The 288358-nt window shown below is 41.9% G+C and overlaps 6 protein-coding genes and 1 long non-coding RNA gene across 23 annotated transcripts; 3 read left to right on the top strand and 4 right to left on the bottom strand.

The window, feature by feature from the left end:
• Window positions 1–26620: 26620 nt before the first annotated feature.
• On the bottom strand, window positions 26621–36960 carry WFIKKN2 (WAP, follistatin/kazal, immunoglobulin, kunitz and netrin domain containing 2). Its single transcript, XM_020972789.2, has 2 exons — window positions 36245–36960; window positions 26621–30684 (listed from the first exon to the last, which is right to left on the bottom strand). Exons 1-2 carry the CDS (start codon window positions 36563–36565, stop codon window positions 29170–29172), a joined length of 1836 nt encoding a protein of 611 aa, XP_020828448.1. The 5' UTR covers window positions 36566–36960; the 3' UTR covers window positions 26621–29169.
• Window positions 36961–71754: 34794 nt separating this feature from the next.
• LOC144457756 (transmembrane protein 14A-like) lies at window positions 71755–89050 on the bottom strand. Its single transcript, XM_078156067.1, has 2 exons — window positions 88963–89050; window positions 71755–81233 (listed from the first exon to the last, which is right to left on the bottom strand). The coding sequence occupies exon 2, from the start codon at window positions 79139–79141 to the stop codon at window positions 78719–78721; it is 423 nt and encodes a 140-aa protein (XP_078012193.1). The 5' UTR covers window positions 79142–81233; window positions 88963–89050; the 3' UTR covers window positions 71755–78718.
• On the bottom strand, window positions 85701–158122 carry LUC7L3 (LUC7 like 3 pre-mRNA splicing factor). Of its 16 annotated transcripts, XR_013487234.1 has the most exons (16): window positions 157837–158120; window positions 143035–143101; window positions 142193–142232; window positions 141638–141782; window positions 141019–141093; window positions 140835–140939; window positions 139630–139791; window positions 136620–136903; window positions 135368–135528; window positions 131556–131696; window positions 129875–131450; window positions 113373–113556; window positions 113008–113052; window positions 99612–99716; window positions 99126–99267; window positions 85701–89124 (listed from the first exon to the last, which is right to left on the bottom strand). XR_013487234.1 is itself a non-coding variant. In XM_078156066.1 (12 exons), exons 1-12 carry the CDS (start codon window positions 157933–157935, stop codon window positions 129931–129933), a joined length of 1398 nt encoding a protein of 465 aa, XP_078012192.1. In that variant the 5' UTR covers window positions 157936–158122; the 3' UTR covers window positions 129501–129930. The 16 variants fall into 16 exon arrangements, 3 of the variants coding, with proteins under 3 accessions (XP_078012192.1, XP_020828426.1, XP_020828427.1); XR_013487231.1 differs by having other exon boundaries at window positions 113008–113556; XR_013487237.1 differs by lacking the exon at window positions 113008–113052.
• On the top strand, window positions 116595–122621 carry ANKRD40CL (ANKRD40 C-terminal like). Its single transcript, XM_078156068.1, is given in 5 exon segments — window positions 116595–116697; window positions 120405–120503; window positions 121262–121365; window positions 121367–121438; window positions 122487–122621. Coding segments are annotated over 5 exon segments (513 nt in total).
• LOC144457758 (uncharacterized) lies at window positions 157446–158622 on the top strand. Its single transcript, XR_013487241.1, has 2 exons — window positions 157446–157723; window positions 158400–158622. It is a non-coding gene; the product is annotated as an uncharacterized LOC144457758 (long non-coding RNA).
• A 4840-nt stretch (window positions 158623–163462) lies between these two features.
• ANKRD40 (ankyrin repeat domain 40) lies at window positions 163463–191564 on the top strand. 2 transcript variants are annotated; one of them, XM_020972671.2, is made up of 5 exons: window positions 163463–163828; window positions 178005–178153; window positions 186304–186669; window positions 188043–188224; window positions 188987–191564. In XM_020972671.2, the coding sequence occupies exons 1-5, from the start codon at window positions 163695–163697 to the stop codon at window positions 189131–189133; spliced, it is 978 nt and encodes a 325-aa protein (XP_020828330.1). In that variant the 5' UTR covers window positions 163463–163694; the 3' UTR covers window positions 189134–191564. The 2 variants fall into 2 exon arrangements, with proteins under 2 accessions (XP_020828330.1, XP_020828329.1); XM_020972670.2 differs by having other exon boundaries at window positions 163465–163828; window positions 186193–186669.
• Window positions 191565–193096: 1532 nt separating this feature from the next.
• Window positions 193097–262566, bottom strand: ABCC3 (ATP binding cassette subfamily C member 3). The gene is made up of 31 exons (XM_020972561.1): window positions 262383–262566; window positions 231090–231266; window positions 230500–230625; window positions 229773–229910; window positions 229123–229251; window positions 228646–228707; window positions 227764–227895; window positions 225684–225902; window positions 224705–224882; window positions 224360–224521; window positions 222555–222647; window positions 221838–222041; window positions 219652–219798; window positions 219211–219298; window positions 218008–218074; window positions 217566–217692; window positions 217172–217348; window positions 212702–212869; window positions 211723–211912; window positions 209120–209225; window positions 208611–208755; window positions 208107–208314; window positions 207331–207641; window positions 206718–206917; window positions 206363–206489; window positions 205672–205773; window positions 203304–203450; window positions 202866–203024; window positions 200956–201122; window positions 196932–197126; window positions 193097–193779 (listed from the first exon to the last, which is right to left on the bottom strand). Exons 1-31 carry the CDS (start codon window positions 262425–262427, stop codon window positions 193671–193673), a joined length of 4605 nt encoding a protein of 1534 aa, XP_020828220.1. The 5' UTR covers window positions 262428–262566; the 3' UTR covers window positions 193097–193670.
• Window positions 262567–288358: the final 25792 nt, after the last annotated feature.

The raw sequence follows: 288358 nt of genomic DNA, 5'->3' as shown, positions 1-288358 counted from the left end.
GCATGAGTTCATCTAAGTATTCCCAGGCTTTTTCTGAAACCATGCTGTTCTGCATTTCTTATAGCATGATAGTATTCCATCACAATCATCATATACCATGACTTGTTCAGGCATCGTCCAACTGATGAGCATCCCTTCCATTTCTAATTATTTGACACCACAAAAAGAGCTGATATAAATATTTTTGTACAAAGAGGTCCTTTCCTTTTCTTTGATCTCTTTGGGATATAGTGCTAGTAGTTGTATTGCTGGGTCAAAGGGTATGCATGGTTTTATAGCCCTTTGGACAAAGTTTCAAACTGTTCTCCAGAATGGTTGAACTGGTTCACAACTCCACCAACAGTGAGTTAACATCCTAATTTGTCCACAGACCCTTCAGCATTTGTCATTTTCCTTTTCTGTCATGTTAGCCAGTCTGATAGATATGAAATGGTATCTCAAGAGTTGTTTTCATCTTTATTTCTCCAGTCAGAGCATTTTTTCATATGACTATTGATAGCTTTGATTTCTTCTTCATTGGCAGATAATCTCAAAACCTCAGTATAACCTCAAAACCTCAGAAGAAGGAAGTGTGTACTTTGCTTGCAGTGGAGGTTAGAGGTAGTGTGATTTTGTTGAAGCAACAGTGGACTAAGAGACCTGAGTTCTAGGTCTGATTCTCAGCTATATAATGGTAGGCAAGTCATTTTACTTTTCTGGACTTCTTTATCCTTCATCTGGAAAATGAGAAGGTTGAACTTCCAAGACTCCTTTTAACTTGACCTATCCTTTCCAAAAAAATTACTGGATTAATGTTTCAGATACCTGAGGGCAGAAGCATCTTTTTCCAGAAGACAATAAGCCTTGCTATGTGGGTACTATATGGATGTTTTGTTTTTAAAAGAATGGGTCTCTGTGTCTTGCCCAGGCTGGAAATACAGAGGCTACTCACAGCCTCCTTAGGCAACATGGTGGCACCCTTCTTGTCCAGAGGGTTCACCAATTGGTGTCAGACTTAGTATGCACACAACTGGCTTTGCCCACTGTAGCTCCAGAGATCTACCAGCGTTAATGCTAGTAGTGCCTTTCTTGTGTGGATTATCTCCAATTTATCTTTCCTATATTTTGTTCACACATAGTTATTTGTGTATTGCCTCCCCTATTAGACTGTGAGCTCTTGAAGACAAGGACTATTTTTTGCCTTTCTTGCTATCCCCAGTACTTCACACAGTGTCTGGTACACAGTGGGCACTTATTAAATGCTTGTTGACTTACAGCCTCAGTCTCCTGTGTAGCAGGCATTACAGATATGGGCCTACCTGACTCCATCCTCTCTTTGAGAGGGTGAGGGAGTCGTGAGGAATAGCAGTAGTCTGAGTTCTGGGACACAGCCACCGTAAGGCTGCCTATCTTAACAAGGACATCCTTTCTTCTATTTGGAGTGTTTGGGGAGTAGTTCTGGGGCAAAAGTCACATGGGGTAAGCATCTGTTCTACTTTATTTAAATGCATGTTATTTTAACAATCTTGACTGCAAAGTCTTAGAGAGTCTTAGGGGCAGCTAGGTGGCCCAGTGGATAGAGTGCAGGAAGACCTGAGTTCAAATACAGATTCAGACACTTACTGGCTGAATGACCCCGGGAAAATCTGTTAGCCTCAGTTTCCCCATGGGAAAACTTCAATTTCCTGAGTTAATTTATGTAAAATGGGGATAAAAATAGCACCTACTCATTCGATTGTTGTGAGAATCAATGAAATATTTGTAAAGCACTTAGCAGCGTACCTAACATATGAGTCACTTAATAAATGCTTGATGCTTCCCCCCCTCCCCCACCTTCACACACAGAGGTAGGGAAGGAAGGGAAGAACAACATCATCTGACCCTCTTGACAACTATTCACTTGGATATGTCAGCCTTATAGGAGAATGAGCTTGAGTATAGATTATCTGCAGCAAATGTTTAATCTCAGGTCCATTTCTTCATGGCAAGCAGCAACATACCCAGGGGACTACAGAGTCATTTTAATGTCAACCTGGCCTAGATGAAATTAAGAAAGTGAGTCTATTGCAGAACCATGAAGTCTGTATTTAGAACAAAATATGGATGGTTTTTGTCTTATGCATTTAAAAAAATCATCCAAGCTACTGCCCTATGGACCATTAAGTGAATTATTTTTTGAGAAATGGATAGAGTGCTCAATGTCTCTCAAATCTTTGATGGAAATTGACATTAGAAGAAGAAAGTATTAAATTACTATTAGATGACATATATTGCAACCACTGAAGTTTATTGGGTATCTGCTATGTATAAGACACCATACAAATTCAGAAATTTATAATCTATAATCCTAGAGGGAAAATCATCTATATATACCGATAACTATAATGCAAAATTGAAGGTAGAAAGATCACATAAGGTAGTTATAAAGTGCTATTGGAATATGAATATAGGGCTATGGAAATCACCTCTGGTTGGGATAATTGGGGAAAGCCTTATGGAACAGCTGACATTTTAACTGGGCCTTGAAACATGGGTAGGATTTTTTTTTATTTGTCCCTTTTTTCACATCACATTCATTTCTGAACATATCTTCCTCCCATCCCATACCCATTGAACCATCCCTGACAAAGCATTGCTGACATTTCCATGTAACTCCCCCTCCCATGTGCTTGCAAATTGGGTTCCCCAGAGGATAACTACCCCCTCAGGGTTCAAAGTTACTCTTGGGTCCACAGTCCTAAAACTTTGGTTCACAAGCCCTTACCATGGACTTAACTTTAATAGTCAGCCAATAGACATAATTAGTTCACAGCCAAGGCATTTACTAAGATGGCACCAAAACATTCCCTCCATAAATACAATGTCAGCAAGAGAAATGGACATACACAGAGTACACTGGTCACAAAGCATATCCATAAAGAGCATGTGTGACCAAGACAACACATACCTTCAACACCTCAGGGCCCTCATGTTCTTTTTCCTCTTGTGATATCTTCTTGCTTCTTCTCCCTGAGCACAACATCTCTGCTAGGCTAGACTCCCAATGATCAGAGTTAATTTTCCCTTGAATACACAATTGGTTCTCCCATCTGCTGCCAGGGGTTAGGCTTCTCTGAGCTATCTGTCCTGACTCTCTCCCTGTGAATGTGATGTCTCCTATAGGGCAAGTATCTCTATTTCAGTTTGCTATGTGGTCAATGGGGGTGGGGATGGAGGGAATCTTAGGAATCACACTCTACTACCTGCCCTTTTCTTTAATATCTCAACTGAACTGTGTAGGAGGAACCAATTCTCTCTACTACATATTCGATATTCTACATGATGGGAAGGATTTTGAGAGTCAGAGACAAAGCACAAGTAAGTAATCAGAGAAGGACATATTCCTGTTAGAGAGTGGAGTATGAGGACAAAGACCCAGAGTTGGTAAAAGGCAAAGAATCAGTAGATCTCTACTAAGCAACAAAAGTGTGCAAAGTAGCTGTGCTAACTTAGGGATGGGGGCACAGAGTTCATAGGAGACACGGATCCTGCCGTCATGGGCCTTATGGTCCAATAGAGTGATGTGTGTGCCTAAAACGAGAGTATAAAATACCACACAAGCACATTTTAGTTGGGGTTTAAAGGGTGGGTAGGGCTTTTTAAACAGGCTTAGGGAGGATCTGGGAGGAAGGACATTCCAGGCAAAGGGAGCAATGTTAGCAAAGACACAAAGGCAGTAAAGTACAGGGTGTGTAGGGAGGAGGATAGTCATGTCATTTTTGTGTTTTGTTTCCCACAGTGCACAGAGCCTGGCACAGAGTAGATGCCGAATAAATGCTTGTTGATTGTTGGGAAAATACTCCATTTTGAAGGAGTACGAGGTATAGCTATTTCAGTGGCACCAGACAAAAGAGTCTGAACCTGTGGACAATAGAGAACCACACAGGCTCTGTCTTTGGCCCCTGGCTCAGCCTCACATCTGGCCTCCATCTCCCCCACCACCACCACCACCACCACCACCACCTTTTCCAGTTCTCTGGACCAAACCCAGCTCACTCTGACCCTTCCTGCCTTCCTGCATTCCCCCAGGCCTTATCTCTATTATGAGGTAAGTCTCCTGGGTGTTGCAGGATACAACATTCTTCCCACAAGGTCAGACTTCAAGGTAGAGCTTTGAACAGTGTAATCAACCCCCCTCCCTCTAACCACTGATAATCTGCTTGGATTTATTCCTCAATGACTAGCATACTCCTCCTACCCCTTCACTTTCTCCCCATCCCAGTGATTCTGGATCCCGGGCTGCCAATGTACAAACCCCGTTTTTCCATCCCCAGATGTTTACTGACCATTACTCTCATCTCACCCCTCAACCCTACCTCCCTCCCCACTCCCAAATGTTCCTCCTCCAGATCTACCTACTTGCCCCTTCTACTGTATTCTCTGGAATGCCTGCTCCAATAATTAGTAAACTTGCTTTAATCTTAAACCATTACCTTCCTGACTCCTTATATCTTCTAGCACTCAATGACACCTGACTCTCCTGATAACATGGCATCAGTAGCTAATCTTTTCAGTACTGCTTGCACTTTTCCTCAAACTTCATTGGTCATGGTGGGCAAGTTGAAATATAAGAGTATTCATTTCATACAAGAGTACTCATTTCTGCTTTCAGATTCTCCCTCTGCCATTATCCTTCAGCAACCTCCCTTCCTTTGATGTTCACAATATTTGAATTTATCACCCAGTCTGGATCCTGTTGGCCATTATCTTTTCATCTCCAGGACATTCCCCTTCCTTTTTTGATGAGTTCAGCAGAGCATCTTCCCCTCCCAGACTGATTCTTTTGTAAAAGCAAACTAGGTCATCTTTTGCCTTCATACTTACCTAGCCTTTAACTACTGAATGGGTGTTGCCTCAGACAAATAGACCTGGGAAAGACCTAGCTTAAAAGGGCCAAGGTCCCCCACTGCATCCTGGGCCATCACAGTTGTCCTGACCTATGTCTTGCTACTGGACTCTGATGACTCTGGAGGAGAGAGTGAGGCTGATAACTTTGCACAGCCCTGCCTCACTTAAATCCAATTCACTTGCAAGTCAAGATATCACCCTCCTGAAATCACTGGTCCTCTTCAAGAACTAAGGACCAACAGCAATGAGTTCGGTGAGTGTCTCTCTACCCAATTCCTGTCCTAACTTCTTAGCTTTTTAATCTACTCAGTTACCATGAACTATTCCTTCTCTCCACCTCAGCTACACGCAGACATGATCATTTCCTTGATCTCGACATTGCTCCTAAGTGTTCTACTTCCATACTCATGAACTCTGAAATTCTTTTATCTTATAGTTTTTTATCATGCCATCTTTCCTTACGCTTTCTAACCCCTATCTTTGCTCTTCATCCTCATTTCGACCTCCATACCTCCACCCTTCAGTTCTTTCACAGGCCATCACCTCTGCACTGATAATTCTTTCCTTCCCTATCTTGACCCTTTAGAGAGTAAGTTCAACTCAACGCTCGTCTCCACACTTAAATCCCTTGCCCCCTTTTCGTATTACCAAGCACATTTTGACAAACCCCAGGCTTGAATTACCTCCATCATCTACCACCTTCACTCTTACTCTTATGATACTGAACAGAACTGAAGAAAATCACAGAAGTGAATCCAGCACAAATTTCCACAATCTCAACTAGACCCTTAACCAATTCATTATACCATTCACCACAGCCTCTATTCCAGATCTTTTCATCCTTCATCCAGCCTCCTATGACGTCCCTTCTCTCCATTCTCTCAGCTGAAGGCATCACCTGATATTTCACCAAAATATTTGAGGTCATTCACCCAGAGCTGTCTCCTTTTCCCCTCCTCCTCATCTCATGTCATTCAAACATCTCCCCCCCCATCTCCTTCACTCTGCTCTCAGATAAAGAGTTGGCCCTTTTCTTCGTCAAGATAAACACTAATACATGTATTCTTGACCCTATACCCTCCACACTCTTCCAGTAAATTGCCCCCTCTATCAACCCCACTCTCAGCTTCAGTCTTATCTTCTATCTCTCCCGGGGGCCATCTCCAGTTGTCCTGATTTACATCTTGCCACTGGACCCAGATGGCTCTGGAGGAGAAAATGAGGCAGGTGACTTTGCACAGCCTCCTTCACTTAAATCCTATTCACTTGCATGTCAAGGCATCACCTCCCTGATATTATGGTCCTCTTTGAGGACCAAGGACAAACAACAGTCTTTCCCTATCTTCCTTTCCTATTACCTAAAAACATGCTCATGTCTTCTCCATCCTTAAAAAAAAATCGCATTCCATGATCCAACCATTTTGGAGAAAAATTTGGGAACTATGCCCAAAGGGCTATAAAAATGTGCATGCCCTTTGACCCAGCAATAGTACTTCTAGGGCTGTATCCCAAAGAGATCATACAAAAATATTCATAACAGCTCTTTTTGTGGTGGCAAAGAATTGGAAATTGAGAGGATGTCCATCAATTGGGGAATGGTTGAACAAGTTATGGTATATGAATGTAATGGAATACTATTGTGCTATAAGAAATGATGAACAGGCTGACTTCAGAAAAACCTGGAAAGACTTGTATGGTCTAATGCTGAGTGAAGTGAGCAGAACCAAGAGGACGTTGTTCACAATAACAGCCACATTGTGCGATGACTAATATTGATAAACTTAACCCTTCTCAGCACTACAAGGATCTAAGACATCTCCAGAGGCCTCATGATGGAAAATGCTATCCACATCCAAAGAAAGAACTATGGAAGTTGAATTGCTATTTTTTTTCTCTTCTGTTGAGTTTTGTTTCCTCTTTCTGATGGTTCCTCCTATTGGTTTTAATTTTTACTTACAACATCACTAATGTGAAAATATATTTAATAGGAATGTAAACGTATAGCCTATATAAGATTGTGTGCCATCTTGGGGAGGGTGGTGGGGAGGAAGGGGGAGAAAAATTTTAAACTCAAAAGCATATGGAAGTGATTGTTGACAAATCAAAATAAATTAATAAAATAATTTTTTTTTAAAAAAATCACATTTCATCCAAGTATTCCCACTAGCTATCATCTTATATCTCTCTGCTCACATAGCTGCTTCTTATTCAGTTATTTTTCAGTCATGTCCAACTCTTCATGAGGCTTTCTAGGCAAAGATACTAGAGTGGTTTGCCATTTCCAGGATCAAATATAACATGCTCTATTTGGCATTTTACAACCTGGCTCCTTCCTATATGCCTTTCCAATCTTGTTACTTTTTGCTCCCCTCCAATCCAGCTATATTAACCTATTTGCTGTTCTTCAAATATGGAATTCCATTTAGTGTCTTTAGTGCCTGGAATTCTCTCCCTCCTCACCTCTACCTCTAGACTTCTCTGGCTAGCTTCAAGACCATCCCCACCACTGACATCTGCAAAGTGTTTTCAGGATCCAAACCAAGACTTACCCCTTTTCCCCCACTATTAATGCCTTCCCTCTAAGATTACTTTCCATTTATCCTGTATGCACCTTGTATGTACATGTTGTTTCCCTCATTAGAATGTGAGATCCTTGAGGGGAAGGAACATGTTTTTTGCCATTCTTTGTATCCCTAGCTCTTAGCACAGTGCCTACCACACTGTAAGTGTTTACTAGATGCTCATTGACTCACAGACTGATTGTCCAAGGTATTTTGAGCTGAGGTATAGCAAGACAAAATCTCTGCATCAGGAGAATTAGTCTGGTGGTAATACGAAGAATAGGGAAGCTAGGTGGCACAGTGGATAGAGTGATGGGCCTGGAGTCATTTTTGTAAAAATGGATGCTAAAAATTATCTTTATGTATAATTGGAAAAAAATGAAATACTATTAAAATTAATTACTATTTTTTATTATTTACTATTACTATATTTAAATACTAATTAAAATTTTAAAATAAAATACTATTAAAAATTTTAAAAAGATTTATCTTCATGAGTTCAAATCTGGCCTTAGACACCTACTAGCTGTGTGACTCTGGGCAAGTCACTTAACCCTGTCTGCCTCAGTTCCTCACCTATAAAATGAGCTGGAAAAGGAAACAGCAAACCACTCCAGTGTCTTTGCCAAGAAAACCCCAAATAGGGTCACAAAGAGTCAGACACAGTTAAAAAATATGAAGAATGTAATTGGGGAAAGAGAGCTGCAAATGCCTTTTAGGAGGTGATATTTGATATCAAGGCCAGTGTTAATGAGGACTTTATTTGCCATGGGAATAGAGGAAAGGGCTTGGATGCCCATGATATTGCAGAACTGAAATCAATATTATATAAATGGTTATAAGAGATGAAGGATGGGGGATAGTCAGAAATCATAATAAATTCATAGGATTTAGACCTGGAAGATGATTTAAAAATCATCTAATTCAACCCTCTCATTTTACTGATAAAGAATTAGCCACAGAGACAATGAAGTGACTTGTCTATAGTCATACAGCCATTTAGGGCCTATGGAAGGATTCAAATGTGGGTCCCTCCAGACTTCAAATCCTGGCCCTTTTCCCATTCATTTCCTTTCCCTTCATAACAAGATCAGGTTGGAGTATATTTGTGGATTTGCTTGGTTTTTTTTTTAGGTGCTGCTGGAATATCCAGGTGGAGATAACCCAGAGACAGTTGGAAATGGGGGTCTAGAGTTCAGGAGGAATGCCAGGCCTAGAGTCACCCACACAGAGGCTGTGGGGGAAACCACAAGAGTAGAAGAGCTAGACAGGACAGAAAGAGGAAATGTAAGAGAGCCAAGGGCTAAACCTAGAAAAAACACTCTCATAAAGGGGTTAGAAGATGAGGAACTACAGAATGGCACTAGGCTTTCATAGGGAATAATTCAGCCTTTGTTTCCCCCCCCCCCCAAGAAGGAAACCTGTCCTGGAAAAGTACACAGACCCTGCAGGGAGCAGAGAATGAACAACAGAAGTTGTGGCCAGAGCTTCCTTCATCTCCCTAGAGAAACTGCCTTTTGGACTCTCCCTGACCAGGGACTGAGGGGATGGGATGGTGCTCCAGAAATTTATTCCCCAAACCCTAGGGAGAAGGTGAAAACCAAAGTCCAAATCCTAAGTGTGAAGATGGATTGCCCAACTACAAATACACCAGCTATTTTTACAAAAGGAATGTTTGGTATAATCTGTTAACACACTGGTTTCTATATAAGTAGGGCACCTAGTCCAACAGGAGGAAACTGAGGACCAGACATAAGTGGAACAGTAGGAAAGGCATTGGATTGTTTTCTGTTTTATTCACCAGAGTTTGGTACTACAGCAAGCACCTGAGCTTCTCTGGGAAGACAGGAGGGGATTCATTTCGTTGAGCTAATCTCTACAAAGGGTTTCTAGGATCCAAACCAAGACTTCCCTTCTTCCCTCCTTACTGCCTCTAGCCCGGGGCATTTATGTCTTCATAGAGCTCACTGGTCCCTCCCCCCTCCCCCACCCACCCCATTTGCCTTTTGGTGGCCTTTTGGAGGCCTTCCAGGCTGAGTGTAAAACAAATCAGAAACACCAGGGCCAGAGGGAAAGCTTTGTGTGGGTCCAAGCCAGGCATCATCAGTCACAAACAGCTACTCACTCAAGCTTCCCAGCAACAAGAGGCTGCCCTTCCCCAGCCTCCCCTTTTGCCTCCCCCTGCGGCTGCCCATTCGGTCACCCACTGAAAATACCCAGCAGACTGGCCAGCACTCCTCATGTGACCTGGGCATGGTCAATAGCAGTACCAACTGTTCTACTTTGGCACCAGATCATGCACTGGGGCAGAAATCAGAGCAGGGGCTGGCCCTGTGCCTCACACCAACCTCACCAGCAAGGACAAAATGAGCAAGCAGCTGCTGCAGTGAGCAAAACCAGGGCGTTCCTGGCCACCGTCATCTTCAGGTTTGGTGGCTGCTCAGAAGGCTAGCTTGAGTTCACGAAACACCAACATTCCCTCTCAAACCTCACCTGCCTGCCTCCTGCCTCAAGAAAAGCTGATAAGATGAACTATAGCCAGGAGCACATGAGGTTATTTGTTCTGTTTGCATTTTTCTTTTTTTTTTTTTTTTAGGCACCATGGAAATGTACCCAGCCTGCCCCTCAGTACCTTGGACACAAAACTTGGTATAACTAAAGTCAATGCAGTAAACATTAAAAAAAAAACAACCCTACTGTGTTCTAAGCATTAGTGCTAGACACTGAGTGAGATTAAAAAAAAATGAGCATGGGATCACCATCGAACAAATCATTTACATGTTTGAGCCTCAGTTTTCCTCATCTGTAAAAACAGTCTGTACCCAATCATCCCTAAGGTGTCTTCCATCCCAGAATCTATGATCCCATGAAACTTACAAGCAAGTAGGGGGAAACAACACCTGTGTTCTATTTTGTATGAGTTATTTGTTTGTTTTAGAGTAGCATAAATAGTAATATATGTGAGATCTTCTTCTGCTTCCTTCCCTGCTGCACCTTCCCCCCAAAAAGGGAGACTGACTCTTGCTTGGTTCTGTTTAGCGGTGGGGTTAGAGAAAGAAATCAGGAAAAGCTTCCTAGAAGAGATTGTGTTTGAACTAGACCTTGAAAGATTATTAGCTATATCAAATTTCTTGCCTTCTCAATGGTGAGGGAGGGAGGAAAAGAATTTGGAACTCAAAAAAATTTTTTAATGTTTAAAATTGTTTTTGCATGTAATTCAGGGAAAAGAAAATATTAAAATTAAAATTTTTTAAAAAGAGAAAGATGGTTAGGATTTCAACAGGTAGACATCATCTAGGGAACAGAAGCGGAAAAGTGTAAGGCTTGCTCAGAAGTGGTCCAGTTTGACTGCCGCATAGAGTAAAGGGTAGGGAATAAGGTGAGATGGCTGCATAGGTAAGGGAGTCAGAGGCTGTAGAAGGCTTTGAATGCCAAACTAAGGAGTTTGGTGTGTCCTTAGGCAAGTCATTTCACCTCTCTGATCGTCAGTTTCCTCATCTTACAGATGAGGAGGCTGGATTAGATCTTTAATTCTAAATCCTATGACTCCACCCCCAAACCCCAGGTGCTGTGCTTCTTGTATTTGCCTGCGTCTGGATTTGTGATGTATGACCTAGGAAGGTTACTCAGGAAATGGAGGACTACTAAAGAGTTTTAATTAGAGGTGTGACATGATCAAATCGTAGATTTAGAGCTGAAAGGGGACTTAGAAGTCATCTAGTTCTCATTTTACAGCTAGAATGTAAGCTCCGTAAAAAACAAGACTGTTTTTCATTTTGTCTTTGTATTCCCAGCACCTAGCACTGTGCCTTGTACAAAGCAAGGCATTTAATAAATGCTATTTGGATTGGATCACACATGTGGAATTTGAAGCCCAGAAGGACTAAGTGACTTATTTGGGCAAGGTCACACTGGGAGTAAGTGGCATCTGAACCTAAGGATTTGAACCCAGGTTCTCTCACTCCAAACTGGTACTACTATTACTACTACTGCTGCTGCTGCTACTGCTGCTGCTATTACTATTTCTACTACTACTTCTACTACTATTACTGCTACTGTTACTTTTACTACTATTACTACTTCTATTTCTACTAATACTAATACTAAGAATAATAACAATATATAGTGCTTTAAAATTTTTGTGCTTTTACATATGCTATCTTATTTGATCTTCACAACAACCTGTTCTCTATGCTAATGTTATTCCCATTTATTACATATGAGGAAACTGATGCTGAGAAAGATTAAGTGATTTGCCCAGAGTCCACATAACTTAGTATCTAAGGCTGGATTTGAACTTAGGTCTTCCTGACTTCAAATATAATACTCTATCCCTTGAGGCCCTGGCTGTCCCACATTCTACACATAAAAGTATGTGTAATCTCATTTGAACTTCATACAACTCTGTGATGCACACAGTGCAAACATTATTCTTCCTGTTTTACAGATGAGCAGCTGAGAAAAGTGAAAAGGACTTGTTGAAGGTCACACATTGACACTGAGTGCAGAGCAAGAAGTGGAGAGGAAGGAAAGAGATGGAAATGGGCCTGGGGTAGGGCTGGCATAGACGCTACTATGCCTTTATACATGCCTTTAGCCTGTAATCCCACTTAGCCTATGAAGAAGTCCCCAGCGTTCCCATCATGGCCTCGGATAGATGAAGGATACCCTCTGGTAAGTAGGGTGGAGCTAAGGCTCTTGCTATTACTAGAAGCAAGTCAGCTTGACTGTGGTCCTCTTTTGTGGTGAACTGAACAGTTATTGATCACCCTCGGTCTCTGAGATTACCTTCATTTTTGTCCCTTGTTTCCCATTGGGAAACAGAAAGGTAGTAGGCCTGGCCAGAGGAGCTTCGAATGCTCTGAACCCTGACATAGTTGGGGCAGGGGGCCAAGAAATGGCCTTATGATCTCTATCAAGCCATTGTTCCATAACGTAATCACCCTCATCAGTTCACTTCATCTGTGTCTGTCATGATGCTTGTGAGCCTAGCTTGTTTTATCATAAACAAACTAGACCAAGCCTTGCTCCGATCTCTCAGACTTAGGATGCACTCTCCCACAAATACATACCTTCTCTAATGTGGAGAGGGAGCACAAACTTACAGTCCAATGATGGTGATGTGCATGTGCGGAGCACATTTGACTTAGACAACTCATAATTCTGGAACTACAGGACATTAAGTTCCTTTGTCTTTAGAGCATGAATTTCACTGAAGGTTATGATGTCTGTGATGGGCAGGGTCACTCCACTGATAGGCTGAGATGTCTAATCTCAGGGTATGGCATCTCATCTGGATGAGGGGCTTGCTCTTCAAGAATCATGGTGTCTCTGTTGGATGGGTTGATCTACTGTCGGGCTGGGCCAAGTAGATCACTCAGTCACTGGATTGGCTTCTCATTAAACACAGACTGGACCAAGTAGGTCACTCCACTGATGGCTGGTTATTCACAAAAAATTTGTGGAATTTCTGTTGGATGGGTTGATCCACTAGTCTCTCTCTTCATTGGCAGCCATAGCCCCCACTACCTCCACCCTCTGGCTTGCTGAGTATTAGTGTGTCCTCTTCAGCTCTTTCTAAAAGGGCTGAGATCTTTATTCTGAAACCGGTAGCCATATCTTCTCTTTGAGTCCCCCAGGGCCTCAGCTCTGAGGTTTGTCATCTCCCAGGCAAGACATGGGAAAGGTATAGCTTCTTTTGTTAACAGTTCAAAGATGAGTTCTTTTGGTAAGGGACCCTTCCTTTATTTATGCTGACCAACTAGTTATATTTGCCAGGTTCTTGTTGGTTTTTTAAGCAGATGAGTGACTGAGACAAAAGTATTGAGGCAGTTTGAGCTCTGGGACAAGTTCATTGCCTTTTTTGGCCTTTTCCTATACCATTCCAAACCTCAGATTAATTCAGAGTGGGGAAAGTTTCATGGACTGAAAGTGTCTCACCTTTTTATTTCACTGTCTCTGTCTTTGCCCCTCATGGCCCTAAATTTTGCTAAAGTCTACATGAAGTATACCCTTATCTCAAAGTTATCTCCTCCCAACTACCCTATGAGGTAGGCAGGGCAAGTGGCATTATCTCCACTTTACAGTTTAAGGAACTGAGACCTAGTTTGCAATTTTTGTCCATGGTCGCTTAGCATCAGATTTAGGCAGTGAATGCAGATCTTCTTACTCCAAGTCCAGTGACTGTCCAGCTATAGCATAATGCAGGAAAAGCAGGAGAAATTTGTAGACCCTTTATTTTGGAGGATTGTGAACTCAATATGACTCAACATGATTAAGCCAAGAAAGCTAACACAATCTTAGGCTGCATTTAGAAAGGCATAATGTCTAAGAATAAGGATAACTGTCCTACCTCTACTCTGTTCCGGTCAGACCTCATCTAGGATTTTGTGTTCAGTTGGGGGCATCACATTTTAGGAAGGACATTATATGTTGGAGAATATCCAGACAAGGGCAACCAATATGGTAAAAGGTGCCTGATTCATAACTAATAATAAAATAACATTTGTATAGCACTAGGTGTCAGGCACTGCCCTAAGCACTTTACAAACATTATCTCATTTGATCCTCACAGCAACCCTGGGAGATATGTGCTATTATTATCCCCATTTTATAGATGGCAAAACTGAGATAAACAGAGATTAAGTGACTTGCCCAGGGTCACACAGCTAGCAAAATTCTGAGGCTGGATTTGAACTTGGGTCTCCCTGACTCCAGGTCCAGTGTCCTGCTCTACCTAGCTGACCCAAATAAGGATAGGTAGAAGAAACTGGGTATATTTAGCCTTGAAAGGAGAAGACTTAAGGGTAATATGAGAACTTTCTACAAGTATTTGAAGGGGTATCATGTTGAAAAGAGACAAGACTTTCTTTGCTTGTTCCTGGAGGGCAGAACTAGGAATGATGGGTAAAAATTTAAAAGAGACAGGCTTAGGAACAGTTAGGTGGAGCAGTGGATAGAGCATCGACTCTAGAGTCAGAAGGACCTGAGTTCAAATCCAGCCTCAGACACTTGACACTTATTAGCTGCATGACCCTGGACAAGTCACTTACCCCTGATTGCCTCACCAAAAAAAAAAAGAAAGAAAGAAAGAAAAGAAAAAGAAAAAGAAAAAGAAAGAAAAGAGACAGGTTTAGGCCTGATGTCAGAAAACACCAACTTCCTCTCAACCGGAGTTGCCCCAAAGAGGAATGGGCTACTTCTAGAGGCTGTGGTTTCCTCTTACTGGAGGTCCTATTTAATCACTTGCAGGCATGTTTTTAGAGAGGATTCTTGTTCAGGTATAGGTTGAATTTCTTGGTCGATGACTGTGACCCTGGCCTGAGGGTCTCTACTCCTATTGAACTTGTAGACTAGAATAAGATGCTTTTATTTCCAGAGTCCTGAAGTACAAGAAAGAGTCTCACTATCGTAGGAAAGAGGATGCCAATTTAGGCAGAAACAACTTGGGCCAGAACTGGTGGGGCTGGACACCCCCTGGTGCCAATCTGGGATAGTGCAAGTAGGGTTATATGAGACCAGAGCAGATCATAGCAGCTCACATTTATGTGATGCTTTATAGTTTCCAAAATGTTTTAATCATGTTATTTAATTTCAGCCTCATACCAGGTAGGAATTCTCCAGTTTGGCATAGTTGGAAAGAGCACTGGATTTTAATTCAGACTTTTACTAGTTGTGTGACCTTGGGTAAATAAAGGCTCTCTGAGCCTGTTTCTTCATTTCTATGTATTGATACTGAATTGGCCTAGTGGGCACATCCCATAGAACATTTTCAGAGCTGTCACTCCTGATTCTAGTTGACAACAAGGGAGCTTAGGGGTCTTCCTCTAGCTATGTGGTGATGCAACTTGGAAAGGACTTTGCACTTGGGTATGTCATAACCAACCCCCAGTGGTCCAAGACTCCACTAGGTGAATTCATGCCAAGGCTCTTGGTTTCCTTTTCAATTCTTTTGTGTTTGATCTTTCCTTATCTTAACTGGGCCAATATCTATGCCATGATGAATGTGTCCAGGCTCACAAGAGACCCTTGAGGAGGAGACTTGAGAGGTCCTGGGTCCCATTGGACTGGAGCTGAATGGAGGTAGGGAAGGAGTCCTTCCTGACAACAGGCCACACTGTTAATGGCAACAAGTCTTCCTGGCCACATTCTTTTTTTAAAAATTTTATTAATTTACTTTGATTTATCAACAATCACTTCCATACGCTTTTGAGTTGAAAATTTTTCTCCTCCTTCCTCCCCCCCCACCCTCTCCAAGACGGCGCACAATCTGATATGGGCTTTACATTTACATTCCTATTAAACATTTCCACATTAGTGAAGTTGTAAGTAAAAATTAAAACCAATAGGAGGAACCATCAGAAAGATGAAACAAAACTCAACAGAAGGTAAAAATAAGTGAGAGCGATTCGACTTCCATAATTCTTTCTTTGGATGTGGACAGCATTTTCTACCCCGAGGCCTCTGGAGATGTCTTAGATCCTTGTAGTGCTGAGAAGGGTTCAGTTTAACAATATTAGTCATCACATAATGTGGCTGTTATTGTGTACAAAGTCCTCTTGGTTCTGCTCACTTCACTCAGCATCAGACCATATAAGTCTTACCAGATTTTTCTGAAGTCAGCCTGTTCATCATTTCTTATAGCACAGTAGTATTCCATTACATTCATATACCACAACTTGCTCAGCCATTCCCCAATTGATGGGCATCCTCTCAATTTCCAATTCTTTGCCACCACAAAAAGAGCTGCTGTGAATATTTTTGTACATGTGGGTCCTTTTCCCATTTGTGTGATCTCTTTGGGATATAGCCCTAGAAGTGCTATTGCTGGATCAAAGGGTATGCACATTTTTGTAGCCCTTTGGGCATAGTTCCAAATTGTTCTCCCAAATAGTTGGATCATTTCACAACTCCACCAACAATGTATTAGTGTTCCAATTTTCCCACATCTTCTCCAACATTTATCATTTTCCTGTTTTGTCATGTTGGCCTGGCCACATGCTTGAAGACGATGGCCACCAACAAGAGAATTGGCCCAAATCTGACCAGTTTACCAGTACATCTGTACCAAGTGTGGTCTGAATAGTGCAGAGCCACGTTGAGATAAAAAATGCCTAATTAGCAGTTATGCAAACTGCTTTATTCTCTATTGAAGTTTAAGTACCAGCCTCCCAGCAGATTATAAAAGTGGTTATAAGTTAAGTTACTGAATTCTATTTTAAATTGTTCTGTTAATGAATACTGTAAGTCCTTTATGTTGAACGTTTTTTGTGTGTGTAGGAATAAATTAACTGTCCTCTACTGGGTTCATTCAGTATGTCTGTACTTTCCTTTTCCTTTTCGAGGAAACCTTAGATGTAAGCTATAACCTGAGCTACAAGCAAAAGGGTAGGGGTTTAATAAGTCTAAGAGTATAAGAAAAGGATCCCTAACTCTCCTCAATAGAGGCAGGCACCCCAGGACTGACCCAGGTCCAAATCACATGCCTAAATACAGAATAAGGAACGGTCATAGTACTCCATCCCTCTAGCAGTATTTTCTCAAGATTAAGCAGCAGTCTCTCAAGGTTAGATGTAAAAGGAAGGTGTTAAACCAGATGATCTATCAGGACTAAATTCCCATTGTACAAATGATATTGAAACTCAAAAGAGACTAAGCCTAGAGTCACTAGCTAGTTATTCCTAGGGCAAGGTCCTGAGGGCAAGGATTGTTTTGGTTTTTTTCTTTGAACCCTAGCACCTGGCACTGTGCGTTGCCCATTTGATAAAGGTTAGATAAGAATTTGCTGAATTGAAATGAACTCACCATAGCTCACAGCTTGGTGTAATAGAAGGAAGACTGGATTGGGAGTCTGAGAACCTGCATTCAAATCTAGCCCTGCTGCTTTGGCAAGACACATTATCTCTCTCAGTCTCAGTTTCTTCAGCTGTAAAAAGAAGAGTTTGGCCTAGATGATCTCTAAGTACCCTTTTGTCTCTGACTCTATAATCCTATGACTAATGAGACTTTGCAACACTCAGGCCTGTAAGTAAATTAAAATAGTTTAGTAAATTATTGTAATTCACAAATAGTAGTGGTTACTAGAAGGGTAGAAGGGAATAAACATGTATATAGTACCTAACATGTACCAGGCACTGTGCTAATCCAGAGAGGTAGGTGCAGTTATTATCCTCATTTTACAGTTGGGGAAACTGAGGCAAACAGAGGTTAAGTGATTTTCCCTGGGTGAAACAGTTAATAAATATCTAAGGCTGGATTTGAACTCAGGTCTTCCTGCGTGTGTTCTACCCACTGCACCCTCTAGATGCTTCAGAAGACAAAAACAGCTTTCAGAATACCATCCCAGTACCTAGGATCCTCAGGAACCCAGGCACGAAGTTAAGATGACAATATAACCAGGCCACCTCCATGAGGCCAAGTCTTGATTGGGACATCTTGAGTTTGATGTGACTCAATAGGTTGGCATATAGAAATTCCATTGTCCTCTGTAACACTGACCAGAGAATGAAATCTTTTTCCTACATATATTTCTAAAGGTCAGAGATCAGACCTATTGGAGCAGAGGGAGATAAGAGCAGATATCCTAAGATATAGTGGAAAGAGTGCTGAGTTTGGAGAAAGAAAACCAGAGTTCAAATCCTGAGTCTGCCATGTAATACTCATGTGACCCTGGACAAGTCTGGGCCTTACATTCCTCATCTGTTCTCTGGGGAGTAGGTCCCATTACCCTCTGGGAGAGTCAATGGCAGCTCTGTCCTGTTCCCCTCGCAGAGTAGGTAGCCAGGATTCTCACTTTCAGCCCAGTCATTGGAACCAAAGGATCATTTAAGACTGGAAGGGACCTTAGAGACCATTAAGCCTAACCACCTCATTTTACAGATGAGAGAACTGAGGTACAGGGAGATTAAGCAGCTTGTTCAGGTCACACAATAAGTGCCTGAAGTGGGTTGAACCACCTGCTCCCTGGCTCCTAGTCCGGTGCCCTGTCCTATATCACAGGGTTCCAGAACCATTTAAGATGCGGACACTGAAACTTCAACTTAGGCCTGAGTTAGACCAGACATTGGGCTGATGAACCAGGCTGCCCATAAAGGAAATAGAAACAACGGGTTTATTCCATCCACACACACACCCCTCTTTCCCATTCCCTCTCCTCACCCCCTACCTCATTCCAAAGTTTATTCTTTGCACTGACGTATCCTGGGAGAAAGAAGTCACTTGACCCCAGGGCACATACCAGGCTGATGCTACCATCAAGAATAGGACCCAGAAATCCAGGCACCCAGTCCTTTGCATTAATCATACATTCCCCAGAATTAGAAGTATGAGACTTTAGTTTCTTGGAGGGGGAAGGGAGAAAAGAGCATAGGGTAAAAAGCAAGCTGACACAGAGAAAAGGGAAATCCTATTTAGATTTTTTAAAACCCACACAAGGCTTTTGAATATCAACTCTCATCCTCTCCCTATAACTCTTCCCCAACCCGCCCCTCCATATCAGGTCCTGGTTTGGGCTTTTGTCATCCACGCCCAACTCTTCCACCCTAGCCTAGACTCTGCTGGACTCTGGAACTTCCTCCTTCCCTCCCTTCCTCACACACACACACACACACACACACACACACACACACACACACACGTGCCATGTCTGTGTAGGGAAGCGTAATTTAAGAATAAAGACTTCTGGGAGAGGATAACTTTTTTGCCAGCTAAGAAAGTGAAATCAGACTGAAAAACAGCAGAGAAATATGGTCAGACAATGGAGTGAAATAACCCAAGGATTCGGGATAAATCCAAGTTGTTTGTGGAATGAGTGAATGAATGAATGAATGAAAAAGCACTTATTAAATTCTTATTATGTGCTAAGCACTGGAGATACAAACATGAAAGCAAAGGTAATCCTGCTTTCAAAGAAGATTCATTCTAAGAGAGGGAAACAGTACACAAGGGATTGATGTCCAGGGAAGGGCTCTTTGGGCTGCAAGTTATAAGGGGCCTGAGTTGAGGCAGGGTAGCAAGGCTGTGGAGAAGAAGATTGGGGTATAGGGAGTGAAGTCAACCTGAAATTGTGGGCTAAGAGTTGCCCAAGTCAACAGTAAGGGCATGGGAGCTCAGGGCAGATGTTCAAGAAATGAAAGGGCATGGTTTTTGGTCAGGGTGATGAAGAAACAGGGGGATAATTCCTGTTGCCTGAACCTTCCTCCCAGCCTCAGCTGTTTCTGACCCAAGAGACTTGGCTTACCCAGGGACTGGTCTCACTCAGAGCTAACCCACAGATAGTCAAGGCTAGACCAGACCTCACCAGTAATTATAGTGTGATCCTAATCCTTGGTGTCAGAGGAGCCTGAAAAAAGAAAAGGAATGAGGTCCGTAGGAGGTGTATGAGCCCCCTGACTCTGTTAGGAGAGGAAAATCTGGCCCCATATCAGGAATCAAAGGGTGGATTTATCCTTATCTGGGGCAGTAACAAGAGATCAAATCTTATAGGTTAAAGATAGGACTGGAGCTTACTGAGGTTTGCTAGATTAGAGGCCCTATTTCTCTGATTTTCCCTCTCTCCTTTGAGCTGAGGAGGGGCCAGGCTTTATGCCTGTCTTTGGGGTTCTGGGAAGTCTTTGTCAAGCATGGAAGTGCTGGGGGTAAAGGCAGGCTGTTGAGTGAAGGGGAGCCCAACTTGGGAGTTGTGACTTGGGTAAAGCATTGGTAAAAATGAGGAAGGGTCAGTTGTGTTATTTGTTCAGAGTGCGAACCTCCTCTCCTCACCCAATGCCTACCAACCACCTCCCATCACACCACCAACAAAGGCACACAATGCTCAGTGACGCCTTCTCAGAGGGCAGGAGCTAGGCAGCACTGCCACCTGCTGACCAGGCCTCAGACATTTCCAGAAACATGAAGGCCGTGGGGAATTGGGGCAGTTGTCCTCTTTTTAGATGCCAAGACTTAGGGCCCTGTTTATATGGAGGAGGATTGTGCAAAGTGTCCGCCTCCATCTTCCCCCTGCTGCCACTCCAGGTTGGCTGTGAAGTTGCTGTTGTCCTGGCTAAGGGAAAATAATAGGTGAGGGATTAGCTGTGTTTGCCTTGTTGTTTGACTTCTTTGGGAACCAGAGGGGCAGAGGCAAGGATTCCAGAGGGGGACTGATTATTCATTACCCTCTGGGGCCCTGGAGGAGGGAGGCAGGCACTTCGAATTCAGAGGCAGTAAGGTGAAACAGTGGAAGGAAGTCTCGACTTGGAAAAAGGAAAACCAAATTTCAAATCCCACCTCGAACACTCACTAGCTGTGTGACTGGGTAAGTCACTTACCGTCTCAGCCTCATCCACAAAATGGAAATAAAAATAGCACCTACCTCATAGAAGTTGTAGCAATTATCATTCTACTGCCTCCCCATTTGTTAATCACATTTTTCATATCGTTCACCGTGGGCTGCTGAAAGGTTTTCTCTCTCCAACACCCGGAATGGGGGTAAGGGAAGTTCCCCATCTCCTTTTCCTGTTCCCCTACCTTCTTCCCACCACAATCCTTAACCAATGGGTTTCCAAAATAAATTTAAAAACAAAAAACCAACTACAACATGATAGTAAGAAACAAATGGGCCTTATGATAAAACGTGAGCCATCAAATACCTACTTACCTGTTGGACATACTACCTCAGCCTCTGCCCTGGTACCCACCGCCTCACCTTGGTATCAGCTGGATCAGAAACAGTCCTGCATTCAAATTGCAGCTCAGTATGTGACCTTGGCAAATAATTTAAACTCCCGGGGCCTCAGTTTCTTCATCTTTATAATAGATAGATAGGTAGATAGATAGATAGATAGATAGATAGATAGATAGATAGATAGATAGATAGACAGACAGACAGACAGACAATCCCTACAGCCCATTCCACCTCTAATCATATGATTTCTGAGCCAGTGTTTATATATCAAAACTACAAGTCCACTGGGGTTAGGGGGAGTTTTGCTCCAGGGTGCCCAGAATTTGGAAGGTATTGTAAAGGTTTCCAATTCTTCACCAAAAAGAAATAATAGAGTTTAGCATATAGTTAGTGAGAGAATCAGTTAAAAGAAGAAGCTTACCAGATGCCCCATTTCTTTACCCCAAAGGAATTCCTTCCCTCTCCCCCAATAGCAGGTTCTCAGGCGATGAACTAAGGTTTCTGCCCATACCTACAGGTCTCACACACGGCCCGAGGGTACATTTTATGCCACTAGCTCCAGGCCTTCAAACTGCTAGTTATAGAGCTGAGTCCTGTGTCTTTTTATCCCTGGAATTCATCTCCTTTGAGCTATGGCCTGGTTCCTCTTATTCCTGCGAAGCTTAGGGCAGTGGCCCAGTGAGACAGCCAAGGCTGGGCTGCTCATTACTTCTTGCTGTCCAGTAGGGTACTCGGATTGTGTAGAATCTTGGGCTGAGGGACAGGGGGAAAGGAGGGGTTGGGAGTCTCACCAAAGTTGCTTGTGTATGTAAGTGTGCTATGTGTGTGAGTGAGTGTGTATGTCCCCAAGGGCCAATGGGATAAAGTATAAGCTGAGGATATCACCTTCAGCCTTTGTACTTTTAGAAAGACAGGAGAAGCAGTGGCTTGAGCCCTCAATATTCTGCTTAGTGGTTTGGTATCCTGGGATTTTACTTAACACTAGGGAGAATGTAATTATGTTAAGCACTGGATTTTTCTCATAGAGTCCTTCCCTAGGGAGAAAAGGGGAAGATTCTCTCGGCTTTCATCCACATCTAGAGTGATGTGATATTCTGGCCCAAGTGATGTAGGAAAGACCATTGCATGGCTCTCTCCAGCCAAACTGCAGAGTCTTTGGGGCTGAAGAGACAGAGAGAAGCCCATTGTGCCTTCTGGACTTCCTGGCATCTTAAGTAAAACATGGAACAAAGTTTCTGGTTGTGACTGCTTTTTTAAAATTGAGGCATACCTGATCTCATACCCTAGCAGGATTAAACCCAGTATCTTCTTGTCTCCTAGTCTTTATGTCCAAACTGAGAGGTCCTTAGAAAGTCATAGGAAGCCAGAGAGATCTATCATACTTACATTCTCTTCCTAGCACCTCCTTATGATGGGGGCTCAGAACGTAAAAGCTTCATTCCTTCCTGTTGACCTGGTTCCACATCTCCTTGAGTGAGAAGTGTGGAAACCTTCTTCAAAGCAGCCCTTGGAAATATCTTCGTAATGCACACCCTGGACAGTGTCTGGAAACTCAGACCATTGTATCTACTCGTCCCCACCTCAGAAAACTGTATAATGTAAGCTACTCCTCTCACTGAGGTATGCACATGACTCATTATCCTTTGGGGAATTCCCAATTCCCTTTGTACCCTCTGCTCTATCTCAGGCTGAGGACCCTGATACAGGGGCTAGTAATGAGGGCCCCATACAATACTTTAGCTACTTTGTTCCTTTCTTTGAGATGCACAGGGATGGCAAAACACTCACAGATCGTATAGGCCTTCCCCTCCTCACTTCCCATCAAAAATATAAGGGATATGCCCAAAGAACCTCAATCATTCTCTGTATTTCATTTCCCAGAAGGCTGCGCACAAGCCCACAGTCTGGTAACATCACCCAGTGTGTACTCTGTACTTTCTTTTTTTCAATTATTATTATAGGGGGTAGGGGAAGGCAATTGGAGTTAAATGACTTTCCTAGAGTCACACAGCTAGTAAGTGTATGAGGCCAGATTTGAATTCAGGTCCTCCTGACTCCAGGGCTGGTGCTCTATTCACTGGACCACCTAACTGCCCCTCCCCCTTTTTTGGGTGGTCTAGTCACAGCCCACAGCAGAAATGTGGGTGGCAATGGAGAAGGAAGCCAAAGAAAGAACCATCCAATGAAATACAAGCAAATGGTATGGACCTGGGGATGCTGAGCTCTGTCATCCCATCTAGACCTGGTAGACTGTAGCTCCTTCAGGGAAGGACTATTTCATTTTTGTCTTTGTACCTCCAGGACTTAGAATAGAGTCTGGCACACACAAAATGCTGTTGATCGATTGCCTAGACTCTAGAGTATGATAATGGCCTTCAAGAGGCCCTAATGGAAGCTTCAGTATTAGTCTGGCCATAAGAAGTCAAAAACACCAAGCCTAAAGGGGGATCTGGCCAGGCAGAATAGCTTTGTACTCTAGGCTCCAACAATAGAGGGATGAGTTTGAAATGACTGTGTCTCTCTCCTGCTATGTTTGGGATGATGAGACATTAAATGGAGAATTGACCGATATTCCCCTGGAATCTAGGGAGAAGGAAGTAATTTGTGTATAGGTTTAAGGAATGCTTACTACCTTGTTCATTTCCTTGTGATTTTCCTGCTATTCTGTTTTAATTAAATGCCTTTTCCTTTTAATGCTTTTATTACATGTGTGGCTTGAATTGTATTGAATTGAATGTTTTTATTGAATACAGTTGGCGGGTTCAACTCACATTTTGAAGCTGGATACTCCAACAAGACCATGAATGAATGAATTATTAAGTACCTACCGTGTTCCAGGCACTGTGCTAAGCACTGAGGATACAGAGAAAGGTAAAAGACAGTTCCTACTCTCAAGAAGCTCACAGTCCAATGGGGGACCACGTGTAACCAACTGTAGAATTAACAGGAAATAATCAAGACAGGGAAGGCACTAGAATTAAGAGGGTTAGGCTTCCTGTAGAAAGTGGCATAATAACTGTGACTTGAAGGAACCCAAAGGAGCCAGGAGGGGGAGATGAGGAGAGAGAGCATTCCAGACCCTGGGTTATTGCTTGTCCTTTGTTCTCTAAGAGGACCTTGACATCAGGGAGGTGATGCCATGACATGCAAGTAAATTGGATTTAAGCGAAGGAGGGCTGTGCAAAGTCACCAGCTTACTTTCTCCTCTGAAGCCATCTGGGTTGAGTGGCAAGACTGGGTCCAGCCAGCAAAAACATTCAGAGTCAGGCAATGAAGATTTTTGTAAGAAAAAGTAGAGGCTGGTGTCACTGGATTGCTTAGTGTGTATGTATGTATGTATGTATATGTGTGTGTGTGTGTGTGTGTGTGTGTGTGTGTGTGTGTGTGTGTGGAAGGAGATTGGAAAAGTAGAGAGGGAGCCAAGTTAAGAAGTGATTTTAAGTACCAACCAGCAGATTTTTGTATTTGAGCCTAGAGTTGATAGGGAGTCACTGGAGTTTATTGAGTTGGGGGCAGGGGGCGACATGGTCAGATGTTCACTTTAGGAAGATGAATTTGACAGCTGAGTGGAGGACAGGTTGGAGTGGGGACAGGCTTATGTCAGGGATATCAATCAGCACACTACTGCTTTAGTCTGAGTAAGGCCTGCACCAGGTAGGAGGAGAGAAGGGGAGCCCATGTGAGGGATGCTGCAAAGGTAAAAATCAACAGCCCTTGGCAATAAATTGGATACGGGGGATGAGAGACAATAATGAGTTAAGGATAACACCTAGATTCAAGCCTGGGAAGAATAAGGAGATTTGAAAAGGGGTAGGGTTTGGGAAGAAAGATGAGTTCAGTTTGGGGCATGTTGAGTTTAAGGTGACTGCAGAACATCCACTTCAAGATGTTGAATAGGTAGATTGGAGGGGCAGCTGGGTAGTGAAGTGGATAGCCATCCAGCCTCAGACACTTGACACTTATTAGCTGTGTGACCCTGGGCAAGTCACTTAACCCCACTAAAAAAAAGCAAAAAAAATTTTTTTAAATAGGTAGTTGGAGACATGAGACTGGAGATTAGGGGAGGAGTTAGGTCTGAATAAGTAGATTGGAGAATCATCAGCATAGAGATGATAACTGAATCTATGGGAGTTGATGAGATGTACAGTTGTTTTTCAGTTGTGTGACCATTTGGAGTTTGCTTGGCAAAGATACTGGAGTGGTTTGCCATTTCCTTCTCCAACTCATTTGACAGATAAGGAAAACTGAGACAAACAGGCTTAAGTGACTTGCCCAGGGTCACACAGCTAGGAAGTGTCTGAGGCCAGATTTCAACTATAAAAGATAAGTCTCTGGCCTCAGACACTTGATACTTACATGGGCAGGTCACTTAAACCTGAATGCCTCACCAAAATTAAAAAAAAAAAGGTGGGTCTTTCTGACTCCAGGTCTGGAACTCCCTCCATTACACCAAAGCCCAAGTGAAATGATCTAGAGGGATAAGAGAAGGCTGAGGGCAGAGTCCTGGGGGATACCCACCTTTAGCAGGCATGACCTGGACAAAGACCCAGCAAAAGAGACAGAGGGAAATCTTGAGTTCCTTCAAGGTGACCTTCTCCTGCACAACCTGATTACAGCCTTTTATCAGGTGTTCTGATGCCCAGATGTTCCCTGGACAAAAAATAACTTCTGCCTTTTTAGAAAAAAAGAGGTTGAGTGGGGAAAGACAGGCCAGAATCCTGTCTCACCTGCTCATAAGAGCTCTGGTTAGAACCTATTCAGCAAGAGAGGCAGATGATAAGAATGTCCCTGACAGGGTTGGCCCAGGGTGAAATTGCGACACAGGAGAAGTTTATCACATGTGATGTCTCCACTTCTCTTTGAGAGCCTCTCCCTTTTCTAGATCCCTACCCAATGTCTCCAGGCTACTCACTGAAGATCTAATTAAGATTTCCCTTTATGATAGGTTCTGGTATTCCAAAATATGTTCCACTCTACTGTGGAAAAACTCCCAAGCCCACAAGGAAGAAAGAGTAGAATTAATTGACAGTGAGGTAGGAATAGTGTGAACGGTTTCATGTAACCCCTCTTCCTCTTGTTTTAAAGAAGGGTCTATGGAGAGGCAGCCCAAATGAATGGAGAGGCCATGATGTGTAGTAAGTGACAAAAATGCAGTCCCGAGACTCCAGAGCATGGAAGGCGGGAGTTTGGGGACTTCACAAAGCATCATCGCAGAGACTAGGGCAGACCTGACTTCCCTACGGTTCCCAAACCCAGGTACTCTGTCATCTTATCTCTCCAAAGTCTACCTATTGAAAAACCTACTTGAGTAGTCATTTGTTCATCCAGATAAAACTCATTTTTCCTTCCTTTCAGTGTTCTTGGTGATGCCAAAGTCCTCAGGACAACCATGGCAGGAGCCCTTGGAAACAAATGCCTTATTGTCACAAAGGGAAAGAGATTAAGCCCTTGTCAGCCCCCTCTACCATTCTAAAGTGACCACGGAAAAAATGTCATATCTTTCAGCCCCCAATTCAAATAGCAAGAACAGACATAAATATTTTGAGCTTTTAATTATACTTCTCTCTCCAGACACTCAGGAAAGACACAGAAACTCCCCACAGTGACCCTCTCATGGTTGGGGTCTCAGGTCTTCCCCTCTGTGCTCTCCTGATGAGGCAAAGGGGTGAGGGGTATGGTGAGAAGAGGAAGGGGTGTGTGTGGTGTGGTGATCTGTTTACTCAGACATGTTTCACTGTTCAACTTTTTGTTGTTTAAGGTTCAGCAGAAGGAAATGAAGATGAGATAACAGATGCTAGTTAAGGAATAAGTGGTCACTCCTTTAGGTGTGCTGCGTTGGAGAAATTACATGATCAAGTGACGTCATCTCATGGTGACTGGCCGTGATAAATCATCTGAGGTGACTTTCCTGGAAAATGACCTGAGATGATTTCTGAAGTCTGGCTAGGCAGAATAGCTTCGTATTCTAAGCTCCAACAACAGAGGGATGACCCTGACTTCTTGTGATTCCTGTTCTAATCTCAGATCCTCATTTAATCAATAATCAATCAGCCAACCACTTATTGAGCACCTACTATGAAGTCAGGCACTCATGGCTAATATCCTTGGACAAGGTTTCTCTGGGTCTCAATTTCTTTCTCTAGACTGAGCTCTGATTCCATGTCCTACTGATTCCTGATTTGACCACCAGATGGTAGCAGTGAGCAACATTTCCATCCCTTCAAAGAGACTGGCTCCTCTCCCCTTCCTCCTCCCTTCTCCCTCTTTTCCTCTCCCATATCTTTATCTAGAAATGGATTTTGTCCCCCATGTCATTTTCAGAATAGGAAAGCAAAGTGGCTCCTGATCTCGACATGTTCAGAAACTGCATGTGTGTGTGTGTGTGTGTGTGTGTGTGTGTGTGTGTGTGCAGATAATCAAAGGACAAAAAAGGAGCATTTTCTAGATACAGGTGATAGTTAAGTCATGTGCACCTAGGAGCACCCAAGTACTCACACCAAGATGATAGAATCTGGAGAATGTAATTTTTGTCACATTTACTTTCCTAACCGAACAAGCTACTGGAGAGAGGCCCAAACTCTCAGCCAGAAAAAAATCACGACATCTATCTCAGGACTCCTGTTTGGGAGAAGGAAGGAAACTGCATGCCTCAGTTTCCTGCCTATGGAAGGAGATTTTTTAAAAAATGGTATCTAAGAGGAAAGTCTCCAAGAATTGCTCTGGTTAGGTCTGATATGTATGCCCCTACACTTGTGCCTGGAATGGGTTGGGATGAAATGAGGATAGTGTCACTTAAGGCTGCTATATCCAGGCAGGGGACTTCCCCAACTAGAAACCTGCACTAATATAGAGATGATAGCCTGAAACTTGCCCAGTTATCTCCTAAAAGAAGGTGATGTCCTAAAGTCCCCCAGTCTCCATTTTGGGGTTTGGGGCTTGGCATGGACTGGCTGAAGTGATGTTCTGTAGACTCTGTGGAAATTAATTTTGCTAAGATTAGTGTACCTCTGGGGGAGTCTTGGGGAGGCAGTACAGAAATGGAGCTCTTCACAAGCTGGATAATCGGGTGACGGGCATCAGGAACTAAGCAACAGGCCCTTTTGCCCTGCCTCTGCTAGAGATTTCTCGGGTGTTGTTTACCTTTCCTTCAGGGATGTAGCCAGAGATAGAACAGAACAGAACTGGGTCTGCTTCCCCAGCCCTCTCTAGCAGCCAAGCTGAAGGAAAGCACCCTGTTGATGTCTTTGTAACATTAAGCACCCCAGGGTATGTTTTTCCAAAGCACAGACTAGCTCCCACCCAAAGACACCTGGTCCACATATGAAAACTGGGTCACCCACCAGGTGGAGGGAGGGATGGCCTGCCCTCCAAAGCTCCCATCAGCCTTCAGTTGAGGGCATGTTTTAGGTTCTGCTCTCAAAGTGGAGGACTCTCTCCCCTCCTCCAGTATCCCCTCCACCAATCCTGGATTTTTGCCTGGAGCAGCCACACCCATTTTAACTCAAGGTATTTCCGCCCCCAACAAGGCCACAGCAGGCCAGGACAAACTGTTCCCTATTCTCTTTCTTTCCCTTCTTCCAGCTTATCTAGTCTTTTCTGTGACTATCACACACACACACACACACACACACACACACACACACACACACACACACACACACACACACACACTTTCTTTCTCACTGTTACAGAACCCAGAATGAGACTCAGGTCTGCCTTTTTTAGGCATAATAGAATAGGAGCAAAAGGTACCAAGGAAGGTTAGAGGAGACCCCCAGAGAAAACTGGCTACATCAGTAAACTGCCTCTTAAATCACCTGGCTGGAGAAAGGCTAGAGGAGAAGCTGACCCCTTTCTAAACAAAATTAACCGGACTAAAGATTTGCTTCTCAGGAGTAGCCTCAGGAAATGGTGGCTTGCTCCTGACTGATTTTTTTTTTTTGGAGTTTTCTTATTGGCCTAAGTAAGACTCAGAGTTGGTCCTAACTATGCCGGGTGTATTTATGCTCAAGACGATAATTTGGGGGAGGGAGCAAGGGACGAAAAAGGACTAGGGAGGAGTGGTACAGGGAGAGAAGAGGGTCAGTGAAGGCCAAGGAATTCCTTAAGGAGCTCACAGGTCTTCTTGTGCAAGACCTCCCGCAGCTTCCTGACCCGCCTGACACTAGAAGGCCCTACAAAGCTATCTGGCCGAAGCACCGCCATGCCGCCATCCACTTCTCCCATGATGATGAGTGGTGCTTCACTGACAGTGACATTGGGGCAGGGGCAGGCCCAGTCCACATGCACCAAGGTGATCTCCAATGGCTCCTGGCCCAGGAACTTCAGCCCCATCTTCTCATCCTTCAGTACCTCGTCCACAGTCACGAGGGCTCGTCCAGAATCTGGCTCCTCCGTCACCTCTGAGACTCTGCCAAGGATGACAAAGTCGCTCCGGCAGAAGCTCGTCACCAGCTTCTGCCGGGCCTTGCAGGCTCTACAGCGTTGGCTCCCCCGAGGGAAGGGGCAAGTCTCCTCACAAGCCTCTCGGCTCTCAAAGTTGTTCCCGTTGCCCCCGCAGCCTCCATAGACGAATGACTGGCACTGGCCAGTCTGCCCGTTGTACGCCCAGCGAGGGGAATACGCTTTGCAGGGGCCCTGCAGGGCAGGCAGACCACACACAGCCAGGGGTCCACTCATGCACGCCAGCATGCATGCCTCATAGGTCTCAAAGTGGTTGTGATTGTGGTAGCAATTGCCAAAGGTGAAAGTGAAGCAGTTGTTAGCCTGGGCATCGTAGTGCCAACGGGTCAGCTCTTCCCCACAGTCCTCCCCATCAGGCGGCTTCAGGCATTCGTTCATGGGGAAGGCCGTCCCATTTGGCCCATGCTCTGAAACTGACACCTCCCCCCGCACCACAGACAGAGGGAAGTCGACACGAAGGAGCCCCCCAGCATTTTTAGCCGTGCAGGTATAGATGCCAGCATCCTGGGGTTGGGCATTGTAGATGACCAATTGGGCTATGTTGGTGACAACCACATTGCCACGCACGTGGTTTGGTCGCATCACCACGTTTTCTCTGTCCTCCAGCTGTTTCTCCCATGTGATCTCTGGCCGAGGTCGGCCCACCACGTCACAGAGGAAGCTCACTGTCTCACCTACACGGACCGACTGGTGGTGAGGGTGATTGAGCAGGGCTGGGGCTGCCACATCCACCATGGGAGTTTCTGGGGAGACCGTGGTAGGACTAAGAGTGGTCTCTGGTGGTGGGGGGCTGGTATTGGGCCAGGTGAGATGATAGCGACACGTGACTACAGTGAGCGTGATGCCTTTGGAGCATGCCTCAGCATCCATGTAGCAGCGATTATAGTAAGTGAGGCCATCAGAAGCACAAGTGAAACTCGGCTCCTTCTCACATCGGTCCTTGCATTTGCAGACAGGCTGGCCATCCCAGATATCACACTCAGAGCCCTGCTGAAGGCACATGAAGTGGTCACACGTGGCCTCCCGGGGCATGCCCACGGGGCCCTTCTTGCCCTTCACATCCATGTATCGAGCAGCCACGCAGCTCTTGGTGCCACACACGTTGGGGCAGCATTTCTCATATGTCTCACACTCCTGGAAGGAGCCAACCAGAAGGGGGTTAGAATGTAAGGTTGGGAGAAAGGAGGGGCAGCAGGGAGAGAGAATGTAAGCATCCTGGGGCAGGGGATGTTTTATTTTTGTCTTGGGATCCCTGGCCCAGTGCCTAGCACATAGCAGATGCTTAATAACTATGAAGGAGTAGCCTAAGGTCCCTTTCAGCTCTAAATCTATGATTCTCCTAGAAGAGAATGGGAAAGGTGACCCTAAGCCTAGGGTGAATGAACATTACAAAATTTGTCGTTATCCAGGATTTCTATGGAGCTGAAATCACAGCAGGAATGAAAAGCTTCAGGTAGTACGTGGCCTACTCCTTGTTCATGGGACTCACTCCCGGATTTACTTCCATAGCATGGGATTAGGAGCTCCCGCCTGCCCAGTAAGTACGATGTGTTTTTGTCAAAAAAATGCCATGAAATCTCTCTTTGTTTCTGCTCCAAGAGTGTGTTGCTAATTTCGAGGAATTAGACTAAGACCTGATTAATAGTGAATTCTGCTTAACGGGCTCATAAAATTTAGACTCTATGACGCTGTAAACTGTGTCTGAGTTTCCCCAGCACAGTGTTCTGTGTACAATAGGCACTTAATAAACGATTGTTGAAGAATGAATGAGTAAATAAATGTATGAAACACAAATCATCCCAGTCTTTAAAGAGAAAAACAGAATTGACAGCTAGAAAGATGCTAGGCCAGGCATCCCAAGATTTAGTTTCTATCCCTTGAGGGGCTGCCTAAGTATTTAACTTACCCATTTTGGTAATCAATGAAATTGAGATCAATGAAATAATTGAAGCCTTAGGGAAAGTTGTCCGTGTTATTAAGGCAGATAGGTGACTCAGTGCATGGACCATCAAACTTGGAGTCAGGAAAACTTGAGTTAAAACCCTGCCTCAGACACTTGCTAGCTGTATGATCCTGGTCAAATCATTTAACATCTCTGTTCCTCGGTTTCCTCATCTATAAAATGAGGATAATCATAGCACCTACCTCCCAGGGTTATTGTGAGGATCAAACAAGATAATGTATAAAGTACTTTGTAAACCTTGAGATGGTATATGAATGCTAGGTATCATTATTATTATTATTAAGTAAATCATAGGACAGGGATGACCTGGTGTGTGACAGCTCAATCTGGTTACTTACACATGTCTGTTATGAAGGCTTGAATTTCTGAGAGAGAGAGAGAGAGAGAGAGAGAGAGAGAGAGAGAGAGAGAGAGAGAGAGAGAGAGAGAGAGAATAATCCATCCCAGAAAACAGCCACAGTAAATCCCACCCAATAGCAAAGGTCAGGCAGGGCATAAGCGAGGACTTACCGACCTGTATGTAATCCCCTCTGATTTTCTCTGGAGTCACGCACAGAAGGCATTAGTTTAATTCCTCGAAATTAGCAACACACTCTTGGAGCAGAAACAATCAAGGAGTTCACTGCGTGCTTTTTCCGACAATAACACATCATCCTTACTGGGCAGGCAGAGCTCCTAATCCCTCTGTGCCTTGCCTGCTATGTCCAGGAGCCAGGCCCATAAACAAGTTGCACCCCACGTACTACCTGAAGCTTTTCATTCCTGCCTTGATTTCAACCCCTTTGAAATGCCACTTCAACTAAGAGGGGAAAAGTATTAGTGTCTCTCCCACCTCTTTGCAACTGGACTTCATGGGTGGTGGAGGTGTTTTTCCCTCTTGCTAATAAGAATGACTGTTTTGCTCTTTTGAGGGTAACAGACCTTATTAGTTCCAGACCTCTCTAAAGAAAGCCATCTGTAGTGCAGTGGGAAAAGGGTTGGCCTGGAGTCAAGAGACCTGGGCTCTACACCCAATTCTACCATTGCTACTAATATGATACTTCTCTGGCCTTCTATTTCCTTAGCTGTAAAATTAGAAGGGTGGACCAGATAATAACAAAGATGATGCAGTGGAGAGAGAGCTGGCCTGGTAGCTACACTAGCTGTGTGACCCTGGGCAAGTCACTGGTGATCTAGACAACTCTCAAAGACCATAAGTGCTGACCTTCATTGGTAAGGGGACTTTCCTTACCAAGTAAATCCCTCTGCCAGTGAAATCATTGCTCTAGTCCCTATCTCTAACCTTCCTTTCTCTAAATTAGAAGTTCTTAGCTTTTTTTATGTTATGGATCCCTTTGGCAGTCTGCTAAAAACAATGGGCCCTTTCTCAGAATAACATGTTGTTTTGTTTTGTTTTGTTTTTTAATCAAAGTAGATGCTAAATTTCAGTTAGACATTAGTGGAAATAAAGATGTAGAAATTTTCCCCATCCGAGATCAAGCAGCCCTTGAAATCTATCCATAGACTCCAGGACTCTCTTAAATGGGAGCACTGGACCCAAGATGGAACGTTCTCAGGTTTGACAGCCCACAGTCAGCTGGGTGAAAGGGGGATCACAGAAGAGAGGGCACCAGGAGAAGAAGCAGAAGGAAGCCACTTTTTCCTTACGGCCACTGAATTTCACAGGGAGCTACCACTCAAGAATGGACTTCAGGGCTTAGAGGTCCGTGAAAGGAGGTTGCTGAGGGTATGCAGGCTAAATATAGGTCAGACCCGGTTCGTCTGCTAAGTTTTGCTCAGAGGCCCAGGATTGAAACTAAAGTCACCGTGAATCTTCAGCCACTCATGTGGCACAGTGGCAAAAGTACTGCTTCAGCAATCTGAGGACCTGGGTTCCAATCGTACTCCTGAACCTTACTGTTTGTGTGATTCTGGACCTCAGTTTCCTCATCTATAAAATGAGGGGATTGGACTAGATGACCTTTGAGGTCTCTTCCAATTTTAGCTCTGTGATGCTAGGTATACACACTCACAGACGGACATACATACAAAGTAGTCAGGGACCCTGCGGTTATGGGGGATTTCTTCTGGTTCATTATATTCCATCCCTGAATACTACCTGTTTATTGGGTCAGATTGACCAAATGCAGCCCACATCCATACCAACAGAGCAAACAGGCTTCTTGCCCACCCACAAGCCAGGCGAGAGGTCCCCAGCCTCTGAAAATACATCTTCTCATCTCTATCTGTTATTTCTCACAGCCAACACAAAACACTTATGTAGTATGCAACTGACTCGTCTTGGGAATTGTTCCAACTGGGCCGGAGACTTGGGAAGTGGGAAGTCTCTGTTACCATTCTGACTGTTGGCACAAGTGGAATGGCTGTGGTGAAGGAAGAGGGTTAAGGGAGGGTTGCTCTTTACCCACACCCAAAGGTCAGAAAGCAAAGCATGTTTCCCAGTGACAACACTAGTTAATTCAGACCAAGATCCATGGACTTGGTCATAATGCCAAAGACTCCCATCTATCTGCTGACCTTGGGGCCAGGTACACACTGGGTCAGTTGGGCTGAAACTACTTCAGCCTGGGGCATGAAGAGAAATTTTTTCAAAATAAATGCTAGTCAACAGTGGACAATGGTCTCTGGCTTCTGGAGCCCGATATTCTGAACAGATTGAAAGGATCATAGATCTGGAACCAGAAGAGATCAGAAGTCATTTATCTAACCCTTTCACTTTGCAGATTGGGAAACTGAGGCTCAGGGAATTTCAATGAGTAGCCAAGAGTCACAGAGATGGTAGTAAGAGTCAGAGGCAGGTCCCCTTACTTTAGAAAGTGTTTCCCACTGTTTCATATTGAATAATAGGGATAGGGATAGAGAATTGGGATTGCTATTTCATTGGTATAGGTTAACTCTCAGGCAAAACTTCCTCTACTAATGCAGGTTGGTATCTTTTGATAACATGTATTCAGAGAAAGTCACCTAGAGATCCAAGAAGTTGTCAGGGGGTAAGTTAATAAGCATTTGTTAAGCACCTATTGTGTGCTAGGGCAGCTAGGAGGCACAATAGATAGAACACTGAGCCTGGAGTCAGGAAGACTCATGTTTGTGAGTTCATATCTGGCTTCAGACACATACTAGCTGTGCAACCCTAGGCAAATCACCTAGTCCTGTTTGCCTCAGTTTCCTCCTTTGTAAAATGAGAGGGAGAAGGAAATGACAAACCACTCCAGCATCTTTGCCAAAAAACCTCAAATAGGGTCACAGAGAGTCAGACATCGCTGAATAGCATACAGTTATTATGTGCCAAGCACTGTATGACTTGCCAAGCACTAAACAACCAGTATATGTATGAGGTAGGATTTAAAACCAGGTCTTCCTTGCTCTGGGCCAGTTACCCACCCATTTTACCATTCAGACCCTCACTGAATCATTGAATTAGCTGAAGGGAGGCCAAAAGGACACCTAGATATCATAAGATTTAGGGCTGAAAGAGAGCTTGGAAATCATTTGGCTCAATCAATTTGGCTCAATGTAGATAAGGTAAAGGAGAAGGAACAATGACTTGTCCAAGGTCACACAGCTAATTAGTAGCAGAACTAAGTAGCAGTGACCAGAAGAACCCAAGATGAACAGGTTTCATATAATTTATTGAGGAATGAACTACGTTGTTCAGTGTCGTCCAACTCTTTGTGACCCCATCTGGGTTTAAGTGACTTGCCCAGAGTCACACAGCTAGCAAGTGTCTGAGTCCACATTTGAACTCAGGTCTTCCTGACTCCAGGTCCTTCGCTCTATCCACTGAACCACCTGACTGCCCTGGAATGAGCTATAAAGATCATCTAGGACAATTTCATATTACAGTTCAGGCAACTGAGGTACAGAGTATTTGCCTAACGTCACACACAGAGTCCACACTCAAACTCCAGTCTTGTGACTGCGAATTCAGGGCTCTTTCTCCTACAAGACTGCCTCCATACTCTATACTTCCTCATTTTTGCTATGGAAACTAAAGGAGGGTTGCTAGGAGGGAATAACAGCTCACATTCACTAGAACTTTAGTTTAACAAACTGCCTTTCCCACTACCCTGTGTCAGAGGCAGTGTGAATATTATCACCCCCCATTTTACTGTTTAAGAAACTGAGGTTCAGAGAAATAGTGACTTGCCTAGGGTCACAAAGCTAGGAAGTGGTAAGTAAGAGTCAAGAGTCAAGTTCTGGTCTCCAGGTTCCAAGTACCAGCCTTTTTCCATTGCCTTACTTTTGGTTTCAGAAATTGACTTGTGCTGGGGAGGAAGCCAAGGGCTCCCCCAGAACGATCCCCCTCAAAAACAGTAAAGTCAGCAAGGGGCTTTTTTTTTTTAACCTCCGTGCTGTTCTGCCTCCCACCACTTACTAATTATTGGCTACATCTTTTCCCGGACTCCACTAGACATTGGGTGGAGGCAAGCAGCTGCAGGCAGAGAGGTTCCAACATTGGTCAGGACCCAATGGATAAGCATCTTTCTGGGAGGTAGAGAAGGGCCTTTCCCATTTCTCCCCAACTTTCCAAAGTTCGTGTCAAAAAAAAAATCATGAAACCATCTAACCTAGGCTATCTTCAGGGTGGACAATGTCACCAAGCCACGTTCAAAACTGGCCGAGCCACACGTAGATAAATTATTTGTGGCCAGTGTTTCGATTCATTAGGTTTCCCTGCTCCCCAGGATATTGTGGGGCTTCTTTCCCCATCCCGACTCTCAGACTCACCTGGTCCGTTTCACATTCCCGCTTGCAGGTGCTCTGAGCATCAACCCAGAGATTGGGGTTCATGTCGTTGGGGCAGATCCCAGCGTGAGAATACCGAATAGGAGGCAATGCCTGGCCCACGGGTGGCATCTCCAGGAGCAGCAAGGCAGCTAGAGGTCCCCAACAGACCCACAAGCGCCAGGACCACATGGTCCCCTCGCAGAGGCTTCTCCAAGGGAGAAAAAAAATCTTCCCCCCAGCTAGAGCTGGCCTAGCACCCACCCTGGATTTCACTTCTTTTCCTCCGAGGGACTGGGATACACCTGCCCCTCCCAACCCCATCGAGGCTTTCCCACTGCCCCGGAGTCAGACTACGCTGCCCAGCTTTCGACCGTCCAGATGAAAAGGTTTCGGGAGCAATCCGCCCCCACCCCACCCCTCAATTTGAAGAGAAAGTAGCTTCGCTGGAGGCCCCGGCAGCAAGTTGGAGAGAGCAGCTTCGATGCCTGTGATCGACGAGCTGCTGCACTGCCTCTGTCCCGTTGCCGACCCACAGACTTGTTGCAAAAAAAAAAAAAAGAAGAAGAAAAAGAAAAAAAGGAAGGGGGGGGGAGCTGGAAACAGTTTAGGCGTCTGTATTTGGCACCGTGGGACACCTGCATGTTTCTGAGCTCAGGGAGGCCTTTAACCCCTTCCCGCGCCGGGAATGGCATGTACTTCCGAGGGGGAGATTAGCTCGGGACAAGACCACGGGAGAGAAGGGATTTCCCCCCCCACCTCGCTCCCACCACCCCTTGCAATACCCCTGCCCCTCCCCAGGGCCTCCTTTTCCAGTCCCAACCCACCCTCCCTCCTCTCTCCTTTACCACCTCCGAAGGAAAGCGAGAACACACAATCGCTTGTTACAGGGAGGGACCCGCTCAGCCCCGGCGGTACCCCCTCCTTTCCCCCCCCATCCCCACCCCCACCCCCACCCTCACCCCGGCGGCCGGGCGGGCCCTGATAACACATTGGAGAGCAAATGACGTGGAAAAACAACAGGCTCGTTCACTGCTTGCTGCTGCCTGAACGCCCTCCCAGCCCGAGGGAAGCTGAGGCCCAGAGGCCGCCCGGGAGCCGGACCAAGCAACCCTAGAAGAAGCAGCAGCAGCAGTGCTGCGTGTCCCCAGCTAGGAGCCTCACCACTACTCCCCCTCCCCCAACTCCTCGCAAGCCCGAGTACTGGGCCTTGGGCCCATGGCGGAAGCTGCTGGGTCGCACAATTGCTCCCCGAGGTCCCAACTTGGCCCCCAACCCCTAGAGAATCAATACCAGAGAAGTTGGGGTGCGGAGAATGAGGAAGGGTTCTGGCTCCCCCCGCCCCCGCCCCCTCACCCCCACCCCCTTTCGCTACCCGGCAGTAGGGGTGGTGGGTCTGGGGCAGTTCGAGGCTTATCACATTCCTCCACATACACTTCTGAGGCTGAATGAAAACCACACAGGCAGAGGTGGGAGTAGAGCCCTCCCTGGACACTGAGATGACCTGAAATCTAACCTCTCACTAACATGCCTTGGGGTGGGCAAGGGCCTTAGGAAACCGTCTTCTCACCGCTGAAGGGCTAACAAACAGTTAGTGGAAGGATGGGAATAGACAAGCGTCCCCTATGCCCTCTCCCCCTTTCTCTAAGCTTTCCTTGTCAAGACTGACTTGGAGTAGCAGGGAGTACCTTGGTGGCAGGGATGTAGAAGAGAGGGGGAAAATTTTGTGTATGTGGGCATGAAATGGAATACTATACTTTAGCTAGGCATTTATATAGCTACCTTAATTTGGCCAAGCACTTTACATTTGTTGTTGTTCTTCAATCATGTCCCATACTTTGTGACCCCATTTGGGGTTTTCTTGGCAAAGATACTGGAGTGGTTTGCCATTTCCTTCTCCTGCTTATTTTACAGATGAGGAACACTGAGACAAATAGGGTTAAGTGATTTGCCTAGGGTCACACAGCTAAGTATCTGAGGCAAAATACTTCCTGACTCAAGTCCAGCACTGTCTATTGTGTTTCATTGCTGAACTATAAGCCAGTCTACACATTAAACTTAATCCAATTTGGCAGATATGTATTAAGCCCCTACTATGCACAGGATCCTGTACTGGGCAATAAAGACAAAATAAAACAAAACCAGGTCCTGTCCTCAAGGAGCTTACATCCTACATATGTGCACCTGCTGTTTTTCAACCACTGCAGATTATAGAATGATAGAGCTAGAAGGAACCTTGCAGATCAAGGAGTCCAACCTCCTCACTTTATAGATGAGGAAACTGAGACCTCAAAAGGTTAAGTGATTTGCTCAGTGTCACATATCATATCATAACAAAACCAGGATTCCTAGTTATGTAACCTAGAATAGTCTAGTTACTCTGATTTCAAATGGCACTGTGAAAAAAAAAAGGCATTGTACCAAGTGATTGGAATTCAAACACTAAAAAAACAAAAACAAAAAAAAATTCCCTGAAAGCTGTCTGCTTTCCAAAATACTGCAAAGCACTGTAAATTTAGTTATTTTCACCATTTTACAGATGGGGAAACTAAGGCAATAAAGGTTTAGAGGATTTGTTCAAGGTCATAGTAAGTCAGCTGCTGAGCAAAGATGAAACCTAGGAGTCCTGTATCCACTTCTTTCCATCACCACCCCCAACACCTAATATCCCTTTAGGGAGTACATTTCATCCTCTAGATTAGAATTTCAGCAGTTGGTTAGCCTGTAAATAAGTAAAATATAATTATTTTTTTCCTTATAGACTTTTGTCTATTTCAGCAGTTTGTTTTTTTCCTTCAGCTTATGGGTTCTCTGAGCTTCTGGCTTTCTGCTTTGTGGACTTTTTCTAGTAAAAACTCTTTTCTGCTTATGTCAAATGGCTAATGAAGGATGTCACAACCTAATCTCCCAAATTGTTTGAATACACTTCCACACCAGGCCTGCCCCTGTAATGAAGTCAGACGGCAGGTAATGTCCGTGGCTATGCATTCCCTGTAATTTTATAAACCTATATTCCAGCTGCTCCAGGCAGGGGCCCTCAGTCTCACTGTCTTGTTCGATTTCTGTTTGCAAACAGTGGGGGATGTACGGCATCCTTTGATGTTTCCAAGAGAAATGTACAGTGACACATTAACAATCAGGACTTAGAAAAATTGTCACAGCCCCATTACCCACAGAGATACAGCTGGGAGAGAGAGGCTGGGGCCCACAAATTCCTGCTCTACAGCACAGCCAGGATGAAGGATGGAGGATGGAAGAAGATAGTTTGGGGGGTAGCATGGGGTGGAGGGGATGGAGGAACTCAGGAGAGAGCCCTAGAGCAAGACTAGTTATGCTTTTGTTTTAGGGATCAAAATAGAAGTGGAGGAACCACCCGTCCTAGTCAGAGTTGCCAAGACTGAGACCCTAATTTGATGCCACTGAGAAGAGGGAGTTGTAAACTTCTTTTTCATGAAGCCCCTAGTTCCTCTCATTCCCTTGCCAGCTTGAGAGCCCAAAGAGTGTTCTCACAAAAAAGAAGAGGACCCTGAATATATCTTGCATACTTCTCACCCAATCTATTTCTTTTACCCCCAAACCCAACTAGAAACTCACTCCAGAAAGTTGCCTGCTTAACTACACTAACCGAAGGTTATTTTCCTCTCCATCCCCTCTGGACTTAAGAAACAGCATGGCTTAGTATAGTTGCTTTCAAACTTTCTGGCCTCAGGAATTAGGGTTAGGTCTCAGGACCTGCTTTTTACTCAAATAAATTGTGGACCTCCCAAGAACTTTTGCTTATGTGGGTTATACCTATCAATATTTTCCACATTAGACATCAAAACATTTTAATATTATTATGAAAATAGATTTTACCTTACAGAAAGTTTTGACCCTCCTAAAAGGGTTTAAGGAAACCTCAAGGATCCCCAGACTCCACTTTGAGAACTTCTGGCTTAGTAAGCCAAGGGCAGGATTTGGAGTCAGAAAAATCTGGCCTCAGCTCCTTCTTAGCTAGATGTTCTTGGACAAATCACTTTACCTCACTTTCCACGTCTTTAAAATGGGAGTGATAATAACAACATTAAAAGGAATACCTATGGTACATAGATAATACATCTATTGAGCGAGCATTATGTGCAAAGTCCTACCCTTCAACAAGAGAAGCAGGGAAGAGTAGAAAAAGTCAGGAGAATCAGACCAAATATAACCCAGGATTCAAGGCTGCAGTATTTACATAAGATGCTCCTCTTTGGTGGAGAGAATGGTGGCTCAGTTCTGTTTGAATGTGTGAGGGATGGTTTTGATGGCAGAGCTTGGGAGAGGAGAGATAGTGACAGATGACACAAGGTCCTCTGGGAGGAGAGAGAAGAGGAGAAGAAAGGAGAGAACAAGACAGGAGAGGAGAGAGGGGAGTGGAAAAGAGGGCAGGAGAAAAGGGGCAGAGAGGAAAAGGAGGGGAGGGGAAGGGAGGAGAAGAGAAGAGAAAGGGAAGTAGAAAAGGGAGAGCAGGGTAGGGGAGAGGGAAGAGGGTTAGAGACATAGAGAACAGAGACTTTGTTTCGTAAGGTTGCTGTGAGACCCAGATGAAACGATGTATGTAAGGTACTTGGCAGAGTTTAAGCTGCTTGTGTAAAGTCTGCACTTGTTGATAGCTTGCTCTGTAAGTATTTTTAAGTCTTTCCTTTTTATGTGTGTTCTCTGCATCTTCAGGTATCCAAAAATTCACTCTGAGAAGTACTTATTAAGTGTTTACTATTGGGGGGGGTAGGCATTGTACCAAGTGATTGGAATTCAAATATAAAATTTAAAAAAAAAATCCCTGACCTCAAGGAGTTTACAATATAATGGAAAATAATTCTTCGGAAACCTCTCCTGAAGCACCGGCCACTCTCTCCTTGTTTCTGTCTCTCCCAGTGTGTCTCCTACTGGGCTGTATGCATGTAGTTGGCACTCAGGGCAGGGTCTTCACTGACCAAGAAGCACAGAGAGAATTCTGGAGGTGAAATTCACCCAAGCTGAAAACTTGGGCTTAAGCCTTCCGGAGTCCTCTGGACCTTTATAGTTTCTACGCATCTTCCCCTTCTCCTTCCAGTGCCAAAATACTCTCCAACATACAAGACCAAACTCCGCTACAGTACAACAAAAAATTGTACCCATTTTCCTGTTGTGTAAACCTACTCTTCTTGCCCTTTTCTTGGGATGAGGTGGTAGAGACAAGAGCAGCCATGGTCTGAGCCCCTAGAAATGTGCCTAATTCGAGGGGTTCCCAGAGGGTGATATGCCTGCCCAACTCTTGAGAAGGGGGTCCACTTGGCAGGTAGCCCTTAGCCTCTTAAAGCCCACACTCAAGCATTCTAAAGACCCAAATTCACAATCTAATTTTGTCTGTATGGGCAAAATCAACAACATGCCAGGGGATGTAAAACCATGCGGGACTGAAGGGAGAGGTCAGTGGGCAAGTGGGGGATCCAGTTCGCCTTTTATTTTTTAAGAAGAAACTTGGCCTTATCACCCTTTTGATCAAGGTGTGAGCCTGCCCTCCCCTCCCCAACCTTACCTTTCCCCACCTAGGAGTAGATGGCAAGAAGTCACCTGGACACATGAACGCTGAGTGACCCTTGACTCTGAATTCACTCTCAGAAGCTGAGTCCCCCAGAAAATGGTGGGAGGGCCCCACTACCACCTTTACCCAAATAAGCTTCCTTCGTGGGTAGTCTTGAGTCACATACACAGAGGCTGCATAATGAGTATTCACACAGGTAGAGACACCCAGATAGACACAAGCATCTGCAGATACACCCAAGCACACTGACCCTCCTCTCTAGTTCATACCGATGTCCACAGAGTTGGAGGTGAGGACCAGGGAGGGAGCAGCAATGGTCTGAGCTACTAGAAACTTGCTTAATGACCAAGATTCCTTCCTGGTGTCACGCTCTGGTCCCAAAGGAGTCAGGGGATCATATTTTCTCTTCACCTATCCAATGTCCCTGTGCTAGAGTGGATAGGCAGCTTATAGGGTTGTAGGGGCAAGAGACCAGTTTTCTAGCCCAATCCTTGTAAGGTTCTGAGCTTTGGAACACACAGTACAGTCACCTTGGGCTAAGGTCCTTTCTTTGTTCTTTGGAGATGGGGGAAATCAAGGCAGAAGTGATGGGTGGGGCTAAGACATGAGGGTGGAAGTACTCAGCCACACTGAGAAATCTCAGCCAAAGTACAAGCTAGCAAGTCTCCTTGTACCCCTGTGCTGGGGGCTCCTGAACTGTGTGGCCTGTTCCCCTTTAGGCCACATGGTCTGCACAATTATTAATGATGTCCAGGGTAAATGAGAGGAGAAAGGAGGCCAGATTCTGCATCCTAAGAGCACCAGCTCTGACCCTCTTCCCCTGACCCTTGAGATTGTATATGAACCGGGGTGAGAAGGGGAGGAGGTAGAGATTTGATAGTTGCTCATCAAGGAGCCAGAATTGAGGTTTAGAGGGAGGGGGAAGAAAGAAGAGAACTCACATGGGGTCTATATTTCCCCAATAGGTCATCAGGAAGCAGAGGCTACTGAAGCTAAGCATGATTAGTTGCTAGGCTTGGGCAAGGAGAAATTCAATAAAGCCGGGGAGCTTATTACCCAGCTGGGGACCCCCTTCCAGAGCCCAGCTCAGCGGGGCCTGGGCTACATTACCACTACAGCATGAACTCTCCCCTCCGAGTGAGACAAGGCCAGCCTTGCAATAATTAGCGGGGCCTCAGCAGATGGTTTTTGCTGGGGGTGGGGTAAGGGGGCACCGTTTAGCCTTCAGCCACGTGATAAGCCAACATCTGTGCAGAGTAGGATGAGGACAGCACAGTCATTTCACACATTTTTTCCAAGAGTGCCCCTTCTGACAAGGGTGACCACCAGTTAGGTCGGCATTGTAGGTAGAAAGCATTGTGCATGGGCCTCAGGACGAGAGGGACAAATCCTCTGGTGGAAGCTGAGAGTTGTTGGTTTGGGGATCATAGGGGGTTATTACTCAGTGCACTGAAGGAATAGGAATAGTAAAAGAAATACCTGCCCCTGTTTCCTGCCACTCTGTGCTGCTGGAGTCCACCATTCTGAAGAGGAGGCCCTCCTGGTAACTATGGGGGGTGCAGATCTCTGGGTACAGCTGAGTATATAGGGTGAATGTGTGTGACGTAGGAAATGAGAGTTGATTCAGAGGATCAAAGATTCAGAGCTGGAAGGGATCTCAGAGGCCATCTAGCCCAAGTCCTTCATTGCAGAGCAAAAAACTGAGGGTCTCTGGACTTGCCCAGTGTCGCAGTGTTAATAAGTGTCAGGGGTAGATTCTGAATCCAGGTCCTCTGTTGCCAGAGCCAGTGCTGACTCTCAGACCTGGGGCAGGGTGACTCTATGTAGGTTTGGATGCCAGTCTCATGCAGGGAGTCTACTGTAGGATCAGAGATGAGAGGCCTGATCTTTAACTGGTGGATAGGCTGTGGGGAGTGTGACCTCAAGCCCTTCACAGTCTTAGAGTGAGAAGGAACCTCAGTACGACCCATCCCTCAAAAGGGTTCCCCAGTACAACACACCTGACTACTGACCATGCAGCCTCTACTTGAAGAGCTCCAGTGATGGCCATCCCACTGCCTCCTGAAACAGCCCATTCCTCTCTGGGACAGCTCGCATTTTTAGCAAGTTTTTCCTGATGTCAAGCCTAATCTGTCTCTTTTCAATTTCCACCCAAGGCTCCTAGTTCCACCCTCCAAAGACAAACAGAACAACTAATGTGGCCCTTCAGGGGACTAGAAGGTAGTTTTCATGTTTTTCCACCAGCCTTTTCTTCTCCAGGCTGAACATCTTCTAGTTCCTTCAACCACTCCTCATAGGTGGTCTTGAGGTTCCTCACCATCCTGTACTGACCTCCTTTGAATGCTCTCCAGTTTAGCAATATTCTTCCAAAAATGTAATGTCTATACAAAGACACAAACACACACACACACACGCAGAGGAATTATACTAACATCGCTACAAAACATGCTCTCTAGAAATACAGACTTCAATAATTTGTTCTTGTTGTTGCGTCATTTCAGTCGTGTCTAACTCTGTGACTCCATTTGGGGTTTTCTTGGCAAAGATACTGGAGTGGCTTGACATTTCCTTCTCCAGCCTATTTTGCAGATGAGGAAACTGAGGCAAACAGGGTTAAGTGACTTGCCCAGGGTCACACAACTAGTAAGCATATGAGGCCTCAGTGACCTGAAGATTTGAACTCAGGTACTCCTGACTCCAGGCCCAGCACTCTATCCACTGTGCCACCTAGCTGCCCCATTAAATAATTCAAGGGAATATTAATTGCTTATGGATGGACCCTAGCAATGTAACAAAAATTATACTACTATGTAAATTAATTTACAGATTCAATGCCTCACCAATAAAGCTGCTAAAGAGTTACTTTATAGAACTAGGAAAAAAATAAAATTTATCTGGGGAAATGAAAGGTCAAGAATCTCAAAGGAAATAATGAAAAAAGTGGGAAAGAAACAGGGATGGGAAGTAGACTGCAAGTACCAAATCTCAAAGTATACTACAAAACAGTAATCATCAAAATTATTTGGCATTGGTTAAAAATAGAAAAGTAAATCAGTGGAACAGATTAGGTAGGAAAGACTCATAAGCAACTGAACACAGTAGCTTAGTGTTTGATAAACTGAAAAGATTCCCTATTCGACAAAACCTGCCGGAAAAATTGGAAAGCATGGCAAAAATTGGATGTTTAGACCAACATCTCACACCATACACTACAGTAAGTTCCCAAATGCATACATAACCTAGATATAAAAGGTCATATCATAAATAAATGAAAGGAGAAGAGGGGTATCTTTACAACTACAGAGAAGGAAAAAGATCTTGAGCAAACAAAGGACAGAGAGGACCATAGAAACTAAAATGGACAATCTTGACTACAGAATTGAAGTTTCTGTGCAAACAAAATCAATAATCAGAAGGGAAACTGTGGAAGACAAGAAGATAAACAATTATTAAGCACTTGCTATGCACCAGGCATTGCTAAGCACCGAGGATACAAATGCAAGCAAAAGGAAAGGCAATCCCTGCCCTCAGGGAGCTTATGTTTTAATGGGAAAAGACAACACAAAAGATTGATTTTGAAGCTTGCTTCCTACCTTTCGGAAGAGAAATAATGGACAAGAAGTACAGAAGGGGACATATTTTCAGAAACAGTCAGTCAATGTATTGATTTGTTTTGTTTCATACGTTTATGTTTTTTAACGAAGAGTTTATATCAAGGAGAGAATAGTGGGTGAGGAGAATGATTTTGATATTTTTTAAAAAGATAAGAAAGATGCGTCAATGAATCATTTAAAAGAATACACAGAAGAGAATTGAAGGAGGTTCCAGGGGATACATAAACAAGCAAGAAAGTATTGGAAGTACCGAGTTAAATTTTGTGTATATTTATATACATATATATGCATGTATGCATACACATATAAAAACGTATATACACACATACACGTACATATGTGTGTCTAAAATGGATTGTGCATATATTTGCATTATACGCTATGTACATATAAATATATACATATGTATAATACACACATATAAAATTTTCTTTTTTGGACATGGAATCAGTAAGATCTGAGTTAAAATCAAGTTTCAAACACTTACCAGCTGCATGGCCCTGAGCCTGCCTTAGTTTTCTCATTTGTAAAATGGGGATAATAATAGCACCTATCTCCCAAGGTTGATGGGAGGATCAAATGAGATTATATTTATAACGTGCTTTGCAAACCTTAAAAGACTATATAAATGCTAGCCATTAGTATTTTTTAAAATAGGCTATATGAAATAGAGATCCACAATGCCATGCACACTCCTTTTTTCTATTCTTTGCATAAGAAAATGCTCTTGGTTGTTGATATTTGTCAAGCTCATAATAATAAGAAAAAAATTTTTAATGTAGTATCCAGAATTGAACACTGTAGTCCCAGCTGTCTAACCACAATAGGAACTATCACCTCCTCATTTCTGAAAGCTATGCCTTCCTTAATGCTGCTCAAGATCATATTAGCTTTTTTAGCTCCTGTTGTTGACCCACACAGAGCCTTCAATCCACCAGAACCCACAATTTTTTTAGATGAATTGCTGTCTAACTATGCCTCCTGCATTGCCTGGCCTGACTGGCACAGACTTTTAAGAAGGAGGGGTATCCTTTGAATAATTACTTTGCCACCCAGATGAGCTCAGACTTCTAATCCCCAGGGCTGGAAGCCAATGATGTATTTGTTAAGCTCCTGGGAACCTTGCCACCATAGTGGTCCTCCACTAACATCCTACCCTAATGCCTCCTCATGTCAAGGAGGTGACCCTGGATTCTTAAAGACAATGCCAGGGGACTGCAGACTACAGCAGTTTCAACCAAGCTGGAAAGTTTTCAAGAATGAATCCAGTGATGGACTGTGTCTCCTGGACAAGGACTGGCCTATTTTAATTTGGAGAGGCTCTTTACCAAGTTGGCCTCAGGGTGATGAAATTTTTGGCCTAAAAAACTATCAGCTCTCAAAAAACTATCTGCCAAATCATAGCAAGACTGACTGCAATCTGTGTGGGTAGAGAGAGTACCTAACCTAACCTTTAAAGTATTAAAAAAAATATTCTATTGACATCAGTGTGCGTGAATGTTTGTATAAATGTGTATGTGCTAATCACCATCCTAGAGCAGAACAAAGTGGAATTTTTATTTTAATTTGGAAAGGGCCTGAGAAGTTATCTGGCCCAGTCCCCTCATTTTTCTGATTAGAAAACTGAGGCCCAGAGAAGGGAAATCTTATTATATTTAAGCAAAAACTCAAATTCAGGTCACCGGACTTCTAGTTTACCAAAGAGACAATAAATAAATCATGCAGGAGCAACTCTAATTGTGGAAGGATTCACCAGGGGTACACCCCATTGGGAGTAGATAGGGAGGAAGCAAGTCCTGGGATACTTCAAGATTTCCAGATTGCTTGATCTAAGACAATTCCAAAAGACTCATGATGGAAAATGCTATCTACATCCAAAGAAAGAGCTATGGAGTCTGAATGCAGATTGAAGCAGACTATTTTCTCTCTCTCTTTTTCTTTCTTTCTTGTGGTTTTTCCCTTTGGTTCTGATTCTTCTTTATAACATGACTAATGTGGGAATGTGTTTAACATGATTGTATGTGTATGGCCTGTATCCGACTGCATGCATCTTGGGGAAGGGGGAGGAGAGGGAGGTGGAGGAATTTAGAACTGAAAATCTTATAAAAGTGAATGTTGAAAAGGAAAAATAAATAAATGAAATTTAAAAAAATTTTCTAGATTGCTGAGGGACCAGAGATTAATAGGGAAGTTTCTGAGAATGAGGTAAAGGAGTGGTCTCTGGGGAATCAAGGTGTGGGGGCTTGAAGGAAACATGGGGAGAAAATGGGTTGCTGGATGGTTCTGTAAGTGCCCTATAAATTTTATAACCCGGTACAATGCTCCAATTGCCTCATCCTTGTTACAGCCCTGAGACCATGTGAAAACCAGAACCAAATGGTTACTACAGCATTTCTTCAGCCAGTCCAGATTCTGTACACCAGTCAACCCATTTGCTATCCAAGTCCAACTCTGAATCTATGCTGCAGTTTAATGCAATTTAGACAATTTTTTTAAAAAGATGTCCAGGAGCACTGATGGCACATTATTGGCTCCTTCCCTTCTATTCCTCAACCTGAGAACAGAGAGAAGGTGTGACTTGGCCCAGCCACGAGGTCATTAGGTTAAAGTGCCTTCAGGGTTAGGTGGTATTAATATGAACATGCTTTGAGCTTGGTTTTGAAAAGAAAGGCTTGATCTATAGATCTATTTTTCCAATTCCTTTACATAAAATCAGAAAAGGAAAGGACTTTAGAGGTTAACTAGTCCAGGGCTTCTTAGACTTTTTCCACTCCTGACCCCTTTTCACATTTCGGCAGCGTTCTTCGGTGTTTCGTGGTCTGAGGGCATGCACAGTACAAAGTACCCGTGCTTTGTGTTCGCAACAGAAGCCACAACGAAGTTGCCCTATGCAATGTAGGTAAGCACTGTCAGAAACAACTCGGATTCATTATGTATTTTATTTTTAATTAATTTTTGATTGTTGCATGTTCAGAAACCTTTTACTATTGCCAAATTTTTCACCATTCCATATGGGGCCACGAGCCACAGGCACTGGTTAGTCCAATCCCTTCATTTTACAGATGAGGAAACTGAGGTTCAGAGAAAGAAAGTGACTTGTTGGAGGTCACAAACTAGTTAGTGGCAGAGCTGAGACTAGAGTTCAGGTCATTTATCCAGAAGTCTCCCCAGCACATCAGCTGCTTCTTTTACCTAATTGGCTCCCTCTCCTTATGTCTTTGCCTTGTAGAAATTGAGAAACTGATCATGGAAATGGGCCCCAGTGTCAGAAAATCTTTAGCTGATCTTCCTAGCCAAGAAAAACACCCAGTAAGGACACGCTCCGCTGGGGATGAGAAAACAGCCAGGCTGTGTATTTGGGCTCTGAGCTTCCTTCCTCTGTGAGGGAAGAACGGGGCTCTTGTTTCTGAGGGGGAGAGGAAGCACACGTTTCTATGTAAATGGAGATGTGTGCTCCTGAGAGTGCTCTTCCCCCTGGACCACTCCTTTACCTCAACCTCAGAAACGTTCTTATCAGTCTCCAGTCCCTCAGCAATCTGGAAATCTTCAAGTATCCCAGGGCTTGCTTCCTCCCTATCTACTCCCAATGGGGCTGTACCCCCAAGTGAATCTTTCCACAATTGGAGTCGATCCTACATGGTTTATTTATTGTCTTGTTGGTAAACTAGAAGTTCGGTGACCTCAATTTGAGGTTTCGCTTAAGTATAATAAGATTTCCCTTCTCTGGGCCTCGGTTTTCTAATCAGAAAAATGAGGGGACTGGGCCAGATAACTTCTCAGGGACCCCCAGGGTGCAAGATGGACTAGCTGTAGGGAACAGCAAGGCATGGGGCCAGACTGGTGATCACTGCTACTTTTGATTCCACTATGGTGTGAGCCAGCTGGCAGCAGAATACTGCTTTTCCCCATGTCAGGGAAAGGACATGCTTCCCACGCCCTTTCCCACAAATTATAATATGTGTGGGAAAGTGTATAGCACTATATACATTAGGTATTGGGATGGAACCTATGATTTAATTGGCTTAGGAAACTCCCACAGCAAGTTGGATGGTTTTCTGCAACGTATTCTTAGAGAGTTGGCTTAGAGCTTTGCGAGGTTAAGCTATTTGCCCAGGGTCACACATTCAGAATCTGGACTTAAACACATCTTCCTGGCTCTGAGACTAGCCTTAGGGAAACTGGTTTCTTTTCAAGAACACTTAGTCAATACAGAAAACAAAGAGACTGTTTAAAAAGAAACTAGGAATGGGAAGCAGGCTCAGTGAAAAAGCCAGCATGAATTAGGAGATAAGGATCTGGGAGTTTATCCATTCTAGTTCACAACAGGCAGGGAAAACCACAATCTATACTTTCCTATGCTTGTCATTCTCTTTCTCTTGCAGGTTCAGTCATAAAAAAACAGCCAGCACTGTGAAATGCCCAGCTCTCCCATTCTCACTCTCTTCTGGTCAATCCCATCACTGCAGCAAAAGTCCTGTCATACACTACATGCATTGTTCTATTCTTGCTCCTTTCAAGATTTTCAGCTTCCCACTCCTTTCAAATGAGAGGAAAAAAGAAACCATCATTTCAAAAATGGTCATAGCTTCCATGCCTCTTTGAAGGTAGGCAGGGGAGATAGCCTGTAAAAGTTATCTCTAGTCTAGTAATCTGCTACATTCCTCTCCAGTATGAGAAACTTTGTAGCCCCTTGCAAAATCATCCATAGTACGCAAATCAAAATAAGCACCAGGACTTAACAAAATAAGGATGATTAATCTAGCATCCTAGGTAATCATATCAAGATGCTGTTCACAGCAAAGACACGCCAATAATACAAGCAACAGACTTAGTACTGGGTAAAGCACTGCTTGGTGACTGCAGATCTAAATTACACACAGGACATTTTGCATCCAAAAATCACAAACAATAAACGCATATTCCATCAAGCAGTCCGTCAATAAGCATTTATTAAGCACCTACTATGTGCTTAATAATGAGTGTTGCACTAAACACTGGGGAGCTTACAGTCTAATGGGGAAGACAACAAGCAAACAAATATATACAAACAAGTTGTATACAGGATAAAAGGGAAATAATTAAGAGAGGGAAGGCACTAGAATTATAAGGTATTAGGAAAGGCTTCCTGGAAAAGGTGGGATTTTAGCTGGGACTTGAAGGAAGCCAAGGAAGCCAGGAGGCAAATACGAGGAAGGAGAGAATTTGAGGCATTTTATTTTGTTTTATTTTTGCCTTTCTTGTATTCCTAACTTTTAGCACAGGCCCTGACACATAATAAAGCTTTTTGTTTGGTTGGTTTTTCTACTCTTTAAATTATTTACTTAGTATTTTATTTTTCCCCAATTACATGTAAAAACAATTTTTAACATTCATTTTTAAAATTTTGAGTTCCAAATTCTTTCCTCCCCTCCCACCTCCACTGAGAAGGAAAGCAATTTGATATAGGTTATACATGTGTAGTCATGCAAAATTATAAGGACTTAATAATATTTACTGACTGTTGTCTCCCCCATTAGACTGTGAGTTACTTGAAAGCTGGGACTACCTTTTGCCTTTCTTCAACACAGTAGGTGTGTTAATAAATGCTGATTGACTGACTGGACTCTTAAGAAAAAGAGACCACCTGCCAGTAGAACAAAGACCCTCTGAACCATACAATGGCTTATAAACAGATATTTCCAATGCAGAAGACTCAGTTCAAATAAGGGAAGAGGACTGGACCCAGAGGCAACACTCAAACTTCTGCCTTGAACTTCAACAGTTGAGATCCCTAGAGTACAAATACATTCCACAGAGATTAGAGTTCTGATGAAGACGATGACCAGCTCACATCATCAGCTTTCTCAGGTACGTTGTGTACATTTTAATTACTGAATATTTTGAGTATGTTTCTATTTTGTTATTTTCATGTTTATTTGCTTTTGCACTAATATATCATTGTAGTTACATTAGTTTTTCAGCTTTAGTTTTAATAAAACATGTGGTTTTATTACTTGTCTATATTTGTATATATGTTGCTGTTTTACATATTTTGTTATTCTGCAAGTCATTACTGCTTTATTTTTTTTCCTCTGCTGTTAAACTTATTCACTTGTATTCTTTGAATATTGTCTCTGTATTGATGATTCTTAAATCTATTTATCCAGCCCCATCCTCTCTGCTGACCTCCAGTCTCTCATCTCCAACTGCTTTTCAGACATCTTGAATTGGTTGTCCTCTAAACATCTTAAACTCAAGGTGTCCAAAATTGAACTTATCTTTCTCCCCAAGCCCTTGGCCTTTTCAAATTTACCTATTACTGTCAAGGACACTACCATCTTCTCAGTGCTCTCAAACTTCAGCTAAGGTGTCATCCTCCACTCCTAACTATCTTTCACTCCCCATATTCAAATGATTGTAAAAGTCTGTCTATTTCACTTTGCAACACCTTTCCAATAAACCCCCTGGTCTCCTTTGACACTGCCATCACTCTGGTGCAGGCCCTCATAGCCTCATATCTGGAGTATTGCAATAACCTGCTGGTGAGACTGCCTCCCACAAGGCTCTTCACAACTCCAGTACATCCTCCATTCAGCTGCCAATTTTCCTAAAATGACAGCCTACCTGTGTCACACATTGCTCTTCCAGCCTCACTCAGTCAACTCCTGTGGCTTCCTATCACCTCTGAGATTAAATAGAAAATCCTCCATTTATCATCCAAAGCCCTTCATAATCTAGTCCACCCTGACTTATCCAGTCTTCTCATACCTTACACCCCCACTCCACAGACTCTGTAATCCAGTGACACTGTACTCCTTGCTGTTCCATGAACAAGACGCTCTAATTCAGCTTAGAGCATTTTCTCCAGCAAAGACCCAAAAACAACAACAACCACAACCCAAACCTCATCCCTGCTCTCTTGGAGTCCAAATTTTTATGGGGAAGACAACATGCAAACAACTGTATACAAACAAGGTATACAAGATAAATTGAAGATAATCAAAGAGGGAAGGCATTAGCATTAAAGGGGATTAGGAAAGGTAAGTATATATAAATGTTTTCTGTTGTTCAGTTGGTAGTGTTCGACTTTTTGTGACCCCATTTTGGATTGTTTTTGGGCAAAGATACTGGAGTATTCTGCCATTTCCTTTTCCAGCTCATTTTACAAATGAACTGAAGTAAACACGGTTAAGTGACTTGCCCAGGGTCACACAGGTAGTAAAGATCTGAGGCCTGATTTGTACCCCCAAGCCCAGTGCTCTATATACAGTACAACACATATAAATGTTAGCTATCATTATTGTCATTAGTCCATCGGTTTCTACCCTACCATCAGGAAACCTAACCAACTCACTTACAGGAAATAAATGGTTGTGGTGAATTGTTTTTGCAGGACCCTCACTAAATCTCTGGGGTTCTTTTGCAAACAGCAAGTTGCCCAGTATCTACATAGCTAAGTATGGAAAACTCTCCACTTATCTGTTATCTTATATGTCCCAAGAATACTAAGATTTCTCAGCCAAACTCTGTTACCTTGTTGAAGGTGTTAACTATAAACTAGGACATCATACAGACATTTGTACCTTTGAGTTCTTTCCTGAACTAAAGCTGTGGTTACATAGTAAGCTTCTTTTCATTTCTGTCTTATCCAGAACTGGTTGTTAATGTGGGGAATCTCCTCCTCCTCAGAGAATCCAAAACACAAGTCACCCACCCCAATAGCAGCAGATAGGGCATAAAGCTGGTGGTATCATTCCTGTTAGAGTTGTCCATATGAACTAGGAATGCCACATGTTGATTTCACTGAGATTTTTGTTCTGGTCTCAGTGTCCCTAACATGTTCAGTAGTGTGTAGTTGAGATGTTCAGGTGGGGTGGGGAGAGGCTCCTTGCGGGTATTAAGGTATAACTCTAGACTCCTTGATGCCAAAGCTAATGTCTCTGTGAGCAGTGTGGTTTCAAAATCTATTCCTTAGTCCAAACATCAGCTTTTACTGATTTTCTTTTAGTAGATCCAACTCTTTCTTCATGTTCTTCTAGGGTTATTCTAAAGACAATGATGTTATTAAGGTACACCAACACTTTTAGGTAGTTTCTATATCCAATTACTTTTTCCACCACTCTCTAAAAAGTGCCCCTGAGATATCTCAGGGCATAAAGTAAAACTAGCAAAATTCAGAGGGACTGATGAAACCAATCCTCTTGTCTCCCTGTCGTAGGAATCTGTTGGTTGCCACTGTATAAATCCAATACTGGGAACCATTGTCTTCCTAACAGACAGTCTTGAACTCTTGGACTATTGGACTGGTCCACTTCGGCACTCTTGCTCAAAGTTTAGGCATCTGTACCCGCGCATACCTTTCCACTCTTTTTTAGTATTAGAATTAAAGGTGGTGCATATGGGTGGTTGGACTGTGATGATGCCATTGACCAGCAGGTTCCAGAGATACACTCTGAAGTTACTGATCACAAAAAAGGAATTTTCCTAGATCATTACTGGAACAGTAAGGAGTGAGTGAGCTGGATCTTATGAGTTATTTCTCTGTTCCAACCCTCATGAAGGGAGGGAAGTCAAGGGAGAATCAGAAACAGTGAAACTCAATAACCCAATGTTTGATAAAGTAGAAAACATAAATTACCTAGGGGAAAAAAACTCTTTATTTGATAAAGACTACTAGGGGAAACTGGAGAGCAGTCTGGCAGAAATTAGGCTTAGACTAACACCTTATACCATATTCCACCATATATTCTAAATAGATATGTGAACTTAATATTAATTAATTAAATTAATTAATTAAAATTAATATTAATGATCAGACTGTAAAAAAATTAGAAGAGAAACAAACCTCATACCTCTCACAGTTATGGGTAGGACATGTAGTCGTAACCAAAGAAGAGATAGAAGCAATTACAAAAAATAAAATAGATAATTTTGATTACCTGAAACTGAAAAGCTTCTGTACAAAGTTGGTTCCTAGGACAAGAAGGAAAGTGGTTAAATGGGGAAAAATCTTTGTATCAAATTTTCTAATAAGGGCTTAGTATCTAAGATATAGACAACTAATAGAAATATATAAATTGCAAAAAGATTTCTGAATGGATAAGTGGTCAAAGGATTTGAACAAATAATTCTTGAAAGAATTGCCAACTACTTATTAATACATGAAAGAATGCTCCAAATCACTAATAATAAAAGAAATGCAAATTAAAACAAGCTTACACCCTGGAAATTGGCAAAGATGGCAAAAAATGGCAATACTCGATGTTGGAGGTGCTGTGTAGTGACAAGTATATTAATACATTGTTGATGGAGCCATGAATTGGTATAACCATTTTGGAAAGCAATTTAGAATTATTCAAATAAAGTGACTAAAATGTCCATACCTTTTGACTCAGAGACTCCATTTCTGGGCTTATCTTCCAAGGAAACCATCAATAAGAAGAAAATCTTATTATCTTTTGTGGTAGCTAAGAAATGGAAACAAAGTAGATGCCCATTGATTGGGGAACGGATAAACAAACTGTGGAACATGAATGTAAAGGATTATCACTGTGCTGTAACAAATGTTGTGTGTGATGAACACAGAGTATCATAGAAAGATCTGCACAACTGATACAGAGTGAAGCAAGCAGAGCCAAGGAAACTATATATACACAGTGACTACAGCAGTATAAATAGAAAGAACAATCACACAGCCGAAAAAATAGAAAGTGAGGGTAACAAAATTATAAAAAATCAAACAGGACTTAAATGAAGAGATATAAAAAGATACACCCAAACTACTCCTTCATAGAGGTGGGAGGTTCACAGGCATTACGCATTGAACATGTTTTCAGATTTTTTTTAATATATCAATCAGTTGTGCTGATTTTTTAAAAAAGCCTCTTTAAAATGTTATTTCTTATACGGGATAGCTTCCTGACAGGGGGAGAGGAGAGATACTGGGGGATAACTATGATGATGTAAGAAACAGAAGACATTAATAAAAACTTTTAAAAAGAGAGAGAGATTGATGAGTCAGCACTTGTCTCTCTCTGTTCTCCTTTAAACCTTTGCACAGATTGCCTGAACAGCCAAAGAGTGCAAGTGTTGAGTCCCAGCTAACTGTTTACAATATCCTACTAATATCTTGAACAGACTGGAATTGGTTCCAATTACTGCTGACACTCCATTAAAAAACATGGCAGATCTGAATATACCAGAGCCAAGGTGCCTATTGCCCTGCTGACACCAGCAACTTCACTGGGAAATTCAAGCTTACTTTGATGTATGCCAAATATGGGAATATTTTGTCACTCAGTATTTCAAGTCCAAGCCGATTTAAAAGCTGCAAGAGTATTTTTTTCTCAGATGTCTCTCATATAATGAGTGGAACACAATGGTTCCTTGTGCTGCACTATTAAAGACAAGCAGTGCAGTCTACATTTTCAATCCTCACTGTAGCCCCTGTGTGGGGTCTTATAAGTCCAGATGGGATAGACCCGTAGGGAGTAGATGAGTAGGTCATGCTTACTATTTTCAGTACCTGGGATGACATCATTTCCTGGCCTCCATCTCCTTTTCTCAACACTAGTCTCTTAGGAAGAAAGGAAGCAAGCATTGATTTAGTGCCTACTATGTGCCAGGCACTGTGCTAAGCCCTTTCCAAGTGTTATCTCATTTGCCCCTCAAAACAGTCCCATGAGGTAGGTGCTATTATGATCCCCATTTTACAGTTCAGGAAACTGAGGCAGACAGGTTAAGTGACTTGTCCATGGTCACCCAGATAGTAAATGTCTGAGGCCACATTTCAACTTAAAGTCTTCCTGACCTCAGGTTTAGCACTCTATCCACTGCACCGCCTCGCTGCCTCTAGACCTCAGATTCTGTAGCATCAACACTGCATGCAACTCAAGAGCACATTCAACTGGTATATGACTATCTTTGTTGTTGTTGTTCAGTCATGTCCAACTCTTTGCATCCCCGTTTAGGGTTTTCTTAGCAAAGATACTGGAATGGTTTGCCATTTCCTTCTCCAGCTCATTTTACAGATGAGGAAACTGAGGTAAACAGGGTTAAGTGACTTGCCCAAGGTTACACAGCTAGTAAGTATCTGAGGCCAGATTTGAACTCAGGAAAATGAGTCTTCCTGACTCTGTCCTAGTTTTCTCACGATTAGTGTTCATGTGTCAATCTATCATGATCTCCATTCTTGTATTCCTTTATTTTTCCAAAAGAACAGCCTTTTTCCTCCCACCAGATTTTCTGTGAGTCTCTTTAAGTCTTCACCTGCATGTGAGCTCCTATGTTTAGTTTCCTGGGGCCCACACATTAGAATGTGACCCTGAGGTCATTGGGGTTGAATTTTTGTGATATAGGCCATCTCATGGATGACATTCCAATTGCTTGAATGGTTTCACATGATCCATCAATTTATCACATTAATGATCATTTCACTGCTATAGGAGTCTTTAGCGATACTCTTAAATTAGGGCAATCCTGTACTCTTTCACTATTTGCTTCAGTCTTGTAATTTCTTCTCTTTCAAGTGATTCCACTCCTCTCACTACCAATTTCGATAAGTGTTTGTCCACTCTCAATACAAATTTGGATGGCAAATCCGAATTTGTATTGAATAGTATTTCCAGACTCAGTAAATGCAAAATCAGCTGTTGGCCCAGGGCTATAGAACTGCTTGAGAATTAGTAAACATTCCAAATATGTGAGTCCAGTGTTTCTTTTCCTTAGACCCTGAAGGTATGCAAATGTGGGGCCTCCATACTTCCCATCAAGCAATTTATCTTGTCTCTTTTTTGATGCCTGCAAGCTCATTAGTAGTTCTGCTGAACATATGGCCTAGACCTCTCCTGAGCTTTCCCCAGGAGAGCAAGTACCCTTTCCTGAGAAAGTTCTTCTTGGGACTCCAGTACTGTTGTCTTTAATGAGGTATTAAGTTCTGTGTCTGCTAACAGATGAGGCTTCTGTGTACAAACCAGGAGATCTAGCCCTTCCTTACTTAGGCGCAGGTAGGTTATCACTTTCCGCCACAGGAGACCTAGCTTTGGACCATCCTATAGGAGGTACTCCTCTGTACGGTTTAGGGGAACTTGGCCTTCCTCCAGGGACAGGTAAAACTTTCACTATGGCATAGAGAATATTGACTCAGTGTCACCCACAGACAAGGTATCAGATTTTGATGCCAAGAATCCTTTCCTCAGGTTCCTCTACTGGTGATCCTCCTTGTGCAGATCTAATTCTGAATCTCAATGGCTTTGCTGTATCTCCCCACTCCCCTGCTCCCCTTTATTCGTTAATGTTGCAAGGCTTTGGTTTTGTTTTTATTTTTTATTTATTTGGGTGAGGACAATTGGGGTTAAGTGACTTGCCCACAGCTAGTGAGTGTTATGTGTCTGAGGCTGGATTTGAACTCAGATCCTCCTGACTCCAGGGTCGATGCTCTATTTACTGGGCCACCTAGCTGCCCCTGGTTTTGTTTTTAAATAGAGCTCTGTTTCAGATGGAAGATTACAAATCAATTCCAGGTGCTACTCCCTACATTTTTTTTAAAGGAAAATTTGAGTGTTCAGATGGGTCAAGTAATTCACAGGCCATGTCTTTTGTCATTGTTTAGTCATTTTTCAGTCATATCCAACCCCATTTGAGGTTTTCTTAGCAAAGACACTGGAGCGGTTTACCATTTCCTTCTCTAGTTCATTTTACAAAGGAGAAAACTGAAGTAAACAGGGTTAAGTGACTTGCCCAAAGTCACACAGCTAGGAAGTGTCTAAAGCTGGATTTGAACTCAGAAAGGTAGTCTTCCAGACTCCAGACCCAGCATGCTATCCACTGTCCCATTATGTCTACCCCAACTCTCTTTTATGTGTCCTCCAACATTCTTGTAATATCCTCAGTTTTATACCAAAGGTCTAATCCAAATGTCCCCTATGAACATTAATGCCCACTAAACAATGTTTCACATGCCATACTCATATCTTCATAATATTGATCCATAATGACAATATTCAACTAATCAAAGTGTGTAACAGAACCAAGCATTCAGCACTATACCACAATGATGCTGTAAGAAATAGATGAGCAAATATGGAAATTAACAACAATGGCAGTAACAGTGGTGTTCCATCTTCACCCAGGTAGCACCATGAAATAAACCTTTCATATGCAAATGCAGCAGGGATGTAGCAGAATAGGTGTGATGGAAGGAACTACACAGAGAGACTGAAAAACCAAATATAAAACAAAAAATAACAGTTTAACCAAAGAAAACCTTAATAGAAGAGTTTAAAAAGCAACCAAACTTAGGGACAGCTAGGTGGCACAGTGCATAGAGCACCGGCCCTGAAGTCAGGATGACCAGAGTTCAAATCTGGCCTCAGACCAAACACTTGACACTTACTAGCTATGTGACCGTGGGCAAGTCACTTAACCCCAATCGCCTTAAAAAAAAAAAAGCAACCAAACTGAAAACTCCAATGAGAGAAAGAAAAAAAAATAGACCAGTGGAACTAGACCTGTGATTTCATTAGTAGAAGGAATTCCCAGGTGAGGAAACACCTTCTACTAATTGCATGTGGGCACCTTCTTTGCAATTTTTTTATCTTAGAGAGTTGTCTAGAATACTAATTGAGTAAGGGGCACACAGACATCATGTGAACTCAGGTCTTCCTGACTGCAAGACCAGCTTTCCAATCACTCACTACACCATGCTGCCTCTCAGATGACATAAATGAAAATAAATGTGTACTCTATCAAAAAGAAAGAGAAACACATAGCAAAATTATAAAATTCACAGGGAACAAAGATTCCATGTAATAGTAAAAACCAGTCAGTTAAATTCAACTCTATGGTCAAATCAAATAAATTATTAGAGGAAGTAAAGGAAAGACAAAATAACTTTTAAAATGTAAAAATATTATATAAACATATAAAATACAGGAAAAATCTAAAAGTTAAAGAGACAAGAAAACACATTTTTAAATTTTGTAACACTTTCAATACTACTAGTAGTAATGCTAGAAACTTTTGTTTTCCTTTTCTTTTGCATGTAGATTATAAACTCCTCAAGCTGCAACCACTGTCTTTCTTTTTCTTATTTGTATTCCCACTGGTTAGCACAGTGCCTGGCAAATAATAGGTGCTTAATAAATGTTTATTGACTGAACGGAAATTTCTGCTTAAAAGAAGGAAGAATTAAAACAACATTTAATTTCCCAGAGTAGAGGAAAGTTTTCAGATTAAAAAAAAATAGTAATAACAAAACCACCAGGAGAAGCCTCCACATCTAACAGTGGTTGAGGGTTAAAGCTGAAAAACTCTTCGCCCTCTCTCTGGCCCCCATCATCGTGTGGATAGGAGTCCCCTTTTCCCAACTCCTCCCTTCCAGAATCTCTGTGGATGTGACTTTTCCTTTAGTTGCTGCCCTCAGAGTGGGAGAGAGGAAGCAGGAGGCTCTTTATAACCTGTGTGGGAAGAACAAAGACACTCAAGGCAACTGAATCTGTGAGAAGTGGTTCCTACCCCTTTCCTGTGAAGTCTCTTTTCCCTTAATGCCACTAATTAGCTATTATGCCTAGTGGAGGTCCGGATTCACGTGATCTTTTCTCTTCCCTCCTTTTGAGGGAAAAAATTATCAGTAACTCTTTGATTCATGTTGAGCTCCCAGCCAAAACACCCTGGTGAGCTGCAAAGAGAATTTCCTTTTCTCTGTTTGTGTCCCAAAGTGTAAGTAAGCCCTCACTTTATGACTTCCTTTAAATATACACATACACCTTTAAATATACATATTTATATACTTACATTCATATACATAAATATACACATTACATTCCCCCCCACATGTATAGAATAATATCTTAGAGAAACTAGTTTCAGTTTGAAAACACTTGACCAATATAGAAACCAAACAGATTGTTTAAAAGAAACGAAGTAGAAGTATGCTGAGTAAGAAAGCTACAGGAGAGGAGACAAGGATGTGGGTTTCATCACTGTGGTTTGCTTCTGAAGGGCAGCTGCAATTTGTTGTGAGAACAAACTCTCCTCATCTCTCCTCTCTTTCTGTGTCTCTGTCTCTTTACTTCTCTATGTCTCTGTCTCTGCTCTCTCGCTCTTTTTTTTTTGGGGGGGGCCAGGCAATGGGGTTAAATGACTTGCTCAGGGTCACACAACTAGTAAGTGTCAAGTGTCTGAGATCGGATTTGAACTCAGGTTCTCCTGACTCCAAGGCTGGACCTTTATCCACTGGGCCACCTACCTACCCCTTGTCTCTGCTCTCTTTTCTGACTCTGTGTCTGTCTGTTTCTATGTGTCTGTCACTTCTTTCTTCTCTCTTTCTCTTTCTGTCTGTCTCTGTTTCTATGTGTCTGTCTCTCTTCTTCACTTCTCTCTCCCCCTCCTTCCTTCTCTCTATCTCTGTCTCTGTCTGTCTCTCTGTCTCTGTCTCTATTTCTGCCTGTCTTTCTCTCTCTCTCTCTCTGTGTCTCTCTCTCTCTCTCTCTCTCTCTCTCTTCCTCCTTCTGTCTCATTCATGGTCATGGCCAAAGTCCATAGCACTGTGGAGGGAGTCAGCTCATCTGCCCTCACTCTCTGCTAGCATACCACCACTGATAAATCTCATTCTACCTCTGGCACACCTTTCTAGAGATTTTTAGCTGCTCCCACATTTCAAAGATGGTCACAGTAACCATAGTTCCTAGAGGTTAGGTAGGAGAGATACCCAAATTTTCTGTCCACTCACATTCTATCTAATGACCCAATGGATAAACATTTCATAAAATGAGTATGCTGCTGATGGCGTATGAAGAAAAAACTACCTCAAAGAGAACTACAGCAGAACAAGGCTAAAAGTCAATGTGGCATTGTGATATGTGGCATTGAATGTGATATTGTCACATTGTAAATAAAGTGAATGCTCTGAAGTCTCTTGGACAGTCATTGGCTGTGTTATAAAGATGACCCCAGACTCAGTTCCAAAGACTGGTGCCTCAAAGACTTTTTATTAAAGAGGTTGAAGTGCTTCCTTTCGATTCTCTCTGGAGAAGCAGGCACACCTCCTTGGAAGGGGAGAGTGTGCCAAGTACAGAAGCCAGAGCAAGCTTTATAGTTAGTAATTGCATAACTCTTCCTTTCTAGATCAGGATTGGTCCTAATCCTTCTGGGTTACAAACTACCTTATATGCCCCACCCTTAACATACATTATGTGCCTGGAATTGTGTTGTCACTCCCCCACGACCACCACCACCACCACCTCCCCCACCCCCGATGGAGAAGTTAGCCTGTCTGTGCTGATTTCTTATCTACTTATGTGGAAACTTAACTCTTTCATTTCTCACAGCTGGACTCCAGTCCTACACTGCGCTGCGTAAGGGAGGACTGGCCAATAAGCCCAGGCCTTATGAGTGTGTGCTGAGTACTTGGCTGACACAATCCCCCCATGTGATTCCCTATGCAGAAGAAGCTGTGGAACCTGCTTTTAGGAGAGTTGTGATGATGAGAAGTACCTTGGAAAGACTTTGGAAAGAGCATGGACATTCTGTAACTGGTTCTGGTGTGCTAACCATGTGGTGAATAGCAGCCTCTTTGATTGGCTGAATTTGTGTAATGGGAAATGGAGGCATCTTCAATAGGCTTTAGTCACTCTTGGCTTCTCTTGGATAACCTCTTATCTCTTGGTTTGACTTCAGCTGTTCAGCTTCCTGCTAGATGATATCCAATGAAAGGCCATGCTGTAGGGAGAGAGGCAGCTGGTGGTGCAGTGGATAGGGTTAGGGGCCTGGAGCGGGAAAAGACTAAGCTCAAATTTGGCCTCAGATACCTATCAGCTGTGTGACCCTGGGCAAGTCACTTAACTCCTTTGCCTCAGTTTCTTCAACTGTAAAATAGAGATAATAGGAATATTATCTCAAGTGAGATAATATTTGCAATAATATTGGTAAAGTGCTTAGCTCAGTGCCTGGCACATAGTAGGTGCTATATAAGTATTCTCCTCTCCCTCCTTCCTTCCCCATCCAAGACTGATATGTAGTCCTATAGAATCAGGCCTCAGTTTTTTGCCTGTTTTGGTGTTTGTTCTTTTGTTTTACATGAAGGGATTGGAAACTCAATTCAGTTGTTTTTCAGTTGTTAACTCCACCTAGAACTGTGAGGGGGAAATGTAGCAAGCAGACTCTGACATCAGTGAGTCCAGATAATAGCAGTACCAGACTCCAGGTTACCTGTCCCTGGAGACGCAGTCAATTTTGTGTCTCTTTGGATTCCAAGTCAGGAATCACCAAGGCCAATGATCTCTGGCTGGAAGATTTTACAGGCCACTTAGAGCCAAGTATTTGTCTTTCTCCTGCAGGCAGGGGCAACATCCTTCAAACTTTGCAGTCTAACCATTTGATAACATGGGGCAGGTGGGTGGCACAGTGGATAAAGCACTGGTCCTGGAGTCAGGAAGATTCGTCTTCCTGTGTTCAAATCCAGCCTCAGACACTTACTAGCTGTGAGACCCTGGGCAAGTCACTTAACCCTACCTGCTTCAGTTTTCTCATCTGTAAAATGAGCTGGAGAAGGAAATGGCAAACCACTCTAGTGTCTCTGCCAAGAAAATCCCAAATGGGGTCAAGAAGGGTTGGACATGACTGAAAAACAGCTGAACAACATTTAATAACAATTCATCCTGTGCTTAAGGAATAAAACTTATTCTTTCATCAGTAAAATGTGAGCTCCTTGATGGCAGAGGCCATCTCACATTTATATTTCTGCATCTCCAATACCTGGTACTTATTAATGAGGTCCTCAAAAATGCTTATGGGTTGATAGTAGATGATCCTTGTTTAGTCAATACCCAATCACAGCTTCCTGAATTCCTGGAAGTAGGCCCTGGCCAAGCAGTAGGGACAGTGTGGACAGAATGGGCCTTCAGAGGCCATAGAGATCCTTAAAGGTGACACTCCCTATCATCATCCCTACTCATTCCAGCCAAACTAGGCCACTTGCTATTCCCTTTGCCTGACATTCCATTTTCTGCCTCCACACAACTTCATAGTACCTTATGCCTGGGGTACTCTCCCTTTTCACCTCCAACTCTTAGAATCCCCAGCTGCAGGCCCAGTACTCTATCCACTGAGCCACCCAGCATCCTCCATGCACCCCCTTGCCCAGTAGAATTCAAGCTTCTAGAAAGGCAGAGATGATCTCATTCTGGTTTTTTGGATCCACAGCACCTATGACAACACCATGTGCTATGGTAGTGGGTGTTTAGTAAATTATTGTGAGTGGAACTGAATTCCCAGATGAGGAGGGAAGTTGAGCTGGGCCGGGTTCGTTTTGACCAAGAGAAGGTGGGAGGGGCTCCCAGGCTAAAGGAATGGCACGTCTAAAATCCTGGGCTGAGGAATGTACACATTGTGTTCAGAGGGCAGAAGTAGACCATTCCAGCTGTCTCAGAGGGTTTGTGTAGCAGAGAGAAGGTTGTAAAGTTAGGAAAAGAAACAGTTGGCAAAGGGTCATGGTTAATGCCAGGTTAAGGAGAGTGGACTTTAGGGGCAACAAGGGACTTGTCTTTTAAGTGGGTGGTAGGAAGGACCATGATATGATTAAAACAATACAACCTCAATTCCTTCTCGTTCAGTAAGTCATATTAACTGATCCAAAAGAATTAGGGGCCACTGGTAACCTAAAATATCCCTATTTCTTCCCAGATTTGTTTTCAGTCCATAATCGAGGAAGGGAGTATGGGTTAGTGGAAAGAACCTTATTCCAAGAGCAAGAAGAGCTGACTTCTAATCTTGAATCTATCAGTTAATAGCTGTGTGGTATTAATTTCCCCCTCTGTGCCTCAGTTTCCTTATCTGTAGAAGGATAATGATGAAAATGCCTGTTTTAACTCAGAAGGCTCAGTGGCTAGGTGGCACGTGGATGGAAGATTCATGTTCCTGAATTCAAATCTAGCCTCAGACACATACCTGAGCAAGTCATTTAACCCTGTTTGCCTCCATTTCCTCATCTATAAAATGAGTTGAAACTATTCCTGTGTCTTTGTCAAGAAAACTACAAAAAGACTGAATGACAACATCAAACTCCGAAGGCAGTTGTGAGACAAACTGCCTGAGGTCAAGGGTGTGGCCCACTGGAAAGAAATGAGAAACCTGGATTCCAGTGTCAGCTCAGGCACTAACTAGCTGTATGACCTTGGACAAGCTCCTTTTGCTGTTACATGATTAACTGAATGACCTCTGCAAGCTGTAGTCTTCTCATCTATATAATGAGGAGGTTGAAAAAGGCACTTGGTATTGACGGGGTATGTGCGCAAGCCGAAACCTTTGCCCCTCACTCCAAAAAGAATTTGGGTCCCATTTGTCTATGGGCCCCAGAAACCTTTGAACCTTACAAGGAAGTCTAACAGTCTCCTGAGGTTATTATTATTCCTATCAACTGGCTCTTCCTTACTTCTAGGCCCTATCTCCCAGTTTTTGTTACCTTAATTAAACCCAGTTCTCCATTGTCTATTACTGGCCTAATAGCCCTGGGTTATATTTCCCATCCTTGATGTTATCCAGACCTCGTTCAACTTCCCAGACACTCCCATCCAGATTCTCCAAGGACCCTTCCCCCAGTCACCCCAGTTTCAGGTTTCTTCCTAAACTCTTCCCCCAGTCACCCCAGCTTCAAGATCCTCCTCCCAGTCCCTCCTCTGGTCACCCCAAACTACTTGGCTAAATATAAGATCCATCCTAATCTCCATTTAGGGGCTGAGATTTCCTCATGCCTGCTCATCCTTACAAGCGTCAAAAATGTTCACATTCCTTAAGAGTCTGGCCTATGAGTCATCTTTAACATGTCTTTGGCTGAAAGAAGGCCTGAGTTGAATTCTTTTTGACAGGACCCACGTATAGTGATTTTGGGGTCCCAGCTCCCCTAGCATCTAGACCTCAACAGTGTAGTCAGTCAGTCAATAAATATTTATTAAGTGTAAACTTTTGACCAGGCACTATGCTAAGTGCTGGGGAAACAAAAATAAATAAATAAATAAATGAATGAATGAATGAATAAATAAATAGATAGATAGATTAGATAGATAAGTGGATGAATGAATGAATGAATGAATAAATAAATAAATGCGTAAGTAAGTAAATAAATAAATAAATGGGAGAAGACAGTGCCTGCCCTCAAGGAGCTTACAATCTAATAGGGACGCAACAAGCAAATAACTAAGTGCAAACAAGTTGTATACAAGAAAAAAAAGAAATAATTCCTACAGTGGTGAGAAAGCAGCTGAGTCATAGAGGATCTGGAATCAAGTCCTGGCTCTGCATGTGTGTAACCTTGGCTAAATCTCTTCAACTCTTTGGGGTTCAGTTTTCTCATCTGTAAATTAAAGAAGTTGGTATTCCCTCCAGTAATGTAGATTCTGGTCCAATCTATACCTGTAAGAAACTTCAAAAATGCTCTAAGCAGTGTTGGTAGAATCAGCCAGTCAATCAACAAGTATTTATTAAGCACTTATTATGTGCCAGGACTGCATTAAGTGCTAGAGATAAAAAGATAAGCAAAAAGAAAGACAGTTTCTGCCCTCAAGGAGCTTCCATTTTAATGAGGGAAGACATGCCTAAAAGGAAGCTGAGGGATGGATGGGAATGAAGGTACCAATGTGGGGTCCTGGTGGAGAAGTCTGAGAGTCAGAAGCAGAACTGGAAGAGGAATGAAAGATGGTTGTACTGGACCCTCCCCAAAAAGGAGGCCTCAGGAGGAACTCACCAATGTGAGATGGGGGCTTCAGGTGCAGAGAGATGTTCCAGAGTGAGAAGGCCATAAAAACTGAGAACGTTCCAAGGTGAGAAAGCAGCTGAGGCATAGAGGAAAGGGAAGGGAAGAGAATAAGCATTTATATAGCCCTGCTATGTGCCAGGCACTGTTCTAAATGTTTTCCAAATATTATCTCATTTGATCTCACAACAATCTTGGGAAGTAGGGGCTATTATTACCCCTGTTTTACAGTTGAAGAAACTGAGATAAACAGAGTTGAAGTGATTTGAGCAGGGTCCCATCCCTAGTAAGCATCTAAGGTCACGTTTGAACTCAGGTCTTGCTAGCCCAAAAGCAGTGTTCTGTTCACTTCGCCCTCTAGCGGCGTACCGTGGCAGTGCAGGCTAGAGAGTCAAGCAGAGTTGAGAGAAGACCAAGTGTGGGTGATGACTTTTAGGAGACTGAGTGCTGGATTTGGAGTCGACCTGAGTTTGAGTCATCCCCCTGCAACCTCATGTAATCTCTTAGACTTCTCTAAGCCTTTCTGTCCATGTTGGTTTTTTTCTAAATAGTATTTTATTTTATTTCTCCAGTTACATGTCAAGACAATTTTTAGCATTCATTTTTACAAGATTTTGAGTTCCAAGTTTTTCTCCCTCCCCTCTTCTTAAAATGTTAGGCAATTTGATGTAGGTTATCCATGTGCTATCATGTAAAACATATTTCCATACTAGTCATAGTTGTGAAAGAAGAAACAGATCCAAAGGAAACAAACATGAAAAAGGATAAAGTAAGTGAAAATAGCATGTTTTGATCTGCATTCAGAGTCCATCAGTTCTTTATCTGGATATGGACAGCATTTTCCTTCGTGAGTCCTTTGTACTTGTTTTGGATCATTGTGTTGCTAAGAAGAGCTGAGTCATTCATAGTTCATCATCGCATGATGTTGCTGATATTGTGTACAATGTTTCCTGGTTCTGCTTATTTCACTTTGCATCAGTTCATACAAGTCTTCCCAGGTTTTTCTGAAATCTGGCTGTTCATCATTTTTTATTGCACAATAGTATTCCATTACATTCATATACTGCAGCTTGTTCAACCATTCCTCAGTTGATGAGGATCCTCTCTCCAATATTTTGCCACCATAAAAAGGGCTGCTCTAAATATTTTTGACATATGTTGGTCCTTTTCCCTTTTTTATGATCTCTTTGGGATATAAACCTAGCAGTGGTATTGCTGGATCGAAGGGTATGCACAGTTTGGTTGCCCTTTGGGTATAGTTCCAAATTGCTCTCCGGAATGGTTAGGTCAGTTCACAACTCCACCAACAGGGTATTAATGTCCCAATTTTCCCACATCTTCTCCAGCATTTATCATTTTCCTTTTCTATCAAATTAGCCAACCTGTTAGGTATGAGATGTTATCTCAGAGTTGTTTTAATGTGCATTTCTTTAATCTTTTTGTCCATCTTTTAAGTGAATGAGTTGGAAGAAGTGATCTGGAGGGTCCCTCTCTGGCTTTGAATCCAATAATCCCATGACTTTGAAGCAGGTTACTCTTTTGAACATGTACGTTTCAGCACATTGGTTTAAAACAAAACAAAATACAGCAGTCTCCTCACTTTGCAGTCTTGCATTGCATTTATAATGTATGTGTGTGTATTTGTACACAGATGTATTTATACAATTTCCAGAATGTCCTACATTAATGACTCAGCATCGACATGCATGTGACCTAGAGTTGTCGAAGACTGTGCCAATAAAGGATAGCTTCTGGCAGGTTCCATCAACAACTGAATAAGCATTTACTAAGTGCCAAGAGCACTGAGGTTAGGTGACTGGCCCAGGACCACACAGCCAGTATTTGTCAGAGGCAGGATTCTAACCTAGCTCTTTCTGATTTCAAGGCTGTCTCTATATCCATCATGCCACAATTCTCAAGACTAAAGGACCATCCTGCATTGGCGGAGGGGATTTCCTCACCGAAAGCTCCCTATACCAAGGAATACCAGGCCCAGGTCCTATCTCTATTCCTGTCTACCAAGCCCTGTGCTGAGCAGTGAAATAGAAGAGTGAAACTGACCAGTGTAAAGGAGCTTATGGTCTAATAGAGGGTGGTAACACATTTTAAGGAACAGCTAGGTGGCTCAGTGGATAGAGTACCATGACTGGAGTCAGAAAGACCTGAGTTCAAATCCAGTCTTAGACCCTTACTAGCTGTGTGACCCTGGGCAAGCCACTTCACCCTATTTGCCTCAGTTTCCTCATATGTAAAATGAGCTATAAAATGGCAATGACTCTCCATGACCCTATTTGGGTTTCGTTTTGGTTTTTTTGCAAAGACACTGGAGTGGTTTGCCATTTCCTTCTCCAGCTCATTTTAAGATGAGTAAACCAAAGCAAATAGTGTTAAGTGACTTGCCCAGGGTCACACAGCAAGTAAGTGTCTGAGGCCAAATTTGAACTCGGGTCTTCCTGACTCCAGGCACAGCACTCTATCCACTGCACCATCTAACTTGCCAATAACAACTTATTATTTCATCCATACAAGATAGACACAGTATACATGGGAGGTCACCTAGGAAGGAAGGCAGTAGCAATGAGGGGAAGTAGAAGGAAAACCTCTTGCAGATGGTGGGGCTTGAGCTGATTCCACAAGAAAGCCAGGAAAGCTAAGAGATGGAGATGAGTAAGGAGAACATTCTAGGCATGGGAAAGAGTCAGTGAAAATGCAATCTAGAGATAGAGTGTCTTCTTCTAGGAACAGCAAGAAGCCCTGTGCCTTTAGATCAGAGAGTACATGGAGAGGAAGAAAGACAGGAGGACTGGAAAGGTAAAAAGAGGCCAGGTTGTGAAAGGCTCTAAAAGCCAAACAAATTTCTATTTCTTCCTGTGATTTATTGAGTAGGGAGGAGCCCTCACTTTCATTATATGACACCTCTATATTTCCAGTCATTCATTTCTCTGATGCCATCCTTTATCACACCCTACTATATTTATATTATTTTATTTTTAATATTTTTAAAAATCAGTAAAATATTTTTTGAAAAATACCTCTCCCTCTTTTTTTTTTCCAGAGGTGGAGATCTATGGATGTGGAACATATACTGTGAAAACCATTTGATATATTGCTGAACTGTTTTCTTTCTCTCTTTCCATTCTTTGCTTCTGAGGAAGTCACAAAGGGCGAGCGGAAGGAAAGAGAAGAATAGATTTGGAAATGAAGGCAGTGCAAAGATAAAATTTTTAAAAATTTTTTTCAGGGTTTAGGTGACTTGGGGGCTATTTGTTAATAAATGTTGATATTTTCAGTTTACTATGATTTGAGGTTTTTAAAAAGTGTGACATAATTCAAAAATACCAAATGTCACTGATGTAACCATTAAGCATTTTGTCTTCCACAAAAATTATTTTAATTTTGTCCCTCTTCCCTCCTCCCTCCCCCAAAATATATGCAGCAAAAAAACCCCAGAGACTTACAGAGCTGGGGGAAACCTTGAGACTTTAACCCAAGCTTTTTACTTCACAAGAGAGGAAACTGAAGCCCAGACAGAGGGAGCAACTTGCCCAGGGCCACAAAGTTATCAGAGACAAAGTGTTCGAATGCTGGTGGAATGTCATAGAATCTTGCAGCATTACTGTGCTCAAAATGACCAGAGCAGATGTCAAAAACATGCTTTCACTTCAGCCTTTTCTGAATTCTCACTAAGGTGTACACCACATTCAGACAAGTAAAATTTCATGAATAATTGGCCCCCTGCAGTTACTTCAACCCTCCCTAGGATAAGGACAGGGGTTTGGGTTATTTGCCATGATACAGATAAGGGGCCCAATGGCCTATGGCACTCCATCTGCATCTTTCCCTTAGCCTTCTCATCCACTGAACATGGATTCCTTCCTAGGGTGCAGATAGAAGGGTGAGGCCCCATTAAAGGTTGGCCCAAGATTATTCTCTATGGATAAGCCAAGGGGAAGGAGGGTGGGGCATAGATCCAACTGAAGGGTGCCTAATTGAAGGTCAGCCAGGCATTTGTGGGCCAGCATTCAGAAAGAATCCCAGCTCCCTTTTTTTAAAAAAAATTTATTTTTAACTTAAGTAATTCCACAGGAACAGGGGATATATATTAAACTAAACTATTTATATCTTTCCAGTTATCCTTTTGATCTTTGTTGATGGGCATGCATGTGATGACATAATTCAGTGGGTACATATTATCTTATGTTCTGCCTTTTTTCCCCTTAACCTTATTTCATGTTCTTATTTCCAAGTATTAACATAGTCCACATACTTCTCATTTTTCCTGGCTAGAGTGTATTCCATTGTGTTGGTAGAAGAGCTCACATTCACACTGTGCCTTAAGAGTTATTACAAAATTATGTCTTTCTTATGTCTTTTGTTTTTATATCACATTCATTTCCAATTATATCCCCACCCACCCACCCAGCAAGTCATCCCTTGTAACAAAGATTAAAAAAAGGTTTGAAAAAAAAGCAGTTCAACAAAACTAACAAACACATCACACTCACAGCTTCCCTACCTCTGGAGGTTCATTTTCTCAGTTCATCTCTAGGGCCAAGTTCAGTCATTGTAGCAAAATATTCAGTTACTTTTCTTTTTTGTTCTTTTCACATACATTGCTGCATTAATTGCATCTATATTTTCCCCAGTTCTGCCCATGTCTGTCTGCAACAGTTCCTAAAAGTCTTCTCATGCTTCTCTGAATTCTACACACACATTATTTTTATGGCACAAAAATGATCCATCACATTTATGTGCTACAATTTATTTAGACATTTTTCAATCAATGAGTATCAACTTTATTTCAAATCCTTTGTTACCATAGAAAGGACCACTATGAATATTTTCGTGTATTTGAGACTTTTCTTTCTGTCTTTAGCCTCTTTGGGATATATGCCTAGCAGTGGAATCTCTAGGTCAAAGGGTATAATTCCAAATTACCTTCTAGAATGATTGGACCTTTGCACAGCTCCACCAAGATTATATTGCCAGTTTGCATGGTTTTAGCTGGAAACTTAAAGATGCTTTTATCTTCATTTCTCTTATTATTAGTGATTCAGGAACAGCCTTTTACATGGTAGTTAATAGTTTGTAATTCTCATTTGTAAACTTTATTCATATCCTTTAATCAATTATTCATTGGGGTCTTATATATTTGTGTTAATTATCTATATGTCTTTGCTATCAGACCCTTCTTAGAAATATTTGATGTAAAGATTTTCTCCAATCAATAGTTTCCTTTCTTATCCTTATTGAATTGATTTTATCTGTGCAAAAACTTTTCACTTTATCAATTCATCAAAATTATCTATTTTGTCTGTTGTGATCTCCACTATACCTTGTTGATTAAGAATTCTCCCTCTAACCATAGTTTTATTAAGATAGATATTGTTTGTAATTTAATTTCTTCCAAACTACTTCCCAGTGCCTTAAGCTTTACCAAGCATGCTAGAAATAGTCTTTCATGTGAGCCTCACCTGATGGGGTAGGTAGTGGAAATCTTGTTATCTTCATTTTATAGTTGAGGAAAACTGAGCCTCAGAGAGGTAAAATGATTTGCTCGTAGATCACATAACTCGTAAGTAGTTAGGAAACACAGGGAGGACACAAACCCAGTTTTTCTGACTCCAAATCCAATCCAATTCAACATGCATTTATTAAGCACCTACTACAAACAAGGCACCATGCTGATCAGTGAGGTGCCAAAGACTAATGAAAAATAGTCCCTGCGCTCCAGATTACATTCTATTAGAGAGGTGGACAAAAGGTAAAGATAAGGATATACATGATAATTTGAGGGGCCAGGAGAGAACACTAAATCCAACATTCTTTCTCCTAGTTTAGTTGGATAGTATTCCCTTGTTCAGTTCTCTTCATTTCAAAGATGTCTCAGAACTCCTCATGCTCAATGGCTTTGAATAGCTCTTCAGTGTCTGGAATGCACCCAAGAAGGTTCAAAACCTTAACTGCTTGTTTTCAGCTGGTGTTTATCTGGAAGAATTTTTCTTGCGCTCTTCAACATTTTTATTCATGAGTGGGTTAAGGGTAATAGGAGTGACAGGTTGTTAAAATTTCAGAGGACATGAAGCCAGGAGATTTAGCTAACATTGGATGAGAGACACAGGATCTGAAAAAGATCTCAACAGGTTAAAATAATGGGCTGAATCTAATAGATATTTTTCAGGGAGGGGGCAGCACTGGATATGTGATTTCATGGATGTTGTGTAAAAGTTTCTGGTGAGGAAACTTTACTTATGTAATTCAGCAACTTATAGACATATATAGGTTATATGCGTCAATGTAAGCTGCATATGTTATATTTATATATACATATGTAGGTGATACTATACACACACACACACACACACACACACACACACACATACATAGATATCCTAGACTTATATAGCAACTATTATAGAGAGGCATTTAGGGCATCGAGGGAGTTAGGTGATTTTCCCATGGCATTAGGTGACACATGGCCAAAATGCATCAGAGGCAGGAAATTTGAACTCAAGCCCTCTTGACTTGGAGACCTTCCCTCTCTCCACAACACCATATTTCCTTTCAAAAAGAAATTTAATAAAGACAAATTTAAAGTTGTACACTTGGGTTCTAAAATCAACTTTACAAGAAGAGGATGAAGAAATATGTCTAGACAGCAGTTCATGTGGGGGGGAAAAAGATCTAGGGAACAAAATAATATAAAAATTCATTTTTACATTTCTTTTGTATTCTTATTTTAATTTTTTTGGAGGATAAAAGGTCTTGAATCTCAAGGGAGGAATAATGAGAAAATAGATGAGTGGGAGGGGAATTATATTATCAGACCTCAAACTATATTATGAAATAGTAGTTACCAAAACTTTTTGGTACTGGTTTTGAAAAAAATTAGATCTGTGGAACAGACTAGTTAGCAACAAATAGCAGCAGTTGAAAATAGCAGTCTGGTGTTTGTAAATTCAGGAACATAAATTACTAGTGGAAGTACTGACTTTTTTTTTTTACAAGAACTTCTGGGAAAATTGGAAAGAAGTCTGGCAGAAATTAAATGTAAGCCAACATCTTACACCAGATACCACAATAAACTTAAAATGGATCCTAGCTTTTAAGCTGGAAGAGACATGGAGGCCATCAAGTCCAATCCAAGAAACTTTGGCACTGAGAGGGTCACAGGGTCACAGAGCTAGTGAACATCTGGGGCAGGATTTGGACTCACGTCTTCTTGACTCTAAGTCCACTGCTCTAATCACTACAATGCATAGCAAACTGAATGTAAAAGGACATATTATAAAACTTAGAAGAGATGCAATGTCAGGCACCTTTCATAACTAAGGCTAGGGGGAAAATTCCTTACTAAACAAGAGATAAGTAGATTATAAAATATAATCAATCTAACAAAAAGCATTTATTAAGCCTCCACTACATCCCAATATAAGTAAGGTGCTAGATATAAACAGAATGATACAATTCCTACAGTCAGAGAGCTTACATTTTACAGGAAGAAACATTGTGAATATATATATAAGTGTAATGTCTCATGAGCTTTGCTGTAGAGATATGACACTTTCCAGAATCCAGTATCATTGATATTGTGGGCCTGGGTTTTCTTAGTCTATTTTGTGGAGACTTTTTGGAGAAATGCCAGAAGGGAAACAAACTAGGTTGAAAGCCTGAGTTCAGAATCCATCCTGGTATCGCATGGATTTTTCCAGAGTCAAACACTCAGCTGTCTCTGGATACGTGCTCCTCTGGTCTACCCTTTTGTTGTCATTGTTGTCATTGTTGTTCAGTTGTTTCAGTCATGTCCAACACTTTGTGACCCCATTTGGGATTTTCATGTCAAAAATATTTGTCATTTCCTTCTCCAGCTCATTTTACAGATGAGGAAACTGAGGCAAACAAGGTTAAATGACTTGCCCAAGGTCACCCAGCTAATAAGTATCTGAGGCTGGATTTGAGCTCAGGTCTTCCTGACTCTAGGTCTGGTACTATATCCACTGTGCCACCTAACTGCACCTAATCTTCCCTATCAAGACTCTAAAAGATGTTACCACTGTTGCTGCTATGGTTAACATCATAGTTGATAATGGATAGAGCAGGGTATATGACCAGTAGACATATGGTGTTGAGCAGAACAGGTTTAGTAAGATGACCCAAACTGCTTAGAGACAACATCCCTCTCCTATGGCTCTGAGGTAGAGAAGGAAGCAGCTGCTCCAATTTCTTTCTGTGAGAGGAAAGAGATAAGAGTAAATATTTCTGTGCTGCAATGAGCAGAATCCTACAAGGTCCACATCCACAGACTGTTTCTTTCTCCCCTGCTACTTTGTTCTTTCCTTCACTACCAAATTCCTAGTACTATTTCAACAAATTAGTGGCAACTAACCCTTGTTATGGGGTCAGCATTATCAGTGCCCATGGCTATTGGGTAGAGGCCGCATTCTGGGGAGGGGGGGAAGTATACATAAAATCAACAAAGATAGAATGAGAAGAGAAATGGACAACAGGGAAAATATTTCTGTCAAATATCATCAATAAAAGACCCATATCCAAAAAAGGTAGAAAATGACACAAATGAATACATAAGATCAAGAGGCAGTAGATAGTCAAAAAAAACATATTAAGAAATAACAATTGAGGGGCAGCTAGGTGGCGTAGTGGATAGAGTACCGGCCCAGGAGTCAGGAGGACCTGAATTCAAATCCGACCTCAGACACACAACACTTACTAGCTGTGTGACTTCGAGTAAGTCACTTAATCCCAATTGCCTCGAAGAAAAAAAAAAAAGGAAAAAAAAATAATGATTGCAAACTATACATGACCACGTGAAAACATGCTCCAATTCAGTAATACTATTTTGCATTATGAAAGAAAAGTGACTAAAATGTCTATATCCTTTGATATAGAAATTCTGCTACTGGGCATATACCCCAAGAAAGTTAAAGGAAGAAACAAAAATCCAAATTAGGTCAAAATACTTACAGTAGTACTCTTTGTGGTGGCAAAGAATTGGAAAAAAAATAAGTGACCATTGTTTGGAAAATGGCTGGGAAAATGAGGATATATGCATACAGTGGAATATGACTGTATTGTAAGAAACGACAAAAATGAAGATCAGAGATATAAGGAAAAATCTATACGAGTTGATACAAAGTGAAATAAATGGAGTCAAGAGAACTTCATCCACAATGGCCATGACAATGCAAATAAAATAATTACCAAAAGGAAACCTAATCCTGAGACACAGAAAAACCAAAGAAGGTCTTGGGAAGCAATTAACGGAACATACTTTGTTATCGTGACTGAGAGGCAGAGGACTGAATATTGTGTACATGGTTAGATACAGCCATTGTGGTAGATGATTTTGCTTAATTATCTTTATCACAAAGGAGGGTTCAATCTGGAACAACAAGTGAAATGACTGTGTTGCAAAGACAAGCTACCAATCATTTACATGTAGATGTAGATGTATGTTGTGTCACACTGTTGACTCATGTTGAAATTAAAGTCTATTAAAATCTCCAAATCTACATGTATATGATATATGTATATGTGTATGTGTATGTGCATGTATGTTGTTGTTCAGTTTTTTTTCAGTTGTGTCAAACTTTTCATGACTCCATTTGGGGTTTTCTTGCCATTTTCTTCTTCAGTTCATTATACTTTCAGATGAAGAAACTGAGTGCTAAGTGACTTGCCCAGAGTCATACCGCTAGTAAGTGTCAAGGGCCAGATTCGAACTCACAAAGATGAATTTCCCTAACTCCAGGCCCAGCACTCTATCCACTGTGCCAGCTAGCTGCCCATGTACATATGTACAAGTATGTATATGAATTATGGGAATACATGCATATGTGCATGTTTATATAGTATATTTATGTGTGTTACATATATGTGTGCATGTGAGTGTGCACTTGTGTGCATGTGTACACACATATATATCTATATATAAATTTAGAGGTCTTAGTGGACTTCAATTGCAAGTAAACAATGTGACATGATAACCCAAAACCTGAAACCTAGTGTTATCTTAGAAGGTATTTAAGGGGTCTTGGATGGCGTATTTTTCAGAAGCCAAGAGGGAAGATGTAGACTCACTATAGTCATATCCATTGGTCAGATCACTTCTGGAGCACTGTATTCAGTTATGGTCACCACCTTTGAAGAAGAACCTAGACAGTACAGACTGTGACTAGGACAAATGAGAGTGACCAATATGGCAAGAGAGCTAGAGATGTGCCTCATGAAGATCAGCCACTTTAACTGGAAGCAAAACGAAATGACTGGAAAGAGAAATAGAACTAGATCATGGAAGTCTTTCAGTGGCAGGCTGAGGAGTTTGTATTTTGTCCTAGATCAGGGGTTCCTGTTTGTGATGCCATTACTCCTTGATGTTTCAGTAAACCTTCCCATACCCCTCATTTTATATGAAAGGAAATAAATTCTAGAGTTCACCATGGATTGAGTATAAGAAAATAAAGAAACTAATTTTTCTTCTCCAAGGTAAAACAAAAATTTGAGATTCTGTCTTGGTGGCATTCTTGCCTTTGGCTTGGGCTTCTGGGTTCTAGCTGGTCTCCAGAGTCTCAAGCCCAACTGTCTCCATTACTGAGATTTTTTAGGAAGTCTGTGCTTTGCTGCTAGCAGATCTACTGGGAGGGCCAGGTCAGCCTCCTGACTTTGCGAGGCTTTTCCCTCTGTCTGGGATACCCCCTCTGCATCACCCTCAAAGCCCTTAACTCCAACAGTAAACAGGTCCTAAGCCCCACAATGGGCCTGTTTCCAACCCTGACCTGGAGCTTCTCCTATGGAACAGGGAGCCTGGTGATGAGGAAGAGGAGAATGAGGGGGGAAAGTACTTTGAGGTCCAGAATCAGCAGTGATCTGCCAGGGTAGTGGTGCCTGAACCATACCACTCTCTTCCTGAACTGAAGCTTCTTTTGTACAAAATTGATCACGACCTAGGGAGGCAAATCCAAGTGGCCTGACTCATCAGATGGACAGCAGTGGGCTCTACAATTGTGAGACTGGGACTCAGAATCTATAAATATGGAAGATGATAGTTGAGGTAAAATGACATTACCACCATGCCTTTGGTACCTAGGACCAATGAGAGCTATGCAAACCATCCCAGTGAAGTACTTGTATGATCAGGTCCTGAGAAAAGTAAGACTAGGGCAGGGGTCATGGTAAATGATGGAATGGGCTGATTCCTTTAAAGTGTTTCCCTTATTCCTCTTAGCCCAAGAATTTTCATAATTCAAGGAGATAACTGAGATGATTAGGAGATGAGAGATGTGGACTATAGACTATTTGCATGTAACGGGGAGATGGACAGGATGGAACCTAAGAACCTGGAGAACTTACTTGTTGAAAGAGCAGATTTATTTCCAGTTTGATTTCCAGTAAATGCTTTGCAGTCTGAGAGAGAGAAAGAGAGAAGGAAAGAAAGAGAGAAAGGAAGGAGGGAATGAAGGAAGGAAGGAAGAAAGAAAGAAAGAAAGAAAGAAAGAAAGAAAGAAAGAAAGAAAGAAAGAAAGAAAGAAAGAAAGAAAGAAAGAAAGAAAGAAAGAAAGGAAGGAAGGAAGGAAGGAAGAAAAGAAGGAAGGAAACAATCTTGCAATAATTAAAGAGGAAAAGTGATAAGGATCTGAACTAAGGTGGTGGTCACTTGGGCTAAGAAAAACATCTCAGAGATGGAAATAAAAAGATGCAGTAGATGATGAGTTAGGGTAAGGGTGAGAGTGAGGGCAAGTGATGAACTGTAGGATCATAGATTTAAAGCTGGAATCAAACCCTGCCCACCTGGGTGGGCCTCTGCTCCACTCACCCTTAGGGGGCCTTTCACCTTGAGGGGGCCTGTGGAGGGGAGGAGGGTTAGCAGATAGCATTAGGGGCCATCAGGCATCCTTTCCCCTTCATTTTACAGATAAGGATACAGAGGCATAGAGAATTTAAGTGACTTGCCCAAGGTGACACAGATGGTACATTTCTTTTTTCTTGTTTTTTTTTAATAGAACTTTTATTTGAATACTGGTTACACTCTGCTCCTTTATCCAGTGTCTGCAGAGGGTAGAATGAAATTTAAAATTCAGGACACAAGTATTTCCTATGCAGCTTGTAAGACAAACAGAGACTAGGACAATCACTTAGTATTTTAGTCAAACCACACATAAGGCATCCTATTAACTGACAAGTTTTATTGCCATGTAAACTTTTGTTTGGTGACTCAGGTTTTGGAGTTTTCAGTAAACAAATATAAAAGACTTTTAAAACTTGCAATGGTGGACAATGACTTTGCACCTTCCATAGTGATAAATAAAAGGAGGGGAAATGAGGATCAATGAGACATGATTCATTAAGTTCTCTTTAGGAAACAATGATTATCAACTAAGAAATAGCTGAAAACCTTTTTGGTTTAAAAAAAGTTTGCAATCTAATGCTAATATGAGAAGTGTCAGTTTGCTAGTCGTTATCTTTTTCTTTATAGATGCTTGATACTTCTTGCTGAAACTTATCTGTCAAGTACAAAGAACATATTTAGTCTGCTGTGGTGGAAGGATAGGAATTAAGTCCTTGGTGTCTGGGGATTCTTATATGAGTATTAAGATGAGTCGCAAAATCCTCAAAAGGCTTAGGCCAGCCACAATCCCTGCTGGCATTACTTTCTTGTATCTCTTGAACCTTATGCCCATGATAGTGGCCAGAAAGAAGGGAGTGAATAGTGACATTTTGACATCTCGGGGGTCACAGGAGATACGGTAAGATCCACAACCCACCAATAAGCCAAAGAAGAGACCAGCAACCAAAGATACAACACTTCCTTTGCGATGATAGCCCAAAAAGCCTCCAGATGCTATCACGCTAGTATATCCAAAATCAACCCAGTCAATAGCCATGGTACACATCTTGCACCCTGGAGCCCATCCCGCCTCCAGTACCCTTTGAACTCTCCTTCTCCTTTCCTTCTTTCCTCCTCCTCCTCCTCCTGCCACTCCTCCCTGGTCTCTGCCCATGGTACATTTCTGAGGTAGGATTTGAACCCAGATTCTAATAACTCCAAGAACAGTGCCCTATTCACTATGCCATGGTGTCTCTCTAGTAAAAGAAAGCACTAAGGCTGCAAACTAAGGTTACAGAAATAAAGCAGTTTGGAAGTGGGGTACCAATGTGGAAGAAGATCCTTAGGAGACTGTTTTCACTTGACTAAGATTGGTATTTATAATTAAGTCACAATCAGTAGCCTTTTGGTATTTGTTTTGTTCTGTTTCAACCTCTTTTCTTGCTGATAGGAGTTGGGAAGCTTGACATTAGCCTGTGCACAAAATTCGCTCCCCTCAGGGCTGGGGCAGAGGAGTCTGAAATACCTGACTGTCACTGACCAGCTGGGCAGCAGCAGGATTCCACGCAGCCATCCCACAGGTTGTTTTTGCACAGCAGTCAGGGATGCTAAAACCTCATTGTGGCTTTCTAGGCTACCTGCTTTCAACCTTCTCCTATCCTGAAGAAAACAGCCTTCGCTGTTCTAATCTCCACGCCCATAAGCTACCCTTGCCCACTCCAGCCTCTCATCATCTTGGTTGCTTTTTTCTGGGTCTTCTCTGGCATCACCAGGTCTCTCTTGCAAAGCAATGGCCAGACCTGAGCCATTGGTGTGCATTGGAATTTGGTGGAAGGAGACTACGATGTTTTAGAAACCTGGATCTCCATTCACCGCCAATTGTCCCCGTGGGATGTGAAGAGTGAGCTGCATATAACATGTCCCAGTTAGAGTCAATGTGCTCATTTTTTTTCTTTTTCTTTCTTTCTTTTTTTTCCTTTTCCTTTTTTTGGGGCAGGTGGGGTGGGGATTCAAGAGCTGTGATTTTATTCATGTAGGGAATCCCTCATGCAAACTAGCAACTGTCTATAACAGTATTAGAGTTACCTGAGTCACTGAGAAGTGACCTACCCAGAGTCACATAATATCTTGAAATTAGATCTCCTTAGGGGGCTAGCTAAGTGGCACAGTGGATAGAGCACCAGCCCTGGAGTCAGGAGGACCTGAGTTCAAATTCAGCCTCAGACACTTGACGCTTACTAGCTGTGTGACCCTGGGCAAGTCACCTAACCCCATTGCCTAGCAAAAACAAACAAACAGCAAAAAAGAAATTAGATCTCCTTGGCACCAAAGATAAGCTCCCTGTCCCCACTGCCTGTCATCAGAGGGACAAAGTGCTTACCTATTTGGGACAAATCACAAAGTGGGGTCCCCAGGAATTCACATCTGTATAACATGGTAAAATAAGTCCCCTCCTTCTCCCAAACCTTTATGGATTTAGGAGCAGCCTTGGTACCACTAGGGCCAGGGTAAGGGATCAGTAACTATGGAGATGCTGGTTATCCTAATGTGGAGAATTGAGAAGCACCTGGAACAAGTGTTCAGAGAGGTCAGAAGTGATGGGGAGGTTAACCAGGAAGGCTGGGGTGATTCAGTAGGCTGGGCTATCAAGGTGTCCCATCTAAAAGTTAAAACAAGGAATTCCTAGAAGGAAATGAACTCTGCTTTCAGTAGAGCATAGGATGTCCAGTCCTAGGTGGAAGGGATCTTAGAAATCCCCTAGTTCATCTTATCATTTTACAGATGAGGAAAACGAGGCTCAGAAAGTGAAAGTGACTTGGGCCAAGGTCATAAGGGTAGCAATAAGTGTGCGGACCTGTGTGAGAGGACCATCTCCTACCAGGGTTTCCCTCTTCCTCCCTACCTTAACGTGGATTAGGTTAGGCTATATTTTCCCTTAAAAGGCAACAAAGCCAAGACTTGATTGGCCTGAGGGGTGGGTGGGTAGGGATACAAAGAAAGGCTTAACCTGTGCTCTCCTCAGTCCACCACCTAGGTGGCCTCTGGCTATGTTGATCTGGCTTTTGGGTCTCCTAAGTGCCTAGGAGGTCCCAGACCTGCCTCAACACACAATGACCACCATGAGGTTAGGGAAACCAACCTTAAGAGAAATCCAAATTCAAATCAATATTAGGAGCAATCTTGAATCCAGAGAGCTGACGTTGGGACACACCTCCGGGAAAGCTCAGAGCTTTGAACTCCTGCCCTGGGGCCTGGGGCTGTTTTGACTGAAGAGAGAAAGAACAAAACTTCTGGTCCTCTTGCCTCTGGGCCAGTCCCCTCCTCCCAACCTGTCCATCACTTTCTAGGGGAACTCTGAGCATTCAGCAAATCAGTCAATAAACATTTATTAAGCACCTACTATATGCTGGGCACTCCGCTACAGGCTGGCAATATAAGCACAAATAAAAACAGAAATAGGCACCGCCATCAAGGAACTAATACTCTAGTGGGAGAAAATAGACAACCCAAGGAAGCTGAAAAGCCTGGGAGAGGGAGAAAGCATCCTATGGGAGTGGAGAATCCCAGAGAAATCCAAAAACAGCAGAGCTGATGGGAAATGGAGAGAGGCTTGTGCTGGACCCCTCCTCAAATACAGGCCCTGGAGACCCTGGCTTTGGCCTCCTGTCAGAGGGTCCAGTTTGAGGGCAGAGGATGCTGATGACGTGCGAGTGAGAACCAGGCAGGCTCTGTCTTGCAGGATAACGATGAGTTTTCTAGTGAAGGAAGGCGTGATGGAGAGGTCCAAAGATGTCCAAAAGCAGGACATAGCTGGTGGGAAGTAGGGAGAAGACAGTGCTGAGCCCTCTGCGTAAACTGAAACCTTGGAGCCCACCACCCTGCCCTCCAGTCACAGAGGGGAAGTGGGAGGTTTGTTTTGCTTATCCCCTTTAAGGGAAGGTCCTATTGAGGAAGGGTTATTAGAAGATGAGAAATATAAAGAGAGAAGACTTCATTTTAGGGATTTTGTTGTTTTTCTTTTCTTTTTTTATTTGCTTTGAGTTTTTGTTTTGTTGTTTTAAACTAATTTTTAACTCCAACAATGCAGCCCACAATCCAACCATGATGACCTAGGAACTCAATCCAACACAAAGCAATAGTCACAATTATATACAACCAATATATGGTTTGTTCTTAATCAAATGGAGACTGGCAATAAAGCTGTCCATTCAGTTCCGAACATTGTTTATCATGCTACAACTGATTCTTCCATGATAAGAAGTTACTTTCTCTCTGACTATAATTCTTCAGAAATATTTTTAATCATGCTAATAAACCTTTTTTTAGATAAAAAAAATATATAACTACGAACAAAATAGGAACACCATGACTTCTGTGATCACTCTGCTTCTGCAGAGTGCTGAACCTTACAAATAATCCTAAGCTTCAATCTGTTTCTGTTGTTTGGTCCAGACCTGTGACTTCACTGACCCAAGGAGCTCCCAGGGAGGAAACCTCCTCTCCTAGTGCTGAATGTCATCTTTTTAGAGAGCTGCTCAGGGTCACACAGTCAGGGAGCCTAGCACACTGTCCACTCTTCCTTCAACGCTGCCTCTCTTCTGGGGCAGCTAGGTGGTGCAGTGGATAGAGCACCAGCCCTGGAGTTAGGAGGACCTGAGTTCAAATCCAGTCTCAGACTAGACACTTGACACTTACTAGTTGTGTGACCCTGGGCAAGTCACTTAACCCCAATTGCCTCCAAAACAACAAAAACAACAATAAAAAAACAAAACACTGCTTCTCTTCCTCTCTCTCTGTATATATATATATGTACACACACACACACACACACATAAAATGGCTGAACTGAATGGACTTAAAGGTCCCTTTGAGGAGTCATAGGCTCTTAGATCTAGAACTGGAAGAGACTTTAGAAGCCCAGTCTCTGGGTTTCTCACCCACTCATTTTGCAGCTGAGGAAACTGAGGTCCAGTGAAATTGATCGACTTGCCCAAGAGTAAGTAAGTATCAGAGGTGTGATATGAACCCAGCTCCTCTGACTCTCCAGGCTTGGCCCTCATACCAGAATATGCCTAGGCTTATAGGGAAAGGACCTTGTCACTATCAGTTCTGTTCAGCTTCCAAATGATGGGACCTGCCGATTCTATCTGGAAGGGGAAGAGGTAACCAGGAGTCAGGGCAGGGGGTGGATGGACCCAGCTCTGCAATCTCTGTTGTTCTCTCATACACACTCCAACTTTGTGACGGATTCCCATGGGGAATCTGGGAAATTTCAGCACTAAGAGAGGAAGATTTAGCACCAGGAGAAAAATAAAAAGACACTGTGCCCATTCCCATCACTCCCTCCCACCACCCCCACCACGCCACCCCTCTGTTTGTAAATTTCTCCTGGGAAAAATGGGATTAGACAGCACCCCCTGCCTCCTGACACTGCCACATTCTTGTAGAGACTCGAGAAGATTATCAGGGGTGGAGAGTCCCTAAACCCCCACAATTCTAAGCTGCATTAGTGCTTATCAGAATCACAAGGTTTCCCATGATAGATACTGGTGACTGGGTTGGATTTATTCTCAGACTTTGTCAGTAAGATTAGAAGCTGTGAAAGTGTCCACCTTACCCAGCCTGACTTGATCTACCATCACTTTGCAGCTCTGAGAAAGTAGCCAGGGCCCGAGAATGGTGCTTGATCCTAGACTCCCAAGGGAGGCAGGAAAGGGACTCCTCCAGGGAGGGCCTTAGTGGAGGAGGGACTCCCATCTTCTCGGTGGCTTGATTTCCGATCCCAGATCTAACCACTAGTGTGCTGGTCCCTCTTCCTATTTTTCCACTTTCAAGACTGACAAGAGGAGTTTGTTGTCTCACTGGGACTGTGGCTGGTCACGGATTTTAGAGTGGGTGGGAAGCCAGGACCTGAAGATCTAAGGTTGAGCTGGTATTGAAAGTGAGAAGCCAAGCATGAGAGCAGACCAGACCTCAGGAGTGCCCAGAGGTAGTCAAGACAGAACTCAAGGGGAGAAGCCAGGTAAGTAGTCAGGAGTCTGTGAACACAGAGATCACAAAGTAAAAGATAAAAAACCAAGCAGTAAACCCTTGGAACTAGTGACCATGGGTTTAGAGGTTGATGGGATGATGCCTACCCTTGGACCACCTACTAAGGTTTATGACAAATGCGGACACTCTTGTTGGTACAGTGGAAGAGAATGCGGGATGTGGAACTGGAAGACCGGGCTTCAAACCTTGGTTCTGCAATTTAACTACCTACCTGGGTGACCTCAAGCAAATTACTTAGCCCTTCTGGGCCGTGATTTCTTCCTCTGAAAAATGAGTGAGTTAGAATAAATGGCCTCTCAAAGAATTGGAAATTGAGGGATGCCCATCAATTGGGGAATGGCTGCACAAGTTGTGGTATATGAATACAATGGAATACTATTGTTCTATAAGAAATGATGAGCAGGTGAACTTCAGAAAAACCTGGAAAGACTTGTATGGTCTGAGGCTGAGTGAAGTGAGCAGAAGCAGGAGAACGCTGTACACAGTAACAACAACATCGTGCGATGACCAACTTTGGCAGACTTAGCTCTTCTCAGCAGCGCAATGAACTAAGACAGTTCTAAAAGAGTCATGATGGAAAATGCCATCCACATCCAGAGAAAGAACTATGGAGTCTGAATGCAGAGCAAAGCATACTATTTTCCTTTTTGTTTGTTTGTTTGTTTTCTCTTTCTCGTGGTTTTTCCCTTTTATTCCGATTCTTCTTTCACAACATGACTAATGTGGAAATATGTTTAATATAATCACACATGTATAGCCTATATCAGATTGCTTGCTGTCTTGGGGAGGGGAAAAATTTTGGAACTCAAAATCTTACAGAAGTGAATGTTGAAAACTAAAAAGAAATTTAAAAAAGAAAAGAAATTTCCTACATCTTCAGGAGCATATAGCCTCTCCAGTAAGAGGCTAGATTTCAAAACAGTATTAAATGATGTGAATTTGAAAAAAAATAGATGGCCTTCAAATTTCCTTATGGTTTAAATCTATGATCCTCAAAGATCAGGATGGGTTACGATGAATACATCCATCCCTGAGTCTAGGGGAGCATCATGAGTCCCACACAATGCTCTGACCCCTTGCTGCCCCCAGATTCTGTGTGGAACGTTTGGTGGCAACCTAGTTATTAAAATAAGACTCAAGCCCCTAATTTAGTGGATTCCCTATAACCATAATAGCTATTTATGTTGCATTTTTAGGTTTGCACAGTGCTTTAAAAATGTTATCCCATTTGATCCTTACAACAACCCTGACAGGTAGGTGCTGGTTATTATCCTCATTTTATAGCTGAGGAAACTGAGGCAGGTAGAGGTTAAGTGATTTGCCCAGGGTCACAGAGCAAGGGGCTGGATTTGAAGTCATGACTTCTTTTCCAGACTCCAGGCCCAGCTTTTCATCCACTGTGCCACCTGGCTGCTAACAGACCAGGAACCACAAATCGAAGGGGCAGCTAGTTAGGGCCTGGAGTAAGGAAGACTCTCCTTCCTAAGTACAAATCTGGCCTCAGACACTTACTAGCTGTGTGACCCTGGGAAAGTCACTTGACCCTGTTTGCCTCTGTTTTCTCATCTGTAAAATGAGCTGGAGAAGAAAATGGCAAACCACTCTAGTATCTTTGCCAAGAAAACCCCAAATGGTATTATGAAGAGTTGGACATGACTGAAATGACTGAACGACAAAAAAAATCAAATAGCAAATCCTTTAATTAGGACAGAATAGCAAAGCAAAAGGAAGAGGGAATCTTCCACAAATGTAAGTATACATACACAAATATTCATTTGTGAATGAATGTGAGAAATAACTCAAATACAGATACACCAAATTGGACCTATGGTCTCTCAGAAGAGGAGCTATGGGGGACCCTTCCAACTGTGCAGATCACAGCCCATTCTGTGCAATTCTTGCCCTTAACCTCCAACAAGTTGGCTGGAAGGGGAGGAGGGCGTGCACACAGTGTGCTGGACATCAATCAATCAAGTAATCAACCAATAAAGCATTTTGTTAAGTTCTTACCCTCCTCCAGACACTGATAAATTCTGCAGATGCAAAGTCAAAACTGAAATAACCCCTGCCCTCAGAGAGGTTGCATTCTTTTTTTTTTTTTTGTTAAGGCAACTGGGGTTAAGTGACTTGCCCAGGGTCACACAGCTAGTAAGTGTCAAGTGTTTGGTCTGAGGCCAGATTTGAACTCAGGTCCTCCTGACTTTAGGGCCGGTGCTCCATCCACTGTGCCACCTAGCTGCCTTAGGTTGCATTCTAAACGTGGGAATGAGGGGAGAAGAGACAACACATACAGATATAGACCAGCAATTTTGTCTGCACAGGGAACTCCCGGATGAGAAGTTCCTTCTACCAATGGAGGTTGGTACGTTCCCTGTAACTAGTCTTAGTGAGTTGTTTCGGCTAGGGGTGTACTGAAGCCAGCTCTCACCGGCTGCTAAATTTTCCATGTGATGATTTACAGATCAGGGCTTGGTTTATTATCTTCTTGATTGTTTAGACTTAAGAAATGCTACTAATGTAGATTAAATTTAAGAGTGTGTGTAGGAGGGCCTGATTGTTAAATATTTATCTGCACACTCCGGAATTGCTCTATAAACACTGTTTGAGCTCAACAGGAGTGCAAGAGAAGGCTTAGGGAATGAAGTCATCACAGGACTAGAGGCCTGGTGAGTGTAGGCTAATAATAATAATAACTGGCATTAATAGAGTGCTTTAAAGTTTGCAAAGTGCTTTATCTACATTATCTCATTTGAACCTCAGAATGCCTCTCCTCAGGGTGCTGAGAAGTGACTCATCTAGGATGTTAGAGTCAATGTGTGTCAGAGGGCAGGCCTTGAAGGCAAATCGGAGCTTTTAGGAAGCAATTAGGCTGACTCTATCCGCTAGTCCACGCTGCTGCTCATGTATAATATAAACAAAATCAACCCAATGTAGTTAGAGGAGGGAATGCACTAGCAGCTGGGGCAATCAGGAAAGCCTACAGGAAGAAAGTGACCTTTGAGATGAGTTTTGAAGGAAAGCAGGAATTCCAAGATGTGGAGGTGAGAGAATGGGCACACCCGGCATGGGGAGAGGGGACAGCCAGTGCAAAGATGTAGAGGTGGGAGATGGAGCACAGTGTGTATGCAGAACATCGAGCACGTCTCACAGAGTGTAGAAGGGGAAGAAAGTGTAAGAAGACTCAAAAGGAGGGAAAGGGCCGAGTTATCTCCCCTATTAAACTCAGTTTCTTTGGTTTTTTGTTTGTTTTTGTTTCATTTTTTTGCTAGGCAATGGGGTTAAGTGACTTGCCCAGGGTCACACCCAGCCAGTGAGTTTTATGTGTCTGAGGCCACATTTGAACTCAGGTCCTCCTGACTCCAAGGCCGTGCTCTATCCACTGTGCCATCCAGCTGCCCCCTAGACTTAGTGTCTTAAGAGCAGGGATTTCTCTTTTGCTTTTCTTTTCACTTCCAGCTCTCCGCATAGTACCTGGAACATAGTAGGTGCTTAATAAATGCTTGTTGACACCTTGAAATGCTGAACAAAGGACTTTATACTGGATCTGAGCCATAATGGGAGCTACTGACTGAGTAAGGAAGTGGCATGATCAGACCTATGCATCAGGAGGATCATCTTGGCAGCTGAGTGGAGGATAGACTAGAGAGAGGAGGAAGTTGAAGTCAGGAGGCCGGTGGAATTATCTAGGGGATGAGGGCTAGAACGTTGTGAGGACAGCTGTTCAGCACTTGGGCTATCCTTCTGTCCTCCATAACCCTTGGCACAGGCCCAGTTCATCCTTCTCTTCCTGTCAGTGAAAGAGATGGGGATTGCCACATTCCTGAGTGCACCAGAAAGATACTCACTCCATCCTCCCATAAGAGATATCTCTGTGTGAGCTTTCATCCTGAGAGTTAATTTTTTTTTCTCCATGAATGATGAGCAAATGACCATCCCTTGCTCTAAGGGCAAAGAACACATCATCCCTACTGCTGCTGCTTAATTCATTAAAGCTACTTGGGATAAGGTAATGTGCCCACCCCACCCCAGACCTGGGGTGCTGATCTGGTGGCCATTGCTGGCCCATTCACATACCGACTATGTGAACTAAGCTCATATGGACTACTTGTGCCCGCCCTGTGGTAGGGCCTTCCAAGCTCATAGTGGTCTGATCAGCCACAGTCGCATACACTGCAGGATACACTGGGCCTCGGACACTCCCTAGCTCTGTGACCCTGGGGGAGTCACTTAACCTCTGTCTGCACTGGCTTCCTCAACTGTAAAATGGGGGCAATAATATCACCTACCTCCCAGGGCCGTTATGAAGGTCAAAAATATTGATAATACAAGATAGATAACACAATAGATATAATATGATATATAATAATAATAATATTCTCTGATAATCTCTGGAAAGCACTTAGCACAGTGCCTGGCACATAGGAGGTACTCAATAAATGCTTATTCCCCAACCCCTAACCCACCTCATGTCTAATGCTTAGTTTGACATTTTTGGTTTGCTGAGTACAATTTTAACATCAGGATTATTGGGGGGGAAAAATCTAATAACCCAGATGCTTATATTTGATTAGTATTGGGAGGTAATGGACAGTGAAACAGATAGAAGTCTCTTGATCTTAGCAGTTGAATAGACCTTCAGTGTGAAAAGAAAAAAAAAAAGGACATTATAAGATCACTGACAAGAGCAGCAAAGGAGCTGGGGAGACATGCAGCAATCTGTATCAGGGTCACAGGTTCCCAAGATGAGAGATCTGAAGCCAGAAGGTACTTCAGACACCATCTGGTCCAACCCAGTCATTTGACAGATGAGGAATGTGAAGGCCACAGAGGTGAAATGTCTTGCCCAAAGTCAGACCAGGAGACTTCGTTCCAGGCTGTATTTTGTGAATTACCAGGCAGTTGATCATTCCAAAAGTCCTGATAGAGTGACAGTAGAAATAGTACCTGGAACCTTATCTTCAGATGCCCCTATTCTCTGAGGATGAGGAGTTGATTAGAAGGCTGGGAGCTCTCATGGGCAGAGTGGCGTGCCAAGGGAAAAACTGCAAGGCATGCAGACAACACGAGAAAATGCCTCACCCCCTGGTAGTGATGAGCATGGTTCACCTATAGTACAAAAATATTACAGACCCACATTAGGAAATTTCTCAGAACAATATCCCTGTCCTCCTGTGGGGGTGGGGAAAACAACAAAAACCAGCAGAGACAGTAGAGATTCGGACCTGGAAGTGGGATGGAACTATGAATTAACTGGTGAGCATTTAAACCACATAAAATATATAATTTGGTAGAAAGTATCAGAGGACCTGCTTTTGAATTTGTGCAGTAGTTGAGGGCAGGAAAACCAGATTGTGAGCTCTGTGAGGGCTGGCACTGTCTTTTGTTTTTCTTTGTATCCCCAGCATTTAGCCCATTGCCTGGCAAACAGGAGGTGCTCAAAAAATGTTTATTGACTGACTGACTGAAATTACATGTCAGGAATATTTTTGAAAGTTAGAGGGATGCCATGGGCCTCCCTTAAATGCTGAAATGGCATTTGCCAGATTCAGCGACACCATTTAACACAAGGGGTTATCATTCTCTGAATCTGTGATGGAGGTAGATAGCCCTCTATTGAGACCAGTAGGAAAAAAAGGCTTAGTACAACTCAAGGGAGCAAAACACTGGAGTCAGAATGACCAGAGTATGCAGAGACTATAAAGACAGAGCTAAGGCAACATTTAACAAACGCCATATGAAGGAACAGATATTCTGACTGGAGAGCAGTTCTAGGCAAAGGAAAGTATTTGAGCAATGGGGTTGAGAGCATGTTGGGTGGCCAAACTCAGAAAAACTCAGTTTTGACCACCTCCAAAATGTCTTCTTATGTTTGGGTCACAGAAATAAAGCCAATGTTAAGTGGGAGGCAGGGGCAGGGAGGTGACTCCTGATAGGCTGAGTGGAATGTCTTACAGACATCTTAAATTTAAATATCCCAAACTGAGCTGCTTATCCTTCTCTCCTCCTCTCACCTCCCAATCCTTTCCACTACGCTCCCAGTCACCCAGACTTATATCCAAGGTGTCACACTTGATTCCTTATTCTCTCTCAAACTCCTCCCCCATATCCAATTTGTTGCCAAGACCTATTGAATCTACCTTCCTAACATCTTATACATACTCCTTACCTCTTCTTTAAAAAAAAATTTTTTTAATTTATGGAGCAAAACAAGCATTTCCATAACAGTATAAATAAAAAGATAATTGGACAGGAAACTGTGCAATCTATTATGTACAACTTGCTATTCCTTTTAAGTTATAATAAAGTTGGGGGTAGAGCCAAGATGGCAGAGTGAAAGCAGTGACTTGCTCCCTCCAAATACTCATAAAAAATGGCTCTAAACAAATTCTAAAGCAGCAGAACCCACAAAAAGACAAAGAGAAACAAATTTCCAGCCCAAAACAACCTGGATGATTGATCAGAAAGGTGTATCGCGCCGGGCTGGGAGCGCAGCGTGGGAGCACAGGCCGCAGTGAACCTGGAGCAGGCCTTAGAGGACTGAATCTTGGGCAGCTGTGGTGGTTTCCAGACTCCTCAATCCACTAATGCCAAAGACAACTTAGAAGGTCAGTGGGAAAAGTCTGTTTCTGTTGGTGCTGAGACAGGAAGGTGGGGTTTCAGCTCCATTCCCCAAGAGTGTGGCCCTGGGGGGAGCAGCTGCTTCCCGAGCTTCCGGCCCACAGACTGAGGGGGAATCCAGTGGCTGATCAGAGAGGGACTGCAGGGATCTCTTTGCCAGTGCCAAGGCAGGAATCTCTTGCTTTGCCTGTGTGTGGATCTGGGTCACAGTTCTGGGAGGCAGTGCTGGGGTGAGGAGGAGCACTGGTGTGGTGGAGCTTGGAGTGGCTGTGGAGAGGAACCCCTCCTCACAGTTATGGGACAGAAAGGAATACTTATGGTCACAGGCCAGGAAAGGAGTAAACACCTCGCCCCTTATCATACCACCTTGGAAGAACTGAAAATTTACAGGTCCCTACAAGTATCTCTGAAAACAGCTGTACAAACCCCTGAAGCTTGGGACAGTACATTCTCCACATTGGAAGCAGACTCTTACCTTAACAAAGAGTTTAAAATTCAAGTAATTGGCTGGGATCATAAGCAAGCAGCGCAAAAAGAGTCAGACTATATTATCTTACTTTGGTGACAAAGAAGATCAAAATATACAACCAGAAGAAGACAACAAAGTCAAAGCTCCTACATCCAAAGCCTCCAAGAAAAATATGAATCAGTCCCAGGCCTTGGAAGAGCTCAAAAGGGATTTTGAGAAGCAAGTAAGGGAAGCAGAGGAAAAACTGGAAAGAGAAATGAGAGTGATGCAAGAAAATCATGAAAAACAAGTCAACAGCTTGCTAAAGGAGACCCAAAAAATACTGAAGAAATAACACCTTAAAAAATAGCCTAACCCAAATGGCAAAAGAGGTCCAAAAAGCCAATGAGGAGAAAAATGCCCTAAAAAGAAAATTGGCCAAATGGAAAAGGAAGTCCAAAAGATTACTGAAGAAAATACTTCCTTAAAAATTAGAATAGAGCAATTGGAAGATAGTGACTTTATGAGAAATCAAGACACGTAAACAAATCCAAAAGAATGAAAAATTAGAAAACAATGTGAAATATCTCATTGGAAAAACAACTGACCTGGAAAATAGATCCAGGAGAGAGAATTTAAAAATTATTGGACTATCTGAAAGCCATGATCAAAAAAAGAGCCTAGACATCATCTTTCAAGAAATTATCAAGGAAAACTGCCCTGATATATAGAACCAGAGGGCAAAATAGAAATTGAAAGAATCCACAGATCTCCTCCTGAAAGAGATCCCCAAAGGAAAACTCCTAGGAATATATAGCCAAATTCCAGAGTTCCCAGGTCAAGGAGAAAATATTACAAGCTGCCAGAAGGAAACAATTCAAGTACTGTGGAAACACAATCAGGATAACACAAGATTTAGCAGCTTCTACATTAAAGGACGCAGGGCATGGAATATAATATTCCGGAGGGCAAAGGAGATAGGATTACAACCAAGAATCACCTACCCAGCAAAACTGAGTATAATCCTTCAGGGGAAAAAATGGTCATTCAGTGAAATAGAGGACTTTCAAGCATTCTGATGAAAAGACCAGAGCTGAATAGAAAATTTGACTTTCAAATACAGGACTCAAGTGGAACATGAAGAGGTAAACAGGAAAGAGAAATCATAAGAGACTTATTAAGATTGAACTGTTTACATTCCTGCATGGAAAGATGATATTTATAACTCATGAGACCTTTGTCAGTATTAGGGTAGTTGGAGGAAAAAAATTATGTATGTATATAGATAGATAGATAGATAGATAGATAGATAGATAGATAGATAGATAGATAGATGGCACAGGGTGAGTTGAAGATTAAGGGGTCATATCTGGAGAATAAAATTAAGGGATGAGGAGGATTATACTCAGAGAAGAAGAAAGGGAGAGGTAGAATGGGGTAAATTATCTCACAAAAAAAAACAGAAAAAAGTCTCTTACAGTGGAGGGGAAGCAGGGGAAGGTGAGAGGGAATGAGTAATCTTATTCTCATAGGATTTGGCTTAAGGAGGGAATAACATACACATTCAATTGGGTATGGAAATTGTCTTACCCTACAGAAAATAGGGGAGAAGGGACAAGAGAGCAGGGATGATAGAGAGGAGGGCAGATTGGAAAAGGGTGTAATCAGAAGTAAATACTTCTGAGGAGGACAGGGTCAAAAGAAAGAATAGAATAAATGGGAGGGCAGATAGGATTAAGGGAAATAGAGTTAGTTTTTCACAACATGTCTACTATGGAAGTGTTTTGCATAACTGCACATGTACAACCTATATTGAGTTGCTTGCCTTTTCAATGAGGGTGTGTGGGGAGGGAGGAAGAGAGAAAATTTGAAAACTAAAGTTTTAAAAACATATGTTCAAAAAAAAAGTTTTCACATGCTATCGGTAAATAAGAAATACAGGAAATGGGGTACAGAAGTCTATCCTGCCCTACAGGAAAATAGAAGGGGAAGGGGATAAGAGAAGGGGGGAGAGAAAGAAAAGAGGACAGACTAGGGGAAGGGATATTCAGAATGCATGCCATCTTGGGGTGGGGGAAGGGTGAGGGGTGAAAATTTGAAACTCAAAAACTTGTGGAAATGAATGTTGAAAACTACAAATAAATTTATATTAAAAAAATTTTTTTAAAAGAAAAAAGTTATAATAAAGTTATCATGTAAATTTCTTTTTTCCCCCTCTTTCTCCCTCCACCAACTCCCAGCCTATCCTTCACTCAACTATCAGATTCATCTTCCAGTACAGCCCAAGACTGAGAATATCCTCCCTATTTAATAAACTACAATGCCTCCCTATCATCCCCAGGATCAAATAGAAAATCCTCTACTTGGCATTCAAAGCCCTTCATAATCTGGCCCTTTCCATCTTTCCAGTCTTCTTTATACTTTACTTCTTTCCCTTCACCCCACCTATTTTGAGATCCAGTGACACTGACCTCCTTTTTATCCTCACACAGCACTCGCCATCTCCTGACTCTGGATATTTTCACTGCCTGTCCCCCACACTTGGAATGCTCTTTCTCTTCATCTCTGTCTCTTGGCTTCCCTGGCTTTTTTTTTTTTAAAGGCAGTTGGGGTTAAGTGACTTGCCCAGGGTCACACAGCTTGTTTGATCTGAGGCCGGATTTGAACTCAGGTCCTCCTGACTTCAGGCCCAGTGCTCTATCCACTGCATCATCTAGCTGCCCCTCCTGGCTTCTTTCAAGATCCATCTAAAATGAGCCTTTCTTGATCTCCCTTAATACTGGTACCTTGCCTCTGTTGATTTGCTCCAATTTATTTCATATATAGCTTTTTTGTATGGAATTGCTTGCATGTTTTCTCACCCATTAGACTGTGAGTAACTTGAGCTTAACAAGGACTACCTTTTGTCTTTCCATGTGGCACTTAGTACAGTGCCTGGCATATAGTAGGTGCCTAATAAATGCTTATTGACTGATTCAGAGATCTAAGTGGAGGAGATATTTCAGATTCAGTGATATTAGTGAGAGAAGTAGAAGAGTTTAAGAGAGATGGGGGAAGAGAGAAAGAGAACTCTTGAATGATGGGTTGGAAATCTTCCTGGAGTCACAGATATGTAGGAAAGACAGCCCCCAAGATGTTGCCTGATTTCTAGCACCTGCAACCCTAGAGGCTGCTAAGAACAGACTTTCCTCATGACGTGGTTCTCTGCTTGGTCAAGCTCACTTCCAAATTGAAGAGTTCATTTGCTCTCATGTTTTCTTTTATCTACTTTAATCTGTATAACTTCATTTGGGTTTGCTTACTATCATTAACTTCCTCTGAGAGAAATCAGGGAAAGTGTTGGTGTTCATTCTGAATCCCAATAGAATCATACCCCTAAACTATCAATTTTTTATATACGGTAGATCAATGCAGGTGTAGTCCAACATCAACCACTCTTTGAGTGAAGGAGTGATCACTCAGCCACAGCCCTCCTCTGACTCCCTACAAAGGTGAAAATGGAAGTCTTTCTTGGAGACGGGGTGGGCCGGACCCCAGATCAGATATCCACTACCCACGCCACTCATAGACCTGCCACTTTTACATTAGATGTGAATATCCAGATATCTAAAGCATATTTGTATTCAGTGTGTTCAAAGAAAAGTGCTGCTAACTTCTGCTGCATATTTGGAAAATGTAAACATTAGTAAATCTTTGGAACTTGTCATCATGGGCTTTTTATTTTTATTTCTGGAAGAAGATAGTAAGAGCATAAGTCATATCTTTGTGGTGACTGATCATTTCACCAGGTACACACAGACATTTCTTACCAGAGAGCTTCCACAGCTGCTAAAGTGTTGTGGGAGAAGTATGTCTCAGTTTATGGACTCCCTGGCACGATCCATTCTCACAAAGGTAGAGAGTTGGAGAGAAAGCTTCTCAGGGGGAATGTTAGCTTTGGCAGGTACTGAGAAGTCTAGAACTACAACTTCTCATTCCCGAGGAGACCCACAGTCGGAGTGTTTCCATTGAACATTAACGAACATGTTAGGAACACTGAGATCTGAACAAAAATTTCAGTGACATCGATATGTGACAGTTCCAGAACACATATAAAACTTCACCAGATCATACTTGCTTATGTTTGGGTGAGAGCCATGCCTACTTATAGGTTTATACTTTGGCATCTCAGAAGATGCAGAGGACATAAGAGCTCACAACTAGTCGATCTCTCAGCTGAGGAAAAAGCTAAAGAAAGTCTGCCAGCTGGCTTGACTACAGCTCAGAGGAGCTCTGACACAAATAACACTAAGATGCCTGAATTTATTTTCAAGAATTGCAGCTGGGTGACAGTTTTGCTGAGAAAGTTTGCTGTTCAGAAAACACAAAAGTTAGCAGATAGATGGAAAGCTATTCTGTAGCAAGTAGTTGAGAGACAGCCTACAGAACAGCTCTAGAGCACAGTAGGACTGTATAGTGACTTGCCCAAGCTCACAATAGGTTCACAAGGGTCAGTGATAGGATTTGAATGTAGGTCTTCTGAAAGTGAGCTTTCTGCTATACCACATTTCCTTCCTGTTACCTATCTTTCTGAGGAGTAGGTAGAAAGAAATGACACAATGAGCTAAGCAGATTTTGAGAAGAAAATGTGCATTAGTCAAGTTGGAATGCATTTATTGAGCTCTAGAGATCAAAGAAAGACAAAAAACAGTTCTTGCCCTCAAGGAGCTCACAGTCTAATGGGTGAAACAACATGAAGCTATGTATGGGATAACCTGAAGACAATTAACAGAGGCAAGGCACTAGTGTTAAGGGGGATCAGGAAAGGCTTCTTATGGAAGGTGAGATTTTAGCTGAGACTTGAAGGAAGGCAAAGAAACCAGGAGAGAGTGAGATGAATGAGAAACTTCCAGGCATAGGGGACAGCCAGTGTTAGGAAATGGAGAGTCTCAGGCGAGGAACAGCAAGGAAGCTAATGCACTGAATTACAGAGCAGCTGGGGCAAGAAGACTGGAAAGGTAGGAAGAAGCCATGATATGAAGGGCGTACGAATGCAGAGGAGTTTGTGTTTTATCCTGGAGGTTATTGCCTGGAAGATACTGGAGTTTATTGAATAGGGAAGTGGCAGAGTCAGACCTGGGCATTAAGATGAATTTGACAATTGAGTGGAGAGGAGAGAGGCTTGTGGCAGTGAGACCCACCAACAGGCTGTAGCAATAGTCCAGATGTGAGATGATGAGGGCCTGCACCAGGGTGGTGGCAGAGAAGGAGACATAGATGAGATGAATGAGGAATCACATAGGACACCTTGGTTGTGAGTCCAAGTAACTGGAAGGAGAGGGGTATCTGTGGCAGAGGAGATAGTATACAAAGATGGGGTCCAACAAACCCTTGTACTTATATCATCAGGGTCTAGCACAGTGCCTGGTATATAGTAGGCACTAAATAAATACATGTTTATTTTAATAAGTACTTGTTTGTCCTCCACAACCTGCTCTCTGACCTCCTTCACTGTCTCTGTACCCTTCAAATTCAGCCTACCCCCTTCCATCTCTACCTTTGGGAACAGTAATGAAATCAACACTATTACTCTTGGAAAGAACATACTGATCAACAGATCTATAGCTTCATTCACCATTCCTGTGATTTCGCAACTCAAAGCGTACCTATCTTATGTGTGTTGTCTTCCTCTAGTAGAATGTCGGTCCCTTATGTTTCAGATAAACCTGGGAAGACTTGTGTAAAATGAAGAATGAAAATGACCAGAACCAGGAGAAAATGTATATTATAACATCATTGTAAAAACAAATTTGATTTAGGAGCCCAGATCAATTCCATGACCAAGTGATTCCAGAGGACCAATGATGAATCATGCCACTTGATATTTTGGGGCATGGCCAATATAGGAATTTGTATGCATATTTCTTAAAAGAGTTTTGTTCCCCCCCCCCAATTGGGGGGAGGCTGGAGAGGAAGAAAATGTTTTGACAAAAAATAAAATTTGTTTTAAAAAATGTAAGCTCTTTGAAGGCAAGGACTGCCTCGATTTTAGTATTTGTATCTGTCATGTAGTAAGTGTGTAATAAATGTTTTTTCAGTGATTTGTTCACTGCTGCTGCCTTTCTCTCTTCCAGATGTCAGTCAGCCTCATCAGCTGGGCCTTCTTTGCTTGAAGCATGTTGCAGCTACAGCATCTCCAATTTAAATTTCCACGGTCAGTGGTTTCACAGGATTGTTACCTTAAGAAATGAGGAGTCCTACACCCTGCTCCCCCCAACCCCCTGCCCCCGGATTCAAGTAGATACTCAACTACTTGTCCGGCATGTTGCAGTTAAGTGTCAAGTATGCTGTAGTGGGGCATACAGGTTCGACTAGATAATGATAGTAAACACTTATATCACACTTTCTGAGGTTTGCAAAGGGCTTTATATGTTATCACATGTGATTCTCTCAATAGCCTTGGAAGGGTAGGTGCTATTAACCCCATTTTACAGATGAGGAAAGTGAGACTGAGATTAAATGAGTTGCCCAAGTTCACACAGGGTCTGAGGCAGGATTTGAACACAGGTCTTCCTGACTCCCAAGTCTATGATCTATGTACTATGCCACCTTTTAGCTGTTTAGATGATTGCCAAGTCCCTTCTAACTCTCAAATGCTTTGATTCTGTGTCTGGACTATTAGCAGGGTTAACCAATCAGCTAGTTACTTAAGGCTTAGTTGGGTTTTTTTTTTTGGTCCTTTATTTTGTATAAATCTGTCACGAAACAGCATAATATGACTCAGAAAGCTGAAGGAGGGGAGTTATGAAGTTAGTGCCTCCCCCCAACTACTTTGCATTTATTTTGCATATGTATTTTTATTAACTTATCTGTACATGCATCCCATCCATCCCAGAAGGCAAGCTTTTTTGGGGGAAGAGACTGTCTCCTTTTCGTCTTTATGTTCTGAGTACTTATGGCAGTGCCTGACATACTAAGGGTCTAATAAATACTTGTTTGATTGATCCTGCAACAACTAGAAAACGGCTACAGTACAGCAAAATCCAAATCCACGTCAGGCATGGAGAAAATTCAATTTGTATTTGAATGTTGTTTAAAGGTTGTTCTTCCCATCCTTATAGCCAGTTATTGAAGTATAAATGTCAAAAATGTAAAAGCTACATGAGAATTTCATGAAGAACTTGGCTACGTGGAATAAAAATGACATATCGCCCTGAAGAGTTTTAATTAGAGGCTGGATGGTGTTAAGGGATCAGAAATGGGACAGAGGGGAAGCAGTTTCAGAACTTCCTAACACCTTTTCAGAAAATCTTGATTGCATCCTTCTACTCATCCCTCACTCTGCACTGTGAACTGTAGAACAAGGTTATGTGTGCATAAGGAGTATGTAAGGCAGAAAGGGGAAATGTAGACCAGGACTGCAGTCTGTAATGGACCGGACAGTGCCGAGATGGAAGAACAAGGCCAACAGCCCTTCACATGATCAACAGTGACCCCTAGTGGTTCCCCATGACCTTTGCTTGAATCAGTTTCTTCCAAGAAGACACCAAGCCAGTTCACCAAGAAGAGCTTTTTTAATATAATGTGATCATCATAACAACCCTGTAAGACAGGTGCTATTATTATCCACAGCTTACAGAGGCTGAGAGGTTGTGACTTGCTCAAGGTCACACACAGCTAGTGTCTGAGACAGGATTCAAGCTGATGAATCGTTCCCACTCTTTTCGGACCTCTTCCCACTTCTTCCACTACCTCCCCTTCAATTTCTCACTTCTTTCCCTTTTGTCCTCATCTCTTCCCATCCTTTTTTCTACCTAGATATCATTATCTGAATGAACACATGCTATTTTCTACCTATAGCCAAACTTTCTAAATATATCAGTATCTGAGGTGGCCTCTCTCTCAGCAAGACCTCACAGAGAGCGTTAAATTGAACAATTCTGTCAACATGAGCATCTACTGCAGTTTTCCAAAGTGTGGGTTGGTGAAGAGGAAGGATAAACCTTTGAGAGGGGGGTGGATAGTAAAACGGCCAAAATTTTGGAAGCACACAGATACTTACAACAGAGTACAGCTCGTAATGCAGTACGCAAAAATGAGATCAAATTTGAGTCAGCCCGTATCAACTTGAATTTAAACTGCCACCATTCCAGTCAGTTGGTTTAAGCATGACACGGATGAGTTGTGGGATCTCCTGCTGCTTGCTGAATTTGAGCATTAAGAATGTAAACTGAAAAACTTTAAATCCTCATGTGGAAGTTTAAAGTACCATAATAACATAGATCTCCCAATGTCAATCATACAATATGCTGTTTGGTTTTTTTTTAATGCAAAGTTTTAAAAACCAAGAAGGTATATACTCATTTGAGAGGTTCGATAATTAACTTTAAATTACATTTTTTGGGCTTAATCTTTTTAAAGTGAGATACCGCATCATGATTAATAAATAAGCAGCTTAAAGTGAAAAATCCAATGGAGCAGGTAACATTAGTCCAAGCAAAGACAGTAAGCTTTCCCCTCCTTAGGCAATTGGGATTAAGTGACTCACCCAGGGTCACACAGCTAATAAGTGTCAAGTGTTTGGTTTAAGGCCGGATTTGAACTCAGGTCCTCCTGACTTCAGGGCCAGTGCTTCATCCATTGCATCACCTAGCTGCCCCACAAAGACGATAAGTTTTAAGTAGTTGAAATACAGAAATAAACAATAAAAAGTCTAAATCTAGAAACTATGATTTTGCTATGTTCCTTGCTGGGATTCACAAATACTGTTATTGAGGGAAAGTAAAGACCATCATGTTTGCCTTGTACAAGTACTTTAGCTGCAGACAACAGATTTAATAAGATGAAAGGAAATTTTTCAAAGGGTACATGCAGAACATGTTGGCAAGGCAATTTTCCCTGAAAAAATCTGCTTTTAATAAGCAAAAACAAACTTTTTTTTCCAGAAAATATTTCTATGGCAGCAATGAATCAACAAGCACTTATTACATGCTTCTTATGTGTGCTAAGTGTAGGCGTACATTGAGAATATTCCTAGAAGACTGCTAGATGGGAGAAACACTGATGTTACCTGAAGTTACTGATAAGCTGAAAAAATATTCAACTAGTCATTATGCCAAAGTTTCAAATGGTAGATAATATGATATTAAATAATATGATGGAAAGAACTGAAGACTTTTTAATACACTGAGAAATTAAAGTTTAGCATTGTAAAGGGACGAAACAAGATAGAGTAAAAGATCATCTGATTATATATTGCACTATGTTATTGAAACTGATGTTAGGGAAGATTTGTTATTTTGCACATCTATTAACGGCAATAACATATCAATAAATTTTCAATACAACTGGTAGAATTAATAATATGATAATAGATACGACGGAAAGAATTGCTCGTATGTTTGAAGACTGTTTTTTCTCTCTTTTTTTTTTTTGGCTAGGCAATGGCATTAAGTGATTTGCCCAGGGTCACATAGCTAGTAAGTGTCAAGTGTCTGATGCCAGATTTGAACTCAGGTTCAGGGCCGGTGCTATCTACTGCACCACCTACCTGCTCCTGTTTGAAGACTTTTGTAATACATTGAGAAATTAAAATTTAGCATTGTAAAGGAATGAAACAAGATATAGTAAAAGATCATTTGATTACATATTGCAATATATTGTTGAAACTGCTGTGAGAGAAAATTTGTTATTTTGCACATCTATTAACGGCAATAACACATCAAGAAATTTTCACTATAATTGACAGAATTTTTAGTTAAAATGATACAATGTGGAAGAAATGTATTGGATTCTGCAGCAATGGAGCTCAATAGGGGCCAGGACAAAACATGAGTCTAAAGCCACTAATTTAAAATGTAGCGTTTGGGGCAATTTAGATGCATAGAATACTTCACAGCATTTGTACTGAGAAGTGAGTGAGGAGTTACATAGTTTTCAAATTCGTTACAAAAGTAATCAATTTAATTTTTTTAAGTCCACAAAAAATAAGGTTCTTTGCAAAATTATCTACTCGTGTTGGGATACAGCACAAGGCACTTATATATTGTTGCAAAATATGCTTACAACAGAATACTTCTAAGGAGGTTTCAGGTGAAAGAAAAACATCATTTTGCTTAGTGATGATAATAAAGATGAAGCAAAGTAATTTTTGTAACAAATATCCTCCTGAAACTTTCATATATAGAAATTTTTTGAAAATACAAAAATCTCTTAGTATTCCAAATAAATAATGCAATGACTTAAAAAACACACTCAGATTTAGAAAATGAAATGACTGCATTCATTTAAAAGGCTAGAACTATGGATGATGAATTTACAAACTAACATTTTTGATGTCTTCCAATTTAAAAAATTCCTGTGCTGCAAAAGAAACAGAAGTCAAGACCTGCTTATCAATCAATTAATTTATAGAAGCAATTTTTAAAAAAATTAAATACAAATGGCTAGGAAACCCATTTGTCATGGACAGATATAGATCTGACTTCTGATCAAGAATGGGTAACACACTTGTACTGTAGAAATAACCACAAATTATAATGGCTAACATTTGTTTAGCACTTAAGGTTTGCAAAGTGCTTTATATGTGTTTGACTCCACCTTTCATGGGTCTTTAATGCTCCCCACCCCAGCTCGTTACTATTATAGTAATTTATTATAAATATAAAAAAACATGGAGTTTTAATCACTATTCATGTTACATTATTTTTTTTTTATTTTAGGATTTGTTTTTGCTATAAAAACCAATGAATTCATTATTTTATTTATTTGAAAAAATAAGAACTAAGAAAATTAGAGCTAGGCACTAAAGAAGATACAAGATGCTAACAAAAAGATTACAGTCTGGTTGTAGAATATGACAGACATAATTATAAGAGACTTATAAGATATCAGATATAATCTATTATAAAATAGCAACATATGTGATGATGGCTACAGGCAGGTACACCTAGCAGACTTCCCAGACGTTACCTGAGGTGCTGCAGATGCAACAGCCCCAGGTTTACAGATATTGTGCCAGTTTATGCCTTTGCATAAGTGTCACCCCAATTCATTAATTGACCAAGGAGGGAGATCTTTGCTATGTCCCTGCTTCAACTGCCCAACCTCCCAAGCCTCTGGATGGAGAGAGGTTGGGCATGAAGAAGCCCTGCTGGCCTAGTGCGCTGAATTCTAGGAGTATGAAAATGCAATAACTGCTCCATACTACTGGAAAACTATAAAACAAGCTGTGTGATTAGAGTCTCAATTCCCATTTACCTCGGACCTCTTCTTTCTCAATCATGACTCTTCATTAATGGTTTTACTATTAGACATCTATTGGTGAAACCATATGGTTTATTAAAAAGGACAAAGTTATAAGAATTTTAAGTCCTCTCTAAGTGGAATGCTCAGTGTCTCCATCTTCCCAAGTTTCCTCAAAGCTTTTCTTCACTTCAACCCCAAACGTTCATGGGAAAGATCAAGGGAAGCATTTGCTTGTCTTGGACTGGCCTATGGTCCCACCACAAAGCGAGGTTTCACAGAAGCTTCCAGTCTTGTTTTGGCTCCATTCTTGTTACACTGCTCTTGTCATGGCCCTTCGGATCAGTCCTGGTCTTGTACTTGGAATGCTGGCCTCAGCGCCCTCAATCACCAGTGGTGGTTACAGCACCCAGCCACTAGGGGGCCAGAGTCATTTGCATCAGCGCTCAAACCACAGAGCCCTGATGCTCTTGGCTTCTGGCCCCAAACCAAAAGGGTTCAAATCTCAAGGCCAGAGAGGAGGAAGAAGGAAAGGGGGAAAACAACCACCACCACCACCACCACCCAGCAGCAGCAGCACACCTAAACCAGTATACCTATATACTGAATTCATCAAGGCTCTGATTTCTCACATGGTCTACTGGCCCATCCCAAGTCTGTCTCTCCCCATCTTCTCATGAAGCTTAAGCCAGCGTAAAAGGAAAAGACAGTCAGAGATGGGACTTCTGGATGAGAGTGAGGAAGGGCTGTCCTCAGCACCCAGGTCACCACTTGCTCCCTTTAAGTATTCTTTTACTCCAGGCCCAAGAGGAAAATAACAATAATTTAAACAGACAAGTGTGGGGACGAATAGACCCTTGTTCTCTCTCTCTCTCTCACATACACACACACACACACAGACATACACACATGTATGTTTACATACATGATTTTTAAAAACCGAACCTGTGATTTCATTTGTGTATGGAACTCTTTCACGGAGGAAATTCACTCCATTGATACATATTATCAAATGTTCTGCAACTTAAATTCTTGGAGTAACCTGGGAGCACTAAGTGATTTGCTTAAGGTCTGGGTAGGATTTGAACCTAGGTCTGGCTAAGGGCCATTCTGTATTTACTACATACTACCCTATACTGGCAGCTGGGTGGTGCAGTGGATAGAGGACTGGGCCTGGAATCAGAAAAACCCGAGTTCAAATTAGGCTCCAGACTCTTCTTAGCTATGTGACCCTGGGCAACTCACATAACCTCCGTCTACCTTGGTTTCCTCAATTGTAAAATGAGGACCCTAACAGCACCTACCTCTCAGGGTTGTTGTGAGGATACAATGAGATAATATTTGGAAAGTGCTTACTTAGCACAATGCCTGGAGCAGTCAGGTGCTATATAAATATGCTTATTCCCTACACACACACACACACACACACACACACACACACACACACCACTTCCCTCAATATGTGAGATTTTGGTCAGAAAATGTAGTCTCAAGAAGGCTTAGAGGAAAAGTGAAAGATAACCAAGATTTCAAATATGGAAGACTAGGTAAATAATGATACCACTAAGAGAAATGGTTGAAGTCAGGAGGAGCAATTTGGGTAGAAAAGATCAGATTGAAAGTCTGGACATGTTGAGTTGTAAGTATAATGAGAACGGTACTAGATTTGCTATCAGAAGACTGGGGTTCAAATCCTGGCTCTGACACTATGTGACCATGGGTAAGTCCCACGTGGATATTAATTCTTGCACTATCTCACAGGGTAGTTGTGAGGAAAACACTTTGTAATGCTTGAAGCACCATAGTAATGCGAGTTCTTATTTTTCATTGAAGCTAATGAGATTGATAAAAGACAAGAATGCTGAGAGAAAGGGGCAGAGGAAGGAACATGGGAACATCCCCATGAGAGATCAGGAAAACAAGAAGAGAGGAAAGTTAGAAGGTGAAGAGAAGGTCTGGTTATTAGACAAGCCAAAGGAAGAGAATCCAGAAGGGAGGAGTGGCCAATATCGTTAAATGTACCAGAGAAGTTGAGGATGGACTGAAAAATGACTATTGGATTTAGTAACTAATTGGTGACCTGGTAGCGAGAGAGAAGTTGATGACTCCCCAATCTATCTATACCCAGTTCAATCTTCCTCCTGAGCTCCAGGCCCCATTGGATCTTTTTGAATTGAATGTTTCATAAAGATCTCAAACTCAACATGTCCAAAACAGAACTTGGGTTTTTCCCCCAAACCCTCCCCTCTTCCAAATTTCCTTATTTCTGCTGAGGGCCCCACAATCCTTTCACTCACTGACTCAGGTTCACCACTTTAGTGTCATCCTGGACGTCTCACTCTCATCTATTCTTCTTCACTCATATAACAATAATTGTATGTTCTCACCAGCACTCATCCGAATGACTACAATAAGCTAATAGGTCTCTGTGCTTTAAGTCTCTCTCCTCTCTAATCCAGAGTAATTTTCTTAAGAGTACAGTTATAATAAAGTCTGTCTCACTCACATACATCCCCCTCACCCCCACTCAACTGAGAAACTCCAGTACCTTATATTACTTCAAGGATCAAATATAAACTCCTCTATCATTTAAAGCCCTTCACAAACTGGTCCCAACCTACCTCTCCAGCTTTATTACACATTACTCCCCTTCACACATACTACAGGACAGACTGGCCTTCTTACTACTGTTCTTCATACACACCAACCCACCTCCCATCTACCTTCACATTTGTAATCCCCCATTCCTAGAATTCCTTCCTCACTTCCACCCCTTAGAACTTAGTTTCCTTCCTTGAAGGTTTCCAAAGTCAAACAGCACTTCCTACGTAAAGCTTTTTCCCGATCTTTCTACCATCCCCAAATTGTTAGTGGCCCTCCTCCCAAATCAACTTAATGTCTCCTCTTTATACATCCACACATGTGTAATTCCCCTGGCTAGACTGTAAGCTCCTTGAGGGCAGAGACTACTTCTCTTCTGCCCTTGTATCCCTAGCACAGTCCCTGACGCATAAGAACTTAATGCTTGTTAATTATCAGCTCGATTTTTGTAGCCTTTTCTAGTTACAGAAAACTATAGTCCAAGAGCAGCAACGATGAATCAGTCTGATGGTAGGGAATTACCTAAGGATAAGTATAAGAGGTCAGGAATGACTGACGGTCAGGAGGGACAAGGAATTTTGGTGGATGATCCATCTGGACTTCATTTCAGGTTAGGTCCTTGGATTATTGCCTTGGACAATGGTGACAGGAAAGGAATATATTAATCAACAACCATTTATTAAATCTCTATTATGTGCCAGACACTATGCTAGAGACAGGACACAATGACAGAAGTGAAAGTTTCTGCCCTGTTCCCATTCTATTGAGGAAAACTTCAATATACGCACAGGTAGATAACACAAAACAGATACAAGGGATAGGGGGTGGGAGTGTTGGCACTAGAAAATTGGGGTTTTAGGAAAGGCTTCTTGTGGATAATGGCATATGAGCTGAACACTGAAGGTAACTAAGGATTCCAAGAAGAGGAGGGAAGGGAGTGCATTCCAGGCATGAAGACAGGAAATGGAATGCCATTTGTGAGGAACAGTGAGGTCGTCAGTTTGAAAGGGAGTCATGTGCAGCAGGGCTGGAGAGGTAAGCAGGCGCCAGGCCAAGAAACGGGTTTGAAATAGTCATTCAAGCATACAGGTGACCAATAGAGTTTATGGCCTCTATGCCTGGGAAAACAGAGCCCTAAACTCTGGTTCAGAATTTTATACGCTACAGTTTCTTCATCTGCAAAATGGGAAGAATTAGACATTTTTGCCTAGCCTCAAGGGAATGAATGAGCTTTAGATATCCTCAATGTAGCCAAGTTTTGACGTCCTGAGAAGATGTTCCCAAATATGGATGGGCTCATGATGGGGTATCCATGGACAATGAATCATGAAATATGCAAGGGCCTCCTCAAAACTTGATTTCAGAAAAGTCTCAGCCTCATTCACAGGGCAGGACGTAGGTTTACTGATAACAACTTAAAATGTCTCCCCTCCAAAGAGTATTTCTATTTTAATAGTGACAAAATCTTTCAGTTAAGGCAATCTTGCATTCCACAATAATAATAAAAATTCCAAGGCTAGGGGTATTTTCTCCCTCTAAAATATTAAATATGAAATTATGTATCATTAAAAACACTTATTCCCCAAAATGGGAAATACATATAAAATAGATTTGGTTTTCTATTATGTTACAAAATTTCATAAACATCTCTTAATTTATAGTCCGCCAGACATTCAGATTCCCTGGAACCAATACTTATACAAGTCTCAGTGATGATGTTTCAAGCCCCAAAGTGTATAGTGGCCACATTCATTTAATAAATGATGAGCTAAAAGACTGATGTTTACTCTTCCAGGTGGGGGAGCTATTTTTACTTGGAGAAAGCATTATCTTCAGTGTCCTTGAAATCACACTAAGCAGCTTCTTGGGTAAGGCTGGCTGGACCACGGAAAGATGAGTGTTGGCCTTTTGGCATATGAAAAATGAATATAACACCAGACTTCAGGTACTGGAAAAGGGATTAAGCGGCCTGGAAGGGCCCAATAATTCCCCCTCCCACATCTTCCATAACATTTTTTCTGCTTCCCCAAATGTAACTTGATCACCCCTCCTAAAGACTCTCTTCTGGCAGCATGGTTCACCTCTTACAACCCTAACTGCACTCTGAGGGCGTTAGGAGATGATGGAGAAGTCATTGCTCTGGTCATTCATTCACTCAGCAAACATTAATGGGGAGTCACTGCCCTTCCTGATTCCCAGCTGATGAAAGTGGCCTCAGAATTCTCATGGTACTTTTTCAAGAGCATTCCTCTGCACCAATCACATTCTTCCTTGTTTCACAACTGTCTGCTCATCTACCCCCCAGCAACAGTAAGAAACCCAAAAGCAAAGAATATGTCTTGTTCATTTTTGTCTCCCAAAGCACCCAGCACAATGCTTTGTGCTCGGCATGCATTTAAACATTTATTAAGGAACCATTCTGTGCAAAGTGTCTTGCCAGGCAGTGAAGAAATGGCCATTCATCAAAAGCATTTTTATTAAATACCTAGAAGGTGAAAAGCATTGTAACTGGTTGTAGATAACAAATATACAAACAAGTGAGGCAGTCCTTGCCCTCCAGGAGCTTACATGCTACTTCAGGAATACAACATGTTCACAAATAAACGAAAAAAGGATATATACAAAATGAACACACAGTAATTGGGGCCTTCCCAATTACTTGGTACCACCAACAGCAGAATCAGGAAATGCCTCTTGAAGGAGATAGCACTTGAGCTAAACCATGGAATGAAAGATTCTATGAGGCGCGGTGAGGAGGGAGGGCAGGCCAGGCATGGAAGAAAAACCCTGTGCAAGGCACGGAGGTGGAAGACAAAGCGTTGTGTACTCAGAACAAAAATAAGGCTGGTTTGGCTGGATCATATGTGAGGGGGCGTAACACATAATCAGCCTGGAAGGACAAACTGGAGCCGGACTGGGAAAGGCTTGAAATGCCAAGCAAAAGATTTTGCTGCTTATACTACAGGCAAAGGGGAAGTTTGCCTGAAGTTTCTTGAGCAGGAGTGTAGCACAGTCAGACCTGTGCTTTAGGAATGTTCATTTAGAAGCTATGAGGAGGATGGATTAGACAAAGCTGAGACTGGCTATAGGAAGATCAATTACTATTGCAAGGAGTCCAGGCAAGGGCTAAATAGGTTTAGACTAAGCTGATAGCTGTGCATGGAGAGATAAAGGAACAGATGTGAAGAGACATTTAGGAAATATAACCAGGAAGACGTGGCAAGTGACTGGATATAGGAGTGGTGAGGGACAGTGGAGAGCCAAGGATGACTTCTGGGCAATCAACCTAGGTGACTGGAAGAATTGTAATGCCCTCAGACAGAGGGCCCTTTTGTGTCACAGACAGACCCCTTGGGCGAGCTGGGAGAGCCTATGGACCCATTCTCAGCATAATGTTTCTAAATGAATAAAATACAAATCCGACCTCAGACACTTGACATTTATTAGCTATGTGACCCTGGGCAAGTCACTTAACCCTGATTCCTTCACCAAAAAGCAAAAATTGAATTAAAATAAAACAAATGGGATTTCTAAGGAAATCAGTTATATTGAAACACAATTATTAAAAAAAATCTGCTGTACTACCTGTGCAGACCCCACTAGTGACAAGAGTTTTGGGGAAGAGGTGAAACTAAGTGCCAACAGATGGCAAGACCCCAGAACTACTGTTTAGGTCACTCATGTTTGACACCCTACAAAGACTTCGGGGTGTGCACCCTCGGATTTTTAGCACCACCCTTCTCCATTTCTAATGCCAAGCAGCCTACAGTCTCTAAGTTAAAGGCAAAACAATGGATTTTGGGGTAATGTCCTTTGGTCTCTTAAAAAGGGAGCACACTATCTTATGTCCTGGTGTAACTTACAGCATGAACATATTCTCCCTAAGCTTACAGAGATTATTCACCAGTTGGCAAATGTGACAGCTTATGGTCTCCGGAAACCAGCAATCTTTGGATTCCTTAGCAAAAGTAGTTCTAGATAACAGAACAGCCCTAGACTACTTGCTTGCCTCCAGTGGGAGTGTATGTGCTTTAGCAAACACATTTTGTTGCATGTATAACAATTTCAGGCAGATAAGAATTCTGCACTGCTCATATTTTGGAGAAAGCTAGTTGGATGCAAGAAATTCACAATAACTTTAGTGCCCCAAAATCTTTTTCATGGGAGTCCTGGCTTCTTTCTATACTGGTTCCTATTCTCATTCCACTAATGATCATATTTTTGTGTTTGTTTCATCCATGTTTACTAAATATCCTTGCCAGATTCCTTTCTTCTAGGGTTGGAGCCATCAACTTTCAGATGACTGCTCAGGCTGTACACCAATCTGAGGATTGCGCCCCGCTGACCTTGGCATCAGCCGGGCTTTTGAAGTTTGATCCCTCAAACAGGACCCAGAGAGGCAGGGACAGCTCTACACCCCGTGCCAGCAGGAAGCAGTTTCAGAAGTCCAGACCTTCGCCCCTTTCCCCAAAAAAATTTGGGTCAAATTTGTTTGAGGGGGAATGATGGGGTGTGGCCCAAGCCAAGGTCTTTGCCCCTTGCCCTAAAGGGAATCTGGCTCCCCTTTTGTCTACAGGCCCCAGCCCCTCATCTCCCTTTGAAAGCCTTAGCCTACGTTTTAATCTCATTCAGATACCTTTCAGTTCCTTCATTATCTATTCCCATTGTTCAATCTCTTAGACATTCCAATCTCTGGGAATTCTCACCCAGACCCTTCCCTGGTCACCTAAAGTATATAAAATCTACCCTGGCCCTCATTCGGGGCTGAGAACCTCTCATGCCCGCTTGTCTTACGGGTGTCACCTGGCCCTAAGTGTTTTATCACTAATAAACTTTTCCTCTGGCTGGAAAAAAAAATCTGAAAGTTCACAGACACCTTGCTTTAAAGGAACATGGACAAACTGCAGGAGATGGAGAGGGATTTGAGCAAAAACAGTGTGTTCTTTTGGGATATGCTGAATTTGAGGTACATATAGGACACATCCATGTGGAGGTGTCCAACAAAAATAGTTGGTGATGTGGGATGGTATGTAGATTTGAGAGTCATCTGCATAGAGGTGATAATTGAACCCAAGGGAGCTAAGAAATCAAATATAAGAAAAGAGATAAGCTAGGACAAAGACTACCTTAAAAAGCCTAAAATAAGACAGAGAAGAAAAGGCTTAGACAAAAATAACCATGAGGTAAGGGGGGAAAGATGAGGTCTAGGCGCATGGAATGAGAAATCCGAGGAGGAGACTTCCAGCAAACACAGTAAGATGAAATGCTCCAACTAAGCCCACTGTCGCTGAGCAATGCCATGGTAAAAATGCACAAAAGTGCTAGATGAAGCAGAGCGGAGGCAACAGAACCAAAGAGAAGCAATACTAATCTTCTCTACCCAATCTGGAACTACACAAGAAGATGGCCAAGAGCTCATAGCTGCTATGGTGGGGGTTAGGGGGTAGTCTGAAGCCTCTAGCCTGTATGATAATCTGATATCTAAGTAGGGCAAGTCATGACCATACATAGCCAACTCCCCAGAGAGGACATGCAAGAAGAAAGAGACTGAACCAAGACTGGCTTGTACTCTGAGAAACCAGGAAAGAAAGTACAAGCAAGGGACTGAGATTTCCTATCTCAGGCCTTAACCACTCTATCTACAACTGTCTCAGGGCAACAGTGGCAGTATTCAAATTTTAGTAAGGGCTGGACAAGAGTGTAGACATCCTGCAGTGGATAGAGTTACTGGCCCTGGAGTCAGGAGGACTTGAGTTCAAATCTGGCCTCAGACACATGACACTCACTAGCTGTGTGACCCTGGGCAAGTCACTTAACCCCAACTGCCTCACCTGAAAAAAAAAAAGTATAGATACCCCATCTAAAAATATGGGAGAAGCCAAAATGTTGGCACAAAGTCTCAATCCAGGAACTGGAGACATCTCAAAACAGAAGAAAAATCCTAATACAATGAAGAATTACTATGGATTATGAGAAGACCAAGAGATAAATTCAGAAGAAGAGAATAATTCCACAAGTCTGAGTAAAGACATGAGTAAAAGAAAACAAAAACAAACAAAGAAATGGCTTGGCCACAAGGACTCCCAAGAGCAGATAGAAGACATAAAAAATCAAATCTGAGCTTTTGAGGAAAAAAGCTCAGAACAGAAAAGTAGAAAACCTTACCCAAGTACTTCTCATCTTGAAAAATAGAATGGAACAAACATCATTAAATGATTCAATGAGAACAAAAAATATCAGAGCAATGCCAAATTTGAAAAAATTGAACACAGGATGTGTATCTACTACCTAAAACAACTGAAAAAATAGGACAAAGCAAGATTTAAGAATCAACAAACCCCCAGAAAATTTACTGGCCAAATAAAAAACTTGGATATAATATTTCAAGAAATCGTGAGACTACCTAGATCTACTATTAGAAGCAGAAAACAAGGTGAAAACAGAATGAATCCACTGGATCACCACTTGAAAGAACCCCCAAATTGAAAATGTACAGGAATGTCATAGCCAAAACCCAGAGCTTCCAACAACAACAACAAAAACTTCAAGAAGTCAGAAAAAGTTCAAGTACCAAAGAAACAGAGTTAGGATCACCAACAACTATACTGCAACTATAAGGATTCTGAAATCTTGGAATACAACACACCAAAAAGAAAAAGAAAAAGGCTTATAACCAAGAATAACTTATTCTGTAATACTGTGTATAATCCTACAGGGTAAAAAAAAAAAAAAGAATCTTTAATAGAGGATTTTTCAAGCATTCCTGATGAAAAGCTGAAGGCTGGGGTAGACTCTCTGAAATGCAAATGCATGAGATAAGAAACCTAGAAAGGTGAATATATTTGAGCAACTACAAGGGACAAAATGATGACCAAGCGCTTACATTCTAAAAAGGAGAGAGACTTGGTCCTTTTAGTTCACTTTATTCAAGGGTCACAGAGGAAGTAGGGCCTGGTTGAGTCTGTTGGGCTAAAGTAGAGGTGTCAAACTCATCGCCAACAAAATTCCCTAGTGAGGCAGGAACTGGATCAAAATGTAACTGCGAAATGTTTAACAAAATAAAGATATACTATAGACGTCAATTTGTGGGTTTTCCAAGTCAACATGCAACCAACAGGGATCATTTCTATTTAAGTTTGACACCACTTGTCTAAAAAAAAAGGAAGGGAAAAGAATACATGAAGAAATGAAGGGAGAAACCATTTCTCATAAGCAGGATGTGCCAGAGTATATAAACATCAATATGCAGGTGAGAGGTGTGGACTATGAACCTCTGATCTTAGGAACCTGGTACTTATCTGAAAAAGGCAAAAGGAAGAAGATCACACACAGTTTGGAGTAGAAATACATTGAATTTAACAGGAAAATAAGAGGGTCGGGGTAGAGCCAGATAGGAAAGTCACTGGCAAAACAAGCTTCAGCTATGGAAGGCTGACCATTGGGCTAGATGAAGAAGAGAGGGGCAGAAAAGATCAGACCACTCCAATTGTAGATTCTATGAACCATTACGATTTCAGAAGAGGATGAAGCAAGCTTCCCAGTAAAGAACAAGACACACATTCTCAAATATAGTTAATGTGTTGATTTGTTTTGTTTGATTATACTTATTCCTTTGTGCAAGAGACTGGGGTGTGGAGTATATAGGGAAGAGTTAGTAGTTAGTGATAGTAATGCAAAATAAAAAAAAAACTGAATCAATAAAACATTAAAAATACACAGAGAGGACATTCAGAAGAGATCACAGACAAAAAGGGCAATTTTGTTACTATGTTATATTTAATGTACACTTCTAAAAAACAAATGGCATTTAACAACTCAATTTATATATAAATCCTTTCTTTTCATTGTATATTGAAATTCTCATGTTTCAGTTCATAATAAAAAAGAAAATGTTAAAAAACTAAATTAGAGTAGAGATCATTTCCAGCTGCAAAAAGGAGTGGCACTCAATAAATGCAAGTGAATGAGTAGGACACCACTAAACCCTCCCCCCTCTATGTTCCACTAGTTCATTCCATTCCCTACCATTCCTCTAGACTCAGCCTCATACACCCAGAACTTGCAACTGCTTTGACTATTCTATTCTTGGTCACACCCACCTAGGCCTCAGCCTGCCTCCTCTTCCCCTCAGTGGCAGCAGTTTCCTGTAGAAAGGAAAAGCCCAGGACAAAGGGCAAAGAATCAAGTGAAACTTATGTATTCCACTGCCCTAGGGTTGGGCAGCATCCAGGACTACTGCATTGTACCCTATCCCACCCTCACCCCCACCCATTTTCTTCCAAGGCCATGCCATCTAGAGAAATCCCACCCTGGGTACAGTGACACCCCTAATATCATAAAGTCTCTTAATATGTAATAATTTCCCCAAATGCTTGAACCTTGGAGTGCCACCCCTTCCTCCTCCATGCAGATTCCCAGCCCAGGACTTTGCCCCTGCCCTTGCCCCTCCCAACCCTCCTCGCACCTGGGGATGGGAGAGAGGCTCCAGGAGCTCCAGCGCCTGTCTCCTCACGTTTAACATTGGGCGTCAGTGGATTTCAGATCCATCTTTTCCTGAGAACAACCCTGGATCTCTGCTAAGGCAGATGCCTATCAGGTAGGATGTTTGTTTCCCATTTGTGCTGTTATTGCTGTCACAGATGTGATTTCTGGGAAGGGGCAGAGAGAGGAGCCTCTTAGTATTAATGTACTAAAGGTAGGGCTTACCCTGAGGCATCAACTTGGAGGAGGCCTAATTACAGCTCACTACACAACTAAGGTGAGTCTTCTCTCTCCAAGGCAATAAGGTTAGCCTGTGCCAAAGGCTAGAGGAACAGCACCTAGATGCAGTTTTGTACATAGTAAATACTAGATAAATATTTGCTAAATGAAAATTAACCTGTCTGTACTTTATCTGAGGGACAAAAGTAAAGATCTGAGCCGCTGAGGCCTCTGGTTGTGGCCCAAAAAATACAAGGGCACCAGGTGGATTCTGGAGAAAAGTATTTAGCTCTGAATAGAGCTGCCAGTGATGAGTTAGCTAATACTAAGGCCATAGTTGAAGTTATTCTGCCTCCAACTGAGTCAGACAATGACAACCTCATGCTACATGTTGGGGGCTTGGGGAATGGGAAGAGAGAGAGACAACTCTGCCACCATACACACAGGATTCTCAAACTGGAAGAGATCATCTGGTCTAATCCTCTCATTTTATGGAGAAAACCGAGAACCCTTGAAGCGGCCTGCTCAGTGCCATAAAAACAATTATTAGCAGAGCCAATACCGGAACCCATGTGTCCTGACTCCAAGTCTAGTGTCCTTGTTCCTAATACCAGATTGCCACTGGCAATCCGAAGGTGACTATTACTTCAATTCCATCACACACAAGGTGAAACTGACAGTATACTGTGCAGCATTTAGGATTTGAACTGGTGCTCCTTTGGAAAAGTAAACCCAGAGCTCCCTGACACTTTGTCTCAGTTGAATTTCATATAAAAGTCACCTAAAATATTAGATCTACTCAAACCAGGGGTTCTTAACTTTTTTTTTTTTGGCCTCATGGACCCCTTCTCAGAAAAATGTTTTTTAAATAAAGAAAATGCTAAATTTGTTAGAGGTTAGTACAAGATGGATTTTTTTCTTCCCATTTAAGTTCATGAACCTTCTGAAAGCTATCCACAGATCCCTTCCTTGGGGGTCTGTGGAACCCAGGTTAAGAACCCCTGACTTAAACAAATGTACAATCTTTCCACATAAGGCTTTCATTACAAGGGGACCATTACAGAATTAGAATATCAGAATTGGAAGGCACCTCTCCCCACTTTTAGCACAGTTGGAAAGCTATGCGAGTGGAAAGCTGCATGTAATTTTAGGCTTTTTTTTTTTGCTATGTTGCTTAGTTTTGTTGAATTTTTTCTTTTTCCTCTTATTATTACAAGGGACAGCTCTTCAGCAGGTATAGGGAAGAGAGAGAAATGTAGGCTATGTAAATATATCAATAAAAATATTTTTAAAAGAAATGATGAATATATTGAAAAAAAGCATAGGAAAAACTTATATAAACCTGATGCAGGGTGACGTAAATAGAACCAGGAAAACAACCCACACAATGATAATATAAATGGAAAGAACCAAAAACCCTCAACACCAGATAATTGTAATGACCAAACTGAGATGTAAAGAGATGAGAAACTACACCTCCCTCCTTTTTCCTGAAGAGTAGGGAAATACTGGGGTTTAACACTACACATACTGTCAGACTCAGTTTACATGACTGGTTTTCCTCAGCTGTCCTTTCTTTTTCATTCCTGGTTAGAAGAGATAGCTCTATAGGGAGAGAGAAGGATAAATTTGGAAATGGGTGATATAAAAGCAAGACATAAACTTTTAAAAGGCAAATATTATTGCACTGGAATTGTGTAGTTTTTAATAGCACCTGTTCATATTCTTTACTGGAAGACATCGCTTATTCTTTTGAATGTGTCCTGACACTATTCTTACAAGATTGTGGTACACCCCAATACTAATTCAGCTACTTGCCCTTATTTATATCTTCTATTCATGTCTTTTTAAAAATCTGGGGGACAGCTAGGTGGCACACTGGATAGAGCACCGGCCCTGGATTCAGGAGGACCTGAGTTCAACTAGGGCCTCTGACACATAACACTTACTAGCTGTGTGACCCTGGGCAAGTCACTTAACCCCATTGCCTAGCTTAAAAAAAAATTGGGTTGGTGGATGATGTTCCCTGTGTGGTCCCTTTAAATATTTCTTATTTTCTTCCCTATCAGGATCATTTGTTTGTACCTTTAGAATTTCATTTTTGGATATTTCCTAAGCTTCCTGGACCAACTTACCCTGAAGAATTTTAGGCCACAGGATATCCTTTCTCCAAACTTTGAAATCTTTTTTTTCAAAATCCATGGTGCTGGTGAAGCTAGGTGGCACAGTGGATAGAGCACCGGCCCTGGAGTCAGGAAGACCTGAGTTCAAATCCAGCCTCAGACACCTGACACTTACTAGCTGTGTGACCCTGGGCAAATCACTTAACCCCAACTGCCTTTAAAAAAAAAAACTATGGTGCATACTAGATTGTGCTCAATTTCTCCTTTTTGATCCAGAATTCTAAGATAGAATGGTCACTTCCTCTCAACACTCATTATTTCTACATCAGCAACAAGTTCCTTACTGATAACAGTGTCCCTCATATCCTCTTCTACCTTTTAAGGAATGAAATTATTCTAACAGCAAGTCAAAATTATCAGCTTCCCTCCTTTAGGTAGAGAGCTCCAGCAGTTCCCTGGTTAATTTAAGTCCCTTGTCACTACCATGTCTACATGCCAGATCTGTGATGTTTTCCAATCTCATCTATTTATTCTTTCTGGCCAACTAACCAACTGTATACTCCCACAATAAAATCACTTCTATTTCACCCTCCACTGACCACCAAATACTCTCTACAATGTGGTTTTTGTAGTTTCATCTAAAGAATAAAACTCTGGGCTGGAAATCAGAATATAACCACTTGTCTACAGTTCATCTTCAGTAAGTTAGCTGCTCTGAATCTTAGCTTTGCAATCTGCTATAGTAAGAATACCCTGGTTTAGCCAAAAGTGCCCTGCACTTTGTTGCTCAACAAAACTGTAAGTCAATGCTTCGAGGCTAACAAACGTCAAAATGCTCTGAAAGTTGAGTGCTCTATGAATGCATGTTTTCATCTTTCCTAGATTGGGTGTGGAAGAATACTGACCTGACACTTAGAGCTGATCAGAGGTCTGGCCCAGATAAAGAGATAAGGGAGGAGACAGAAGGTAATCTAATGATTACTCTTTCTAAAAGGGTCTTTACAGGAAGGTAACATAACGGAATAGCTGAGCTCACTTGAAGCTTTTACTTATAAGCATGTGCAAACTATCCCAGAGGACCTTCTCCACTTCCCCTCCTCTTTACTAAGGAACAAAGTTTCCATACAGGAGAGGTACGCACTGGAATCAGGAAATAGTAATTCATGAACTGAGTTCCCTTATCGCGTGAATAAGGAAGCCATAACACTAAGCTTGCTTGTGCATTACAATGACCTTGCTAAGAGGCAGGGCAAAGAAACCAGAAGAGTTATCACTCATTTCTGACAGTCTCAATGCTAGACACAGGGAAGGGACAGACTGGTGACTAAGCAGGTATTAAACACAATCTTCTGACTGCCTCCTCTCAAAACATAAATGGGGAAAGGTGTTAAAAGAAACTAATTGTTTCTAGCTCCATCTCAAAGACTGGGGTAAAAGTAGACCATTTAGTGAGAACTGTACCCTAGGGAAATATTCAAAAGCCTAAAAGAAAATTTTTCCACTCTCCCAGGGCAGCAGTCAGACAGTAGAAAAATGATCCTGAAAAGAATAATGCAACCTCCCCCAGTCAATAAAATAGAGGCAAATGTCTGTATACAGGGATAATTCCACTAATAAACTCTGAGAACAAAGTCAGCCTGCACCAGAGAGGGGTTAACGGAAGTTCCAGACCTCAATAATGTGTAGATAAGGAGAAAGCAGTGACGCTTATGTAGATAAGGAGACAGTAGTGGAAAGGCTAGGGTCTAGGCCTAGCTAGGGGGTTGAGGATGGTGAAGTGAAGCAGTCAGCTGAAAGGGGTCAGGTACTGATAGTTTTAGCCTTGGCAAAGAAGCTACATGGCATGGAGGCCAACTAGTCCACCATATTATCCTTGATCTGGTTCAAGGGCTCTAAGAACCAGTGAGCTACAAAATAGCACTAGCCATGTCATTAAATGACTCACTATCTAAGGACATACACCTACTACAGACTGAACATTTCATGCATATTATTTTTCAAATGTATATTTTTTTTTGTACATTTCCTCAATAACTAGATACTAACAGTATAATTACTTAACCTCGATGAGTCTATTTCCTCATTTACAAACGGAGAAACCCAACTGAATTTAAGAAATATTTAAACACCAAGGGAAGAAACTATGCTAGGCAATGGGGACTCAAAGTCAATAACAAAATCTCTGACCTCAAGCATGTACACACAAAAGTAGATACAAAACAAATATAATGCAATTTGGGAGCAGGTAGGTGGCCATGGAAAGACCCTAGAAGTCCAAGGATGTGGGCAAATCAGGAAAAGCCTCAATGAATTAGGTGATACTCGAGCTGACCTTTGAAGGAAACTTATCTATTGCTCCTCACTACTATTCTACTGTACATATAACCTCATTCCCTAGTGAAGTAAATGCTTTTAAAGTGTCATTTAAATAAGAGTTGTTATTGCCATGTTATAAAGGTCAAACCACTGGAATTAGACTACTAAGACCTACAATTACGTTCCAGCTCTCACACTCACTAGCTCTTTAACACTAGCAAGTCAATCTCTTTACCTCAGTTTCCTCATTTATAAAACAGCAACTGATATTTATATACCACTTAGGGTTTGCAAAATGCTACACACACAATTTCAGTGATCCTGACAACTATTTTTTGTGAGGTAAGTACTACAGGGTTTATTATCCCCATTTCACAAATGGGAAACTGAGGTTCAGAAAAGTTATGACTTGAATAGTCTAAACCAGGCAGTACTGCAGCCAGTAATATTCTAGCTCAAAGGACTGAAAATGTTTCATAAACTTTAAGCACTATAGAAATGAGCCATTACTATTATTACTCATCCCTCGAAACTTCCCTATTTCTGTTGAGGGTACCACATTATTTCAGTCACAGATTCAAGGGTGTCCATTCTGACCTTTCAGTCTTCCTCACCTTCCATATCCAGTTACTGAGGCTTGCTATTCAATTAACAAATAATTTACTAATCACCAGTGCCAGGTACTGTACCAAGTGATGATCCATTCTAACCCCTCACATCTGTCCACCTCTATTCACATAGCTACTGCCTTAGTTTAGACCCGTATCTCTCTCCTAGACTACTGAAATGGCCTCTTGATTAGTCTCACCATCTTTAGCCTTCCTCTCTCTAGTCCATCCTCCACATGGCTGTCAAAAGTGATTTTCCTAAACAACAGATTCATCTCTCCTCCCTCAACTCCTCTGCACAGGCCATTCTCCTTGTGCCTAGAATGGTTTCCTTCATCTCTGCCTCTGGCAACCCCTAGGACCTTTAAAGTCTTAGATTAAATGCCACCTTCTACACTCCTAACCCTCTAGTTTTTGTACTCTCCTTGTATCCTCCCAATTAATACCTACTTTTTATATTTCACCCAGCAGACCCACACCTGCTGAACAGAAGCACTGGGGAGGGTGTGTGTGTGTGTGTGTGTGTGTGTGTGTGTGTGTGTGTGTGTGTGTGTGTGTGTGTGTACACACGTGGTGTGGGGTGGTGGCATCTAAGACACGGCTAAAAAGGCAGCAATGTAGGGCAGCTAGGTGGCACAGTGGATAAAGCGCTGGCCTTGGAGTCAGGAAGACCCGAATTCAAATTCAGCCTCAGACACATAATATTTACTAGCTGTGTGACTCTAGGCAAGTCACTTAACCCGGACTGCCTCACTCCCCTCCCCAAAATAAAATAAAATGCAGCAATGTATTGTGTAAACACTAGTTTTGAATCTGGGAGCTCAAATTCCAGCTCAGATGTTTTGAGTTTCTGTATAACCTTGGGCAAATCACTTCTCCTCTCTAAGCATGCCAGATAATCTATTAATTCCCTTACTTTACCGGTTTCAAATTCTGTTAAAGTCCCTGTAAATCCCATGCCCCAATATCAATGTCTGTGGCAAAACACCCACCAAGGTACTATAACCCACCAGGACAAAAAGGTAAACTCACCCCAATTCCCCACCACTAACTTAAGAAAGGAAGGGAATCAACATTCTGCAACACATCCTTATGCCTTCTATATGACCAATAATTTGGCTGAAATCCTTTACATGAACTATGCCAGCCGTTGTTACCAAGGTGTGGCTAGAAGTATGACACTGGTTATTTGGGCTCCACAACAAACTGTGCTGGAAGAGCAGGAAAAACAAAGCATTTCTTTTTTTTTTTAATTTTTAGGCAATTGGGGTTAAGTGACTTGCCCAGGGTCACACAGCTAGTAAGTGTCAAGTGTTTGGTCTGAGGCTGGATTTGAACTCAGGTCCTCCTGACTTCAAGGCTGGTGCTGTATGCACTGCGCCACCTAGCTGCCCCCTAAAACAAAGCATTTCTTAAAATACTACTATAAAATATTTCAAGTTTTTAGATTCTTTACCTCAAGCCAATGGATTATAAGTGTTTCCTTACCCTAGATCACACTATACTTTAAAAAGCTTCTTTATCCCGATTTGGAATTAATGAAAATTAGACTTTCACTTTTGATGGTAATTACTATTCCTTTCATCTGTTCTTTTCCTGGGGGGAATCAGAGTGGAATTAACATTTTTAGTTAAAACTCTTTTATGTCTGATCCCTGTTCTTGTACTCAAAGCACCAGAGCAGGGAAATGGAGCCAAAAATGGTTATGTGCCATGCTTCACAACTCTCACTTTTTCTCAACTTTCCCAGAAGAGCATGAAGAGAAAGACAAAAATGCAAAAGCACCAGAGGATGCAGCACCTCCACCACTGCCCTTTGATCCCAGGGTAGAAAATGACACCAGCACAGGTGAGGTCTGAGTCCATTTCCTGTTACCCTCTCTGAGAGCAACTCAAGATTTCATGCTGAATTTATTTCCAAAAAGTGAAGGTATGACTGCTGGGGGAGTTCTCTCCCCACAAGCCTGGAGAGTTGTAAGCTACCTGCCCCTCAACACAGGATGCTAGAGAACCAGAAACCTCTGCACCAAAGTAACTCCTATGAGAGGCTAGCTTCAACACAACAGCTGGTACCTAGCCAGGCTAGGGTGCCTTTGTGGAAAGGCTATATGGAGAGCTGAAAGGCTGCTGAACTTGAGTCAAAAGACTTGGATATGACACCTGGCTCTATCATGTATTAGCCTTGTGATGCTGAGCAAGTTGTCTTTCTTCATTGCACTTGCTTCTTTAGCTATAAAACCATCAAAATGTTATTTGCACTACCTATCTCAAAACCATGTGAGAAAGCACCTTGTAAACCATAAAATGCCACAGCCCAATTAGCATTAGATAATCCACCACAAATGTTAACTTATTACTTCCATGCCCACTACATACTATGCATACTCTCCAACCCCTCCACTTAAGAATTTTTAATAGCCTAAGCCAAACATAATTAAGCAACCATTTAAGTGCTAGAAATCATGTATTCCACAACCAAATACATCCCTTAATTTTAAAATGATCTAAGCCACTGCTTCCTTCTACTACTGTAGAGTTAATAGCAGAATGCAATGCAAATGAAATGTCTTCCTCACTTGAACTACCTCAAATTTCTGGGTAATCTAGAGCTGGTGCTTAAAGTCAGAAAACGGAGTCCAAGAGAGAATGACTTCATTGAAATTGAACTTGACAGACAAAACCTGACTTATCAGGACCTATTGCAAGTGAGTTTGTCAGGAATTAGGAATTAACCTTGAGCAAGTGGCGAAGATTGGAAAGTTATCCAACACACTGCTCAGAAAGGTAAGTTTCCAAATGATGATACTCAAATTGAACTCTTGGTTGCAGTTATAGTTGATTTGAGTAAAGGGTCCAGATTTATCTGGGGACTAAACATAAATTTCAGTTAATGCACATGGTTAATCATTTCAGTATTGCAAGGCAGTAAATAAAGCTCAATACAAAAGGTCTTGGAAATGCAGCCCTGGGTTCTGTTGCTTGGGAGCTATGTGCTTCGGGCAAACCACTTACCCTCAGTGTCCATCTGAGAAAAGGGGCAACTCCACTACCACCACTCCAAAACAATATGAAAATGTTAAATACATTAGTTGCTCTGCTGATTTATGAACTGATAAAATTAGAAAATCTTTGGGTTCAAAGGTTTTGCAGTTATGGCATTTGCTTCATGAGTCTCATGGAATTACTAAAAGATTAACAGTGATGAGAGTATCCAAATGAATTTGCCTTTGTTTGCTCAGCATAAACTTATTCTCGTTCCTAGCTTACATAATAGTAATAATACTCTGGGGTATCCTCAATATAAAACACTTTTTCCTTTCTGAATTTATTATTTTTTTTTATTAAAAGTCTTCATTTTCTTGGCAATTATGATGGATACTTTTAGTTGTTGAGAAAGTTTTTTGCTGTCTGACATACAGCATGCCATCAGATTTCTTTAGAAATGTGCTGCTTGCACAGGGGCAGCTAGGTGGCACAGTAGATAGAGCACCAGACCTGGATTCAGGAGGACCTGAGTTCAAATCCGGCCTCAGACACATAACACTTACTAGTTGTGTGATCCTGGACAAGTCACTTAACTCCATTGCCTAGCCAAAAAAAAAAAGTGCTGCACAGAAAATTGCATGGGGGTACAATCGAGAAATTCTGAACAACTGTAGATTTTGGGGGTGGGGCAAATGGTAAGAACTAGTCAAACTGGTTCTAGCATTAACTTGTAGAACAGGAAAATGTTAGCAAAAATGATTCTGTGTCTTCATATTTCGTGGTTATTATATACATATCAGTCATGCAGAGATAAGTACATATTTCTGTCATTCCCTACCCCCAAAAGGACAAAGATATTTCAAGACCACGGGAATTTCAAGAACTAGAGCTAATTCTAGTGAACCATGGCATGATAGAATCTACACCATCACTGATAGAGAAACCCTGCTACAATCACAATGCTGCAAAAATGACTTACTAAGCCAAATATAAAAACCTGAGAAAAAAAAATTCTCCTAAGTGCTGGCTATAGATCAAGAGTCTGATTCCACTTTCAGCTCCAACTTGTGATCAAAGTTTTGCGGCAAAATATAACTTTTCTGTAACTTCACTTCCCAGGTTGTTTCATGGGTTTTTTTTGTTTGTTTTTTAATTAGAATGGATGTTTTGTTTTGTTTTGTTGGGAGAGAAAGAGTCTATAGTTCTTAAACCAGTACCAAATACATACAACAGCACTTTGTTAAAGAGAAATGTGCAGAAGTAAAGATCAGTTAGCATTCATCCACCAATAATTTATTATCTTCTATAGGCGACCATAGGTGAAGTACTAAATGGGCTTCTTGAAAGATTATTTTTAAATAGCTGGTTATTCAGGCAGCAACTAGGTCCCAAACTCTTACAGTACCACACTAACCAGTAAGGATCAGGGAGGACTGAGTGAGGCTAGTAGTTATGGTACCTCACCTCATAAATTGTGTCAGGATACAGCTCCCTCATTCCACAGTGAGCAACTCTGGCTCCTGAACAATCACGGAATTAGTGGGCCCTTTTGCTTGAAGTCAGGCTAATCTAATTTTCCTGCTTAGGCGCTTCATCTGATACTTGCGAATATAACGGCAAAGTAACTGAATTTCTAAATTATAAAAATGGTAGCACACATGTTCAATTACCTCTCAAAATGACATGCCTGCCATAGCATCTTAGTTATCCAAATGTACCTCTTAAATATAACTACTTAACCCCAGTTGTTTTATTGTACTACCCAATACCCTCCAGATCATCTTCTTTAGTGGCTACTAGTTAATAAATGTTTTTGTACAATACACTATAGGCACTTAATGTACGTTACTAGTGTTTAAAAAAATCAACCCAAGTCAAATTACCAAAATCAACCTATTGCCAAAGAAATCCTTTGTAAAATTACACAATTGAGCCAAATATAAAATAAGAACTAAAATTAGGTTTTTGTAATTGTTTATACTACTGCTCTACTGTATTAACGTGGGTATGGCTAACATATTTCTTCTATGCAGAATGTCATGATGTGCTTTACAGAAGTAAATCTACTTTTTTAGTAGAACATCAGATCCAAATGTATCAAATACTAAAATTTAGAAATAAATGTGATTCTTAAAACATGAAGTAGAAAACAAAACAAGATGGGAAACCTTTAACACCTTTAAAACTGGTTTGTGAATTAGATACCTGTTCGCTCCTTTCATTAATTAAAACAACTTAGTTTTGTAAGTTACTCTGTAGGGAGTTCTTAATCTTTTTTTTTTTGTCAGAGATTTCTTTAGCAATCCTGTGAAGTCTATGGATCTCTTCTTAGAGAATGTTTTTAAATGCATAAAATAAAACACAGAGGATAATAAAAATCAATTACACTGAAATATAGCTATCAAAATGACAAAAATTAAGAAAACAGGTTCACAGAAGAACTATAAATCAAAACCAAACCAAACCAAATCACCACTCCAGGCTACTCACAATCAGTTAGCAAATCACTCCTTTGAAATTCTAACATAAGAGCTGTTGAATTATTTTGCTTATAACCCAGACACCAAATCATTACATTCTTGGTGTATACCTACTATATTCACTTGAAGCAATTTCCCATTTGAAAAGCATCGTTTATTTAAAAATTAGTATTTTAATTCTGAAATGGTAGGGAAAGAGAATGGGACAATAAAAATAATTTGCTCCCCTGATCCCCCAATGTAAAATTCCCAGATGCAAACTTAATCACTTCTTTCCTCCACAAAGCCAGCTTATCTTCCACTTTTAGCACGCTTTAACCTTTTTTTGTGTCCTGAATCCTTTCTGGCAATCTGGTAAACCCCACAGACCTCTTCTTAGAATTTTTTTTTTTAAATAATCAAGGAAATTCTAGATATCAGTTAGAGGTTAGTGAAAATGTCACTTTTCCTCCAACCAAGTTTGTAACCCCCTAAAATCTATTCATGGACTCCAGGTTAAGAACCCTTCACCTAAAGTATGCTAAATACCTAGGAAATGCTTGTACCAAAGCAGGACTCACCAACCGGGGCAACAAGCAGGCCAAGCAGGGTTCTAAGACAATAGCTAGGAGTCTGCCATAAAGCTTCTATGTCTGGCAGCTGTAATCCTTCCCAGTCTAGGAAGTGATTTATACATACCGCTGGATTGAAGCCCTGTGTGTATTTATGTGCACGCATGTATGTATGTTTGTATGTATGTGTACAAACATGGATGCAGGTTTCTTTTTAAAGAAGCCTTGAAGTGTCTGTCCCACACTACTCTGAACATTAATCTAGGTGGGATCAGAAAAAAAATCTACTCTTTTTTTGGGTGTCTCCAATCCAAAACAAAAATTTTCACATGGTAGCTACTGAGTGTTGGAAAAAAATCAAAAAAGAAAGAATGTGTTGAAGGTGGTCTATTGGCATGGCATTTCTCTGCACAGTAGCCTCATTTATTTGTACTGGCATCGTTCTGAGAGAAAGGTTTCACTGCCCATGCCCTAGATAGCGAAACAAAAGCCATCAGTTCTGGCAGAAGCCCAAATGCAAATGATGCTAAGATAAAATAAAATAACTCAAAGAAAACCTACTATGACACCAAATTGGCACTTGAGAAAGATACCTTTTTCAACCGCCACAAACACAAAGTAGGAAATTCGCTCACCTAAAACTGGGTGATTTTCTAAAATAACATGCTATGAATTTCTCTGTTTTCATCAATGACCAAGGACACCCCTCCCCCACCCCACATTCTTAACCACCCACCTGACAACTTTTATCTGGTATTTTGTATCATATTCCAAATACAAGCATTATGAAAATGCATATTAAGCTTAGTTTAGCTGGAAATAAAAACAGATTAAACATAAAACTACCCCGCACGGCCTTTTAAAAAATAAAAGACCTGAACTGACTAAAATGTCCAAATTCATTGATCTAGAAATCTTACTGTTAAGGCATATATCCCAAGGAGGTAAAATACAGGGCCCACATAAACCAAAATATTTATATGAGCACTTTCTGTAGTATCAAAAAAGCTAGAAACCAAGTACATTCCCACCAAACAGGAAACTGTGATATGAGAATGTAATAGGTTACAATTCAGTTATAAGTAAAAATGAAAAATAAAGAGGAACGGCAAAACTTAAATATGAACTGACACAAATAAAGTAAACAGAAGCAGGAAGACAATATTCATGATAATATAAGTGGAATTTTTTTAAACCCCTGAAACTGAATGCTGCGTAATTATAATCACTTAACTTGGCCCTGATGAAGAGATGACTGCATTTCCTCTTCTTTGCAGAAATGGGAGGCTATGAGTGTGGAATATTGCATATACTGTCAGAATCAGCTGATTGATGAGTTGATTAGTTTTGCTGAACTTTTTTTTTCCCCTTCTGTTACAAGGTGTGACACAGGGGTAGATCTAGTGTCCTGAAAGTTTTAATGCAGTTTAAAGCTATTGGTATCAATAGAAATAAAACAACAAAGGACTTGAAACTTGGTGAAACTTCAATTAAGAATGCCCTTTTAATTCTACTTTTTAAAAGAAAATATTAAAGACCTTAACTTTTTAAAATCTTCCCTTAATTCCACCTCCTTTGACTTTAGTACGTGACTCACTGAAACTCTCTCCATTCTATCCCCAGGACTTCAACATTCATATTGCTGATCATTCTAACAAACTATCCTCAGAGTGCAAGGACGAATTTATCCCCTTATAATAAGGATCTGACCTCATCTCAACATTTCAGCTACACAACACTAGTAGTAAGATCTTATAACTCACCATCACATCAAACTACACCACCTCTAGGAACCTAAACTCTAAAATTCTTCTCTAAAACCATTATGCCTATAACTTGTAAAACCTTCTCAGTCATATAAAACCTGGTTTCTGACAATTATTATGACCTCTGGTATCTCTAGCTCTCCTCTCTAAGAGTCTCCCATTTCTCTCCACTCTGGATACAAAGAACTCCTTAGCCTGTACTCACCTCAATGGTCAGTTATAAAAGACATACTTGCCCCTCATACCAGAGGTTCTTTTGTCTTGTGCTGACAGCAGTTCTTACTCCGCTGATAATCTTCAACTCCAAGTAAATCCTGCCATCTAATTTCTCTGCTCCTTGCCTTCTACAAGGGCTGAATAGTCAGGAAATCATATGTATTCCACCCACTAAAAATTTACATTCTACAAACTAGAGCTTGACAAATTAATTTCAACATGAATCTCTATCTTGCTCCCCACATTTGACTATTGCAAACTTTTACTCTTTACTCAAGCTCCTAGCCCTGCACTGCCTCACTCCCAAACAGCAGATGACTACTTATTTCAGGTCAAGGCTGACCATGTGTTTTCTCAACTCCTCTCCTCTCACTTCTAAGATTTTCATTGTCTTCACTGATATACTCTCCCTTTAAAAAGTCAATTTAATTTTTGTAACCAGCTGTGGTACATTAAGTCTACATCTAAAAAAAAAAAAGCCAAGCTTTCCCAGAAAAGAAACATGGCTTTGCTTCTGCATGCATACAGCTTTATGAGAACTACAGATGCAAAGAAATAGGAAGAAGCCTTGCATGTGTTACACAAAATTATAAACAAAACATTTAATACAGTAAGAAAGCTGAAACGGGAGTGGCATGAGCTTCAGACTGGATATAAACTTCCTGGATCTGGAGCAATCGTAACTTTACAATCAGCCCTGGATGAACAACAATACACACTGTATTTTCAAGGTTCACTGGTAAAGTAACTGACACTGACCTCAGCTAAAAGTAAAATGCATATTAAGAACACTCTTGGTGTTTGGCCAAATGGTTATTGTGCTATTTGTCCACTTCTTTCAGCAGCCTTCTGCTCTAGAGTTCTCATTCTCTTCAGATACAATGGTGGCTCTCAGCTGTCCCATGCTCCTTAATGGGGTAGTAAATGTTGGCTCATTGAGGATGCAAACAAATTATTACCTAAGCAGAGTATTACACAAAACATACATGCACTTAATTTAAAAATCTCAATTTCATGCACAGCATTACATAAGTTCCTCCACTAAAGTCTTACTTGTATGCTTCATCATAGCCTAGAGAGGTCTCTTGTTTCTCAAAGGCTTTGCCAACAAGTTCTATTAAGCTGGACAAGTATCAAGACTGCCATCTATTGTCTATGGGCTAGCCTAGCTAGTTCAGAGAGGTCAATTTTTGCAGGCCAAAAAGGAGTTGTGAATGGGGGAAGGAGAGGAGGAAGGAGAGGGAGGTGCAGGTTTAATTTTAATTAGACTAAAACAGAAAATGAAAAACCAAAGAGAAGATATGATCTTCAGTGGAGGAGCTTTTCACAATTATGAAATCATGGATCTTTTGAAACACTGAAATATTAAAAGGTAGTGATATTTTTAAAAATGACTGCTTAGCTAATATTATGCATTTTAAATTAGCATAAACTGAAAGTATCTCCAAAAGTTGTGAATTTTAAAAAACTTGATAACTTTTTTTAGTTTTAAGCATGTGATTATAAATACATGTCAGTAATGACATTGAAGAACTTAGAAATATCGGTAAGCACATTTTTCTACATTTCCCAATAATGAAAACATGATTGTGTGAGTAAAATACATCAGCAACCCACACTTTATTTCAAGTTATGCTGGCTTTGTTTGATAATTTTAACATGACCACCGCCATTTAGAAATCCATCATTTAGAAATCCATGCAGCAACTGTTTTCTTACAAATAAAGTATGTATAAATACTTTGAAAAACAAAGTGCGATACAAAAATTGGTAGCATTTTTTACCAATTCCAGAGTTAAGAGAAGAGAAGGGAATAAGTAATTATATATTACCTACTATGGGCCAGGCAATGTGCTAAGTGCTTTACAAATATTACCTCATTTGATCCCAACAACCCTGGGAATTAAGAGCTGTTATTATCCTTGTGTTACAGTGAAGAAACTAATAGTGTCTGAGGCACATTTGAACTCAAATCTTCCTGACTCCCAGCCCAGTGTATTATATCTACTGTGCCACCTAGCTGCCTCAGTTAGCCAATGAAGCTCCTACCCCTCACAATATTCCTTTGGGCACATACTCAGGCAACAGACTGTGAAACAGGATCTGCCTGAGCAGGCCTAAGTCAGTGTCTTTTCTTCTAAACTCCTCTCTAATCCCCAAGGATATCTCTTATAAACTCCATTGTGGTTATTCTTTATGTTCTTCACTGTGTGTAGCTATACAAGTTTAGATAAAAATTTGAACACTTTGACAGATAAGCCAGCAACATATGAACTGCTAATTTTTCTGAAGAAGGGGTAAGATGATATATCCCACTTAAGGTACTGCTTTGGCTTTTTAAACACCCCTGTACTATACTAGAACCCATGTTTCAAAACCATCTTATTTACCAACAGACAAACAGGACCTGCACAGATGAAAATGATCTTGAAATATTTCTGAAGCAATGGTGGTGTTGCTTTAACAAAATCCTTAAGAATTACAAGAAAAGGAAAATTCAAAACTAGAATTTCTAGAACAATCCTTTTTCACAATCAAGTATAAGGGATGTTGGTTTGGTTAGATTATCCTTTGATTCAAATCACTCAAGTACAAGGGAGAACATTGCAATACATCAGTCCACTCTATGCATCTTCACTAAAAAAGTGAAAGTCAGCTTTATTCATAAGCATCTAAAATTGCAGTCAAAGAGCTTAAATTAGTTGACCTTAACAGTATAGATCAAATTGTTGAACAGTACACAAGCACTGTATGATCATTCAAACTAAACTGGGGGACTAGTTTAGAGACAATAACTTTATTAGGTAAAGGTTAATACTGGAACTTCTCAATGACAGAGACAATCAAATTTGTAACAGAAAGTTCAAAGGTACTTTATTTTCACTTCTATATCAAGAAGCTAGGTATAGCAGTTGTAAAAATGGGATTCAGTTTAGTTTGATTCACACAAATACTAACATTTATTCCTGTTTTCAAAGTCCAAAAATGAAAACTTGCAATTAAGCACTGAGCAAGTCACGTGTTTTGATAATGTTTATCTTTAAAAGTCTTATTAAAGAAAAGAAAATATGATACAGGACCTAAATTCTCAGTGGCATATAAGCTATTAACACATGTTCTGAACTCTGGGAGGGTCACATCAAGTCCTGAATTTATTTTTAATAAAAAAAAAATTCTAACTGAGCTTTATACTTTTTCTACGCCACTACAGCTTTCTTTCACCTCATTTTAAAGTTGATCTTCACTTTACGCTGTCTTCAGAATTCTTCTGAAAGTCTTCAGATCATAATCCTACAATGCAAAATTTTGGGAAAAATGGCAATTAGACAACATATAAAAAGCTCCACTTTTAACTACTAAGTGCTGGCCCAGCCACTAATTGCTTAGTGTAATCAACAACTGTAGGTGGAAAATGTTCGAAAAAGATCCATAATGCAGTTATGTATGTGCATCTTTAAAATACATGTTACCTATGCATAGGTGTATGTGCTTGTGTAGACGTGTGTTCTAGACACACTGTAACTGCACTGCTGTTTTATTTGAAGAAACTAAGTACCCTGAGAATATCTGTTAATTGGTACTTCCTTTCATTAGGAAAATTTGTTCCCACAAAATTCTTCACCAGCCCAAGAATGGAAACATTATAGGTTTTAAGAACGTACATGTATCCTGATTTTAAAAGAGTTCTTTAAAAACCCAACTTCTCGTATATCTTGCCACTCTATCCAGTTAAACAGTTTCCAGGTATTTTGCAGATTGCTGGTGTCTGCCCTCTCTAAATACATACGCTTTAAGTATCAGCCAATAACTATTCTGTATACCTATGGCTGACTGCAAGTTCTCCTACACAGTAGGAAATATTAAAGACATACCTCTCAAAGACTTGAATTGCACTGAATGTAACAAGGCGATTACTGAGTGTTTATTGTATGTTAAAATTCTTTAAAGATATCTAATTCTGGGCATCACTGCATCCCTACATATAGTTGGAAAAAAATTCCATTCTGTTAACATTAGATTTACACACAATACACAAAAAAACCCCTCTGTGTTTCTTGTAAACAACAAAAGAATACACAACAGTCAGCTTAAAGATCACAGGCAATAGCATTCAAACATGGATGTGGGTAGAGAAAGGAGTACCTGGCATGAGTACCTGCTTAGTTTGACTGAATCCTTGATTTTTAATTTGGCTTTTCAGGGGCCGCTCACAACACCAACGCTGTGTGAGGTATGGTAGTCAGCTGCAATAATTCATAAACCCTACACTTCCATCAATCCAATGCTACTGGCTCTCGAGTTACAGAACAAACTGCATTAGAATGCAAGGCAATAAAGCAAAAAACTAGAAACATCCTTGACAAAGAAATACTAGCAGTTTAAATAAAACAAAGTAGTCCAACATGTGCCTCAGAAATATTTTTTTAAGTATTAAAGCAAATGTCTCTGCCAATGTACCAACACAATATGGACTTAATACCAAAAAACAAAAACAAAAAACAAAAACAAAAAAAACAAAAAACAGTTCAAATTTTTTTAAAAAAGAAATGACAGCAAAATCCCTAAAAAAAAAAAAAAGGATAATTAAATGTTCTATGGCGACTAAATTACAAATGTGGGCAATAGTTCCAAAGAGGCACACTTAATGGGGGCACGAGTCTGCTACAAAATAGCTGAGACAAAACAATGTACCTCAAAATGTTTTGCAGGACTACACTGTCTTTTCCTTCAGAAGATGCTTTTGTATGTCTTCTTACTCGGCTTAGTTCCATCTTCATCTGTGCATACTTACGCTGCACTGTCAAACAGTAACAAAAAGCCCTAATCAAAGTGAGAAATAATACACTTACCTCTGTCTGATCTGAGGTCTTATCAGATCAGTTTTAATTGGACTGAGTGTCACCTTCAGATTTAATGTCTTCACTGGTCCCATTGACCTCATTCTTAGCATCACTTTCCTTCGATTCAGTATTTGGATCTTCACTCTGTTTTTCTCGACTACTGGACTTCACACTACTTTTTTTATCATCAGATCCTCTCTTGTCTGTTATGAGAGAAGACATTTAACCATATTTTAAAGTAAAGCACCAAAAATACTGTATTAGTGAGAAGCAGAATATATATGTAACTTTACGGAAGGACAAAATCAGCATCTATAGATTATAACTCATAATAAGTAAATGTAAAGGAAGTAAAATTTAGAGAAATAGGGAAAGGCACAGAAAAGAGGCATGTAGGGCAAAATTTACCAAACTGAAGAATGGATATATAATTAGATCCTCTAACTCACAACAGTAGTAAATTTCATTTTGGCTAAAGGAAATCAAATGGCTGGCAAAGTTACAGTGGTACAAGTAGGTAAACAATTTTGAATTTTAAAGGTAGAGTGTTTACGTCCCAAGAAGGATGAGAAAAGTTTAAAAGATAAAGTTGACCATTTTATTGGAGATATTTACCCATGAAATCATATGAAGGTACAAGACTACTTTATATACAGCACAATAGGATAAAATAGAAATACATAAGAAAGATCGTAAAAAGACTGACAAGAGACCAAGTCCTAAAATTCCTCAAAGTTCTAAGAAACTGAACAATCCTTTGGCCTAGCAAACAATGCCACCCTAAATGTGTTTTTCCAAGAAAGAAAAATAAAAGTATAAGTCACCTGGAAGTAAGACAGAATATCAACTTATAGCAAAAGATTTCTAATGAAAATCCACCACATTAGAGCTCACCAGGAATTTCCCTTGGTTTGAAGTTTTTGTTTGTACCACAGATGCGAACATCTGCTGTAGCATAGTTCTAAGAGTTCATAAAACATAAAAGTTTCAAGAAAAGCATCACCCTCTACACAGACGATTTAAGTCATATTTTTATTAGGACAAAACACCAAATAACAATTGGGGAAGGAGGAAAGGGAAAAATAAACCACAAGTTTGAGTAAGATCATTCAAAGAACACAGAAACTGAAGATTTTACGCGAAGGACATTCAGAGTAATTCTTGCAGGAAAGTCCAAAGCTATGTCCAACTAACTCCAAGACTTTGTCAACATGCTTTGTATCTGTCAACGTACATTGTGGGAATTTGTTCAGGTACTGTGTTCTAACTAACCTTGTGGGAAAGTCTTCCCTTTGTGCCTTATGGGCTTCTCCGATGCACAGGTAAGCTCCAATGTGGAAGAGTCGTCTTGTTGACCCGCAGAGGACTAGTAGTCAGTCCAATAATCTTATCTTCTGCCCTATGTAAATATGGTAGATCTTAATAGTCCTAAGGACATCCACAAGGTGTAGTGGATTTCAGGGCAAAGGAAAAAGAATGAAAAACTGTCCTGCCAAAGAGAGTAGCCTGTACTTAACTTGTTAACAGAAGATCTCTGTGACCATCAAAATTCTCTCTTCTTGGAACTGAAGACACTGTTTCCAACAGAGCACCCTTGAGGGTACTGAACTTATGCAACATGCCATTATGACACAGTATATACTCCTTTGCTTGTCCCTAACTGCCTGGTCCTTAAATCACAATAAACATGTATGTCATATAGCATTTAAAATGCCTTTAGACTGCTTCTGAATGAATGTCAAAAGCAGCAATGTTATTTTGGCAATAAGTCAGTTATAGCATATTGGAGCTTAGAAAGATGGGTCTGATAAGAATATTTTTGACAGAAAAGTCCTTTCCTCCAAATATCCCTATGGAAAATCCTGTATTTGGTCATCACGATTAACACAGCCTAGCTATTACTTTATGGGACTATTGTTTACTGCTTAAAATGACATTTTGGTTGTTGGACGAGTAAGTCAATACCTTGAATGAGTTATAATTTGAAAGAAATGAATTTAGGACTAATAATAATTATGACAATAGCTAACATTTATATAGTTCTTACTATGGGCCAGGTACTATTCTAAGTGCTTTACAATTATTATCTCATTTGATCCTCCCAACAACCCCATGAGGTAGGTGCTTTTTAACATGATTCCCATTTTACAGATGAGGAAACCCAGGGTCACACAGCTTTTAAGTGTCTGAGGTAAGATTTGAATTCAGGTCTTCCTGACTTCAGGCCCAGTGCTCTATGCACTGTACCACAAGCTGCCAATGACTTAATCTTTTCCCTGTAATCTTACCAAAATTTTTTATTTTTAGTTATACCACATACCATTTACTACTTGAATTTGATCTTAGATGGTTATGACAAAAACTACATTTAGTGGTGGAAAATGAATCAACGCCAACAAAGAGCACAAATGAATTAAGTGCTATTAGATCTAATGGATACAGTAGTGTTCATAGTCTAGACTCCAACAACATGGCACTGAGAATGATCTTTCAAAAACAATGAAGCAGAAATCCAAGAAACCACCAGTTTGATCTCTATTGTCAGTACTATGTGGATCTTGAGAGCTAGCTGATCCTTTTGTCAATAAAATACAACATCCTAAAAGTCTTATAAATGATGATTAGGCAGGGATTTTTTTTTAATCTATCCAATATGTAGACACTTTTGACATCAATTGCCTTATGAACCAGAAATTCACCACCTACTTGTTTCACCAAAAAGGATCAAGGCTTGACAACAATTATATGGTTAAGAGACAGAAATAAAATTATCTTCCATGTTTCTTATTCTTTTGATTAAGAGTGAAGCTGAGAGTACTGTAAACCTTTATTCCAGATGGTGAAAATGGTGGACACACACAGGAGAAGTCACAATTATTAAAATATATATCTTAGAAAGTTTCTTCTGGTGGTGTTCTTTATTCATCATTAAAAATTTAAGAAATTATCTAAGAATAGGAATCCAAAGCAAGAATATAATACTAGCTGATTTTCACATGAGGAAAGAAAAAGCCGTACATAAAACTAGCATATGTACTTTAAAACAAAAGCACACACCAAAGCTACTGATAACATAGGGACACAAATCAAATAGAAGGAAAGTAACAACTACAAGGCTACAAAAACCAGGATTAGGCTTTTCTTCTTTTACATCACTTACAAACATACAAGACAGGAGAACGTACACATTTTCAGAGAGCAGAGACTTTAACAGCTTGGTCAGTACAAAGAGAAGGAAGCCTAGATCTAATGGAATATGAAGAAAAAAAGGCAAAAGCAGAAAGGGAGCCCTGATGATGAAAAGAAATGATCTACAGAAAAGTTAAGAAAAGTCGAGAAATGTTCTTGACGTGACATATTTGCTATAAATATAAAAAAGATGCTTAAGAGTCCTAGGAAAAGCACAAAACAAAAGGTAGAAGTAACAAGAAGAGGAGAAAGGAGAGAATATTTGCTCATCAGAAAAAAACATAGTCAAGTCTTATCTGAAGGTTTTAGGAGTTAGAATTACTAAATAAAAATGATAGTATCAATACGGTAATGACACACAACAGAACCTCCATTAAAGCATATCTAATTAATAAACTGCCATTATTGTTACTGATAACCAAAGGAGGGCTCTGCAATCGGAATCCAACTGAAGTCTTCAAAATACCCAATTTCAGAGTGTCACTGTTATTATCTGAAGGGTATAAACACCAAGTTAATGGACATTTCTACATTTAAACTGTAATAGAAAAAAAAATGACAAGCTCATTCTGCTGCTTAAAAAGGGGTATATATATCTTTGTATTCCACTGTTGTTTCAAGGAAAATAGTTTGGGATAAGAAGGAAGTGGGGGGATAATCTCATAAAATTCTCGAAAAAACCAACCTTTTTCCTTAGATTTCCTATCTTGCTCTCTGTCCCGACTTTTGCTTCTATGCTTATATGATTTTCTATCTCGACTTTTTGATCTTCTTCGGTCTCGACTCCGAGATCTATGTTTTCTTTCTGATCTCTCGTGGCTTCTGCTTCTCCGTCGATCTCTACTCCTTAATCATTGAAAATAAAATGAAATTTTAGCCAACGTTAGTCAAAAGTCTTAAAAAAAAAACAAAAACCCTGATAATTAACAAGGAAAGGCAAAACATACTATTAAAAGTAAACGACCTAAACTTAGTGACCTAGCAGTATATTTTTATCATTTACATCTAAGTGTGAATTACTAAGAGATAAGGCTTTTTTTTCCTTTAGAGAAAGACTTCTTGATCTGGGGTCCATAGCTAGATTTCAGAAGGTCTGTGAAGTAGAATGAAAAAAAAAAGAGACATCTTTACTTTCTCTAACCTCTACCTGAAATTTAGCATTTTCTTCGGTTATTTAAAAACATTATTCTTAGAAGAGATCCATAGGCTTCACCAGACTGCCCAAATTGTCCATGACACAAAAGGTTAAGAACTTCTGCTTTAGTTTTGTTACACTTTTAGAATTCATCATTTAGCTTTTTCTAAAACATCCATCCCTTGAATATTCAGTGTAAACAAAACACCAGTAAGTTTTGATCATTATCACGTTTTCAAAAAGGACAGCTCATTTAAAAATTATGCACACTAGAAAGTGAAAGAAATATAAGCTCATCTGACAACCCTGAAAAACAACAAGCCACAGCCTGGTTTGTTTCTAACACTCTTGAATGCTTAAATATCTTAACAGAATAACAGTGCTGGAAAAGTATTCCAAAAATTATTTTCCTCTTTCCTTTTAAAAATTAGATACCCAATCTGACTGCAATTGAGCTAAGATTTGCAATGAAGACTATTCTGTTGAGTGAAATATCTTTCTCTTGAAATCAACTTCAGCATTTAATGATCCTTAAAATTTTAAAAGAAAAGTGAACTCAAAGGTGGAGGAACACAACTTGATGTCCAACCCTACGACCAACAGTAAGCCACTCTAGTTCTCTGAATCAGTTTCATCCTAAAACCAGGGAATAAGACAACTTATTTAACTTCAAAAAACTGTTTTGAAGAGCAATGGAAAAAATATGTGAAGTACTTTCTATCATCCTCTTCTATAGTTCTAAAGCATCAAATTCAAACTCCTACTTGTGGTCAGCTATACAGCTAACAGTGCACAACAGTACCTGCTCCGCCTTCTTTCTCTACTTCTTGATCTTTTGTGGTCCCGGGACCTACTGCATCTTCTGTCAGAGGTCCGGCTTGAGTGCCTACTTCTTGAACGACTCCTCTTTCGTCTTTCTCTGTCACGAACTCTCTCTTTCTCCCTTTCTTCCTCTTCTCTTCGTCTCTTTCTTTCTCTCTCTTCTCTCTCTCGCTCTCTCTCTTTCTCTCTCTCTTCTCGTTCTTGCTTTTCTTTTTTTAAACGATCATCACGTTCGGGTTCTTCAGTTCTTTTTCTTAACTTTTCCTAAGGAATAAAGATTAGATTTAAACTTATAGTTACCCTTGAAAATACTTTAGATTGTCCAAACCAGTTATAAATCGTCTATTTTCCATTCCAGATTTACTGGGTGGTTTGTCATAAGACTTTCAGAGCTGTTTCTCTCACAACTCAGGAGACTGAAAGTGAAAACAATTTATAACTACAAAGAGGGGAAGCTGGAGTTAGTAAGTCTCTGAGTTCTAAATTTCAGGACACATGTACTTACTATTTCTTGATTTTACCAATCTTTTGTTAATCTAGTTATATTATTAAGCACGGAAAACCCACCATCTACTTCAGTGTTCGCTTCCCACTCCCCAAATGATCAGCCAAACCCTATTATCCACCTTTAAATAATGATAGCCACTTACGTTGCCAATAAAATAAATTCTCTTCGGCCAATTTAATGATTCTTTAGTCTTGCTCCCAGAAGAGTAAGCAGCAAGGTCCAGTACCCCAAGTTCCCTTCTCAAATCTCCCCATGTTTCACATCATTTCTGCCCATTTCCATTGCATAATGAGCAAACTTTTCCTTCATTCTGAAACACTTCTCTCATACTTCTCCCACCTATACTTGTACTCACAGGGACCTGGCTTCTTTCATACTACATTGCATCCCTGGCCAACCTCTCCAACACTGGCTGGTATCTTTTCCCTCTCCTCCTGACACACTAGTCCTATGGGGAAGTCTTGAATATTCCTTGCTCCTCACTGCCACTTTCAGACTCCTTTTGCCACAATTCTTTAGCTTCTTCTTTGAAGATGACTCTATTAAGAAGTTTTCACACTATCCAGTCATTGTTTATCAGCCCTCAAGTCATTCTCCTTCCTTTCTCAAGGAGTTCAAGCACTTGGCTCTGTCTTCCTCCTTCTCAACTTCTGTTTTTACCATGTCAGTCTTAACATTCACTTTGATGCTACTTCAAACACCTTAACTTGCTGGTTCCTCAAATCCCAGACCCTAACCCTCTCCACTCTACTTTTGACACCCACAATGATAATCACAGCCTGAATTGAATCAGCACCTACAAGTGCATCTTTCTACTTCCCTGATCGAAATCTGATATACCTGGGACAATAACTTTCTATAATTCCTTATGTCTCTCACCCCTCCTAAACTCATTTCACCTTCGAACTTCTCCACCCCTAATTTTTTCTCAAGAGGTTACCCGACTTCACTTTCTTCCTTTCTCAAGTTCAGTTGAGTAATTCAACTCCACACTGTCCTCTACCCTGACTCCCATATGTCTTTTCACTACTCTTCTCCAAACCAGAATGACTGTCTTTGAATCATATATCTCATCTTCCCTTTCTACTGATGTTCAGTTAAACAAAGCTACAGGAAGTCAGGAAACCAAACTCACTGAGTCGAATAGAGATTTATTTCACTTCAACTAGATCCTAATTTCACTAAGAAATCCTTTTATGCTTCTCAAACTGGTTTCTTATTCTTTCAAAAACCTCTCTTTTCTCAAGTCTTCTACTTTTCCCTCCTTTCAACTGACTTTACCTCTTATTTTACTGAGAAATCTGAAGTCATGTCCTATGAGCACCTTGTTCTCTGCTCCTCTTCATATCAAAAGCCTCCTGGATTTATCTCACATTTTCTTCTCCTTTTGTCCATTCTCTAATAGTGGCACCAGACTTATGAGTTAGGACAATAACAGTTTTGAATCTCATTTCAGGCACTTGATAGCTATGTGACACTGGGCAAGTCACTCCCTAAAGGCAAAATAAGGGGGTTGGATTTAATGACTTCTAAGGTCCCTTAAGCTCCAAGATCCTTTGTGCCAAGGCCAGTCTCTTTATAAGTAACCTAGACCTCATCTCATTCTTCAATCATCCCATCTCCCTTTAGCTTTTAAACTGCATTAGTTCCCTCCTTACTAATTTCAAAGAAGCTTGAGAATTCCTCCATCCTTTTAAAAACTTCATTAGGCCTTACTATACCCTCATGCTATCATACTGCATCGCTCTTCTTTTTACCTACAAACTATAAGAAAAAGCTATCTATTTTCATTGCCTCCATTTCCTCTCACCCCTGTACCCTCTGCAATTGGGCTTCTGACCTCAGCATCATTCACCAAAACTGCTCTCTACCAACAACTTGATGGTCTTTTCTTAGTCATTATTCTTCTATTCTCTCTTGAGCATAAGACACTATAAACCACTACCTCCTTCCTGGATAATCTTTCTTCTCTGGGTTTTCATAACATACATTTTCCCCTGGTTCTCTTCCTACCTATCTAACCACTCTTTCTTAGTTTCTTTTGCAGGCTTATTATTCATAATACACCCATGACTTCCTATTGTCTCTATCATCAAATATAAACTCTTCTACTTGGCTTTTAAAAACCCTTTACAATATGGCCCTAACCTCTTTCCCACCTCAATATATATCACTTTCCTTCCCACACCCCGCGGTCCAGTCAAACTGTCCTCCCTGTTCTTCATACATAGCACTTCTGTCTCTCACCTTCATGCTTTTGTACTAGCCATCCTCCCTGCTAGAATTCCATCCTTCCTCTACTTTGCCTGGTAGAATCTATATCTGCCTTGGAAAGCTAGAGAAAGCTCTTGGTATAGCTCAAATATCACTGTCTACACAGAGCCTTTCCTGATTCTGACCAAACTTTTAAGTATTTGGTAATTTTTCTGTACATATTTAAATATGTATGTTGTCTCTCCTGGTCCATTAAGATAATACTTACTTTTAATTCTTCTACAGTGGCTTTAATTTTGGCATAGCCCATGTGTTGTTTTCCCATCAAGTGATCATCTACTCGGGACTGAGCATCTCCCACTATTAAAAAGGCTCCACACACTTCACAAACTTCCATTTGTTTTTCTTGAGCTGCGAAACTCTCAATAGTCTGAAACAAGAAGCCAGTTATAACAACATTCCCCCCACACCCCAACTAAAGACAAGCATGGAACAAGCTCTAACCTCCAGAACAAGGGACACCAACCTTTTAATGAGGTGCTACTTTTAATTTCCCTGAAGCCTTGAGATTTGGGGTGGTGGAGGTGGGCGCCTCAGGGCATGATGACAGTAAAGTCTTTGAGCAGAGCTGGAATCCTGGCAAACCTCAGTGGGGGGCATGGAAATGCCAACTTGGAAATCAAGCAGGAAAGGATTTGTAATCTAATGGTTAGGGAACCCTGATCTAAAAAGTCCCTCTCACCAACAATTTGCTTTTCAGTAAGATTAAATTTAAGCTTGAAGAAACATGTTGTTGTAATGGATTAAAGGATAATGTGTACATTATCCCTTCAAATATCACAGCACATGATATTTAGTACATGGCACATTTATTATGGATAAGTTAGCCAAACAACGCAAACTGAGCGCCTGGAAATCAACTAACGTTTGGCCAACATGTAATATTTGGACATTTCCCATTGAGAGTCAAGAGGGAAGATGTTGTTAAAGCACTTTCATTTCACTAAGTAAAAACACTTGCTGAGTAATTTATTATTAACTTGTATGAAAATAATGTGTGACTCTATGGAAAATTATATAAACCCTCCAGTAAAGTTCTACTCTACTGCCTCTGCCACACAGGTGACCCTTGTTTCCCCCACTATGCATCACTGATACAGAAATTCAAGCTTTCAAGACTATATCTATTTTCCATAGATCAGTCTAAGTTTAGAGAGTCTCATAATCATAAGGCCGGTCATCAGGTAAAGAATATTTCTAGCTAAAACAACTCATATGGTTATACATATCAATTAGTGGAGAATTATCCATCACCAATGAAATGATGGATCTTCTAAGTATTAAAGGATAAATGAATACTTGTAAACTTTGGGGGACTGAGAGGATAACCTCCATAAGATATTTTCAGGCCAATCAATTCCCTCTGAAACCACACAAAAACAATGGATAACTTAGAATGAAACTGTTACTCACTGACGTTGTGGATCTAAGCAATTCTCTCTCTTCTTTTAACTGTTCAACAAGTTTCATCATTCCTTGGGCCTCTTCTACCTTTCCTTCAGAACCCAATTCTTCAATCTAATGAAACCAGAACCAATTAGACAGTTCCAAACAAACAAATTCAACTTTTTCTGGTTATTATGTCTGTAATTCTTACCTGTTGCAGAAGTACATCAATTTTGTCAGTCAGAACTTGAATCTTCTCTTCATTTTTGCCAGTAGGTCCAGCAGCCTGATCAAGAAAGTAACACAAACCAACAACTCATGAAGGAGGAAAAAAATGGCAAACCTTTACAATCGGACATCTCATTGGACAAATGTTTGCCAATTAAAATCCTTAACCAGAAGCAATTTGCAAAATAAATTTTTCTTCAGATTTCTATTGTTACAGTAAAGCATATGGAGTATTACAGTTCTTTGATTTCCTTCAGTTGGTAAATTTGATATTATGCTTAACATCACTGCATCTCAGCTATAACAATCTTAGGAAATTGCCATGGGCATTGAGCATTATTAAATGACTTGCCAATGGTCACAAAAGTTGGTATGTGTCAGAAGCAGGATTTCAGTTTAGATTTTATTGACTACAAGGCTAGGTCTCTACCTACTACACCATGCTGCCTCACTGATGCTTAATGGCACAGAAAAGTAAAAATAAAGTGACTGCCTTTAAATCTTATGTCATCCTAAAAGCAAACAGAGAAAAATGACATTGTATTATTGGGAAAGTACAGAATGAAGGCTCCAGTACTGAGAAGTCTCATTTCAAAACTTACCCCAGATGACTGCTGGTTTTGAGATAGTGCCAATCGAGCATGGCCTCGTCGAATTCTGCGCTCTACTTCTGCAAGTAAGCTTTGTAAATATCGCAGGAAATCTCTTTCATAACCAACTTTCATAAAACGAGAGCTCTTCTCATACCTGACAAAATGAAAAACAAAACACAAAAATGTGTGCCTTCTTATACAGAAAGCACTCTACATGATATTATGTTGAAAGCCACCACTATACCTTATAAAGTAACTGATTACTTTCATTTGTTACCTTAACTATTCTGAGGCTTTCTTTCAAGCTGAGGGACATACTACCATAAAATGAGAATTAAACTGCCAAGTCCCAATCATCATTCTACTACCCCCTATTTAATAAGGCAACCATCTCCAAAAGCTGTGTATAAAAAGACAAAAACGGGATGACTTTGCTACCACTTCCAGTCAAAAACTTAGAAAATAGTGCTGCATGAATTCTATAGTGAACTCTAAGCAACTGCTGAATCTTGTCCTTTTAAATAAAAAACTGTATAAAAAGCTACAAAAGCAGCAGCAACTCACTGTTTCCGAAGGTTTTCATCATGAATTTTTTCACATGGACCTAGGAATAGACATGAAAAAACAAAAAAACAAAAAGAAAACCTATCAGCAAATAACCTTTTGCAGCCAATGGAAGGGGTTAAACATATCCTGAATAACCATTCTGTTCATTACTACACAGAAATGCAATTCTGTTTGATCTTAAATTTTTTCTAATAATAGATCCATGGAAAATGTCTTATATCAATTCATGCAAAGAGGAAGTTAAGAATATTCAAGGTATATCAATAACCTTTCAATTGTTCTGACGGGTGCCTATAAAGCTCTTCCAAATAATATCCCCTGGTCCCATTCTCAGAGGGGGAAAAAAATTACTGGTCTAAATATATATGGCACTCTTTATAGGATAAGGGATTCAGAACTAGAAGGGACACTGGAGTTCACACATTCCAACATCTCTTCTATTTCCATTATTATTTTACAAATAAGGTTCAGGGAGGTTAAGTTACTTGTATTTTTAAGAGAACTCAAAAACCAAAGTAGCAGACTAACCTACTAGTAAACTGAGGAAGAGATAGATTACTTAAATTACTAGCAAACCTTGAAGAAATATTTCTTTATAGTATTATAAGGGAAAGCATTTTTAAAATCTACACTTAGTAATGACAATGACCAATTTTAAAAAATTACTTAGGGGCAGCTAGGTGGTACAGTGGATAGAGCAACAGCCCTGGAGTCAGGAGGACTTGAGTTCACATCCAGCCTCAGACACATAACACTCACTAGCTGTGTGATTTTGGGCAAGTCACTTAACCCCAATTGCCTCACAAAAAAAAAAGTCAGATACAAAAAAAATTACTTACCTAAGTCTGAACGGGTATTTGTAAACAATTCAGCAGGACAAAAACCACAGAGGTAATATTTACAAACCTAGCAAAGAGAAAAAAGGAAAAAGTTACTTTACACTGTAAAATGTTCTGGTTTTATTTTAAGGTACTTAGATTGACAAAGATACCATATTATGGAAATCTACTTACTAAAAAGCAATAATTTTTATAATATTTTATTCATTAGCTTCTAATAATTAGCTACAACATAGATAAATCAGAGTTACTTTCAAGTAAGTTGACATTTTATAAACCTCTCCTTGAGGTAAGAATGCTTTTTAATGAGGCTTCCAAAGTATATTCATAACTAGCCTCTTTATCATTCAATGTTAGTCAATAGCAAATTGTTTTTCAAGTAAAGTTCACAAGATCATAGATCCAGAGCTAGAATGAACTTCAGAGACCAACTAGATTAAAATACATTAACTTTCCTATAGACTACTAAACTACTGCTCAGTAAACTATCAACGTACACCTGATCACACTTTAGGAAATAGGTAATATTAAGGATAATCTCAAAAAGCAATACCTCCTTCCTCTTTTTTGTAGAGATTGGGAGACTACGGTAGTAGAATGTTGTATATGCAATTTGTTAATCTTGGTTTACAAGTTGATTAGTTCTGCTGAACTGTTCCCTGTTCATTTATTTTTATTCTTTGTTAAAATATTTGAAAATGAAGATAATATTAAAACGTTTTATTAAGAAGAAAAAAAGCAATTCTAGAGAGTACTTTCAAGAAAATTTTATTACCTGACTGTTAAGGACATACAATATTGCCTGGATCTCAAATGTAATTTTGAGAAGGTTCTTTATTTCCTATTATATTTTCTAAATGTTTTTAATACCTTCCTTAAATACTGAAAAAAACAAAACTAGGGGAGACAGTTTCATTTTATTATCTAATTTATATCCCTATGTGATATGTGTTGGGGGTGGAAGTGTAGTACTTTATAAAGTCAATCATTATGAGTTTTCAGAAAAGTCTTTAAAAAGTAGGTATATGCTTCTGGAAGATGGATTATATTATATATCTTCTCTGAGCTTTCATTTTTCACTGTCACTTAAAGAATTCAATATGCCCACAAAAATACAGAATGTGTATAATCTCCAAATACATCTTTTTCTATTTTTTTAAAGTTAAACCAGAAACAAGTGTGACTATTGCCTACTTCCAATATCCTGCAAACACAAATTAAATTGCTATCATTCTTTAAAATGTTTTAACTTTCTATCCTGAATTTCTTTAGGCATAATTACCAGATAAATCAATACAGAAAAGGACCTATCACTTCCTTTCGTATATACAAATTCTTTTTCAAACTATTTCCCATTATGTTATGTCCACCAATCACGAAGCAAATTTACTTGTTGGTACTATCTCTAGTATCACTTGTATATAAGATAGAGCCTCACCATAATCAGGTCAGCTTTACCTTTGCTAATGGGAAAGCCATGACAATCTACTGCTTATGGATGTGATATAGTGGACAGAGCACTGGCCTTGAAGTCAGGACACCTCAGTTCAAATACTTGTCTCAGACACTAGCTGTGTGACCTTAAGCAAGTGACTCGACCACCCTCTGCCTCAGTTTTCTTTCATCAGTAAAATAAGGTTGAACTTTGATGGCCTCTCTGGCCCCTTTCGGGTCTAAAACTATGTTCTACACAGAATCCCTGTGATTCAGTAAGGAGCCACATAGGCAGCAGCCCCTTTCCTTACACTGAATCCCTAAGCTGCCTACTCTAAGTCAAGTCAACAAGAATAAGGACCTACTATTTACCAGTCCTTAAGTGTTGGAGACACAAAGAAAGTAAAAGGCAGTCTCTGCTCAAAAGGAACATAGTCTAACAGGGGAGACAACATGCAAACAGTTATGTACAATCAAGATATACATAGAATAAATTGAAGATAATTTCAGAAGGAAGGACCTAAGACTAAGGAAAACTGGGAAGTTTGGTGCTGCCCCCCAGCCCCCCCCGTCCTCTTCTTATAGAGGGTGGGATTTTAGTAGACTCAAAGGAAGGAGAAATCATCTCAGCTAGCTAGACACTCAGCTCTCAGAGATGCCGGTGCCCAGAGTCTAGAAATGGAGTACCTTACCAGTTAGACAATATTTATTAATATATATTGAACTTGTAGCAAGCACTATGTTAAGCACTGGGGATACAACAAAAGGTAAAAGACAGTCCCTGCTCTAGAGGACCTCACCATCTAATGGGGAGACTGTTGCAAATAACTATGCAGGAACAAGATATATACAAGGATAAACTAGAAATAATCAAGAAAGGGAACAAACTTGAGAATTAAGAGGGATCATAAAAAGCTTTCTGGAGAAAGTAGGATTTTAGTTGGGATTTGAAGGGGAGCCAGGAAGTGCAGATAAAGAGGCAAAGCACTCCAGGTATAGAGAACAACAGCCTGTGAAAATGCCTGGAATATGGAGATGGAATGTCTTATGTAAGGAACAGAAAGGAGACCTGGGTCACTGGAACAAAGACTACATGGGGATGGGGGTAGTAAAAGGATTAAGATGATTTAGGAAGAGGCCAGATTATAAGGGGTTTTAAATGCCAAATAGAGGATTTTATATTAGATCCTGGAGGCAAGAGGGAACCACTGGCGTTTATTGAATAAAAGGGTGGGGTGGGGATGGGGTGCCCACACCCCTGGGCTTTAGGATGGTCTATCTGATAGTAGGGTGAAGAATGGATTGAAGGGGAAAACCAACCAGAAGGGTACTGCAAGTGTCAAGGTGTGAGATTATGAGGGCATGAACCAAGGTAGTAGAAATGTCAGAGAAGAGAAAGGGGTGCATATGAAAGATGTTATGGAAGTAGAATCAAAAAGACTGGCAACAGATTGGATATGGGGTGTGAGAAAAAGTGAGAAGTCAAGGATGACATCTGGATTAAGAGCCTGAGCACCTGGGAGGATGGTGGTGCCTTTGATAGTAATAGGGGAGGAATTCAGAAGGGGGGAAAGTTTGGGGAGAAAAGTATTAAGTTCAATTTTGGATCTGTTGAATTTTAGATGTTTAGATGCCCAACAGACAGTTGGAGGGACAAGACTGGAAATCAGAAGAAGTTAGAGCTAGTATTAAAGAAGACCAAGATGCAATTGAACATAGTTGTCTAATTAATTCAAGAACATCAACTATCAAGACAAGGATAACAATGATAATAATAATGATGATGATAGCTAATATTTATACGCTCCAGGCACTTCGCTAAATGCTTTATAATTATTATCTCATTTGATCCTTACAACAACCCAAGGAGAGTTAGGTGCTATTATCCCCATTTTACACATCAGGAAACTGAGGCAAACAGAGGTTAAATGACTTGCACCTGGAACATCTGAGGCCGAATTTTGAATTCTGGTCTTCCTGACTCCATTTCCTAACTTCCAGCTTCCAAGTCTGGCACTCAATCCACTGCACACTAAGTGGCTCAAACTCTCTATATGACAAAAACCCACAAGCAGAAATTAGATTAATACCTTACATTATATATCACAAAGTTCTAAATGGATACATGACCTAAATAATTATAAAATAAATTAGTGGAAAATAAGAGGTACCTAATACAACCGTGTTTCGAAGAGAGGGCTTCTAAATCAAACAAGCCATAAAGACAGCTAAGATAAAAACAATCAATTCTGATAACATAAAACTGAAATGCTTTTGCACAAATAAAATCAATGCAGCTAATATTAGATGAGAAGTTAATCGTATTGTACATATTGTTAATCTATTTTTGCATTTAATCCCAATGTCTGCTGAGCTATCCAAATTTTCCAATAGTTCTGGTCAAAAAGGTTCAGTGGTTTATGCTCTTGGGTGTTTCTTGTTTTATCTAGCCTACTCCTCAGATCTATTTTTCTGATTTTTAAGCAACACCAAGGAGTTTTAGTGACTGCTGTCTTATAATACAGTTTGCTCTTCAATAATGTTATGCCTCCCTTGACTATACTTTTCCATCATTTCCCTTGAGATACTAGCCAAACGAATATTTTGCATAGACTTAAAAGACGCCCCACAATAACCTGATTGGCATAGCACCAAATCTCAATTTATTGTGGTATGATCCATAACGAATTTGTTTATTATATCTTCTAGTATCCACAAAGACAAGACAATTAAATCCATGGGAGACAAGATCTCCAAGGGAAATAGTATAAAAGGAGAAGAGAACAGTCTCGGAAGGCTCAAAGTTTGAGTTAACATTTGTTTGTTTCCTTTATGCCCTAGCATAAGACCTTTGTAAAAGAACCATGAAATGCTGAGAAATATGTATTCTTTAGTATTCCCATAGTCACTGGTCAGTCAAATCTAGTTAAGTCAACAACTGATTCAGCTCCATATTTATTCTTGTGGGTTCATTCCATCACAGAAGGCTGAAGTCTGCAGAAAGACCACTGAATTTGGTGATTAAGAGGTTACTGGCCATCTTCGAATAAGCAGGGTTTTTTTAAAATTCAGTTTTTCAGTTTCAAATTCTCCTCTCATCCACTCCTTCCCCACCCATAGAAAAGGCAAGAAATGTAAAACCCATTACAAATGTATACAGGCATGTGAAAAGGGAAAGAGCAAAGGCTGAAGATGGATAGTATGTTTCCATCACGAATCCTTTGGAATTGTGGCAGGTCACTGTGTTGTCCAGTTACTAAGTCTTTCAAAGTCGATTATAATAGTGTTCTCGTATAAATTGTTCTCCTGGTTCTGCTCAACTTGCTTTGCCATCAATTCATTTAAGTCTTTCTAGATTTTTTTTATAAACTATCCACTTCATCATTTCTTACCACATAATTGTATTCTGTTACATGCACATACCATAACTTGTTCAGCCATTCCCCCACTGACAGGCATCTCCTCGGTTTCCAATTCTTTGCTACCACAAAAAGAATTGCTATAAATACTTTTGCATATGAACCCTTTTCCTCTTTGATTTCTTAGTAGTAGGATCACTGGGTCAAAGGGTATATACCATTTAATAGCTTTTTGTGCACAGTTCCAAATTGCTTTAAAAAATGATCATATTAGCACACAACTCCACCAACCGTGCACTACAGTATGCTTTTCCAAAACCACACCTCCTCCGGCATTTATCAATTTCTTTTTTTGTCATCTTAGCCAATCTGATAGGTATCTCCGAGCTGTTTTAAGTTGTATTGCTCTATTAGCAATTTAGAGCATTTTTCTAAATGGCTATTGATAGCTTTGATTTCTTCTGAAAATTCTCAAATCCTTTGACAGTTTATGAATTGAAGAATGATTCTTGTAAATTTAACTCAGTCCCTTATATATTTTAGAAATGAGACCTTTGAGTATGAAGTTCCAATGAAGTTTCACTCTTCATTTTGTCCCTATAACCTAGCACTGTGCCTGGCAGATGCTAGCTGCTTAATAAATGTCTATTTAATTACTAGCGGAGGGGTAGAAGTCAGGTTACGAGAATTGGAAGAGCGACGGAGTAGAGATAGACATTTCTTTCGGTATGGTGGTGAAAGGGAAGAGATGAGATAAAACCAAGGATGTAAAAGGGTAAAGTTTTAAGATTTTTTTTAAAGGAAAGAAAAAACAAGCATGATAGAAAAGGGAAAGACATTAGTAACTTGACAGTCAAGATGTATCAAGAGGATGACTGAGGAATCCAGAAAGGTCCTCAAATTACTGGGAAGTGAGAGAAACTAATCAAGAATGCAGCTTGAAGGGCTTAACTTTGGCAAGGAAGGCCGTTTTCCCTAGACATGGAAGGATCAATAAATAAAAAACATTTAATTGCTCACTAAATGTAACTATGTGCTAAGTTCTGGGATACAAAGACTGAGACAGTCTTTTCCTTCAGGGAGCTAATGGTCTAATGGAGAAGAGAATACATCCCTGGTGGCCAGCAAAGGGAGTTATGGTTTGTAAAGTCAGAAAGATGATCAATGGAACAAGAGGGAAGTCAATCTATATGACCTTTCCAGAGACAATGGTAGTTCTTACAGCAACAGACAGAAAGGGGGTACAAGAGTGCTTAGCTCCTTTTCCAGGCTTGTTCTCTGGAGATCTTGTTTGGGGGATCAGAATATTATTCAAGTTCATTTGCTACGTTAATATACAATCCTCATCTTTTAAAATACTGTTTTTAAGAAAAAGGCAATTCAATTGTTTGACAGCTTTTGTATTATTATTCATTGTGGTCATTCATCAAGTCTAATTCAGATCCCAGAATTACAGATTTAGAGCTAGAAGGAATCTTAGAGACCATCTAGTCAACTCCCCTCACTTTAGAAATGAGTAAACTGAGGTGTAGAGAGGTTAAGTTGCAGAAAAAGAGAACAGGATTCTGATTCCACTGTATCTGGATGCCTCTTAAGTTTGTAGTTTAGGTTTAATCTATCATTTACCTTTTCAAGATGGAAGTAGGGCAGTTTTTCCATTAAGTAGTTTCAGAATTTTAGGACTAGAAAGAACCAATGACCAACCACAACTACACAAGACACATGATGAAACATGCTACCCTATCATATCACCTGAAAAAAGGTGACAGGACACAGAGTACAGCTCAAGACATAGAATATGGGGCGGGGGGGGGGAACGACACCACATACAGAGCCATAGAAATCTCTCAGTAATTAATGAATTTGTTTTGAGAATGCATGTTACAAGTCTCTCCCCAACTGAAGGGAAAATAATTTTGACTTAAAAAAAAAAGTCCTTGCAAGTAGATTGTTTTTCTTGGTATTTGTATCCCCAAACCTAGCAGAGTTCCTTGAAACATAGCAGGCACTTAAGAAATGCTTACTGACTGACTGAACGGGGTGAAAACAGTAGCAAATTGAGGTAGAGGAGCAATATCCTTTCCATGTGATTAGCAAAACCATATTTTGCTAACTGTTAGATGGTCTCTTGAGTGTCTTATTTAGTTCCAATTTGAAGCCAGAACTACCAGACCAACATAAGGTCAGGAACTTCCCGAAGTCAAAGAGTCAGTGGCAGAACTAAGACTGGAACTCATACCTACTACGTCTTATATGATTTTAATATTTGCTCTTTTGTTGCTACTTCAAATTCTTATTCTGCACACCCAAACCTCACTCATCAGGTTATCCATCAGCTTCCCAGAGGGACTTTTGTGACATGAAAAAAACAAACACTTGAAATTTGAAAAGTTAAAAAGAGAAATTACAAAAGAAAATTAAGACAAAACTCCATCATGATACAATCACACAAATATTGCCACTGTGGTAATGAAAGGCACCAGTAAAATTAATCATTTGGTTTTTAAAAGTTCTCAATTATCCAATTCAACTATTTCCTTATTCTTCTTTGCTAGGTTTGAAAATATTACCTGCAGGTTTTTTGGCCCCCCCCTGCAAACAAGCATTATGAATCAAAAAAGCAAAAATTTTAATACCTCTTTTCACTTGATTTCCTGAGATTAATGACCTAATTTTCTTTTAAACATTGCCTTTTATACCATAAAGTTTCTTCTAGGTTTCCCAAGCAATTCCTTCTCTTAAATAAGTTCTCCCTTAGCTTAGACGGTAACAAGCATTTATCAAGCTCTCACGATGTGCCAAACACTGCACTATTAAGTTCTGGTAATATAAAAGCCAACTGCCTCTGTCCTCAAGGAGCCTACATTCTGAAGTGAGAAGACAACTAGAAAAGAGCTGGGGACAGATAAGGGATATCTGAGTGGGGCCTAGTGGTAAAGTTCTTAAAAGTTAGGAGCACAGCCCTCAAATATGCCACAAAAGGCAGATCAAAAAGATTTGTTCCTTCGCTTTTTAATATACAGGGTGTCCCAAAATCGTTAGTGCAGCTTTTTAAGCTTAAAACTTCACTAAGCCTTTCAGGACCTTCTGTACATAAGTATTATGGCCAACTAAACTCCCTGAACCTCAGTTTCCTAATATCTATGAAATGAGATTAGACTTAGATTTAATCTCTAGGATCCTTTACAGACCCCAAACCGACAAATGTTAAGTTCTTACATCTTACAAGGCATTTTTTTTTGTTAGTTGTTGAACAGCAACACAAAGGAGAATAAAACAATTCTATGACATATTTAATACAGACTTACCAAGAGGATGGCACTGGGGATACAAATGGAAAAATATAAATGTCTGGCTCTCTAGGAGCCCATAGCTTTGAGTGGGGTTTTTGGGAAGCAAAGGGAATAAAATAAACAGAGTATTAAATGAGTAAGGTAAAAATGTCTGAGAGTTCCTTTTCCTATTAAAGTAGGTTATAGAATATCAACATTAAGTGAAATCTCAAAAATTTTACTGAAGCCATGTGGAAGTTTTGTACACAGCTGCTAAAGAAATAACAAAACAGTTTACAGGCTACTCTACCTCTCATTAATTCATTATTAAGTGCTACCAATCATGCACATAGAATGCCATCGTTAAGTGATGGTAAAAATACTCTGGAACAGTAAAGACACCTTTAAAGCTAAGGAGATTTCTGATTAAGTAATTCAGAATTTTTTTCTTTTCACAGATATTAAAGCAACACTATAATAATCAAAAAAGTAAAAGAAAATCATCATCAGAGACTTTCTGTTCATTTGATGGCATGCTGTCCTGCCAATTAAATTCTAAGAAAATTGCAAATTTCAAACATATCAAGTGAAGCACACAATTCTTAATAAGGAAGAAACAAAACAGCACAAAAACTTCTAGTGTGTAAATAAATGCAGAAACTAACTTGTACTCAATCATATGAACAAAAGTTTGTATGGCCTGATAATGCTACTCCTGTAATCTTTTATAACATTTGCTTTCCACAAATCTTATATTAACTAGCTCTTCTTACTTATGTCAGTTAACACTCAAATACTGCACATCATGTAAACTTTGTATTTTTCTTGGAAAATTTTCATTCTAGATCTCTACATGCACTGAATACCTGACTATGAGGCTATCTGTGAAGGTCTACACTGAAGGATAACCAGAAGAAATGCTTTTGGTAGTACCCATCAGTATTTAAACTTCCTTGGATTTAATCTTAAATCTTAAATTAACATTTAATCTTAAATGTACCTACAAGTTATCAAACTTCACTCATGAGTATTCAAGAAATGTTACATGGAATTTGGTACAGCTTATTCTTTAACCACCGCTTCCTTTTTTCCTGCTTAGGGTCTTTCTGTGTGTGGAAGAGGAGGGCACTGTTGATAGAGGGAGTTAATTGGCCTAAATGTCAAATTCTGGAAAGCAACCCTATTTATTGTCTATTTTTGAACAGTGATCAGTGATAATTTTAGTGAAGCATTTCACAGAATGCCAAGAAATAGATATCACATAATTTATTAAACAAGAATACTTGGAGACAGGGAGTAGGAAGCAATCAAAATTAGTCTACTTAATATTCTTGAACATTTGGGAAATTAGTGAAATCAAAAAGAATCTACTTTTCTTTTTTTAAACGGCAGGTTAGGGACTTCTGATGCATTTTCTATTGATTTATCAATTAATGGTTTAATTGATTCTTTTGGGCTAGGCAGTTATTTTATTAGAAAGGCTGCACTATGGCTAACATAACAAAACAGGAAAATGATAAATGCTGGAGAAGATGAGGGAAAACTGGAACACTAATGCATTATTGGTGGATTTGTGAAATGATCCAACTATTATGGAGAGCAATTTGGAACAATGCCCAAAGGGCTATAAAAATGTGCATAGCTTTTGACCCAGCAATACCACTTCTAGGTCTGTATCCCAAAGAGATCATACAAATGGGACAAGGACCCATATGTACAAAAGTAGTTATAGTAGCTCTTTTTGTGGTAGCAAAGAATTACAAATGGAAGGGATGTCTATCTGTTGGGGAATGGCTGAACAAGTTGTGGTACATGAATGTAATGGAATACCATCGTGCTGTAAGAAATGATGAGCAGGCAGACTTCAGAAAAACCTGGGAAGACATATGAACTGATACTGAGCGAAGTGAGCAGAACCAGGAGAACACTGTACACAATAACAGCCACAATGTGCAATGACTAACTTTGATAGACTCATTTCTTCTCAATGCAAGGATCCAAGAGAACTCCAAAGGACTCACGATGGAAAATGCTATCCACATCCAGAAAAAGAACTATGCAGTCTGAATGCAGATCAAAGCATATTATTTGCTCTCTCTTTTTTTGTTTGTTTCTTCTTCTTCCCATTGGTTCTAACTCTTTACAACGTGACTAATGTGAAAATAGGTTCAATATGAATGTATATGTAGAGCCTATATCAAATTACTTGCTGTCTTGGGGTCCAGGGAGGGGAGAGATGGGGAGAAACTCAAAATCTTATCGAACTGAATGTTGAAAACTAAAAATTAATTTAAAAAAAAGGCTGCACTAAAAAATAACAAACAAAAAAATATCTGGTTATTACAAATAAAGACTTCTTTCAATATAGGTTCAATATTTGGTAACACTAGCCAAGATTTTATTCCTAAATTTTGAATATATGTTGAGAGAGAAAGTGAAAGCTAAGTTCAAGTAGAGTTCAATAAGTAATTTCACTTTTAGACAAACGTTTAACAAAACCTCAATTTAGAACTTCAACATTATATTTTCAGGGGCAGCTAGGTGGCGCAGTGGATGGAGCATGACCCTGGAGTCAGAGGACCTGAATTCAAATTTGACCTCAGACACTAGCTGTGTGACCCTTGCTTGGCATGTCACTTAACCCCACTATCTAACCAAAAAACAAACAAAAAAAACATTAGATTTTCAGTTATACCATAAAGTCCCCTTCAAATAAAATTAGCATTAATTCCTTACAATCTTATTTATCATCATAAGGTACTTCCTAAAGTACTTCCAGTAAAATGTCAAACAGCTGAAATTCTCCCATTTGGTTAACGTTGAAAATTATTTACATTAGGCTGTTACAATTACTCACTAGGAAGACAGGAGATGCTTAATGTAGAAACATCAATGTTCTTGAGTAAATAAAAACAACAAAGGTAGGGATTAGAATCAATGACCCCTCAAAACTGCTGCAAAAATCTGATTTCACTGGAATTTGGAGTATTTACCACCTCTCAGCTCCCCCAGATTGTGATAGTTCTCCCAACAATCTACTGTATAACTTCTTCATTTGAGAGGTTAAGAGACAAGCAGAAAATAGCAAGAACTCCACTGTGTAGCAAATGTGGTAATACAAAGACAGAGTAAAACAAAACATTAAGCCTTTCAGAAATCCAGCTACAATATATAATACTGATACTACACCACTACAAATAATTTAGGAGCTCAGTAATTTTCATCACAAAAGGTTTCTTCATTTATCATTTACCAAAGGTTTTAAAGGGTTAGATTTATAAGAAGTGACCTCCAAAGTATTCAGTTTGCTGAGGAAATGATCATCAACTTGGGGAGAGGAAAGTGGCGGAGGAATTTGTAGGAGTCACTGACAATATCAATTAGAAATGAAGCACAGAGTAATCCATACCTGTATAGTTTAAGACCTAGGACTAGGGAAATGGGATAAAGTTCCCATTCCTGTCCTAAATAGCTAGTATTGTCAGAATGAATAATGTACTGGACGAGTCAGATGACCTGGGTTACATCCAGGTTTTGCCAATGAACTACCTTTCTATGACCTTGGGCAAGCCAATTCAGCTTTTTGGGCCTCAGTTTCCTCAATAGAAAAATCAGACTAGATGATCTCTAAGGTTCCTTCCAGCATTAAATCTCTGAATGAGACATTTTTTTGAACATGGGCAATGTTGGAATATTTTTGCTCAAATATGCATATGTGTTTGGTTTCCAAGTTGGGAAAAAGAAAATAAATGCTTGTTGGGGCAGCTAGGTGGCGCAGTAGATAGAGCACCAGTCCTAGAGTCAGGAGGACCTCAGTTCAAATCCGACCTCAGACACATAACACTTACTAGCTGTGTGACTCTGGGCAGGTCACTTAACCCCAATTGCCCTCACCAAAAAAAAAAAAGAAAGAAAGAAAGAAAAAATGCTTGTAAATTGGAAATTTAAATTAAATTCAATAGAAAAAAAGGTACTCCTAACTCAAATCACTTTTTGTACTTGAGAGAAACTGGGGTATAGGGAAAGAAAAGATAGAACTAAAAAGAGGAACTGTATCTATATCACATATGTGTATGTGTGTGTATACACACACACACACACATATATACAAAAATCAAATCTTAATGAGGGTTTGGCTTTAACAGCATGGAAAGCTAGATAATCACAGTTAAGTATTAGTAGTATTACATTAGCCAGATGGGAATCTGCAAATTAATTAGACATGATGTCAAGAGAATTCATTGTTTCACTTAGAACATGACTTTTATTCTTACCCAATACCACTGCTTACCATATACAAAAAATGTATTTGATGAAACAATAATTTTTTAACTGCATGAGTTTTAAATGACTGCCAACTGCCTTTCAAAAGTATGACTGACTTTGGGGGCAGCGAGGTGGCACAGCGGATAGAGCACTGGCCCCTGGATTCAGGAGGATCTGAGTTCAAAGCCGGCCTCAGACACATAACACTTACTAGCTGTGTGACTGGGCAAGTCACTTAACCCCCACTGTCCAACCAAAAACAAACAAACAAAAATAGTATGACTGATTTTGATCACAAACACTATGGGAGGCACTGAAGTACATAAAGAATACTGTCTGAATCTGAAGACTATAAGATCCTGGAGGACAGGGGCTCTTACCCTATTTAATCATTACAGCTCTTCCAAAAGCTTGCCCAGTACTTAGCACTTAATAAACATTCACAGTGGTCAATTTCTATGAGACCTATGTCAAGGCACTTTAAACCTCTGAGCCTCAATTGCTTCACCTGGTAAATGAGAGGTTAGTATTCACACTAGCCTACTTTGGAGTTAAAGTAAGCACTTCGTGAAGCTTTATGTAAATATCAGTTACTAATAATTACATGCTACAAATCAATGCAGGTAGTACAAAAGTGGGGTAACCAACTTTACAAATTTTATTAGGCAAGTCATTGTACTATATCATAATAATTTCAGCCTTTTCTAACATCATTGAGACAATAACAAAGCATATCATAATACATGAGGGAAGCCTTGTTTTCAGGGAAAGGAGAATAATAATAAGGCAGAAAAAACCAAGGGCTTGTGATCACCAGACTAACCACAACTAGAAGCATTTTACCATTCTTAGTCCACTTTACACTTTTTCTAAGTATATGAAAGTTTCACCTACTAGACTGTAAATTATTTCAGAGCAGGGTCTGTCACTTTATCATTTCTGTAAACCCTCTCCACTCCTTTCCCAGCCTCTGGCACCTGCCCTAAGATACAGCAAGTGACTAACAGAAAGTTTGCAATTAACTTGTAATACAGTTAGCTTACCCTTCTTCCATCTTTACTGTAGTTTAGGCTGAGTGAGTACCAAGCTGGGTGGAGATGAGACCAAAAAATGAAGACTGGTACCTTAAGTCACAATGAAAACTACTGCTGCCTACTACAGGCCAGTGAGTGCCAACCCCAAGGTAGTTACTTCAAGTTTTGCCCTTCCTCACAAAAAAAGTTCTAAGCATGAAGAAATTCTATTGGGCACCACCACCTTTGGACGGAAAACTTTCCAAGTTTTAAAATAGGTGTAAGTGAATTACTTCCCACAAAATGAATTAGGAAACAAAAACACTTCACCAGTGAGTATGCATGACTTTGAAAACATCATTCGATTAACAATTTATGACTATTTTATAGCCGGAAACAAACAAAAAAACCTTTTTTTAAATGGGGGAAGGGGTCAGTTTGTTAAAACATCTCCCCCCGCAAAAAAGAAGTTTCAGGTTCGTCAAACTAATTCACCATTTCTTATCCTAAGGAATCACAGCACAATATTATATTTATATACTTATATTTACGGTCTTAGCACAGTGCCCTGGCGTTATTAAGAACATAACAACGTTTGCTCACTTGACTTCTGACCTCACGGAGAGAGCACTTTGCAATTCCTCAAAGCACTTATCTATTACATCACAGAGCGTTTAGGGGAAAACGACCACCCAGTGCAGAAAGTTCTTTCCTTTTGGCTAGTGCCAATTAAAAAAATCCCACCGTTGGAAAAACTCTAAACATTATTTCCCTGCAAAAAATAAAATTTAAAAAAATTAAAGAAAAAGGTTCCCGACTGCACTTTTTCGCCGCGGTTATAGAGTGGGCAATCAGCCGTGGAGGGTATTCTGGCTTTTAAGCAGAGTCTGCCTCCGGCCCGGGACGACGCGGCCCTCCCTCTTCACGCGACTGGAGAAGTTTCTTGGCGCACACATGCACTCCCATCCACTCTGACAGGTCTTTCCGAAAGCCACGGAAATGCATAGCCCGAGGTGGAATACCAAGGCGTAGTAAGAAGCGCGGGGCGGCCCAGGCTGTGGGGCTCTAAGGACGGACAGACAGACAGACAGACAGACACAGACACACACACTCCACGCTCCACCGAAACTTAACCGGGGTGAGGGTGGTAAAGGGGCGGGACATGTTGGGTCTCTTCCCCACCCCCACCCCGCCGCCTAGTCACCCGCAGAAGGCCGCGCCCCCGGAGCCTAGGAAATAGAAACACATTCCTTCCCGCGCGGGCCTCCGTAGTAGCACTACTGTTATTTACAAAGGAGCCAGCCCCGGAGCGAGCCCCTCCCTCCGGCTGAGGTCGAGCCCTCAGGTACGTCCCACCCCACCGCCGGCCCCTCAGCTCCCCACATCGCCCCCCGAACTCGGCCCGCCCTGCCCCGCCCCAGGTCCAGGCCCAAGCCAGCCCCAGGCCCCGGAACTCACGCTCTCATGATCCCACCGCACGTTGCTGCGCTTCTCATCGGGGGCCAAGTTCCTGTCCCGGCCCATTAACTCATCCAACAACTGCGAGGCCGAAATCATGATGCTTCTCAACGAGCGGCTGCTTCCACAGCCTCGGAATCCAGAGAAGAAACCCCAGCGACGCCGACGCCGTTCCTCGCTCCCCGCCGCTTTCCGGCAACAGGGGCCGCGGCCGCCGCTGAAGAGGAGACGAGCCAAAATGGCGGCAGCGGCGCGAACAGCTTCCCGGCGTGCCTTGCGCGGGCGCCCGCGAGAACGCACTCTAGGCTGGCGGCCCCTACCAATCTCGCGGTCTTCCGCCCGGTGTCTCCTGGGTCTTATAGTCCCAGTGGAGCAGCGCGTCTGGCACCTCCCCCTTCTCCGCGGCTTCCACCCCCCCCCCGCCCCCACCGACCTCCTTTCTCCCTCCTGCCTTTCTCGGGCCACTTCCCGCTGGCAGCTTCGGCTTTGCTCAGCCTTTGGGAAGACAAAACAAACGTGGAACCTGCTTAATGCTCCCACTTTTTGAATTTATTTTCCTCTAGGCATAGCCCTCCGAATCAGTTTCACAGCCTTTAGTAGAAGCCGAGTGTTCTAATGTAACTAACGTCACCGTCACCGGCGGCGGGGAAAACCTGATAAACACACTGCATGATCTTGGTCAAGTCACCACCTCTCTGGGCCTCAGCTTTCCTCATCTGTAAAATAAGGGGTTGGACTAGATCCCGTTGCTATGAAACGAATAAAGCATTTATTAAGTGCCTGTTATTTGCGGAGTACTTTCCTTGAGGTGGGGCCACTTCCTACTGGAGACCAGTTAATAGGATCTCAGATTTAGAGCTCAGAGGAATTAGGCCAACCTGCTAGTTGTCTGTTAGCTCTTTGATAACAGGAACTGTCTTTTGCCTTTCCTAGTCTCTCCAGCAATTAATTAATTAGCACAATATAGTGCCTGGCACTGAGTAAGCCATCATTAAATGTTGACCGAAGTGACTTGCCCAGGTTCACACAGTTGGTGTCTTAGGCAGATTTTGAAGCCGAGTGTTCCAGGCTCCAAGTCCAGGACTCTATTTGCTGTGTCAGGACCTTTCTCTCATTACTTTGTAATTATTTTGTATATCTTTTATGTGGTTTTTTTTTCTGTATGCATGTTGTTTCCTCTATCAGCTCCTTAAGTGCTGGGACTGTTTGAGTTTTTGTCTCTGCACCTGGTTTGGCACTGTGCCTGCCTGGCACATGGGACCATTAGCAGCGTCCTCTAATTCAACTGCCTAATTTTATAGATGAAGAAACATAGCAGGACTTTAATAAAGGCTTGTTGAAAGTGCAACTGAAAAAAAAAAGGGGGGGTAAACTGAAGAGAGCAACAGCATGACAGTCTATGTATGAGCTAGCCATGGAGTCAGCATGGCCTGGGTTCAAGTCCTCCCTCTTACTGACTAAATAGGCTGTGAGGTTCCACTCTCTCCTCTTCAGTCAATCCCTTCCATAGCTACCAAAATAATCTTCCTAAGGTAGAGCTCTGACTACATCACTCCCAAGTGCAAACACTTCCTATGGTTTCCTTTTGCCTCTAGGATAAAATTCAAACTACTTATCCTGGCATTTAAGTCACCACATTCTGGCTTCAACTTTATCTCTCACTATTTCACTATGTGTACTCCATGATCTAACTAAACTAAACTACTAGATACTCCCAAATATGTCTCTACCCAAGTACATTCATATGGGCTATCCCCCATGCTTGGAATTCACTCCATTCTTATGTTCACCAAAGGTGGGTGAGCAGTTCTCAACCGCCAAGAAGCTGTAGCATGCACAGCAGCCACAAACCAGCAAAACTGTTTTGACAGACAGGCTAAACCAGGCTGAAGGTAACCAACAGGCCTCAAACCCATCAGTGAGTTAGGGGGATGTCCACCCCAAGCACATGAAGACTTTACCCAGTGGAATGGGCAGATGAGAACAATTTGTTCCAGTGGCCATGAAGGTGGCTGAAGCAGGCACTAGGAGTGCTTAGGGCTCAGTCAGACATCAACAATCCCTAGGTCACTTACTGCATCTGGGGCAGTTGATGGTCTTCCCGACTTTTGTCTTGCAAGTAGAATTCGATGATACTGGAAGGGAGAGTGAGGCAAAAACCTTTGTGCAACTCTACCTTACTTAAATCTAATTCATGCACAAGTCAAGCCATCACCTGTGATGTCATTGGTCCTTTTCCAAAATGAAGGACAGACAACACGTGACTAAGCAAATCACTTTCACTCTCCCTGTCCCATGAAAAGACTGTAATTACAGCTGCAGAACTGAAGCACATGGACTTTGGTAGAGGGTATGCCCTAAATAAATTTACAGGTCTGATCCCTATTCGCCATTTCTGCTTCCTTAACCTCCCACCCCCCAAAGACTGAATACCAGAAATATTTAGTTTTGTCTTCTTGGCAATCTTGTGAGGTAGAGGAAGAACAAGAGTTATTCTGCTCTGTTTTACAGAGGGAAATGGTGGCAGAGAAAGTTTTTAAGGGGACTTTTCCAAGATTATAAAGAGAATATTGTGATGTTTATTATATATTGTATGAATTAAAACTGACTAAATCTATATGCTGACTCCTAGCTGTGACCACTTCAATTTGAATTCAACTTAATAAATATTTACTGAGTTTCTATACTTGGTGTAAGGGAGACCAAAAAAAGGGAAAATATTGAGAGTTGGATAGGATTGCAGAGGTTTTGCAGATAAAGAAATTGGGTAAACTTTGTATCATGGAAAGGATGTGAAACTAGTTTCACTAAGTTTCATTTCTGTGGGAGTTTAATCTGAGGAACTTCCTTTGAATTCCTCCTCTGTTACTTACTACCCATTTGATTAGGTAAATCATCTGAGCTATGTGACCTTGGACAAGTCACTTAATCTCTCTGTGTCTTCTGATCTTAGCAGTTTCTTGATATGTAAAAGGAGGTTAATGATAGCAGGGTTGTGGTGCAAAATTTAAAGCACTATATAAATACTATTATTGTCATAAAACATATAAGGGAAGAGAGGGGAAACTAAATCCCCTCTTCCTCACATAGTATTATGTATTTGAAAATTTACATACCACTTCATAGCTGTAGTCAGCTTACATTAGGAGCTGTTATATTTAAGAAGCATGAGGTATGTCCTACTTTTGAAAATTTTCAATAGATAAACACAGGAGGGCTTTTCCTTACCACCAGCAAGAGAAAGCTTGCTTTGAGTACACTAGGGAGCCCCAGGAGAAAATGAAATGAAAACTCTAACACCTAATTTTGTCCCTTACTGATTCATCCCCTCTCTTCCTTCCTTCCTCCCCCTCAGTGTTGTCTCTGAAGCCTCCTGACCTCAAGATCTCTCTGAAGCACCTGGGCACTGGCCCAGCTGTGTTTTCTACTGCCTTTGGAAAGCCTCTCAGTAGATTGATTAGGCAAGGATCTAGGCAAGATTTTTATATTTATATACACACATATACATATATACAAGTTTTATATGTATGCATACATACATAGGCATATATACATGATTTTTATATATACTTATTAATATTGCATATAGGTAATACATATTATATTATATATACACATATATACACACATACATATATCATAGTTCTTTTAGGAGCTTCATAATTCTAATTTAACCCTCATATTTTATTTCTTTTTTTTTTTACTCCTACGACAGCTTTGTTGGGTAGTAATTAGTTACCAGTTATTCAGTTTATAGGCTGTGGCAAATTTTTTGAGAAATAGATTTATATAAAAGTAGGCTTAAAAAAAAACAAGCACTTATATAAAACTTTGTTTAAAGAAAAAAACAAAAAAAGAATACCTGCAATTCTTTTCTCTAGCTGTTATACAAGACAGACTAGACATAAATAGCATGCTGTCAAGCACAATGAAAAGAATCAGTATAATATAGCTATCAGCTATGCCTAGGGTGGGGCAAGAGGGGCTTTGCCCAGGGGCATAGACAGTTCTAACCCTCCATACTTCCTCTGGTGAGGACCACATCCTAGGTGAGCTGCCCCTAATATATATGTAATCATATGCCTATTGTAAAAACCCATATCCACATAATTTTTCCTAGTCCATCTTCCCCATGCTGGGTAACAAATGGCTAGAATAAGTCAGAACTACAATCAGAGAAGTGCTCCTTATTTCTGAGTCTGGTCCACAGGCTTTCACCAGGGGTTTAGTCTTTACTGGTTTACAGAGTTGCTTTTCTCTTCTTCATTATCTGTGCATTTCCTTTCATCTTGGAGACTGTAACAAAAGATGAAAGATAGAGGGGGGAAGGGAAAAAGGAAGAAAGAGAAGGAGGGGATGGAGAGGGAAGTGAGAAGGGGGAGAGGGCACCAGGTAGTAGGCAGAAGGAAGAGAAGGGAAGTGGGAAAATGGGGAGAAGAGGAAGGAGAGGAAAGGATGGGAAAAGAGAAGACGGGAGTGGAAATAAGGGAGAATAAGGGAATGGGTTGAAGGAGAAAAGGGGAGCAGGAGGATGGAAAGGAAAGTGCAAAGAAGTGAAGGGGAGGAAGAGAATGGGAAGTAGGGAGAAAAGGAGGAGGAAGGAATGAAAAGAAGGGGGAGGAGTGCTGTCCCTCTATAAATTATTTCCTATTTATAGATTGCTTTGTATATATGTGTTTGCATGTTGTCTCCTTCATTAAATTCCTGAGGACAGGAACTGTTTTTTGCCTCTTTTTGTATCCCCTGGGCTTAGCACAGTGAACTGGCACTTAGTAGGCACTTAATAAATGTTGATCAATTAATTGATTGGGTAAAAGGGGAGAAAAGGAAGGAGAGGATGGGAAGGGAGAAAAGGGGAGTGAAAAGGGGGAAGCAGAAGTGAATAGGTAGGAGGAAAAGAGGAAGAAGTAGATGGAAAGGAGGAAAGAGGGAAGGAGTGAAGAAGAGGGAGAGGAAGGTTATGAAAAAAGAGGGAGAGAGAAGTGGGGGAAGGAGGAGAAAAGGAAGGAGAGCAAGAGAATGGGAAGAAAAGGGGAGTAGAAATGAAGGGGAAGAAAGTAATGAGTAGGAGGAAAGGAGAAAGGGGATGGAAAGGAGGGAAGAGGAGAAGGGAGAGGAAGGGACTGAGAAGAAGAGACAAGAGGAGGAGGAAGGGAATGAAAAGAAGAGGGGAAGGGAATGAAAAGAAGAGGGGAAGAGAAAGGGAAGGAGGGAAATAGGGGAAAGGAGAGAAGACAAAGGAGAGAAAGACAATGGGAAGGGAGAAGAGTGGAGTGGAAATGAAGGGGAGGAAAAAGGAATGGGTAGGAGGAAAGGAGTGAATAGGAGGGAGAGGAAGGGAATGAAAAGAAGAGGTGGGGAGGAGAAAAAGGGAGCTGGGGGGGGGTGGATAGAAGAGGAGTACTAAAAATAGTCGGTGATTCATCGATGGCCTATCACCCCGCAGGGCAGTTACATAAAGCCGGGGCCGGGCCCCGCCGGGCCTCTCGGCCTCTCCGGCCGTAGGAACTGAAAGTATCTAGGTCAGGGTTGTCACACCTAACAGCGTCCCCCTAGAGCGGGCCGGCGGGCGGGCTTAGCTGGGCCCCCGAGGCGGCGGCGGCGGGGCGGGGGCGGTGGCGGCTGCGAGGGGAGCCCCGGGGGGCGGCGGGCGGCGGGCGTACGCACCCTCTCCCAGCTCTCGCTCGCGCTCACTCGGGGCCCATGGCCGTAGGGAGGCCGCGGCGGGGGCGCGGGCAGGGGCGCTGGCGGGCGCGGTGCTGACAGACAGCCGAGCCTGGGGCAGGCAGAGGCCGCGGGAGCTGCTGCTGGCTCGGCTGAAGGGCTACGGGGAGGAAGTGGAGGCCCCCGGGGGAAAGATGAGCGCCCAGCTGGAAGAGAAGGAGCAGCAGGAGAGGCTGAGGGAGGCCGCCGCCCTGGGGGACATCCACGAGGTGCAGAAACTGGTGGAGAGCGGGGTGGATGTGAACTCCCAGAATGAGGTCAACGGCTGGTAAGTGGCCGGGCCGGCCGTTTGGCCTCCCTGGCGCTGCCCAGCCCGGGCCCTTGCATGCGGGAGCCATGGCCCCCAAACCATAACCGACCCCGCTGTACCCAAGGTTGGTCGGAGTTTGGGGTCGGGGTCCAACTCCAAGATCCCGCCCCACATCTAAATCCTATAGTCCCTTCTTGGGGCTGCTTGGGGGATGTAGCCATGGCCCTCTCCTCCCCAATTCGGAGCCCTTTTAACCCGACCTTTCCCACTGTCTGTACAGCGCGTAGCCCAGTGCGTGGCACATAGTAGGCGCTTAAATAAATGCGTCTCCCCCTTCCTCGGTATATAGTCTATATCCCCTCTTCATAGATCTCCTCTCCGAGGGAGACTGCTTCAGTTTTCCCTTTGTATCCCCAAGCCGGGGCATATTGTCTTTTGTTTGGTAAGCGCTTAATAAATATTTGTTGAATTTTGTAGCAGCCAATCCTACAGGCCTGTGGTGGAAGGAAGGGAGGAGGTGAGCAGCAGCCCTGGACCTGAAGAGTAGTCAGAGGTTTTCATTCTGAGTTAACTTCTCTTCTCTTCTCTTCTCTTCTCTTCTCTTCTCTTCTCTTCTCTTCTCTTCTCTTCTCTTCTCTTCTCTTCTCTTCTCTTCTCTTCTCTTCTCTTCTCTTCTCTCTCTCTTCTCTCCCTTTCTCTTCTTTCCTCCCAATCCAGCTGTAAAGGGTCTGGGAAGTCATCTTATTTATATGGTGGATCTCATCCCCATTTGAGGCTTGAATTCTTTTTCAGAAGGTACTTCAACAGTTATTAGACTCCATGAAGAGTAAGTAGTGAAGCTAAAAATTAATTTTATTTTATTTATTTATTTTTTGGTGAGGCAGTCAGGGTCAAGTGATTTGCTTAGGGTCACGCAGCTAGTAAGTGTCCTGTGTCTGAGGTCGGATTTGAACTCAGATCCTCCTGACCCCAAAGCTAGAGTTTTATCCTGCTGTGCCACCTAGCTGCCCCTAAAAGTTAATTTTAAAGAAGTATGATTTCCCCCCCAAAACACAAGAGTAGTGGGTTTTGTAATGAAGTTCTTTCTTTTCTCTTTCTTTCTCTCTCTCTCTTTGGTGAGGCAGTTGGGATTAACTGACTTGCCCAGAATTACACAGGGAGTGAGTATTATGTGTCTGAGGCAAGATTTGAACTCAGGTCCTCCTGATTGCTGGTCTGGTGCTCTATCCACTGGGACATCTAGCTGCCCCTTGTAATGAGGTTCTTTTACTAAATTATCCCACTGCAGCAGTAATTTCCTGTTGTTTTCTGAGTGATGGATTCTTCCCTTTCTTTACCAAAATGGGGTTTTCATAGTAAAATTTAAATTACAAAGTACAATCCAGGAAGAAGTTTATTAAGACCAGAGATTTAAAGCTGGAAGGGACCTTGCAGGTATCTAATATAGTTTTCTCCTTTTGTGATGAGACCTAGGAAGATTAAATGATTCATCCAAGGTCATGCAGGTCTTTTGGCAGAGCCAGATTGAACCGGTGTCTTCTGGCTCCAAAATCTTTCTGCTGTACTGTACTCCCCTCTCTACTTCTTGACTCCCTTTGACCCAAATATAAGGCATTTTCCTCAAGTTAGATCATAGATTGAGTTGAAAGGGATCATCTAGTCATAAGCATACATCTAGAACTAGAAGGTTTATTTCAGCCTTGTTTTACAAAGGAAGAAATAGGTCCGGAGAGGTTAAATGATTTGCTTGAGGTGACTTGTTGAGGTGGCAGAGTCCTCATCCAGGTCCTCTACCTCCACATTTAGTGGGGGTTTTTTTCCGCTGTACCATGCTACTTCTTGAAAATCTCTTTATCGTGAAATTGAGTGGTGATGATTCTAAATTCTTCAGGATTCAATGAATATTTGTTGAATATCTGTGCCTTCAAGGAAGAATATCATAGTGAAATCTTAAGTTTTGATAGAATTTATTTAGTTTATATGAGAAATAAAATTTCTTTTGCTAGCTTTGAACCAAACCAACCTTGCAGATATTTTGAAGTAGAGAGCCTTTTTTATCAATCTCTCCACCCGTTTGGTTCAGTATTAAAAGAATTGGACCTTGGGGTTAGGACACTTGGTTCTGGTATTGATTTATTAAATAAATTACCTTATTTTTCTGAGCCTCAGTTTCTTCATCTACACAGTGAGGCCTAGATGATCTCAAGGTACTACAGATCCAGTATGGCACAGTAGAAAAAAATGCTGAAGTTAGAGGCAGAAGATTTCAGTTCAGATCCTGCCTCTGCTACTAACTAGGTATCTGACCTTGGGAAGATTACTTAAACTCTTTGGACTTCAGTTTCCTCAGATATAAAATTAGGATCTTGGTCAAGATCAATCTGTCAGACATTTATTAAGCGCTTATCACATTGCAGGCCCTGGGGATACAAAGACCAAAATGAAACAGTTCCTATCTTCAAGAAGCATACATTCTTTTAGGAGAAACTATGAATGAGTATCAATAAATACAAATTTTTGTACAAGATAATTGGCTGGGGAAGGAACACTGGCACTTGGGAATGGGATTGGGAAGGGCCTCATGTAAGAGGTGTTGCTTGAGCTGAGCTTTGATCAGAGCAAGTTAGGAAATCTGAGAGGAAAGTGTGAGGAGGGAGGGCATCTCAGGAATAGAGGACAGCCTGTGCAAAGGCAGGGGGATGGGAGAGGGAATATCATTCATGGAAAACATCAAGTAGGCCAGAAAAGAGTTTGAGTGATCTCTAAGTTTCCTAAGTTCTGCTTCCATTAGGTGGTGGAAATGCAGAGAGAAAAGTGAAACAATTCCTGTCCTCAAGGAGCTTAACATTTCCGGGGGGGGGGGGGCGAATGAACTAGGACATTATATATACAAAGAGCTACAAAGTCCTTCAAAAGTAATTTAAAGAAGGAAATGTTTTATGCTCTCTGTATTAGAAATAAGCCAGTTATGTGGCATGGCAAAAGAATACTCTGTATACATGATTTTCAAATAATTCTCCTCTCTGTATACTATTTTCTAGTACTTTTTAAAAAAAATTTTTTTGAACTGTGAATGGGATGAGCTCACCCATAAAATGGAAGTAGTTAGAAGAATGGATTAGAAACTAGAATCCAGCAATGTGCTATTTACAAGAGACACCCATGAAATAAAAGAGAGAGAGGAAGAAACAGAAGAAAATGAGATGGAGGGGAAATATATAGCCCTTAGCTCCTTTACTGTGGAAGCTACGTCTTGACTGTGGCTCCATGATACTTGTTTTTAAAATTAATTGATTATTTAGTTGGCTCCATTATATTTGATTTTTTTTTTTGGCTGCTTGACGTATTTTCTCTTTGACCTGGGGAGCTCTGGAATTGCACTATAATATTCTTTCAGGAGGTGATCATTGGATTCTTTCAGTTTCTGTTTTACTCTCTGGATCTAAGATATCAGGGCAGTTCTTGACAATTTCTTCTTCTTTTTAATATTTATTTCACTTTTATAAGATTTTGAGTTTTAAATTTTCTCTCCTTCCTTCCCTTCCCCTCCTCCTAAAGATGGTGTGCAGTCTGATATAGGCTGTACATGTATAATCATATTAAACGTATTTCCACATTGGTCATATTATAAAACAGAATTAGAACCAAAAGGGAAAAAACCATGAGAAAGAAAAAACCAAAGGGAAAAAAAAAGAGAAAATAGTATGCTTCAATCTGCATTCAGACTCCATAATTCTTTCTCTGGATGTGGATAGCATTTTTTAACATGAGTCTTTTGGAATTGTCTTAGTTTAACTGCATTGCTGAGAAGAGCTAAGTATATCAGTGTTGGTCATCATACAGTGTTGCTATTACTGTATACAGTGTTTTCCTGACTTCATTCAGCAGCAGTTCATGCAAGTCTTTCCAGCTTTTTTTCTAAAGTCTGCCTGCTCATCATTTCTTATGGAACAATAATATTCTATTACATTCATATACCACAACTTGTTCAGCCATACCCCACTTGAAGAGCATCCCCTTAATTTCTAATTCTTGGCCACCACAAAAAGAGCTGCTATAAATATTTTTGTACATGTAGATCCTTTTCCCATTTTTATGATCTCTTTGGGATACAGACTTAGAAGTGGTATTACTGGGTCAAAGGGTATACACAGTTTTATAAACCTTTGGGCATAGTTCCAAATTGCTCTCCAGAATGGTTGGATCAATTCAAAACTCCACCAACAATGCATTAGTGTTCTAATTTTCCCACATCTTCTCCAACATTTATTATTTTCCTGTTTTGTCATTTTTGCCAATCTAAAAGGTGTGATGTGGTACCTCAGAGTTGTTTTAATTTGCATTTCTCTAATCAGTGATTTAGAGCATTTTTTCGTATGACTATAGATGTCTTTAATTTCTTCATCCAAAAACTGCCTGTTCATGTCCTTTGACCATTTATCAATTGGGAATGACTTGTATTCTTATAAATTTGACTCAGTTCTCTATATATTTTGGAATATATCTTTATCAAAGATACTGGCTGTAAAAATTGTTCCACAGCTTGCTGCTTCCCTTCTAATCTTGGTTGTATTGGATTTGTTTGTGCAAAAAATTTTTAATTTAATGTAATCAAAATTATCCATTTTGCATTTCATAATGTTCTCTAGCTCATGTTTAGTGATTTCTTCCCTTCTCCATATATCTGACAGATAAAATATTCCTTGCTCTCCCAATTTTTTTATAGTATCACCCTTTATGTCTAAATCGTGAACCCATTTTGACTTTATCTTGGTATAAGGTGTAAGATATTGATCTATGCCTAGTTTCTGCCATGCTATTTTCCAGTTTTCCCAGCAGTTTTTGTCAAATAGTGAGTCCTTATCCTAGAAGCTGAAGTCTTTGGGTTTGTCAAAAAGTAGATTTACTATAGTCATCAGCTACTGTGTCTTGTGTACCTAACTTATTTCACTGATCCACCACTCTGTTTCTTAGCCAGTGCCAAGTAGTTTTGATGATTGCTGCTTTATAATACAATTTTAGGTCAGGAATGGCCAGGCTACCTTTGCTTGCATTTCTTTTCATTGATTCGCTTGATATTCTGGACCTTTTGTTCTTCCAGATGAATTTTGTTATTATTTTTTCTAATTCTCATAAAATAATTTTTGGTAGTTTGGTATGGCACTAAGTAAATTAATTTAGGTAGAACTATCATTTTTATTATGTTAGCTCGGCCTACACATGAGCAACTGATGTTTTTCCAGTTATTTAGATTGACTTTATTTGTGTGAAAAGTATTCTGTAATTGTATTCATATAATTCCTGGGTTTGTCTTGGCGGGTATCCTTGACAATTTCTTCAAATATGTCTAAGCTCTTTCTTTGATCATGGCTTTCAGGTAGTTTAATAATTCTTAAATTATCTCTCTTTGATCTGTTTTCCAGGTCAGTGGTTTTTTTCTCATGAGATATTTTATATTTTCTTCTATTTTTTCATTCTTTTGATTTTATTTTATGGTTTCTTGATGTCTCGTAGAGTTATTACCTTCCACTTGCCCAATTCTAATTTTTAAGGAATTATTTTCTTAAGTGAGATTTTTGTATCTTTTTTTTCCATTTGACCAATTCTGCTTTTTAAGAGTTCTTTTCTTCAGTGAATTTTTGTACCTCCTTTTCCATTAGGCCATTTCTATTTTTTAAGGTGTTATTTTCTAATGCCTCTTGTACTAAGCTGTTCTCTTTTCATAAGTTTCTAGCATCATTCTCATTCCTTTTCCCATTTTCCTCTTCTACTTTTATTTTTTTTAAACGTCTTCCAGGAATTCTTGTTGGCTTGGGTCCAATTAGCATTTTTCTTTGAGGCTTTTAAAAATAACTTTTCACATTGTTCTCTTCTGAGTTTATGTCTTGGTCTTCCTTGCTATTTAGTACATTTTTACAGTCAAATCCTTTTTTGTTGTTGTTGTTCATTTTTCTAACCTGTTTCTTGACTTTGAATTTTATTCTGTTCACCTGCTCACTCAACTTCAGGCTTTTTTTGTGCTTGTTTTCAGAGCTAGTTCTTGGGGGGTCTGCAGATTTTTGGTTCTTCCAAAGTGGTGTGATCCTGGGAGAGATATGGTCACTGTTATCCTGATCTGAACTCTAATATTTACCCAATAAGGATCCCAGGTCCCCAGTAACCACAAGGATTAGCATTCCTCTTTCTTTTGGAACTGTGATGGCAGGGCATCTCCTCCTTTGTGACTGATCCCCAGCACTCCTCTCTACCCTGGAACTGTGACCCAGAACTGCATATGGGCAATAGAGTTGTCAATAAGTGCCAGCTGTACCCAGTGCCACTAAAAGGTTCCCTGTAATCTCTGACCATTTGTCCGAACTCCCTTACCATTTCTGAGCTGAGAGCTCCCAAAGCTGCTATTGCTGCTGCTGATGTGTATTCTGGACAGGCTTCCACACCAATGTCACAGACTTCTTTAACTGACCTCTTAGGATTTCTTAGGCTGGAAAAATGTCTCACTCGAACCTTTTGTTGGTTCTGCCACTCCAAAATTTGGTTTGAGGTGTTTTTTTTAAGTTGTTTGGAGGGGAACATTGGGAGAGTTCACCTGGGTGGCTGCCCCTAATCTGCCATCTTAGCTCTCTCTAGTACTTTTTATAAGCTTTTGAAAATTCTTTTGATTTAATTTGGCAAAGGGAAGTGGAACAGAGAACATAATGTCCCTTTTTTTTTCCTTATAGGGGCTTTTTTTCTCCAGTTTTTGCATTTAAAACACACTGACATTTGCTCAGTATGGCTAGGAAAATCTGTTAAAGATGAAACAATAGTGACTGTCCTAAATTCCTCATTTTTACAAATTCACTGAACATTTATTGAACATACAAATACAAATCATTATGAAAGATGCAGAAATGAAAAGCTATATTTCTTGTTCCCCTCTAAGGAGTTTAGAGCCTAGTAAGAAGAGAGGATAAGATGTGAAAACAAATAAAGGTAACATAATACAGTATGAAAGCTTGAGAGAGATACACGGTATTAAACTTAAAAGGAAAATTAGAATTGTGGAATAAAAGAAGGCTACATGGAAGATGTGAAGGCTTGAAGGATGGTAAAATTTTAATTGTAAGAGATGGGTGAAGGGAAGATAGGGAATCCTGATCAAAGACACAGTGGTAGGAAGACTGGATTCCTTAACACTGAAGGTCCATGAAGGTAAAGGGTAGTTGTATGAAATGACCAAAAAGGTAAATTAAAGCCAGATTGAGGAAGGAAGACCTTTTGTACCATGATAAGAATTTTCCACTTGACTTAGTAAGCAATGTGAAACTATTGAAAGTTTTCAGGTAGAGGCATGATTTGATCATTAAATTGTCAGCAGTGTGTAGGATGGTTTGGAAGTTTTTGAAGTTAATTAGAAGCTATTGAAACAGTCCCCAAACAAGAGGTCATGAAAGCCCTCACTAGATGGTAGTAGTGGCAGTGGACAGGAGTAGTAGTAGACTTGACAGGAGTCGTTAACAGATTGCATGTAGGGAGAGGGAGGACTGAAACTTGACACAAGATTTCCATTTCAGGTAACTGGAATAGTGATCAACAGTGAACTGAAATAGTGAAATCAGGAAGAGGAATAGGTCTGACATAGCACTAGAACTTTTTTTTTTTTGGCAAGGCAGTTGGGGTTGACTTGCCCCAGGGTCACACAGCTAGTAAGTGTCAAATGTCTGGTCCGAGACCAGATTTGAACTTAAGTCCTCCCAACTCCAGGGCCAGTGCTCCTTCCACTAGAACTTCTAATTATATTTCTGTAGCATGCATTTAAAAGTCCTGATCTAGAACTGAGAGGTAGGAGAGAATGATAGAGATTTGTTGCCCAATAAACAGCAATATCAGCAATAATGAGCATAGTTTAGTGACTTTCCAGAGAAGAAACTCACTATGTTAATGTGATATTCTGACCAGAGATCTAAAACTTTGAAGAGCTAAGGTTTCATAATTGATTCCTACCTCAGTTGTGACTTAGGCACAATATCTGCCCTTTAGTTATTAAGGAATGAGTGTAATGACCCATGTGAAAGTTACAAATGTTGCCTAGGTACAAGGAGTTTTGAATTAGAGCAGCTCTGAGCCCTGTAACTGAGTTGTAAATGATGATCCATAGGTCTTTCCACAGCATTGTTGTGTATGATGTACACTACTAAGTCTCGTTAACCTCATTTTGCATTCACATGCTCTTGTCTCTTTATTTTAGCAAGTTGTTTTGCCCAATGGTTTTTGTTGTTGTTCATCTTTTTTTTTTATTTTTTGCTTAATAATTAAAAAAAACCTTCCAATTACATGTAAAGAATTTTCTACATTCATTTTTGTAAAATTTTGAGTTCCAAATTTTTCTCCCTCCCTCCCCTCCCCCCTCCCCAAGACAGCAAGCAATCTGTTATAGGTTATACATGTATAATCATGTTAAACATATTTCCACATTACTCATGTTGTGAAAGAAGAATCAGAACAAACCACAAGAAAGAAAAAACAAAAAAAGTGAAAATAATATGCTTCTATCTGCATTCAGACTCTACAATTCTTTCTCTGAGTGTTATCTTTTGTTTTCAAAGAAGACCAGCGATGACATGACTTGTGTGTGAATTGGATTTAAGTGAGGCAGAGTTGCACAGAATCATCAGCCTCAGTTTCTCTTCTTGGGTCCACTGGCAGGAGAAATCAGAATGACTGGCTATGACAGGAAATGTAGTCCCTGAACTTGCCACCTTTGATGTCTGACCAAGTTCTAAGCTGTCTACAGGGCCTGCCTCAGCCACCTGCATGGCCTTTGGAACAAATTGTTCTCATCTGCCCATTCCACTGGGTAGAGTCTTCACATGGTTGGGATAGACATCCTCCTAACTCACCAGTGGGTTTGAAGCCTGTCAGTTACCCTCAATCTCGTTTAGCTTCTCTGCCAAGATGGTTTTACCAGGCTGTGGCTGTTACGTGTCCCACAGCTTCTTGGAGCCATAGGTGAGAGTTATGTGACAGGTGACACCAAAGGTAGATGAGCAGCCCTGAAAGGGGCTCGACAAGCCTTCACACCAGACGTGCTGGTCTTCCCTTAACACCCCATACAGATCAAGTGTACTTGCTGGAAATTGTCAGCTTCACCTTCAAGCTTGTGCAAACAGATGACTTACCTCCAGTGAATGAATACTTTACTTCCCAATGGAGCATATTTTGCTCATCATACTCCATGTATTAGAAGTGCTCACTTATTATAATTGCTCACTTTTCAAGCCAATACTATCTATATGCATGCAATCTACAGTCAATTTAACTGACTAGAATCAAGGGCACATTGTACCATCCTACTCACAGGTCTCCCTTGGGTGAGACTAGAAGTACTTTCTACCTCTTTCTGGCTACCTAGATGAAGATTCTTCCTTTATTTTCCAAAAATAATGTTCATGTGGCCATGGGATGTAGTGGCTTGTAGTCCAAAGGCATTTGAATAAGATAGCAAGTGATATTGATAAAGTATAACTCTGCAGTAAAGTAAGTAAATAAACCAATCCATAGACAGCTAGTCAGCTTTCCTCCTTAGGAATTGTTCAGACTTTAGGGTTAAATTAAACTCTTCCTAGGAGCCAAATGGATTTTTTCTATAAAACTTTCCTCCTTAAAGTAGTGCCCTAACACTGTCTAAGGAATGGGACTGCTGTTATTTAACACACCTATATGCACTCTTGGCTTTTCAGCCACTTATTTCAGTTCATTAATATAGTTAAGGAAAGTGGGATGCTTCAAAGCAGGTTAAATAATGGGCTTTTTATACCTATAGAATGCATTTTGCACTAGCCACTGGGGATTATTACTTTAGTCGTTGAGTTGTTTGAGTCATGTCAAACTCTTCATGACCCCATGGACCTTTGTCCGTAGAGGGTTTTTTTTGGGTTTTTTTGTTTGTTTTTTAGCTAGGCAATAGGGTTAAGTGACTTGCCCAGGGTCACACAGCTAGTAAGTGTTATGTGTGTCTGAGGCCGGATTTGAAGTCAAGGTCCTCCTGAATCCAGGGTCGGTGCTCTATCCACTGCACCACCTGGCTGCCCCATTAGTTAGTTCGTTTGTTTTTTTTCATAGAGTTTTCTTGGCAAATATGTTGTAGTGGTTTGCCATTTCTCCAGTGGCAAATAGAGATTAAGTGATTTGCCTAAGGTCACATAGCTGAGAAGTTTCTGAGGCTGGATTTGAACTCAAGTCTTTCTGATTCTGAACCCACTGCTCTATCTACTGAGCTAACTCAGGCTGCCAGATTATTGAGTAGATATTAGTTATTCTTTAATTGCTTTTAAGCATGCTAATTACATTTCTATCCAGTACTAAAACTATAGCTCTTCAGAGCATACATAACTCCTTGATCTAAATAAGTTGTTCAGAAATTGTTTTTGTAGGAATGGGCAGGGTACATTGGAAGAATATGTGAAGGTTAGGGAAATATTTTGTTTATTTTCATTTAACTTCAAAATTTTCTTGGAAATTATAATCTAGGCACTGGCTTGTTATTAAGCAGGTGATACATTGTGTGCCTTTGGGGAAAAAATAATAGGTAAATAGGCAAGAAATTGAATCTTTATTTTCGTAGAAGTTATTTCTTCAGATCTATAATCTAATTAATATGGACACTGCTTCCAGCCATGCAGATCACAACTCTTTTATACCTTCTCAAGAATACCTCCTATACTGTTACCCCTCTTGTCAATGTCGTTTTATAACTTGTCCACCTTCTCTACCTGGAGCCTTCCTCTTAACATTTTTGTGAGTACCAGTGGAGCACATGTGTTGCCTGTCTGTGAGGCTTAGCTCTCACTACATAACTGGGTCACCTTTTCCAGTCATATATTTCTCTTGTGACGTCCTTTGCAACACCTTTCTTATGCTGTATTTGATTGGTAATATGTTGCCACTTGCTTAGCCACTGTGCCCTCCATTGCCTCTTAGAAAACCCTCAATTTTAATTTTCCTAACACAGGTATTCCATGACTTAAAATTATACAGCATTATTGTGAGAAAATTGATGTTGGGGCAGCTAGGTGGCGCAGTGGATAGAGCACCGGCCCTGGATTCAGGAGGACCTGAGTTCAAGTGCGGACTCAGACACATAACACTTCCTAGCTGTATGACCCTGGGCAAGTCACTTAACCCCATTGCCTAGCCCCCCCCCCAAAAAAACCTGATGTTAAAAAAAAAGGTGGTCTTTTGTTTCAGGGAGAAATTTGAGGCCACTAAAAGCAGTGCACAACTTCTCAAAAGTCAGTCCAACCTCCTTTTTTTCAATTCTGGGCCCACCTCATTGTCCATGCTCAGAGTGTATTCAGGTACTGAACAAAGGATATACTTCCAACTTTATATCATAGGCTGAACAATAAACACTCCGTATCTGCTTGTAGTTTGAACACTTTTAAGTGATTACCAATCTCATTTAGGAGGCCCCACAGTGTAAAGTTTTGATGCCATCATACAATGTCACCTACAAACAAGAAGACTTTACTATCTCTACTGCATATCCTCTGACAGTGGCAAACACTTTTGGTAAGCATACTTCTGCCTCTTTTGTGCCTTGTTCTCAGTGATCAGTGAGTCTAAGGTTAAAGTTAACTCTTTAAAAGTTAAAGTTAACTGTTGCTACCTCTTTTAAAGAATCTTGTATGAGGTTGACACATTCATGGAAAACACCTTGTTGGAGGAGAGATTTTAGGGTGGCAGTTTGCTCTACCAAATCAAGTACTTGTTTATAATCAACACAATAAGCACAGCTGCATCTTATATCTCTTCCCCCTTCAGCCAATTTTGTGACTGTAAAAACGTGGTCAGCTATAGAAAATCATTTGTAAATGCCTATCTGTTTACTTCTCATGCATGCATCGATGTCGCCCGGTGCAAACATAGGTTATTCTTGTAAAATTTTTTTGTAGAAGTGGGAAAGTAGGCATATGGTTCATAGTTTTTAATATTTTCTTGCTCATTTTTTTAATTTTAAGGGGTTTTTTTTCAAGGTTTTGGCATCCTCCATCCTTTCATGTATGTTAAGAATTGCACCTTCAGTGCCTTCAAAATTATCTTGCCTCCACCACAGAGCTTCTCTGTATATTCTTGGTCTAGTACACTGCTCTTTTCTTCTTTCTTTTCTTTAGTGCCATTACTATGTTCTCATGCACCTCTACATTCCTCGTTAGGGTCTGTCATTTTAAAGCCCAAATGCGGGATTGTCATTGACTGAGAAAAGAGAATACTAAAAATCTTTACAGATCTTTTCAAAATTTTTTATGTCTATAGTCCTTCAGATTTTGTTCTTAAATTCCCCGGTCATGATTTTGTCTTTTTTTTTTTTTTTTGGTTAGGCAGTGGGCTTAAGTGACTTGCCCAGGGTCACACAGCTAGAAAGTGTTATGTGTCTTGAGTCCGGATTTGAACTCAGGTCTTCTTGAATCCAGGGCTGGTGCTCTATCCACTGTACCACCTAGCTGCCCCCCTGTCATGATTTTGAACCAAGCTTTTGGTAAAATTGTTCCTCACTCCTTCCTGCCCTTTGCATCTCACTGTTTTATGAGGCTATATAGCTTCTAACTTCCCATCCTTCTCCATAAGATTTAACAAATGAGTTATCCTAAACTGGCATTGTCCTTGGCCAACATGTCTCTTTGCTTGGCAAAGACAGCATGTGTTGACTGATAAGGCAATTTATCGGGTCTTTTCGTCTCTTTATTGTGACAGTTGGTTTAAGATAGTTAAAGTTCTTTAGAAAATGGTAATGATCTGTGTCAGCAATGTTTAGTCTCTTAGCCATTCTCCATTTTTCAGCTTTAATAGCTTAATAGGTTGGAGTTTTCTCATATGTATGTCTTATTTTTGTTTTTTTGGGGTTTAGTATTGATTTTTGATCTTGGCTTTAATAAGTGTTGTGGTCTGACAGTGTACAAGGAGCTGGTAAAACGTATTGGTGAGAAGTCATTTCCTATCATTGTAACCAGATTCATTTTTTATGGTATTACTTATCCCTTTATTCAACACCTTTCAATCTTCTTATCTTAAAAAAAATCATTGAACATTGGCATGAGACTTCTGTCTTGTCTAAAAGCTTTTGACTGCTTTTTTGTTCTAGAACTGTTATCCAACATATTTTTACTGTCTTCCCTTATGCCTACTTTAGCATCGAAGGCACTGAGTTTTAAATATGTTGATTTAATCTTCAAGGTTTTCTTGAGTTTTTTAATAGAATTTCCTTCTTAATCTTTTGCAGTGGGTGTTGTCACATAAGCTGCATTTATTTGCATGGTGGTCTTCTTGCAAATGACCCTTGCAATAGGAGGTATCCATGAAATGATGTTTTTTTGTTGCCTGTAGACAAAATAAAATAAACTTCTTTATTTACCTCTCCAAGTAAAACGTCTGAGGCATCTTTTCAGTTTCCCTGCAACTTCCTTTGTCTTATATTTTCATTTTTAGCAACTATGTAAAATTGATGTGGTTCAGTTCCTCTAGTATATGTCCATCATTGGCCAATGCACAAGGATTTCACATTTATAATACCAACAACTAAGTTAAACTTTATAGGTGGTCTTAAAAAATATGATTTTAAACTTTTCTTCCCCCTTTCTCACCACTCTGCTACAGTCACTATAGAAGGGGAGGGAGCCACACAGTTTATATGTTTCTTTGTTTCATAAGATGCTATAATTAACCTCTCTGTGCTTAACTAGATGGATCTCAGAAAGCAGATATGATTTATTGGGAAGAGATTATGATTTCCAGAAATGAAGAGAATAATAAGAAAGTTCACACTTAAAGGGAAAAGAAAGAAATAAAAAGGGAAAGAGCTCTTTTATCTTAGGTGAACTTTAAAACAAACTTTTTTTGTTTTAAAAGTAATTTGAGTGGCAGAGCAAAACTGAGACTATTGGAAGCTGATCTGGTAAGAATCATTGAGTGGCATTGATGCATCTGAAATACTTTTTAAGGGTCACAAAAGTTTAACCTAGTAAACAAAATTCAATTTTAAAATATGTTAAGTGGTTGGTTTTTTTTAAGGATTTAAATTTAGATTTTTAGGCTCTCGGTGTTAGGAATGGTTTTCCCATAGTTAAATTTATTATGTGAGCAGTTTGTAAAAAATAATTTTAAAATTCAAATTCTTCCTTCCAACCTCTTTTAAATCACTGTTATTTCCACTGTTTAGGACCTGTTTGCACTGGGCATGCAAGCGGAATCATGGCCAGGTGGTCTCTTACCTGTTAAACTCAGGAGCTGACAAAGAGATTCTTACCACAAAAGGCGAAATGCCAGTCCAATTGACATCAAGAAAAGATATCAGGAAGATTATGGGAGGTAAGTCTGGACCAATGAACAACTTCTGATTATGTCCAACTAACATTTGTATCTCATGATCATGTTTTCTGCAGTGTTGGTTATGTTAAATAATCATTCACAAACATTTATTAATTGCTTACTATGTGCAGAGTATTATACTCTATTGGGGAAGGTGTAAAGTATGGATGAGACACATTTTCTGCCATTTATACTGTAGTAGAGGGGTAAGATGCAAATACAAGTAATTATTATATGCAACGTTACATAATAAGTGCATTAATGCAAAGTGTTACATAAGATCCAAGATGGCAAACTGTTACTTATGGGAGATGAGGGCAAAGCTTTTTTCATAGAAGAGGTAGCATTTGAATTAGGATTTAAGGAATGGGTAGGAATTAGCAGGAAATAGGGAAAGAGAGGGCATTGTAAGCAAGAGAAAGAATATGAGCAAAGACATGAAGGTTGGATTATGCACAACCTGTTCAGGAAGCTCAGAGTAGTCTAGTTTGGCTTCATAGAGAGAAAAATGAGGGCAAAGAGATAGGTGGTTCCATATTGAGGAGGGCCTTGAATGCCAGGCAAAGGGGAGCTATGGAGATTTTTTTTCTTTAAGCATATGGTTGGGGGGACATGACCAAATTTATCTACAAGAAAAATAATTCTGTCAGCGTTATCAGTTATTTTACTGCAGAAAGAACTGTTAGAAGGTTGTTAGTATAGTCCATGCAGATGGTAATAAGGGCCTGTCCTAGAATAATTGCAGTTGGAAAAAGAGATGAATGTGAGCACTATTGCAGAGGTGAAGTCAACAGGACTTGATTGGATATGAAGAGAAGGAAAAAAGAAAATTAAAAGATAACTCAAGGTTCTGAACATGAGGATAAATGGTGATGTCTGTAGGTAGAAATAATGAAGTCAAAAGGGGACCAAGTTTAAGAGGAAAGATAATAACCTTGCTTTTGGACATATTGAATTTGAGAGTCTGGTGAGACTTTCAGGTAGAAGTAACCTAGAAGGAGGTTAGAGCCAAAATGGCATAGTAGCATAAAGCAGTGCTCTGAGCTCTACCCACCAAAAAATACTCTAGATAGATCTAGAAAATTTGTCAGACTGAACCTTGATGGTGAAATCCAGAAGTCACAGTTGTTTGTCCAGCCTGGGTTGACATTAAGAGATAGAAAAGTTTGTGGACACTGGGGAGAGGGTCAGGCTAGGAACACACTGAACTCGAAGCATTCTTGCCCAGTGTAATGCTGGGTAAAATTAAGAGTAGGTCCCAGACTCATAGCATGACACTACCAGATCCATGGTGGGCACCACGACCAGGACAGGTGCCAACCTAGTTCCAGGTCACAGATAAAAGGCAGACTGAGAAGGGACCTATACCTGGGTAGACCCTGATAGGAAGGCCCTGGGAGGCCCTGGGTGGTATACCAAGAAAGGAGGAAAGTTCGGAAACAAGAAGGAGCAGTGTGTCTCAAACCCTGAATGGGGTCTCAGTTCCAACATTTTACCCAGCCTGAAGAGGAATAACCAGGACAAGATTAATTCCCAGATCCAAAGAAAGCCTGCTGTGAACCAGCAGAGCTTTCCAGCTGGCTGATAGGGGCCAAGTCCAGGAGCAGTTTCCTGTTGCTCAGATCCAGACATAGGTTAGGACTTTGCAGAGCTCAGACCAGAGGGGCAGCAATGAGACTTTGACCTGGATCAAACCACTTTGGGATCACCAAAAGCTTTCAGTTACCCAGCCCGTCCTTGAGATCCTAGAATAACACAACACTCACCATCTCAAGAAAGCAGGCAACAGGACCAGCCCAGACCTTCTCTCCAGAAACATGTTAGAACCCTAATATCAAGTCTGAAGTCAGGATGTAGGTTAGAAGTATGAGGAAAAGAAAATCTTACCACAAAGAGCTGTTATAGTGGCAAGCAAACTCAAGACAGAAATGCAGAAGAGGAGAATGATTCCAAAACATTTATAAGCAAAATTTTAGAGGAAAACACAGCTTGGGCACAAACTCAGCTAGAGGAAATGAAGCAAGAGTTTTTAAAATGAAATAAAGGGCTTGAGGAAAGAAGTGGGAAAGAATGAGAACTATGGAAGGAAAAATTGGACAAGGAATTAGCAGCTTGAAACAAGCCGTACAAAACCTTGCCCAAGTTTGCAAAATCCCTGAAAATCAGAATGGACCAAACAGAAGCTAATGACTTGATGAGGCAACAAGAAATATTAAAAGAGGGTCACAAGACTAGAAAAAAATGGAAGAAAATATAAGGTATCTCATAGCAAAAACAACTCACCTGGAAATCAGATTGAGGAAAAAAAAATAAGAATCATCAGACTATCTGAATGTCTTAATGAAAGCAAGAGCCTAGACATCCTGTTTCAAGAAATCTTAGAAAAATGCCCAAATCTCTTAGAAACAGAGGGCAAAGTGAAAATAGAAAGAGTCCACTTGCCACTGTCGATGGGGAAAAAAAACCCAGAAAACTCCTAGGAACATCAAAGCCAAAATCCAGAACTTCCACATCAAAGGAACAAGCATCCAGAAAGAATTCAGTTACTGAGGAGCCATAGTCAGGATCAAACATGATTTAACAGCCACCACTATAAAGGAGAAGAGAATTTGGAATGTGATATTCCAGAAGGCAAATAATATTTGGATACACCCAAGAACAACTTACTCAACAAACTGAGTTTAATGATATAGGGGCTAGGGAGGTGAGGAATGGATCTGTAATGAAATAGAAGACTTGAAAGCATTCCTGGTGAAAAGACCACATCAGTGTAGAAACTCTGAAACTCAAACACACTAATAAAGAGAAACATAAATAGGTCAACGTGAATGGATAGTGATAAAAGACTAAACAAGGATAAACAGCGTACGTTAAAAAATGGGAAGGTGATAGATGTGTCCTCTCTGAACCCTGTCATCATCAGGGGTCATAGAGGGAGTCCAATTAGACAAGACCTGGGAGTGGTGCTGTTATGTCTTGATGATCTTAAGAAAAGAATGTAATAAGAGGGGAAAAGTAGTATATTGAGGGTGAGGAGAAGAAAAGGGAAGGTTAGGGTAAATTCTCTCACGTAATCAGAGTACGCATCTATACAAACGAGAAGGGAAGAGGAGCAGCTACCATTGGAATCTCACTTTTCATCTGAACTGGTCAAAAGAAGGAAGAAAATACACACACACACACACACCCATCAGGTACAGAAATACATTTGACTCAACAGAAATAGGAGGGAAAGTAAGAGGGAGAACTAGAAGAAGGGTAGATCAAGGGAGGGATTAGTTCTAAGTAAAACAAATTCTAAGAATGTATAAAAATATAGCTCTTTTTGAGGTGTCATAGAATGGGAATCTGAGGGGGTGGCGTAAATTAGGGAATGGGTGAAACAAGATATATGTGAATATGAAGGAATATTATTGTGCTGAACTCTTATCAGTGTAATAACCATCCAGGATTCAAGAGGACTAATAATGAAACATGCTGTCTACCTCTAGAAAGAGAGGTGAAGGATTCAGAATACAGAGTAAGACAACTTTTTTTTGGACATGACCAATGTGGAACTTGCTTTGATGGACTACACATCTGTGTAATGGGTCTTGTTTTTCTTAGTTGGGGGAGAGGGACAAAGTGAGTGGGAGAGTGAGAAGATGGAATTGCAGAACAACTTAGAATTACAAACACAGGAGTGAAGAAAAACGTAAAAAGGTAAACATTCATGAATAATGATAAAGTACTTAACAAAGATAAACTACATACATTCAGATATGGGGAGATAATACATGTATCCCCTCTTATCCCTGTCATCAGAGGTCATAGAGGGTCTTGTTAGACAAGGCCTGGAAGTGGTTCTGTGATGTCTTGATGGTCTTAAAAGAAGAATGGAAAAAGGGGCAGCTAGGTGGCGCAGTGGATAGAGCACTGGCCTTGAAGTCAGGAGGACCTGAGTTCAGATCCAGCCTCAGACCAAATAGTTGACACTTACTGGCTGTGTGACCCTGGGCAAGTCACTTAACCCCAATTGCCTGGAAAAAAAATGAGAGAGAAGAAGAGGAGTCTACTAGAGAGTAAGAGAAAATTATCTCATATAATCAGGGTGCTTAAGTAGACATCTATGTATACAAGGAGAGGGAGAGGGTGCAAGAGAGCAGCTGACACTTAAAACCTCACTTCCTATGTGAACTGGTCAAAGGAGGGAACAGCGCACACACACACACACACACACACACACACACACACAGTGTTGGGTACATAAGTACATTTCACTTAACAGGGAAATAGAGAAAAGGGAGGGAGGGCAACTTAGAGGATTAAGGGAGGGATTAGTCCTAAGCAAAGCAGGCTTTAAGGATGTAAAAATATATAGCTCCTTTTGAGGTGGCAAAGAATAAGAATCTGAGGGGGTGCTCATAATTTGGGAATGGCTGAAAAAATTATGGTGATAGAATACTATTGTATTATGTTATGTTGTTCATCTTTCGTTTTTGAAGGGGACCAGTGACATCATGGGAATATTATCTTGACTTGCATATGAATTGGATTTAAGTGAGGCAGAGTCGTGTGAAGCCTCACTTATTCTTCCTGAGTCATTGAAGTTCCGAGGCAAGACAAAAGTCAAGATGACTGGAGGTGGCTCAGGATGCAGTGGATGACCTTGGCATCTTCAATGTTTGACCAAGCTATGTACCAAGTTAATAGTACAAGTACTATTAGAGGAAATGATGAAAAGGATAGATTCCGAGAAACCTGAGAAGGTTTACATGAACTAATACAGAGTGAAATTAGCAGAGTCAGGAGAACAATTTATACAGTAACAGCAACAATATAAAGATAGCTTTGAAAGACTTAAGACCTTTGATCAATGGAATGACATAGGACCAGTGATAAAGCATACCACTTATCACCTGACAAGTGATGAATTCAAGCTGAAAATGAGACATTTTTGGATATGCCAATGTAAACATTTGTTTTGCTTGACTATTCATATTTGTTTACAAGGGGTTTGGTTTGGTTTTTTTTCAATGGAAGAGGGAGGTGAGAGGGAGAAAAAAATAAATTGTTAATTGAAAAAATAATATTTAAAAGAAAATCAAAACATTAGAAAGAGGTCAAGAAGGATGAGGATTGGAAAAGGGATATTGGATTTGGCAGTAAAGTGATCATTGGTGACTTGGGAGATCACAGTTTCAGTCAAGTGGTAGAGATGGAAGCCAGATTGAAAGAGGAGGTGAGAAAGTAGAGACAACAGAGTATAATAGCTTTTTTTAGGAGTTTGGCTTTGAAGGGAGGGACAGAAATAGGATGTTACCTGAGGGGATGATTTTATCAATTTAAGGTTCTTTAAGGATGGGGAGAGAAATGGATATATTTATAGGAAGCAGGGAAAAAGCCAGTAGTATATGGAGAGATTAAAATTAAGGAGAGAGAAGAGATAGAAGGAGGGAACAAGAGGAGAATACGATCTGGGGCACAAGTGGAGGGGTACGTATTGTCAAGGAAAGGGACTGCTTTGTCTTCTGTGGCCAGAACAAAGAGGAGAGAATAAGGAATAATGTTGAGATTTGAAGTATGAAATTGAGTGAAAAGGAGGTTCATGGTCAGTGCCCTTAATGGACTGTGAGGTGAAGCCTTTTACTGAGAGGGAATTGGGAGGACTGGAGAAGGGAATAATTGGACTGTCAGATAAGGAAGAGTGAAGGGATTGTCATGCAGAGGTGAAGGACCAGTTGAGACTGGAAAACAAAGTTCTGCTGACTTCAGTCACTATCTTTGCATAACTTCCTTTGGCAGAATTCTGTAGCATTGGAGAAGGGATAGAGACAGGGGAGGTGTGGGAGTAATTGTTGGTGGAAGTACAGAATGGGAAGAGTAGCAATCACATGGGACAAGAACTGAAAGCTGGAGAATAGCATACATTTAAACTGGTTAACTAAAGAGTCGAGATTTTAAAGAGAGGAGAGTGAAGCCTGGGTAGACAGCTCAGTAGTGGAATTTAGATGTGGCTGTGAAGGCAGAGAATAGTCTTCTGCCTAGATGTAATAGCTAAAGTCATGGAAGAGAATGAGATTGTTAAGTGTGAAAGAAGAGAAAAGGGTTGAGGACAGACTCCTTTTCTTTAAATTTTTTTTTCCATATGCTTTTCAGTTGAAAATTTTTTTCTCCCTTTTTCTCCCCCCCCACCCTCCCCAAGACGGCGCACAATCTGACATAGGCTTTACATTTACATACCCGTTAAACATATTTTCACATTAGTGAAGTTGTAAGTAAAAATTAAAACTAATAGGAGGAACCATCAGAAAGATGAAACAAAATTCAACTTAAGGTAAAAATAAGTGAGAGCGATTCGACTTCCATAGTTCTTTCTTTGGATGTGGACAGCATTTTCCATCCCGAGGCCTCTGGAGATGTCTTAGATCCTCGTAATGCTGAGAAGGGTTCAGTTTAACATTCTTAGTCATTGCATAACGTGGCTGCTATTGTATACAAAGTCCTCTGGGTTCTGCTCACTTCAGTCAGCATCAGACCATATAAGTCTTTCCAGGTTTTTCTGCAGTCAGCCTGTTCATCATTTCTTATAGAACAATAGTATTCCATTACATTCATATACCACAACTTGCTGAGCCATTCCCCAATGGATGGGCATCCTCTCAATTTCCAATTCTTTGCCACCACAAAAAGAGCTGCTATGAATATTTTTGTACATGTGGGTCCTTTTCCCATTTGTTTGATCTCTTTGAGATATAGCCCTATGAGGACAGACTCTTGAGATGCACTTATGTTATAGGTCTGAAAAGAAGATGAACAGGTGAACAGTACAGAGGAGGAGCACTCTGATAGGGATAGCTTGAAAGAAAACCAAGTGCAGTTTTCTCTGAAACTATGGGGGAAGGGGAAGCATATGCAGTAGGAGGTTATGGTCAGTTGTGTCAAAAGCTTCCAAAGTAATGGAGGTTGAGGACTGAAGAAGAGTCATTGGATTTGATGATTAAAGGTAGGGGATCTTGGAGAAAACATTTTCGATACAGTGTGGAGGTGGAAAGCCATAGTGCAGGCAGTTAAAGAGAGAGTGGGTAAGAAGATAAAGAGATGTTCATTGCAGACGGCTTTTAAAGGGATTTGGCAGTGAAGGGGAGCTATGAGATAAGATGGCAATTGAAAGAAGTTAAAGGAAGGATTTTTTTTAGAATTGGAAAGACCTCAGTAAGTGTAATCAGATGAGGAGTCAGTGAAAAGAGAGAGAAATTGAAGATTTAGGATGGATGGAAAGGAATAGAATCCATAAAGGTTCGGCAATGGAACAGATGACAAAACCTAGAGGTCCTTAGTGTACACCCTCAGGTCAGATGATGTGCCCAGGGTCTAGAGAGCATAGTGGCAGGGTAGATGGTAAGGTCTGGTGGTCCTTCATCTCACTGGAGGACTCATTGGTGACTCCCAGCTCTCCCAAGAAATAGCCGTGGCCCTCTTCCCCTCTCAGCTGCTACATGGGCTCTGGGCAACCATGGTTAGGGAGGAGGTAAAGGGAAAGCAGTGGGACTGGGCACTTTCCTCTCTCCCTCTGTGATTCTCCTTGCCACTCTGGCCTCCCTGGGGTCTTGGTTAGATCAGGATTCATTGGGGTATTAAGAGCTCAGAGTAGAGATCATTTTTCTGTGACCAGTAGGGAGGACAAAAGTGTGAATAATGATGCTGAGAAGTTTTGAGGAATGTGAAACTGAGGATCTCATGCCAGATGGACTCAGTCTTCTCAGTGAAGTAGGAGGCTAGGTCATCTGTTGTAACTGTTGAGGAATGGTTTGGGGTAAGATCTTAGGAAAGCAAAGATTTGGAGCAGATACTGTAGAGAATAAAGTAGGGAGTTGATAAGGGCAGGAGTAGGATTGTTAGCCCCACTAACATTCCAAATTCATAGTTTAATTTCATGATTCACACTCAGCAAGCTCAATACAGGGGAAAAAATTCTTCTAACATTAGTAATTAGTCACTGGTCAAAGTATTTGTCATGTACCTGTCTGTGCTCCCCTAACAGTTTTTCTCCTTTTCAGTGGAAGATGATGATGATGACCTTCCAGAGCTGAAGAAAGATTCAGAACTGCCCTTTGTTCCCAATTATTTGGCTAACCCACCCTTCCCTTTTACATATACCACCACACCAGATGGTTCTGCTCAGCTGCAAAATGGGAGATCCTCCACACCTCCTGCATCACCTCCGTCTGATCACTCGATTCCTGTGGTGCCACCTGGTGAAACACCCCGACTAGGGTCCTTTTCACATGACCATACCTCCTTGGCACTAGTCCAGAATGGGGATATGTCTGTCCCCTCTGCCATATTTAGAAAACCAGAAAGCACAAAACCTGGTCCTGTTTGTCAACCACCTGTGAGTCACAATCGCTCCCTGTTCTCTCCTGTCACATCCAAGGCACCAGTGTCTCTGGATCAACAGAATGGGACTTTTACAGGACCAACACCAGCATTCCAGCCATTTTTCTTCACCGGAGCTTTTCCATTTAATATGCAAGGTAACATGTCAGCAGACCTGCCCCAGGCGCCAGGTAGATAGTACAGGCCCTGTGTTTCATCTACTCCTTTGTGAAATACCAAGGTTGCTGGTAATGATGGTACAGGTGTACTGTGAGGGTATTACATAGCCATGAGAGAAGAAAAAAAAGTAAACAAATACAAATAGCTGCCTTGGGTTTTCATAAAATTATACCCTATTTTGATGGGATGCAGAGGAGAGAAGACCAAAGTCTCTAAGAAGAACGTTTAAAAACCAAGGATCTATATTTATAGTTCTGTGCTATTACTCTGAGATGAAATTTTAGGTAGCACAATTACCTCTTTTTTTTAGTGACTCATCATTTTGAGGTTTGACACATTCTTGCTAATAGCTTCTGCATTCTTCTGCCTTCAGAATTGTTTGAGCTTATTTTTGTAACCAGCTAGCCCATTAGCCTTTTACCTACTTTCTTTCCTTTCTCTTCCTCCCACCCTTTTTGTAACCCATTTCTTAAACCTGTTTCTAAGCTTTCATTGACCACCAGTTCGACTCTCCAGCAGTGAAATCAGCCTTGTCCTTTCTAATATCTAAGACAAAAGCTTAAATTTATACAGCGATAGTCGATACTTTTAGGGCATACCATTTTGTTCGTCGTGATACAGATTTGGCCATAGGAAAGCATGGAGACTCACCCAGGGTCCCAGAGCAGATCAGCTATTCAATTCATTGAAGTACAACAAACATTTAAGTACCTATCATGTCCCCAGTGGAGAGGGAAAAAAAATGAAAACGTCCCTTCCCTCTAGGGGATTACATTCAAATGGAATTCTTTCCCCACTATTCTGAAATTCCTGAGGACTAGAGCTTTATAAAAGGAAATTTTCAGAAAAGCAATTCACATGTGTTGTAATACCATAGGATAATTGTTTTCTGCTACTTTAGTGATAAACTGATCAAAATTACTTATATTAGGATCCATATTTTAGGGCATAAATCATGACAAGTTAAAGCTAAGGTTAGAAATCAAAAATTTGTTTTCCACAGTGGTGAGTTGTAACACTAAACTGCATAGCCTCAGGAGCAGAACTTTGATCTGGGAAAGAGCTGAAATTAAATGGGATAGACCAAAAGGAGAACACTTCAATGAGTTGGATTTCTTACTTAAAAGTGATTTGTTTTGCTTTTTAAAAAAATTACCTTTTTTGGGGCAGCTGGGTGGTGCAGTGGATAGAGCACCGGCCCTGGATTCAGGAGGACCTGAGTTCAAATCCGGCCTCGGACACATAATACTTACTAGCTGTGTGACCCTGGGCAAGTCATTTAACCCCATTGCCTAGCCAAATAATAATAATAATAATAAATACTATTTTTTAAAAAATTACCTTTTTTTAGAGCTGGTACTCAAGGTGAGAATTCAGAATCCATCTCTTCGAGAAAATGACTTCATTGAGATTGAACTTGATCGACAAGAACTCACCTACCAGGAACTGCTCAGAGTGAGTTGCTGTGAACTGGGTGTTAATCCAGAACAAGTGGAGAAGATCAGAAAGTTACCAAATACTCTGTTAAGAAAGGTAAGAACAGGGGCAGCTAGGTGGCACAGTGGATAGAGCACCAGCCCTGGATTCAGGAGGACCTGAGTTCAAATCCGGCCTCAGACACATAACACTTACTAGCTGTGTGACCCTGGGCAAGTCTATTAACCCCATTGCCTAACCAAAAAAAAAAAAAAAGAAAGGTAAGAACATGGCTATGAGTACTTGTTTTTTGCCTTATATTTTTGGAAGTCAGAATGCTGCATTAACATACCCCAGTTCCTGTTGGGCTTTGTTTGAAACCTGGATAGAGGAATACAGGGTAGAAAATGAGCATACTGTATTCCTCAAATTCTTTTTCCTCCATCAAGCGTGGAGATAGTGTCTGTCATTCCTGAAGACATGAAATAAAATGTTCTAGATTAGCTATTCACCTGAACCTGTCCTAAGTGTCATTTGTTTTCAGCTACCCTCGTAATGAAGTAGTCAGAATGCCTTCAGTGCCCTCTTCTAGCTAAGTAGTTATTATTTCTCTTCTGTAAAATGCAGATGATGATAGGACTGCTGTGAGGATCAAATGATAAACATATACAAAGCACTTTGCAAACCTTAAAGCATTCTATAGATACTATTATTAATAAATACACATATGTAACCCTGACTGCTCCCTCAGTTGGCCTGCGTGCTTCTTTTAATCTTGACTACTGCCACTATTTCTGGGAGGTATCATGCAGGACATTGTACATACATGTGGAAGCAAAAGAATCCTCCATTATTCATTGCTACTAATTTTTGTTTTAGGACAAAGATGTTGCCCGGCTTCAAGATTTCCAAGAGCTGGAACTGGTTCTGATGATAAATGAAAATAACTTTCTATTCAGAAATGCTGCATCAACACTGACTGAAAGGCCTTGCTATAATAGGAGAGCTTCAAAACTGACTTACTAACAGCATCAGGGATCCTTACCACTGAGTATTGGGACGGCACATGTCAGTTCCTGTCCAAGGACAAACCATTGATCTAAAAATCAAGGCTAATGCCCTAAAATTCTGCAGTTACCTGAGAGGGCCATGGGTACCATAGCATAGTGCATACTAACACAGTTCTGCCCTATAGCTGTCAATGATGATTGCAGAGCAGATTAATTAACCTGTTCTGACCAAGCAGAAACCCCCAACCCACAAGCCGTGGTGCTGCTCTTCCTTGTCTCTTGGTGCACAAACTCCTTGCTTAAAGCTTCGAATCCCTGAAAAGTTGCCCAGAGAGACAAAAGCTAAAGGTTTCTTTATAGATTATGTTTTATCTGCAAAATGAAAGAGCCCCCTGGCAAAAGGGTAGAGGGTGGAGCCTGTTCTTAAACCAAACTCTTAAACACTACCTTGACAAGAGGAAATAATCTTTTCCTGGTGGTGATTGCACACAGTTCCCATTTAGTATCAGCTAAATGGAGTGGGGAATAGCCTCAAAACTATATCTGATTAAGGACATTTTCAAAGCTTCAGTATGTTGGGGGCAAATACAGGTACCAGACAGATGAATTTATGTGACTTGCAGCTATAAGGTAATATATTCATAAATGTTACTCAGGTTAAAGGTATTTAAGGCTACAGTAGCATACCCTAGTTGTAAATATGCTGTCGACCAAAATAGCTTCCCTCCTGTTTTCCTTTGTAAAAACCCATTCATGACTGCTTATCTGTTCACAGTATGAAAATCATTGCCTAGAAAATAGGTTATCTCTGCATTAACTTCTTAGTGGTCACTAGAGGTCTCTCTAATGCTTCTTAAAAAAGTAACCAGATTTCTTACTCCTTGAAGCAATTACTGTCATCAACATGCTTAATTTCAACATGTAAAAAAGCCCAAATGCTGCAGTCCCAGGGTCTCCACCTTCACTTTCCATTAGAATTAAAAAGCAATGTTAAGGTTGTTCTGTTGCTATTTTGAAGGCTATTGTGAAAAACATAGCAGAAAAGGGGTTAGCATCTTTATTTTTATATCAAAGATAAAGTTATTTTAAAATTATTAGGATTTCTATGCAACTTGAAACTCTCTGTTGCTTTTGTAAGCAAATTATGTTGGGTCTTTGAGTTTTGTGTTTTTCTACTTAAAGCCAATTGTAAGCCTCACATGACTTTCTGGAATAAGTTAATTGAGAAGAACTGATTAAACTCTTGTGCATGGCATAAGAATTTTTTAATGGATTAATTCAAGGTTCTTTTTTTCTTCCAGTGTCTTTAGTGCTAAAGAGAAGCTACTGTCTTGCTTAAACTAACAACTTAACTTCCGAAATAAGAATTAGCACACTTAAAAAAACAAGATGGTGGGGGACAGGAAGCCAGCTGTTGAGTGGCATCCCTGCTGTCTTAGGAAGCTTTTTTCCCCATAGTGCCTATAGTTTCCAAAGAAACTTAACTTCCTAACTGTGTTAACTTAATTTTATTGGAACACTACAATTTAGTGAGAATGTACAAAAGATGTCAGTGGAATAGAATGTTGTCCTGAGGTAATGGCCTCCTGCTGCTACCTAAATGCTGAAGCTGGGTTGAGGTGTTTTTCAAGGCCAGCTTAATCCTGTGTCAATCTGTTTTGCAACTTAATTCTTGTTCTACCAAATTACTGATTGTGACTTACCCTTGTACTAGGTGTTTGTATAGTAGAATGAAGGTTATTTATTACTTACCTACTTTCTCCCAAGTGGTTTAAGGTAGAGACCTCCCTTGTGCTTTAGCCAACTGGAAAGTGAATTTGCTCAAAAGTACTAACCATTTTTTGTTTGCTTTGGAAAAAGACTTCATATTGTACTGATATGATGAAGGCCAGGCCTCTGTCAGAGGAGACAAGCCTAGTATAACCTCGCCTTGAACCTACTTGGAACAAAACTCTTTCAGCCATGTGTGGTAGTAGTTGGTGGCTGGATATGTCTCTTCAGTGTAGCAGCAGGTAGACACAACCCAGAGTGGTTCTCAAGCTTATTCTGTCTTCAGTCAGCTCTGAACTTAAAGTAAAAACAAAAGAACTTGGGGACCCAGAGGTGAATTATAGGCCTGGTGGAGAGTTGCCCTAAACCGATCTCCTTCCTAAAACTATGTCTGGTCAGTTGGTTGAAACTCACATTTAGCATCTGAATTATAAGGCACAGTTGCTGGTAGGTGAGTTTAACGTCTTAATCTATGCATTCAGAGAAATATTTTTATATGCTTTGTGTAATTTATAACAAGGATTTTTTTTAGCTTTGTTAACTGTGAATCTCCCCCAACTGCATAACTAAAGCATGTGTTCACACCATGTATAAACATCTGAAGGTTTTTCTCTTCATGCATTGCTGACTATTTAAACGTAACAAGTATTATTAAAATTAAATATTAACTGCCTGAAGTCTGGATTATTTCATTCCTGATTTTTACTAAAACAAATACAAAACCACAACATCTGTAAACTAGGGGAAAGTCTCAGGAGACAGAGTCTTTGGAATAATAGACATTTTTCTATTCCTGGACCTCTTGCTGCAGCCACATTGTCATTGTCACCCAGAGGTGGACATTTTGTTTGGTGTCCTTTCCACAGTCCATAGCAGAAGCCTTTATTTCCCCAGAGCAGTCAAGCATACGAGATGTAAAGGTCATTACTGACTGACCGAATTTTGTGTTAATCCCATTTAAATTACCCAACAGAGACTGACTTGGGCTGTCAGCTTCTGTTATGGAACCAATAAGAGCAGAGTCCTCCAAGGACAGGAAAGGAGGAGCAAGCTTACATGTATCTTCAGGTCTTTGACCAGGAAAGATGCAAAATTTATGTTGTTTTAAAGAAGCCAGAGCCTGAAAAAGTAGGCCTTATTCCAAATTGGCCTAATAAATCGTAATGCATCACTGAGACCTTTTCTTAGCACTAACTAGAGGCAGAATAATTTAGGCATGTGTGTTCTCATAGTTGTTTGATCATAAGGATGGAAGACTGCCCCATGCCCATAATAAACATCTGAAAAGAAGCAGCCTGTCAAAAAAAATGTGATTAACCTTTTAGCAAATGGTCCTGCAGCAGAGACTGACCCAGAGTATGTGGGAAAACTAGATCAAAGAAAGTATCTATATACCAGCCACAAAGCCACTCAAGGCAAATTAAAGCAAACCCAGAAACAAAGAAGTCATAACATACTGAAAAGAAAAGACATGATATAGGGAGATGACTCTCTCCACCCTCCCAACAGCCCCAACTCCCCCCTTCTCCCAGAAAAAAAGCAACTAAGCCTTAAATAACAAAGAAGAGAGATTGGTTTCATTTCACAAGCTTGGTACTTGAAGCAAACTTTGACCCAAAGAAGATAAACCTGTTTTCATTCCTCTGCTTAAAAATTTAGGATTTAATTTGCAGCTCTGACACCTTGTTTACTAGTCTGGGATTGTTAAGTTGTATAGGCAGAGGTATCAGCACATCTGTGCCACATTTGGCTTCTAGAAATGAGAAGGAAGGATATATAGGCCTCACACAGAGCCAAAGAGAATCAACCAAACCTACTCCATTCTGACCTTGTTGGGGGAGCATATTGACAAAGCACCCCACAACTCCCAGCCTCACTGAAAAGAGGTACCAGCTGGTATTAAGAGGATGACTGTAGGAATTGTTATGGCACTTCGACCCCCTAGTCACAAGTTTTCCCAAGTCCTTGCAGTCCAGATTCCAGGTAGATAAAAGGATCCTTGTTGGTTACCTTTTCCCAGAATCTGTACACAGAGCAAATGCTTCTCATCAGAGTAGTTATGTAAGCCAAAAGCTTTAGTGTTTGAATTTTCCAGATATTTGCATTCAGGTAGATCTCCCCTCTTGGAACCCTTATGGACAGGGACACACACACACACACACCACACACACACACACACACACACACACACCAATAAACAGCACCTGTGTACAGTGGCTACCATTTATCTTTTATTTCATCAGTGCTGTGGTCTTAATGGCTTCACATTAGGACTAGGTACCTGAGCATAGAAAAAAGGTTTTTTGGGGGTGGGTTTTGGGACCTGTAAAGGTATCATTCTAGATTTTATTTTTATATACTTTTGAACAAAATATGAGAATAAAAATTTGGGGCTGAGTTTTGGGGTGCACAAGGGTGTCGTTACAATACACGTTTATGTTGGAGGAGTGGTACTGTGAAAAGAGCACAGGATTGGGAATGAGGAGACCAGTATTCTAATTCTGGGATTGCTCATAAGAAGCTCTGTCATTGTGGGCTTCGTTTCCAGGTGAAGTAGGATCTGGATCTTCTGTCTCCCAGTCCAGCATTTTCTGCTGTACCAAACTGCCTCCCTTTAAAACAAGGGGATTGGATTAAATGAACTATCAAGTTCTCTTTTTGCTTTCGAGTTCTGCAATTCTTTGCACAGTATTCTTAAGAAGAAGGAAAGAAAGTCCACTCTGTGTTATTTTCCCCTGCAAAGGGCAGCCAGTGATGACCAGGATAAAATAGGGAGAGTCCATTTAGGCAAGTCCAGCATCTTTAGCCATCCCATAGAAGATGCCTCTGGCCATGATGAGATTTGTTGGAGAATCAAATTCTGCTATTGTCCCTTTGTCCAAAACCAGGACCCTGTGCCAGAGAAGGGAAAAGTCAGATGCTCATCAACAGTCAAACCCTCCACAAATCCCACTGGGCTGAAAATCAAGAAACCTCCCCCCTTGCCCACCTGCCTTTAGGGAGCTGACACACCAGGCCACACTGGGCTGGAGGAAAGATAACATACATCATTTCCCTGCATAGAAAGCAAGGTGGAGAATGTACCTCCTGTGCGCATGTGCGCATTATAGATCTTTTTCTTTCCCTGTAAATGGGGTGATTTCAGGGATAAAACACAAGGCCTGATTCATCTCTGCCCGCTTAGCAGCTGCAATCTTCCCTAATGAGTCCTCTCCCTGCCCTGCTCCTCTCTGAACAGTCACGTGGTACCACAGGGGATGGGGAGAGGCTGCCCGGGTCGGTAGCTGCAAACCGCAGCCCTTCTTTGCTTTTAGACCTCTTTCTTTCTAAAAGCGCACACACAAAGGCGGAGGGATTGCTAACGAAGTCCAAACGGTTTCTTCTTCTTCACCACGGGGAGGGAGCACGGCTGCAGCATGAGGCCAAACCGACCACGTGTGCAGGGGAGGCCGCAGGGGTCGCCTCTATAACTAGACTGGGAGTTGTGGCTGTGATCCCAAAGGCAGCGGCAAAGTTCACCAAGCACCCAACGGAGCGATCCCTCCGCCCTCCCTGTCTCCCGCTATTCTTCCCAGCCTGCCTGCTGCATTCTCTTATTCTCCCAGCTACCAGCCAGCTTTGTTCTGCCTCAGCCAGATGAATGACATCCTTGCTCACAATGAAGCTGCCTGGGAACAAAAAGCCAGGCAGGATCCAGGATGATTGCCACTGTCCACCTGTGCCCTGGGCCCAGGCCAGAGGAAAAGCCAGATGGGGTGGGGGTGGGCCCTGCAGTAGGGGAGCAGGGAGGGAAACAAGAGCCAGCATCTGGAATTTCTAGCCCTCCTTTTTTTCTCCAAGGGGGTCCTGCTCTGCTGTTCTCCATGTCTTTGGGGGAGAATCCTCAGCTGTGGCTTTTGCTCCTTTCTTGGGGTGGGGTGGGGTGAGGAGGAGAATCTGAATATAGTTCCCCATTTAATCAGATGCACATCCCTGTTATCTTAACTCTCTGGAAAGATGTGCTTCTCTGTAAAGGAGATCCCACTTTCTCCACCACCACCAACCCTCATCTTGACCCAGGGGAATATAGGTTCCAGGGCCCAAATAAGGGAAATTAAAATGCTTTCAAATGATCTCTGAGAGGCAGCAAGGTACAGTGGGCCAAAGGCTGGATCTTGAATCCAAGGACTTGTCTAATCCCTTGATTCCCTGTGTGACTTTGGAGAAGTCACTTAAATGTCTCTGGGCCTCAGTTTTCTCATCTGTAAAATGAGGTTGGATTAGAGGTTCCTTCTACCTCAAAATCTATGATCCTGTGAGCCTCAACTGTTCTAGAAGTTGCCTCGGCCTCAAGGCTCACTCCACCACTGAGCTTCCTCTGATGACCACCCCTTATGTACAGCCCTGGCTAGTCAAGGGACTCCACATCCTTTGGGGTTCCTCTGTGGCCCAAAGAAAGTCACTGCCTGTGGAGAGGGGAAGATCATTGCTTCCTATTCTATGGGAATGATCCTTTTCCTATAAGAACCTGTAGCTGGAAACTGGTGACTGAACATTCTTGCCTTCAAACCTTTGCTCACACTCTCTCCTCTCCTTTCTATAATGTAATGGAAAAACAATAAGTGTTTATTATATGCTCAGCACTGCAGTAAGTTCTGGGGCTACATATAGAAAAGAGACAGATCCTGTTCTCAGGGAGCTCCCACTCTAATTAGGTCAGACTGTTTAAAGGAGGGGTCAGTTTCATGGCAGATGGAAAAACCAAGAGGTACTTAGTGTCTTCCAGGCACAGAAGACAAGGCCTCAAGCACCTCAGGGCAGTGGGTCCCCCCCCCACCATGCTTTCCCTCAGTCCTGATTCTCAGGCCACCTTGTCTCTCTCACTCTCTCTCTCTCTCTTTTCTCTCTCTCTCTCTCTCTCTCTCTCTCTCTCTCTCTCTCTCTCTCTCTCTCTCTCTCTCTCTCTCTCCCCTCCTCCTCCCCCTTTCCCAGCAAGTGACCTTCCTCCACCTACTCCCAAGTCTGGAGCCAAGAACCATGACCATGACATACTCTACTATTGTTCCTGGATGGGATGTTTCAATATCTTCCCCTATTTGCTCACCCATTTTGTAACTTTCTGGACCAAAATGCCCCTCACTGGCCACCACTCCCTTTTGTGTTTTGTAAGCTCTTTGAGAGCAGGGATTGTCTTCATTTTTGTATTTGCATTTCTAGTACTTAACTCAGAACCTGGCACATAGTAATCAATCACTTAAATGCTTATTCAACACATATATACATATACATACATATGTTATACACACATAATAAACATATTGTATATATATACATACGTGTGTATGTGTGCTAGCTGTGTGACTCTGGACAAGTCACTTAACTTCTGTTACACACATATATAAACACATATATGTATACATGTGTGCTCAAGTGAGAGCATGTGTAGCCTTCCCTTACCCTCCCCCCCCCACACCACCTCCACCTCCATTAACCATCTTTTCAAGGCTCAGTTCATGTCCCACCCAGCCTTCCCAAACAGCCCACATGGAGGCTGCTTCCTCTGAATTCCTATATCACTTATTGTCTGTATTACTCATTGGGCACTTAGCATAATAAGTACATTACACTGCAACTCATCTTTTCATGTATATGCCGTGTCTTTCCAAAAAGCATGAAAACTATGTAAGGGCAGAGACTGCATTTTTGTATAGATTCTTTTTTTTTTTAATTTATGGAATAAAACAAGCATTTCCTTAACAGAGTAAGATTTTTAAAAAAGATGATTGCATATGAAACTACAAATCTACTACACACAACTTGCTATTCCTTTCAAATTGTATAAATTCTTTATTTCTTTGCAGGTCTTTTACATGGTGGGTGCTCAAGAAGTATATATGGATATGATGATAACAAAAGAAACTTCCATTAAGAGTCTGCATCTCCTCCCTACCCAATATGATATTGTCTTGTTTTATTCATTTGCCCATATAATCCGCAATATTACCATGTCAGAATAAACCAAAATCTGAATTACAGAATCTAAAATATTGCCATGTGCCTCTCACCTGGTGTAGTCCATGATGGTGTTAAGCCTGTGGGCGATGGTCAACACTGTACATCCCTTGAACTGGGACCGGATGGTGGCCTGGATGAGGTCGTCTGTCTCCAGATCAATGGCTGCTGTGGCCTCGTCCAACACCAGGATCCGACTCTTCCGGAGCAGGGCCCTGGCTAAGCACACAAGCTGCCTCTGCCCCACACTAGGGAAAGACAGGGGGTCTCATGATATACCCTAGCCCTCTCTGGTCAAGCCCCTTCTCTACTTCCAATATCAATGCAATGCAATAATCCATAGTCCTGGCTGTGTGGCCTCTATTTTCCAAGTAATAGCATGTCTCTCCCAGCCATTCTTGCTTACTTCACTATATCTTGCAACTCACTTGGGCTGGGGCCTGGGAACAGTCACTTAGTCAGTCAACAAACATTGGTTATATACTTGTGCCAGGCACTATACTAAATATTACAGATACAAAGAAGGGGGAGGGGGGGAAACCACAGTCCCTGTTCTCAGTGAGCATATATTCAAAAGGGGGAGATATCATGGAAAGAAAAACATGAAAGCTGAGTCCCTGTGGCCAATACTGACCCTCGGCAAAATTCTGAAATCAGAAAGTTTGTTCTTGGTACATGTTAAATCTTTTCCCGTTAGAATATAAACTCCTTGAAGGCAGAGACTATTTTGCTTTGGTCTTTGCATTCATAGTACAATGCCTAGCACATAATAATTGCTTAATAAATGTTTGTTGATTAATTGACCAATACTCTGATATTCTCTTCTTTCTCTGATCAAAACCTACTTTATGGCAAAAGACTGAATGCTAGCCATTTACACCTTAGTCTAAATAAGAAGTCAACTGTCTTAGGTATTCTTCTTTAAGCCTTGTCTCTCACTATGGAATGAAGACTGGGTTCCCTCTTAAAGAAACTGCATACATCTCCAGACCTACACAGGAACATATCTGAAGAACCAGAGAAGATTTGATACCCCTGAAATCGTAATACACAGGCAAATACAAGTGAAGTTTATCAGAACCGTGGCCCTCTGTGTGCATGTGCATACATGTGTGTGCTGTGTATAACAGCAGGAGGGATAAGGTCATGGGACTCTGGGTCTGGGAAGAGATGAAGGTAGGTCTGGGCCTATGTCTGAAAACTAGGCCACACCAACCTTTGACCTTGGCCTCTGAAGCCTGAGGATCAAAGAAAAATCTCTTCAGTCTCAGAGGCAGCTCTTTCCCCTCCTGCCTAACAGTACATTTCTCCTCTGTCTCTTGACTTGGATGAGTCACTAGTACTTGTAAGACAGCCAGGTCTCCTCTCTCTCTGCTGGCTGACCTCACCCCCAACTAATGAAGATTTTGGCTAGGGAGTGACAGATTGTGTACGGAATGGGGCTAATTTACAGGGTGGAAAGGTGGAGAAGCGTTGGCATAGGGCTTAAGCTGAATTTGCAGCATCTAGAAACTCAGGCAGGGGGGTAGGAAATCTCAAAAAGATAGCAATAGTCTCCTCAAATCTCCCCCAGGAAACTCAGAGGGGAAGGATTATCCCAGGGTACTATTCCAACCTGCATAGAATAATAATAATTATAATCATAATAGCTACCACTTATAGAGTGCCTGCTAGGTGCCAGACACTATGCTAATCACTTTTCAAATATCCCATCTGATCCTTAAAACAACCTGAAAGGTAGATCAGCATTTTGCAATTAAGGAAGCAGAGGCTGTGATTTGCCCAAGGTTACACAACGTATTTGAAGCTGGGTCTTCCTAAGACTTCTGACTCCAGAGGCTCAGTGCTTTATCCACGGTACCATCTAGCTATCTGAACATCGATCTCCAAAATCTCTTTCCTTTAAGTCTCTAGAGAAGGCTCCCTCGGGGTGTATGCCCAGGCCATCAGGAAGTTTTTTCTCTCATCTGACCCTTGCTTCATTTTGGGGGGGAGGGGGTGGCGGGCTAGACAATGGGGTTAAATCACTTGGACAGGGTCACATAGCTAGTAAATGGCAAGTGTCTGAGGCTAGATTTGAACTCGGGTCCTCCTGACTCCAGGGTTGGTGCTGATCCACTGTACCACCTAGCTGCCCCCCTTACTTCTTTTCTAACAAAGGCATTTGAGCTCAGACTCAATAGGCTCAGTGATGAAAAAGTTGAAGAGACTGAGTCTATCCCCCTCATTGCACAGAGGAAACTGAGGCTTGGAAAAGTTAAATGACTCCACCAAATTAGGCAATGGTGAGTGCCCAGCATCTACTAAAGTGGCCTCATGTTTTAGAGAGGTGAAGGATGGATGGAAAAGCAGCAAAAAAAAAAAAGTGAGGGGACTCACAATAAAAGAGTGGCACTGGAGTTATGGTTATGGCACTGGGGCAGGTCACATCCATGCTCGTTCACACACCCCACAACATGTTTGCACAGGAGAAGTCAGGTTAGACTACGTCTAAAAGGGCAGCCTGAAGGAAAGCAGTGTAGAGGAGATGAGGGAGTATCTCACCTCTTGTTTGGGGGAGAAAGGAATTTTTGGGGGGAATGATGATATGTAGATAATCCTAGGGTCTTTTTTAGTACTAACTGCAGTCACTGCCATCTGACAACAAGCAGATGTGAGAGGAAGCTGAGGCCTGGGGCCATCATTGCTAATGCAAACCAGACACTGTGCTGTTTACAAATATCATCTTATTTGATCCTCACAGATAAGTAGATGCTATTATTATCTCTGTTTTCCAGATAAGGAAACTTTGACAGACAGAGGTTAAATGACTTGGCCAGGGTCACACAACTAGGAAGAGTCTGAGGCTAGATGTGAACTCAGGTCTTCCTGACTCCAGGCCCATGGTTCAAGCCACCTTGTTGCTTCTACCCTAAGTGCGGCCCTACATGGAGTAATCTTTCTTCTCCTCTTTCTCCATCTCCTTCTCCTCTTTCTCCTTCCCCTTCAAAAGTGAACAGTGCTGAGCACATATCGTTCAGTCATTTTTCAGTCATGACCCCATTTGGGTTTTTTTTGGCAGAGATAATAGAGTAGTTTGTCATTTGCTTCTCCAGCTCATTTTACAGATGAGGAAACTGAGGCAAACAAGGTCAAGTGATTTGCCCAGGTAATAAGTGTGTGGTCAGATTTGAACTCAGGTCTTCCTGATTCCAGTCCTGGCATTCTATCCACTTTGAGAAGTCTCAAGTGGTTTTCTAATCCAGCCACAAGCTTCTGTGCCAGACTTATACTGTTGTATAAAATAATCATTAGCAGGAATAACTGATATTATGGGGGCAGATAGGTGGCACAGCTGATAGAGCACCAGGCCTGGAGTCAGGAAGACCTGAGTTCAAATCTGGCCTCAGACACTTACTAGCTGTGTGACTCTAGCCAAGTCATTTAACACTGTCTGCTTCAGTTTACTTATCTGTAAAATAAGCTGGAGAAGGAAATGGCAAATCACACCAGTATCTTTGCCAAGAAAATCCCAAATAGGGTCACAAAAAGTCAGACATGACTGAAACGAGTGAATAACCAAAAAATAACTGGTATGACATGCCCTGTTAACAAAGATAATAAGTATTGGACATAGGATTTGAATTAGGGTCTTCCTAATGACCAATCCATGCACTGTTCCATTAGTATGTTCAAATATCTAGAGACATTCCTAAAAGCCTTCAGGTGAGACCAGTTCCTTGGGGTCATGCCCTGGCCATGAGGAAGTATTTCCTCTTATCTGATCTTATCTCCTTCTTACGTAAAGGAGCAATTTCAGCTCAGGCCCCAGTGAAAGTCAAGAATAGCCCCAGGCATTGCTCAAACCCGGAACCATAAAGTTTAAAGGTCAAAACTCTGAAATTGCCTTGGGTAGACATGGTCCCTTTCCCGACACTGTGGAATAGATAGGCACAGGGGGGACTCAAGTAATCACCCGACCAGGATGAACAGCTATCCCAGACTCAGTAAGTACAGGGGAGGGGGAGGTTCTGTTTCAGAGTTGTCCAGGGGCTTGGGGTTCTGGGCCATTTGTCCCAGGGTCCCCAGCTTTCTTACCTAAGGTTCTCTCCTCCCTCAGAGCATTCAAAATCAAGGCCCTCTGGCTGTGATCTCACAAACTTGTGCAGGCTGGAGAGTTCCAAGGCTTGCCACATTTCCTCATCAGAATACTTGCCCAAAGGATCCAGGTTCATTCTAAGTGTCCCCGAGAACAGGACTGGGTCCTACGGAGACAAAGGAACATCGGGGAGGAGCAATGATAAATAACTTTAAGGCTTGCAAAGAGTTTAAAATACACTGTTGTCAACTGACCATCGTAATAAATTGATAAGTAGATGCTATTATTATCATCATCCCTATTTCACAGATGAGGAAACCCAGCCTCAGAGAAGTTAAATGAATTATTTGTTTATTTAGCTTATTTGATTTATTAAACTTATTGTAACTAATTAAGCTTGTTGTTATTATTTTTTGTTGTTGTTCAGTCACTTCATTTATATCTAACTCTTCATGACCCCATTTGGGGTTTTCTCGGCAAAGATAATGATTTACCATTTCTCCAATTCATTTTACAGATGAGGAAACTGAGGCAAACAGGATTAAGTGACTTGCCCAGGGTCACACAGCTATTAAGTATATGAGGCTGGATTGTTGGCAAAGATAATGATTTACCTTTTCTCCAACTCATTTTACAGATGAGGAAACTGAGGCAAACAGGGTTAAGTGATTTGCCCAGGGTCACACAGCTATTAAGTATACAAGGCTGGATTTGAACTTGGGAAAATGAGTCTTCCTGACTCTAGGCCTGGTGCTCTATCCACTTTGCCACCTAACTGCCCTACTATTTATTATTATTACCTGCCTGCTTACTGTGCTAAGCACTTTACAAATATTATCTCATTTGATCTATTGTTATCTCTGTTTTACAGATGAGGAAACTGAGATAGACAGTGACTTGCCCAGGGTCACACAGCTAATAGTGACCAAGGCAAAATTTGAACCTAGGTCTTTCTGACTCCAAGTTTGATACTTTATTCATTACACTATACCACCTCTATGAATCAGGTGCAGGTCTGGGGACCCACTGAGCCCAAAACAGAGGCTGAAGAGAAGGGAAGGGAGAGAGTAAACGAGGTCAAAGCAATTTTATCTTCTGAGAATTGAAAAAGCAGATAGCCCAATAGAAAATCTCCCAGTGAATCCTGGCCCCCCACGCCCTGCACAGCTGCGATAAACCCCAACTCGAACATCCCTTGCCAATCACAAAGTCTTCTTGTTAACTAGGAACCATGAGCAGCCTAATCTGACTCCAAAATGTCCAGTCAGCAGAAAACAAATCCCAGGAAAGCCAGAGGGGAGAAAAAAAGTTATACAGATGTCCAATCTGTGAGACTGAGATGTAGAGTAACTGGCAGAGACAAAGGGGAAGCAGAGAGAACCACAGGGCTCTTCCTGGGGAACACTGTTCCCCCGTTCTCTGAGCAGGCCCCAGGGCCCTATCTGCTGTCCAAATCCACAGCCTGTGCTGTTCCCCACTCTTCTCCTTCTGCAATTTCCTTCTGCTTCATCCCCTTCATAGAGAGCTACAGAGCCTGCTCAATACATAGCAAAGTCTGGGAGTCAGAGCACCCAGGCTAGAGGCAATATGGTCAGTCCTCTAGACTCTGGTCAGTTCCCTAGGCTTACTGGGGATAGACTCAGCATGGTAGCGTGGAATATGTGCTGGATTTTGGAAGGGACCTGGGTTTGAATCTCAATTCTGCTACTTGAGCTGTGAGACCTTGGGTAAATCATATAACCTCCGTTTCCTCATTTGGAAAAGAAGGGGGTTGGACCAGATGGCCTCCAAGATCCCTATTATCTCTAAATCTATGATCATGTGTTCCCCATGGCTGCTAAGAAGATAGTTTATCCGGTCCTATGGCAGGTAAAAGACCACAGTCCCAGCTGTGAAGGATGCCTTGTACCTGGGGGATGATGGTTAGCATGGAGCGTAGGTCATGGAGGCCGATGGATGCAATGTTGACTCCATCGATGTGGATCTCTCCCTGAGCTGCCTCCAGGATACGAAACAGGGAAAGGGTCATGGATGATTTGCCAGCCCCAGTTCGGCCCACAATTCCAACCTGGGGGACAGTGGGAAGGAGAAGTGGAATGGTGAGAGGGTAATGCTGTGCTGGGGAAAGGGTAGGGAGAATGCAGCAGACGCCTTGGAGCCCTGAACTGCTTGAACCTTAGAGCACTAGATGAAGGGCAGAGGAAGAATCCCGAACAGGGGTACTGAGTCTACAAGCACCCCCTCTTTCAGAGCTGCATCCACAGGGGATGTGTTATGTAATCCTTGCTGCATATCCCCAGCATGGAACTCTGAATAGCATTGTGCCAGGCCCAGGGGGCTCACGTACCTTTTCTCCACCCTTCACTCGTAGACTCAAATTCTTCAGCACCAGCTCCAAGCCTTCCCGATAACGCACCGAATAGTTCACAAACTCTACCTCTCCTCGTTGGGGCCAGTCAGGGGGTGGGCGGCTGCCCTCGATCACCCAGGGGGCCTTGGAGAAGAGATGAGGAGAAGGAGACGGCAATGAATAGGCACCTTCATCTGGCTCTAAGATTCCTCAACTCCTCTCTTTTCCCAGGGCATCAGCTGCTTTCTAGCTTCCTTGACTTTCCTCTCTCTCCTCTCCCTGCCCAGCCTGGATGCCTTATCATCAGCCATTTTAATGAGACTCGAACATGCTAGAATTTCTCATTCCCTCGCCGACCACTGGACTTACCATACCTCAACATTCTACAACCCTGCTCAACCATACACACTGCGGAACACTGCTAGGGGAAATCACAAAAATATGCTGACTGAGCCTGATATAAATTCATACTCTCCAATCTGAACTGGCCCCTCAGCGCTTCTTGGGAATCCATTTCTACATCTCTTATTAAGTAAGTCGCTATCCCCATTCTCCACAGCAGCTGCTCCAAACCCTCCTGCATCTCCCTCCCAGATGACCTTCCTTTCTGGAAGACACAGAGTGCATCCAGTGCAGGCTGTTTGATATTCTAGACACCTAGGTGGCACAGTGGAGGGAATACCTGGCCTGGAGTCAGGAGAACCTGAGTTCAAATCTAGCCTTGGGCACTTACCAGCTATGTGACCCTGGGTCAGCCACTTAATCTCTGTTTGCCTCAGTTTCCTCAACTGTAAAAAGAGGCTAATAATACCACCTACTTCTGAGGAGAGATACTGTACATTATTTACTTCCTGTTATTATACTTCCTTTCTCTCTCTCTCTCTCTCTCTCTCTCTCTCTCTCTCTCTCTCTCTCTCTCTTTTGGCTAGGCAATGGGGTTAAGTGACTTGCCTAGGGTCACACAGCTAGTAAGTGTTATGTGTCTGAGGCCAGATTTTGAACTCAGGTCCTCCTGAATCTAGGGCCAGTGCTCTATCCACTTCACCACCTAGCTGCCCCCTGGTGTTATACTTCCAGCCATACTTCTGTGAAGGTGTCCCTCAAGTGTGTGGATCTTTAAAATTATTCATCTATTTTTAGTTTTCAACATTTGGGATTTTTTTTGGAGCTACATTCATTTATTCACTCACTCATTCACTCAATCACTCACTTAGCATTCATTTATTAGATATAAAGATCAATAAAACTAAGTTGCTATCCTGGGTACAACATTGTAGCTGTCTCACACTGTTGGCACATTACAACACTACAATTCAACAAATATTTATATCATGTTTTCTGTGTATAGAGTCCTAGACTAAGCACAGAAGATATAAAGTTTAGATAAGACAATGTCTCAGCCCCAAAGGAATTCAGTCTTTAGCAAATTAAGCTTGTCATTAACAAAAACTACCAGATTTTTATCGTTACCTCTCTTCCACCCTATTCTTGTGAAGTTAATTTTTTTTAACTTAAAGGAAAGTCTTTTTAAAAAAATTTTTAAAAAGAAAGTCTTGATATGAAACTCTACTACATTTTGTCTTACTAATAACTTCAATTAGCTATGACTTCCTACTTTTTTTTTTTTTGCTTTTTGGTGAGGCAATCGGGGTTAAGTGACTTGCCCAGGGTCACACAGCTAGTAAGTGTTAAGTGTCTGAGGCCACATTGGAACTCAGTTCTTCCTGGCTCCAGACTGGAGCTCTATCCACTGCGCCACCTAGCTGCCCCAACTTCCTACTTCTATGACTGTTTCTGCCACCACCTCAGTCTCCCAGATGCAAAACCTCCAAATAACCTCTGATTTTTCTCCCAACCTCTTTTTCACATCCAAGCCTTCTTTCCTTCACCATGTCTATCCTGTTCATCCTCTCCTTTTCATTCCTACTGCCTTCAGGTGACTTTCCCACATCCATATCCATTTCCTCTCCTTGTAATGCCTTCTTCCTTGTACATTTGTCTACTGAAATTTCATCCTTCAACCTATCTGAAATGATATCTACTCAAGGATGCCTTTTGTGATCACCCCAGCCAGAAGTGAGCCTTCTCCTCTTCACTCCTATAGGACTGCATCACTTAATCGGCACTTAGTTTATTCTATTTTGTAGTATAGTACATTACAATTGTCTCATTGTTACTCAAAAAAGACTGTAAACTCCTTGAAGGGCAGGGATCATGTCTTATACACTGCCGTTTAACCCCGTGACATACAGCACAGAGTCTTCAACATAGTAAAGTTGAGATATAGAAGTAGGCTCTTCCCTGTAACCTGATCAAACCCAGCCCCATCCCCTTTCCTGAACCCCAATTTGCAGCACATTCCCACCTCAGTCTTAGTCTCTGAGTACTCTCTAACTCTCTCCACAGCCACGATGTTGTTTTCCAGGTCCGATGCCATCCGGACCATCCAGTTAAGAGCCATGGTAACCTAAGGGAAGGAGGAAGCAGGGTGGAAGAACAGACTTTAAAAACATCCCAACCCCCTTCCCAGGTTTCTTCCTGCTTCAAGTTGCCAGCAATAACAAAAGGCACCTGGAAGTAAATGCATATGTCTTTCTGTATAAATCTAGGGACCAAGGCACAACTCTAAAACTCTAAATCAGAGGCATGCTCTGATGTATGCAAATACACTCCATGATCATCTGGATTGTACGTAGATCAGTTCACCTGAAAATTTTACTTTACCAAAGATAATAAGACTCCTCAAAAGAGAAGCCCATGTCACTCACTTAAAATATCCACTTCATAAAAACTTCTTTTGCCTTAAACTTTTCAATGACACATCTGTTATATAAAGCAATCCCTCCCTACACAATTACAGGCAGGTATGTCCATCCACGTGTGTGCAATTTGAGTTCAAGCATGTATGTCACTCTGTTCACGTGGGCAGGCTGGGAACCATGAGATCTGTGACAATATGTAGGCATGGAAGGTACATTGCGGTGCCAGCCCTCTGGCTGTTAGTGCCCTCCCTCCCCTACCCCCAACAGCTCCACAGAACTGGAGAGGGCTCCCACCTGCAGTGCATAGGACACTGAGAGGCCAACTAATCCTGGATTCAGGCTCTGTCTGCCAATCACAGCAAAAAGTGCAGCAAAAAGCACAACACAGTTACCCACAAACTCCACACGGATCCCCAGCCACCTAGGGAGGGATGCATAAATAGGGAGGTCAAAGATCAAGATGGAGCTAGAGGTGATGGATTGTTAGAGATGGTCCAGGGATTACGGTGGGACACCAGGGATTCAGAAGTGATGGGCTTTAGTCATAAGGAGCTCGGAGGTGATGGGGTGGCAGAGGTAGGTGACAGGGTGTCAGAGTCAATGGGCCAGATCAAGGGTAGGAGTAAGGTGGGCTGAGAGCCCTTCTGACCGGTTAGAAACGATGTTGGGATAGCAGCTCTTCTGATTGGCATCCACCTTAGCATCGCTGATGGCCATGAAGTCCTGACTACGTTTGTAGGCTCGGATGACACTGGCACCTGTCACAGTCTCCGAGAAGTGAGAATAGATGGGTGAACGGCTGACTGACTCCAGGCGCTTCAGTTGCCTCGAAGTGGCCGCATAGAACCGCTGAGCAGGGTGGAGAAAGACATTAGAAGCAGGGGTAAAAGAGTATCCACCAAACCCTCTGAATCATTATCCTCTATCCTTCCCAATGGCCCACTCAGCCCTCTGGCTGTACCCCACCCCCACCCCCGGGAACTCCAGATTCCCAGTCATTCTGGTGGTCGTTTTTGAAAGGCTGAATGTCAATGCTGATAGCAACAGAAGGTCACTCCTTCCCCAACCTCTGGACACACATACCAGTCCAGAAGCCTTACCAGACCTCTGATAAAACCTCAGCGTAGAACTCCTATGTACCTTCCTCCCTCCAGCCCTAGAGACACAGTCTTCCCTCCTTCCCAGTCTCCTTATGATCTTGCTCCTCTAAGGCGATTCTCACCCCAGTGCCTCTTCTCCTTCCCCCCATCAACCCTAGGTACCTGTACAAATATGTACAGCCCAGCAAGGGGCAAGATAACCACGGCAAAAAGCGGAGTGCTAGACATGATGACCACCAGTGTGGATCCTGAAGTGAAAAAGGTCCCAAGCAGCATAAGGATGGTAGGGGGGATGACCTCGTCAATAATATAAATGTCCTTGGAGAACCGATTGAGGATTCGCCCTGAGGGGGTCGTGTCATAGAAGGACTGGGGTGAATGCATCTTATTGGCTAGCAGGTTGTTATGGAGTATCCGGGCGGCTTGGATGCCTCCTGTGGCCAGTGTGAAAGATGACATCACCACAAAGACACCTGGGGTACCAAGAAGAAGGCTTCAATGGCCTGTCCCCTCTCTCCCAAGCAGAAATGTATCATTTCCTATCTTTGTTTCTCTAGCACCCAGGACAGTATTATGTAAGCTGCTAAGACTCAGGGGTTAATCTTTTTCTGTGGACCCTGTTAGCAGTCTGGTAAAACCTATGCCCTGCTTCTCAGAACAGTGATTTTTAAGTGCACAAAATCAAATATATTGTATTACAAAGGAAATCAATTATATAGAAATAAGTTATCAACATACTTTAAAAAAAATCTATGGACCCCAGGTTAAGAAGCCCTGTACCAAGTAAATGTTTGTTGAATTAAAATTGGCTTTGAGAAAGAAGGAGGGACAGGATGGCTTCTCTGTCCCTCTCTTTGACCCCTCCACCACAGGGGCAATGGCCCCAGTGAGTGATCTGCCTCCCCTCCTGAGAGGGCACAGAAGACCCCTCTCTTTACCCTGCAATAGTCCCAGGGCTGCATACACGCCCAGGCGGAGACTTGTGTTGCTCTGTGTGCCATTAATTACAGGCTCATTAGTCCAGTCACTGAGCCATATATTGGCCCCAATGGCAGCAGCACTTTGGCACACGTATAGAAAGCAGACGGCCACAGAGGTGCAGAGCCCCACGGCTTTGGCATAGGCCCAGAACACACTCAGCTTCACCTGTAGAGGGGAGAAGGCTGATATCTAGCAACATCCAGAGCCATCTGACCCAGAGGGATGGGATGTGGGCAACGGATTTAAGGACCTCCCAGGAGTTTAAACTGCCCCTTCCCACCCCCACCCCTACATGACACTGAGACCAGGGTCTCTTTCTCACCATTCTCCAATGTCCCAGGACAACCTCGCCCGAGGCTCTGTATTCCCACCCCCAGCTTCTCCCCACCTCCAAGTGGGTCCTCCCCCTGACCCAAGCATCCCTTTTCTATCTTTGCCTCGCTCCCCTAATCCCCTCTCACAGTGCCCATCTCTGCTGTCTCTGCCTGGATCAGCTCTCCACGGGTCACTGAGGACTCCAGGGCCTTCTTCTCCACAGGCCCTATGCGTCTCTTAGCGGAAGGTCGACCAGGGCCGTCTCCTTCTGAGGAGATCACGCTCAGCTGCCTGGGGACAACAGTCTCTGAGTTGGGGTAGGAAAGGGGCAGGGGAACAGCCCTTGTCAGTCCCCAGAGGAGATATTTTGCCTTTCCCCACCTCACCCTAACCTAGTAAGCTGGGACTCCCTGAGGAGCTCAGAGGGATACAGAACCAGGGACAAGGCCACTCTGCAGCATGAATCCTAGAGGAGCAGATGTCAGAGAACTTCCCAACATCCACATTTTCTCCCTCCACCCCCAGAGGGGCACAGGGAGTTCCTCTTTATGCAGAGACTTGGCCACTTGGTTTTGCTGTGCCCAGAGAGAGGTGCCTAGGAGGTCAGAGTCTGCTGGCATTGGGGAAATCAGGAAAGGAGCTCCCGTTCACTCACCTCATGAACTGTCTTCGGACCTCATTAGTAATTGGCTCATTATCTGTCAGGTCTGTGTGATTACTGAGCGTGTCCTCCATCAGCAGCATCTCCTCATCGGCCAAGACTACAGTGGGGAGGGAGGGACAAAGAGAGAGGAGAATGCTCAAATACCATGACTAACCTGACCTCAAAACACTACCTCTCCCAGCAAGGAGAAGAACAAAAGCTGGTGAGAGGAGGTTGGGGGAGGTGGGAAGGACTAGGCCAATAAAGAGAAAACTAGAATCACTGGGCTAAAAGTATAGCAAGAGAAATTTAGGTTGGACAACAGGAGGTTAGGATCATAGCTTTAGAGCTGGAAGAGACCTGAGAGGTTACCTAATTCAGTGCCATCATTCCCTGATAAGGAAACTGAGGCCCAGAGAGGTTAAGTGACTTGTCCCAAGCTGCTGACACCTTCCCTTCCAAGTCTACCTTCCATCTCCTCTGTGTTTATCTTGTATTTACTGATCTATGTATACATTGATTCCCCCACTAGAACTTAAGATCCTTGAGGGCAGGGGATGTTTTTGCCTTTTGGGGGGGGCATCCCCAACACTTAGCATTGAGTCTTGCACATGGTTAAAATTTGATACATGCTAGATTACTTAAGGTCACACAGATAGGATGTGAACCCTTCTGACTCCAAGCCATTACTCTTATCCATCACACTATCTTTAGGATAAGGCTGAGATAAAGAAGGCTGACACACTGGAACAGACAAGCATGTTTCTTCATAAATAGAAAAGTTTCCTCTGAATGAGTGACTTTGACAGTGGGGGTGGAGGAGGGTGGGTAAACTAAATAAGCTTTCTGGAAGGCAAGGAAGATACCTTTTTTCCTATTTGAAAGCTAAAAAAAAAAATACCTCCTTTCTAGAGCTATCACCTCTCAGATAAGGAAATTGAGCCTGATAACCCCTACGTAAGGGGATGGGGTGGGGTGTACTAGAAGCAAGATAGAGAGATAAAGAGAGAAATCTGGGAAGAAAGAGGTCCTGAGTTTTCTCCCTAAAACTAAACTAATACCTTCAGCTTTCTCTTCTTCATCACTGTCAATTTTCTTTAAAAAAAAATAGCTTATTGCCTCTACCACCCTCACCTTCTTCACTCTATCCTTCTTCATCCACTTGCAATTTGGCTTCTGATTCCCCCTCCCTAGTTTTCTCCCTCCCTCCCAAATTAGGTTGTATTTAATTACTTTGTATTTATTGTCTTCATATTTGTTCACTATAGATTTAAATATGAACTTCTTGTTTCCTCCATTAAAATGCAAACTCCTTGAATGTAGGGATTATTTCGCTCTTGGTAGTTATATCCTCAGTACAATGTCTGGCATAGAGTAGGTGCTTAATAAGTTACACGTTGATAAATTAATTCTGTCCCTAATGATTTGCTCTGAAACTGTTGTCACCAAAGTCCTCCAAGACCTACTACTCAATAAGTAGAAACATAGAAGAATGAGATTTAGAGCTGTGTCTTTAGAGGAGATAAGATTCCCAAGGAGGAGGGCTTAAAGAAGAGAAACAGGTCAATGATAGAGCTTTGGGGGGATGCACATGTTTAGTGGGATAGGAAAAAAAGTAGTCATAGAGGCTGGTCTGGAGAGGTTGATCCATGAGTACTATGTCAGACTTTGAACACACACACACACCAAACCCTTTCCAAAGGGACTCCAGAACTGGTCCAAACTCCATTACTTAGCACAGTGCCTGGCACATAATAAATGCAATAAATGCTTGTTGACTGACTGATGAACTTGAGGCTTAGACAGGTTAAGTGACTTGAATAAGATCACACAGCCAATGGATGGAAGAAGTACATTTCCCTTAGTCTTCATCTTCCTTCAGTCCTCAGAAGAATGTAACACTGTTGACCACCTTCTCCCTCCTGGCCACCCCTTCTTCTTTGATCTCTGTGACACTATACTCACCAGACATTGAGTGTATGTATATTGAAAGAGGGAGAGAGAGAGAAAAAGAGAGAGAGAGAGAGAGAGAGAGAGAGAGAGAGAGAGAGAGAGAGAGAGAGAGAGAGAGAGAGAGAAAGGTGTTTAGAAGGAGGTTCAGTACATGTAAAGGGATTGATATTATTCTCAGTGATTCTCCACCAAATTTTCTGCATCTCTTCATACTCTTTCTCTTCTCCTCCTACACGTAGACATTTCCCAAGTCATCAACTCTTTTCTCTCTACACCCTCTCTTGAGGATCTCATCTACTCCCAACTTTCACCTCTATGTGGATGACTCCAAAACCTGTATCTCTAAACGAAGCCTCTATTTGGAGATTCAGACCCAAATTCCCAATTATCCCCTATATTTTTGACCTACATGTCCCATGAGCAGTTCAAACTCAACATGTCCAAAATTACACATACTTAATAAATATTTGTTGAGTTGAGTTGTTGAGATACATGAAAGAATGGAGAGAGACATGGAGAGAAAAACACAGAGGGTTGGAGAGAGAATCATGGAGAGATGGAGGGGAAAGAGGCAGCAATGAGGAGCAAATGGGATAGGAGTCCATATGAGACAAGGGAAAGGGGAATCTGGAGACAAAGAGCATTGGTATATAGGCTAATACCAGTGGCACTATCCTCTTCGAGAAAGTTGTCATCATCAGGAACATAGTTACGAAGAAATTCAGCAAAAGCACCCTCCTGCTGGAGCAAGGCAGAGAAGGAGCCAACTTCGGACACCTGCCCATCACCCAGCACGACGATGAGGTCTGCCTGGGACAGGAAGCTCACGCCATGTGTCACCAGGACCCTTGTCTGGAAGGAAGATGAAGCATAATAGGGTTACTGCCACATTCACATTTTATTATCGTTATCATTATTATTATCATTATTAGTAGTAGTTACAGTAGTAGTAGTAGTAGTAGTAGTAGTAGTAGTAGTAGTAGTAGTAGTAATGTAATAAACATACAACTGGATGGATGTTGCAGATAATTTCAATTCTAGAAAAAATTTCCTAATAATTAGGGTTGTCTGTAAGTGGAATAGGGCAGCGGGGTGGCACAGTAGATAGAATGCTGGGCCTGGAGTCAGCAAGACTAATTTTCCTGAGTTCAAATCCAGTCTCAGCACTTACTAGCTGTGTGACCTGGGCAAGTCACTTAACCCTCTTTGCCTCAGTTTCTTCATCTGCAAAATGAGCTGAAGAAGGAAATGGCAAACCACTCCAGTATCTTTGCCGAGAAAACCCCAAAATGGGGTCATGAAGAGTCAGACATGTCTGAAAACAACTGAACAACAACATAAGTGGAATGATCTGCATTGAGAGGTAATGAGTTCTCCAACACTAGAGGTCTTCAAGTGATGGTCAGGTTGGAGTAGAGGCCCTTGAGATCCCTTCTAACTTCAACAGGCTATGATCTATGATCACACACAGAGAGCATCTTGACGAGTCTCTACAGATGCAAAATCAGGGCAAATGTGTGAGATGAGGTATGGAAACAGACATTTCACCTGTATGCATTTGGGTTGTCAGGGGCCTTTACATACAGAGTCCTTAAATGGACCCTCTTCAACTCTTGCCATTTCATCCCCCCCAGCTCTCACCTTGCCTCCTAGCACCCCATTTGGCCCAATGACGTGATCAAAGATGTGCTTGGCCACATGGGAGTCCACAGCAGAGAGTGGGTCATCAAGGAGGAAGATATCAGCATCACTGTAGACAGCTCGGGCCAGGCTGACTCGCTGCCGCTGACCCCCAGACAAGTTAATACCCTAGAACAAAGATAATAATAACAACAACAACAGTAGTGAGCACTTACATAGCACTTTAAGGCATAGGTAGGGAACCTTTGGCCTCAAGGCCACATGTGGCCTGGACTTTTGACCGAGTCCAAGTTTTACAGAACAAATCCCTTTATTAAGGGAATTTGTTCTGTGAAGTCTGGATTCAGTCAAAAGGCCACACTTGAGAACTTAGAGGGCCACATGTGGCCTTGAGGCTGCAGGTTCCCCACCCCTGCTTTGAGGTTTTCAAAGTGCTTTAGAAATATCTGGGTTGATTCTCACAAGAATGCTGGTGGGATGGAGGTGGGAGGGGTGAGGAAGGAATAAGCTTTTATATGGTACCTACCACATGCCAGGCACTATGCCAAGTGCTTTTTACAATTATTATTTCATTTGATCCTCACAAAAACCCTGGCCTGTAGGTAATATTATTATTAGCATCTCTATATTACAGCTAAAGAAGTTCAGGCAAACAGAGGTTAAGTGACTTGCTCAGGGTCGTAAGGCTAGCAAATACCTGAGGACTGGATTTGAACTCAGGTCTTCCTGATTCCAAGCCCAGAGCTCCACACTGTGCCACCAGCTGCCCCAAGATGAATAAACACTAGGGAGTTACTATCTGAATTTAAGAGGTATACTGTATGTATACATGTATGTAGGGATAGGGTGAAAGGTTAAAGAAATTACTATCTCTTTTCTATTTGGGGAGGGAAATGGGGACATGAAGGAAAAAAATGACCTATACTCACAGAGAGAGGCAACAGGTTTAGAGAAAATGCCTCTCTGCCCTTATGGTCCCATAAATTCTGTGCTGTATTCAAAGGACCTGAGCATCCAACATGGTGTATAGAGAATTGAACTTAATTATCAGGAACAAAGACTTGGGTTCAAATCCCATCTCAGATACTTACCAGCTGTGTGATCCTGGTGGGCAAGCCATTTACCCTCTCATTTCTTCATTAATTAAAAAAGTGGGTTGGACTCAATGGCCTCAAAGACTCATTCCAGCTCTAAGCATATGAAACCAGGCTGACCCAACTAGCCTCTGTCCTTTTTCCTTGTATACTCAGAGGTGGGGCAGGTAACAATTTGGATGCTCTTTCTCTAGTCCCACTATTCCCACCCCTCAGGGTTCCCCAGTGCCAGGATCAGAGCACAGTCCTTTTAATGTTCTGAGAGCCAGAAGCCTCTAATGAGGAACTCATTAACATCAAAGCCCTGCAATCCATTATCCCTTTGACACCCTGGATAAGGGTCATGCGGAAGCTCCCTGGGAATGGAGGGAACGGGTCCAGATCACAGATCAGGAAGCTATTCCTGTGGTCCCTCCTGCATCCTTCCTGTTCAACCTCCAACCACCCTATTCCTTATCCATCTCAGCCCAAGGGGAGACAGGCCTTGACTGTGGGAATCCTTTCGGTGCACTAGAGAGCCTCATCCTTTTAGGGGAACAGGTACAAGGTGAGGGGTAGGCAGCAGAAGAGAAAACCACCTGCTCCAGAAATCTTTGGCTGTGGCCTCAGAGACAGGAATGTAGACTAAAGGTTAATGTGTCTAGGGGACTGAAGGTGTGTCCTGGAAGCCTAGAAAGCCGCTGAGTGTGTTTTGAAGGGGTAAGGGGAGTGTCATTGTATTTAATATCATGTCATTGATGTCATTGATATCAAGAGGAATGCTAGGTAGAAAGGATTAAGGTTTGGCACAGTGGATAGAGCACTGGTCCTGAAGTCAGGAGGACCTGAGTTCAAATCTGGACTCAGACCAAACACTTGACACTTACTAGCTGTGTGACCCTGGGCAAGTCACTTAACCCCAATTGCTAAAAAAAAAAGAAGAAAGAAAGAAGAAAGAAAGAAAGAAAGAAAGAAAGAAAGAAAGAAAGAAAGAAAGAAAGAAAGAAAGAAAGAAAGGATAAGGTCTTGAGAGCCAGGCCATTGGCCCACGGTCACCTGGTCAGGTCTTTCTGGTTCCCAATAGGCAGTTCCCTTTTAGCATTATTGTACCCATGAGCTCAAGTGACATCTCCTGCATGAGGCCCTTCCTGATCCTCTAGAGGTGAAGAGTAGCACAATAGATAAAGCACTGGGCTTACAATCAGGAAGACCTGAGTTCAAATCCAGCCTCAGACACTTAACTAGCTATATGTGATCCTGGGCTACTCACTTAACCTTGCTGTCTGTCTCAGTTTCCTCTTCTGTAAAATGGGGATAATAGTATCACCTACCTCCCAATGTTGTTGTGAAGCTCAGATGGGATAATATTTGTAAAAGGTGCTTAGCACAGTGCCTGGCACATAATAGCTACTTAATAAAGACTTGTTTCTTTCCTTCCTTTCTCCCTCCTTTCCTTCTCCTTCCTTCTTTCTTTCCTTCTCCCTCCCTTCTTTCCTTTTTTCCTTCCTTCCCTCCTCCCTTCACCTGTAACTGAAAATCACTCCCTACAAATAACCTTGTAATTTAGCTTATACAAGATGTCCCAGAAGTCTTAGTGCAGTTTAAGCTGTTAAAGCTAAAACTGCACTAAGACTTTGGGGACACACCGAATCCGCTTATATATGTATGTGCTCTCTCCCCTTATAGAATATTACATTCTATTACAACAGAAACTGTCCTTTTGGTCTTTGAAGACCCAGACCCAGAACCTGGCACATAGTAGATACTTAATAAGTGCTGGTTGATGATGTATTATTATTGTTGTTATGATGACAATTATACAGTTATGATAATACTATGATGCTAAATTGCTACCATTTAATAGGATATTATGATGTTATTATAATATTAGATATTAAATTTGCATTATTAAATATGATAATAATGTTGTTATGATAATAACTGTGCATGCCCTGCCACTGCCACCGATATTGACTGTGTGACTTTGGGAAGGTCACTTACCCTCTCATCACTCCAGGCAATTTTCTAAGATTAGAAGTTTCAGAAGAGGTACCAACCTGTGCTACTGGAGAGAGTTTCCTCTTCTGGGAGTTCCCAATGTCGTAAAATCACAGGTCAGTCCCTGTCTCTAACCTACTAATAACTAATATTTATAAAGCACTTTAGGTTTTCCAGAATATTTTACTCACATTGGCTCACTTAATCCTCACAACAGTCCTGTAAGTAGATGGGTAATCTGTTTTATCTCCATTTTATGATGAGGAGATTGAGTCACAGAGAGGCCAAGTGATCTACCCAAGGTCTTTGGGAAAGTAAGCAGGGGTGTGCTGGAGCCAGGTCATAGCTAAGAGGATTGTTAGATTTTCACCCTGAGCATTTATCCCTTGGATACCAGCAAATGCTACAAATCAAGGCTTGATCTACTATTTTGTTGATTATCTAAACTTAAGAAAGTGATGCAGAAATGTTAATGATGCAAATTACACTGAAAAGTATGTCTTGCATACATTCCCCCTCTACCCCCAAGCCAGCTGTTAAACATTTAGCAGCACACCCCCACAATTGGATGTCCTAAGGGACATTGATCCAGGTTTTTCCTGATTCCAAAGATACGGTTCTTTCCACTTGATCGCATGACTTCTCACTGTATATTTTTTGATGATTGTATAGGTCATAAAAGCCAGGGTGAGAATGGAAAGGGTGATGGACTCGGTGCCAGGGGTTCTGGATTTGAATCATGCCATTGACACTTGGAGTACAGCTAAGTGACTGACCCCAGGGCAAGTCAGTTCATATCTCCGATCCTCAGTTTCCTCTTCTGTAAAATGAGGAGAAGGGGACTTGCACTGACTACCTCACAGGACTGTGGTGAGGACAGCACCTGACAAGCTCCAAGGTACTCCAAAATGGTGAGTTCACCTTTAATTATTAATATTATCATTGAGGGCTCAGTACACGCATTGGGAGAGGTTTGGGTCAAGATTCCTATCTCTGTAAGAGGTTGGAGTTGAGGTGAATAGTCTGTTAGGGAATTTTTCATTAGAGTTATCATATGGATCAGGGAGAGATGTGCATAATAATAATGGCAAATATTTATATATGGTTTTATATACCTTATTTCATTTGATCCTCACAACAACTCTATGAGGCATTATTATCCCCATTTTATAGATTTAAAAACTGAGACTCAGTAAAAGTGATTTGCCCAGGGCTGCATAGCTAGTAAGGGACTGAGGCAAGATTGGAACAGTGGGCTTTCTTGATTATCTCCCCACTACACCATACTGCTGGAAGTAGAGGGAGGTGGCTGAGTGCATGTGTCAAGGAGGTAATAGAGTTTATCTGGATGGGTGGGGTCATCCCCGCCTCTGAGGAAGGGTCAAGAAACACGTCCCACCTTCTCCCCGATCTCAGTCTGATCTCCACCAGGCAGTACATCCAGGTCAGTGAGCAGAGCACAGGCCTCAAGGACACCTCGGTATCGCTTCTGGTCCATCGGTTGGCCGAAGAGGACGTTGTCCTGGAGTGTGGCATTCTGAATCCACGCCTGCTGGGGCACGTAGGCCACGGAGCCCTGGCCACGGCACTCAGGGTCACCACAGGAACATGGGACTCAGGAGGGGGGACTTGGGACAAGACCCAACCATGGCCTGCTCACCATCCTTCCCACCCTGAAGGGGTGAACTCCCCTCCAAGCCTCTTCTCCCATCAAACCACAGGCACCTTACCTTCACCCAGACCCATCCCTCCCTTATCTCAGTCTCCAATCACCCCAGGTCCATCTCACTGACCTTTACAGCCACTTTGCCCTCCAACTTCTCCATCTCCCCCAGCAAGGCAGATATAAGGGAGGTCTTCCCACAGCCCACGGGCCCCACTACGGCCACCAGTGACCCTCTCGGCACTTGGAGATTCAGGCTAGTGGGGAGGAGGGAGAACCAGGAGCCCAGAGTGAGCTGGGATGTGTGTGCAGAGAAGAACCCAATTCTCATTTCCAGCCTCCTCATCCTGGAAATCCAACACTTCCCCCTACTCCAGACACCTCCTATGCATGTCAGAAATCAAACTGTAACCAGGTCAACCCATCCTGAAGTTAAACACCAAAGTTTCTGGAGCCAGAACAATTGTGGATAAAAATATCTGCCCAAGTTGATCTACCCCTTTGCCTCTCTTTGTCATCAGGAGGGTGCAGAAGGAGGTGTTGAGATAGCTGAGGGGGAGGGCAGCTTTTACCTGTGCAGACTTGCAGGAAGGTCCGAGGCCCAAGAAAAGCTGCCATTTTCTATGGTGATGGCATGGCCTGTAGTAATAGGGATGTTTGCCATTATGAGAGAGAGTACGGACTGGGATTGGGGGGAACATGTGGGGCTGTAGGGAGAGGGTGATGGGAAAGGCAGGGAGCCGTGCAGAGATGATTAAGGGAGGGAAGGAATAAGGACTCAGAAAACACAGAGAACCTGGAGGTATTGCTTAAGGAGAAATGAGAAGGAAGGCAGGGAAGTGGGAGAGGATTAAGTGTAGACAAGATTTAGAGTGAGCATAGAATTCTAGGAGGGGATAAGAGAGGCTCAGAGAATGAGAGGAGTGATGGGGGTAGGGGTAGACAGAAAGCCAGACCGATTAAAAGAAGAGAGCAATAGGGAGCCATGGCGGTAAGGGGAGGAGGGGATCAGGGAGTCCTGGGGGGTGTAAAGAGCAATGTGGCACCATGGAATGCTCAAGGCTTTTTGTATGTGAATGTGGGGGACTGTGTGAGGATTCCTGAGGGAAAGAAATTATAGGAGTAATAGAATGCTAGGGAGGATTAATGTAGACTCAGGTAATGGCAGGGCATGATGGGAGTTGAGGCCCATGGGAGTCTTGGAGGGAAAAGATTAAAGAAAGGGCTAGAATGATAGGCAGGGATGTGGGTGGGCAGGGGGTCTCAAATGCGGAATTAAAGGGAAAGAAGTGCTAGGATGCCATGGATTCCTCAGAGCACGTGAGGGGGCGGGGCTGAGGGGCATCAAGGGACTGATAGGAAGTAAAGGAGAAGATAGGGAGTCCTGGGGGCATTGAGAGTGTGCCAGGAGTTACAGGGAGAGGTTAAGGAGACTCAGAGACTAATTGGGAGCGATGTGCAAGCAAGCTGAAAGCCAGCAAATGTGATGGGGGCGGGGAGCAGGGGATGTAGGGGAGAAGTGGGGATTTGGAGGACGGTAGGGTAAAGAAAACAGGGAGGGAAGGAAGGCGAAGGCAGGGAGAGGGGACCCGGTGGGCAGGAAGCCTTGGCAGCACCAAAGCAGAAAGGGAAAGAGGAAGAGGAGGAGTCAATGGAGAAAAACAAGGAAACTGTGGATTAAGGGATTTTCTGGAGAAAGAGGAAGCCTGGGGAGGAAAATGTGCCAAATGGAGAAGGAGAGGAAGGAGGCTGAGCATGGAAAAGAGGCTATGGACCTGGAGAAATGGTCTTTGTTTCCACACACTGGGGGTCGAGCTCTTCATGGTTCAAGAAATGCTGGATCCGTTTCAGAGACACACTAGTCTGAGGAGATGGAGGGTACATTAAGGCCTGCGTCCAAGCCACTGTCCCCTGTGCCCCCTACTCCAGCCAGAAAGGAAGCACAGAGCGTGCTCTGTGCTGTGTCCTCATCACCTCTCCTGGCTGTGGTCTGTGGTTCCAGCCAGAATACCTTCCTCCCGGCCCTCCAGGCCAGCCCAAGCACTCACTTGGGCAGCACTACAGGGAACCCACTCCAGGATTCCAGTCACCAGAGGCTTGGCTCCCTATGAGCAACTTTGGGATCCACCTAAGACTATTGCCTGACCCCCAAATGATACCCCCCTCCCCTGACCCTGAGTGACTGACCTCTCTAAAGCCCCAAAGTAGATTGTTACCTGAACCAAGTTGCTGATGACCTGGGGCAAGGCGTTAAGAGGAAACTTTAGGATATTGAACAGTGACAAAGACACGAAGGCCTTCTCTGCATCCAGAATGTTCTTCTCATCCACTGACACGTAGACTGCAAAGGTGGTCAGTGACACCTGGGGGATAGACTAACCTTCAGGTCCGAGGAGGAGGGCATAGGAAATCCCTAAAGAACACTCACCAACTTTAGAAGTTAAAGGGTGTGTGTGTGTGTGTGTGTGTGTGTGTGTGTGTGTAAGTAAAAGGGGGGGTGGGGGAGGATCTGGGGAAATGGTGCGTCTGGCCCAAATGTCTCTCCTCCTCCCACCAGGGAAAGGAAAGCCCAAAGAAGGACAGGGAGGTAGGTGGAGAGCTGGGGGAGCAGAAGTTCTGACTAGAAAGCAGATTTAGACTCCATTTCCTGGAGGAGGTGGGTCTGATATCAAATTTGGAAGAAGGGGAAGTGAGAACAAGCCTCATGAGGTGTCTGCGGCATCATGAACATGAGTGCAAATTTCCTGAGATGGTTTCACGTTTTGGAATTGGCGTTCGTTAAAACAATAATTGTATAAAATGTGATCATTGGTTCTAGACCGACAGAAATATGCCATGTGAATTCTAATGTTGCAACCACTTGGGGGAATTCTTTATTCACCCTAACGGGCATCTAGCTGTAGTTGGTGCTTGATAAATACTTGTTGACATCAGAGCAGGCTTTACTCCAAGAACTAACATCGAGGGGGCACACTGCCTCCTGATGGTGGGATGAGATTTCTCTGCAGAGTACTTTCTATACTTCTAAGTTCTTTGCAGTCATTGTTGGGTGGGTGGTGAGAGAGAGAGGAAGGGTTAGGTTGCCGGGGAAGGTTGAAGAGGCTTGGTCAAGGGCAAGAGGAGGTCCTAGTAGGAAACAGACCACCCTTCTTCCTTCCATGACTAGTCAGTCAATAAAACACAGTGCTTGCTACGTGCCAGGCACAGTGATAAGGATATCAAGAAAAGCTAAAGGCTGTCTCTGCTCTCAAGGAACTCAGAAATCTAGTGGGCAGATAAGCAAACAAATACGTATTAACAAGCTACATAGCAGACAAATAGGGAATAATCAGCAGAGAAGGCACTGAAACTAAGGAGGAATTGGAAAAGGCATCCTGTAGAAGGTAGGATTTTAGTTGGGACTTAGAGGAAGCCAGGGAATGCAAGAAGCATAAGGAAGAACATTCCAGGCATGGGAGACAAAGAAAATTCCCAGAGCCAAGATATGGAACTGTAAGGAGACCGGAGTCATTGGATCAAAGAGTATGTAAGGTGTTGGGTGTATGTGCAGGTATGTACATCTGCAAGAAGACTGGAAAGATAGGAGGGGGAGCTAGATTGTGAAGGGCTTGGCACACCAAACAGAGGGCTTTGTATTTGATCCTGGAGGTGACAGGGAGCCACTGGAGTGTATTGAGTAGCGGGGGGGGACATGGTTGGATCTGCACATAATGTCTCTCTCTTCCAAGCCCTACCTGTACATCTCCCATAGCTCTGTTAAACTGAGTTTGTCTCAACTGTCAAGATTCCCAGTTACAGCCATGATGAAAATCATAGGATCCTAATCAGAAGGGATCTTTGAGGACATCTAGGCAAACCCCATTTACAAATGAGGAAACTGAGGCCCAGTGAGATTAAGTGACTTGCTCACAGTCACACCCAGGTAGTAAGTAACAGAAGGAGAATTTTAAACTCTGATCCTCTGAATCCAAGGTCAGTGCTTTTTTAAGTGTACCTCAAATTGGACTGTTGTGCAAATCTTCCTGAACATGTTAGGCTGGGGACACCTACTCAGAGCTAAATATCACTCAAGAGACAAGGCCAGGGAGAAAGGATCAGATAAAGGCAGACAGACAGACAGCCGGGAAGAGCCAGACAAACAGAAAGGATCAGTTATGAGGCAGCTAGATGGTGCAGTGGATAGAGCCCTGGGCCTGGAGTTCAAATCCACCTATTAGCTGTGTGACCTTAGTCACTTAAGCTCTGTTTGTCTCAATTTCCCCCCAAACTGTGTCTATCTACCAGAGGTTCAACAAGATGCTTGTTGAGAGGCTTCTAACTGCTGAGAGAATCCCCATCATGGTCTCAAGGTTTGGGGCAGCCACTTCCATCCCTCCTTATTCTACCCTCCCCCGCATCATACCAGGAAGGGGGCACTGAACCAGATGAAGGTGAACACCGCATTGAGGAAGGCCATCTTTCGTAGCACTCGAAGCTCTCCTTGGCGAATTTTCTCTATCATCTGGGAGAAGCTGAGCTCCCAAGCGTACAGTTTTAGAACCTTGATTCCACTCAGGATCTCAGTCATTAGCTTGGTTCGGGAGTCCTTGTACCCCATCTGTTCCACCTGGGTATGTTTTAGGGGGAAGGCCATATTCATTCATTCAGTTAATTCATTCAACAAATATTTACATAAGCACTTATTATGTGCCAGTCACTGAGCTGGGCACTGGAGAGATGAAGCAAACTGTGAAAACAGTGCCTCCCCTCATGGAGCTCACATTCTGCAAAATGTACACAGATAAATAAACTGAAAACATACACACACTATTCTCTGGGGTGGGGAGGAAAGGATGCTACTTCATTTTCCATGATTATAGCTAACAAGAAAGGAACTATATCAACCCACCCCACCCCATACCTGACTATCCCTTATTTGACTCTGAGACCTGAGAACTTTTTCTTCTGGAAGGGGAACCTTGATGAGGCTAGAGGACTCAGAGTGAGTCTGAGACTGAATGATACCTCACTCCAGCTCCACGAGCCTCTTCCCCAAGTCAGGGACCAGTTGCAGACAGACTCTTCCCCACCCCCCCACCCCAACACACACACTATCCTGGGGTTGGGGTTTGGCACCCACCTGGAATGCCCGAGTCTTCATGGCAATGGCCCCATTAAGAGGGATCAATAAAATCATCAGAGCAACGCCAGCCAGGATGGAGGGACCCAGATTCTGAGGCAGAGAGGAAAGCCGGTGAGAGACAAAAGCAGCAGTTTAAGAGGCATAGGGGTAGTGGATAGAGCACCAGCCCTGAAGTCAGGAGGACCTGAGTTCAAATCTGACCTCAGACCAAACACTTGACACTTACTAGCTGCGTGACCCTGGGCAAGTCACTTAATCCCAATTGCCTTTAAAAAAAAAAAGAGGCACAGGGGGAATGTCAATGGATTCAAAACCAGAAGACTTCAGTTTAAGTCTTGGAGATCTGTCGTTCATTACCTGTGTGACTCTGGCCCTCAATTTCCTCATCTATTAAATGAAAGAATTGCCCTAGCTGGCTTCTCAGATCTCTTCCTGCATTAAAGCTATGTCCATATGAATAATAATGATAGCTTTATATAGCACCTACTATGTACTGTGACAAGTGCTTTACAATTAGTATTCCATTTGATTCTTATAACAACCCTGGAAGATAGGTGCCATCATCATCCTTGCTTTATTTTGTTGTTGTCTGAGTCATTTTAGTCATGGCTGACTCTTTATGACCTCCTCTGGGGTTTTCTTGGCAAAGATACTGGTGTGGCTTGCCATTTCCTTCTCCAACTCATTTTACAGATGAGGAAACTGAGGCAAACAGGGTTAAGGTGAAGAGACTTAAGGTTAAGAAATGCTGGTGCAAGATTTTAACTTAAGGTTAAGAGTTATGTGTCCAGGGTCACACAGCTAGTAAGTGTCTGAGGTCACATTTGAACTCAGGTCTTCTTTTTTTTTTCCAAGTTGATTTTAATTTGTTTTTGGGCGGGGTGAGGCAATTGGGGTTAAGTGACTTGCCCAGAGTCAACACAGCTAGTGAGTGTTATGTGTCTGAGACTGGACTTGAACTCAGGTCTTCCTGACTCCAGAGCCAATGCTCTATCCACTGCACCACCTAACTTCCCCAAACTCAGGTCTTCTTGACTCCAGGTCTGGCACTCTATCCACCGAACCACCTAGCTTCCCCCGTATAAATCCTAGCTATTATTATTTAAGACAAACAGAAAGAGCCAAATAGAAACACAAAGTCAGATAAGGCCAGACAGAGAAGAAGAGGTAGAGCTAGACAAAGAGGATGGGGAAGAGCCAGATGTACAGAAAGAGCCAGATAAAGACAGACAGACCAGAGAGGATAAGATAAAGAAAGATAAACAAAACAGATAATCAGAAAAGGCCAAGCAGTCAGGGAGGACCAGGCTGACCCAAATAGACAGTGCCAGAGTGAGTCAGACAGGCAGCTCAACAGTAACAAAGCTAGACAGAGTGAAAGAAGGGAAGAGGCACAGAGACAGAGACAGAGAAAGAGAGAATCAGAGACAGAAGAGACAGAGGGAGACACACCTCTACACCAATTCCAGGTCCCCCTTGTTCAAGTCCGAGACCAGCTGCAGACAGATTCCCATTCCCCCCTCATGCTGACCAACCCAATTCTATAATAGAGTTTCCCGGAAGGAAGGAAGAAGTCATGTAGTGGGACTAGGGTGGGGGTGCAGAGCTCTAGAGGAGCAGGCTCAGGCTCACTCTAATCCTTCTCCTTGCCTCCAGGGTCAGAGATAATGCTGGTTTCCTTCCGCTTACTGTACTGGTTACTGTAGTGAGTCACATCAGTGAGAAGGTCAATATGAGGGGAGGGAGATTATGGCAGCAGGTGAGTCTAAGGGTGTTGGGGGGTTGCGACAAGGGGGAGTCACCTGCCACAAGAAGTAGATGGCCAGGATGATCTGCATGGGCGCTGACCACAGCATGTTGAGGAAGTTGACCAAGTCCATGAATCGCTGGGCATCTACGGACATCAGGTTGACAATCTCCCCCACGGTGGAAGACCGCTTGGCTGAATTGGTGATAACCAGGGCCTAGAAGCAGACAGAGAAGAGCAGAGAGATGGGTGGGATGTGGGACTGGTGCTGGGAATGGGAACTGCCCTCTGAACACACTGTAACTCAGAGGCTCCCAAGTCTGCTTAGAGTCTTTAGTCATGAGGGAGGATGAGGACCCCTTCATTCCACCCAGTCCCTCCTCCCCCTCTTCCAGCTGACCTTCCGATAGATGACGCCAGTGATCCCCGCACGAACCCGTATGCCAGTCACAAAGACATACTGGAAATGCTGGTGCAAGATCAGAGTCTGTACAACTGAGCACCCAAACATGAGTCCAGCTACCAAGAAACCCCACCAGGCTGGGGCTGAAGGGTTCGAAATGAACTGGATTAATATGCTGCAGGAAGATTGGGGAAGAACAGCAACAGGGTAAGTGAGGGCTATTGGCTAACATTAGCAGTTCAGCTATAAAAAAAACCTTTCTCTTGAGTACAAACCTAGAATGCATTTCTCAACAAGCATCCATTTGTGCCTATTACACTGGGGCAGCTATGTGGCTCAGTGGATGGAGGGCCGTGCCTGGAGTCAGGACCTAAGTTCAAATCTGGCCTTAGACATTTACTAGCTGTGTGACCCTGGGCAAGTCACTTCACCCTGTTTCTTCATCTATAAAATGAGCTGGAGAAAGAAATGATAAGCCACTCTAGTATCTTTATCAAGAAACTCTCAAATGGGGAAATGAAGAATCCGACCCAACTGAACAGCACCATCAAAACCAACTCATTTTACAGAGCAGGAAAATTATGTCAGCAGTGACTTTCCCAACATCACACAACAAGTTAGGAGAGCCAGCATGCTGACTCTTCCAAATTTAATTCTTTTCCCACTCTGTACCACTGTGTTGCCCTCTGACCTGGACTCAGCTCTGTGTATTAGCAGTTAAAGAAAGTCCCAGTAGATGGGTAAGTCTTAATTTTCTTCATTTTCCAGATGGAGAAACTAAGGCTGAATGGTGAAAAGGATTGTCCACATTCCCATAACTGATATAATACATGTCAGAGATAGGATTTGATATAGGTCTCCTGACTCTGTTAGTGTTTTCACCAAAATATGAAATCATTCAACTCAACCCCATTCATTCCTGCCCCATGGTAAATATGCTCAAAGAAACCCACTGCCTGAAAGAATAGAGTCAGACCTGAGCAGCTGGGGGTTGACAAAGGACAGCAAGTCTTGGATCAACTTGTAGAAAGAGCCGATGAGGAAGTAGGGTCCAAATGTGGTCAGCAAGGCCCAAAGAAAGGATGGCTCCCGTTTCCGGGGCTGGCCAGATAGCAGAACTTCACCTTCTCCTGCCTCTTCATTGGAGACCTTCCCATTTGCATTGGTGGTCTTTGTAAATGCCACATCTTTGGGCCTGGGTGAGAAGGGAGCAGAGGGTACAAAGATGGTCAGAAAGACCCCATGGAAGGGTTGAATAGGGTATGTGGTTGGATTTTTTTTTGGGGGGGTGGGTCTTCATTGAGGAAAGTACTTGTTCTCTCAAACCCAGATTTGGGGCAGTCCTGTTCAGAGGTGACCTCTCCCCAAGCAGAATGTGACTGTTAATTCCCCAATGTATAAGAATGAATTGGATTTGTAGCTGTAGATCTATCAGGGATAGAGATTCCATCTCTACCATACTCTCTCATATTTTGGCTTTCTTCCTCCTACCCCCAAACTGGAAGGCCAAAATCCCCAGCAATTCCTAAAACTCTCTGGGCCTGAGATGGGATGGGATAGAGAAAGTTGGGGGAAGCATTAGCTACAGTCCTTTCCTACACGCCCAGCTGGCTCTGGGGAGGTTGCTGCGCCAGCCAGTAGCACAAATTCTAACTGGTTTCTTAATCACAAGGGAAAGATAAGAGGACCTGGTTTCAGCTCATTTGCTGAGGCCCCAAAGAGGCAGATTTGCAGCTGGGAAGGGGGAAGTTGTGATGGAGGGGGGTGTGGGGGTGTGGGGAGGGAACCAAAGCAGGAAGGGTGACCATTTGTTGGAGGTGGGGGGAGGGGTGCAGGCAGGGTCTGACGTTCAGAAGACTCAGAGACACAGGAGCTGGGATTCTGCTGACAATCCTGTATCTCAGGCTAGGCCAACAGCCAACCAACAGTAGGCAGTTTTGAGTTTAAAAGACTTCCAGCCTCAGGCCTAGGAGAGGATGGAGGGGGTAGAGGAGGAGGCAGAGAGAAGAGTGTGAAACCCACGGCCAGATGGGAGCAGGGAGACAGGAAATGTATGCAGTCCTGGGGTTGAAAAGTGTCAGAGGAAGGGGAAGTCTAGAATGCTTATCTCTTTTGCCTGATGAGGTGGCCAAGGCAAATATTTAGGGGGCAGACTCCTGAATTCCTTGTTGCCCTTCTGATGGCCATCTTGGCCTAAACCAATAATTCTTAATGTGGAATCCATAGGTACCCCACACCCCCAACACACCCACCAAGGATTCCATGGATAGATTTCTGGCGATCCATGAACTTGAATGGGAAAAAAAAATTACATCTTCATTTTTCACTAAACTCTAACTCTAATGCACTATTTCCTTCAACTATTTAAAAACATGATTCTGAGAAGAGGTCCCTGGACTTCACCAGACTGCTAAAGACATCCAGGAAACAAAAAAGGGTAGAGCCCCTGGCCTAGAGAGTCATCATATCCACTCTCCTGTCCCCAGATCAAGTATTTAAAGATTGGAACCAGGGAACCTTAGAGATTAACTTCTTCTTTTCACAAATGAGAAAGCTGAGGCCCAGAGATAGGACATAAAATAAAAGTCAGTGAAGAAGTAGAGAGCCTTCCGATGTTCTTGGGACTCACTTCCTCTCTGAGGGAATATTTAGAGTCTAGCCTCCCTCCATGACCTGAGGTCAAAGGAGGTGGCCAATGAAGTTACTAGGACTCCAGGCTCAGTGGACTCAGGCAGGGACTATTGTTAGAGGAGTGGAGGGACCTTTTACTCAAGAGAGCTAACCAATAAATTCTATTTCAAATGACTATGAAGGGTAGGCTTAAGAAGGAATAGGCATTTCAGAAATGCAACTGGCCTCCTAAGGGAGGGGTACCTAAGGAAGGAATGGAAACAGGCTGTACTATCAAGGAACCAACTAACTTTCCTGAGGGTCATGCCCCCCCCTTTTTCCTATACTTAGCATTCCTTCATACAAAGTAAGCACTTAATAGATGCTTGCAATAAATGCTTATCGACTATTGACTTCAACTCTTCAAGAGCAAAGGGCTTCCTCACTGTTTGGCCTGTACTCTCTGCTTTTCCCACGCCTTGAGCAGCCGAAGCACCACAATTCTTGAAGAGTCTTCCTCATTCAGAGACCACAGGTCCTTCTCCTCCAGAGGCCGTCGGTACCCAAGGATGGCCATCCTAGAGAGAAAGGGAAGGGCGAGAGGGGGACATAGTCACTTACAAGGAGAAAGATGGGATTCTGGCCTTGGTTAGTGGTAGTTCCTTAAAACAATATTTCAGGTTTCAGTGGGCACAGGACTCTGGAGAAAAGGGTTCCATGGTGGACCCGTTATCCAAGAACTTGTCATAGGGCCACTGAGGGAAACCGGCTGGTCATCTAGCCCTCAATCCTTTGCCTGGCCCCTTATCTTACTCCCCCTCCACCTAACACAAAGAAATCTGGACAATTTTCAATCTGATTCAAGCTTTGGCTGGGCCCAATATCCAGGTTAGATCATGGAAGGTGTGTTAGGTCAGGAGCTGAGGCTTCTTTTCCACAAACTAGAGATAGTGCACTACCAGTTTGAAGGTCAAAGGCATAATTAACACCTGATGATCTGACTCTGAGGCCCAGCCAAGGAAGATCACAAATTGGCCAGATTATTGAAGGCCAACATACCTATAACTGGTGCCCTTGCCAGGCTAATTACCCTTATACATCTGGCCTGAGGGCATGTCCTACCTCTAGCCAGATTCAAGGTTGGCAGCTAGCTCTGCAGATTGGTGGTTAGCCCCAATAATAGACATAGTTCCCTGAACTGGACTCTATCTTATATTTAGGTTGGGAAAAAATGAAACACACGGTCCCCAAGCCAAAGAGACCACATCAGTTCTTTGGGTTTCCAACCCTCACCCTCAAGAGATCAATGTCAAGAGAAGTCAACTCACTTAGTGAACCACCAGAAGGTCAGACGAGAGAGGAAACCAGCATTGGCCTCTGGGCAAGGGTTCTGCCAGGGTTTGAGCAGGCAGAGATGGAGGTTATAAGGAAGGAATTAAAGTAGTCTAGGTTGTTCCTGCTCCCTTGGTCCCACAGCAGGAGTGACCACCACCACCAACTCCCATAGTCTCTACCCCTTGGGTCACTCAGTGCCCAATACCCTCTCCCTTCCTTCTAGTTAGGGATTAGGGATAAGTTCTTTATCCTCCACAACCCTCCATATACCCTCTGACCCACTAGGGAAGGAGAATATTGGGTAAAATGACTCAACGAACCCAAGGTATATCTCCCCAAACTCCACCTTCCCTCTCAACACCCCTGACCACTAGGGAAGGAGCATACTGGGGAAAATGGTTCAATGAACCCAAGGTATAACTCCCCAAACTCCACCTTCCCTCCCAACACCATCTCTCCCAATCACTTACAGGGTCCACATTGACAGAGGGTGAAAAAAAAGGTGGCTTGTCCTTGGCACATGAAAGGATGAGTGAGAAGAAGATAAGGGCAAAGTATATATAGAATGTAGTAAAACGGAACATGTCTTTGACTTCACCCTGTGGAGGACAAGGGGTGAGGGACAGGCAAGGTTACGAATGATTGTCTATGTGCCCATACCTGTGGCTGTTCTCATTGGAGCCCAGATCCAGACCCTGCCCCAATCTTGCTTTCCCTTTCTAAAGATGGTCCCTCCTGCTCTATTCTCACCACTCCTCGAATATTTGATGATGTTCAGTCATTTCAAGTCATGTCTGACTCTTCGTGACCCCTTTTTGGGGTTTTCTCGATAAAGATACTGGAGTGGTTTGCCATTTCCTTCTCCTGCTCATTTTACATATGAGGAAACTGAGGCAAACAGAGTTAAGTGACTTATCCACTTATCTAATAAGTGTCTTAGACCAGATTTGAACTCAGTCTTCCTGATTCCAAACCCAGTGCTTTGTCCACTGTCCTACCTAGCTGCCCATATATGATGATAGGAGTCCCCAGCTGAGGAGTCATTGTGATATTCCCATGGGGGTCACACCTCCAGGGAATTCGGATGTGACCTGTCCCCCTACACACATACACACTATACCTCTTCCAAGGCAGTGAGGATCCTGGAGCGAAAAGGGACAATGGAACAGACACAAGACAAGAACCAGAAGATGATCAGGATGCCAGAGGATCGCACACCCCGCAGCCGTTCATACTGGATCAGCAGGGTGGCCAGGAGCTGAGGGGAGGAAAATACAGGACAGAGACACGGATCTGCTGCATGTGGCTCTGCATGTGGCACTCCTGCTGCCAGAAGGCATCCTTATCACCCCCTACGCCCATGACCCACCAGATCTCTATTGGAGTTAAAGGGAAGACGGGAGGGGAGCAGCCTCTGGTCTAGGTCAATCAACCAACAAGCAGGGACTAGGCACTGACTAAGTGTCAGTGTGAGGCACTGGATAGACAGATATATGTATGTGTGTGTGTGTGTGTGTGTGTGTGTGTATATATATATGTATGTATGTATGTATGTGTGTGTATATGTGTGTGTATGTATACACACACACACAAAATGAAAAAATCCTGCCCTCAAGAAGCTTACATTCTATAAAGAAAAACAATATGTAGATAACTGTTGGTGTCACCACTTCTCCCTCCTCAGAGGTCCCCAAGTATACCCAGTATAAGTGTTTCAAAGTGACGAGTACCTTGCCCCAGGCTGCCACTAGCAATGTCATTACTACCCTTCCAGGGGCACTAGATTTCCCCCAACTCCAAAGCCAGCCTGCCTCCCCTCTCCCAAGCTTCCAGAGTCCCACACTAACCATGGTGACTCCCAAGATGAGGGGAGTCACAAAGTAGATGGGGGCTGGGACGGAGCCCCTCACCAGGCCAGAGAAGGAGTAGAAGAGATCAGCCCATGTCACACACCACAGCAGGACGCCGACTGCCTACCAAGAGATGAAGGCACTGTGGAGGGGGGCAGGGGCAGGGGGGTGGAAACCTTCCTTTGGGATTAAAGGAGTTGAAGAAAGGAAGGCTGCCACCATACGTTAGGAGTTGCTGCTGATCCAGAGGAGGATCCACTGAAAGTCTGTTAGCAATCAACCACCAAGTCTGTACGCAGCCTGAGAATTACAGGGCTAAGAAGACCCAGGCTCAAGGTAAGGTACTGAGGAACTTGGTTCACCTTCCTCATACAGGGAGTTTCCCAATTGGCTATGTGCTTAAAAGGCATCTTGCCAGTTACTGTGGGCCAGGACAGGGAGAGTGGAGAGGAGTGATGATCTAGAGAGACTGGCCTAGCAACTATGGAAATTAGGGCCTAGAGTAGAATTCCCCTTCCACTCCAAGACATTAGCAGCCAGACAATGATTTTCTCCTACCCAAGGGCACCCTTCTCTAAATCACTGACCGTTTTGAGTCTACAGAGGCCAGAAAGGATGATGTAGCCTTGGTTTCGTCGCCGGAGGTAGAACAAGTAACAGGGCAGGGAGGCCCAGAGGTAGATGCAGGGGGCCCAAGCGAGCAGAGAGTTCTGGAAGCAGGGGGTGAGGTCTGGATTGTCTGTGTGCCATGTCAGGTTTGAGTCCTGGAGAAAGAAAAAGAAAATAAGAAAGGTTAGTCCATAAGACAGAAAGAAAAGATAGTTATGCTTCTAAAAGAAAAGGGAAAGAATTTTCATTCATTCATTCATTCATTCATTCCAAGATCTGACTTCAAATCCTGAAGCTTGCTGGTCATATGACCCTGGGCAAGTTATTTAACCTCTCCTACCCTCAGTTTTCTCATCTATGAAATAAGGGGTTGGATTTGATGGCCTCAAAGGTTTCCTACTAGCTCTGAATCTGTAATCTCTAAACTATAGCAATTATTAAGGGCCCATTACATTTAAGGAACCGGGGATCTGGATTTATTTTTCAGTCATTTCAGTAATGTCTAACTATTCTCCATGACCCCATTTGGGTTTTCGTGGCAAAGACACTGGAGTGGTTTGCCATTTCCTTCTCCAGTTCATTTTACAGATGAGAAAACTGAGGCAAACATGGTTAAGTGACTTGTCCAGGGTCACACAGCTCCTAAGTGTCTGAGGCCAGATTTGAATTCTGGAAGATGAGTCTTCCAGGCTCCAGGCCTACCCACTGAGCCACCCACCTGCCCCCCCCCGCCCAAATGAAGTTATCCTTACCTCCAAAGAGTTTATATTAATAATAATAATGGTGGTTAGTATTTATATAGCACTTTAAGGTTTGCAAGGTGCTTCATGTAACATTTCTTTTGATCTTCACAACAACTCCTGGAGGTAGGTGCTATTATCATCTCTATTTGACAGATGAGGAAACTGAGATGACAGAAGTTAAGTGACTAGTCTTACAGCAAGTACATGTCTGAGGCAGGATCTGGACTCCAGTCTTTCTAACTTGAAGTCCAACATATAAATGCCTTATAATATCTTATTAGAAGGGAACTTGGAAATCCTCCAGTCCAACACCATTGTGCCTCAGTTTACTCATCTGTAAAATGAGAAGCTTAGACTTCATGGCTTGAAAGGTCCTTTCCAACTTTAAATCCTTGATCCTGTGATCTTATCAGGAAGAAGGAAAAGGAAAGAAGGAAGAGAAAAAGCAAAAAAGCATTCAAGAGAAGATGGAAATTAGGGGAAAATCTATCTGGTCAGAAAGAGAAGAGCGCAGACAATGGAACTCTCCAACTCAATCTTCACTCTGCTGACCAAGTCTTCTTCCTACTGAAACCTTCTAATATTGTCATGTTTCTACTCACAGCTTCTCTACGCAAAATCAATCAGCTCATGCTCCCCATCACCTACAAAATCAAAATAAATGTTTCTTCCTGGCATTCGAGGCCCTTCACAATAAGGTTCCAACTTACTTTTCCATTGCTTCTTTTCACAATCTAGGAAAACTAGACTACTCTCCATGTCCTGTTCTCAACTTTTTCTTCAAGAGCAGGATCTGTGTCCATTTATCTTTGCATGCCGAGAGTTTAGCCGAGTGCCTTATTCATGGCATGCCCTAAATAAATGTTTGTGAAATGAATGAACAGCAACATTCAAGTAATGATGAGCACAAAAGTCCTTGGCACCAACAAATGGTTCAAAATCAGAAACAGATATGGTTTTATTAATACAAACAACCATAAAACGCATTACCATCTGCCTTGCCCCTGGATCGTAACGACCATTGGACTTTACCATTCTACTTGCAAATATACCTTCCCTTCCCCTTTAGACTGTGCATGGGAGACTCTCTAATTTTCTATTTATATCCCCAGCACTTAGCAGAATATCTGGCATACAGTAAGAGCTCAATAAATACTTTTCCATTCTTCATTCATTCATTGACGCCTTCCACATCTCTGAATTCCCTCTGGTACCTCAATCAACAACCCACATGACCCCACACCCCTGAAGAGGGCTTGAGTTGCTGGAGGGTAGAAGGGAAGATTTTCCAGTGGAGCATCCACATTCAAATGAGCTGTTTGTTAATGTTCAATGAGTGTGTGAGAGAATTGGAATGTGGTGAGTATACAAATGAGCATATGAGTGGGAGTGAAAGCTGCCCCTACTTCCTCTTCACCCACTCACACCCTAACTTTTTCTAAGTCGGTTTCTGCCTCCATCCCCCAGCCTTCATTAAACTGCTTTCTCCAACTTTACTGATGATTTCCTAGTCACCAAATCCTACGGTCTTTTCTCAGACCTCTCTCTCTCTCTCCTCTTCTCTTCTCTCTCTTCTCCTCTCTCTTCTCTCTCTCTTTCTCTCTTTCTCTCTCTCTTCTCTCTTTCTCTCTTCTCTCTCTCTCTCTCTTCTCTTCTCTTCTCTTCTCTTCTCTTCTCTTCTCTTCTCTTCTCTTCTCTTCTCTTCTCTTCTCTTCTCTTCTCCTCTCTCTTCTCTCTTTCTCTTCTCTCTCTCTCTCTCTCTCTCTCTCTCTCTCTCTCTCTCTCTCTCTGTCAGAGCTTTCTTTAGCATTTGATACTATAGACTATTCCCCACCCTGCCCCTCCTCACTCCCTTTCTGCTATTCTCTCTTTTTTAACTTTCAGGCTTCCCTTATCTCTCTTGTTAGTCTTTTGTCATCGTCAGTGATTTCACTTTCTCCTTTTGCCTCCCCCAACAGAGGGAGGTTGACTACCTCTGAGATCCTTTCCAGCCCTAACTCTATCACCCTATGATGCTATGACTCCCAAATCCTCAGTTCTGACCTCCTGTCCCATATCTCTAGCTGTATGATGAATATTTCTTTGCATTCAGTGAAAAGTGAATTTGGACTTGGAGTCAAAACCCAGCTTTGCCTTGGGCCTCAGTTTCTTCATTTGCAAAATTAAGGGGTTGATCTAGAATAGGGGTGGGGAACCTGTGGCCTTAAGGCCACATATGGCCTTCTAGATCCTTGAGTGTGGCCTTTTGACTAAGTCCAAGTTTTACAGAACAAATCCTTTTATTAATGGGATTTGTTCTGTGAAGTTTGGATTCAGTCAAAGGGCCTACTTGAGGACTAAGGGCCATATGTGACCTCAAGGCCGCAGGTTTCCCACCCCTGATCTAGAAGATAATCTTCAAATTCCCTTCTGGCTTTAAATTCATGTGTCTGGTCACAAACTCAACCTGTTTATGACTAAATACATCACAGACAGCTATTAAAGTTCTCACCTATATTTCCCTATGTCTGCTATCCTCCTCCTAGTCTTCCAGGCTAGATACTTCAAAGTTATATTATTTCCTTCTTCTCCCAGGCCTCCAATTTAATCAGTCACTAATTCCTATTGATTTTTCCTTCTATTCCATTCCACTTCAAATAGCTATCTAACTAGCCTCCTTGCCTGTTATTCGGCTTTGCACAGCACCACTAAATTAATCTTCCTGAAATACCCGACTTCTACCATTTCTGGTTCAAAAACCTTGGGAGACATTCTGGAGCCAATCTTTAACCTGGCATTCAAAGCTTTGCATTAGTTCCTTTGAGAGAAGAGATTGTTTGAGTCTTTGTTTTCATATCCTCTGGCCCATAGGAAATGCTTAATAAATGTTTGTCAATTGACTGATGGAGTCCACTGCTTCTGGGCTAAAATACAAAGTGTTCATTTGACATTTAAAAGCCTTTTATTATCTGCTTCCAGCCTCTCAGCTGATTTCCTGTCTCTCCCTTTCCGTACTCTTTGTTCCAGCCAAGCTGGCTTCCTTGCTGTCCACAGGAGAAGAATATCTACTTCCTGTACCTGTGTCCTTAACCTAGAACACACTCTCTCCTCACCTTTATGCTTTGCAATCCTGAGTTCCCTTCAAGGTGCCAACCTTGAAGGGCCTGGGGCAGCTAGGTGACACATTGGATAGAGCTCTGGCCTTGGAGTCAGGAGGACCTGAGTTCAAATCCAGCCTCAGACACTTGATGCTTACTAGCTATGTGACCCTGGGCAAGTCACTTAACCCCAATTGCCTCACGAGAAAAAGAAAAAAAAAAGAGTAAGGCCCTACAAGAAATTTCTCCTGGTCCCTTCTAGTTGTTACCAGTTCTCTCCTTCAAATAACTTTGCATTTATTTTACAGCTATTTGATATTTATTGAACTGTTTACATGTTGGTTTCCCCCTCCCCCAGTAGAATGTAAGCTTCCTAGAGGAAGGCTTTTGTATCTCCAGTTTTTAACACTTGCGTCTGGCACAAAGTAGGCACGTAATAGGGGCAACTAGGTGATGTGGTGGATAGAGAGCTGGGCCTGGAGTCAGGAAAACTCCAATTCAAATTGGGCCTTAGACACTTACTAGCTGTGTGACCCTGGGCAAGTCTCTTACCCCTGTTTGCCTCAGTTTCCTCATCTGTAAAATGAGCTGGAGGAGGAAGTAGCAAACCACTCCAGCATCTTTGCCAAGAAAACCCCAAAGGAAGTCATGAAGAGTCAGACTTGACAAAAATGACCGAACAACAACAGAAAGGCACTTAGTAGGTGCTTGTTGTCTTGAATTGGGTCTATAAGCACAAGGGGTAACGAAAGAGTGTTGGATCCGGTTTGAGAGGACCTGGGCAAGTGAGTCAGCCTCTCTTCACCTATGTGACTTTAAGCAAGTCACTCGTGCCTCCGTTTCTTCAAACTACCATCCCACTTTCCTCCTTCTTTTCACCACCAAGCTTCTCAGACAAGTAGCCAAACAGAAAAGAAAAGAAGGAAGGCCAGAAAGAACCCTGACAGTTGCATGCTGAATTTATTATTATATTTAAAAGAAAAACAAGTTGTATATAAGAGACCCACAGTTTCATGTACAATATTCTTCTTCTATTAGACTGTGTCTATGGAAATGCCCATTTTGTTCCATGCTTATCAAGTTCAAAGGCTGTTGGGTTTAGGGTTTGTTTGTTTTTAGTGTAGGCAACACTAGGTTTTTTTGGGGTTTTTTGTTTGTTTGTTTGTTTTGTTTTTTGGTGAGGCAATCAGAGTTAAGTAACTTGCCCAGGGTCACACAGCTAGTAAGTTTCAAGTGTCTGAAGCCAGATTTGAACTTGGGCCCTCCTGACTCCAAGGCCAGAGAGCACTATCCACTGGGCCTCCTAGCTGCCCCACCAACACTAGTTTATTCCGTGGCCTTAGCAACCACTTATTCATAAACAATTTATAAAGTAAGTTCCCACCCCCACTCTCTCCATGTCTCTCTCTTCTCCAATGCCTTCTACCCACTACTTTCAAATTTAATTTAAAGCTTCACTTACACTTGTCATCTCCTTGCTGAAAGTCCATCAGAAGCTTCCCATTGCCTATGGAGATCATTCAACAAGGACAACCTTTCCTCCTCGTTTTGAGTCACTCAGACATTTCCTTCTACTATCTCCTTCACTCAGGGCATAGCCCTTTTCCTTGCTAAGGCCAACCTTTCCACAGGCGCCTTTGATGACACCCCCTCACAGCTTGTCTGGCACATTGCCCCCACTCTCTCTCTCTCTCTCTCTCTCTCTCTCTCTCTCTCTCTCTCTCTCTGTCCCTCTCTGTCCTTCCCTCTCTCTGTCTCTCTCTCTTTCTCTCTTAACTTTAATCTCTTCCTATCTACCAGCTCTTTCCCTGCTGCCTACAAATGTAAACTCCCACATTCTTAAAAGAAAACCTTTACTTGATCCAACCATCCTCACTCGCTATTATTGTATATTTCCCTTCCTTTTTTATCGGTAAACTCCATGAGAAAGCAGTCTGCAATGCTGCTTCTACTTTCTCTCCTTTCACTCTCTCCTAAACCCTCTGCAATCTGGCTCCCAACTTTGTCATTCAATTGAAACTACTCTCTCCAAAGTTACCAGTAATCTCTTAACTACCAAATCTAATGACCTTTTTTCAATCATCCTCCTCCTTATCCTCTCCGTGATATTTGACACTGTTGATCATTTTATGGATGGTTCTCTCCGTTTTCACATAAATGCTCTCTCCTGGTTTTCCTCCTAGCTGTCTGACCACTTCTCAGCTTTCTTTGCTGGTTCTTCACCTACTAACTGTGAGTGCCCCACAAGGAACTGTCCTGGTCCCACTTCTCTTTTCTCTCTGTACTATCTTACTGGGTGATTTCATCAGTTCCCATGAGTTCAGTTATCATGTCTATGGAGATGAGTCCCTGATCTATAGATCTGTCCCTAGTCTCTGTGCTGAGCTGAAGACACACATCCCCAACCGCCCCTTAGACATCTTGAATTGGATGCCCCATAGAGATCCAAACAACACGTCCAGACTCATTTTTTTTTCCCTCAAAGAACTTCCTCTCTTCCAAATTTCTTTGTCACTGTTTAGAGTGACACCATTCTCTTAATGCTTATAAGCAATTGTTTCCTGTTTTGGCCAGAAACTTTGACTGATATTTTTGTGATGGTAAATTAGGCCATCTTTTGATTCAATTCTTACCTAGCCCTTAGTCATTGAAATGGCATTGCCCGATCCAACCCAGCTGAAGAGCAATTTGGAACTATACCCAAAGGGCTATAAAACCATGTATACCCTTTGACCCAGCAATACAACTACTAGGTCTGTTTCCCAAAGACATCAAAGAAAAGGGAAAATAACCTATTTGGACAAAAATATTTATAACAGCTCTTTTTCGTGGTAGCAAAGAACTGGATATTGAGGAGATGCACATCAACTGGAGAATGGCTGAACAAGTTGTAGTATATGGTTGTAACGGGATATTATTGTGCTATAAGAAATGATGAGCAGGATGATTTCAGGAAAACCTGGAAAGATTCACATGAACTGATACAGAGTGAAGTAAACAGAACCAGGAGAACACTGTACACAGTAACAGCAATATTGTATGATGAACAACTGTGAATGACAGCTATTTTCAGCAATACAGTGATCCAAGACAATCCCAAAGGACTCATGATGAAAAATGCTATCTGCTTCCAGAAAAAGAACTGATGGTATCTGAATACAGACCGAAGCACACTTTTTCATTTTCTTTCTTTCCTTCTTTCTTTCTCTTTCCTTCTTTCCTTCTTCTCTCCTTCCTTCCTTCCTTTCTTTCTTTTTCTTCCTTTCTTTCTTTCTCTTCCTTCCTTTTCTTTCTTGTTCAAGTTTAATTCCACAAAATGACTAATATGGAATTGCTTTACATGATTGTTCACGTATAACCTAAATCAGATTGCTTACCATCTCAGAGAGGGGAGAGGGGAAGGAAGGATAGAATTTGGATCTCAAAACTTAAAAAAAATTGTTAAAAATTGTTTTTACATGTAATTGGAGGGGAAAAAATATTATTAAAAGAAAAAGAAAAAGAAAGGGCATTGCTCAGACAAACTGAGGCCTCGGAAAGACCTTAATTTAGAAAGACCAGGGTCACCCACTGAGTTGAGGGTCATCGCCAGTCTTGCCACTGGACTTCCATGACTGGAGGAAAGAGTGAGGCTGACAACTTTGCTAGAAAACTCATCATTTTTGGCCCCTCTTTCTCACCATACATATCCAATCCACTAGGAAATCTTGTCCATCTTCACAATTTGTCTTCACTCATACAGCCATAACTCTAATTCAGGCCCTCATCTCTCCTTGCCTGAGCTACTAAAATGGCTTTCTAAATGGTTAGCTTGGTTCAGTTCTCTCCCTACTATAATATACCCTCTGCTGAGCTCCAAGGTGGTTTTTCTAAAGTGTAGGTCTTGTGATGTCACTTTCCTGCTCCGTGAGTCCAGGGATTAACACAATGCCTAGCACAAAGTTAGTGTTTAAGAGATACTTATTAGCTGGATGACTGCATATAGAAGGGTGTCCAAATGCCTGAATTTGGCATTCAAGGTCCTCTGCAATCTAGACTTTAAGTGATCTCTCTAGCCTTTTCTCCTACTCCTTCCTAATAGCCACACTTCCTTAGTGTTTCTGAAGCTTGCCTTATACATTCCAACTCTATCCTTTTGCTTAACCCCTTTCTCTGGATGCACTTTGCATGATACATGGGTGATCAAGCTGGATTTAGACCCCTAGGACCTGGGTTCAAATCCCTGCTATGCCATTTACTTAGTTACTAAGTTAATTACTAATTAATTTCCTCAGCTTCAAAATAAAGGCATTGGACTAGATGAGGTCCCTTCTATAATCTATCTATAGAGTATGTACCTATCTATAATTTATCTAGGATCTATAATCCCATCACACCCCTCTTCTTCTGTATTTCTATGTCCTCCAAAGCCCAGGTGAAGAACTCCAAGAAGACTTCCTCCACCCCTACCCCCATCCCCCAGCCTACAATGATTACTTGGTCCTCTATTATATAGACCTCACTTGGCACTAAGGACATGCCATGTTGTACTGTTTCCTGTTTCCCTTACTGGAGTGTAAGTCGCATAGAGGTAGAGGTATCTTACATCTCAGTATATAACAAAATGCCCTGAGCACGGCAGATGTTCAGTGAACCCTAGGTGCTGCTGTTAATAAACTGGCCCCAATCTGCTGCTGATGGCAACCTGGCCCCAATCTGCATTTTCAGCTGTTCCCTTAAGACAGACAGACCTAGCATTGTTCCCTCAAGAAGCCATAACTAACCTCTGCCAGTGATTCATTTCATTCCATTCTATGACGTCTTTGTTAATAACTAAGCTCTTTAAAGTTTAAGAAATGTTTTACAAAATGCATCACAACAAGCCTGTGAAGGATGCAGTTCCAGTATTAGCATGAGTATTCTCATTATACAGGTAAAGAAACCCAGATTCAGAGAGTTTGCTCAATCACTGAGCTAAGAAGGGGAGAACCAGGACTCATAGGACCATTGATTTAGATCTGGAAGAGACCTAATTGATCTAGTCCAACCTGCTCATTTTGCAGATGAGGAAACTGAGGCTGCGAGCTAGGAGGTTATGGACTTGAACCTAAGGCTTTTGAATCCAAATACATATGTACTTTCTACTCAACCCCTCTGCCTTCCACCCAGGCTTCCTAATATTAAGCCCAGTTAGGCCAGCATTCTTTCCACTACTCAATGCCTCCTCTCCTTAAACTTTTCTTATGAACTCTTTTCATTCTTCAAGGCCTAATTCAAATTACAGCTCAGCAGCTCTCAACAGTCTCTCTCTCCCAAGCCTCCATACCCCCTCTCATTTATATAACTTTGTCTCTTTTTATTGCTAATATTTTTCCCATACTCTCATCTTACCTGCCTATTAAACTATAAGCTCCTTGAAGGCAGGCATATTCCCTTATTTATCTTTATCCCACTCAGAACTCAGCACAAGACCTTGTGTATAATAGGTATTAAACAAACATGAGTCAAATGTTGACTAAGTGAATATGGGAAAATGTGAAGCAGTGAGCACAGGAACATGTGAAAACAGACATGAGCATGAGAGAGTGTACCGAGAGTGAATGTGCCTGTGAATGTGTAGGATAACTCATAGTTGTGATATCAGATATTAGAGCTTAGCAAGGTGGAGCTGGGTAGCAACTGGGACATGGGTTCTAATTTTAGTTGCCCTGGAAACTTGCTGTGGAACCTTGAGTCCTGAGGCTACTAACCCTACAGTCAGGAAGTCTTGGTTTCACCATCTATAAAATGGGGAAATCCCTTCAGCCTCTACAACAGAAAGGGTTTTTTTAAAATAGTATTTTATTTATTTTTTCTAATTACATGCAAAAACAATTTTTAACATTCATTTTTTACAAAATTTTAAGTTCCAAATTTTCTCCCTCCCTCCCTTGTCTCCTTCTCTAAGATAGTAAGCAATTTGATATAGGTGTTTATGTTTATATATATATGTATATCATATATATATAATATACATATATATACATACATATATATAAATATACATAAATATGCATGCAATCCTGTAAAACATATTTCCATTTTAGTCATGTTGTGAAAGAAGATACAGTTTGCAAAAGGAAAAAACCATGAAAAAAATAAAGTGAAAATAGTATGCTTTGATTTACATTTAGACTCCATCACTTCTTTCTCTGGATGTGGATAGCATTTTCCATCATGAGTCTTTTGGAATTGTCTTGGATCATTGTATTGCTGAGAAGAGCTAAGTCAATCACAGATGATCATTGCACAATGTTGCTGTTACTGCATATAACGTAGAACAGAAGTTTTTAACCTTTCTTGTAATAATATGGACCTAACTGGAAATCTAGTGAAACCTATAGACTCCTCTGAATTTTTTTTCAATAATGTTTTGAGTTCCAAATTTTTCTCCCTTCCTCTCTCCCCTCTCCCTCCTCCCCAAAACAGCAAGCAATCAAAGCAAGCAATATAGGTTACACATTTGTTATCATGTAAAACATAGTATGGACTCCTCAGAATATTATTTTTAAACAATTGAAGGAAACACTAAATTTCAGTTAGAGATTAGTGAAAATAAAGATGTAATTTGCCCCCTCTTCATTCTCAGATCCCTAGAAATCTATCAATGGACCCGTTAAGAACCCCTATCCTAAAAAATTACAGTGTCAGAAAAAAGAGCAATCCAAGGCTAACAGTTTGACTCAATTTATTTTGACGAGAATAAATGCCTACTCTGTTCTAGGCACTGAGACAAAATCAAAAACAGTTCCTGCCCTCAAGCAGCTTATAGTATAGAAAAATACAAACTATATGCAAAGTTAATAGCAGGGGAGTCACTAGTAACTAGGTGGAATCAGAAAATGCCTCCTGTGGGAGATGGGACTTCAGCTGAGCCTTGAAGGGGACTAGGGGTTCAGACAGTCGGAGGTGACAAGGAAGGACATTCCAGGCATGGGAGACAGGTGGAATGTTGTATAAGGGAAAGAGGTCTGGGGTCGGTTTGGCTGGAACCTGGAGTGGGTACATTTATTGATGTGCAAAGTGAGGGCCAGAATGGTGTAGGAACTGGAGAGATAGCCTCAGAGTCCGGAAGACCTAAATTCAAGTCCTCTCTCTCAGGCCTACCTGAAAGTCACTTTATTTCTCAGTGCCTCAGGGAACTCTCTAAGAACAAAAGTCATGCATGAAATGCCATTCTGCAATGGTAGGGTTAGTTTCCTCACTAGACAGGAAAAAAATTGTGCAAAGCAGTAGGCAGACAAATGTGAAAGGAAACAACCCTGTGCTGTATGTCCTCTCTCCCTAGCCTGCTTGCTGACTCACCCCCTGAAGCTTGGACTCACCTGCTGAGGTATTCATCTGCTGCATTCATCTTCTGTCCAGTTGTCGCCCCATAGCCTAATCATCCTCCACATGGTCTTCTTTCTACCTCTTCTCCTCTATCCCTGACCTCTCCCAACCTAACCTTCCTGCCCCTTCTGATTCATCCCTAGAGAAAACTGAGTGATCAGGAACAGGAGGATAAGAATGATAGATTTGGCGAGAGATCTAGGCTCAAATTCTGACCAGGACACCTGTGACCCTGGGCAATCTTAATTTCAAAAACCTAATCCCTTTTGTTAGCCAAGATGACCATGAGGGCAACAGGATGTCCCTTCTGGTTCTAAATCTATGACCCTAAGTGAACAGACCAGAAAGAACTCTGGCTTTTTTCCCCCTGACAGTCTTCCCTCTCCCACACCATCCCTCTTGCTCAGGCCCAAGATGGCACCTAACCACAGCAAAGTTAAGTGTGAAATAACAGCTAACCTTTTTTGGTAAAGCACCAAGAAAACCAAAGCACTTTACCCATATTATCTCATTTGATCTTTACAATAACCCTGTGATTCCCACTTTGCAGCTGGGGAAAACAGGAGTTGAGTGATTTGCCCAGGGTCACACAGTTAGGTGTGTCTGAGGGAAGATTCAAACCAAAGTCTTCCTGACCCCAAGGCTAGCTGTTGCCCGACTCTTTGTGACAAAGATTTCTTGGCAAAGATACTGGAGTGGTTTGCCATTTTCTTCTCCAGTGGCAAACAGAGGTTACGTGACTTGCCCAAGGTCACAGAGCTAGGAAATTCCTCAGGCTAGATTTGAATTCAGGTCTTCCTGACTGAAGCCCAGCATTCTATCCACTTCACCACCTAGCTGCTCCTACTTCCATGTGTCAGTGAGCTGAAGGAGAAGGAGGACTGAAACTGTCTCACCACCATCTTCACTCCAAACCACAGATTACCCTAACCTGACAGCAAATGTGGGTCACATCAGCCTAGAGCATTAGCACTGTATCTCGTTAACTGAATGACTAAGGAGCCCAGGGTCACTTCTTTGCCTGCACCATGAGAACTGTCAGATATCAGGGCCAAGACTGCCGTCCTCCACCCCCTCTCTGACCACAATTCCACTGAGAACCAGCTGCACTACCCCTTTCACACATAGTTTCCACAGCAACAGCCAGCTCCTTCATAAGGCGATTAAACAGCTGGATGGGGTTGATAAGACCCAAAGGTCTGGTCATTTAGAGCTGTTTAGCCAGAAAGACCTTTCCTTTGCATCGAAAATGAAATTTCTCCCACCCCAGGGACGTGTCCCATGTAGCCTGCCAGGAGTCTACTTGTGCATTGCCAGTGACTTTCTCTAGTACTAGACAATTCTCCTTTCTACCCTATACCTCAGTCTACATTTAACTGGGAGAGGTAATTACAGTTTTATCCCTGCCTGAGATTGGGGACTGAGTGACTTCTAGATAATCAGAGACTCATAGGATCTTAGGACTTGGGACTAAAAGGAACCTTTAGAGAACCTTCATCCCTCACCTTCATTTTACAGATGAGGAAACTGAGGTCCAGAGAGTGACAGTAGCATCACAGATTTAGAGCTAGAAAGTTGGGACCTTGAAAGTCATCTAATCAAAACCGTTCAGTTTACAGATGAGACAATTGAGGCCCAGAAAGAGAAAGTAGGATCATAGATTTAGAGTTGGAAAGGACCTTGGAAGTCACCTAATCCGAACCCCTCAGTTTACAAATGAGGAAATTGAGAGCCAGAGAGGTTAAGTGACTTACCCCATGTCATAGGAGTACAAATCAAGAGCTAAAATTTGGAGACTTTTGTCTCCAGATCCAACATTCTCTTAACCAGAGTCACATAGCTAGAAAGTAGCATAGCTAGGAAAAGAAGCCAGGTCCCCTGTCCTTCTATCACAGAATCTCCCTGCACAGAACCACAGTCATGGAGAATGGGGTGTGAAGCAGGAGGTAGGCTTCTGCTCTCTCTTGGATCAGAAAGGGATTTTGCCTCTGGGCAGCCTCCAAATAGGGCCTCCTCAACCACATTCCCATCTGGGGACTTTTCTGCTGCCACTATCCAGAGGATGGGGAGGGAGGAAGCAGAAACAGGGTGAGGGTGGGGGGCTGTCTACTCCAAAGCTGGAATTCCCTAGGATTCAAAAGTCTTTCTTTGTTTCAATTCTCTTGTACCAATCTACCTCTCCCATTCTCTGTCCAGTGTCAGATAATTCTCCAAAGTTAAAGGGAGTCTAGGGAAATAGAAACTGTGGAGGTCAAAGACAAAATATCATGGCACCCAACTAGACTGTCAGCCCTCTGTGGACATGGACAATGACTTGTATTCAAATCAATTCAACAAGCATTTACTAAGTCCCTACTATGTGCCAGGTGCTATACACTTGGGAATAAAGTCCCTTCTATGTGCCAGGTGTATATAAACTTGGGAATACAAGTCCCTATTATGTGCCAAGTACTATATACTTGGAAATAAAAGTCTCTACTATGTGCCAAGTGTTATATAGTCTTGGGAATACAAGTCCTTACTATGTGCCAGCTGCTTTATACACTTGGAAATACAAATCCCTACTATGTGCCGGGTGCTATACACTTGGAAATACAAAGACAAAAAAAAACCAATCCCTGAATTAAAAGAATTTATATTCTCCTGGGGTGGTATGTGGGAGGGAGGATAGTACATATAGACATTAATAATTAATATTTATATAGCATTTTAAAGTTTGCAATGAGTTCTACATATGTTATGAGGTCGGTGCTATTATTATTCCCCATTTTACAAATGAAGAAACTGAGGCTGTGACTTGGTCAAAGTTACACAGCTAGTAGTAAAGTGTCCAAGGCAATATTTGAACCCTGATCTTCCAGATTCCAACTCCAGAGCTCTAACTGCTGTACCAACTAGATGATCCTTTGTATAAAGAAATAAATACAAAGAAGGGGGTGGGGAGGAGTGTTGCAAGTGTTAACTATGGGGAATCAGGAAAGACTTCTCATAGGAGCTGAACCAGGGCTTGCAAGAGATGATGACAGAGAGTATTCCAGGCTTAGAGGGAGGACAATGACATGTGTAGGGAACATCGAGCAGGCACTTTGGCTGGAAGGTGGCAAAGTGGGATAGCAGGATGCCTAGCAACGTGCAATCAGCCTAGAAAGGGAGAGTGAAGTCAGATGAGCTTGTATTTTAGCCTAGAGACACTAGAATCATGGAGGCTCTCTTTGTACTATATAACCTGCCCCTTGGCCTCTTAACCACATCCCACAAGCTTCTCATGTGGTTTGGAGGCAGGAATTTCCAGCATGTTGAAATTTTTTCATTCACTCCACCTCAGCTGAGCCCTTTGTGGGATTCCCCTTGAATCTACAGGGAAAACGATTGCAAACAGCACCTTTTTTTTTTTTTGGAGTTGCTGTTGTTGGGGCTATTAAATACATGACAGGAGAGATTCTATGTGACAAAGAAAAAGTCAGTACAGTGGGATTTTCTCATTTCATTCAATAGTCATTGGAAAAGGTGGGAACACAAAACCTGAATAACCAGTTAGGATTTAAAATGAAAGCTGAGTTTCAGCAGGTTCTCACCTGTCCCCACCCATTTTCCCTTCCCTTTTCTCATAGAGATGGTAATACCATATCACCCACAGAAGGGGCACCCCTCTATTATGCTGTCCCCATGTTCTCTACTGCCCCTTCTATCTATCTTTTACAGGTTGTCTTCTCAGTCCTGCCTTTACCATACCCCCAAATCCAATCCCATTCAGTTACCTTTTCCCTCAAACCCTTTCCCAAAGTACATCAGGCCACACTTTCAGGACAGGTGACCTAGACTCCTCAGAAAGTTGGCCATGCATCCTCATACTAAAGGCAGATTTCCCTAACTGGAAGGTAGGGAGCTGGCACTGATTCCATTCAAAAATTCATTTCAACAAGCATTTTAAAAGTGCCTACTATGTGCAAGGTACTGCATTAGTTAGGCATTGGGAATATACCTTCCAAAAAGAAACTTCTTGTTATAAAAGGGTTTACATTTTAATAGAGGGAAACAGTATGTATCTAATTAAGTAAATCCTAGGCAGCTAGGTGGCACAGTGAATAGAGCACTCAGCTGGGAATTCGGAGTTCAAATTTGGCCTCAGACACTTACTAGCTATGTGACCCTGGTCAAGTTACTTAACCCTGTTTGCCTCAGTTTTCTCATCTGTCAAATGAGCTGGAGAAGGAAATGGCAAACCATTGCAGTATCCTTGCCAAGAAAACCCCAAATGGGGTCATGGAGAGTAAGACCCAATTGAACAACAAGAAAGCAAATTCAATATATTTATAAAGATAAAGGATTTTTTTTGGATGGGAAGAAAACTAATAACTAGGAAGATTAGGAAAGACCACTCATCTGAGATTGTACTGAAATTCAATCTTTAAAGAGAGGGAGGCAGGGATTCCAAGAGACAGAGATAGGGAGGGAGAGCATTCCAAGTGTGAGCACCGCTATGTAAAGGCATGGAGAAGAATGATGGAATTTTGTGTACAGAAACAGGCCATTTTGGCTGGGCTGTAGAAGAGGGTGAGGGGAAGTAATCAGAGGCACTTGAAACACCAGACAGAGGTTTACATTTTTTCACTACAAGTAAGAGGGAGCCACTGAATCTTCCTGAAAAGGAAAGACACACAGTCTGACCTATGCTTTAGGAATATCAATTTGGCAGCTCTATGGAAGCAGGGAAAGATTCAAGACCAAGAGACCAATTAGAAGTTATTACAATGTATCTCTTTAATGTACCAGTTCCCTGACTCACTTCCTTCCCAAGTACCCCCCCCAAAAAAAAAGGTGAGGGGAGAAAGGAGGTAGAGTAAGAGTAAAACATTGAACCAAACCTCCTTAGCCAGAAACCAGGGACTATTTACAATCTCCTTTGTTCCCAGAGCCCAAACCAAGTGAACAATCAACCAACAGGAATGTGCTACCTGCTCACTACGTGCCCACACTGTGTTTGGTGAGGGATGTACAACAAGGAACGTGAGAAAACCTTTGCCTCGAGTAGCTTCTATCTACAGGGGTGGAAGGGAGAAACAGTTAGCAGGTGATTAAACATAGGATAGGAACTGGACTTGTGAATTCATTAGTAGAGGGAATTTCCAGGTGAGGAAAGTCCCACTAGGAAGGCAGGCTGGCACCTTCTCTGTAACCATAGCCTTTTTTGTTGTTCAGTCAGTTTCTGTCACGTCTGACTCTTTGTGATCCCTTTTGGGGTTTTCTTGGCAAAGATATGGGAGTGGTTTTCTATTTCCTTCTCCAGCTCATTTTATAAATGAGGAAACTGGGGCAAACAGGCTTAAGTGACTTGCCAGAGTCACACAATCTATGGCAGAGTGAAAACTTCAATCCGGTTCTTCCTGGCTTCAAGTCAAATTCAAGGCATTGCCACAACGCTTCTTATAAACATAGGACACAAAATAAATACACTGTGATGGGGGAGGGAGGAAGGAACAGGGAAATGGGGGAACAACAACTAAAGGGATGGAGAAGGGCATCTTGAAAGAGATGGTACTGAGGTGGTATGTGAGCTCATCTCTGGAGGGAGCAAAAGATTCCAAGAGGTGGAAGGGAGGAGGAAGAGTATCCCAGGCATGGAGTCAGTGAGTCAATATTTATCCAGCACTCACTGTATGCCAAGCACAGTGCAAAGCCTGAGACACCGAAAGGGAAGGTATGGAAGCAGCCCATGATCCAGTTTGGCTAGAGTATGGAGTGTTAAGGGAGAAACATGCTGTCAGCCTGGAAAGTAAGGTTGGAACCAGATAGTAAAGGGCTTTAAATGCGAAGAGGAGGAGTTGTTTGTTATTATCATCATTGTTGCTATTATTATTAATAACAAAAGCTAGTGATGTGGACGTATGTTTTACAAGATGTCATATTATCATGAATTTTGGATTTCTTGCCTTCTCTATGGTTAGGGGAGGAAGGAGAGGGAAGGAGAGAGTTTGGAACTGAAAATAAAAACAAAATTGAAATAAAAAAAAACCCAAGCCAACAATAGCTATTAATTGTATAGCATTTTAAGGTTTGCAAAGTGCTTTACAAATATGTCATTTGAGCCTCACAACAACCCTGGGACTTAGGTACTAATGCTATCTTCATTTTACAGATGAGGAAAATAAAGGAAATTAAAGGAGGTTAAGTGACTTGTCCAGGGTCATACTAGTACATATCAGAGATCAGATTTGAACTCACTGTAGGTCTAGCTCTCTATCTATTGCCCCAGCTATTTTATAAAACCATAGCAGCTTCTTAAACCTGGAGAACGGTTTGGATAGACCTGTGTTTTAACTTCACAATGGATGAAGGGCAGATTAGTAAGAGGAGAAACTGCATGCAGGACCACCTACATAGTACAGACTAGGGGTTGATGAGGTCCTGAGCCAAAGTGGTTGTGAGGTGAGTAGAGAGAACGGTGGAGATGCAAGAGATGCTGAGATTGATCTAATAAGATTCCCGACTCCAGTCCAAGACCCCCATTCCAGTCCATCTTCCACTCAAGTGCCCAAGTGATCTTCCCAAAATGCAAGTCTGACCATGTCATCCCCAAGCATTCCCTCCCTCAATAAACTCCAAATGGCTCCCTATTACTTTCAGGATCAAATACACAATCCTCCAACTGGCTTTGAAAGCCCTTCACAACCTAGGCCCTTCCCACCTCTCCAGTCCTCACATTTTATGCCTTTCTCTATTCTCTACCATCTAGCTTCGTTGGCCTTCTTGCTGTTGTTCACGGGAGACCCTCCATTTACTGATTGTCCCCTCTACCTGGAATGCTCCCCCTCCTCATTTCTGCCTCCTCGCTTCTTTCCAGACTCAGCCCAAATTCCATCTTCTGTAGGAGGCCTTTCCTGGACCTCCTCCCCTAACTTCTCCAAGTACCTTTCCCCTGAGATTACTTCCAATTTACACTGTATATATCTTACATGCGCAATTTTTTTTGCATGCTTTCTCTTCCATTAAAATGAGGGCAGGGATCATGTTTTTGCATTCTTTTTATCCCCAGTACCTAGTACAGTGTTTGACACATAGTAAGTGCTTAATAAATGCTTGTTGATTAAGAAGGGAAATGGAGGAATCCAGGATGACTCGTCGTCGTCGATTGTGAATCTTGAGTGACCATAAGAATAGTGGTACCTTTGGCCAAAATAGGAAAGTTAGGGAGACAGTGGGGGTTTAGGAGGAAAGAGGATGAGCTGTGTTTTGGCTATGTTGAGTTTGAGGTGCCCATGGGACACCCATATGGAGATGTCCAGCAGGCATTTGGTGATATAGGATTGGAGCTTGGGAGAAAGAAGAGGGAAGGCTAGATAGATACGTTGTTGTTTGGGGATTCAGCTGCATAGAGACAACAGTTGAACGCATGAGAACTGATGAGATAATTAAGAAAAAGTTATAGAGAGAAGAGACTAAAGTCTATAACAGAACCCAGGAATATAGGGCAAGGGATATGGATGATGATAGTGTAGAGGATACCCTGAAAAATCTGTAGGACAGGTAAGAAGCAAATGAATTCTCATGTGTGGGCTAGAAGAGCATAGTTTGAACCAGGTTCACAAGTTCAAATCTCTATGGGCAAGATACGTTTTCCTCCTGGCTGTCATGGAGGGGCAGACTGTGTTGGAAAGGACAAGATAAGGTGGAGCATAGGGCAAGGATTGAGTCTCCTCCCCATTGGCCTACCATGTCCAAGGCTAGGATTCCTAGGAACAAAGAAGGGTTTAAATATTACTTTGTATACCACCAGTATGCAATTCATTTTAAAGTTAAAATACACAGAAACCAGAGGCCCCCGTCTTCCTTGTCCCCATTATCAATGCACTCATCCATCTATCCATTTGCTATAGTATCATAGACCAAGAGGTCTATGGAAGGGACCTTAGAGGCCATCTAGTTAACTCTAGCGTTTTACAGATGAGGAAACTGAGGTAAGTATTTTAACCCAGTCCTCTGATTCCAGAGCCAGTCTTCTTTCCACTGTATCCAGCTGCTTCTCATAGTTATGTATGAAATATATATAATAGCTAGGTGGCACAATGGATAGAACGCCAGGCCTGGAGTCAGGAAGACCTGAGTTCCAATCCAGCCTCAGACACTCAGCACCTCAGTTAACCCCGTCTGCCTCAGTTTCTCATCTGTAAAGTGAGCTGGAGAAGGAAATGACAAACCACTCCAGAATCTTTGCCAAGAAAACCCCAGACGGGGTCACAAAGAGTCAGACACAACTGAAATGACTGAACAATAGCTCACGCAGTGTATAATAGAAGATAAGGAACAGTATCACCTCATAAAACGACAAGAAGTGATTGGAAAATGAGTCTGCAGATAACTGGGCATGAGACCTAATTAAGCCAGATCATCAAAGGTCATTTATACATGAAACTGGAAGGGCAACAAATAGATTCTAAATGGAATAGATTTGCCAGTGTTTCTGGCACTCTACTTGAATTGCTAATGAGAATGGAATCACTTCCCCAAACTCTCTGCTGATCTTCAATCTCACTTCTCCTACTGCCTTTCAGACATCTGGAACTGGATATCCAGCAGACATTTTAAACTCCATATATCCATAACAGAACTTATTATCTTTCTTCCTAAACACTCCCCTCCCCCATCACCTACCTTCCTATAGAGGGCCCACACCATCCTCTCAGACCCTCGGGTTGCCAACCTAGGAGTCATCCTGGATTCCTCATTCTCTCTCACCACCCCCCTCCCTATATCCAAGCCGTTGCCAAGGCCTGCTGATTTCATCTCCACAACATCTCTGGAATACTATTCTTTCCCTCCTCTTTTGCTGCCATCACCCTGGTGCAGGCCCTCATCACCTCACACCTGGATTATCGTAATAGCCTGCTGGTGGATCTGCCGGCCTCAAATCTCTCCCCACTCCAATCCATCCTCCATTCAACCACTAATGTGATTTTCCTCAAGTACAGATCTGATCATGTCATTCCCCCTACTTAATAAACTCCAATGGATAAATAATTCATATTGCCTAGATTAGGAATAAGCAGTCCATTGAGTTACTTTATCAATACTTCTGTATTGGGTAGAAACCACAGATAGGCAGTGAACTGGGCCCGAAATTGATTAGCTGTGTGCAAGCACACCAAATTCTCCCCGTGCCCTCTTCAGGCTCTGTGTTATAAAATAACATTAGGATAGTCCTTTAGTCTGAAGTCATTGTTCCAATCTAAATGAGAAACTCTTATTAGTTTTTCTCCAACTATAAATGCCCAAACAATGTCCCACACTTAGAATCTTTACATCATTCTTATAGAAAGTCTAACCAATTTATAATTAGAATGAACTGGAAGGACTTAGTCTTCCCTGTAGTGCTTAATGTAAGAGAAAGAAGAAGGATTAATTCTACTAACAGAAGCATCTCTTGATTTACCCTTGACCAGCTGGACAATGGTTAAAGAGGGATTGAATGGTTTTAGGAAAATAATTGTCTAAGAGGTGTCAAAAATTGACTATTGCTATGTGACTTTCGTTCTTATAAAACAATCTTTTTTTTTTTAAATACTAAGTCTCACTATTTCACCTAGGCTGGAGTCATAGTGACTACTCATAAGCCCAATCCCACTCCTGACTGACACAGAAGGTTTGGCCTGCTCTGTATCCAACTTGGAGCAGTTCCCCTCCTTAGATAGCCTAGTGACACCCCCTGTTCCAAGGGGTTCATCATATTGGTGCTGCTGCTAATGTGGACTCCTGGTTGGCTTTAGCCCTACTGAAGCTCAGAACTTTTGAGCTGAGGAGATCAATCAGCCACAGCCCCCTCCGGCCCCAGTAACCAGGATTACAGGTGTGTGCTCCTTCCTATGGCTCTAAAACATACTATTAACTGAACATTTGCCTAAGCTCTGTTACTAAGTTTTATCTTATAGTGGAATTTTATCTTTGTGTGGGAATACTAGACTTTGTAATTCCAAAATGGCTTGGGGGCAGTGGTAAAGATTTTCAAAAGCAGGATGAATTTTTACTCTTTCATTTTTTTCTCTCCCTCTAGGCAGAGGTACTTAGAATTAGAATATTTTTGATTAAAAATTACTGTCTCTGGCAAGCCTGTGCCCAAAACAGAAAATACAGAATTATTTCTTTCACATTAGTAAGAAAGGGGTCTGGATAACACTTGGAGGTTCTTATCATCCCTTGCCTAGATTATCATGTTTATGATGGCCTTGTAACTGGCCTCCCTATACATTCCTCTCTGATATAGCCTCCACACTGCTGTCAAATTGATACTAGGAAAGGCCGCGTCTGACTGTGTCATTCCCTTGCTCAAGAAGCTTCCCCAGTATCCTGGGGGCTAAAATACCGATGAGATTTAAAGCCAGACTGTAAATATAGCGCCAGCCTATTTGCCCTGGTTGATTATGCATAACAGCCCCATAGGCACTTGGCCCTGTAGCCAAAATGGCCTACCTGCTGTTGCTGTTACAGAATATTTCACTCTCCATGCCTTTGCCTAAGCTGTGCACCTTATTCTCCTTTCTTATTCTCTGCCTCTTGTATAACACAAGACTCAACCTATCACCTCCTTCAAGAGGACTTCCCTGATTTCTCCCAATTGTTGGTGTTTCCCCATCCCTTAGTACCATCACCACTTGTTAATTTTGTCTGTATTTTAGGCAGCTAGGTAGTACAGTGCATAGAGCTCTGGGCCTGGAGTCATGAAGTTCTGACATTGGGTCCAGCCTCAGATACTTATTGGCTGTATGACACTGGGTAAATCACTTAACCTCTGTCTGCCTCAGTTTACTGCTCTGTCAAATGGGGATCATAATAGCACCTACCTTGCAGAATTGTTGCAAGGATAAAATAAAGCCACATTTTAAAGTGATATATAAATGGTATTATTATTATTATTATTATTATTAATTATTATTTACATATTATATCTCCCTAGTAAAATGCAAGGCCCTTGAAGGGAGTTAATGTTTCACATTTTTATTTCCAACACCTACCACATTATAGGTGCTTCATAAATAACTGCTGATTGATCTGGCAAACTGCAGACGGCTCTCAAGTTGCTCCCTAAACAAAACCACAACAACAAAACTGAACCCTTCAACCACAGAAAAAGTATCTTTTTAAACACTGGCATACCTCTAGTAATGCTAAATGGTGGGCAGCTAGGTGGCGCAGTGGATAGAGCACCAGCCCTGAAGTCAGCAGGACCTGAGTTCAAATCCGGCCTCACACCAAACACTTGACACTTACTAGCTGTATGACCCTGGGCAAGTCACTTAACCCCAATTGCCTAAAAACAAACTAACTAAATGGTGATGAATCATGGAACAACCAGAATTATGGGCTGACACCAAAGACAAAGAAGAAACACATTGTACATACATGGGAGTAAGGTGATGCATGTCACCGACAATGACATAAGAAATGGATCCCAGAGCTATCTCTTACTATAGAAATGTATGGCAGAGAAAGAAACTGACAATGTGTAACAAGATCCCACGTGTAGAGAGGCCCTCATTCATGTGGTGAGGCTCCAAGTATGGTAGCCTCGGCTCAAGCATGAAGAAGGCTGTCTCCACTTACTGCCTGCAGTCAGATCAGGGATAACAGATGGCTATTCCAAGAGTGGCCCATACCTATGAAACCAAGAGGAATGCTTCCAATACACTGGTATCCTCCAGGAAGGGCAAGAATTACACAAGATGAGAAGGCCTAGATAGGTTGTGATTAATAATGGCAGAGGGAATGCCCTCAGTATAAGGTCATGGCTCCTTTGTTGTTCTTTGGAGCATTTTGAAGGACTGCCTCTGCCAGAGGAAGTCTGGACTCTTCCGGTATCCAAACCCCAGCCTTGTCAGTAGGCAGGGGTTGTTTGATCTACCTCACTATACCCAGGTGGGGCAGCCCCTAAATCATCCTACTCAGTGGGCTTTGGATCTTTCCAAAAGTGGGTTTACAATCAAAGATATTTATAGCAATATAAAGAAGTGCTCTAAATCACTTTTGATTAGAGAAATGCAAATTAAAACAACTCTGAGGTACCACCTCATGTCTATCAGATTAGCTAATATGGCAAAAAAGGACAATTATAAATGTTGGAGAGAATGTGGGAAAATTGGGACACTAATGCGTTATTTGTGGAATTGTGAACTGATCCAACCACTCTGGAGGGCATTTTGGAACTATGCCCAACCAAACTGTGCATATTTTGATTCAGCAATGCCACTACTAGGTCTGTATCCCAAAGAGATCATAAAAAAGGGGAAAGGACCTACGTGTACAAAAATATTTATAGCAGCTCTTTTTGTGGTGGAAAATTTGGAAATCGAGGGGATGCCCATCAATTGGGGAAAGAAGGGCTGAACAAGTTGTGATATATGAATATAATGGAATACTATTGTGCTATAAGAAATGAGCAAGCAGATTTCAGAAAAAAATCTGTAAAGATTTGTATGAACTGATGCAAAATGAAATGAGCAGAACTAGAAAAACATTACACAGTAACAGCAACATTGTGCGATGGTTAACTATGACTTAGCTCTTTTTAGCAATACAATGATCTAAGACAATTCCAAAGAGCTCATGATGGAAAATGCTATCCATACACAGAGAAAGAACTGATGGACTCTGAATGCAGATTGAAACATACAATTTTCATGTTACTTTTTATGTGGCTTTTTCCTTTTAGTCTGCTTCTTCTTTCACAACTGTGACTAACATAGAAATATGTTTTATATGATTGCACATCTATAACCTATATCAAACTGCTTACCATTTTAGGAAGAGGGGAGGAAAAAGAGGGAGGGAGAAAAATTGGGAACTCAAAGTTTAGTAAAAATGAATGCTAAAAATTATCTTCACATATAATTGGAAAAAATAAAGTACAATTTTTTTAAAAAATGGGTTTACAGAAGGCACAAAACTTTTATTAATTAAGGAATTATGGAAGGGGTCATTATTCTGCCTTGGCATCCCCACAGACATTCAAAGGGGAACAGACTATAGAAGAGAGCTCCAGGCCTTGCTATAGAACCACAGTAGGTAGTACCACAAAATAACCCGGCTCAGGAGATGGGTTCTGCTCCCCACTGTAGGCCCTTGGGCTATTCAATCTCCTTCTCTTTATCCTCATCTGTAAATCAGAGGGTCAGATTATGAGGTCTAAGGTTTGTGTGATGTTCCAAGGGAGGAGGTTCTCAAAAAGCAATATATCTTCTTCATTAATCACTCACCTAAAGTGACAGCTATTGACCCATTTCCAAGGGCCGGACTCTTCCTTTCCCCTCCCTTCCCTCTGCCCTGTTTTTCCAAGAAGTTTATTGTTGGTAATAAAGATAAGTAGTCCCTTCCTTCCTGCTTCCTGATCCTTATTCCTCCTCTCCTCCCTTGTTGTCTTTCTTCTTCCTCCCCTCCTCTTCCTCCTCTCTTTCACTTTATTCTACTACATCTTTCCCCTTCCCCTTTCTATCCTCCTTCCTTTTTTTCTTCCCCTCAGAAGAGGCAGCTAGGTAGCACAGTGGGTCGAGTACTGAACCTGGAGTCAGGAAGATCTGAGTTCAAATTCAGACTCAGACACTTGCTGGCTCTGTCACACTGCGCAAGTCACCTAGCCTTTCTCTGTTTCAGTTTCCCCATTTGTAAAATGGGGATAATAATAACATATACCTTCTGCGGTTATTGTGAGGATCCAATGCGATATTTGGAAAGTGCTTTGCAAATCTTAAAACTCTCTATAAATGCTACCTATTATTATTACGTTTAAATCCATGTGAAACAATGATGAACATCTAACCTCTAATCTTCCTCTCCTCTTTTCCCTGTCTTGTCCCTCCTCTTCTCTCTCCTCCCACACCTCTTCTTCCCATCACTTCTCCCCTTCTTTTCTCCCTTCCCCTCTCATTTCTCTTCTTCCCCTTCCTCTCTCCCTTCTCTTCTTCCTCCTCCACTCTTTTCCCATTTTGTCTTCAGCCACATACCATTTTAGTGCATTGGCTAAAAAAAAAAAGAAGCTTTTTTTTCCATCAGGAAGAGCAGGGGAGAGTCCCCTTGCAAGGAAATTTTGTTTCATTCATTCATTGCATTTACATCTCCAGTACCTATTACCTTCTTGGAACAAAGTAAGTGCTTGTTGATTTCTTGACTGATATTGGTGGTGATTGAGGAAATGATGGGTAATAAGAAATATGATCCATACAAAAAATTTTTTTGGCTCCAGCTGTAACCCAATCCATTCATGTCATAGGGGACATGAGGTAAAGAGGGAACACCCTGCCAGTTTTCATTATCTAAAATACCTATAGTCAGAGGCTGGAGAATAGCTGTTGATTTGCATATTACTTTGCATTTCATTTGCATGGTACAGTCATTCTCTGTCCTCATGCAAAAAGTCTTATCTCCCAGGACCTCCTTCTGGTCCTTTTTCCTGGGGGATGAGGAAAGGGATGAGAGATATCTATCAATCAATAAATGTTTCCTGAGCACCTTCCTTGAAAGTAGAAACAACTCCCTATTTGTTGGAGGGAATCAGAGATCCTAATATAGAGCTTTAGAGCACCACAGTACAAGGGAATGAACCCTGGGGATTTGAAGGCAGAGGATGTTGGTTCAAATCCTTTCTTTTCTACTGTGTGACCAATGGTCAGTCACTTAACCTCTCTGGGTCTCAGTTCCTTTATCTGTAAAATGAATGAGTTGGACTAAGATGGCCTCTAAGGTCCCTTCCAGCTCTAAAGCTAGGATGATCCTAGGATGCTAATAGATTGCACCCACACAGGGTGTCCCAAAAGTCTTAGTGTTATACTAGCCTAAAACTGAACTAAAACTTTTGGGATACCTTATATGTATAAATTAACATTTCCATGATTTTGTCATTGTGGGTATTCCTTCCACTAACACAAATTGAATACCTTTTTAGAACTCAATAGCTGGTCCTGCTGATCAGTTATGAGGTCCACCTTTGAGCCCTTCCATCTGGGTATGAGAAACTAAAATTGTGCTCAAATGCCATAGCCTTCAACAATCCTGGGTCACTCGACAAGCTATTCTGTAGCATTGGAAGAGGAAGACCTCAGCAGCCATATGATGTTTTAAAGATGATAAAGTGCTTTCCTACAATCCTGTAAGGCAGGTAGCACAAGTGCTATTATGTCTATTTTATGGATGAGTAAACTGAGGCCCAGGGAAGGTTAAATGACTTGCCCATGGTCACATAACTATGCACAGTGGGCATTCAATAAAGAGCTGGAGGTTGTCATTATGAGGCCAAGTTGGGCCTTGGCAATATATTTCCCTGGTTTTGACATCCTTTTGACACACATTTCCTTTGGCACACTCAGACTATCCGTGCAAAAAACACATCTACATTTAGGAGTCATGTGGTCAATCACTCATGCTTAGAAATTTATTTGTGTTAGATCTCGTTCCCAAAGCCAGAAGCTCAGCCTTGAGAAATGACAATAAACTATGCCATTAAACAATCCAAGTTAATAAATCCCCAGAGTCTGGCTTACTCAGCTCTGCTCAGATCTCAGTAGACCTAACCTTGGGCACAGTTGGTCTTCAGTACCCTGATAGTCCTCCAGTTCCTCCTTGGCACCATACCAAGTATATCATACACTGTCAGTTGCCTGCACAGGTCTCCCAGACTTCCCCTAGAAGGAACAGTGCTCTATGCTGCGGAGAAGAGAACTTCTTTCCTTAGAGTAACCCAAGAAAATGGACTCATCCTATGGCTCATTCCTTTGGTACCCTTAGATGGGTCAAAAGATAATGGGTTAATAAGATAAAATAGAGGCATCTGGGTGGCAGGGTGGATAGAGCCCTGCCTCAGATATTTACTTAGCTGTGTGACCCTGGGTAAGTCACTTGTGCTTTCTCGGCCTCAGTTTCCACATCTGTAAAATAAGAATAATAATAGTACCTACCTCCCAGGGCAATTGTGAGAATCAAATGAGATAAAATATGTAGAGAATTTTGCAAACTTTAAAGTGCTATATACATGCTAGCTATTATGATTTTATTATTTATAGATCACCTCATGTACAAGCTTAGGTATGAATTGAACCAGATGGACTTTGAGGTGCCTTCCAATTCTGAGACTTTGTGAATCCCTTCTATGTCCTATGATACCCTTTCCAGCACAAAAATGTAAGTTAAGATGTAGTCTACAAGAAAAGGCTCTTATAGTGAGAATTTCAGGCTAGAAGATAGATTAGCAGGTGAGATTTTCAGGTGGGTATGTGGTTCTGTCCATGGTCCTGACTCCAGGGAAAGTTTCAGGGGTATCACCCCTACAGTGGAATCTCTAACATCAGGCCCTACAAGGAATGTAGAAGTAATTGAGGAAGTTGACCTCATCGGGTCACTTTCTAGAAAAGAAAAGAGCCCCACCCTCCATCCTTTCTTTTTAATACTTAACCTTAGCCCCCACTCCACCCCCATAAATCCATAAATAAACTGACAAACTAAGTCTGTGTCCACTATAAACTAGTTCAAAGGCCCTAGGACTGAAGCCCTTGTTTCAGGTATCTTTTAAATACTATTCACATTAGTCCTAGGGCCACAAAACATGGAAGGTAAGATGGCTGGATCACTTTTAGATCAGCCACTTCATTTTTAGGTCAGTTTAGTTCTTGAGGTTGACAGGCAGGAGTGACCTACAGCAGAATTGTAAGATCCCTGAAGCATTCTCCCTTATCTTGTCTTCTTCAGTCAATCCTTTTCTTCTTTCTTCCTACCTCAAATCTTTGAGTTAGTCTCTATCTAAGTTTTGAATCTTTCGCTGTGGAAAAGTTCAGGGCTAGAGGTGTCAAGACCAAAACTAGTGGGTTCTCAGCCAAGTTTGGAAAACATCTGTCCCTCTCCCCAGGTTAGTTGGTGAATTTCTTCTCTTTCTAGGCCTCACTTGAAAAGTAAGGAATGGTGTTGGAAGGTGTTTAGATCACCCTCAATTGTTAAACCACAACTTCCCTTACCTCCCAAGCCACCAAACAAAACAATATATAATGCCCAGCATTCAATTCACAAAGCAAGAGCTGTTATCAAGTAAATTTGCATGTAGGTACACAAAGGGGAAGTTGGCACTGCGACTCCAGGAGGAGCTAAAAATATTTAAACACTGTAAAGAAAAGGTAACCTCTACTGAAGGCTCACTGCAGCCTGGAGGTGACTTGAGTACTCAAAGGCAGCTTTGGCTACAGGTCCCAACAAACTGAAAAAGTATCAGATAGGGGTCCTGTTGTTAAAAGACCAGCATAATTAAATTCAGAGAGGCACATCTCCAGGCTTCCTGAAAGGTGATAGAATTTTTTTTTTTGCCATAGCAACTTTCCAAGACTCTATTTCAGGAGTTCCTAACCTTTGTGTGTGTGTCATGGATGCCTTTGGCAACCTGTGAACCCTTTCTCAGAATAAATTTTAAATAAATATGAAAGATTATAAAGGTAACCAATATATGTAGTCAAAATATTTTTTTTTAAAAAAACAAGTGAATAGACCCCAGGTTAAGAACTCCTGCTCTGTTTTATTATAGAGGAGCTGCCACCTGTGTTAGCCATGAAATCATAGGTCCTCAAAGTCAGAAGCATATCAAGGATAAAGAGGATCGGCCCAGTTATGACAATTGATCCTAGAATCCAGGGCAAGATGGAATTACTATCTCTCTGCAATCAGTCAGCCTCAGCATCCTCGGAGATTCCTTCCTTTCCCAAAGGGCTTAGCTTCCTATCTGAGGTACTTGCATTTTCTTTTGAGCCATCTGAGTGATCAGCAGAAATTTCCACCCACATTTTATAAGGTGGTAGTTGATAGTAATAACACTAACATTTACATTGTGCTTTAAAGTTTGCGATATTATGCAATTTGATTCACACAACCACCTTGTGAGGTAGGTGCTATTACCATCCCCATGTCAAGCTTGGTTTCCTCATCTGTAAAACAGAGATAATGACACTTACACTCCCTAACTCATAGGGCTGTTGTAAGGAAAGGGTTAATGAACTCTGGAAATATGAGCTTTCTTTATTATACCATAGTTCGCTAAATGTCTGTCCTTGCATCTCTCAAACAAAGGCAACGCTGGTCATATTCTCTGCCTGACCCATGACGATAAGGGAATGGGTGACAGGAAGTTAATTAATATTAATTATTATTATCTGGACCCTGGTGAGTGACCAGCCCTGAGTGGGATCCATCCAAGATTGGGTGAATGGGTGATAAGTCACAGTGTCTCTGGTTACTAGAGTTTTATACTTCAAGGCTAGGATTTAAGAACAATGAGAGAATATGCTCCCTTATGAAACTTTTGTCTAGAGCAGGGGAAGTCATAGGGATCAGAGAAAAGCTAGGGCCAGGTCCACCCCACCCCCATACCAGCCAGGGTAAGCACCTGGCACTTGGCACTCTGCCAGCCCAAACACTGGGCACTCCCCTACCCCTCTTAAGTTCAGCTCTTAGTCTACCAGGAAAACACCTGGGAGGTCAACTGGCTAACTCAGATCAGCTCCCCATGAATACTCTTACTGAACAGGAAAGCCTAGCCCACTCCAAGAGACCTATTTGGGAAAACATAGAACAAGGAATTGGAGTAGGGGTGGGACACAACCATCTTTTTTACTTTTTTGAATGGTAGCAACCAAGTGTCTCAGAGAAGCAAGAAGTTGCCCCTTCTCACAAGGAAAGAAAATCTGCTTCATCATCATTAATCATCCTGGCTGCCTTCCATCCACATCTGGAAGCCCTGAAAAACACTGGATTGGGCTGACTGGCTATGCTCCTCCTAGCCCTAGATCTGGAAGGCTCTCCCTCCTTACCACTACTTCTTAGAATCCCTAATATCCTTCAAAGATCAGGTGCCACCTTCTCCTAAAAGACTTTCCTGATTGCCTCCAATTACTAGCACAACTTTTTCTCTTTAAATTATATTTAATCACCTGTGCATAAGCTGTATCCTCCCAGGAGAGTATAAGAACCAGTAGTCCCCACCCCACTCCCTTTTTTGGTCTTTGTAACCCCATACCCACACAGGGAATTGGCCTTGGAACCAACAATACCTGGGTTCTTGTCCTGCCTCTGACACCTGCCTAGGAGATCCTGGGCAAATCATTTTATCTCGAGTTGCTAGGCAACTTTCCAAGACTAAATTTCAGCTAGTCTGAATGTTCCCTAAACAATAAAATCGCAGGTCCCCTCCCCATCCCCAGCACTTAAGAGAGGCTTAATGAAAGTGTGTTGAACTAAGCTGGCTTCTCCTGACATCTGGACTTGGTGAGGCTGGGGGTCCTCGGGGCAGCTAGTAAGCCAGAGCCACATCTGAAAAGTCCCTAGCGAAACAAGACATCCAAATGCTATTTGCGGGATGGGATGTGGGGAACTCTCTTCTTCCCAGATCCTAGAAATCTCTGAAATTGGAGTTAAAACACAAAGTTCATGCAGGGGCTGGGGGGAGGATTCCCTTAAGGAAACCGCTAGTTATTGCTACTTTTCTTCCAGCTGAGTCTCCTTCCTCATAAAGAACTGGTGAAGTTCTCTGACTGGAGCTCCCAGCTTCCCCTTTTCCACGTGTCCCCTCATTGCTCTCAAAAAACCAAAAAACCAAAAACCAACAACCCAAAAAGCCCCAAAGCAAAACTAAAACAAAACAAAACAAACAAACAAACAAAAACAACCCAGCAAACTTATGTGCTGAATGTGACGGAAGCGCGCTCGGAGAGAGTCGGGGGTACAGGCGGTGACCAGTCAGCATCCTGCGAGATCCTCCCTGGCCCGAGCACAGGCTCTTTTCAAGGGGGCTCACAATGTCATATGGACCCGATCCTGTCTGTCGCCTTAGGTTAGGCATTCAGGGTGTTCACACTGAGCCCTGTGCCAGGGAAGCCCTCACCAACTTCCCTAACTGGACAGTGCACCATTCCCCCTCCCAGGTGATTTCCCAGTTGGAAGGCAACCAAGAAGGCGACAGCAATAGTCCCTTCCTTCCTGGTCCGGGGCTTCTTCCCTGCCTCCGCCCTTCCCCTGTCCCAGAAAGGAATCCTCTCTCCCTCGGGGCCTCACGGCCTCCCTGCCGGACAATGGCCCTACGCTTCCCGCGCCTTACCCAGAACTTGGAGCCGAGCTCCCCAGAGCCGCACAGGGCATCCATGGGGCAGAGCGGAGCCGAGGAGAGCCAAGCAGAGCCTTGAGCACCCGCCGAGATAGTGGAGGGTGTGACCGCCGCAGAACCGCCCCAACACTTCCTCACCCCTTGCACCCGCAGGAACGCCCCCACTCGTCCCCGGACCCCGCCCGTCTCCCTAGTGAGTTCTTCCCCCCTGCCTCACAGACTTCTTGAGAAAGCGGTCCCTGGGGAGCTCGGCCAGGGACGCTAGAAGGAGAAAGGGAGCGTGACCCTGGGGCTTGGTTATGGTTGCGTCAAGGATCTCCCCTGTACCCCACCCTGAGAGTGACTTTTCCAGGGTGAGGAGAGTCCTGAAGAATCGAGGGTCTTAGCCACTGAGATAAAGGATCTCAGATAGACCCTTCACCCTAAATAATAGGCACTTGGGGGTTAAAGTCTTCCTGTCCACTCCTTCACAAAATAGGACATCATCGTTCAAAAGTCCACCCGGCTAGCTAACTGGGGACAGACCAGAGGCTACGGAAGGGAGAGGATTAAACCTTCTCCCACCCCCAACCCACCTCCAAGAGAAAAAAAAAAAGAATGTCCCTAAATTCTAAATTCAAAACCATTTAACCTCCAGTGCCCAAGTCTCCACTGTCCCGGGTGAAACAGGACCAGTCAGTAAGAGACTGCTGGTTGAGGCAAACTGAGGAAAGGAGATTTGTGTCTGTTATCCAAATGATGGATGCCAAGTCTCCAGAGCCAACTGATGAAAACCAACTGGATGTACCCCAAAATAAATGTCTCCTGAGTTACTGACAAAAGCTGTCATCAGGGTCGGTGCTGGGCGGGCAGGTGCGGGATGCAGGTTTTCACAGCTAGCTGCTTTACCCAGCAGGCCCTCAAAGCAGGTCCCTACCATCTACTTCCAGCGCTCTCTCTGTCTTTCTCTCCCTCCCTCCCTCCCTTCCCTCCCTCCCTCCCCCACTTCCTCCTCCATCCTCTCTCTCTCTCTCTCTCTCTCTCTCTCTCTCCTCTCTTCTCTCTCTCTCTCTCTCTCTCTCTCTCTCTCTCTCCCTCTCTCTCTCTCTCTCTGTCTCGCTCTTTCTCTCTCTCTCTCTCTCCCAGAAGGAAGGAGCAAAATTGCAAGATGTCACTTTGTAGCATGGACGGCCTCCTGCCTGCTCCTGCCCCTGCTCCTTGGTTTTCATCCCTCCCCAGGCCCGAGGGCTGGGAAAGCTATTCTGTCTTGCCCTTTCCCAGCTCTTTGGCTCTGGCACGTGTTCTAAGGCAAAGGTGTTTTTCTTATTTGGCTCCTTCCTGGACTCCTCCGCAATGGTGGGCGGGCATCAGCCACTGAGATAAAGCAAAAGCAGCCAAAAAGCTCTGGCTCACCCTCTTTTTTTTTTTTCTTTCATTACTCCCTTCCTCCTGCCTTTCTCATACCACTGTAGATCCCAGCTCACCAGAGTACACTGGCTTAGCCCTTTGTTTGCCTTTGCTACAAAGGACTGGGTCACAGGTGAAATCTAGGCATAGAAACTAGATGGGGCCTGCCTTGAAGGACACCTTAGGATAGGGTGGGGCCCGAGTAGAAATCACAGCCTTTTTTCTATTCATCCCTTCCCCTTTGGCTGCCTGGGCCCTAAAGAATTTCCCAATAGGCCAAGCTTTCACTAATCCAGGTTAGTCTCTTTCCGGTACAGACCAGTGCTTTTGGGAGTAGCTTCCTGGGTCTGCCTCATTGTGTTCCCCCACTCTTTTTTTTGAGAACTTAAATCTCCCCTCTTTAATTCTCATCTATCAGTGGCACGTAGATCCCTACTTTAGGATCAGGGGATTGAAAAATCTTCACCAGTTTTAAAAGCTCCCACCCCCATGGTTAGATCCTCCATCTTCCTCATTCCTTGTATTTAAAATAAGATCACACCAGTCTCAGTCTCTGCAGAGGGACACTTTTCCTTTCGTTTTCACTTCCCTTCTCTTCCCTCCCTCTCTCTTCCCAGCACTAGCCACCATACCTACCCTGCTGTGATTAGATAATGTCTCAGATAATGATAGTAGCTCATATTTCTATAGGTAGCCCTTTAAATTGCTCTTGCTAAGCCTTTTCTCATAATGACTGTTGAGATAAGGAATACAGGTAGCACTCCTATTTTATAGATGAAAGAGTTCTCAGAGAAGTAACTCAGAAGTTAATTGACTTGCCCAAGGTGACACAATTGATAAGGGTGGGAACCAGGATCCAAACCTAAGACTACCAACTGCAAGACCTGTATTCCTGCCGTAGGAACTTGGAGATCAGCAATTCAGAAATAAATGTATCATAGGTTCATTACTGATAAAGTTCAGACATAGGGATTTCCTGCATTCCCCATCATCAGGTATTTGGGTGATCTTATTGGGTAAGATTCTTGCTGGGGGTGGGGGAAGGATAAGGCCAGAGTTTCACTGGGAAGGAAGGCCCTTCACCTTCAGAGAAAATATAAAAGACTATGGCTGACATCCATCTCCTCTCAGGTCTTAATCTGTGTCTCCTTGTCACAGGATAACTGGACTTTGCTCTTGAGGCACTTGATCCTAGATAATAATAATAATAATAATATCTTCTATATTATTAAATAATAATATCTTCTATATTATTAAATAATAATATCTTCTATATTATTAAATAATAATATCTTCTATATCATTATTATAACATCATTATTAGAAGGGAAGCAGTTGTGTGAGAAAAAAAATCTTTCTATCAAATTTTCCAAATAAGGGTTTGGGACCCAAGACACATAGTTGGCAGAAATACATACTACCAAAAGCCATTCTCCAATAAATAAATAAACAAAGGATATTGTGGGGATGAAAATTATTCAACCTACAATAAGAGAGACTGAGGCAGAGCTCTGAGCCAGTGGCACTTTATTAAAGGGTCCATGGTCCCCTCTAGTGAAGTGGACCTCAGATTTTCCTCATGATCTGAGATGCCTGCTTCTTCCATGGCCCTATTTTTAATGGGGTTAGATTTCTGGACATTCAAGAACAGCTATACCGAATACAGAATAATTCCATTGGTTGACATATGATGTGTAGGCTAAGATAAGCAAAAACGATCGGTCAGTAGGTCGCAAGTTAGGCGAAGCAAGGAATATCTCCACTGACTAGGTGGTCACAAGATGTTCATAAGATGGTCTCCTGCTTGTGTTGGATGAGAGAATGGTCCAGAGGTACAAAAATAAATTGGGGGACCTTGGTGCAATTAAGTCACCTCCATCACAATGGGCTTGGTCACCCATGACAATGATAAACAAGAGTGGAGGGCCCCTAGTTAACTTCCTAAGATTAAGTAAGTGAACTTTCAATTTGCAGCTTACAGCTCTGGGACCAAATATACAGAACTTATAATCATTACCCCTATAGAATCATATCAAATTGATTAATACTGATTGGAATAGATTGGAATAGGAATCTTCAATGAATCAATTTTCTCATGTCCCCCTTGGATCCACAGAAAGACCTCAGTCTTTTTTTGGATTGCTACAATCTAAATGCATAAAGGTCAGTCCTCTATGAGTGACGAAAAACCAGAAGGGGGCAGTTCCCCCACTAAGGCACAAAGGTGACATTAAAAAAGAGGGAAATGGGCACAACTTATACTGATTATGTTCCATTTGATTAAACAATAATTCAATAAATGTCTGAAGTGACTCTCTCATTGACTAAGAACCATTGAGGACAGGTCCCTTCTAGTGAAACATGCCCTATAAGATAACTATTAACAGCACATGAAAGAATGTTCCAAATCACTAAAATAATAAGAGAAATGCAAATAGAAACAACCCTGAGGTTCCACCTCATACTTAGCAAATTGGCAAAGATGACAAAAGATGAAAATAGTCAATGTTGGAGAGGTTATGGAGTAAGAGGCACAACTAATGCTTTGTTGGTGATCTGAATAGCGCAATCATTTTGGAAAGCAACTTAATATTACACAAATAAAGTCACTAAAAAAAGTCCATATCCTTTTGACTCAGAGATTCCACTATTAGCCATATACCCCTAGGAAGATCATTGATAAAAGCAAAGTCCTACATACACCAAAATATTTACAGCAGTGCTTTTTGTGTTAGCAAAGAATTGTAAACAAAGTAGAAGGCCATTGATTGGGGAATGGCTAAACAAATTGTGGGTCATAAGAATAGCTACACTGTGCGTTAAGGTTTTGCAAAGCATTTTATAATTATTATCTCATTTGACCTTCACAACAATCCTGGGATGTAGATGCTATTATTATCCCCATTTTACATCTGAGAAAATTGAGACAAATAGAAATTAAGTGACTTTTCCAGGGTTACACAATTAGAATGTGTCTGAGGCCACCCTTGAACTCAGGACTTAATTGATTCCAGGATGAGCACCCTATCCACTGCATCACCTAATTTAATGTCATGTTCTGTATTATGATGATGATGATAAATACAGAGAAACATGGAAAGACATGAAGTGATGCAAAATGAAGTAATCAGAGCCCAGAAAACAATATATATGATGACTACAACATTGTAAATGGTAGGAAAACAAGCACAAAACAGTGGAAAATCAATGTTGCAAAATTACAAAGAACAAGCATGGTCCAAAAGAAGAGATATGAAAAGACATCTCCCTGCCTCCGCTCTTATGCAAAGGGGGAGGTTCACAGGTGTATATATTTTCAGATTTTTTTTTTGCTATTTTGGTTGAATTTGCAGATTTTTCTCTTTCCTCTTTTTTTTTTATTATTTTTGAATTCTTTGTTATAGGGAATGGTTCTCTAGGAAGGAGCAAGGGAAGGGAGGCAAAGGGAAATTTAGGCAATATGAAATCAAAAGATCAATGAAAATTTATGCTTTAAATAAGGTAAAGCCCCTTGAAGGCAGGGACTTGCTTGGTTATATTGTTTTTTAAAATAATTTTAATTTTTTTTTAAAGTAACAAGTATTTTAAAAAACTGATCTATTTCTCCTACTGACCCTCAGTGAGCAAATACTTTTTAAAACCCTAAAAAACAAATCCCTCAATATATAACTACATAGTTCAACAAAACAAATTCCCACATGAGCCACATCCAAAAATATATGTTTCGCTCTGCATTTTAAATTCGTCACCTCTTTGGAAGGAGGCGAGTGGTGTGTTTTATCTTTATTCTTTTGGACTCATGATTTCTCATTGTGTTGATCACACTTCTAAGTCTTTCAAAGTTGTTTTTCTCTATAATGTTGTAGTCATGGTACAAATTGTTCTCCTCATGCTGCTGACTTGGCTCTGCATCATTTTGTAGACATCTTCCTAATTTACTCTAGAGTTACTCATTTCATCATTTCTTATGGCACAATAATATTCCATTACATTCATATACTACAATTGGTTTAGCCATTCTCCAATAGGACACCCCTTCCCTTGGTTTCCAATTTGAGGCTGCCATAGAAATAACTACCATAGATATTTTTTGTACTTATAGATTCTTTTCCTTTTTCTTTGATTCCTTTGTGGTGTAGGCCTAGTAGTGATATAGTTGGGTCAAAGGGCTGCTTGCTTGAATATGCGCTCTTAGCACAGTGCCTGGCACATAGTAATCTATCTATCTATCTATCTATCTATCTATCTATCTATCTATCTATCTATCTTTCTTTCTTTCTATTTATCCATCCATCCATCTAGCTATCTAGGTATCCATTATCTGTCTCTCTGTCTATCCATCCATCTACCCATTCATCTATTTTTCTACCTGTTGCTATTTCTATCTCTCTCCCCATCCATCTATCTCTAACCATCTGTCTGTCTCTCTTTCTTTTTACCTGTTTCTATCTCTATCTCTCCATCCATCCATCCATCTACCCCTCTCTCTATCACAGCTCAGGTCTAGAACAAAGACCTCTGGATTTTGGTTTCAGCCATGTGGCTTTTGTCTCACTGCATATCTCTATGCTTCCATTTCTTTATCTATACAGGGAAAGGCAGTGTGGCTTAGCGGAAAGAGAGCTGACTTTAGAGTCAAGAGTGCCAGGGTTCTGGTCGTGCCTCAGACATGCACTGGCTATGTGGCCTAGGGTGCATTATTTAACCTCCCAGTGCTGTAGGCAGGTCTCTAAGACTAAGTTTCAGAAAGAGAAGAAGCCAACCTGAATAGGTAGAAAGAGATTGATTACTCACCTGAAAGTTCCCTACACTGATAAAATCACAGGACCAGTCCCTATCCTTACAATCAGGCATCATTTGTGAGACTCATGTGCTTGATGGGTGTAATTGAGATCATGCTGAAAGTTCTTGTGGATCCCAGGATGAGCTTGGACAATCACATCTTCAGAGCTTCTGGAAAAACCTATGCTGTCATAACCTCTCACTCTCCCTCCCTTATAAAGGATGAAGAATAGCTTTGGTACTTTCTCTTCTGTTGCAGTCCATGTAAAATAGACTGAACCCTAGGCTTCTTATCTGTAGTTAGTCCTATAAGATGGAGTCATGAGCATCAAGGCCAGCCATGTTGACATTGAGTGCTAGCTCTGAGAACCCAATGGTTTGTTTTTTTACTTGAAGAAGTTGGATTTTTCCAACTTTGAGGCTCCTGAGAGTTATAAATGTCTTCATTTCCCCAGTTGTGTCAATCCACCACTGGGTGAGATGTCTGATAGTCAGTTTGTCTGCCTTTCATTGTTGGGATGGTGGGCTCAGCTATCAGGCCCAATGGAACCAATAGGGGATGAGTCCCAAGAGTAGAGAAATGAACTACAACTGTTCTAGTTTCTGGTACTGAATCTTTCTCTCTAAGTTGAAGCAGGTAGAGACCAAATTCCCTTATATTCAGTCCTTTCCCTACAGTAATTACAGCCCTTCCTGCAGTTCTCAGGAATAGGTAAAGGGAGACAGACAGGCTGAGTGTGCATATTCCCCCGATAAGATCCCAGGAAAACCTAGCAAGAGAAATTTTGAAAAAGAAGACAGATGAAGAAATAAGATAATCACAGGGCAATATACAGAACAGGCATGATAACACCAATGGAAAGGAAAAGGGAACAGAATAAGAGGAGAAATAGAAAAAGGAAAGTGTAGCTGAGAAATATGAAAGAGATAGGAATCATGAAGAGATGGGGGAGACAAAAAGAGAGAGGGGAGAAACATGGAAGATTAAAGGACAAGAGGTAAAAGGGAAAGGTGAACAGGGAAGGAGATTGAAGGACAAAAGGGATGAGGAGACAAGGAGAAGGAAGGCGAATAATCTTCAATCTAGAGTTAGAGGGGACCCAGAGGCCATCTACTCCAACCTCATTTTACAGATAAGGAAGCTGGGAAGTCACCAGGTAGGTGACATGATTTACTCAAGGTCACACAGTAATCACTCAATTAATCAACAAGCATTTATTAAGCACCTGTTATGTGCCAGGCACTGGGCTAAGTCCTGGGCATACAAAGACAATATTGAGGGCACAATAAGTGCCCTCAAGGCACTTACATTCTAGAGGGAGACAACATGTATATATAATATATGCCAAATTTTAATTTATAACATATGCCAAATGAATATAAGGTAGTTTAGGGAGGGAGTTCAGCAGCAATTAGGGGGATCAAGAAAGGCTTCATGTAGGAAATAGAGCTTGAGCTGAATCTTGAGAGAACTATTCATTCCAAGTGGTAAAGATAAGAAGGGATAGCATTCCAAGAATAGGAGAGAGTTAGTGCAGAAACAAGGAAATGGGAGATAGAAAAATGTTAAATGCCAAACAGAAGTTGATCTTTGATATTAGAGGTAATTGCTATTGTCCTTCAGTTGTGTCCAACTCTTCATGACCCCATTTGGAGTTTTCTTTCTTTCTTTCTTTCTTTTTTTTTTTTTTGGTAAGGCAATTGGAGTTCAGTGACTTGCCCAGAGTCATACAGCTAGTAAGTGTTATATGTCTGAGGCCAGATTTGAACTCACGTCCTTCTGAATCCAGGGACAATATTCTATCCACTGCACCACTGAGCTGCCCCATTGGAGTTTTCTTGTCAAAGATACTAGAGTGGTTTGCCATTTCCTCCTCCAGTTCATTTTACTGATAAGGAAACTGAGGTGGACAAGGTTAAGTGACTTGCCCAGGTTCACACAGCTAATAAATGTCTGAGGCTAGATTTGAACTCAGGAAGATGAATTTTCTTTACTGCAGGCCTGGCATTCCACCCACTTTGACACCTAGCTGCCCCTTAGAGGTAATAGGGAGCCACTAGAAATTATAGAGTAGGAGAATGACTTGGTCAGACCTATGTTTTAGAGAATTCTCTTTCTTGGCCATGTAGAGAATGGATTGAAGTGAGAATAGGCTTGAGGAAGAGACACCAGGTCAGAGGCCATTGCAACAGTCCAGGTGAGACATGATAAGGGCCTGACTAGGTCGGTGGCTGTGTGATAGAAGAGGAGAAAGCCTACACAAGAGAAATCATGGGGAGAAACATGACAAGATTTAGCAACTGACTCAAGACAGAGTGAGTGAGAATGAGGAGTTGAAGATGGCACTAAGGCTGGGAGCCTGGATGCCTGGAAGGGTAATGGTGCCATAGCCAGTGATAGGGAAATTACGAAGAAGAGAGGTTTGGGGGGAAAGTTCTATTTATAGACATGTTGCATTTGAGATAGATGTCCAAAAGGCAGTTTGTGATGAGGGGCTAGAGCTTAGGAGAGAGACTAGAGCTGGACATATAGATCTGTGAGTCATCTACACTGAGATGGTCATTGATCCCAGGAGAGCTGATGAAGTTACCAAGTGAGAGAGGATCAGGAGAAAAGAGAAGAAGGTCAGAGACAGAGAGCTGGTGTAAGCCCACAGTTAGTGGATGTGATACGAATGATGAATCAGTAAAGGCGACTCAGACAAGTAGGAGAGACCAGCATGATGAAAACACTGAGGAGAGAGTGTCCAGGAAGAGAAGGGTGGTCCCAAGTGTCAAATGCTGCAGAGAGGTCAAGAAGGATGAGGACCAAGAAGAGGTCATGAGATTTGGCAATTAGGAGAACTTTGGTTTTGTTCCATATTCAGCAAATTGGCAAAGACATCAGAAGATGGGAATAATCAATGTCAGAGGAATTGTGAAAAGACAGGCACACTAATGTGCTGTTGGTAGAGTCAGGAATTGGTCCATGTGTTCTGGAAAATAATTGGAATTATGCTAAGAAAGTGATTAAAATAGCCATTCCCTTTGACCCAGGGATTATACTGCTAGGCATATTCTCCAACAAGGTTAATGCCAAAAAGAAAGGTCACACAAACATCAAAATATTTAAGGTAGTACTTTCTCCAGTAGCAAGGAACTGGACAAGAGTCAGCATTGCATAGCAAATAGAGAACTGGCCTTGAAGTCAGAAAGACCTGGGTTTAAGTCCTGCCTCTCACACCTCCTGGCCATGTAAACCCTGGGCAAGTAAAATAACCTTTAAGTGTGTCTATCCCAGAGGGTGATAAGCAAAACTGGTAGAAGAAATTTTTCATAGGAAGTTCTTTTCACCAATAGCTCTAGTCTCTATGCCTAAATCAAGATCCAACAGATAAGGGAATGACTAAGCAAACTGACATGAATATAATGGAATATTACATTCCATAGACTGATCAGTAGGGTGAGGCTGGTAAATGAACTGGCTGTATGACATACTTTCAACCTGTATTATTAACATTTTCTCCATTTCTTTTCTATATCTATACAATAAGCAAAACAATAAGTCAAGCCCTGATCTGTAGCACTGCTATTTTCTAAATTATAAATGCTCACATTGAATTTAGCAATTGATTAGAGAGGTCTGATGGGAGGTAGCTGCAGCACACCCCTGTTAATGGGTAAGTGACTCACCTGGCCCACAGTTTCAGGCAGGCCTCAGCTTTATTTCACTTCATATAACCCTGCCATTTTCTTACTAGCTGCTTTGCCAACCTTGTGTACAAGAGCCCCACCCCACTATCCTTTCCAGTTCTATTTAAATCTATACTGCTATTGCTACTGGGTGTGCCAGTCATTAATCCCTTATAGGTTAGTCAGTCAGCCAATAAACATGTAGTAAGTACCTACTCTCTACCAAGCACTGTGCTAAATTCTGGGGATGCAAAGAAAGGAAAAACACAGTCCCTGCCCTTGAAAGGCTCACAATATAATGATAGGGACCACATGCAAACAAACTACATACAGAATATATAGGAAGTAATCAACAAAGGGAAGATGCTAGAATTAAGAGGGATTGAGAAGGGTTTCCTGTAGAGTTGGGAATTTAGCTGGAATTTGAAAGAAACCAGAGAAGCCAGGAGATGGAGGTGAGGAGGGAAAGCATTTCAAACATGGAGGACAGCCAGTGAAAATGCCTCAAACCAGGAGATGGAGTACTTGTGTGCGGAACAGCAAGATAGCCAGTGTCGCTGGATTAGAGTAAGGTTGTGGACAGGGAAGGCATAAAAGGACAGCTAGGTGGTACCGTAGCAGCCAGACCACTGGACTGGGAATCAGGAAGACTCACCTTCTGGAGTTCAAATCTGGCCTCACACACTAGTTGTTTTACCCTAGGCAAATTCCTCACCTCCGTTTGCCTCAGTTTCTTCATCAGTCACATGAGCTGGAGGAGGAAATGACAAATCACTCCAGTGTCTTTGCCAAATCCCAAATGTGGTCACAAAGAATAGGACATGACTGAACGAAAAGGTGTAAGAAGTCTGGAAAGGTGGTGGGATTAGGTTATGAAGGACTTTGAATGCCCAAAAGAGAGTTTTACATTTGATCCTGGAAGTGATAAGGAACCAATGGAGTTTACTGAGTAGGAAGGTGATATGCTCAATATCTGTGCTTTAGGAAAATCACTTTGGCAGCTTAGTGGAGGATGGACTAAAGTGAAAAGAGACTTATGACAGGCAGATCAACTAAAAGAGTATTGCAATAGTCTAGGAGATTCGAACCTGCACCAGGATGGTGGCAGTATCAGAGGAGAGAAGGGAGCACATTCAAGAGAGATTGAAAAGGTGAAACTGACTGGCTTTGGCAACAGTTGGGATATGACAGGTGCAAGATGGTGAAGAGTTAAGGATGCCACCTATGTTGCAAACTTAGGGGACCCGGAGAATGGTGGTACCCTTGATGATAATAGGAAGGTTTGGACATTCCAGATTGGACATGTTAAGTTTAAGATGTCTAATAAATAGATGGAGTACATCAGCAAAGAGGTTAGGTCAGGGTAGGTAGATTTGAGAATCATCAGCATACAGATAATCATTGAATTCATGGGAGCTAATGAGGTCACCAAGTAAAATGATATAGAGGCAGAACGGAAAAGGGCCCAGGACAGAACCCTATGGGATATTCATAGTGTGACCTGGATGAAGATCCAGCAAAGGAAACTAACTGAGAAGGAGTTGTTAGATAGGCAGGAGAACCAGAAGGGAGTAGTGTCCCAAAAACCTAGAGAAAAAAGAGTTTCAAAGAGAAGAAGGTGATAGTGTCAAAGACTACAGAGATCAAGACCCACTCACCAACCCTGTATCTTTCTATACCAAAATACCCCTCCTTGTCAACATTCCCCAGGTGTGTGTCGTCTTCTCTTATTAGAATATAAGTTCCTAGTAGGTAGGGAATGCCTTCACTGTTGTATTTGGATCCCTAGCATTTGGGATAGGGTTTGGTATGTAATAAATGTTTGATGTTGTTCAGTCATTTTTTAGTCAGGGTTTGCTTGGCAGACATACTGGAGTGGTTTGTTCTCCAGTCTATTTTACAGATGAGGAAACTGAGGCAAACAGGGTTAAGTGACTTGTCTAAGGTCACACAGCATTGGCCAGATTTGAACTCAGGAAGATGAGTCTTCCTGACTCTAGGCCTGGCCTTCTATCCAATTTACCACCTGGCTGCCCCCAGGAAGTGCTTAGTAAATGTTTTTAAAATTCATTCATTCATACATACATACATACATACATACATACATACACACATATTATCATGCTATAAGAAACAATGAATATGATAAATTCAGAGAATTGTGAGAACCATTGCAAAGTGTTATAAGCAGAACTAGGAAAACAATATAGTGGAGAGATCATATACGAATATATGTATCTATATAAAAATATTTCCATTTCCATTGTTTTAAACAGTGATAAACAGTTGAGAATAAATGCTGTAAAATTGTAATGACCAAGAGATATGAGGCCACTCCCCAATTCTTTGTGGAAGTTGTAGACTATGGGGATAAAATACTACATACAATATTAGTTTTCTCTGCTGTGTTGGTTAGTTTTGCTGAACTGTTTTTACCCCTTTTTTATTTTTTTTTTCTGCAAAGCATGGCTCTCTGGGATGGGGAAGGAAAAGGATACACTGGGAAGTATAGGTGACATTTTAAAAACTATTAACAAAACTGTATTTTCAAGAAAAAAATTTTAAAGTTACCTCATTGGTAACTTTAGAGTGGGCAGATTTAGTTAAGTGATGAAGTAAGCAGTCATATTACATGAGGTTTAGAAAAGAGTGAGAGAAGAAGCACGCACACTAAGTGTAGATGGCTTTTTCAAGGAGTTTGGCTAAGAAAGAGAGAAAAGATAGTATGATCTAGCAAGGATTTTTTTAAGGATAGGGAGACATGGTGTGTGTAGGCAACACAGAAAGAACCAATTAGGGAGAGATCCAAAGGAGTGGGGGTTAAAATGGAATAGAAGATATGGGATCAAGGGTACATGTAGAGAAAGACCCTTGGAGAGAAGGGTCACCTTTTCATCACAGACTGCAGCAAAGGAGGAAATTAGTTGGGGATGATGTTAAGTGGTTATGAGATGTGGAGTCAATGTTGTGAAATGAGGGGAGAAGAAGGATGCCAAAAGACTTCCTTTTTCTCGGTAAAGGATGAGGCAAGGCTCTCAGGTGAGAGAATGGGGTCAAGTGGGAAGATTGAAGAGAAAAGATTAGGAACAGAGATTGTGGAGAGTGGGATAAAGAATCCATTAGAGGTAAATAAAAGGTGGCCTTCCTGCATTTGTGACTTGAGGGCTCAGTTGAGATTAGATAACATAAATTTGCAGTGAATCCAGTTAGTAATGTATAGTGACTTTCTTTTCATGACTGTTCAGCAGTGAGTAAGAGTAGAGGAGGCTGATGTTGGGAGTCATTTAAGGCTGGGGTTTTCCAATGTCAGTGGTGATAAGGCAAGGGAATAAGGAGTTCTGGTTTAGAAGAGAATTTAGAGTTGAATTGGTTCACTAAGGGGGTCAAGATTGGGAAGCAAAGAGATTGTAGTCAGAGCAGGGATGATGAACTGGCAACCTACTGAAAGGTAGAGAGATTGTAAGTCATGGCAAGAATAAGAACAAGGAATAGTTTTGGGAGGAGGGAGGCACTGAGAGAGATAGAATGGTTAGATATTATGATTGAATTTAGGAAGACATGAGATTTGAACTTGGGTCCTGCATCTCAACAGCCAGTAATCTTTCCACTGTGCCATGAGATTTCTCAACAGGGGAAAGAAGGAGGTAGGAAAAGATGAGACAGCTAGAAGGAGAGAGAAGTGGAAGAGAGAGAGATGGGGGAGCTAGAAGGAGAAAGAAGTGGAGTAGAGAAGGAAGGATGAGGGAAGACCAGAAAGGGGAAGGGAGATTAGGGAGTACAGAAGAGGAAGGAAAAGTGAGAAAACAAATGACAGACATAGAGAGACTGAAACAGACACAGAGACAGAGAGAATGGGAGCAAAGGAGAGAGGAAGAAATGTAAGGGGGAGACAAAGAGAGAAAGAGACTAGGACAGCTAACGGGGGATCTAGTGTGATTAAAAATCAATTAAAAGGATTAAAGATTTTTTAAAAAAAATCTAATCAGGGTTTTTGCTGTAACCCATCTAGTTCTAAATTGAGTTGGGATGCCTTCTCTCCTGTGTTCCGAAGGACAGGGTGCAGATATGCTGCAGCCTACTATTCACTGGTCCTTCCCTGACACTGCCCTGCCCCTCCTCCAAACACACCTGCTTTGTTCTTCTAATTGGTCTCGTTTCTCCCTTCTCACTCCCCTCCACTCTCTTTCCCTCTTCCCACCTCCCAACTTCAACAAATACAACACGCATAGATTAGACACCAAACCGAAATCCATCCCTCCAGGACAATACTAAGGTCCTTCCTTATCAAACCTTGATTACCCCTTTTGCATAATCAAGAAGAAAGGCTACCAGAGACCTTAGCTCCTAATCTTCATTTACATCTTATTTTGTATTCATCTACACACAAGACTCCTTAGCCCCTAATTCAGAGTTTAAGAAATAAAACAAATTAATTAGCAACCTCAGCTTCATCAGCATATCCAGAACATCTGGAATGAACAGGAAATGTCAAGAAGACATCAAAGTAAGCCTCTTAGTTTACTCCTAGAAGGTACCTCCCTGCAGGATATTGCCTTTTACTCCTGGCTGGAATGAGGCTCCAAGCCCTCTAGGCACCCTCTCCCACCTGCCTATACAATCTGTTGTCTCTCTCCATGTCAGTGATCTAGGCCACTCAGCATCCACTTTTGAGGGGCGACGATCCTCAGTTGATCTCTGATATTCCTGATTCCTATTTGTCACTGTGTATCCCTGGAATAAAGACCTTAGAGTCTACAGGGCCAAAGTGTTTACTCTAAGCATGGAGTTAGTATGGGATGATGAATGTGGTGGTGGGGGTACCACGATGGTGATGATGCCTCATACTGCCACCTGGTGATGCATGTACTCACTACATCCCTTTCTCTAATTTCACAAAAACAGAACCAAGCATCACTGTTTCTGCCTCTGTAAAGTGAGGGGGTTGGGCTAGGTGACTTCCGGTATCCCTTTACATCTCTAAATCAATGATATTGTTATAATAACAGCTTTCAAGACCCTCCTAGCTTTCCTTTTTAAATTCTGTGGAAGTCTAGAGAAGGTGCTGGTAGAGAAAAATGGTGATTCAGTCCAATCTGGCAGTTTAGGTTTGAGACTGAAACAAAATGAGATACTCATAGAACCATTAAACAGTTAACAAGGAGAGGTTTACTTAGCTATAGCATAGAAAGGAATATTCAGCAAGGACATCATACTGACTCAGAGACAGCCCCTCTCATCTCTATCTAGAGATGGCCTGACCATCAGTTCTTCATCATGGGTCAGAGTCATTTGTAAAGTAACTAATTGGTAATAAATGTCTTACATGCAACCAAGATCCTAGGTTGCCTGTCCTAGGATCTAAGGTGATACCAAGACTCACCCTGTACCCATTCAATGTTCCCTGGTCCGCCAACCAAAAGCTCCCCCTCCCTTGGTGCTCTACCAAGGAGGTGGTACCAGATCTTTGCTCCTTTAGAGGCCTCTGCTGAGGGATTCTCTTCTTATTCCACAGCTTCTTTTTCACACCTTCATCCAAGGGCTCAGGATTTCCAGCAAGGCTACCATTTTTTTCCAGGTAAATTCACAATCAACATGGTTACGTAGAGATAGTTTCAGTTCCCTATGTCAACAGAAAACAAGGCACCTCTCAACAATTCTACCTCATGGTTCCCCAAGCCCTTTCTGGGAAGGAATCATCTGAACTCTCCAGAGAAAAGGAAACCTGACCAGTAGAAGGGAGATGAGCTGTTTCCCAAGGGAGTCCTCTAAAGAGACAGAGACTTTGAAGTTCATATGATTTGTAGGAGATGGAATAAAGAAGGGCCTGGGAGGGTCAGCCAGTACTATATAAAAACAATCCATCCTTATCAGATAAGTCTTCCAGGAGTCTGGAATTATGAAACTGCTGGAATGGAGAGCCTTCCCCTTTCCTAAGGATAGTATAGGAGGTGAAAACTCAAGCAGATATGATGGTAGGAGCCCAACTTCAGGCCTACTTTGAGGTAAAGTGAATGCCCTGATCAGAGGCAAAAATTCAGGGGGACCCATAAGGAAGAAGGATAAGGATATGTTCCATGAGAGCTTCAGTGGTAGTTGTTACAATGGTAGTCTTGACTGGCATGATGATGACATATCTTGAATAGGCACTAACTGCAGTAAGGGCAAAGCTCTCGCCCTGAGATGGGAGAAAAGGGGCCAATATAATGAATTTCCCAATCAGAGCCCATGCAAGATAATGCCATACTGGTCTTTGAAGGAGGAAAGCTCTAGGGTGGCTAGGTGGCGCAGTGGATAGAGCACTGGCCCTGGAGTCAGGAGGACCTGAGTTCAAATCCAGCCTCAGACACTTGACACTTCCTAGCTGTGTGACCCTGGGCAAATCACTTAACCCTGATTGCCTCACCAACCAAATGAAAAAAAAAAGAAAGAAAAAAAAGAAAGAGGAGAGCTCTGGTAGGCTTAAGGAACATCATTGGGCAGAAGCAGATGCTTCAACCTTAGTTAGGATTCTATGTGATCCAACACCCAACTCAAGATGGCATCACAGCCACCATGTACAGATTGGTAGTAGATCCACTCCCCAAACTCTGTTGTTTTCAGAAGGGAATCAGTCTGGTTACTCAAATTCAGCAGAGAGAATACGATGTCTCCAGTGACTACTGAGACCTGTTCCATAAACAGCTATATATGGGGGAAACACAAGAAAAATTTCTCAAGTGGTCTTTACTCCAAACGAGAGAGCCTTTGATCAACCAGTCTTGTTCCCTCTAGTTCTTCATGGCCACCATCCAGTAATCAGTGTAGATGAAGATCTTATCTAACTCATCCTTCAAGGCTCTTTCATATCAGCTATATGGCCTGTGGCTCAGCCCACTGGACCAATTTGCCAGGGTGTCCCAATGAGACTCCTTTCCCCAAAATATCCTCTGTTACTGGATTAATGGCTTCACAGACCTCTCCTTCAGCAGGTGGATTTGTCAGTGAACCCAGCAAAATGGCATTCCTCAGGAGCCATGTCCTCAGAGGCAGAGCCCATTAGACTAGTGTGGAAGAGACAGACCATTGAGGCTTAGACTAAGGTCTCAGTCTCTGGCAGAGTTGTAACCTGTTCATGAAGGACACCAACCCCCAAGGGACCTGGGTGAGTTAGATTTTCAATGTACTGTTTCCATTTAACAACAGGGGCCTCCTGCATCCTACCCACCTTGTTAAAGGGCCAATCTTGCATTATTCCACTCATAATAGGAAACTCTGGACAAAGGATGAGAGTATGACCATGAGTCATCCTTTTCATACTAACTAGAACTCAGTACCTGATAGGTGACTCTATTTCTAAAGTGGCTGCTTCGGGAGTTTGCAATTCCAGAAGTCTAGCAGTCCTTTGAGCTGGTGCCCCTTTTTATTCTTTATGGGCAGAGATCTCCAAACACAAGGGCCTCATGGGGCCTTTTTTGTTGCTGTTGTTCAGTCATTTGCAGTCATGTTTGACTCTTTGTGACCTCGTTTGGGGTTTTCTGGTAAAGATACTGGAATGGTTTGCCATTTTCTTCTCCAGCTCATTTTACAGACAAGAAAACTGAGATAAGAAGGGTTAAGTGACTTGCCCAGGGTCATACAACTAGCAAGTGTCTGAGGCTAAGCTTGAACTCTGGAAGATGAGTCTTCCTGACTACTGGAAACCTTTCCTAGTGCCCCCATCTGCTAATGCCTGCCCTTTTCAGACTACCTTCAGTAATCTGATGGATATCCTTGTACTCGCCACATTATGCATATGTAGTCTCCCCCATTAGAGTGGAGGCTCCTCGAGGGCAGGGACTGCTTTTTATTTTGTTTGGGGTTTTTTGTATCCCCAGTGGTTAGCATAGTGCCTGGCATGCAGTAAGTGCTTAATAAATGCTTGTTCACAGATTGAATAAGGGCTCAGGGAAAGAATCTGCTGGGTGGCTCACTTTAGGTCTTCCAGAGCTGTAGCCTATTCTTAGACCTACTTGAAAGAAGGTTTGAGAGTAAATTGGTATGGGGGGGCTATCCAGAAATACAAGTTGGGGTCAGGGATTCTTCAAAACCCTGAAGGGTATAATAATCTTCTGGGCTTCCTTTTTCAGATTGTAAAGAAGCAAATGTCAATAGCTGATTCTAGATCATGTCCAGAATCATCTGGGCTCTTCCTATCCACTGTCTCTCCAAGAACTTGATATTCAGGCTGGACATTGGACTTTTCTTAATTTATTCATTTAATTTTTTAAAAGGTTGAACGAAAACACCAAACAAAAGCAGTTCCATATAAATAATAGAACCAGAAAAAGAGGTGTATACATGAGACTTCGACTATTACACAGAGCTTGATTTTCCTTTGAAGTACATGATCAATTCGACATGTGATTTCAAAGCTGTCCTGCTTGTCTCTGATTCCTTCTGGCCTCCCTTCTGCTCTCTTCTATGGCAATTTTAAACATGGCTTCAAGGACGCTGTTTTTTATTTTTTATTTTTGCAGCTGTATCACCACTAGGCATCATCCTACTCCTTAGTGACTACACAGGGGATTGTTGTAGCAAAGTATTACAGCCTCCATCACCTCCATCAATACAGAAGAAATGTCTTTTACCTCTCAGGAGCCTCATTATCCTTTGGTATTAACTACACAGAATATCTGGAGCAATTTCAAGGGATTTCATTCGGCCCTGCCCACAGTAACCAGCATGAAGGTTGCCCGTAGGTGCATAGACTCCCCGTAGCTTGAAATGTCCATTCCTATATAGCACTCAAGCTGATTAGCTACCACAACTGTGCCCCAGACAGGGAGTTTCCCACCTACTTTCACCTAGGCGAGGATGCTCTTCCCCTCCATGGCCTTAGAATCAGGAAGACCGGGGCTTCAATCCTGACTCAGACACTTGCTAGCCCTGTAAACCATGGGCAAGTCACTTAACTACTCTCAATCTCAGTTTCCTCATGTGTAAAATTAGGGATAATAATAGTATTCATTTCCCAGTGATGTTGAGGCTCAAATCAGATAGTTTAGATAAAGCCCTCTGCAAACTTTAAAACACTATCTAAATGCTGCTATTGCTCTTCCTCCTCCTCCTCCTCCTCCTCCTCTCCTATTCCTATTATTATTATTATTATTACCTGTCTTCTAAAAGAAATAGGAGTAGCTCTATGGATTCCTTGGGGGCCTTCTGTTATGACAATAACCTGGATTCCAGGACCTTGCGGCCCATTATATATCTGGCATCTACTCTCTCGTTTCCAGTCCACTACAACTTGGGAGTATGGCCTCTGGTGGACTAGTGGTCCTATATCTAGGATGATTCAACCTCAGTAGAACTTTAGGCATCAGCCTTAGTCCCAAGGGGAACTAATTCCCAGTATCTGAATACAGAGACTTGAGTAGCTCAGTATTTCCAGCTGGGTTGGGATCTTTAGTGGATATCTCAAGTCTGGGTGAAATACAAAACCCCTTACTGATGTAATCATAGATGTTACCATACAGTTTTACTAGGTACCTCCCACACACATACCAATAGCCTGGTGATTGATTACTTACTTACCAACCCCATATTTAGGAAACTTACTCAAAGCTCCCTCTGGGAGAGGGTGCCCTCACACTCCACCTTGGGGGTGGGTGCTATGCCTCCTCCTACCATCTCAAACAGAGTAACTATTTGCATTGACAGCCATATTTGCCCAGCCACTGTTAACTAGTTTTCCCAATCAAATTCCACCAGTTCATCTGTCCATACCTGTATGGTAGTATGTAGGGTAGGCCCTTAGCCTGATGCCATTTGGGTGGGGATCTTCCAAGAAGGCAGAATCTAATTGCCCTTATTCAGGCTGAGTGTAGTGTGTGGCTGGCCATAGGAATGGTATGGGGCACACAATACAGTCTGTCAAACCAATCTCCTTTAGAAACTTCAGCTCCTCTCCTTGAAGACCCACATGGGGAACCAGCTGCAATGGGGAATTCGTCTTTATGGGAGTAGAAAATTCAGGAATGGTGAACCTGTAGCCTCGAGGCCATGTGTGGCTGGCTCTCTAGGTCCTCAAGTGCAGCCTTTTGACTGAATCCAAACTTCATAGAATAAATCCCCTTAATAAAAGGATTTGTTCTGCAAAACTTGGACTCAGTCAAAAGTCGGCACCCAAGGAAAAGACAACATGTGGCCTTGAGGCTCCAGGTTCCCCACCCCCACCCACAACTCCTCATCCCAGCCATCTAAAAAGGGACAAAAGACAGTCCACATCTGAGGCCTCTGACTTATTTAAATGGCTTTTCAAAAGTAAGTCTCCTGGGAGCTCCCCAAGCCAAAAGAATTATGCTGCAGAGATCTCTGCAATGCACCAAGCCCTCAGAAGCCATTGTTCCAGTGACTTATCACATTGCTGCTTGAACTTCTCCTGAAACCTTCCCAGTTTTTAATGGTGAAAGCCCACCTACCCTCCAACCCCCTGCTGGATAAACGTGAGGCTTTAGTAACCACCAGGGAAAGTTCCCAATTCTCCTTCTCTCCCTTTATAACCCTGATCTCACGTTTTCCACCAAAACCCCTGGGACAGAGATCATAATTCCTGCCTTTGGTCTGTCAAATCCTACCTGTGGCTAGTCAGTCCCCACCCTCACCAGCATCACCTCTTTCTTTTTTTTAAAATTTTTTGGCAATTGAGGTTAAGTGACTTGCCCAAGGTCACACAGCTAGTAAGTGTTAAGTGTTTGATCTGAGGCCAGATTTGAACTCAAGTCCTTCTGACTTCAGGGGTGGTGCTCTATCTACTGTGCCACCTAGCTGCCCCTAGCAACACCTCTTTCATTTATGATGTTGCCAAGTCCATTAGCTATCCTACTATCATCTAACAGTCCTTCAAAAGCAAGAGCTCCTCCTAGATAATGAATGTGTTAGGCCAGTCTACTTTAGTATTCCTTATTTGGGCTAGCCAGCCTCTCTAGGATTGTTAACAAAAACCAGGGAATGCCTGACCTGGTGCTATCTTTATCTTCCCTGTCAGTCTCCTTTAGTACCCACTGAGCTAATCAATAGGTAGAGACAGAATGCTGGGCCTGGAGTCAGGAAGACTTGAATTCAAATCTGGCCTGAGACACTTACTAGTTGTGTGACTCTGAGCAAGTCACTTACCCTCCATCTGCCTTAGTTTCCCCAACTTTAAAACAGGGATCATAATAGCAGGTGCTTCCCAGGGTTGTTGTGAGGATCAAATGATCATTGTAAAGCTACGAGCACTGTGTCTAGGACGTAGCAGGTATTTAACAAATGTTTGTTCCCTCCTTCCCCATTAGTGGGGCCTTCTCTCTGGTCTTCCCACGTGCCCCCGAATAGCTCTTGCCCCACACATTTGGCCATGCTATCACTCTATCCCCCCTATTTGCAATGTCCTTCCCACACTTCCGCCACAATGTATCATGATGCTATTTACTTCAGTCCTTCCTTCTACACCAAACTGTTAGAAGGTGGGCCTGGCTTAGGCTTCTCTGATTCTTATTCAAGACTGGAATGAAATGACAATTAACAGTTAGGTTTGCTCACCTATACCTATGCTTACCTAGAAAGAAAACTCAACTAGGACACATCAGTGACTCCTAGATATATGCTGACCCTCCCCCCCACCACACACCCCTACCCCACCCTCATCTCTGTACAGAAATACATCTAGTCCAGAGGGCAAGGTGAGTTAACTTGCGTGACTGTGGGACATTCCCAAGTCATCAGTGATGACTCTAGCCTAGCCTCTTTTATCCCTTTAGATGACTAGGACTTAAACTATTGATGGCTTAAGGCTAACCCTCGACATACCCCTACTCAGCCTTCACCCCTCAGGCCCAACCTCAGGCCTGTTTGGGAAAAGAAAATGCCAGCAAAAAAACAAAAAACAAAACAAACAAACAAACAAAACCCCCCTGGCCTGCCTCAGATGGCAGGAAACTTTTATGGTTATTGCTCTTACCATAGAAGAGGGAAGGGAATGGGGATATTAAGTAGGACTAGGAATTCCCAGGTGTAAGTGGAGGGTATATAGAGACAGGTGGAAGGTGAGGCTGTTTGGGAAGTGGGTGAGGCCTGGGATGTGAGTCAGAGTAGCACAGAGGGTAGAGGCAGCTACATGGCTCAGCGGATTAGACTCCTGTGCCTAGAGTTAGGAGGACCTGAGTTCAAGTTTGGCCTCACTTACTAGCCGTGTGACCCTGGGCAAGTAGTCTCTGTTTTAATCTACTAGAAAGGGAAATGGCAAACCACTCCAGTATCTTTGCCAAGAAAACACCATAGACGGGGTTCATAGGGTCACAAAGAGTCAGACACAACTGAATGACAATGAGAGCAGAGGGTAAGAAGAGCCAGACAAATGAAAAGGAAGGAGCAGGTTAGGGTGGGGTGGGACTAAAGGTTAATGTTATGAATATGTACCAGGAGATGCCCACAAATGGGGGAGGGAGATGGGAAGGGGAGGAAAGGAGGTTTCTAGAGTCAGCTTTTCCTGACACAGAGAACACCTTCCAGGAATGCACAGGGGCCTGGTTTGTTTGTTTGGTTTTTAATTAATTTATTCATTTTTAGTTTTCAACATTCACTTCCATAAGATTTTGAGTTTTAAATTTTCTCCCCCTCCCACTTCTACTCCCCCAAGACAGCGTACAATCTGATATAGGCTCTACTTATATATTCATATTAAGCATATTTTCCCATTACTAAAGGGGTCTGGTTTTTAGATTTTCAGGGCTGTTTAGTTTCTCCTCTGACTTGATTCTCTCTCCTCCCTTTCATCTATACCTTAATGGCAAAGTGATACCCAAAGCAGGTGTGTGTGTGTGTGTGTGTGTGTGTGTGTGTGTGTGTTTATTTGTACCTACAAGTACATACATGCCTGTATTCTTAATGGAGCTCAGCTATGTGGGGGAAGGGCATCGTTTATTTTCACGTGTTTCTATGGTTATTGTGTGTAGAGGTCTGCAGTCCCTACTAGCAGGCCATTTTCAAAACTGTCTTGGGATTTTTTTTTAAACTCACCATTAAAAGCTTTAATCATGTGACAACATCTTCCCTCATTTCTTTGCACACTCTCTCACATTCAGTCTCAGAGCATGGAGTTGGGGGCTCCTTCCATCTGTCTGCGAATAGCTTTAGGGCCCTACTCTCCAGTTTGGAAGTGGGATACCCACACTGTAAATGTTTATGTCTCTCAGTCCTGGTTAAGCCTCTCCATCACCCCCAAACTGATCTCAATCCTGGGAAACAAAGTTGATTTTTTTTTTTTTTGGTGATGAAGAAGTCCTTAAAGCATGAAGGTATTTCTCCTGAGGGGCTTTTGAGCCCTTTTCCCCCATAAAACATTCAGTCCTCATACTCTTGTCCCATTACTTCTTCTTGGGGTAGGGGGTGGGTAGACGTTGTGCAAATCAGAAAAAAACAAATGAAATTCCCATCATTCTGAAGGAAATTCACTGTTAAGACTCAGGATTCAGGGAAAGAAACTAGTTCAAGGCCATCCCTAGTGGAGTTTAGGATGGGGAAGGGTGTGGGTGTGGAGAAAATCACAGTGGATTCTCTCCCATCTCAGCGTTTCTATTCAGACTAACTCAAAGACTGCCCCAAATTAGAAGAAAATTCCTCCAGGGAGATGAACAGCCTGCGTGTCTTCATGGGAGGTATACCTTCCCTCCAAACCGGATATGAACTTCAAATTTTTTAAGTACCATCTATGGACTGCTCCCCAAAATCCTCAGGGGAGGGATGAGAAGATTTTTATTAAGTGCTGACCGAGAACAGTTTCTTTAGTTTCCCATACCCAACCTACAGTGGGGGTTTCTTAACTTTGTGTCACTGCCCTTTGGCAGTGTGGTGAAGTCTATGGACCCCTTCTCACAATAATGTTTTTAAATATAGAAAATAAAATATATAGGATTATAAACAAAACTATATTAAAATATAGTGACCAATGTATTTTTTTAATTGATGGGCCCCCTGAAATCTCTCCAAGTAAATCCCAAGTTAAGACCCTCTGCCATAAGTCCTACTCTGGACAGGGAAGTGTGGGTTGGTGGGGGTGGGGAAGGGTAGGAAAGGATGGGGAAGGTAACCCCATAAATATACTCAGAGCCAGGATAAGGTATTTTTGTGACCTGGAAAATGTTTGAAAGTTGTGCCTCCTGTGTGTTTCTGGACACTGAAGACTTTTACTGTAGCATGAGTGCTTGGATTTATCTCAAAATAAATGCCTTTAGGCCACAGAGAATGGAATTTTCATGTATTCAAAAATGTGTGCATTTATAAAGAGTAGTATTCAAATATGTCCCTCGTTCCATTCCATCCCCCAATCCCATGGTCTACCCTCCTTTGCTGCCTACCTTAATGATCCTTGGTCTCTGCTCTCATTCCAGGGTTTTCCCTTCTGTGGGGCAGGCAGTGTGTGCCAGCAGACTTTCCTTTAGATCTTGTATCACTTTCTGTTGTGTGGGTGGGGGGTGCTCTTGCCCAGCTCAGATGAGGTCACCCTGTCTCCAAACTCGTTCAAAAGCAATCCATCCTCTAAGCCCCCAATTCCCATGCTTAGTCTCTCTGAGAGGGCCTGGTCACCGTCCTCCTACCCCACACTCCCTAGCCTCCCACAGAGACAGAGCTGAGCAGGAAAAAGGATGTTGTTCTGGGAGTCACTAGAGACCTGAGGTCACAACCCAACTTCTGACACTTACTAGTTCTGCGACCATGGAGAAGTTAACTTCACTTTTCTGAGACTCAGTTTTCTTATCTGTAAAATGGGAGTAGCAACACCTACCTCACTTGGTCTTTGTGTAAAGCAAATGAGATAATGCTTGTAAAAAACACTTATGCAAAATTCAAGAGTGCTACCAACATCACCTGCTTGTCTCACCACTCCCCTCCTCCCAGCCCCAGGACCGACGAAGCAAATAATCATCGAGACAGACAACAAGATTATTTATCATCATCATCATCATCATTATTATTATTATTACTATTATTGTTAATATTATTCAGAGCCATCATGATTTTCATTTCAAAACCCCTTCAAGAGTCACACTGGGTTTCCATCATTTGTACAGGTTTTACACTTATTTGTGGTATTTTTAAAAATTCACTCTGACCCCACAATTTCCGTATTACCGCATCTCTCTCCTGCACTGCCCCTTCCGGGCTTGAGATGTAATAACAAGAAACCAGAGAATTCCAGAGAATTCGGTCTCACCATAGCCTTCCAGCTGAACAGACCCTGGCTGGAGCCAGAGGGGAGGGAGAGCCTTTTTCCCCCCTCACCTAGAATATATCTTCAGCTTTTTGGCCTCCAAACAACCCCATATAGAAGTTATTTTGGCCTCTGCAAGGGAGAAGAGGGTGGGGGTGGGGGTGGGGGAAGGGTCTTTGAATTGCTTAGAACCCATGACTCTTCCCTTTTCTGTCTTCCCCCCCAGGGTCCACTGAAGAGGGACTCTGGCACCCCGCAAAAGATAAAAGTAAGAAACTCCACAGTTGTAAAGTGCTGGTGTGCTAGGGATAGGCTGGGGGAGTAAGTAATAGGGAATCCGAGGGAAAACTGGGGGCAGGGGAATGAGGGAGGTGGCAAAAGGGAGAGAGGAGTGGGCTATCTTTAGGTCCAGTTCTCTGGCCTTAGTAGGTAGGGCCTTCTCTGATCTAGAGTAGAGCCCCTCCCCCCCAGGGGAGAAAAATCCCCAACCCCTGTTCCCCTCCCCCTCCCATATCCTTCCAGGGAAAGGATACAGACAAACAGCTAAGAGAATTCTACAAAAATATAAAAATTCTATCAACAGAACCAGGTGATGGAACCCTAGGGGCTCTGTACAGTTTTGCTTTAAAAAAAAAAAGGAAAAAGGAAAAAAAAGAGATCCTAAAAACCCACCCCTCCCCAGACACCCCAAGAAAACAAGACCAACATTATTGCACACCCCAGAATGATACAAACCAGGTTTTTGCTTTAAGGATTAGCACTGTTTTTCTCCAAAAGAGTGATTAGAAAAGCTCACCCGCAGCTTAGAAAATACACAATTTTACAAAGTGGCCAGGCCCTGAGTGCCCCCATCCCATTCCCCACCCCATCAGGTCTGGTCTACTCTTGGGCTGACAAAAACCGGTCCTACAGTTTCCCTAGC

This window comes from Phascolarctos cinereus, unplaced genomic scaffold (assembly GCF_003287225.1).
Source record: "Phascolarctos cinereus isolate Bilbo 61053 unplaced genomic scaffold, phaCin_HiC Scaffold_5;HRSCAF=322, whole genome shotgun sequence".
NCBI lineage: Eukaryota > Metazoa > Chordata > Mammalia > Diprotodontia > Phascolarctidae > Phascolarctos > Phascolarctos cinereus.
This window is presented reverse-complemented; position numbering and strand designations above follow the sequence as displayed.

Excerpts from the sequence above, each read along its gene's own strand:
- WFIKKN2 (XM_020972789.2), bottom strand. The coding sequence starts at position 36,565 with ATGGGGTTGGGAGGGGCAGGTGTATCCCAGTCCCTCGGAGGAAAAGAA. Across the intron at positions 30,685-36,244 it reads GGGAATGTGAAACGGACCAG|GAGTGTGAGACATATGAGAA; the intron begins GTGAGTCTGAGA and ends GGCTCCTTCCAG.
- LOC144457756 (XM_078156067.1), bottom strand. The coding sequence starts at position 79,141 with ATGGGCAGAGACCAGGGAGGAGTGGCAGGAGGAGGAGGAGGAGGAAAG.
- LUC7L3 (XM_020972767.2), bottom strand. The coding sequence starts at position 157,935 with ATGATTTCGGCCTCGCAGTTGTTGGATGAGTTAATGGGCCGGGACAGG. Across the intron at positions 139,792-140,834 it reads TGCTTAGATCCACAACGTCA|ACTATTGAGAGTTTCGCAGC; the intron begins GTGAGTAACAGT and ends TTCTTGTTTCAG. Across the intron at positions 135,529-136,619 it reads AGAGAAAGAAGGCGGAGCAG|GAGTAGAGATCGACGGAGAA; the intron begins GTACTGTTGTGC and ends TCAATGATTAAG.
- ANKRD40 (XM_020972670.2), top strand. The coding sequence starts at position 163,695 with ATGAGCGCCCAGCTGGAAGAGAAGGAGCAGCAGGAGAGGCTGAGGGAG. Across the intron at positions 178,154-186,192 it reads TATCAGGAAGATTATGGGAG|TGGAAGATGATGATGATGAC; the intron begins GTAAGTCTGGAC and ends TCTCCTTTTCAG. Across the intron at positions 188,225-188,986 it reads CAAATACTCTGTTAAGAAAG|GACAAAGATGTTGCCCGGCT; the intron begins GTAAGAACAGGG and ends TTTTTGTTTTAG.
- ABCC3 (XM_020972561.1), bottom strand. The coding sequence starts at position 262,427 with ATGGATGCCCTGTGCGGCTCTGGGGAGCTCGGCTCCAAGTTCTGG. Across the intron at positions 219,799-221,837 it reads GGTTCAGTGCCCCCTTCCTG|GTGTCACTGACCACCTTTGC; the intron begins GTATGATGCGGG and ends TCTATCCCCCAG. Across the intron at positions 208,315-208,610 it reads AGACAGCAGAGATGGGCACT|GTGAAGCTGAGTGTGTTCTG; the intron begins GTGAGAGGGGAT and ends TCCCCTCTACAG.